A 288,358-nucleotide genomic window follows, 5' to 3' on the forward strand; every position below is an offset into this window, starting at 1 on the left:
GGCTTCCAATAAATTCGATGAAACAGTCATCAAAGATGCCAAACAGCAAGAACTGCATAGTTGGAGTGAATTTGGGGGACACACGAAAGTACCGGATAGGGAATAAAGAGCTCTACCCACAGATGGATTTGCACGGAAAAGGTTCTTCTGGATGGAACTTATAAGGCAAAAGTCAGGCTTGTGGCAAGGGGATTTGAAGAAAACAAAAGATCAGGGTTTAAGGGTAGATTCACCTACGGCAGGAAAGGTTATTTGAAAGATCTTCTTGGCTCTATTAACCACAAAGGCATGGGAATGCAAATCTATAGATATAAAAGCAGGCTTATTGCAGGGGCATCAGCTTCAGAGAGACATTTTTCTCCGTCCTCCTAAAGAGGCAGCTAACATAGAAGGGGTACTCTGGAAGTTGAACAAATGTGTATGGATTAAATGATGCATTGAGAGTCCAGTATTTTTTGGTAAGGTCAGTTTTTTAAAGTTAGGCTGTTGCCAGTTGAAAGCAGATCTAGCAATGTTTTACTGGCACTATAAAGGAAATCTTGTTGGCATCTTTATGATGCGTGTCAATGATTTTTTATGGGGTGGGACTAGTGATTTCGAAGCTGTTGTAATCTGGGTTGAGGAAAGAATTCAGGATTGGAAGTCAGGCTTCCGGTGCATTTAAATATATTGGTTTGGAAATCCGTCAGACTAAGTTAGGGGCAACTTTGCGTCAGCAATCTTATTTGGAGAGCACCAGCCCAGTGACAATTAGTCGTTGTCAGGTTTCACAAAAAGACACAGTGGTTTCAAAGATGGAAAAAGAGTAACTGCGTAGTTTAATTGGGCAACTGAATTGGTTAGGTAGACAGACTAGACCAGATGTTAGTTTTGATGTCTTAGAGTTGAGTACAAAAATGAATGATCCTAAAGTGGAGGACCTAATGAGAGCAAATAAAGCGTTGGTCAAACTAAAAATGCAGGTGTGTGTTTTGAAGTTCCCTGGTGATCTTAGGCACTTGAAACTCATAATTTATAGTGATGTGTCCTATGCAAATTTATGTGATGGGGTTTCAAACGCAGGAGGTTTTATAATTTTCCTTTTGGGGAACAATGGTAAATGTTGCCCTCTTGTGTGGGAAAGAAAGAAAATAAGGAGTGGTCAAAAGCACTTTGGCTGCTGAGGCATTAAGCCGTGTAGAAGCAGTGGATATGGCCTTTTATATATCCCAGATATTGACAGACATTTTGGGATTTGGGGAACATACCCATTGAGTGTCAGATTGACAATAAATCCCGGTGGGAAAATGCGCACTCTACAAAAAGTGTGAATGAGAAAAGGTTAAGGATAGGCGTCGCAAGTTTGAAGCAGATGTTTGACACAGGGGAGATAGCAAAAAATTAAATGGGTCGACAGTAGCTATCAATTGTCCGATTGTTTTATGAAAATAGAGGATAGTTCACAGAAACTTTTGGGTATTATTAATGACGGGCACCTGTCTCTGTGACTTTTTCAACAAATAAAAGGGAGAGAATTGCGAGTATTTTTACGTTTTTTGTAATTCTGTTTTTTCAGGGGAAACCAATATTTACCAAATTGTGTTTCTCCAAGGAAGGGGAGACTATTAAGGAATGTGTTAAGAGACATTTCAATTCGATGTCTCATTGATGTTCAGTATCCAATAAATGACACTGATTATGTAAAGGGGTTGCAGGTGGCTCTTGGGCATGTGCTGTGGTGATAGAGTTTTGTACAGAATGTGTTCAAGGAAAATAAACTTGTGAAAAGGAGCAGAATTCTTGACTCTTTACTCAACAGCAGCCAGAAGCTCACATCTAGGACCAGAGGGCATAATCTCAGGGTAAGAGATCACCCATTTAAGACAGAGATGTGGAGGAATTTCTTCTCTCAGAGGGTAGTGAATATGTAGAATGCTTTGCTGCACAGAGGTGCAGACACTGGGTCATTCAATATGTTCAAGGCTGAGATAGACAGATTTTTTATCAGTAAGAGGATCTCGGGTTATGGGGATAAGGTGGGAAAGTGGAGTTGAGAGTTACATCAGAGCAGCCATGATCTCATTGAATGACAGAACAGATTTAGTGAGTCAAATGATCTACTTCTGCTCCCATATTTTAAGGTCTATGGATCTGTTGTTTGTGGGATCGCTTATCCTTGTCCTTAGCATGCTGCTTCCTGGTAACTAGTATGAATCTGGTCCTGTTTGGTAGCTTTGCCAGGTTGGCACCTCATTTTTAGGTATGGTTAGTGCTGCTCCTCCATGCTCTCCCACAGTCTTCATGTCCTCATTGAACCGTGGCTGATCTCCTGGGGTGATGGTAGACTGAGGAATGTGCTGGGCCATGAAGTTAAGGATTGTGGAGGAATGCGGTCGTGCTGCTGATGATGGCCATAGCACCTCATGAATGATCAGTTTTGAGCTGCTAGATCTGCTTTGAATCTATGCCATTTTGAATGGTGGTAGTGCCACCATGTTCGCAGTGTGAAGTCAGGACTTCGGCTCAAATCATCTGATCAGATTGTAATAGTTTTGTTCGATGCTGTTCAGACAGAAAACTGTCCACTTACCTGTCCACATACCTGGGCACAATGTTTCCAGCCTACATCTGATCCATAATGCAGAAGAATTCCTTCAACGCATGAATCCACGGAGAGATGAACCAAGAGAATCAGTACAAATGCTACCATCCTTTTATGTTGGAAAATGTGAGAAACACCTTAGTCTTACCCAGCGTAACTATATACCAGACCCCCACAAACTGATTCCCCCTGCTCCCCCTTCAGACCCCCCATTACACCCCCTAACCCTCCTGTCTCTACGAGCCCCAATACCCCAACCCAACTACCCACCACCCAACTGGAGTTGCCCCTACTATCAGGCTAACCCCCAACTAGACCTAACTGGCTCCCAGCACTCTCTGACCCCGACCTAACTAGCCTCCACCAGCTGACTACCCCCCAACCCACCCTCTCACCTGCTGTCCAGTCTGAAAGATAGGTCCTTCAGCACTTGGACAGCTAGCTCAGGAATGGGGCTGATGAGCAGGTTTTGGGGATGGACATTGAAGTCCTTCATCCAGAGGACATTCTGTCACATTGCTACCCTCAATATTTCTTTCTGATCCTGTTCCACATGGAGGAATACTGATTCACCAGCTGAGGGAGGACAGTGGATTGTAATCAATTGGAGGTTTCCTTGCCCATGATTAATCTAAGACCATGAGACTTGTCAAAACGACACAGTGCTTAGCACTGCTGCCTCACAGCACCAGGGACTCTGGTTCAATTTCAGCCTTGGGTGAATGTCTGTATGGAGTTTTTACATTCTCCCCGTGTCTGCGTGGGTTTCCCTCCAGGTGCTCCGATTTCCTCCCACAGTCCAAAGATGTTCAGGCTAGGTGGATTGACCATGCTAAATTGCCCCTTAAGTGTCCAAAGATGTGCAGGTTAGGCGGGGCTACCGGTATAGGATGGGAGAATGGGCCTACATAGGTAGGGTGGTCTTTTGAAAGGTTGGTGCAGACCTGAATGGCCTCCTTATGCACTGTAGAGTTCCTATGGAATCTATGGACTTCATTGCATCCTGTGTGTGTGGAGGATCCTCAGGGCCACTCGCTTTGATCGTATACCATTGGGCTGCTGCTTCTAGGAACTGTCCTGTCTTTGGGACAGGACTTATCCAATTGTGGTTATGGTGGAGTCTGGAACATTGTCTGAAAAATATGGGGCAGAATTCTCCGACCCCCCGCAGGGTCGGGGAATCGCCCGGGGCCGGCGTAAATCCCGCCTCTGCTGTGGCCGGAATTCTCCGCCACCCGGTAATCGGCGGGAGCGGGAATCACGCCCTGCCGATCGGCGTGCCCCCCGCGGCGATTCTCCGGCCCACGATGGGCTGAAGTCCCGCCGCTGACAGGCTTCTCCCGCTGGCGTGAATTAGAGCACCTCTGTGCCGGCGGGATTGGCGGCGCGAGCGGGCCCCCTGGGTCCTGGGGGAGTGCGGGGCGATCGGACCCCGGGGGGTGCCCCCACGGTGGCCTGGCCCGCGATCGGTGCCCACTGATCGGCGGGTGGGCCAGTGCCGTGGGGGCACTCTTCTTCTTCCACCGCCGCCACGGCCTCCACCATGGCGGAGACAGAAGAGACCCCCCCCAACGCACATGCGCCGGTGGTGACGTCAGCAGCCACTGACGCACCGACGTATGCGCGGACCGACAAAGGCCTTTCGGCCAGCCCCGATGCCAGGCGGCGGGCACCGGCCGGCGGAGCAGAAACCACTCCGGCGTCGGCCTAGCCCCTAAAGGTGTGGAGAATTTTGCACCTTTGGGGAGGCCCGACGCCGGAGTGGGTGGCGCCACTCTGCTACGCCGGGACCCTCCACCCCGCCGGGTAGGGGGGAATCCAGGCCATGATTCCATGAATATGACTATGTAGCTCAACAGTTCATGGAATAGCTCCCCCAGTGTTACATTTCCTCAGAGGTTTGTGAAGAGGTCTTTGCAGGGTTGACTGGGTTGGGGGTCCCTTTGTCGTGCCTGGAGAATAGATCAATGATCCATCCAGTTTTAACCTTATTTGGGTTTTTAGTAGCAATTCGATACAACTAAATGGCAGACAAGAATCTATCATGATACTGGGGCCCTGGAGTCATATGTAAAGGTAAACGGTAAAGTCGCCATCATCCCAGATGACTGTAGGCTGCTTTCCCCTTCGAGGGGAAGAGCTGACTGTTGACGATTTAACCTGAGGATCACCACACCTCAGATGAGGTTGAGAAGTCGCATATAGGCTTCACTCAGTAAGGATGACTGATTTCCTTTCCTACAGGACATTGGTGAACCAGATGGATTTTTACGACAGTCTGTAGTTTCAAAGTCGCCATTGAGATCACTAGATTTTTATAGTATTCCAGATTTATTTAATTAACTGAATTTAAATTCACCAGCTGTCATGATGGATTTGAATTTGTGACTCTGGATCATTTGTCCAGGTGTCTGGATTATTACTCCAGTAACACCACCACTATACTACTGTACCTCATTCTGACTCTCCTGCCTTGTTTTCCATGGGTCTGCTGAGATCTCTCTCTCTCTCCCCCCCCCCCCCCCATACTCTCCCAATCTCTCCGGCGTCTTCCATGATTTTACCTCTTCCTTCACAATCTCTCTGCTTCTCCAACCACAATTTTTGAAGGTCAACCCTTGATCTTCCCCTACCCACCCCAACCCCATCAATTCCCATCTCTCCAGCATTTCCATCAGTATCCCCCCCTGACACTTGATGGTTTAGTTCCATCAGTTCCTTGCTCATCCCAATATCCATTTACATCTAACATTGACCTCTCCTTGCTCTCTCTTCCCTGCTTGGTGCCACATGCTTGACAGCCGCCAGCCTCTCAATCTGGAGAGTCAGATGGATAGGCTGACAGGGGGATAGGGTGGTGGGTGGATCGGGTGGTAAGTGGATGAGGTGGTAGGGTGGTAAGTGAATAAGGTGGCAGGTGGGTAGGATGGCAGGGTGACAGGTAAGCAGGGTGACAGATGGATAAGGTGGCAGGTGGATGAGGCGGTAGAGTAGGTGAGGTGGTAGGGTGGCAGGTAGGTCAGACGGTAGGATGGTGGGTGAGTAGGGTGGCAGGTGGGTCAGGTGGTAAGGTCGTGGGTGAGTAGGGTGGCAGGTAGATGAGGTGGTGAAGTGGTGGGTCAGTAGGGTGGCAGGTAGATGAGGTGGTGGAATGGTGGGTGAGTGGGGTGGCACGTGGGTGAGATGGTGAAGTGTCAGGTGAGTGGAGTGGCAGGTGGGTCAGGTGGTAGGATGGTGGGTGCGTAGGGTGGCAGGTGGGTCAGGTGGTAGGATGGTGGGTGCGTAGGGTGGCAGGTGGATCAGGTAGTAGGATGGTGGGTGAGTAGGGTGGCAGGTGGCCACTCTGGCTGGTTGTCGCCAGGAAACAGATATAAAACCTGGTAATGCGGTCCTCCCATTACATTGGACAGGACCTGAGAAAAAGCTGTTTTTTTTGTGTTTCCTGATCTCAAAGCTATACCCATAACTGTTTCTTTCCTGTGTCCTATTAATAATGTTCTATGAAATAAAATGCCTTTAATATATACACTGTATATTTGAATATTGTATTTGAATACACTCTGGAGTCCTTTCCCAGTACTTGGGTTAATAGTTTGCAATTACAAGCTTTAACTGGTGAAACTATTTACCTGATATGTGACAGAATTTGAAGAGTCAGTCCTACTTCAGTTTGTGGTCCACCCACTTCTGAATCTGAAGGTTGCAAGTTTAAGTTGCACTCAAGAGACTTGAGCACATAATCTCAGCTGGCACTTCAACACTGTATTGAAGCAGTGTTGCACTGCTGGAGTTGTCATCTTTCAGATGAGAAGTTCAAAAAAGGCTTTGTCTGCCATCTTGGGTGGCCCTAAACATTTCTGTGCCACTGTTCAATGGAAAGTAGTCACGTTCCAGTGGCCTTGCCAATATTTAGTGCTCAACGTCACAAAAACTGATTATTTGGCCAGTATCTTGTTGGTGTTTTTGAAAGTTTTCTGTTTATATATTAGCTGCTGAAAATCCGACATTACAACAGTGACTACATTTCAATAGTACTTCATTGGTTTTAATGTGCTTTGGGATGTCCGGAAGTCAAGAAAGACATGATCATACGCTATATTACGTAGTCCTTTAATACCATGAACAGCATGATTTGAAAAACTATGAAACTGCTTTGAACTTGGCTGCTTCACATCTCTAAGGATTCTACTAAAATGTCTCTGTCATTTTGAATTTCGCTCTGTCTCCTATAGAAGTCGATAAAGCCTCATCTTTCAATGCACTGACAAAAAGAATATTGTTTTCAGAGAACAATGAAAACTCTTTTATCATTGACCTATATTGGTTTCCTTTATCAGAAGTGATAAATAAAATAACAGCAAATAGATGTTGCAGAAAATATTGGGGCTTCAGCCCACGGACTGAATTGCAAGCAGCATGGCTACATGCCCGTCATAACCCGTGCTGCATGTAGTCAGTGCTAATTGTGTTAATCATTGGCTGCACATATCAGCAGGAGCACTGAAGTCAGAACTTGCCAGCACAACTTAATTCTACAACATTTACACTGTTTAAAGCTAATCTGCATTTCTAAAAGGGAAGGAACATTGTGGCTGGAGCAGGTGCTGAGAGGCATTCAGAAAGTGAACCCAACTTTCTGAAACATTGGAAACATTGAAAACTGGCGCAAAATGGGAGAGTGCAGAATTTAAGATGCTGCACTGGAGGTCTTGCAGTAGGTTGAAAAGAGAAGTGATGTCCTGAATCACACCTATGCAGGAGTGCACCCGCATGGTAAAAGGCAATAGGAATAGATAACTATAGAGGACAATATCCAGAGTCAAGCCTCAAAGACATGGTGGATGCAGTGCCACAAGAAGCGCAATGACTTTGCATGAGTGGTCAAGGTCAGTGAATGCATCACTGAGTATGATATTATGCCAAATGCAGAAGTAGTCTCAGCCACTGGTTAAATTGTGATACCTCAATCAATCACCTACCAACAATTTCTATCAGTCAGACTTTACATCCAACATTCAGATGCTTCTCCTTACCCTGATATGCTTAGCATTGCTGAAAACCTCACTTCCACAACTCACTGCTTGCTCACACTGCAAGCTTCAACCATGCTAATCATACCACCCAACAGATAGCATGACACTCACTGATCCACTTTGCTCTCTCTCACAGGTCAATGAGCAGATACAGCAAGCACCGTGACAGGCATGGTTGCATGTACTAAACCCCATGGAGGAGATATTCATTACCATTACTGGAAAGGCCAACACTGAACCCATAGCCAGTAGCAGGGCTGTAACCATCGATGATGACAGCAGAAGTAATCCTCCTACTCACATCCCACTTGCCCATCATCCCATGACCCTTGGGGCTTTCACAGGTGCACTGGCCAGGAACTAGTTGGATGCTATGGGTGGCACTGTGGCACACTGGTTAGCCCACAGTCCAAAGATGTGCAGGTTAGGTAGATTGGCCATGCTAAATTTCCCCTTAGTATCCTAAAAGGATATGCAGGTTACATAGGGTTACGGGGTGTGGTGCTGGGTGGGACACATGCCGTAGCCTGTCCTTCATCCTCTGGCTCCCCCTTGGGATTATCCTCAAGCCCGACTTGGTCCGTCACCTCCTCAAATGAGGTTGCATGTCCCTCTGCCTCTTCCTCTTCTAACATGTCACCCCACTGCTGTGCTGGATTGTGGAGGGCACAGCAGACCACCACAAAGCGGGAGAACCTCTGTGGGGTCCACCAGAGCAGCCCAGGCATCGGAACTGCATTTCCAGCATCGCTCACTGACAGCACAGGTGGCAGCATGGGCCTCATTGTATTCAGTCTTTCCTCAGTCTCAGGCCTCTGCACCAGTGTCATCAGCCATGTCCTCAGTGGGTATCCCTTGTCCCCCATGAGCTAACCCGTCGACCAAGGGTGGTCCTCAAAGACACCAGGGATCTCCGAATGCCCCAGGACGTAGCTGTCATTCTCTCCCAGGATAGCGGACACACATGTACATGATTGAAAGGGGGTGGTCACACACAATCTGAACATTCAAGGAGTAGACCCCCTTCCTGTTAATAGAGGGCACTCCCTGTTACCCTGGTCCTTGTAGGGCAACATGTGTGCCATCAATCATCCCTTGGACCTGGGGCGTTCTGCTATTGGCGGAAAAAAACCCCACAGCCTGGGCATCTTGGTGGGCCTGGTCTAGGTCGGAGATGATATAGTCTGATACCCAGGCATACAGACCGTTCATCACTTTCCAGATGTGCCTGTGGCTGAAGATTGGAAAATGCCACGAATGTCCCCAGTCGCGCCCTGGAATGACCCAGTGACATAGACGTTTAGGGCTGCAGTGACCTTCATGGCCACCAGGAACGGATGTCCTCCTCCGCCGCGGTTTGCCATGTCGATGAAGCCATGGCACAGGTGCCGCACTGTTTCACTGTTGAGACTGAGTCTTCAGTGGCAAATGCTGCCCGTCAGCTCATGGAAGGACCAACACTGCCTGTACTCCTTGGGCTGTCACTGGCCTCCTCTTCTGACCCCCTCCTCACCCTGCACATGTGGTGTTGCCTCCAGCCCGCTTTGGCGATGCTGCTGTCTTTGGCATCTATCAAAAGCACAGCAAGGGCAGCGTCCGAGGGATCCACACCAGCAAAACCTTTTGTTCTTGGAATGAATTGGAGAAGGAGAGTGACACACAATCAGTTAGGGATTCCATTCCGGGACCCTCAAATCCCCAGGTCTCCCCCACCCTTATCTTGACCATCCCATCCTCTTTCAGAGTACCATCCAATGAGCCAGTTATTCTGCCAAACCTTGCCCTACACACTCAGCCCGGTCCAGATCAGGAGCCCCTAGACCCCAGACCTATGCCAGGAACATTAGGGAGCCCATGCCTGGGTGCCATCTCCCCATCCAGAGATTTACTCTTTGGCCTCAAGAGAGTCCTTAGTAGTGAAGCCCTGCTCTTCAGTGTTTGATTTTTGGCAGCTGCCTCTATGGTGCTGACATTCCTAGAATACAGACACACTGTTCAGGCATCAAAGGCTGCAGGACATCCAGTCTATTAATCGTCCTCTGAGACATGCCACCTGTGTCTTGGAGGACGCACTTGAGAGTTGAGGAGTATGAAGTGCTCTCACAACTAACGAGGCTAATTCCTCATTTGAAATAACTTTCAGCTGTGAAGCTCGAGGCTGCTCACAGTCGAAGGGGGTGAAATTGACTTTCAGGAGAGAAGCTGCAGCAGGGCTCTGTCCTGGGGGAGTCTTGTGGGACAGACAAGTGGCAGCTGTGGTTTCCCCTGTTGGGGGGTCTCCACAATATTTAAAGATAGTTTGAAGGCCTCACAAACACAAAGCCCCGCACCTCCCCCCCCCCCCCCCCCAACCCGGCCCAGGGATAACCCCCGACCTAGAACACTTCAACCTCCTGACCAACCCAGCACCCTCAAGGGTCCTCCACCCAGACAAACACTGGGGCAACAGCTCCGTGCCCTTGAGCTGCATGCCAGTAAATGGCCTACACCCTCGTTAGCCATTAGGGCAGCATAACATTTTTGTAAAGGAATACTAAATGACGCCTGCGTGATTTCTCGCTGGGGAGTCAGGTAACTCCCAGGAGACCATTGCATTCGACTTCAATCTCGTTAATGAGATTGAAATAAATGCAAATTAGGCTTAATGATATTCTCGCCATTTGGGATAAGATCTGGAACTCGCCATTGGGAGCGAGTCAAGTGAATCGTAAAATGGTTCACGCCCGATGCAAATCTCAATTTTGTCCTTTCCCGCTATTTTGACCTTTCCTGGATCGGCGTATTATGGTGGCTGAATCGCGTCCACTATCTGTGTGTGCTCATGTCCTCACCAAGCTGACAGCTGGCATGATTCACAGCAGAACGTATATAGTAGAAGCAAATATCGGTGTGTGATTAAATAGTCTTGTTGAATTTGTTCATGTCTGCTGGATGGTTTTGTTGGTGGGATGTGGTTAGCAGAGGCTGTATGTTAACAAACCTGTTTGATCAAATGGGAATATTGGTATTTCAGACATTGGGGTGACAAGGGTGAAGGAGCTTGTCTGCGTTTATTGGTGATTTGATATCAGGTGGACATGTAGAGGTCACATGGGTGTAAGGCCTCGAACCGATTGGTTTTCAGAAGCGCCATGCTTTCTAAAACCTGTTCAGATAAAACCGACGCATGGGCCTCCCTCACACACCTCTCCGTGGCCCCACATCCTGAAATTCCAACAGGTTTACCTTCCTCTTAGATACATCCTCGTCATCATCTTCTTCTAATGAGGAGTGGGGCTCCTCTACGTTGCAGTTGGCAAGTCCTCCCCGCTCTGCTGCAAGAGTTTGTGCAGGGTGCAGCAGACTATGACAGCCCTTAAGATGATTTGAGATGCATATTGAAGAACTTCCCAAAGCCCGAGCAACAGAACTGCATTTTCAACATTCCAATGGTCTATTCTATGATCATCTCATTCCTTTCAGCAAAATCTCCCAGTAATGATGTTCAAAGTGTCTCACCTGTCACTTGGCTCCACCAGTTTTAGCCGTTCATGAAAGTGAAGGCCTGTGTTTCCTGTGTGCCTCAAACTTAATCGTAAAGGTCGTATCTAATTGTAAACTGTGCTTTTTAACGAGTATTTATTGCATACAAATCCATTACAATTAGCTTCCCATTGCGTGCCACCAAAACCACTCTCCTGCTTCCAACCTGCTGCTGCTGGGAGAATTTGGTGCTTCTATCCCGATGTTGGGAACCTGAAACTCCAATTCCCATTCTATTGAACGCCCCACCCAGCTTTCCCTGCTCCCTCGGCCAGCATTGAACTCCAGCAGTAAAATTTCTCAATGCACAAACAAGGATAAACAGGACTCATGAAACCATAGTGATTCATGGTCACCACTTGTGACAGCTAACTGGGGCACACAGTGCTTTTGAGTTATGTGACAATCAATGATTTCCATTCTGGAAACTGTCATGTCTTCAAACACAACCTTTTTATAACATGGAGCTATTCCTGACTAGCAGTCTACTTAACAGGGGATTGCCAAAACAGCTCCGGCAAGAATGGAACGTGTGGGTGGTTAAAACAATGGAAATCCTCTTATTACCCCATTACTGCTGTAGGTTCCCTCATGTGAATTTTTAATGGATCAATTGTCTTCGGTTGGAAATAACAGGAGCCTGACGAACATATACAACTTGGGGATCCATTCTGTCATTGAGATCCCAATAATATTTTCACTTAGCAGGGGAAAAATAACTTCATGGATTGGCTTCAAAAACTGACTGACAAAACTCATAGAATCTTACACAAGGCAGTTATTTAGTCGCTGTGCTGCCTTGCTTGCAGAAAGAGCTATCTAATCAATTCTGCTCCTGCTCTTTACATATAACTATGTAAATATTTTGTGTCCAAACTTATATTCAATTCCCTGTTGGAAGTTACCACTCTCATTGCATTTCAGCCAATCCAGATTGCAACACCTTGCTGTGTAAATTCCTTCTGCCTCAATCCCCCCCCCCCCCCCCCCCCCCCCCGCCACCGCTGGTTCTCCTTCTAATTATCTAAAATCGATATCCTCTGGTCGCTGATTCTCCTGCCACAGGAACAAGTTTCCCCTTAATTACTTTATCAAGATCCTGTCATGTTCCTTCTCAACTTTGTTATAATCCTGGGGCAAAGGCCGAAGTTCTTGGTACGATCCAATTAGGGATCAACAGCTTTTTGTTAAAAGTAGACTGAGCTGGCTCCCCCTATATATAACCCTACTCGGTTGGTCACAGTAAAAGTTTAAGTTTCATTTTTATGAGGATGTGCCTTTTCCAAATCTGAATATATTTAAATATTTAAGCTTTGAGCAATATGGAACCAATCAAACACAATTTTTTAAGTCAAAGAAAGAGTAGATCTCTGAACCATGAAACCCAAGCACCATGCAGTATTCTGTCCTCAGTCATACATACACATGCGCACACATACACACTTAAATACATATATGATTAATTATCCTTTGTTTGTGCTTGAGGCGTAGATTTTATACACTGTGGCTCATGTGGGGGTGCTGGTTTCTTGGACACAGTCAGATGTTCCAGTTATTACAAGATCTCGGTTCACTGGTAGGTTTCTGACAGGTTGGCTCCTGGAACCAGGCATCACTTTTATTCCAAAAGAGAGAGAGGGAGAAAGAACAGCCTTTAGCATGTCTCTTTAGTGGTTGCGCAGCCTTGCCTTGAAATACATCACCCATTGTGTATTTCCAGGAGGATTTGTATGTCTGTTGCAGCCAGTGTTTCAATCTCCGGTATTTTGTATTTAAAATAAATGGCTCTTCCTTAGACAGTACCGACTTTAGGTGGATGTCTGGTTTATAGGAAAAGACGGACTCTTCACACTCCCCTGAGGGTGATTTGTTCGTTTCTCTTCTTCACGTTGGAATGCGGCCTTGCATTTTAAACAGCTTTCTCTGTCTCAGTTCAAACTGCAAAATTTCCACTCAGGAGAAAGTCGAAAAATCATCAGTTGAATTCTCCGTCGACGGGATTCTGTAGTCTGCCGGCAGCGCACCCGTGCCCACAGGTTTCCTGGAGGCATGGGGGGCCAAAATGGGGAATACAATTGGCCGGCTGTGAGAACGGAGGATCCCACAGCCGGCGGGGGTGCGCTGTGCCAGAAAAACGGCTGGCGGACCGGAGAATCCCGCCCCTTATTTTCAAACCATAAAATGGCATAGTTTCATGACACAGACAAAGTTTGAGCTGCAAAAGATTTGCTAATAAAATAAAGCCACGAGATTCTATGGGTTTTGAACATACAAATATAAAACAATTTACATCATCTATCTCATACTGTAACATTCAGGGTTAACGTGAGGTACATGTAAACTAACAGAAAACTGAACTGCGGCCACACTCACCAAACTGCATTATAAATGGAAGATTTGAACAAGACAAATTCCACTGATTTCTCAACAGTCCAGCCAGATGTCAGTAAATGGCCAATCTAATTGAAACTTTGTCTCTCTTACGAGGGATTCCAATCTCATCTTGGAATTCTGTCCAAAAGCAGCTCCAATTCGGACGGTCTCAATGACCTCCCACCTCTCAGATTTTCATTCTCATCACCTGAGACTCCATTCCCCTGGATTCACGAGTCTGCATTCCAGCCTCCTTCGTCCCTCAGGGCTTCTCTGAGTCCCTATTACTCTAAGTCTGCCAACAACAGCCCTTTTTCTGCTTGGAGGGCCTTCCTTTACTCCTCTCTCTCTCCGTGTCCCTGCCTGGAACTCTTCTTCATAAGCAATCATAATATCCCTACAATGCAGAAGAAGGCCATTTGGTCCATCTAGTATACACTGACTCACTGAAAGATCAATCTACCCAGGATCCCACCCTATCCCTGCAACCCCGTAACCCCAGCTAACCTGTATATCCCTGGACACTAAGGGAAAATTTAGAATGGCTAATCCACCTAACTCGCACACCATTGGACCGTGGGAGGCACCCCATGCAGACATGGGGAGAAAGTGCAAACCCCACACAGACAGTCACCCAAGGTCGGAATTGAATCCTGGTTCCTGGCGTTGTGAGGTAGTAGTGCTAACCACTGTGCCACCTATGACACTTTGCTCCCAGGTCACATGAATCTGCTTTTGCACCATTTTCTTTTCTGTAGGTGCACTGGGCCTATCCTCAGCCCGAAGAACTGCAAAATCACCGGATTGTACTTCTGCTGCCCACTCCCGATGTGCACATGAGCAAAGCCTGTCAGCATTTGGAGTTCCCAGCCCCCGCTCTGTGGGAAGACAAGTTGGATCTCACAACCACCTTATCTGCTTTAAGGAGAACATACCAGTTTCTCCAGTCCCTCCACCTAACTAAAATCCTTCTTCCCTGGTATCATGCTGACAAAACCCTTCTGCACCCTCTTCATAGCCATCCTTTCTGATATGTTAGAAAGTTAAGACAATATTCCATCTAAGGTCTAACCAGTAAATTAAAAAGGAGTAATAAAGATCTCCCATGTCTTCCTTTCTTTTGTATTCCATGGGCTGGATTTTACGGTTCCCTGTTGGCCATGTTTTCAGCATGGGGAGCATGTAAAATAGGTCGGTTGGCTAGTCCTGTCCTTGCCCAAGCTCATGCCCACAATACAATAGTGGGTGGTCGCTGAAATTGCTCATTCGCCACATGTAAATAAATAATTAAGAGTCATTTAGGCTTGTTAACAGGTTTACTGTCCTGAATAATATGCTGCCCACAACATAACACAGCTGTCGTGGGCAGTTGGGCAGGAGAGGGGCCGACCATCTTTAAAGGCCAGCATGAACAAATCACAGAATAATACAGTGCCCTTCGGCCTCTCCTGTCTACACCGATACATGAAAAACACCTGTCCTGCCTCCTTAATCCCATTTGCCACCACTTGACCCATAGCCTTGGCCCACAGCCAAAGAGGCAGCACCTCATTCAGGGGGATGCCCAGCATGAAAGATGTCACCCCCCTTCCTTCTGTGCTGCATGTTTGACAGAACATGGCCCTCCGTTCCCTCCCCGGGATTTGGGATCACTCCCTGCCCTAAAGCCCCAGGACTTACTTTTTTGGGGCAGCCTTTTTGGCCTTTTTTATTGCAATCCTGGTAGCTCAAACCCATCAACTTTGGCACTGCCAGCACTGATAGAGCTGTCGGCCAATCGGACTGGCTGGCAACTCCCGAAGATGGGGGCTTCCTCCCAATTTAGCCTGCCTAAAACATGTTATGGCTGGGGGGTGGGCTGGCAGAGAGTGAGTTGCCTTCTGGCTGCCTTTTTTTCTTGGAAGGAATGAGCAGACCACCCTCCTGTAAAATGTAACCTCATGATCCATTCATAAAACCATGTTTCCCGACTGCTTTTTTTAACGGCTTTATCAAATGTACCTTGCTGCCTCCAAATATTTGTGTCGGTAAATCCCCAGATGACTCTGATCCCTGACAGTGTACCGTTTTGTTTGCATTGACTGTACGAACTCAGTGATGTGGCATTCACCTGCAGCTATTTGGATTATTAGGAAGGATCCCACTGCATTTTGCTGATTTTTGGATTCCCAAAACATTGGGCAGGTTTCACCGTCCCGCTGTGCCAGATTTATGGTTGAACACGCTGTCGGGAGTCTCTGTTTCGCCGGCTGGATTCTCCGTTTGAGAGACTATGTTCTGACACCGGCGTGGGAACAGTGACGTTTTACGCCCGAATAAATGGTGCAGAACCTCCACCGATCCTCTGGTGGGGGCTAGCAGGCACGCAGCTCCAGCTGTGGTACAGCCGGAGAATTGCTGGGTCCATGCTGCAAACGCGCATGGCGGCGGACTGCAGTGGCTGGGCCGTGCAACATGGCACCGGCCGCCCGTGGACCAGGCCTGCCAAGTAATGCCGCCGTTTGGCCAGGCTCGCCACCATCGGGCAATCCCCCACCAGTGCCCCAGCCCCCACCAGAATCCCCCCTGCCCGCGGATCGGCTCCCTCCCCCCTGATTGTGACAGCGCTGGACTCAGTCCGCAGCTGCCATGCCGGGTTCCCGAAAACAAATTTGCTTAAGTGGCCCACGCCATCGGGAACCCGGCACATTGGGGGTGGAGCATCGGGGAAGGGCCTCAGGTGACATCCTGAGGCCGTCCTCGATGGCATGTGGCTTACTCCTTGAGTACGCCGTTTTGGACGGGGCGGAGCATCGCAAAAGCGACGCTGCCACCGATTTCAGCGGGATTCTCCAGCCGATCATCAAACGCAATTTCGTCGCCGGAGACCGGAGAATCTCGCCCGGGGGTTCCCATTGTGGGGCAGCCCCATGCCTTCGGGAATCTCCCGGACTGCCGGCAAAATGGAGCACACCACAGCACATTGTCGTTTTTATTTGTTTGCTCTCCCTCCCAAAACATTTTCAGGTTATTATCGGTGCTTTATTCACTTTTTTAAGTTTTAGGTGTGGGAACAATTAGAAGAAAAGCAGCAGCAACATCCTCTGCAATGAGGACCAGGAGCATCCGGACCAGATGGAATACAGCAGGTGCCGGTAGGGGGCTGCTGAAAGTGAGCTGTGCTATAGACCAGGGTACACTTTCTGCAAATCACTGAGTAACAGTGCATTAGGAAGCAATGCTTTCCCATCTGGCTGTTATCACTATGTATCACCAGCTGGACCTAGGGTCCATGCTTTCCCAGCACCACTTTTCATGTCAAAAAGCTCAATCTATTGTGCTGAGCTTTTATACACCTCGACAGAAGGCTTTGTTATTCTACCATGCCAATCAGTGCGCCAACAGGAGTTTCAGCAGAGCTGGTAAAAGACTGCTGTTGCCCAGATGGGGATTTTGGAGATAGCCATTGCTGGTGACCTTTGGGTGTTGAGCCTGATACTAGTCTGTTTACTGGCCAGTCAACCCTGGCTACTGCCTGGGAAGTTTAGCTTAGCTGGTTAATTGGCACCATACTGGGTATTGGTTAAGGGGTGATGAGGGACCAAAGATGCTGAGACCCTGAGAGGGGAATATGTGCCAATCATAGTGATTCACTGCCATTCTGATGAGTTTGGTCCTCATCCATTCCACAGACGATTGGCTCCTTCATAGCCACAATCTATTTTCCCTGCCAGTCAAAGGTGGAGCATGGCTTTGAGAAAACATGGACTCCAGTCAGGGGCTGGCTACAGCTTCTGGGACTCTGAAGGCTGCATCTCTGCCCTTTTCAGCAGAGCTGGAAGATGGAGCTTGTCCTCGGGTGAAGTGTCTGCTGGCTTGTCCTTGCCACTAGTACCTGCTGTGGTTCACACTGATTTATCTCACATTCCAGCCCAGTTGAGGTGCCAGTCACTGTTTTCATGCTTGGGAGTGATGCAACTTCCATAAAACTATTCTTCACCTTGGAACAGTCTTCTTTAGGTTGTTCCAGCTATTGAGGAGGACCTAGAAGAGAAACAAAAGGGACAATAGTTAGGATGAGTGAGAGAAGTTGAATTGCTGCAGAAAGTGTGCGTGATGAGTGTTATCCAATGTTCAATTTAAAAAGACCCCTGTTTACTGAAGGCTTCTCAAAATGCCCAATATGCTAGCCCTGACAGACCATGAGCTTGAGCTTTCCATGGATTGTTTCTGAAGTTCGTTGAGGATTATGAAGTTAGCTCCTCCTCTCTCGTCTTGCTTCTGTCATGATTCATGGAGTTCTGGAGAAAGGGGGAAACATGCAAATCAGTGCTCACTATTCACACTCCATTGTGCTAATTGAGAGCTTCTGTATTGCAACAGATCCTGGGGGTCACACACCGAAAGGTGGTGACCTCTGAAATCCCACTACAGAGTGGACAATCTGACTGCCAACTCTCCCGGTACGACTAAGAAACAAAAGTTTCTTTCTTGCCTCACCACTTTCAGAAGTACCTTCTCGAACTTTGACTGTATATATATATATATTTTTAAAAATTCATTTTTATAGGATATGGGCTTCTCTCGCTAGGCCAACATCTTTTACCCATCCCTAATTGCCCTTGAAATGGTGATGGTGAGCTGCCTTCTTGTGCTGCTGCAGTCCATCAGGTGTAAGTACATGCACTGTGTTATTAAGGAGGTTGTTCCAGGATTTTGACCCAACAACAGTGAAAGAACGGCGGTATTTTTCCAAGTCAGCAATGTGAGTGACTTGGAGGGGAACATCCAGGTGGTGGGGTTCCCAGGTATCTACTGCCCATATCCTTCTAGGTGGTAGTGGTCATGGGTTTGGAAGGTACTACCTCAGAAATCTTGATGAGTTTCTGCAGTGCATGTTGCAGATAGTACTCACGGCTGCTACTGTGTGTCGGTGGTGGAGCGAGTGAATGTTTGTGGATGGGGTGTCAATCAAGCGGACTGTTTTATCCTGGATGGTTATGAGCTTCTTGGGTGCTGTTGGAGCTGCACTCATCCAGGCAAGTGGGGGTATTCCATTACATTCCTGACTTGTGCCTTGTAGATGGTGGACAGGCTTTGGGGAGTCAGGAGGTGAGTTACTCGCTGGTTTCCTAGCCTTTGACCTTCTCTTGTAACCACATTATTTATGTGGCTAGTCCAGTTCAGTTTCTGATCAATGATAACCCCCAGCATGTTGATAGTGGGGGATTTAGGGATGGCAATCCATTGACTGCCAAGGGATGATGGTTTGATTCTCTCTTATTGGAGAGGACCATTGCCTGGCACTTGTGTGGGATGAATGTTAGTAGCCACTTGTCAGCCCAAGCTAGGATATTGTCCAGGTCTTGCTGCATTTGCACGTGGACAGCTTCAGTGTCTAATGAGTCAAGAATGGCGCTGAACATTGTGCAATCATCAGCGAACATCCCCACATCTGGTCTTATGTTGGAAAGAAAGTCATTGATGAAGCAGCCGCAGATGTTTGGGCCTAGGGCACTACCCGGAGGAACTCCATCAGTGATGTTCCAGAACTGTGAAAAAACTAACTTCCACCAATCACAACCATCTTCCTTTGTGCCAATGGAGCGTTTTCCCCGATTCTCACTGATTCCAGTTTTTCTAGGGCTCCTTGATACCGTACTCCTCAAATGATGCCTTGATGTCAAGGCAGTCACTCTCACCTCACCTCTGGAGTTCAGCTCATTTGTCCATGTTTGAACCAAGGCTGTAATGAGGTCAGGAGCTGAGTGACCCTGGCAGAAATCAAGCTGAGCGCCAGTGAGAAGGTTATTGCTAATTCAGTACCTCTTGATCGCACTGTTGAAGACCCCTTCCATCACTTTACTGATGATTGAGAATAGACTGATAGGGTTGGATTTGTCCTTTTTTTGTATACAGGGCATACTAGGGCAATTTTCCATATTGCTGGGTAGATGTTGTAGCTGTACTGTAACAGCTTGGCGAGGGGTGCAGCAAGTTTTGGAGCACAAGTCTTCAGTACTATTGCTGGAATATTGTCAGGGCCCATTGCCTTTGCAGTATCCAGTGCCTCAGCTGTTTCTTGTTATCACGTGGGGTAAATCAAATTGGCTGAAGACTGGCATCTGTGATGCTGGGGACCCCCACAGGAGACCGAGATGGATCATCCATTCGGCACTTCATGCTGAAGATTGGTGCGAATGCCTCAGCCTTGTCTTTTGCACGTATGCACTGGGCTCCTCCATCACTGAGGATTGTGGAATTCATTGCCACAGAGGGCGGTGGAGGCCGGGACGTTGAGTGTCTTTAAGACAGAAATTGATAAATTCTTGATTTCTCGAGGAATTAAGGGCTATGGGGAGAGAGCGGGTAAATGGAGTTGAAATCAACCATGATTGAATGGTGGAGTGGACTTGATGGGCCGAATGGCCTTACTTCCGCTCCTATGTCTTATGGTCTTATGGGGATATTTGTGGAGCCTCCTCCTCCAGTGAGTTGTTTAATTGCCCAACACTATTCATGGTTGGATGAGGCAGGACTGCAGAGCTTAGATCTGGTCTGTTGGTTGTGGGATTGCTTAGCTCTGTTAACCACTTCCTGCTTATGTTGTTTAGCATGCAAGTAGTCCGGTGTTGTAGCTTCACCAGGTTGATACCTCATTTTTCAGTGTGCCTCGTGCTACTCCTGGCATGCTCTCCTGCACTCTTCATATCTACCAGGGTTGATCCCCTGACTTGGTGGTAATTGTAGAATGGGGGATATGCCAGGTCCTGAGGTTACAGATTGTGGTTGAATACAATTCTGCTGCTGTTGATGGCCACAGCACCTCATGGATGCCCAGTCTTGAGTTGCTGCACCTGTTCTAAATCCATCCCATTTAGCATGGCATCCTCAATGTGAAGACAGGACTATGGGACTGTGAAGATGCAGATTGGTAAGGATGAGGTCTATTATGTTTTTTCTTCCTATTGGTCTCACCGCCTGTTGCAGATACAATCGAACAATTATGTACTTTACGACTCAGCCAACTCGGTCATGGTGCTGCCGTGACACACTTGGTGATGGGCACTGAAGTCATCAAGCCAGAGTACTTTCTGTGCCCTTGTCACCTCAGTGCTTGCGCCAAATGGTTTAGCTCAGTGGGCTAGACAGCTGGTTTGTGATGCAGAACAAGGCCAGCAGCACGGGTTCAATTCCTGCACCAGCTAAGAATTGTGAATTCTCCCTCTGTGTACCCGAACAGGCGCCGGAATGTGACGACTAGGGGCTTTTCACAGTAACTTCATTGCAGTGTTAATGTAAGCCCACTTGTGACAATACAGATTATTATTATTAAATGGTGTTCAAAGTGGTAATTAGCAGGACTCCTTGCCCATGTTTGACCCAATGCCATGACATTTCATGGGGTCCAGAGTCGATGTTGAGGATTCCCAGCGCAACCTCCCCCCTACGGTATTCCAATGTGTGACCACCTCTGCTGCTGGTGGGATAGGACAGTTGTGTCTGGGACATTATCTGTGAGGTATGATTCTGTGAGTATGACTATGTCAGGCTGTTGCTTGACCAGTCTGTGAGACTCCCAATTTTGGCACAAGCCCCCAGATATTAGTAAGGAGGAACCTGCAGGGTCGACAGGGCTGGGTTGGCTTTGCCATTGCCATTTCCAGCGGTAGATGCTGGGTGGTCTTTTCCTTTTTGGACTTGTAGAGGTTTTGAGTTCGGCCATTTAAGAGTCAACCATATTGTGTCAGCAGACTGGAAGAGAACTGCAGATTTCCTTCCCGAAAGGGCATTAGTGAACTAGCTGGGTGTTTTACAACAATGGTCATCATTAGACGTTTAATTCCAGATATTTATTGGATCCAATTTCCACCATCTGCCATGGTGGGATTCAAACTCGGGTCCCCAGAGAATTACCCTGAGTCTCTGGATCACCAGTCCTGTGACAATACCACTACGCCACCACCTCCCCTGCATTTTATCTCAGATGATTTTTCTTCTAGAACTTTGCAAATGAAGTGGAGATGCCGGCGTTGGACTGGGGTGAGCACAGTACGAGGTCTTACAACACCAGTTTAAGGCCCAACAGGTTTGTTTCAAATCACTAGCTTTCGGAGCACTGCTCCTTCTTCAGGTGAACGTGACCTACCTCACTTGAGGAAGGAGCAGTGCTCCGAAAGCTAGTGATTTGAAATAAACCTGTTGGACTTTAATCTGGTGTTGTAAGACTTCTTACTTTGCAAATGAAAGCAGACAGAAGGGACTGCAACTTCAATGTAAAAAGTGAACTCCCACTTAAATAGGCCTCTTGTTGATCATATGGAAATTGTGCCCTGGAAGTGAATGTGTTTACAGTCATGTTGACCAATCCAGTGGTAATTATTATGAGGTCTGACAATATATTAGCCTGGAATTAAAATCAGGACTATGTTTGTAAATTTGTGTTTGTGGCATTACCCACATTCTTCTTTAGTAGCAACTACACCAACTCTGCCATCCACACTCCCATCACTATACATTGCCTCAAGGTATCCCCCTCACTGCTCTCACCATGATGCCACCAACTGCTTAGCTTTGTGATTTATAGTTAGTGCCTTGTTCATAAATGCTCCTGATTTCATGGCCCATATGCTGTATGCTTGTTATCAAAACATTCGTCTCTCACATCTTTCATATTGCGCAATTCTCCTTCAACACAGGTTTTTCTGACTCAAAAATGGAGCATCGCCTCCTGTGTGATCCAAGTTATCAGTCATCAGTGTTGCTTCATCGACATTATACATGTCCTTCAGATGTTTCAGGCACAATTAGTGACCTACTTACATACTTGCATCACAACTCATGCTTTAATGTTCTGCTGTCCCAGCAAATTAATTTATTTTCTTGAGCCAAAAGACACCCAACAACTCATGACAACTTTATCTAACATGGCTAATATTTTGGACTGGACTTTCATTCCGGCGTTGGGAACCCGAGGACTGAATAATTTCCATGTCCCGACCCTGCGCCATGTCAGCGCTTTCAAATACAAAAGCCCTAGTTGCATGTTTAGTGTCCAATTAGCAACTCTGGGAGTGACCTGGAGGTGGGACCTTGTTATGGAGGCCAATCATAAAAGGCAAATGGCAGGCATGACTGGGCTCTGAAACAGCAATGTGTTGGCGGGCCAGTACTGGCTGAGCAGGGTTGCCCAGGTGCCCACATGATTGAGGCTTTGATGGACTTTGTTGTGTCTGAAAGGAAAGATGTGCTTTTCCCTCATTTCAGAGGAGGAAATCCTCCGAGCCAGGTCAAGAGGGCATGGATGAAGTTAGCTGTGGAGATTAGCAGCCTGGGAGTAAGGCTGGTTTAGCACACTGGGCTAAATTGCTGGCTTTTAAAGCAGACCAAGGCAGGCCAGCAGCACGGTTTAATTCCCGTACCAGGTGCCGGAATGTGGCGACTAGGGGCTTTTCACAGTAACTTCATTGAAGCCTACTTATGACAATCAGCGATTTTCATTTGGAGGGGGTCCAATGCAGGAAGCAGCTCAATGATTTCAATGATTGGCAAGTAACACTGAGTGACAGGCCTCTGACATTGTGGTCACCAGCATGCATGAAAGCCGGGTAGATTAATTATGAATAGTTCTCCTTAATGCTCTCAGATCAAGTGGCCAGTTGCATCACTGAGATGGCAGCTCCCCTCTTACATAGAATGCAACTGTGCACGGGCATCACTGATGACCGCAACATCACAAGTCCATGTCCTGCTGGAAAGGGTGAAGAAGGACAGACTTCTCATACATCTGTCTCTTTTCATGCTGCAGGAGAATGCACAGTTCCGGAGGGAGATCTCAAATTGGTGGTGTTATGCTGCAGTCCTACCCACTGACTCCTCTGGAGAAGCACTGCTGGAGGTTGCAAGGATTCCACTGGATTGGGCCGTGGACGGTAATGATTTAGGAGGTAATCCAGAGCAGGGTCATTTTACAGCTCAATTGAATTGTGAAGGGCATGAAATTCACTATTGTCCAATGCATGCTGTGACTATAAAACCACTGTCATATATTGTGTCGGTTGTGCTGATGCATCTGCTGGGCAGTTCAAGTTCACACTACCCACATCTTCAGTTTCGTACAAGATCACTTGCAGAATCCGAGCAAGATTTTTCAGCCCAGTCATCGCCAGGGGAAAGAACTCAAGACAGGATTCTCCATCGCCGGCGGCGAAATTGCAAAACACGACTGGACGGAGAATCGGTCGTGACGCCAAAATCGTGGCGGGTGCTGGGTGCACGCCAGAACGGCAACAGCTTCAAGGTGCTCTACTCTGCATGTACAGTAAACACCATTCGCATATCATTAGCGGGCCTGACCCGGTATTCTCCGGGGCTTCCGCGATTTTCCACCTCCACTGGTGGGAGTTCACTTGTGCTTTAAAAATTGGCAAACAGGCACCGTGGCTGATGAGGGAGAGGAGGTAGGTGTTATAACTGCCTGATTACTATTGGCTGGGGACTATTGGGGGTGTATTTTAGTTTAATAACATTATCAAAATACAGAAAGCAGTACAACGAGAAAATCAAACACATGGCACCCCAGAACACACATACCACCTCCCCCCAACCACTCCCCCTGACCTATATCAGCGGAAAGGCACACCAGTCCAAATCACTGGAATAGACACTCCAACACTGGGCACGGAGTTGGAAAGAGAGAGAAAGAATAGTACACCCCTCTCAAGAGGGCCATAATTCAGCCCGGAATGACCTTGGCACATCATAAACCAAACCATACAGAGCATATCAAAAGTCAAGGAATAACGCCACCAGCTGCCGAGGCAGTGCCTCCCTCACCCCCCCCCCCCCCCCCCTCCCCCCTCCCCCAGCCTCAGAGACCCACATCAGTGGAAGGGCACTCCGAACAGCCCAACTCACCGGAAAAGGTCTCGCTGACACGGGGTAATGGAAGGAGAGGGAATATCCCCACCCCCACCAGCATCAGTAGCGTGCACCAAAAGAAAACACAAAGAACGGGCAGAAAGTTAGCGAAGACGCCAGCCCAGACAGTAGACAAAAAAAACAGCACAAATACAATAACAAGCATATGAGCAAACATTAAACAACAATACCCGATTGGCAGAATGGCCTCCTTCTGCACTGTAGAGACTCTTTGACAAACCTCCGGATCTGAGGGAATATCAGCAGGCCACCCAACATTGTCCTCGCGGGCTTTTGATAATCCAGGCCCTTGTTCCCAAGTGATGTGCACCCCCAATCAATAAAGTGACTGATAAGATTATTCAAGCACCTCAGGTATAGATCTTTGTAAATATTTTAACTAGCCTTAATCTGGAGTTGAACACATTTTGTAATGAGGGAATAATGTTTTATTTCCGCCATATGTTTTATTTTGATCAGTGGTGATCAAAAGCAGTTGGTATGTTTGAAAAGGCCCCTGTCTGGTTCACTTTGACATGGATTTGTAACTACTTTTACATTCAACTGAGAAATCTATAACATGAAGATGGACATTACGTTCTGCTCAACTTCCTCCAGGAATCTAAATGAGGAAATTCCAAGGCTTTGACTATAATTGCTGGAGGATAATTAAATAAAGAGATGACCAAGAACTCAGTGTCTAAACTTGGCTGGATGCAGAGAGGCACAGTTACTGCTAAAGTTCGGCACTTCCTACTAATGGGATCACCATTCAGTATGGCATGATGTGGGGGCACGATGTGGTCAGGTGACAATACATTTTTACAGTCGATGGTACATCACTCTGCTCATCACGTTGTTGAGGATGAAATTCTCACTCGGCTTGGAATGAAAATCTCACTCTTGCCCAGAATGACGTCCTCACTCCCACTCGGGATGAAGTCTTGATGCCCGCATGGGTTCAGAATCAAACGCTGACTTACAGTCAGAATCAAGTTCTTCCTTCAATTCGGGATGAAATCCTCACTGGCTTGGAATGAAGGCCTCACACGCGCTGGGACTGAAACTCTCACTCTGGCTGGGGATGAAGTCCACTATTAAGGGCTCAAATTTGTGCTGTTCATTGATGGGAACCTTGAAAAGTAAATCCACCACCATGGGTTGTGATTCCTCCTTGCCAGCTCCAATCTAGTGCTCAAACAGACTGATTAACTCTCATTTGACAAAGCAGTTTGTCTGTATTTCACACTCTGTGTCCGTGGACCACAGTTTTGGAACAAGTTGTGGTTCCTAAGCCCTGGCTCTTGCCAACCTATATTCAAGTTCTTTGGGTCTTGAGAAATTGGCATATATTTCATATTACTGAAACAGAAACTTGTTGATTTCTCAGTTATGTTTGGAGACCATTATGTGTGGTGATGCCCAGCTGACAACATTTTGCATGGAAGTTTTTATGAAGCTTTTAAATGGCTTTCCATGGAGAAACAGCATAATTCTAAAGAAGCAATTTTTAGTCACTGGCCTCTAGAGGCTTTTGATCTTTAGTATCCTTAACAGCTCATTCATCACCCATCTGAGGTATACCTTCACTAATTATGTGATGTTAGTGGATGAGTGCTATTATGTATATTAGCGAGATTGCTTTTCTGATCTCCTGCTTTTAGTTTCAATGTACCATAGTCTTTTAATCTCTTAAAGCAGGCAGAGGTAGATCATTTAGATCCCAAACATGCTCTCCATGTTTATTTCACACAGCTAGCTCCTTTACAATTTGTATTTCCGTGGTCATTTCCTGACAAATGAGGATTTCTTGTCCTTCTGACAGAATTTTTCTCTTCTGTTTCTCTTCACTGCTTTGTATAGATTTTCCTTAGCTGCCATATTTGAGGGTTTAAAATCCTACATCACTTTGATTATAGGAAAAGTATCTTTGGCCATATTTCCTGATTAACTTGGTTGGGCTTCTGACCAGTCAGACCATCTGACAAGAAACTGTCTGTCAAGTGTGCGGCACTTTGCTTCCTTGATTTTAATTGGTCATATTCCTTTATTAAGTTTCAAATATATAGTGGGCCACCTTTTGTTTTGGACTATTTCAACAAAATAACCAAGTTAAATTAGTTTCAACTACTACTATGCACTTGTCGGGATGCTCTGATCTCCCCTCCTCCCACACACACAAAATAAGATGTGATTCTTATCATCTTCAATTTAAAATCTATTTATTCTTCAAAATGTTGTTGGTTCTCTTCTCTGCCAGGTTTATGCTCAGTTGTTTTATTTGTTTTTTTATTTTGCTTGCTTTATGACGCTTTATACACTCTTGATTTGTCTCTTTTTTCTAGACTAATTCGTACATTCTGTTCAACACCTACGAATCCATACTTATGTTCCTCCTTCATGTTACAATTTGGTTACAAGTTTTGTGCAGCACATTATTTTGCGCTTACTTTTAAGAGAGCTTTTGGGTTGTCCTGTTGCAAGGTCTTGTGTTATGAGCATTGACCTAAAAGAATGTCACGTGGTTCATTGTTCTTCTGACTGGTGAGTAAAATATATGATCAGATGCGTTGAAATCTCCGACAAAGTGATATCTACATTGAAAGCTTGTTATATGATGCTGGTTAGACTTTTCCATGAGAGACTGAATAAGAACTGTACTAATTTATTGCAAGGTTACATTTATGTATGTATCTTAAACATTGTTATTTTAACAGTAGCTATTCAATAGGTCACACTATAGTCTGGCAGTAGGTTGACTTATTTGAATTAGCATTGCTACAAAATCATTTTTTTAAAATTTAGAGTACCCAATTATTTTTTCCAATTAAGGGCCAATTTAGCATGACCAGTCCACCTACCGGCACATCTCTGGGTTGTTGGGCGAAACCCACGCAGACACTGGAAGAATATGCAAACTCCACACAGTGATCCCGGGCTGGGATCGAATCGGGATCCTCACCGCTGGAGACAGCAGTGCTAACCACTGCGCCGCTATGCCGCCCTAGCACTGCTACAAAATCATGACCGATTAATTGTTTTGCTTTTCAAAGCTTGGAACAATAATTGTTCAGTTCCATTGATTGGACTTTTATGCTGTTTTGGGACCAGACTGACATTAGCAAATGCAAACTGTTCATCCTCATGTTCTGCAACACAATCAGTTGTATGACTGAGATTACAAAACTCATTTCATCTGAGATGTGGGTTTATTCATCAATTTCGATCATATACAGGACTCCAATGGAACATCTAATTGTCAACAATATACACAATGGGCTCAGGAAGTGTAGAATTTCATATTGTAACAGTCGAGATGTGAAAGAAAAAGTATATTTTTATCATCAGCTGGATTACTTTATAATGTTTTTTTTCAAAATGGACAATGGCTGAGCTGACAAGATGTCTCCAGCTGGTCACATGCCTTCCAGCAGTTTCAAAGTAACAATGGATCCTCGGACGGTGGGTCTGCTCCAATCAACTCCGAACAAAGGCAATTATCCCAATGCAGCAGTTTCGACAAGTGGCTTCATTTATTTAACCCAAAACCAGTGTCTCCAAGAGCAAAAATAATTCTGACTCCAATGAAACAGCTCAAAATTGCAGCCAAAATTTGTCCAATATCGAGGAGGCGTGTCACGTGACCTCCCCAAGCTGTGTTGTAATACTGTCCAGTGGAACTGAACTCAGGCGCCTTCTGTTTCACCTCCAACTGAACAGTATCCAGGCAACAGTCTGTGTCCACAAGAAAACCGGTGGCTCTGGAAAAACGGATCATTCTACAATCAGTCTATCTACCCTTGGGACGAACATTCCCGTTGATTTCTGATTCTGACCTCTGGAAACATGGAAACCCCTACTTATATTTTATATTGGCCAGACTCTGAACCCACTTCCTTTTTCCTTATCCCCTGATAATTGCGAGTGAAAAAGGGGTGGACATTGTGAAATTTCTCTCGCATTTGTGTGCGTTTATGTCTGTAAAATTAAACCAACCCTTTTTGTGTCATCTCACCTGGAGTTTGCGGTGCAAGTTATCATGAGACGATTGGGAAGTTCCAAATCTAAGGGTTGGAGAAATTACGCTATTGTTTATAAAGGGGGAAATCATAATGAAACACCTTTCTGAATACAGATGGGGAGAGAGTGGGAAAATCAGCGCAGTTTAAATTGATCACACCTCCCCCCCCCCACCCCATCCGAGTCATCCGTGCCAGAAAATGGGGGTTCGTCTGAGATTGATCCAATTTGAATTTGACCAGAGTCCAAATTAAGAGACGAGCCAAATTAAAGAGAAGAACCAATTGGAAGCCAGAAGAGCTAAACTTGGTCGTTGGAACTGATTTTAAGAAACGTAACCTACCACAGCAAACTCTTTTAGAGCAACTTGGTAAATTATATTCCAAAGATGAGTTTAGAAGCACTAATCAGTGAAACCCTAGTCTTCCTAAGTTGGAAAGAATCGTCATTTTGGGCACGTTTAGCGGGGTGTTTTTCGAGGGACAGGTTGGTAAGATCTCAGCCCATATTCAACAGCACTAAGTACTGAAAATGAGCGCCTTGAGCTTCTCGCCATTACTGGCGGTCTCGCAGTCTGATTCACCTCACTCACGCCTCAGCAGCTCGCCTCTAACAAGGGAGAGCTGCTTTAAAATGCTCCCTCACCATTTATTCCCAGTCAATACACAAGGGGATGTCGACTTGGCCAGGCTTCTTGATGCTGTGGATGTGAGGCGGAACATCCTGTTCCCCCGAGGGGATCGGAGGACCAGCAGCAGGGTCAGCAATGCCGGTTGGGAGGCAGTGGTAGTGGCTGTCAGTGAGGGCAGTATGACAAGGCTGCCGTACAATGTCAGAAGAACACCAACCACCTCCACTGAGCTGCAAGAGTAAGTTACCACCTCCCTCCTGGCATCAGTTCCGCCTGCCGCCCCTCAAATTCCCAAACTGTGCCCACCCCTCACAGATCACTGGCTGACAACGTTCACCCTCTCCACATCTGATCCTCGTGCTTGTTCCTCAGAACAAACTGGCACCCACCAGCGAAACCTCTCCATGTCCAGGTGTGGTGCCCACATATGCCACCTGCTGTAGACCCTCATGACCCATTGTGTGGCTCACAATGTTCTCTCTTTGTCCCCGCAGGATAAACTAGCCCATGATAAGCGGCAAAGGGCCAACACAGGGGGCAGAGTCGCAGTGATTTCAGTCCTCACTCCCTATGAGGAACAAATCTTGGGGATCACGGGGTTGATCGAGGAGAGAGCAGTAAACAACAGTGCGGTTTGCCTGCACCACAGAGGTGACGGTCCACCATCCCTTGGCTGTGATTGTCCGTGATGGGTCTTTACAATATTTAAAAGATGGCTTGAAGGTCTCACAGTCACAAACGCCTCACACCTCCCTCCACCGGCCCAAGCAGAACTCCTGACCTGGACCACTTTATCCACCCTACCATGCCCCTCCTCCTCGAGCACTGGGACAGTAGCTCCGGTGCCCTTAAGCTGAATGCAGGAAAATGGAATTGGCTACTCACCTCATTTCCCCTCAGAAGTCATCTTGCCATTTTTTAAAAGTACTAAATGACCCCTGTGTAATTTTCGAGCTGGCGAGTTGAATAATTCTAGTGAGGCCATTGCATTTGACTTCAATCTTGATAATGAGATTGAAATAAAAGCAACTGAGGGTGCATGTTATCCTTGCCATCTTTGGGCGAGATCCAGAACCAGAACCAGAGGGACTGGTGAATGGCAAACTAGTTTGCGCCCGGTGCAAATATCGATTTTGGTCTTTCCTGCTATATATCAGTGCTCCCAGATCCACGATGGGCGTGATGCGGTGGTTGAATTGTGTCTTAAGATTTTAGCCAAGAAATTACTCATCAAATTTCTTCCCAAGGCCCCAAAGCCTGAGGTACCCCAAATATTTTTGGAGAAGTTAGACCTCAGTTCCTATCCAGAACAGGGAGAAGAATCCGAACCGAGCATGATTGGGAGACCTGTGATCAAGATAGCAACCATGGCCACATAGATGGGAGAACTGGAAAGGTGGAGGCTCCAGAAAGAGGACCAGGAGAGGGAACAGGATCACCAGCAAAAGATGCTGGAGGTGAGCGTGAAATCTCAAGAAGCAGGGAGGGAATTCCAAAAAAGAGGGAAATAACTAAATTGCTGGAGCAATGCCTTGGTGAGCCCCCAAGCACTGTACCCCGAGAAGTCAGCACAGTTCAGAGAGGCTGGGCAATCTATTCAATTTTAGCAGAATACTGACTTGTGGCAGAGGGCTGGGAAAAGTCCTGAGACGCTGCAGGGAGCGAAAGAACCCAACAGAAATAAGATGGCTTCAGAAAAGCTACCTGAATTTCAAAAGGCTGCAATTCTGCCAGACAAATTGAAAGAAGCCAAGACCAAGCAGTAGAAATCTGCAGAAGGGAAGAATGGTGACAACGATTAAGAAGCCCAAAAGGGTAGAACAGCCCCCACAGACCTCGGGCGAGAGCTGCTCAAAGGTAGCAAGACCAGAAACATTTAATTGGGTCCAGAGAAGGTCCCGAGAGTTCAAAGTAGTTTCTCCAACAATCCCCAATCTGAATATGGATCAGATAAGTCCACAAGCAGGGGAAGAAATAGTGAGGGAGATGCTCCACGTAGCCAAGCACCCAATTTTAGAACAGGGTATTAAGCCCAGAGAGGAAAAGGTCAAAGACTTGCCTGAAGCATAGTTAGTGGAAACTTCTCCGGCTTTAAATAGGGACACAGAAAGTTCCCAGATACAGTCAGCCAATTGAAAAATTCAAAGTCAATTATTTTGTGCTCGTCAAAATGGACAATTGTTGAGAACAGACAAGGGCTGGAATTCTCCATCCGTTCATGCTGGCTGGATTCTCTGGTCGCTGCATTGGGCGGAGTTTTGGCTGAGTGCCAAATTTTCCATTGTCGTGGGCAGTGGTGGTGGGGCGAACACTGATCAGAGAATCCCAGCCAAGATATCTCTGTCTGGCCACATGATGCCTTCCAGCAGTTTCAAATTAACATTGCCCCATGGATGATGGGTCTGCTCCAAGCAAATTTCAATAAAGGCAATCTTTCGCATTTCCTAATCTCCTATAATGGTGTTAATGACCCACGTATTAACTGTTCTATAACGCAATGGTTTTGACAAGAGTATTTCATTTAGTTAACCTGAAACCACTGTCTCCAAGAACAAAAGGAATTCAGACTGTTTGATCTCCAACGTGAGGTAGCGGATTTCTTGACATTTATTCAGGAGAGCTTTTTGTGTCACTATGTAGAAAGGCCAACAAGAGATGGTGAAGTGCGAGATCTAATTCTAGAGAATGAAGGCGGACAGGTGTTCGAGGTGGCAATGGGGGAGCATTTCAGTGACAGTGATCATAATGAAGTACGATTTACGTTTGTCATGGAAAAGGAAAAGGATGGTCTGCAAAAATGGTTTTGGTTTGGGGGAAGGCAGATTTTATTTGAATAAGGCAGAATTTGGCAAAAGTAGACTGGGAACAGCTTCTTGTGGGAAAACTTTAGCAGAGCAGTGGAAGGGGGGTTCAAAATGGAAATAGGGACGTGGTCCGAACATGTTCTCTTCAGGGTGAAATGTAGGAGCAACAAGCCCAGAGATGCTGGATGTCCAGGAATATTCAGAGCTGGATAGGAAAGAAAAAAGAGGCTTTTAGCAGGCATAATGGGAGCAAATCAGCAGAAGCCTTAATGGAGTATAGAAATTGCAGAGAGAATTTAAGAAAACAATTAGGAGAGTAAAGAGGGGGCATGAAAAAGCACTGGCGGGTAAGATTAAGGAGAATCCCAAGCTATTCTATAAGTATATCAAGGGGAAGAGGATAACAAGGGGAAGAGTAGGACCCATTATAGGGGCCAATCTGTGTGTGGAGCCAGAGAACATTGGTAAGGTGTTAAGCGAGTACTTCACATCTATCTTCACTCGGGAGGAGGATGTTGGTACAGAATCCGGTGAGAGGGACTGTGAAGCTCTTGAACAGTTTGACATCGGGAGTGAGGCTTAAAAGTTGACAAATCCCCAGATCTGGATGAATTGTATTCCAGGATGCTGTGGGAGGAATTACAGGGGCCCTGACCCAAATTTGTAAATACTCTCTGGCAGAGGATTGGAGGACAGTTAATCCGGTTCCATCCACACCTGCTGTCAGCCAGCGGGAACTCGGCAAGGAAGGGTCGGGGGGGGTCCAACCCAGAGGGGGGCCTCCGATGTGGCCTGGCCTGCGACCAGGGCTCACCGATCGGCGGGCTGGCCTCCTTTCTTGTGCGCCAGCCTCTATAGTCCTGCGCCATGTTGCGTCGGGGCCGGCGCATTGAAGGAAGCCACTGCCCAGTTCACGCCGGGGTCAGCAACTGGAGTGGCGTGAACCTATAGGGGCCAGAATTGCTGATCCTGAGGCCGTGATCCGCGACGGCGTTTCTAACGGCGTCAACACTTAGCCTCAGGGTCACAGAATCCCACCCCGGATGTATACCTGAGAGTAGTGCAATTGATATAGTTTACATGGATTTCAGCAAAGCCTTTGACTAGGTCCCACATGGGAAACTGATGAAGAAAGTAAAAGCATGGGGCATCCAAGGTAACTTGGCAAGTTGGATCCAAAACTGGCTTTGTGTCAGGATACAGTGGGTGGTGGTAGAAGGCTATTTATGTGATTGGACGTACACAGGGATCAGTGCTAAGCACTTTATTGTTGGTGCTATATATAACCAATGCAGATGTGAATGTGGGGGGGATGATTAATTTGCAGATGACATAAATAGTAAGGAAGTAGGTTTTAGGTTGCAGCAAGATATGGGCAGGTTGGTCAGATAGGTGAGCTGTGGCAGATGGATTTTAACCCTGAAAAGTGTGAGGTGGCGCACTTTGGAAGGAATATCAAGACAAGGAAGCACTTTATGAATGGCAAGACATAGGAAGCTCAGAGGAACCGAGGGATCTTGGGGTACTTACCACAGATTCCTGAAGGCGGCAGACAGGTTAATAGGGTAGTTACGAAGGCATATACTTGCCTTTATCAATCGTGGCACAAAGTACAAGAGTGGGGAGGTTACAGAGGGTGCAGAGGAGATTCACCAGGATATTGCCTGGGATGGAGCATTTGAGCTATGACCCCCACAGGGGGCCAGCACGGCGCTGGAGCGGTTCATGCCGCTCCAGCCTCCCTTCCTGGCGCCAACTGGGTGCCCCACCAACCCGCGCACGCGCAGTGGGGCTGCGCCAACCCGCGAATGCGCGGGGGACTTCCTCAACGTGCTGGCCCCAAGGCAACATGGCATGGGGGTTCAGGGGTCAGCCGCGTAATAAAATAGGGACAGAGCTAGAGAGGCCGGCCGTCGATTGGTGGGCCCCGATCGCTGGCCAGACCCCATCGGAGGCCACCCCGGGTGAAGGAGCGCTTTTCCCTGCCCAACAGCCGCGCCCCTGACCCTACACGCAGAGTTCCTGCTGGCTGCGAGCAGGTGCCAACGACGCCGGCGCGACTCTGCCGTTTCCGCTTGGCCCATCAAGGCCAGAGAATCAGCGGCCTGCGACCGCCGCTGCGCCAAACACGCCGGCGCAAATGGCGCCGAGTCTCCGCTCCTCGGAGAATCGCCTGCCCACGTCGGACCGGCACCGTGGGAAAAAATGTCACGATCAGCGATTTTCCAATACGGCGCGGCATGGGAGAATCCCTAGCCTCCTCAGCCTGACAGCTGAAGAATAGTCCAGGCAGTTCAATGAAGAATCAATGATGGAACACTTTCCATTTGCTAACGTCCGCTCCGTAGCTGTTACAAGTGTCGGAGGCTTTCTTCAAAGTCCACAACCTTGAAAAGGCTCCAATACTTGCACTCGTCTGTGATTGAGTTTAGTGATTCAAACACAGCTGCTTGGGGGATTGTATAATTTTTCTCTTCACGCTTGAATGCATCTTCAGTACCCACTTTGATGTAAACCACAATGTTAATAAATACGCTTGCTATGATTGACTACTCACCACATCAAAGGGGCTGAGTGGTTTCACTTCCTCTTTTTCACAGCAGAAAACACTTAGCTCCTTAGATGTGGTGAGGTGGTGCCTGATTGGGGGCAGGGGATCGGTCACCTTCATGTGAGCATGGTGTGGTGGGGGTGACCCGTTTTTCCCATGGTGGGAGGGGGTAGGATACCCCTCCTTGTCAGCAGGGGGGGCGAATCAGGATTTGTGTTGTAGGGGAGGAGGGTGGCCTGCCGCCAGACTTTGTGATTGGGGCACCTGCTCAAAATGACGATCCGATACCGGAATTCTGATGGAATCTGGCAAGCACATCACCATGCACAAATTTCCATGGTTAAGAAGTGAGACCTGCAACTGGGTGACCCCTCCAAGTGCGAGCGGAGACCAATCCCGTTTCTCCGCTAGTGGGAGCATACACCGGAATGGACAACCCTGGTGTGTGACTCCCTAACTCCAGGAAACAGCCTGTGCTGTCTGCCATCAAGCTGGTGGCAACAGAAAGAACTCTGGCCTTCATCAAACCTGCAATCTGCTGGAACCTTAGAACCAGGTCAACTCACTCTATCTGCCTTCTCCCATCGAGGAAGTCTCGCTCTGGAATGACTGATCACCCTACAATCAGTCAACCTCCCCCTTGAAAGAAACATTCCAGTTGATGTCTGATTCTGGACACATGTAAAACCCCTACATGTATTTCATTCTGGTCGTGCCCTGAACCCTCCTCTTTTTCCCTGATCTCCCATTTATTGTGAGTATAAAAAGCGTGGATGTTGCAAAACCCCACTCATGTGTTGTGAAAATAAAACAACCCTTTCCCTTAGCTTGAGTTTGCTGTGTAAGTTATTACTAGATAATTGGGACATTGCAAATTTAAGGTTTGGGGAAAATACCCACCAATTATAAAGGGGCAAATCAGAATAAGAAAAATACCTTTCTGCTTACAGATGGGTGAAGAGTGGGAAAATCAGGCAGCTTAAATTGACCCCCCCCCTCCCTAACAATATTTTCGAAAAGGTTTTTAAACTGATAGTTGTCATCAGGACAGTGGCACTCTTTTAATATCTAATGATGTGGAGATGCTGGCGTTGGACTGGGGTGGACACAGAAAGAAGTCTTACAACACCAAAAATCCAACAGGTTTGTTTGGAGTCACTGTGACATCAGTTTTCTTCACCCGAGGCACTCTTGCAATAAGGATGTATTTTTGTCCGACCTGCTAAACAGGAATGCAATTTGTTGGCAACCAGATAAATGATTTTGACCGTTACAGTACCTTGCATTACTCATTGGAGCTACACATCAGTAATCACAGGCAGGCGTCCTGTGATACATACAATGCAGAATACCTCTGGGGGTTTAATGAATGCAAAAACATGTATCACTGATGTTAGTAATTGCTTTAATTCTTTGTCCTCATTTTCCAGATAGATCACATTAAAACACAGCCATTTAACAATAGCAGTTGAGTTATTCCATACAACATATGCTGTTCTCACCAGTTGCCCAGTGTAGCTCTGAGCCCTATGGGGTGACAGGGAATGATAAATGCAGAGCATCTACCCAAGGACCAAGGGGGGCTGGGGAAGTCAGGACCTCAATCAGGCTTCATTCAATTACATTTCACGTCAACAAACCTTGATAGCAAAAATCTCTCCTGAATACTGCTCTGATTAATGATGCTTGATGCCAAATAATGTAATTAGGCAATAATGAGTGGGTGTATATTATGTTGGCTATCAAGACTAGCTGTTGACCTTGGTGACTTCTACTCAAATTAGAAAATAAATAGCCTGAAAGTACAGCTTAATAAGTCTGTGCAATTACCTCATTGCTATTCAGCATTACTTTTTTTTATTTTGTTGTTAATTAAAATGTTGAGGTCATGTTTTTATTAAGTTGATAGGGACTTAATGGAAAACATTTCACAGTAAATGGACAGTAACGTGACTAAATAATGAAGAAGCAATGAAGTGACTAAATTATTAAGCCAGGATGTGGTTCTGTTTTAGCTATCAAGTTGAGTTCACCTGACATCAGTTGATTCTACATAAATGCAGCGCACACAAAAAAAACTCAACAATATAGAAACGTTTCAAAATATGGAGACAATTCCAAGATATTACTGACAAATACACATTTCTAATTCAGTCACCATACTTTGAATGGTTGATATACTTGAAGGGTTACTTTGAAGCATACATTACTGGTTTGTTAAACAGAATCTGCTTGTGTACACTGCTTCCCACATTTCAAAGGGGAAAAGGGGAAAATAGTGAAATTAAACTCATAGAGTTCGACAGCTACTAAGGCAACATTTGCCAAATACAATATAAGCCCAAATATTTTGCAACACAACTATATATTAATTTAATAAAATACACAATATAGCTCTTAGTACAATTAACAAGTTTGGCTCATATGCACTGATATTGCAATAAATCAATTAAAAAGCTAGATTCAGTGTAAACACTCCGTGATTCTTACATTTGCACATCAATATGTTTTGCTTTGCTAGTACTTAATCGGTATTCCCCATAACGAGTCATTTTAGTGTCCATCTACAAATATGGAACAGTATTTCTTCATCTGGGACACAATATATTATACCATTGGACAATAATATGGTGACAACATTTTGATGACTAAAATGCAGAGGAGGAATTTAAACAACTGGACACTAAAATGTCACTCTTTGGTAGTACAGCTTAGAGAATAACCAGAATAACCATTTTGTACTTGTTTTGTATTAGGTCTGAGAGCATGGGGCAAATGTTTTTTGTTTAAACAACACATTTTACAGAAATATTTTAAAGTGGGTTTATACAAAATATCTAGATGTGCATCATTGCATAATGATCCAGAATGAAATATCCCATGAGGTGGCAATCAATGATGCAATGTTCACTGCAGATAAGCCTAGTTCATAAGGACACCTACATCAGCTGACAATAACTGTACACTCTGAATTTAAAGATTTACAATGTTTACTGGAAAGCTGATACCTGCTTCTTATCAATTCTGCCTCTCATTGTTTCTGTTAAACAATGTATTTTTGTATGCAGAGCTGTATTCACTGGTCAGCTTGACAGCACCTGCATTTTCCACTTTTTCATTCCAAGGAAGGGCATATATTGAGATTGTCAATTCAATTCAGTGAATGAAACATAGACATTTTTCGTAACTATTCTGGTGGAAACAAGTATTTTCTGTTTTCTTAGACACAACAAAAACCAATGAGAAGTGCGCACAAGGGCACTTTGAATTCTAACTCACAGACATCAACCAATATCATCTTTCCTGGTATTCTGCCATTGGTGCTTTACCACCTGAAAAATAAAATGCTGCCTTGAGGCTTTTGAGTGAGTCATCCTTTAGAAGAAAGGTAGTCAACTGTCACTAATTATACAGTGTTCACTTTCTCACAGTTGAAGGGTCATTTCCTCGACAATCTTGCAATAGCTTGTCGATTTCTCGAACTACCTGCTCAGCGTCCACACCTTCCCGGCCTAGCTCCCGGCTAGAAGGTTCGTAGTGGTCCAGGACGGTGTCCACCTCATTGAACTCCCGGCCAACTCTGGAGTGTACATCTGCAAAGACCGTTGCCACTGCTTCAGGTGTAATAAAGTGGCTGTCACGTTGTTTATCAGGTGATGGGTAGTGGGTATCAGATGTCAAATATTGGGCAGTTGACTCTGTTGATGTGTCAGCCATTTTCTGCTTCACCTCAAATGCAACCAGAGGTCGTTTACTTGAGCTGTTACTGCCTGCAACTGAAGTCTTGTCTGGACTGCTTGCAGCTGATGAAACCTCTTGCAAGAGAGGACTTAGAGCACGCTTAGCTTTTAAATAGGGTTTTACATTTGCAACGAGAATGGTGTGCTCTCGTTTGTCCTTCCCAAAAGTACAGAAAGTTTTTTTCCCAGCAGGAGTCGTGCTTTCTTGAGTCTCAGATTCAACTGTGGCCTCTACTGCTGGTACAAAAAGATTCCGGCGATAATCCGAACATTCAGCTTGGTTCGAGACAGGGAACTGAGGCATCCAACACTTGTCGGAATGACCTAACACACGGCATTCATCTGTACAGTTGACACAGTCCTCCTTCTCTGCAGAAAAAACAAGCAAAACCTATTACGCCTTAGAAAAACAAACGTTTTAGTCAGTGAAATATTCAAACTAAAGCAGTTTAATCAGCTGCCTGGGTAACCAAAATCAGAGGTTTGCAGCATTGGAACAAGTGTCACCTTAAGCAGTCAGATCTCAAATGGCAGCACGGTAGCATTGTGGTTAGCACAATTGCTTCACAGCTCCAGGGTCCCAGGTTCGATTCCCGGCTAGGGTCACTGTCTGTGCGGAGTCTGCACGTTCTTCCCGCGTGTGCGTGGGTTTCCGCCGGGTGCGCCGGTTTCCTCCCACAGTCCAAAGATGTGCGGGTTAGGTGAATAGGCCATGCTAAATTGTACTTAGTGTCCAAAATTGCCCTTAGTGTTGGGTAGGGTTACTGGGTAATGGGGGTAGGGTGGAGGTGTGGGCATGGGTAGAGTGCTCTTGCTCTTTCCAAGAGCCGGTGCAGACTTGATGGGCCAAAGGGCTCCTTCTGCACTGTAAATTTTATGAAAGTCTAAAATAACTCGATTGTAAACAATATTAAATAACAAAGTGACATTTTCTCAATAGTTACATGTCGCATCTACACTCAACAAAAACCTCGTGCTCAATGTGTACCTTGGCTGAATAAAGGTCAATTTAAATGCCATGTTATAAAATACAGTTATTAAAATGCATTAGAAATATCACAAAATGAGTGGATGTTTGAGAGTAATTCCCAGATTTAAATTACTTTACAATAGTCTTTCTGCAATTAAAACGCTGAGATAAACACGTTCTGAAACACATTGGAGACCAGATTTTCATTATTTGTTGATATTAGTGTAACATGCTTCATATAAAAAATACCTTATGGATTTAAAGGCTGGAAACCACGAAGTGAATTTTTAAAAAGACTAAAGTCAAATTTGAATGACCTGAAACCACTGTCAAAGATGGCTGCACATTTAAATCACTTTACCTTCACATTCCAAAATTATTGACATGTGGACATTGTGACATTGAACCAAGAAAGACCACTGAGGCAAGGAATCAACCTTCAAGAGGGTATACCTTAACTTTACCAGACTATGCATTGCTTTATCTGCTCTCCCCCCACACCCACTCTGCAATCTACGTGTGTGTGTATGGACCTTGGGCGGGATTCTCTGACCCTGAGGCTAAATGTTGACGCCTTCGTAAACGCCGTCGCGTTTTACGACGACGTCAACAGGCCCCCAGGAGCAGCGATTTTGAGCCCTACACGAGGCCAGCACGTCACCGAGCGCCACACGCCGCTCCACCTGCCGATGCCAGCGTCAAATGGGCGCTGCGTGTCTGCGCATGCGCACTGCGACCGGCGCGACTGTACGCAGGTTTCCTTCTCCGCGCCGGCCCCGACGCAACATAGCGTAGGGCTACAGGGGCCCGAGCGGAGAAAACAGGCCCACAGCCCGCGAGGCCGGCCCGCCGATCAGTAGGCCCCAATCGCTGGCCAGGCCACAGTGGAGGCCCCCAACCCCCCTCGGGGTCGGACCCCCCCTCCCCTACCACCAGGCTGCCACCGAAAGGATACACGCCGAGGTCCCGCAGGGTAAGACCACACGTGGACGGCACCGGCGGGACACGGATTCTTTTTTTGTGGCGCTCGGCCCATCCCGGATGGTGTATTGCCGGGGGGAGGCCGCCGGCGCTGCGCCAATTCTCTGCTCACTGAAGAACCAGCGGACAGACGTTGGGGCGGCCTCGCGCGATTTGCGCCCGGCCCAGCTATTCTCCGACCCAGCATAGGCTGAGAGAACCCCGCCCCTTGACTTTGTGGGTGTGTGAAAGTTGGAGCATTTTGTTATATTTTTCTTTGACCAGGCATTATGGACGGAGAAAGAGATGGACGGATAACCTCTCCCATTTCTCCTCACCTCTTGGACGTCCGCAATACTATGTGTTTAGAGAGTGTCTTTTACCATTGCTGAGTTAGGACTTTTAGTAATTGACATGAAACAGACTTTTGGATAAGTTTACATAAGAAAATAATGTTTATTCACACAACACCCCAGAATGTAAATACTCATTTCTTTATGCACAGACAAACATACAAGTAAAATTGGATTCTAGAGGAAGAAGCATGTAGCTGGACCAATAACAATGTCAGAAGCAAATTGTAGTTCAGAATGAATCCTTTAAGGTGTACATGGTGCTTTCTGGGTAAGTTCACTCTCGTGGTTCATTAGAGATGAATGGAAGTTGGAAGTTTCTGGATTTCCAAAGTTATGGTAGAATTTCTGTAGAGGTGAATCTTTGCAGGTGAAAACAAATTTATCCTCTTTACATTTTCTGGGTTAACTGGTTTCCTCTGGTTGGAGAAACGCTCGCTCCTGTTCTGGTAGTTTCTGGCCTGATATCCCTCTGGTTCTTAAGGGTAAAAGTTGATGGGCAGCACGGTGGCACAGTGGTTAGCCCTGCTGCCTCACAGCACCGAGGTCCCAAGTTCGATCCCAGCTCTGGGACACTGTCCCTGTGGAGTTTGCACATTCTCCCCGTGTTGCGTGGGTTTCGTCCCCTCACCCCAAAGATGTGCAGGTTAGATGGATTGGCCATGTTAAATTGCCACTTAATTGGAAAAAATAAATTGGGTACTCTAAATTTATTTTTAAAAAGAGTAAAATTTGATCATATGATCAACACTTCTATTGCCTACCCAGAATGATTTGCAAGTCAAGAGCTATTGCTATACAATGAGAAAATAGATGGGTTATTCATACCTACTTAAGATGAACTAATTTTTGTTTAGTCCTTTGCTAAGCTTTGAACTTGGAAGTCTGGACTTGTGTTTTGGGCTAATACCCAATTAACAGTGTGAACTTACAAGTGACTTTGCATTCAAGGGTGGACATTCCATCCATGGGCTTTTACATTTTAAGAACTTTCTGGGAGCATGTTTAGACATGAGTTCATCCTTCATCTGTCCAGAAATCAAAAAAGGTCACCTGGTGCTCAGCAGCATTTTGATTATGTTACAAGTTCCATGTTGACTGAAGTTCATATCCATAAAGTTTGGAATATGATATACTTAATGGGCATGACATACGTTACGTACCTGTAGTTAGGGGGTCCCTGTGGGGAGGGGGGGGTCCTTTAATTAGGGGGTATCTGTTGGAGGTTCCTTTAGTTATAGGGTCCCTAGAGGGAGTCTCCCTATTAAGGGGTCCCTAGGGGGTTTCCCTATTAAAGGGGTAACTTGGATGGGTCTCCGATTTGGGGGCCTCTTGGGCTGATCTCCCATCTTTGGGGGGCTCTGTTAGAGGAAGGATCGGCAGGTTTTGCAATGAGAGGGGGGAGGTTAGCCTTCGGATGGACTTTTGGGGCAAATCCCTAAGCGAGTTAGCCCTTTGGCCCACCACGAAGACAACCACATCAGGCTCACGCTTGGTGAGACATGTTGTGGTTCAAGCCCACGTGATTCCTGGCCCAGGGGAACGGACAATCACGGAGAGCCAGAGAATAGAATGCCTGACCCGCTAAGTGGATGCAAATGGGTCATTAAGACCTGTTTGTATTAATTTACATCCTCCCATTGGCACGCGGGTGTGAACCCCGATCCTGCCGCCAGCGAGGAGGTCGGAGCATTGCGTTTGGTCTGCGCCCGCCAATGCTAGTCACCGATCCCGATTTTTTTGGATTCTCCGCCGCATCGCGACCCCATTACCGGAGGTGGGTGGCGGAGAATCCAGGCCCAGGATTTTCTCATAAGGGTCATTGTAGCAGTACGATTTAAGTCATTAGTAATTTTTCTCTTTTTAACTCGAAGGAGCTTTTCAGAAAAAGCAAACTTGCATTTTTCTCGCCCATCTCCAGATGTTTTACAGCTAATGAAATATGTTTACTATAATGTAGGGAATGCGACAGCCAATTCGCATACAGAAAACCCTAACAAACAGAAATGTGATTTTTGTGAACTGGATTGCGGGGATCAATATTGGCAGGACAACTCCCCTGTTTTTATTAAAAAATTATGTCATGGAATTCTTTACGTCCACCCAAAAAGGCAGGTAGGGCCCTGGTTTCAGAATACCGCCTGCACTGAATCTTGATTTTGTGGTGAAACCCTGGAATGGGACTTGAACCTGGGACCTTACAACTAAGATTGTTACCAATTGAGCCACAGCTGGCAGTCTGAACTACTGGAATTGTTGGGGGCTAATGCAGCATTATACCTTGTTGTTATTATGACCTACCCTTTTAATACAAATTGATTTGCATTTATATTGCACCTTTCATCACATTGCAACATTCCAAAGGGCTTTACAATCAATGCGGTACTTCCAAAGCGTAGTTACTGCTGGAGTGCAGGGAAATGCAGCAATCATTTTGCACACAGCAAGGTTCTAAAAACAGTAATGACGAGATAAACATATATTAAGTAGCCGATGGAGAAGACTTCCGCTATTCAGTAAATGTAGCATTGCCATAAATATCCCAAGATTCCCTATCTTCACTATCTCTGGTAAAGTACTTTCTTTACGTTACTTCATGGAAAGTTTGACACTGCCTGCAGTTTTGTGAAGTGAGCTTGGCTTGGCAGGGCTATTCTTCAGGGCGACTGAGAGCTACTGAGAAGAGCTGGTGGCTCTGCTGGCAGAACAAGCACAGACTCTGCTGCCAAAGGCAGAGACCACCATATTTTCTGGCCCTGAGTGGGTTGAGATATGGCTTGCTGATGGCTGATCTTGCCAAACAGCACCCAATCTGCAGGGAATGGAGCATAATCTGGAACAAAATAAGCAAAGGGTCAATTCCACAGTGGTAAAGCGTTCTCAGATTTGCAGAGCCGTACGTATTAAATAAGGAATGAGACGATTTATGAATTTCACAGTTCGTACAACAACTTGCATTTATATAGTAACACTATATAATGTAGCAACACTTTTCAAGCACTTTTCAAGAAGGTTAGCCGCCAAAACTTAACACTTAGCCAGAGGCGATATCAGGTTCGATGATCAAAAGCTCGGGGTCCGATAGGTAAATCACTAGCAACATCTTCAAAAAACAGAGGACATCAAATTATGAACATATTTGTGGCCCGGTGGTGGCCACCATCAGCCCGATGTTTGTCGGCTATTATTTTGATCCAACTCAAGAGATTTGAGTAAAAAACCCATACTGACATTTAGTGCAGTGCAAAAGGATTGCTCCACTGTCAGAGATGCATTCTTTGGAACAAACTGTTGAAATAAAGTGTAAAAATGCAACTGCACCATTCAAAGAAGACAGACACCTTCCCATTGTCCATACAATATATATAACTCAACCAATGTTATTGTTTGTGGGACTTTGATGTGTGCTAGCATGTTTCTTACATTTGAATAGTAAATTCAAAAGTACTTCATTGGGTGTAAAGTGGATTGGCACCTCCTGAGGTAATGAAAGATGCTGCAACTGCAAACCGCAGGTGCCTGGCCAAAATCGAAGTACCCGCCCGGCGCCGATTTGGGCACCATGTCCCTCGCTGGTGGCGATAATGAGGTTTGCGCTGATAGCGGCATGGAAAACCGGCATTTACATGCATTTAAATGTGATTAGTGGGTTGGACACAGTATGCTCCGTCATTCCACGATGCTCCACTCCTCTCAGGCGGAGGTCTCGTGGGTGTGAATTACCATAAGTATGTACAAACTTGGACTGGGTGACATGGCTGCAGAGGGGGAGCAGGAGGCTAAAAAAGCACTGAAAACTCTTCGAAAATGGGGTTACTGGGGGATTGGTGCCCAGGCTGGGGGCAGTAGCAGGTAGTGACTTGTTGCCAAGTATGTGGACTTGGGGTGTTTCTCTTGGGATTGTTATGGCCTGGCTCAGACCACCATTGCTGCAGTCTGGCTTTTAAATGTACCCCTTTGGTGTTACTTACAGGTTCCTGGTTGCTCACACTGCTGAGTGCTGTCTGAATCCTTTAAATGCTCATAAGGTCTCTGGTCATCTGAAAGAGGGCCGTTCCTCTAGGTGCCCTCCTACCCCAGCTGTATCAGGGCCAAGCTCAATCAGGAACCCACCAGGTTTTGGTATTCTTCAAAAGTGCTGCCCCTTGAGCATGGGCAGCACAGTAGCATTGTGGATAGCACAATCGCTTCACAGCTCCAAGGTCCCAGGTTCGATTCCGGCTTGGGTCACTGTCTGTGTCGAGTCTGCACATCCTCCCCGTGTGTGTGTGGGTTTCCTCCGGGTGCTCCGGTTTCCTCCCACAGTCCAAAGATGTGCAGGTTAGGTGGATTGGCCATGATAAATTGCCCTTCGTGTCCAAAATTGCCCTTAGTGTTGGGTGGGGTTACTGGGTTATGGGGATAGGGTGGAGGTGTTAACCTTGGGGAGGGTGCTCTTTCCAAGAGCCGGTGCAGACTCAATGGGCCGAATGGCCTCCTTCTGCACTGTAAATTCTATGATCTATGATCATTGCAGAAAAACATGGGATCAGCAGAGTTCACCCCAACCAGAGGATACCTGCACCGTGTCCTATTGAACCCTCTCTAGTTCTCTGCCTCTCTCACGGCACAGGACTCATCAGTGACTCCACCCCTCCGGATCACCAGCTGTCTCCTGCTGCTGAGGCTGGAAGTGCTGACTGCCTCTGTCACTACTTCCCAGGTAGTGTTCTGGAGGGCAGGCTTGAGTCTGTGGCCCACGCTAGAGAAGGTGTCCCCTCCACTCCTCACTGGCATGGAACTGTAGGTCCACCTCGGACTCCCGACCTTGTGGGGCTGGTCTTCTCTGAGCCATTTTGGTAGCTGCAGTGTGTGTGTGGTAATTAAAACAGCTCCAGCTGCCAGATTCTTTGGCGCTAACTCCGGCCCCAGTGGTTAGATGTTCGCTGGGCCGGGAATTACTTGGAATTTCCGGCCACAGAGTGCTGGCCCATTAGCAGGTCCTGAATTGCTCCAGAAAGAGCACCCCCAACAGGAATGCAAACTGCACACTATTCAGTCCCGGCGTCTGGCCGCATCCTGCCGGAACAGAGAGCCCTCGCCTGGTATTCCTAATGGCCATTACTCTGCAATGAGCGGGACCCAGACCCAGAGCGGGACCCAGGCATCGACTGGCCTCGTTGAGGAGACCTTAGCTGGGCACCGTTCAGTACTGGTCCTCACTAATGGGGACCAAATGGAGCGGTGCCTGGGAGGTCTCCCAGGCGATTGGAGGCTCCTGGCTGGTCGGCCTCTGGGCAGGGTGGCACCATGGCACTGCTGGTGTCACCTGGGATCCTTGGCACTGCCAGCCAGGTGCCTGTGTCAGCGTACCCAGGTGGCAATGCCAGACACATTTTTTGCCGGCGCCGGGACTGGGGGTGCCCTGTCCATGTGAGGTGGGGTGCGGTGAGGGGGCTCAATGACCCTCTAATAGGTGAGTTGGGGGCTTGAGAGATTGGGACACCATTTAAAAATGGTGTGCTGATCTCTTCCTGCACGGAGGAGTTTTGCTCGCCGGAGCACTAAGAAAAACAAAGTGCTGGAAGATAGCGAGGTCATATTCTTCTTTAGTTAGATCGTGCCTAGTCTCCCAAATGGAGAATTTTGCTCCTCAACATTAATCTGTACTAACTTATCAAAATAACGAAAATATCAGCAGGGTTTTGCTGCAGTGTTGTGGTTGAAAATAGCCTCTCCTGTGCACTTCTGTTCACAATAAATTTGTTTGAAAGTCTTATTTAATTTGCCAAGTGGTGATGCTGAGCAGAGGCCAGATGCTTCGCCACTGGAAGCAAAGTAAAAATCTGGGAGTGATTTATGCCAGGTTCTTTGTGACATGAATTTGGAAATATTTAGTTAGAAAGCGCAGGGGTCTCCTGCTCACTAATCTGCCAGGGAACAGCAGCAGGTGCAGGGTTAGAGGAAGAAAGGGAAGAACGCCACATTTAAAGAACGGACACAATAATGCAATTTGATCGAAATTTGCAGCAGGATGTCTAAAATTTTTCAAACAATTTATACATTGTTCTCTCCTGATAACTAGGTTGTACAAGTGACCTTGCAGGCTCTTTCATTGAAGCAGCTGAGTTCCTTTACTTACAGACCCTTGACATGGTTTCATTTAAGTTCTCCTTTTAACAACGTAAGTATATCTGGTACTTGATGAAAAGCACCTGTTCAAGCACAGATGCCGATTATCCGTGAGTGATAAACGAGCCTCATCGTCTGGGTTGGAGTCACTAGGTTCACAGCCTCCCTCGTTGGTACTCAGAAATCTCCCCTCTTAGTAACTTGTGACTCCACTATTCTCCAAAAAGGAAAGAACTTAAAGTTAGATTTTATGATGTTCTAAAAATGCAAAAAGACTACATTATATATATGGGGCCCAAAATAGTTTTTCTTCATTCATAGGATGTGAACAGAACAGGACAGTGATGCAACTCCAAGTCAATATGCTGTGCGACTTGGAGGGGAACTTGCAGATGGTGATGTTCCCATGTGCCTGTTATGTTTACTCTTTAAGGTTGTAGCGATCGCAGATTTGGAAGCTCCAGCTGAAGGATCCTTGGTGAGTTGCTGCAGTGCAGCTTGTAGATCGTACTGACTGCTGTCAGTGTACATTGATGGTGGAGGGAGTGAATGTTTAAGATGGTGAATGATCCAAGTTACAGAAAAACAACAAATATATACATTATATATGTATGTACACATACATGTATGAATGATGAAAATATTCAATAATAGATGGATATTACTGTACTTGAACTATAACGATGTGTGAACAGCTGATTGAATTGTCTAAAATAACCAAGAGTTTAATATATTTTCAAGTGGTAGCTTTGTAATTGGTGTCTATAGTACAGTAGTATAGCGATAATGGATTGGATTGGACTAGTAATCCAAAAGACTGGGCAAATTATCTAGAAATAAAAGTTCAAATCCCGCCAGGTTTGCTGGAGAATTTCTTTTTTCTGTTTTTCCCATTTTACTTAAGGTTGCCACAATGCTGGTTGATTGCCCTTTTCCATTCCTCCTGTCAGTCAGCCATTCCTCTTCCAAACCTGCGGTGTTGGAAGTCGCTCACAACCACATCTTTCCATCTGGCTTTAGACCTTCCTCTTCTCCTTCTTTCTGGCAGTTCCATCGCCATCATTCACCTCACCACATATCCTGTCTCTCTGTAACAGGTGACTGCACCATTTCAATCTCTTCTCAGCTAATTTCATTGGCGCTCCCACAATCTTTACCTATCCCTGATGTGCTGGTTCCTGATTCTTGTCCTTTCTTGTTACCTCACACATTCATCTCTCCATCGCATCTGGTTGTTGTTCTTCACATCTTGATGTTGCCCAAGTTTCTGCATTCTCTAACAAGACTAGTCTCTCAAAAAGACATACTTACCAGTTACTGGTGCAGGCAAGACAACAATGTATCAGTGCCAGCCTGGGCCTGGAAAAAGGAGGGTTTGAGACAGGAAAGGCACCTGGCTGTAAAACAGTACAGCGCTCCCCATGTATTAGACTGAAGTGTCAGCCTAGATTATGTGCTCACATTATTGAACCGACAACTATTTGACATAAAGGCAAAATGCTACCATGGATATGGCACAGCCGGGTGGATGCCTTGCAGGTTGCATCAATGGTGGTCCATACCCAGCCACTGCGATCCTACGGTCCACCTCCTGGCCACTCCCCGCTACACCGCCCCTCCCCTCGCCCCCGGCAGACTCCCCCAGCCAGCAGCACAACTGTCAGCAAACTATAGCGATGTTGGACACTTTTTGTACCCCCTCTCTCTCCCTCAGCAACCATAGCACACGGTTCCCAATTTTCAATACCACAAGTGAACTTCCCCATTGGTAATTCTGCCTGGCAGAGGCGATGCATCGCAGGAGGCCTAAGATTGCCAGATCAGGCTCATTAATGATATGTTAACGGCCTTTACTATACAATGTGCATGCCCTTGCCTGCCTGGACGCGTTCGCGCCACTGTCGAGGCATTGGAGCATGGCATTCTGTTGTGCACCCGGCACGGCCTCTATTTTCAGCCGACGCGCGATTCACTATCCAATCGAGTTTCGTGAGTCTGGCGTCACTGAATGGAGAATCCTGCCCCTAACCTTTTGTGTTTTAGAGTTAAGACAACTCTTAATGTTACACAACGCATCAACTGATACGTATGGCTGAGTGGTGCAAACAAGTTTTCTATTTACTTTCCATTTTCGTATTATTAATCCATCTAAGTTGTCATGAATGGAACTATGTAAAACAGTTAGATGTACTCATAGGAACCGATGAGACGTTACTATTAATGGCACATGAAAATTCTGCCATGTCAAGGCTCCCTTTCTACATGTACACGGCAGAATAAGAATCCCAAGAAGCCCAGGGCTTTGGGATCATGTAATCAAATCACCTTTTGCTCAGTTTCTTTAACCTCAGAAACTGTGGGTTCATACTGAACATTTTGGCATGAAAAAGAGGGATAAGAGTCAGATTATCTGTGGGGTAGAGAATTTAGTTGGGGGGGTTGCGTGATTTGGATCTGCTGGATTTCAGCCCTTGCTGCTTGTGAACAAAATTTCTGGCTGGGGATTACAGGCAAGTCCTCTTTCTCTATTGTCTCCCAAAAGTGTTGAGGCATTTCTGGGCTTTTCTCGAAATTGCGCCCAACACACCCTTTTGAGGCACAACAGGTGCCATGTTTGCTGGGTGGGTGGCATGTGGTGCAGTGGTTGGCACTCACGGCGCCGAGGACCGGGGTTCGATCTCGGCCCTGAGTCATTGTCCGTGTAGAGTTTGCACATTCTCCCGTGTGTGCATGGGTCTCACCCACATAACACAAAGATGTGCAGGGCAGCTGGATTGGCCACGCTAAATTGCCCCAAATTTGGAAAAACAAATTGGGTACTCTAAATTGATTTTAAAAATTGTTTGCTGGCTTTATCCTTTCTGGGTCTCCCAAAGATCCACACAACAGAGCAAAAGCGTAAATCAACAACAAAAGAGGCTGAACCGCTTCTGTGGTCACAGTTCCCACATTCTTGTGGCCAAACTATTTTGCAAAATATATTTTCCCTTTGAATCTTTAAGAGTCTCTGGCTTTCCATTCTCCACTTTGGGGCTGTAAAGGTAGGCTTCAGTTCCCTGACACTTCTTCATGGCAGGGGCCTTCCACAGGCATAAACTGTCCTTAGTAATTTCAAGGCTCCTAACAGTGCATAAGCTCCCCGATCCCATGATTTAAGATGGGGCTGCACATCCTCCATTGTAGGCAGCCAGGAGTTCCTGTTCTGCCACATTGCCAGTGGGAGAGCTGGACCCCATGATTTCAGGGCGTTTTAGGATTTTTTTGAAAAAATCTGCAATGATTCTGGAAGAGGGAAACCTTCATCATAGTAAGGTATTGAGGACAATGAAGTTATGTCATGGCTGGGGAAACAGTAATTCTTAGTGCAGGAAGCATTAGTCAATTCTCACCTCATGTAAACCCTTGATCCCAGAGGTACCAGTGTTTCATAGATGCATTTATCAAGTGTATTACATGCTGTAAAGAATGAAATGGGATAATAGATGACTAAAAACCTGGTCAAGAATTACAAGGCAGTAATTCAATGAAGCACTTCTGATAATGTCATAAAACTGCAGGAGCAAAGTTTGATGAGAACCCCAAAACTGGATTACTGTTTAACCTTGTTGCCACATATTTGACATTAATTACTTGATATATATTTATAGCCTAGATGTTCTTCTTGTGTGGAACAGTGTTTTGTGATTTTAACTGATACATGCTATCTATGCTAAATGCAGCAGAGGGTATGTTAGGGTGCCAGGATAAAAAGATAGAGACACATTGCTGATGGGATATGAATCTATGTCACTGACAATAGATTCATGTCAAATTTTCCTCTGAAGTATACATACACATCATTGAAATGGAAGGAAACCCCAGGTATTTAAAAGTTTGTTTAAAGTGCTTCGATACTGTGACCTTATTAGTGGTTCTGAGCATATAAAATTCAACATGGTTTTGGCCTTTTTTATAGCAGGTAAAATGTTTGCGCCATAAAATTCAATTAAGGCTAAAAAATAGTGCACGATTCATGATTAACCTCTTCCTGTTTCCTCTGAGGCACACATAGGCACAACGCATGTTGCTGGGTGCTTGCATGCACTCATGAGGGGATAATATGAGTTCAAGCTAACATGCGCTACTTAAAGAAAGCCTGCTCCCCTTAAAGGGGGGGGGGGGGGGGGGTGCATTTTGGCGTGATCAGGTGCTGCAAGTCATTCTAGCAGTCAGTTTCCCTGAGAAATAGGCAACAATGGCACACTATGGTAGAAAGCACAATTAATGGTTCTCTGGTACGGCACTGGAGGACTTAATGTGGGCGGTGGGCAGGTGGAGAGGAGTCCTCAATCCACAGGGGACCAATAGGCCCTCCAGACAGACTTTGCAAATGCAATGGGATCAGATAGATGTCATGACCAATCTAACCTCAATGACTTAGATGCATTGTCTTAAGAAGTTAAAGACCTTACACAAGCGGTCAAATTGAGTGAATGCACTTAAATCCTGTATTCCTACAATTACACCATTGCTCAGTGCACAACCTTATCACAATCCCCATCATTCACTTGACAACAAACTTTATGAACCATACCTCACAGTCATTGCTTTACATCATTCTCACACAGTTGAACTGTTACTAAAATTACATCCAAATCTCGCAACTTGCATAAATTGCCAGGTATTCAATCATAATAGTCACACCACCCAAAGACAATGTACAACACTCACTGACACACCTCCCTCTCTCTTTCAGGATGACATGGTGCATAACAGCGAGCAGCAGCATATAACAGGCAGGAATAGGCATGGCTGTATTTCCTCCCCCTGATGGAGAATATGTTACTCACCATCACTGAAGTGGCCATGATTGAGGCCATGGCCAACAGCAGGGCTACGAGCACAGTAGTTGAGGATGCTCAGAGCTAATTCACCTTCTCACCCCCAACTTCCCCCTCAGCCCACATCCTCTTCTGAAACATAAACTGTAGATGGTGGAAGCTGGTATCTCTTGGTTCCCCCTACCACCACATCTCAATTTCCATATCCTCACTGTAATCCTTATAAATTCCTTCTTTCAGATATCCTGGAGATGCCATCTGGCCAGGTTGTCCTGCAGCAGCAATGTGTAGAAGAGGAAGAAGAGACTGATGATAAAGACACATCATCGCTCACTCTTGTGGCTGACACTTAGAGCTGAATTGTTCTGATTCGGTGGTTTTGGAGGTTGGTAATTATTAAGGTTGCGAACCCTGACACCATTTTCAGGTTGCAAACCCGATCTCTGGAGTAGCAACTATTCCAGTTGCTCTGTGTCAGAGGAGATCATTTAAGAGCCCAGCTCAGGACTTCGCGACCAATTAGGGCACAGCCATGTGTCAGAGGAAGGATTTCAGAGGAACATAGGCAACTGGGTTCTCCGTTCCTGAGACTAAGTGTTGATGGTGGGGCAGGATTCATGGACTTCCACAACAGCAAAACTGGTGCAGCACCTGGATCGATTCAATGACTGTTAAGAGGCTAGCACCAGCACCACGTAGTATGCAGTCGATTCCAATGAGAACCGTGCGCGATTCGTGATTGTTACTCAGGAGGCCGACAAGTTGCAGATGCATATACACTTCACTCCCCATACACACCATCCTAGCCAAGAAGATGGCACTGGTTGCGCTGGAGCGCACCCATACAACTGCTGGGGCCAGAGGGTACCTAGCGGGGGTGGCCTGGGGGGACACCCATTTGACCCGTGGCCCTAAGTTCACAGTGAGCAGTCAGTGGCATGCGCAGCTGCCTGGTTGCATGACTGCCTTGCAGGCTGCGATAATAGTGTTCTGTGCCCGTCCACCCCGACCCCACAGCCCACCTCCCGACAATCCCCCGCTATTCCCGCTGGCAGAAGCCCCTCGGCCAGCGGCACAACTTTCAGAAAACTATGGCGATGGATACTTTCCGTATCCCCTCTCTCCCTCAGCAGCCACGGTGCCTGTTTGCCGATTTCTAAAAGCACAAGTGAACCTCGCCATCGGGAATCTGGCTCATTAGAGATGGAGAATCGTGAAACCCTGGAGAATACCGGGTCAGGCCTGATAATGATCTGCCAACGGCGTTTACTGTACGTGCATTCTGGAACGCATTGATGCCGTGGACAATTGCGATTTCGCGTGAAATCGGCACTCGCCCCGATTTCGGCATCAGAACCGATTCTCCTCCCAATTACGTTTCCTGATTCCAGCGTCGGCCGATGGATAATCCCGTCCAGGACGTCTCAGAGGAGTTCACCAACATTTTTACATCCCGTGGTGGTTGGGGTGGGGCTGGAAAATGTGGCAAGCCGTTCACAAGTCAACTGAATTAGGTAAGACCGGAATGACCTGCTGGCGGGAAGGCTTGTAAAATTCCCCCCTTGAAATTTTAAGGCTGCAACAAACCACAGGAATGGTGAGAAGACCTGGGGTGGTTGACTCCACCACCCCCTGCCCCACCCACCCTCTCCTCTTCAAGGTCTCTTACATGGAGATCCAGCAGAGGGAGCTGAGGCATTGCAGTGAGGTGAGCGCTCCTCAGGGCAAATGGCAAAAATCAGTTTCATAATAATAATCTTTCTTAGTTCCACAAGTAGGCTTACATTAACACTGCAATGAAGTTACTGTGAAAAGCCCCTAGTCGCCACACTCTGGCGCCTGTCCGGGTACACAGAGGGAGAATTCAGAATGTCCAATTCACCTAACAAGCACGTCTTTCGGGATTTGTGAGAGGAAACCGGAGCACCTGGAGGAAATCCACAGACACAGGGAGAACATGCAAACTCCCCACAGACAATGACCTAAGTCGGGAATCGAACCTGGGTCCCTGGCGCTGTGAAGAAACAGTGCTAACCACTGTGATACGTGCATCAGCCAAAGCAGGCAGATTGCACAAGTTGGCAAGAGTCAGGGACCTGGGTTTGTGATTGCAGGGTGGATAGGGCAGGGTGGGCCTACAGTGCTAAGCATCTTGTCAGTCACTGAGAATGTGTTCCTGCACCATGAGAATGGAGCAGTGACCTGCTATGACAAGCTGAGCCTCTGGGGCATTGGTGTTCGCACATGTCGGGATAAATGGTCCTCTGCACGCAGACCTTATGTTGTGGGTCCCACCTCCTTCCACCTGTACCTTGATGGCCATTCTCTGTGCCCTGTGGCTGTAGAGAAAGCAGCTGGTGATGCTGCTGGTGTTGCTGCAGCTAAAACATTTTCCAGTGAAAAGCCCTCTGCCCTGCAGCCTCAACAGAAGGGGATAGCTGAGCTGTAAAAGCTGCTCCCGTGCTGCCTTGAAGGCTGGCAGGGAGGAAGTGAAGCGGAATTTGTGTGATGCATTGGTCAGGTAAAGAGCCTTCCAAACAGTTGGCAAACACCTGCTAAGCAGTGACAGCACTCTGACAAGAGTGCTCTGAAAAGCAGCTTCTCAGCCTATCCATTTCTGTAGCATTTCAGTGTAGTTGATCAAAGCCTTCACAGCTCATCAGTTTCACTGAGGAAATCCCTCCTGCTGTCCTTCTCCAACCTGTCAGGCTGCAGATACTGTGTGTGACTGCTCCGCTGTTGGGAAAGAGGGACTTCACCAGGATAATCCCTCTTAACTGCCTCCTTAATGACTTAAATTGCTTTCCTGACTGAACTGCGGTGATTTCCGGCCTCTCCACCAACACAACTCTGGAAAAATGAGCTGCAAACGGGAACAAACTGACCTAATGCAATTTTTCCTATTTTCCCTGCACATCTAAACCTGCTAGAAAGCAATGCTCACTGTCGAGGAGCATTGAAGAGCCCAGTACCATCCCTGCACATGGACTTTCACAGCGTTTGGAGCCCATTAGGTCCAACACGTAATTAGTGGGCAACTCCCATTACACTACCTGTACTTGTTGACTCAACCATAAGCCACATCTGATGGTTGAAATTTGAACTTCTTATTCAGCACAAGCAGAAACCACCTGAGTGCTGCAGAAGGAGCTCAGCCTGAAGTTCTACAGCTCAGCTTACTGCCACAAATGCTCATTCATCCCATTATTGCAGCAGATACTCAGCATCTCTACAGTTTACCAGAATTTCTGAATGCCATACCAGGCGAGTTACAAACCTGTTGTACTCTCACACAATATTTATCCTCCCACATCGATCCCTACCCCAGAGCCCTTGCTGTTGTCTGTCAGCTAGCCAGTGCAGACTGCCGTTACCCATGTCGAGATGGTGCAGTCTAAACTCAGGCTTTCTCGGGCTGGAACTGCTCAAAGGCCGTCTGCAGTGTTTCCCACAGAATGTTAATAGTCTTCTGCTCAGCATTCTGTGACCATGTGCAGGAACACAAAAACAAGCAAAGGCACATGGATGACATGCACCAAGGGAATGTACAGCAATGATTGGTTGATGTCTGCATGGAATTTTGAATGATTTCATTGGTAAAGTTGGTTTGAAATATTTGCTTTGTGGTAACTTATTTTATTTCAGTATTGCAGCCAAGCGGACTTGGTGAAGGTCGATAACAGAGGAAAGACTAAGGTGTGAGACTTTTGGTGAATGGGGAAATTAGGTTTGAATTCACAGAAACCACGGTTGAATGAGGCAAACGCTGACACTCTGGTCACAAAGGGCGCGATTCTCCGCAAATGCGGCGAGTCGTAAAGGCTGCGTGAAACTGGCCGTGTTTCACAGCAGCCTCCGCGCCCCCTCCCGGGACCCGATTCTCCCTCCCCCCCGGGCGGGGCTAGCAGCGCGACCCCGTGAAGCACGGCATCGCGGCTTAGCGACCGTCGCTAAGCCCGCGCGGCAAGCGTCACGGCGGCTGACGCGCACAATGACGTCAGCCGCGCATGCGCGGGTTGGATGGCTCCAACCCGCGCATGCGCGGATGATGTCATCACGCAGATGCGTCAAACCCGCGCATGCGCGGGCCGTCATGCCCCTCAGCCGCCCCGCGGACTCATCCTGCGGGACAGCGGAGGAACAAATAGTGCGCGAGTATCGGACCCGCTGCCCGCGATCAGTGCCCACCGATCGCAGGCCCATGCCACCCTTGGCACGGCCGTGCCAATCGGTGCCATGGTTGTCCGGGACGGCACTTTGCGGGCATTTACACGAATGGTGAGAGCAGGTGTGATTGCGTTTGTGAAAACGGCCGTAAAGGCCTGGGAACTCGGCCCATCGGTCTGGGGAGAATCGCTGTTCACCGTAAAAAACGGTGAGTAGCGATTCGTGTCGTGGGGCGGCCGTGGGGGGGGGGGGGGGGAGAATAGCGGGAGGGCGGGAAAAATGTCAGGAAGGCCCTCCCGCTATTCTCCGAACCGTCGTGGGCAGCGGAGAATCGCGCCGAAAGTGTTTATAGGGTGTTGGATATGATTTGGTAGGTCTTAAGTAGGTTACTGTATGTATGTATTAACTACAAGAACAGGGTAGGCCATTTAGGACTAAGATGAGGAGAAATTTCTTCATTCAGAGAGTGGTGAACTTGTGGAATTTCCTACCACAGAAAACTGTGGAGGTCAAGTCACTGGATATATTTAAGAAGGAAACGGGCGGAAACGTCCGGGGCCGGCGTCAATCCCGCCCCCGCCGTGTCCCAAATTCTCCGCACCCCCCGAGATTCGGCGGGGGCGGAAATCGAGCCGCGCCGGTCGGCTTGCCCCCTGTGGCGATTCTCCGGCACGCGATGGGCCGAAGTCCCGCCGCTGACAGGCCTTTCCCGCTGGTGGGAATCAAAACACCTCTGGTGCCGGCGGGATTGGCGGCGCGGGCGGGTTCCGGGATCCTGGGGGGGGGGGGGGCACAGGGCGATCTGACCCCGGGTGGTGCCCCCACGGTGGCCTGGCCCGCGATCGGAGCCCACCGATCGGCGGATGGGCCTGTGCCGTGGGGGCACTCATTTTCTTCCACCCCGCCATGGCCTTCACCATGGTGGGGGCGGAAGAGACCCCCTCCTCTGCGCATGCGCCGGTATGATGTCAGCAGCCGCTGACGCACGGCACATGCCTGGACTTCCGCCGGCCGGCGAAGGTCTTTCGGCCCCGGCTGGCGGGGCGCCAAAGGCTGTTCGCGCCGGCCGGCGGAGCGGGAGCCACTCCGGTGCGGGCCGAGCCCCTCAATACCGCACCTTTGGGGAGGCCCGATGCCGGAGTGGTTCACGCCACTCCGTCCCGCCGGGTAGGGGAGAATCCTGGCCCAGTTCCCTGGTCTCTAACAGTATCAAGAGGTATGGGGAGAACATGGGAGTATGGCATTGAGATAGAGGATCAGCAATGATCATATTGCATAATGGAACAGGCTCAAAAGGCCAAATGGCCTCCTCCTGCTCCTACTTTCTAGGTTTCTACGTACATGCATACAGTGAAGGGTTTAAGTTGGGAGCTGTCTCCATGCGTGCTTGTGTTCCCAGCTCTGTCCAATACTAGACTGACCTCTGCTGTGGGCCATGTGTACACTTACACCACTGTGTGGATGTTACTCTATGCGGTCCTTCATTAATCCTACACAGAACTAGGGGGCATAGCCTTAATATAAGGGAAAGTAGATTTAGGACTGAGCTCAGGAGCAAATTCTTCACCCAAAGGTTTAGTGAATCTATGGAATTCCCTGCCCAGTGAAGCAGTTGAGGCTCCTTCATTTAATGTTTTCAAGATAAAGATAGATAATTTTTGAAGAATAAAGGAATAAAGGGTTATGGTGTACGGGTGGGAAAGTGGAGCTGAGTCCACAAAAGATCAGTCATGATCTCATCGAAGGGCCAGATGGCAAACTCCTGCTCCTATTTCTTATGTTATACTTGAGGGTCGCGGGAGCTTCACATCTTGGCCTTTGCTGGACTTTAAAGCTGTTTATTTAGTCACAATTCTTCCAAATTCATTAAGTATTTTTCCTTCTTGGAATGAGTTTGGATGCCATGTATACAGGTGCTGACTGAGAAATCAGTTTTTTCTGCCAGAGCTTTTAAACATTTCTCACGCTTGCTTTATCTTGAAATTTCAAAGTTTCAGCTCACCCGTGCTAGGTCTTCTGACTCTGCACTCTGGGAATTGAATCTGGACTTCCAAGAGATCCCATGGACTGCTGCAGTGACAAATTTAAAATTTCTGCATTCAGCTTCCAAGTGTTTCTTTGGAGCTTTTCCTGCTGATTTTGCTCCGCACGCCTGGAGTTTTTCTTCAGGTCAGAATGTGTCTTCAAATTTTTCTTCAGTCCTGCAGGATTTTGGCAGTTCTCTAAATTTTTTGTACCGTTTTGAGTCTTTTCATTTGCTGCCACCATGTTTTAGGGTGTTGGTACTGTTTAGTAGTTTCTTTAAAATAAATTTACAGTATCCAATTATTTTTTTTCCAATTACGGGTCAATTTAACATGGCTGATCCACCTACCCCGCACATCTTTTGGATGGTGGGGGTGAGACTCACGCAGACACGAGGAGAATGTGCAAACTCCACACTGACAGTGACCCAGGACCGGGCTCGAACCTGGGACCTCAGCGTCATGAGGCATCAATGCTAACCACTGCGCCACCATGCTGCCCTACTGTTCAGTAGATTTTAATGAAGTCTCCATAGTCTTAAGTAGGTTAAATGTATGGATTTATTAACTCCAAGAACTATGTACATATATATTTGGTGTGGCTCATGTATTTGCTTACATTTCTGTGGGGCAATACTGTACTCAGTCCAATGTTAACCTTATATGTGCCAGGTCCTTTTATTGCAGAAAATGGATGTGTTGGTTATCTTCTTCCTTCTCTTTCTTCCTCCTCATCTGTTTGCTAATCAGGTGGCAACTGCTATGCTATCATAACAGCGAGTTTGTGCAGGATGGAATGGGCCATGGCAAATTCGGAGACAAACTCTGAAGTACCGCTGGATTCCCCCAGAGGCCAAGAGGTGGAAGCATGGCTTAAGCATCCCAAAAGTCTGCTCATGACAGTTTTGTGTTGTAACACAGCTTTCATTGTATACATGCTGTCCATGTCTATGTAGATTGTAAGAAGTCTTTCGACACCAGGTTAAAGTCCAACATGTCTGTTTCAAACATTAGCTTTCGGAGCACTGCTCCTTCCTCAGGTGAAGGAGCAGTGCTCCGAAAGCTAGTGTTTGAAACAAACATGTTGGACTTTAACCAGGTGTTGTAAGACGTCTTACTGTGCTCACCCCAGTCCAATGCCGGCATCTCCACATCATGCATAGATTGTGACCAGGTTGTCAGCTGTTGGCTCGTGTCACCCAGTAGTCATCTTCTGGTTTTTTGAGGTGGCTCAAATGCTGATAGCACATCACAATGACACAGAATAAAGGCATTGTGACTTCTGCAAGAATACCGAAAAGACATACTCTGACTATGGTCATGTGAGCTGAACACTGAGGAAGTGAAAAGAACCACTGCAGCTGAGGGACATCTCTGAATTTAGTTGCGATACCTACAAACGACGTGTATGTAGCTAGCGGCATCTTGCATGACCATAAATGCTGCTATTCTTGGGGGAGCCACATAGTCACTCATCTTCTCTCTACAACAAGCACAGAAGGCCATTCTATACATTGTGACTGCGCTGGCTAATTGGTCCCACTCCTCCACTCTTTCCCAATAAACTGTAAAAGTTATTATTTTCGAGTCGATATCCAAATTACTGAATCTACCTTCACAAACCTTCCAGGCAGTACATGACAGATCATGACTTGCTGCATCAAAAAATTCCCATCTTCCCTCTGATTCTTCTGTCAATTATCTTGATTCGGAGTCCTCTGGTTACTTACCCAACTGTCACTTTAAACGATTTCTTCTTGTTTATTCTATCAAAACTCCTCAGAATTCTAAACACCTCTGTTAAACATTCTCTTAATCTTCCCTGCTCCAGGGAGAATAATCCCAGTATTTTTTAGTCTCTCCAAGTAACTGAAATCCCTCATCCCTGGTATCGGGCAGTGCAGTTCTCTTGCAGCTGTGAAATATGTAATTTATCCTCGCAACAAGTGCTATTATGGAAATGAGATCATAATATATTCAAGCTGATCCCGTAGCAACTCTACTGCATCTTGTTCTGACTTGCTAATTTCTTCCCAGTCTGTCTCGGGGGTTGTATCTCACTTACTTGTTCAGTTTTCCAAACCTTCTTGCAAACACCATCTCTGAAATGACAATATCTGTCTCCAGCAATGTGAGCATCTGGCTGCACAAGCACAGACTGCGATCTGGTGTCCCACTGATCTATAACAAATTGCATCTCTGAAACTGCTGGCACAGTAATGGGCCAACTGGTCAAATTTCATGCTCCTTCCTCAATTCACTTAATTTGCTTCTTTTTATATAAATACATGTCCTGAAACTTGTGGTATAAACAAAGACAAGTAACATACTTCAGCCATCCCATCAAGCAGCAGTGAAGTACAACAATTTACCGATTAGGGGCTGGTTTAGCATAGGGCTAAATAGCCGGCTTTTAAAGCAGACCAAGGCAGGCCAGCAGCGCGGGTTCAATTCCCGTACCAGCCTCCTCCTCTTAGGTGCCAGAATGTGGCGACTAAGGGCTTTTTACAGTAACTTCATTTGAAGCCTACTTGTGACAGTAAGCGATTTTCATTTCGATTATCTGAGTCAATGTCCGCCATCTTCAATTCTCACTTGTAGGTGTCACTGTAGCAGAGGCATGGACATCCAGCAGGTCATGACCCTGTGCGTCAGTTTACCATACATAAGTTATTTTGGTATACCGCCATTATCAATTCATTGAACATGGCCGAGCCAGAATAGAGGACGTTAGTTTAGCAATGAGTGTATGCTGATGGAATTAATATGCTCCAGGGCTACTGAGTTGGTGAGCATGTCCTGCCAAGAGATGCCCAAGATCTGTCAGAGGCAGTGACAGATATGAAGATGGTGGATACTGACATTGATAGCTGGGGGACAGTCGCTGAAAGCAGTGACCTCTGTACGGAAATTGAGGGAACATTGGAAAAAATTGGTAGAAATTGAAAGGCTCCGCTGGTAGAGAGGGCCCACGGAAAACAGAAGCTGGTAAATTCTGTACCTTCTCAACCCACACTCTTCATTTACACCAATCGGCAGAGACTCCCATGCCAGAGTGGGCTCCTGCTTCATACCAGGCAACATAGCCCATCGTCTCAGTAAATGAATATTGGTTAACGTATTATAAGTCTTTTAAGTTTTAAACAAACACAAGTAAGGAGGCAGTGGCATCGTGATATTGTCACTGGACTAGTAATCCAGAGACTCACGAGTACTCTTGGGTCCCAAGTTCAAATCCCACCACTACAGATGGTGAAATTTGAATTCAATAAAAGTGATGACCTTGAAACCATTGCCGATTGTCATAAAAACCTATCTGGTTCACTAATGTCCTTTAGGGAAAGAAATCTGCTGTTCTTACGTGGTCTGGCCTATATGTGACTCTAGACCCACAGCAATGTGATTGACTCTTAACTGTCCCTCAAGGGCAATTATGGATGGGCAATAAATGCTGGCACAGCCTGCGATGCACACGTCCCATGAACAAATCAACAAAAAAATCAAAAAAGATGAGTTGAACTTTTATTGCTGATTGTCATTCGTGTGTGCATTGTCACCTGAGGTTACCCCAATAGCCTGACATTTTACAGTCAAATTCCATTGTACATTCCATAAATAATAACAGTTGTTTGTTCTTTCTCTGCATTTTCTACTTTCAGTTCAATGTTTCCCTGAAAATTGAAGGAAGTAGAACTACAAGCCTACCATGTCCTGCATTTGTCGTTCAAACTGGCGGCACACATTCAAAGAAAAGTCCGAACAGCCACTAGAAACTGTCACTTCTGCCAACTATTACAATAATGTTGAAAATGAATGCATTTCTTCATTTTTATCACAAATACTCAAGATACTAGTCACAAAATTTAACCGAAGCATAGGAATGCTTTAGAATTTGGGTTGAAAGCATGGCATTTCTGGGATTTTGTATCTGGTGAGCAACGACTGGATAAACATGGCCACATGTAGCTTGACTGAGCATTATAAATGGAAATCCACACAATCACTAAGAACTGGTACTTATTTCAATTTATGGCGCTGGGCTTGAAGTTCCATTATTTCACATTCTGCTAGATTTCAGAATGATTTGGACAGGTTCAGCTCAGTTCGAACTGATTATGAGTCCCATCCTGCAACTGTTATAACCTGACACCAAATTTGCAATCTCCCACAAACAGATCTCAAGGGCAATTAACAAAGGTGAGTGTTAAGAGGCCTACTCTTGAAGACGAGGAAAGGGAAAGATTGTAACACAGTGCAGAAAACTCCACATCTAATCCGGCCTGCGAGTGCTTAATGCTGACACACATTGGGTGTAATTGAACAGACAGGAATCTTGCCCGCCGGTTAGAAAAGTGGCCGGTGCCCACCTCCTCTCTATTGGGAAGGGTCTGCCAGAATGAAGTGCCCATCAGACACTTAACTGGCCAGCATCCATCCTTCCTCAGGATTTAGAACCCTGGGGCTGGAAATCCCGTCCCCCAAGATATTGTGGTCAATCACAGGCTGGCAGCTCAGCATTGCCTGTCAGCGTCAGTGAGCGGTATGGCTGCAGATGGTAATGCAGATGATAGAGGCATCGACAAGGAACGCAGACCACAGATGAGTTAGGGTGGAATGGGAGTTGTGAGGAAGGGGTGGTTAGTTGGGGAGGGTTGCAAGTGTGTCAGAAGAAAATGCAGGGGAGTGGCTCTCAGTGGGGCCCTATTCCTACTGTTCTTGAACAAGCACTGAGTGTGTCTGGATGAGGGACCATTGCACCTTCACCGCCCCTCAGCAATCCAACTTCAGGCCAGATGCTCGTACATGAGCCTTCCTGTCCTGGACTTAATCCGGCAGAGGCCGGAAGCTGGTAGGTCCCCACCTCATACAGGTGGGCGGCATGGTGGCATAGTGGTTAGCACTGCTGCATCACAGCTCCTGGGATTGAGTTCAATTCCGGCCTTGCGTGCAGTTTGCACTTTCTCCTCATGTCTGTGTGGGTTTCCTCTGGTTTCCTTCCAAAGTCCAAAGAAGTACAGGTCAGGTGGATTAGCCCTGCTAAATTTCCTCTTAGTGTCCAAAAGTTTAGGTGGGGTTGCTGGGTTACGGGGATAGGGTGAAGGCGTGGGTCTAGGTAGGGTGCTCCTTCCAAGGGCCGGTGCAGACGCGATGGGCCGAATGGCCTCCTCGGCACTGTACGGATTCTATAGGAGGCCATTTGGTCCATCGTATTTACACCGGCTCTGCAAATGAGCATTGTAACTTAATGCCATTCTCCTGCCTCTTCCGCGTATCCTTGCACATTGTTTCTATTCAAATGATCATCCAATGCCCTCCTGAAAACCTCGACTGAACTTACTCCATCCTTTCAGGCAATTAGTTCCAGACTCGAACCACTTGCTGTGTGAACAAATATTTTCTCACATCACATCTGCTTCGTTTGCAAATCGTTTAAACCTGTGCTCTCTTGTTCTTGATCTTTTCATAAGCGGGAACAATTTTCCCGATCGACTTCATTCTGCCCCCTCATGATTTTTAATATCTCCATCAAATCTCCTCTTAAGTCTTCTCCTCTCCCAAGGGGAACAGTCCCAACCTCTCCAATCTAGCTTCATAACTGAAGTTTCTCATTCCTGGAACCATTCTTGTAAACTTCTTCAGCACTCTCTCCAAAGCATTCACATTTTTCCTAAAGTGTGGCACCCAGACCATTACACAATCCCAGGACCCTGTACTTCTGCACCCCCTTAATAATTGTACCCCTTATTTTATATTGTCTCTCCATATTTTTGCTACCAAAACGCATTAACTCACGGTTCTCCACACTGAACTTCATCTGCAACCTACCTACCCATTCCACCAATTTGTCTATATCTCTTTGAAATTCTATACCTTCCCCCTCAGAATTTACAGTGCTTCCAAGTTTGGTACAAACTTCTAACTTGGAAGATGCACTAAATCAAAACAAGGGCAGGTTAATAGAGTGATGAAAAAGGCATATGGGACAAATTGGCATCGAGATTACAAAAGCAGGGAGGTCAGGTTATGTTAGAGTTGTACAGAACTTTGGTGAGGTCACAGCTGGAGTACTTTTTATGAGGTCATGGAGTGCCCACACTGAGTTGTATCAAAGAAATGTAGGTTTATTTACAAGGTGATCATACACAGCTCCTGGTAGTCCCCAACCAGTCTTAACAGTCGGTACCGAACTGGCCAACCTTATATACAACATAGATTGATTTTCCCCGCCCACTTAATGAGGAAGTTCGTCCTCCACAAGGGACACAGGGAAGGCAATCATCCCACCCCGTAAGTCCTGATGCGGAAGGTTATGACATTACTCTGTGCAGTTCCGCTCATCAGATTATAGGAAGGATGAGATTGCACTGGATGGGGTGCAGAGGAGATTCACCAGAACGTTGCCACATTTAAATTATGTACTTTCTATCCAACGCCTGTCATAAATATACTTTTTCTTCTTTATATTAATTTCTATCTCCCTTTTCATCAATCGAAGGATTTGTTTGCTTTACCTTTCCCATTTGAGGAAATATACCTTGACTCTGCCCAAACCATTTTGCTGTTGTGCCACGCTAACTCCAGCCACCGCTTAAGCCCTGAAACCTGGAGCTCAAATTTCTGCAGCTGGCAGCACTTCCTACACATGTGGTCGTCTCGGCCACTGGTAGCATCCATGACTTCCTACATATTATATAGGCCACGCATTCCACACAAACGAGCATTCCACACAAACGAGCTGCCCTGCCATGTCTTAACTTTACTTCCCTTACATTAACATTAGTTTACTTTGATTTATTTATATTATTTTATTTTACTGCCCTAACTCAATATTATTTCTTGTGTTTCTCACTTGAATCCAAGTATAGCTACTTTTTAAAAAATATACGCTTTTCTAATTTACACCCTCCTGTCTCCAAATTGCATTAAATTTTGCCCATTTTTGAATGTTGAGTAAAAAATATAAAACATATTAAAAAATAGCATAAAATATACTTTATAGCAGTCATAATAACCTGCCTTCTATCAATGGGACATCAAATTACCCGTACAATCACAACTGAGAATTTCTTTAGAGCTGCTCCTGCTCTGTAATCCGAACTTTGTCAAGAATTTCGAATGCACTCCTGGAAAAGTTATAGCAGTGGAAACAACTCTGAGGAAATTCCCAGCCTCTTGACTTTTTGTTCTCACCATTTTGACAGTTTTGTTTTCCATCTGCTTCTATAATAATCTTTTATAATAATCTTTATTGTCATAAGTAGGCTTACATTAATGCTGCAATGCCACATGCACACTACACATTATCGCTGTGCTAAAGGAAGTGAGCCAGTTACTTTCTTCAAGGTATCTGTCAACATCGTTCAACCCACTGGAACACAAATTCCCACTTCTCTGCGGGAAACTCGTCCTGCAGAGATTGGCAATACTGCATGCTCTGCACCTTCTTGAAGTAAGCCTCAATGAAAGAACCTTGGTGTTCTCAGTGAGGATTTGCTGAAACACTGAGGTGTTCCTTACATGTGCCTAAATGTATCTATATTTTGGCACTTTCAGCTGGATTTTTTTTGCTGCAGAGATTTTTTTCTTTAGCCGTTTCCCAACTATACTCCAGCACCAATCTCGCTGAATAAATCACAGATCAAATGGAAAACCCACCAGGCAGAAGCAACAGTACTTTTCCCTCTAAAACATGCCCCAAGGCTAGTGTGAATTTTATTGTTATGCACGGTATAGGTTATTTGCATTGCTTCAGGCATGGAAACAATAGGAGTTTAAAGCACAACTAGTACTATTCGACTGACAAGCACAATAGTGGCATCTACGATTAAAACAGACAGCGTATGATCCTGTTCCTGCTGCAGGACAAATTCTGTTTTGGTGATGATAACATTTGAATAGTAAATACTTCTGAATTCTAATTTTGAATGGCTGAAGTGTGGTATTGTCAAACCAGGGAACAACAGTTTAACAACTATGGATTTGTCAATTTCACAGAATCATGTCTTGCAAACACAGGAGGCCTTTCAGCCCAGCGTGCCTTTGCTGTCTTTTTGAGTGCCAAAGTAAATGCTGCAACTGAAGGAAGTGACTGAAAATGTCAACATCACAAGCATCATTGCAAAAAATAGATGAAGTACCAGAAAAGGTTCACTGTTTTTACATGAACAGTAAAAGGGAGAACTAGGGGATAGATTCTCTGTTTGGGAGACGTTCTCCTGCAGGAGATGAATTGCAGGAGGTCCACAATCCTCCTTGCATTCCGAGCACTAAGTGCACTCCAAACATTCAAGCTCTCTTTGATGTGGTCAATGTTTACAAACATTGGGGTTTCACCACTTAGGCCACTGAAGGTGAAGGGATATGAATGGATCAAAGTTGCAGATAGTTTGCAGAAGATGTCAATCACAGACTACTGCTGGAAATGCTTGAAAGGCTTGCAGCTAATGGATCTATGGGAACCAGATGCAGACACAGATGCTCTCCTTTCAGGAATGGACATATGGAGCTGCAAGATGAGTATTACAGCTATAATGCATCCCCTGGCCCTCTTTGGACTAATCTCTAGTTCCAGACAGGGGGTCTTTATGTGTGTCTGCGAGGGTGGGAGGATCGATAGAGGGGGTTCCTTTCGGAAGAAGTCCCTGTGGGGGGTCTACTTATTACAGGGATCCCTGTGGCTGATCTCCCTACTAGAGGGGTCCCTTGGGGATTCTCTCTGCTGCAGAGGTACCTGTGGCAGGTTTCCCTATTACAGGACTCCCTGAGGGGAGTGGGGTATCCCCCTATTACAGGAGTCGGAGGGGGGGTTCACTTATTACAGGGGTCCATGTGAGGGGTCTCCGATTACAGGATCCCTGTTGGGGGGTCTCCAAATTTCAAGGGATCCAGGGAGTGTCCCCCTACTACATGGGTCCTCGAGGATACCCCTATTACCGGGGTTCCTGTGGGGAGGTCTCCCTATTACAGAGATCTCTGTGGGGGGGGGGGGGGGGGGGGGGAGTGGCAGAATAGGAGGCATGGGCAGGCAATACATTTTTTTGGGGGGTGGCCCACAGATGGTCTCTGCCAGCGTGGCCCTGGCGTGTGTCAGGTCCACCACTTCAGGACCACGCTGGTAAAAACCACATGATGCACATGGGGCGGGATTCTCTCAGCCCGCGCCGGTTCGGATATCGCCGGGTCGGGCACTATTCACGCGATGCCACCCCGACGATTCTTCGGTCCCTGGGATGAGCAGAGTGGCCGCCAAGAAAGCCCGAGTCCCACCGGCACCATTTACACGTGGTCTTACCCGGCGAGACCTCGGCGTCCATCCTGTCGGGGGCGGCCTGGTTGGGGGGGGGGGGGGGGGGGGAGTCCGGCCCCGGTGGGGGGCCTCCACTGTGGCCTGGCCCGATTGGGGCCTACCAATCGGTGGGCCGGCTTCTCCTGGTGGGCCTCTTTTGCTCCGCGCCGACCCCTGTAGCCCTATGCCATGTTGCGTCGGGGCCAGCGCGGAGAAGGAAGCATGTTCTCAGTGCACCGGCGCGCATGCGCAGACCCGTGGCGCACATTTGACGCCGGTATCGGCAGCTAGAGCGGCGTGAGTCGCTCCAGTGCCGTGCTGGCCTCCTGTAGGGCAGAGAATCGCTACACTTAGCAGTCGAATGACGCCGTCGTTAAACTCTTCGGTTTTTATGATGGCTTCAACACTCTGTCATCAGAAGGGAGAATCCCGCCCTTGATTTCTGTCCGGAGGGACCAGAGAATCGCAGGAGTCTGGAGCATAGATTCAAATGGGTCATTAAGTGACATTTGCATTTTTTCCATGCTCCTGCTGGCTTGTTGCGTGGACCTTGTTCCCGCCGCCAGCTGGGTGGGTCGGAGCATTGTGCGATTCTGCCCTGACACCTGATTCTCCGTCCCATTGGGGAACGTGGTCCGCCATCCCGGGACGGAGAATCCACCCCATGGTCTTGCTATCTAGTTCTCTTCAGACGGAGATCGGTCCACAGGATCATCCCTGCCTTTGACTACCCACCAACTTCCCCAAATTGAAAAACACCCCAATTCCCAGAAATTACCTAACAGTGCCACATTTCCCAACAATCCCTGTGATCGCCAAACAATCCACCTGCTTCCACTAAAAATCCAACTGCTAGCTCTCCCCTACTGGCCAGCTGCCACAATCCTGCAACAATCCATTCAATCTCAACAATTCCTCAGAACACTCAAAATGAAAGCAAACCCCTTTGAGGCGGGGTAGCAGAGAGATGTACCGGGCCTTGAGGCAGGGAGATGGAATGGGCCTCGAGGCAGTGGTCTGCCGCAGGCCTCAAGGTGGGGGCCGGAGCGGGCCCAGGAGCATTAGAGAGGAATGAGTGTGTGTCTATGAGAGAGGAGTGAGTGTGTGTGAGAGGAGGGGGTTTGTGTGTGAGAGATAGGTGAGTGTGTGTGTGTGTGTGTGTGGGAGGGGTATGTGTGTGTGTGTGTGTGCGAGGGAGAGGTGTGTGTGAGAGAGAGGTGTATGTGTGGGTGGGAGACATGGGTGCGTGTATATGGGAGAGGGAGACATGGGAGTGTGTATGTGAGACACGGGGCTGGATTCTCCGCCCCACCACACCACATTTCTATTTCACCCTGTCGGCGGGATGCTCCTTTACACCGGCCGCTCAATGGGGTTTCCCATTGTGGGGCAGCCCAATGCAGTTGGGAAACCCCCCGGCTGCCGGCAAAAACGGAGCATCCTGCCGGCGGAGAATCCAGCCCAGGAAATCGTAAGTGTGTGTGAAGGAGAGGGAGGTGCTTGTGTTCGACATGAGTATCAGCATCACTCCTCCAGTTAAAAATAATAAAAGCTACAACTTAATTTTTTTAAATAAGTAAACTTTTTAGATTACTCCGAAAGCGGGTACTACTTTCAGGCCTTAATGTTAAGGGGCCATGGGAGGGTGGTTTGGCTAGGGGTTAATGTGACGAGGCATTGTCGTTGGCAAATGTATCTGTGGCTGTTTGCCTCTTCCTAATTCTTTATATATGCAGAGTTATAGCTGGAAAAAGCTTGTTTACATTTGATTTGTGTATTCACACCTATTTCGTGGCAATAAAGGGACGTCGATATGAAAATGCTTGGAGTTCCCCGATGCTCTTGGGAGGTCACCCGGGATTCTGAGCCCGAAAAGTTTGGGAAACCCAGCTCTGAATCAAAGATGTGTCGGAATGGGCATCATTGCATTGAAGTATTGGAATTGGCAGCATGGCTGAAAAAGCATTTGTGGAAATGCTGCTGTTTTATTTATCAGGCAACTCCTAATTCACTACCCAATATATAGAGAGAATATGCTAAGGTGCTAACTTTATCCAACACCATTTAGAGGTGATTCATTATAATTGTACCTTAACGAGGTGCAAACTACTCACTGAACACCTGTTTCTACCAAAACAGCTGGCAAGTTTAAATGCTGACTTTGTAATTAACAATAATCATAATGGAAAATGGTTCACACATTTCACTGGATTTAAAATGAATGCCCGATGTAATGGTTGATGGTTTAAGTGGCAGGGACAGTAACAATATTTTATTCCTCCACTAACTATTCTCACCTTTCATATGGGCCACACTTTTATGCTCATTCCCACCTCCAGCTATTTATTCACAGCTTCCTGCTTCTTTCAATGCACTGACTCTATGAAATCGCTTCACAACATCTGTGTATCCCTTTCGAAGAACCACATCCTCAGGCACTAAACCTGACCTGCAAAACAAACTGATAAGGAGCAATTGGATGTGGACCAGACTAGAGAGGGCCAGTCAACATAGAAGCCTTCACTCAGCTGGGTGGAAGAGCCTTGGAGATTACTGGGACAGTCCGTGGTGGAACACTAATGATGGGAAATCTGCTGGCGGAGAAAGTGCAGTAGTGGCTTCTGTCTACATATCTTTTTTCTCTTCACAAACATGCAGCACTGCAACCTGGCAGTCTCCATCACCAGCTAGTGTCTAGGTTTTCCACCATTTGCTGATTCTCATCCCTCTTTTCTGTTTGCAGATCTACCTCATGATTTGCAGCCGTCTGCACAAGAGAAGAAGCGGCCACCCTTGCAAAATTCCCAGGACCCCTCAGGAGGAGATCAGCGCCCTGACCTCTCAACCCCCAACATAACCCCCGGACCAATGCCCCAACTCACCTATAACGGGGTCCTCAGACCCGCCCGCACCCCACTTCACACAGGCAGGGAACCACCGGGCCCGATCCCCGAGCAGGCACAATGCCAGTCTGGCGCCTTGGTACTGCGAGGATGGAGTGAGAACAATTCAGAGAGCCCTTGTGCAGCTTTAAAAGCAATCAAAACCAACCAGTGGCCTTTGCCAAGTGGAAGAGACAGAGATTTCTTGTGTAGCACAGTGGTAGCATTATTGCCACACAGGTGGCTGTGTGTGTGGTGTCTGCACGTTCTCCCCGTGTCTGCGTGGGTTTCCTCCGGGTGCTCCGGATTCCTCCCACGAGTCCTGAAAGATGTGGAGGGCGATTCTCCCAGCCCCGTGCCGTGCCGGAGAATCGGAGCAGCCGCGCCACAATGCCCTGATGCCGGCGCACGATTCTCCGAGGTGCCGAGAATCGGCGCCATTTGCGTTGGCACGACTGGCGCGGCGCTGGCCGCTGGAATCGGCAGGGCCATCATCTCCGGCCCTTATGGGCCGAGCGGCCTCTCCGACACGACACGAGTCCCGCTGGCGCCGTTCACCCCTGGTCGCTGCCGGTGGGAACTCTGCATGAACGGTCGGAAGGGCGGCCTGTGGGGGCTCCCTCACCGGAGGGGGGGGGGGGGGGGGGGGGCTCCGATGGTGTCTGGCCCGCGATCGGGGTCCACTGATCGGAGGGCCAGCCTCTCTGTCGTCGGGCCTCCTATCGTCCGCCGGCAATGTTATATCCCTGTGCCATTTTTGTGCTGGGTGGCCTGGAGGAGGTCGGTGACTGCGCATGCGCTAGTTGCCGCCTGTCCAACTGCGCATGCGCGGGACCCAAGGCGCCGGGTCTTTTACGCGGCACTGGGTCTCCAACGCCGCGTCGATGCCCCGCCCCCGCAAATCGCATCACGCCCCTGCCAGCCCCACGGAGGCCCCAGAACGGGGTCTGGGAACGGGCGCCGATGCCAGAGTAAAACACTCTGGTTTTTACTCCGGCGTCGGCACTTAGACTCCCGTTGGGAGAATCCCGCCCGTGCTGTTAGGTAATTTGGGCATTCTGAATTCTCCCTCTGTGCACCTGGAATGTGGCGACTAGGGGCTTTTCACAGTAACTTCACTGCAGTGTTAATGTAAGCCTAAGTGACAAGAGATTATTATTATGCCACACAGATCTCTGCTCGAGCTCTGGAATGACCCATGATGCCTGTACATCTTGGGCCGTTGCTGGACTCCATTTTTGGTTCCCTCATCAGCCTGATGGGCGGATGGGTCTTCAGGGTTGCAGCGGCCCCCTGCACATGTGGTGCTGCATCTAGCAAGCATTGGCGTTGCTGCTTTGTACAGCGTCTGCCCGCCTTGGCTGCCATAAGCAAAGAGAGGGCAGCCTCCGCGGGTTCCACACCAGCAAACATTCTTTGTACCTGGACGAAATTGGAGGAGAGAGACCGACAATCATTTAGGGCTCCGATCTTGGGAACGCTCAAATACCCAGGCCTCCCCCATCCTTACATGACTGTCCCACCTTCTTTCAGAGTGCCATCCAGAGAGCCAGTTGTGCTGGCAAACCTCACTCTACGCATCACTTCTTGTCAGATCGGGAACCCCAGACCTCTGCTGGCACATTAGATGGCGGTGGGAGGGGGGGGGGGGGGGGGATATGCTCAGCTGCCCTCCATCCACGCACACCCTTTAGCCGTGAGAGGATACTCAGTGCTGAAGCCCTGCTCTTGACTGTCTGATTATTGTGCTGATGCTCCACGCGGACATTAGAGTCAACGCACACTGCTGACGCATCAAAGGTTTCTGGACATGCAGTCCATTAATCATCCACTGAGACATAGCCGTCAAGGAGGCATTTGAGAATTCAGGATCGTGAAGTGCTATCACAACTAACCAAGCTAATTCCACATTTGAAATAACCTTCAGTTGTGAAGCTAGAGGCTGCTCATGGTCGAAGGGGGTGAAATTGACTTCTATGAGAGAAGCCGCAGTTTGGTAGGACCGACAGGTTGCAGCTGTGGTTGCTCCTGTTATGGATCTCCACCATATTTAAAGATGGCTTTAAGGCCTCACAGACGCAAAGCCCCTCAACCCCCGGCCCAGGGATGACTCCCGACCTGACACGCTCCAGTCCACTGAACAACCCCAACCTCCCCAAAGAGTCCACACCCATGCCAATTCTGGCGCATGCATGTCATGCCCATGCCAATATCGTTTCCAGCATGGAAGGGTCTTGCGACCCAAGCTGGAAGTGGTTGGAAGAACGGCACACACCTTTTACTGACCTTGAGGCTTGAGGTAAAATGCAGGGCTCATTTTCGCAGCCTATATATTGCTTTATATGTATGATTGTTTGGGAATTGGATAGAAAATTATGGGTTGATTTTTTCCTACACTTCAGCGGTTTGCCTCTTGCATTGCCAGTTGCCTCTTGAAACTCTCTCCCTGATATGCACTGTGGTGCTCCTGATCTATTTTCTGGAGCTACTCGAACAGTGATCTGATGATGGGTTTTCTTTGAATTTTTCCTGTATCACGACTTTGCTTGTAGAATCATAGAATTTACAGTGCAGAAGGAGGCCATTTGCCCATCGAGCCAGCACCGGCCCTCAGAAAGGGCACCCTACCTAAGCCCACACCTCCACCCTATCCCCGTAACCTAGTAACCCCATATAACCTTTTCTGGCAAGTAAGGGACAATTCAGCATGGCCAATCCACCTAACCTGCACATCTTTGGATATGGGATGAAACCGGATCACCGGAGGAAACCCATGCAGGCACAGGAAGAATGTGCAGACTCCGCACAAACAGTGACCCAACAGGAATCGAACCTGGTATCCTGGCACTGTGAAGCAATTGTGCTAACCACTGTACTACTGTGCCGCCCTTATTTACGCTATTGCTTCCCTTCCTCAGCATCAGCCAAATATTCTTCGCAATTGAAAATGTTTCAGATGTTTTTGTGTCTGTTCTCAGTATGTTGAATCTTGATGTTTGCACACAACAGTCCAATCCTTCTCAACTAAATTCCTCCATCTTTTGATTGTAAATATTGTCTGGCTGCTTGAGTATATTTGAACATTTTTTCCTCAACTTTTCTTTGGGAATTCAAGATATTTTTGTCCTTGCTATGAAGAGTTTTGGATAAGTAGACATTGTTAATGTTCCTGAGAGCTGTAAATGGCTGTTCTCTTGCAAAGAGTTTCTACCGCCACTCATTAATTTCTTGTTGACAGCTGACTCTTTTTGCTTTTGTCCGCTTTTATCTGCTTTCTGGCATGGTTTTGAGGATAATCAGCCCGGCTTCATAATAATCTGTATGCCTCGATGTTGTGCCGAGCAATGATCACCCTACTCAACTCACGTATCCACCCTATACCCGTAACCCAACAACTCCCCCTTAACCTTACTTTTTTGGACACTACGGGCAATTTAGCATGGCCAATCCACCTAACCCGCACATCTTTGGACTGTGGGAGGAAACCGGAGCACCCGGAGGAAACCCACGCACACACGGGGAGGACGTGCAGACTCCGCACAGACAGTGACCCAGCCGGGAACCGAACCTGGGACCCTGGAGCTGTGAAGCATTGATGCTAACCACCATGCTACCATGCTTCCCGATTCCTGAGATTTCTTCTTTGTTTTGCAGAATTATCCTTGTGGGACGGCACGGAGGCTGGAGGGGATCGAGAGGGGTTTGCAAGGTCCGTGGAGTATGTACGGAGGTTACGGTGGGCCGTTTCTAGGGAAGAGGCGAGCGTTACCGTGCCTTGGAGATCCTTTGCCCCGTCTTCTAGGAGCCGCTGCCGGATGTACGAGGACCTGATACCGGACACAAAGGCATCGCGAATATGCAAGTTCATGTGGGCTTCTGCCGTCACTGCTTTATGGTTGCAGTTCCTCGCGAGCGCAGTGAGCCTCTCCACGTACTCGTCCAGAGTTTCACCGGAACGCTGGCTGCAGGTTGAGAGCAAATGTCTGGCGTGTACCTCATTAATCGGCTTCACGAAGCGTTTCGTCAGTATCTTGACCGCAGCTTCGTAATTTACAGCGTTTTCGATCGCGGAGGAGAGTCGGTGGCCCACCCGGGCATGTAGTAAACGCAGCTTGCGAGCACCGTCGACATCAGTCGCTGAGGAGTCAATATAGTCTTCAAAACACCGCAGCCAATATTTAAAAAGTTCCGGGGCTTCCGGCGACCGAGCGTCCAGGTTGCGTTTCTCCGGCTTTAGAGCGCTGTCCATCTTGATGTGTCAGATGATTAAATTGAGATACCCTCAATTACGACACAGGAGAGAAGATAGGTAATTCAAAGGCTTTAATCATCTGAGAACTGAACAGCAGCCGAGAAATGTGCTCATCACATGCTGCTGAGTGAGCCTCATCTTATATACCGTTTCCTGGGGGCGGAGCCAGAGGCGGAGTCTCCCAGGGTTCCAAGCCCGGTCTTAAAGGGCCAATGCATTAAAGGTAAGGTACCGTTACAGCAGCTACTGATAACATTCATCACAGAGGCACAGTGGTTAGTACTGCTGTTCTCACAGCGCCAGGGACCCATGTTCAATTCTGGCTTTGAGTGACTGTCTGTGGAGTTTTCACATTCTCCCTGTGTCTGTGTGGGTTTCCTCCGGGTGCTCCAGTTTCCTTCCACAGTCCAAAAATGTGCAGGTTAGGTAGATTGACCATGCTAAATTATCCCTTAGTGTCCAAAGGTTAGGTAGGTAAATGTATGCGGGGGTGTGGGCCTAGTCAGGGTTCCCTTTCAGAGGGTCGGTGCGGAATTGATGGGCCAAATGGCTTCCTTCTGCACTGCAGGGATTCCGTGATACTGGATTCTGTGGTTCTGGTTCTCCGAGACAAATGCGGGAAACTAGCACGAAACCTTACCATGTAAAGTGGAACTCAGATGACCAGTAAATTCTATGATTTCAATTGTTTACCAGACTTTCCCGCTGCCTCAGCTCATCTCGCTGCTGAAACCTTCCTCCACCTATATTACCTCTAAATTTGGCTATTACAACACACTACTAGCTGACCTCCCACATTCAATCATTTCCTTCGAAATGTCCACTATGGCCCCCATCTGCAGCAATCACAAGATATGGAGGCCATTCACCAGGACCGTTTGGAGCCAACAGCCAATAGAGCAAAGGGGGTGGGGGTCCCACAGAGAGACCACAAGCACCAACGATAGGGGAGAAGGAGGGATGGGGAGGAGAAAATAGGGAGGCACATACGCCAGTCACACACTTTGCAGGGGAGGGCACCACTCGCCACAGACCAAAAGTTTGTAAATACGGGCAGCCAACTAGCATTGATTTATCACTAAGTAATATATGTGTCACTATACAACCTTGCTTTGTATGATAATGAAACTTTTTTTTTAAATGTGTTCCATTGCATGAGTTACAAAAAGTTAGTAGGTGCAGCAGATAATCAATGGTATGCTATCCTTTATTAGGAGAGGAATTGACCAGAAAGGTAAGGATGATGTCCTTTAATTATACAAGGCATTGATGAGGCCACATCTCGAATACAGTGTGCAGTTTTGGTCTCCTCATTTAAGGAAGAATGTAAATGCATTTGAGGTAGATCAGAGGAGGTTTACTCGATTGATATTTGGAATGTGCAAGTTGGCTTATGAGGGTAGGTTTAACAGGATGGGTTTGTTTCCTTCGGAGGTTAAAAGAATAAGGGGTGACTTGATTGAAGTATACAAGATCTTGAATGGTCTTGACAAGCGGACGTAGAAGGAATGTTTTCTCTTGTGGGTACGTCCAGAACGACGGGGTACTGTTGTTAAATTAGGGATTGCACTTAAATGACAAGAGATGATAAGAATTTTTTCTCTCAGAGGAACGTGCGATTTTGGATCTCTCTGCATCAGAATGCAGTGGTAGCAAGGTTACTGAATGTTTTTCAGGCGGTGGTAGTTTGATTCTCTGAGGTTATCGAGGGTAGATGGGAATATGGGGCAGACTTCTCCGACCCCCTGCGGGGTCGGGGAATCGCCCGGGTCCGGCGTAAATCCCGGCCCCGCTGTGGCCGGAACTCTCCGCCACCCGGGAATCGGCAGGAGCGGGAATCACGTCCCGCCGGTCGGCGTGCCCCCCGCGGCGATTCTCCGGCCCACGATGGGCCGAAGTACCGCTGCTGACAGGCCATTCCCGCCGACATGGTTTAAACCATCTCTGTGCCGGCGGGATTGGCGGCGCGAGCGGGCCCACAGGGTCCTGGAGGGGGGGGGCGTGTGGCAGTCGGACCCCAGGGGGTGCCCCCACGGTCGACTGGCTCGCGATCGGGGCCCACCGATCGGCGGGCGGGCACTCCTTTTCTTCCGCCGCCACCACGGCCTCCACCATGGCGGAGGCGGAAGAGACCCCCCTACCGCGCATGCGTCGATGGTGACGTCAGTGGCCGCTGACGCTCCGGCGCATGCGCGGACTCACGCCGGCCGGCGAAGGCCTTTCGGCCAGCTCCCGACACCAGCCGGCATAGCGCCAAAGGCCGTTGGCGCCAGTCGGCGGAGCGGGAGCCACTCCGGCGCGGGCCTAGCCCCTAAAGGTGCGGAATTTTCCGCACCTTTTGGGGAGGCCCGATGGCGGAGTGGTTGGTGCCACTCCGCTACGCCGGGACCCCCCTGCCCCGCCCCGCCCATGGAACTGGTAGCACGGTAGCATTGTGGATAGCAGAATTGCTTCACAGCTCCAAGGTCCCAGGTTCGATTCTGGCTTGGGTCACTGTGCGGAGTTTGCACATCCTCCCCGTGTGTGCGTGGGTTTCCTCCGGGTGCTGCGGTTTCCTCCCACAGTCCAAAAATGCGCAGGTTAGGTGGATTGGCCATAATAAATTTCCCTTAGTGTCCAAAATTGCCCTTAGTGTTGGGTGGGGTTACTGGGTTATGGGAATAGGGTGGAGGTGTTGACCTCGGGTAGGGTGCTCTTTCCAAGAGCCGGTGCAGACTCGATGGGCCAGGTGGCCTCCTTCTGCACTGTAAATTCTATGATCTTATTGAATGACAAGAGCACGCTCGAGGAGTCAAATGGATTACTTCTGCTCATAATTCATTGACGGGAATCTCCGATCCCGCGCCGGGTCGGTAAATCGCCGGGGGGCGTGCAAATCCCACCACGCAACACCAACGCCGGGCTGCCGATTCTCCGGCTTCCAGAGAAGCAGCACCATTCGCGCCAACGTGGTTGTCGGTAGGGGGCCGTTGAAAGCGGCTGCCCCAGCGATTCTCTGCGCTCTATGGGCTGAGTGCCCGCCGAGTTCCACTGGCATAGTTTGCATGTGGTCCGACCCAGCGAGACCTCGGCTTTCAGGCTGCGGGGGCCGTCCTGAAGGGGGGGGCAGGGGGAAGCTGACTCCAGGGGGTTCCTCCACGGTAGCCAGGCCCACGATTGGGGGCAACCGATCAGTGGGTGGGCTCATTCCGGGGGGGTGGGGGCTTTGTTCCTCCGTGCCAGGCCCCTATAGGGCTCCGCCATATTGCCTGGCGGGCGATGCGGATACGGCAACCCACAAGCATGTGTGGACCCGCACTGGTTGTAGCGCAGACCCAAACTGGCCTTCGGCGCCGGAGCAGCGCACAGCATTCCGCCACCATTCTAAGCCCCGGTGAAGGGGTGAATGTCTGGGCCTGGAGGCCCATTGACGCAGGCATTGCTCGCGCCAGTTTTGACGCGGCCGGGATTTCGGAGAATCTCAGCAAGCATCATGCAGTTTGCAGTAGTGCATAACCAAAGGGTCTGATGACTGGTTCAACTATAAGCACTGGACGATGATTTTTTTCCCCATTCCCAATATGATGCTTGACACGCTCCTGGCCGTACATTTATGGCTTCTGAGGGCCGTGTGCTTTCTGATGGCCCAAAACCCTGTGGTGCTCAGGTGAATTTATAGATTATTGCATATTACAAAATATAGTGCACCTGTCATGACAAAACAAGATACCTCGCATCTTAGTGTAAGTCTCATTCATCCTTGGGTCACATTTATGAAGCTACTTGGAACTCTTTGATCTAACGATCAAATCTTGTTGCCCAATTTTCAAGGGCCAGATTTTTGGGAAATCGGGCCTACTCTGGAGGCATTTAAAATGGTGGATGAAACCTGAATTTAGAAGTCCCGGCCCCATTTCCAGCAGATTCCAATTTGTTGCCTGGGGAAGAGAAAGGCGGGAAACCTGAATTCAGCAAGGCCATTTTAAATTAGTGCTGAGTTCAAACAGACTGCATTTTTGTTATTACAGGGTCTTTGGTTGAAATGGGAGTCAGGAATTCATGGAGATGTGAATACTCTTGAAGAGGGGATAAAGTCTGTTCAAGTGTCATAGCCTGAAATTATTGAAATCGTCAGCTCTTTAAATATGAACAAATAACTCTCAGCAACTGTCAGTTAGTGTAGAAAAACTAACACCTGCTGCAGGAGTGTATTGATAGGTAGGCTTAGAAAACAAATTAGCACCTAATCCTGCAGTTTTAAAAGACTTTATTGTTGACATTTCCAAGGTGTTGATATTATAGCTGGGCACATTATGAATGCTTCACTAGGTTTAAAACAAAACTAAACTACTTCTCGGTGGTGGTGGTGTGGGAGGGTTGAATCCACATATAGACTGATAGGTTTAAAGGGACATTAAAGGTTTAGCTATCTTTAATGTGGTTAATGAATAAAAGTTCATTTGGTTTGAAAACAGATTGACCTAACGGATTAAAAATTTTTTGAATAGGTTTCATGAATTAGATTTTTTTTAGTATGAGGTGTGTATGAGTGAGAGCTTTCTTTGAAGTTTATTTTTTTAAATCTTCGCATGGCTCCTGAGATCTGCCCATAGTGGATATTGGGTGAGTGGCTATGGAGGAAGTCTGGGGGATATAAGGTGGCATAGAGATATGAACGACCATGAAATTGGCATGATTGCATGTGGATATTTGACAGCATGGGGCTGAGTGGGAAGGGAAAGGCCTAACAGCCTATTATAAAACTGTTGCTGGGTCAAAATCCTGGAACTCCCTCCCCAACAGCACTGTGCGTGTACCCACACCTCAGGGACTGCAGTGGTTCAAGAAGACAACTCACCATCGCCTTCTGAAGAACAATTAGGGATGTCCAAAAATGCTGGCCTCGCCAGCAGAGGCCATATCCCGTCAAGTTTCTTTTTAAATTCCAGCCCCACTTGACCTGGAGTTGCAACACAGATCACATTAGATTTTATTTAAATTACCCAAGGTCCTTGGTTGAGTCCAATAAATTACTCACCAGGTTTGTGACTTTAAAACTGAAGTAACCTTTTATTATATACAGTATTATAATTAAATGGGTAGAAAATGTAACTGACTATATACTGCCCCTTTCCCAACACCTTCCTAACTTGCCCCACTCTTTATTCTTACTGACAAACAACATAGAGGAGAAAGGGTGGTGGAAAGAGAAAGAAAATATTAATAAAAAGGGTAAGGATGATGTATTGGGATGACTTCCATTCAATGTCTTTCTGAAGTTCAGGCTTTCATTTTTCTACATCTTCCTCTAGACTTGAGATGGTTTTCTCTGGCAAGGGTCTCTACTTTCTCTGCAGACTCAGTATCGTTTCAGGTTTCCAGCAAAGGAACTGCCAGACATTCACTGCTTTCAAAACAACAGAGCAGTTCTTTCACTTCAGCAAACAGGAGAGAGGAAAAATGAGTTCCTTATATTTCCAAGGTCCATACACTTCTGCTAAATTCTCTCAGAAAGCAACATGCAGGAACCAATCACTTACCTTTGTCAAGCAGAGCACTGTCCCTGGCCAACCCACTGGTTGCCAGTTAACTAATCAAACCAACTCCCTCCAAAGCTGGTTTCCAAGATGCATTCAGTAGAGAAGAGTCTGGCTACTCTTTTCTAAAATACAAAACCTGGGAATACAGTGTTCTGGCAAGCAGGCTTTTCAACTTTGAATCTTCTGCTTAAAGGTACATCCCGATTAACAAAACCAAAATAAAATAAATGGGAACAAAGGAAATAAACAGGAAGGACTCTTACACCAGGCTACCTCAGAAATCATCTGCCTCTGTGACTGACTCCAAACTGTATCTGGCGGCAGCAGGCCTGACTTGAGCTAACCACCGCCTCCATGGCAAAAATCTAGCCCCAAATAATTTCATTGTGATGGTAATGTTTTGAATTTTACTCTAGAAGCTAATTTGGCTCCATTTAAAACTCAGTGCCTTCTTTTCATACATTAGTACCATGCCTAATCAGGAGGTATCTACTTAAAACTGCACTCAAATACCCAAACCAATTATTTGGACAGGCCATCTAATAAAATCTGAAGTGCGATATATTCACCCAAAAGCACATTTGTCAGAATCAACTGGCGGTTAAGTCAAGTAGAAACAATCCCTCTGAGGGAAAAAAAGCCTATACATGCTGCACATATTTAAACATGAGTTTTAGCATAGTAATGCGATAAAAGCAGGATTAGTTCAACATGGATTAGCAGATTATGTGTATTTTGAACATCTTGGTAAAGTGATATTTTGGCACGCTCAGTATCTCACTGTTCTATAGTTGATGCGGTATGTCTGCCAAGTCTGCATTTCATATGTGGGTATTATTGTGTTTTAACTCCTATTATTATTGCTTCTTTAGATTTCTTATCAGGCAGTGTTCATAACACTTCCTCTGGGAAGATTTTGCTGCTGAAAACTGATGAATGCTAAAATACAAATGTGTGCCCTGCTGTATTTTTGAAGATGTCATGGAAGTTCTGGAACATTCCACAGGTTTAAGTCAGTTTAATGAGTGATAGTTTACTAGTTACCTCATCAACAGAATATCACATTTAGGAAAAATAGGGAAAAAGATTGTCTCCCAGGTTTTATGAACTATACAATAAAACTAATCTACTTCTATACTATGATCTCTGCACCAAGCTACCTTCCCCGTAGGTATGAAATGTGTGGCTTTTCCTGCCAATTCAATATGTATTAATCAGAGACATTATGGTAAAGAATAAAATATAATTTCCACCTCCTCTTACTAAAGGATTTACTTTTTGTCTATAAGAATTACAGTTTGCTGGTGAAATATTAGCTTGAGAATGCTTAAAATAAACTGCTTAATATCTCCATTAACATGTTAAACAAAGTCATATCATGGGCACGATTTAACTGTAAAAATCAGAGTGCGCTCTGGGTAGGATTAGCCGGGCCATTCAGGCGCCACTGTCCAACGGTACTCTGTTGCTCCCCAGAGGCCGCACTGAGCATCATTTCCTGCACTGAGGAGCTCCGCTTTAAAAATGGTGCCCCAATCTCTCAACATCACGATGCGGCACCCTGACCTCCCCCCAATGCCCCGACTCACCTACAGGGGGTCCTTGTGCCCAGCGTACCCCACCTTACATGGGCAGAACAGCCCCTGCCTTGTCCCAGCGCAGGCAAAATGTTAGCTTGGCACTGCCAGCCTGGCACCCAGGTGGCACCAGCAGTGCCAAGATGCTAGCCTGACCAGCGGACGACCACCCGGGAGCCTCCAATTGTCTGGGAGACCCCCCCCCCCCAAAGTGCTGGGGTCTCCTCGGCGATCCGGCGTAATGTAGTTCACTGGGTTTTTTAAGCTCACTGAACTATGTGAGTCTAGATCCCGCCCATTGTCGGCGGGATCCAGGTTGTGACGTCTCATGAGATCTCGCGAGGCGTAACGATCGTCTGGAATTCTGAGAGAGGCCTCTGCCGGGATCTACCTGCCACGTCACACCCCGATTACGACAGGATGTGGCCTGTAAATCGCGCCCCTTATGAATGCATCAAACATTTGTATTTTAAGAGAATAATTTATTATTTTTTATTTTAAAGGGAACTAGCCAATTTGTGGAATTTAAACAGAAGATGAAAACATTCAACCAATCAGGCAACATCTGTGGACAAATTGGACAAGTTAATGTGTCGAGTGTGGTTATAACCTGTCTATTCTCTCCACTGCTGCTGCTCAATCTGATGATTGTTTCCATCATTTTCTTATGCTTGTTTAAGATTTCTAGCAGTTTCCATTTTTTATTGTTAAGTCAATTTGTCAACTCAATTGGATATTCCACTCTAAAATGTATCAATAGGTCACGCAAAAGTAGAATTAAAAGCTTTCTAACTATAGAGGCATAGATGTCTCACAAAATCTTCAGTCTCCAAAGATAACTGCATGAAGAGAATCAACTTGCCTTTGCGGAGAGAAAAAGTGCCTACAGTTAAACTCGGGCCTTATATGATCTAAAGCAAAACATAATCTCTCCTTCCTCTTTAACAATAAAGCAATTTTTCAAAATAGGTCTCGTCAGTAAAACACTTGTGGCCATACACAGGACAGGTACATACTCTCAACCAGGTTATGGTGAAAAATAATTCCCATTGAAGAATCCAGATTAAGCGCAATCAACTTGACACAATTCAACAAACTCATTCTCAATTGCTGCTAGAAGCAATATTTTTTTAAAAATTCTCTTTTGTCCCGACACCATAGTATTTTTGTGAATGCTACAACCTGTTAAAATGTTTAAAGTAACTAACAATAGGACCCTAAGATTAACACATTAGCAGCTCTCTGAAAGAGCTAAAAATTCTCTCAACTCCCTTTCAAATATGCAATTTCATTTTGAATATTGAATCTACTTTCACCTTTTCAGGCAGCAGATTCCAGAAAATAACAACTCACTTCATAAAACACATTTTCCTCATCTTCCCTCAGTTCTTTTGGCAATTACTTTAAATCTGTGTCCTTTGTATAACCCAACTGCCAGAGCAAAAAAGTTTCTCCTTATTTACTTCTATTAAAATTCCTCTTAATTTTCAGCAGCTCTATTAAATCTTCCAATTATCTTCTGTTTTAAGGAGAAAAATCCCAGCCTCTCTCAAAATACCTTGCAACCAACAAAGTACTTTTCAAATGCCACAGTCATGACTAGGTAATCTGTTCTTGTGATCTTGACTCAGGGATAATTACCCTGGCTCTTCTTCATCGTGATACCACGGAATATTTTATCTCCACCCGGGAGGGCCTCAGTTTTACCATCTCATCTAAAAAAACAGCACCTCTGACAGTTTAGCAATCCCTCAGCACTGCACTGGAGTCTCAGTCTTGAGACGCCCAAGTCTTCAGTGGGTGTCAAACCCTGAACCTTGTGACTCAGAGGAGGGAGTGCTACAAACTGTACCACAACTGACCCATGAAGAGATACAATAACAAACAATTCAAACTAAAGTTCTCGATAGTTTCATAATTTTACCAATCCAGCAAGGTTATTTTGATTATTGAGAAGTGATACAATTGCTAATATTTCTTATTCTTTAAAGATATATGTGCCCGATTTCAATAACACAGTTTACAAAATACAGCAGAACCTAATTATCATTGAGTCGTTCCTATTGTAATCTGATCATTTCTTATTTCTAATCCCTACTCTATTTTAGGTCCCAATTACAAGGTCCCTTTCTAAGGTGTATAACATGAATTTGTCACACTTCATATGCATGCACACCTAAATCTATTCACACATAGCCCTGGCATAAGTTAGCCTGGGGGCTAATTTTACTTTAAATAAAAAATGGAAGAATGCCAGTTTTTAAAAAAAGTAATTAATGACTTTCCCACAAAACCTCATTCTTCAGAAATCACACATTCCTGGGCAACTACCTTTCTGTAACTTAGTCGGATAATTAATTACAGGGACTCACATCTTCATACAGAAAGATGGATATTACCGTGACCTATTATTAATAAATGATACATTTACCACTGTTATGTCTGTGTGGCAAACCTGCAATCGTGCCTCAACTCTCCTCAATTATGATGTTTACCTTCTTACCTAATAGAACCTAATTTATAGATGTAAAGAAAGACTTCCAGTTATGCAGCATCCTTCACAGCCTTAGGGCCTCCTGACATGCATCAAAGCCAATTACATAATTTGAAGTGCAGTCACTGTTGTAATGCAGGACAACTCGTTAGCCATTTTGCATACAGAAAAACCTTAAAATACAGCAATGAAATCACCACCTGATTATTTTGTGATGTTGGTTAAGGGATAGGACTCTGGGGAGAACCCCAGGCTCTTCTTCAAAGTAGTGCCAGGGATCTTTTATGGCCACCTAAGTGGGCAGACATGGCATGGTAGTTGTGTGGGGGGTGGGGGGCATTTTGTGCTCAATTCTCTTCAAAAGGACATGAATCCCAAATGCTTGAGATTTGTGCAATCCTGCTTCACATTAAAGACCGATGACTATCAAATTAACTTAAAAATTGAGATTGCGAATCAGATTACTTAAATTTCACTTGTGAAACATCATCAGGTACAAAACAGAGATTATTCATTTGAATTTTTACCAATAGTATATTAATTTTTCTCATCTTTTTTATTGCTTTCTTCTCCTCCATACAAACTTACTTTTTAAATTCCATCTCCTGTTTTCTGAATGTGTTGAAGATACAGTTTACAAAACGTTACCAGCATCTTGATACATTGATCATTTGTTGGCTGTTGTTCATTTCTGCTTTGAGATAGTGAGTGCTGGCACAGCTAAGTCTAATCCTGCCGTTACTCAAGGTACACCCATAGGCAATTAAGAAAATCATCCTTGGGAAAATTAGGACATTGGAAAGTAAACCTCTTAAATATGAATTAGAACTGCCTTTTTGTCATTGTACTAAATTGGCAGTAGTTAGGCAGTTGGAGTTAGTTAATAATCCCTTAAAGCCTACTTACCCAAATCCTGAAACAAGGATCAATACGATCTCTAAGCTTACATGCTTCAAATACATGAGGCAAATCCATTGCTGGGGGATGTGGGCAACATGATCTCTCAGTCAAAATAAGTAAAAATTGACCATTTCACTTTGTTTCCAATCACACAGATCCATCAGGGTCTGCCACAAGCTGTGCAAGTTATTTCTCCTCAAAACGTATTGATTTGTCGAACTGCACAGACTAACCATATACACAGAGAACACTGGTGAGAAGTGCATGCTTTCTGTATCTGACATGTTTACAGTTGTTTCCTGCTAACAATTCCTGTTGGGACTCTTTATACAGTTGAGAGAAAAAGTCTTGCATCATTGCAAATAACAGATTTAAAGAAAGGATTAGTCTCTGGTCACTGGAACTATTCCACTTGCTAGATATTACACAAGCACACATGACCATAGTCCTGGTGAGGCTGTTGGGATTATGACGTGTCTACACCAAGTGCTTTTATTTCCTTTGCACAAACGTGTCTACACCAAGTGCTTTTATTTCCTTTGTACAAACATCAGAACCTGGGCATATTGCAGTGAGACTGTTCCATTCCTCACAGCCTCTCCAGTACTTTAAAGCAGAAGTCAAGAGTGCGATGGAATACTTATCACTCTTTGGATAAGTGCAGCTGCAAAACCAATTAAGAGGCTTGACAAGGCAGTCTACTTGATCTGAAGTCTATGCACCCCTTCCTCCACTAGTGATGGACCGTGGATGCAATGCATACTATCTAGAGGATATACTGCATCAACTCACCAAGGTTTCCTCACAGCACCTTTCGAACTTATGATCTCTACTATCTACATGGATAAGGACAGCAGGAACATGGGAACACCACCTCCTGCAGGTTCCCCTCCAAGTCGCAAACCATCCTGATTTGGAACTACAAGGTTGTTTTGTCATCATTGCTGTGTCGAAATCCTGGAATGTCTTATGTAACAGTATCGTGGTAGTACTTTCACCATATGGACTGCAAGGGTTCGAGAAGGCAGCTCACCATCATTATCTCAAGGGCAACTAGGGATCGATAATAAATACTGGCTTTGCTAGCAAAACCAATATCACAAAAATGAATCAAAAAAATCTTCCTGCTCATCAATATAATTGAATATTATTTATCATTACACCTTTTTAACTACTAACATAAATCATGAGATATTGTTTCTGGTGTGCTGCTACAAGTTGTGAGGAGGTGGGAGAGGTTAAGCTGGAGGGAGATAATGATACAAACTTATCCTGAGCAAAATGAGGAAAGGATTATCTAAGAAGTTTGTCCAGAAACAGTAAGTGGTTGCTTTTAGCAGTTTCTGGAAAATAACAATTACTTCCATTTATTTAGTGGTGTGAAACATCCTCAGGCACGTCATGGGAGAGTAATGGAGGCAATGGGCTGGATCTTACATTCTGCTGTCAGTGGATTTGAAGGTGTAGTGGCACTTAACATCCAGTGGGTGACCTGCCCACCCCCTTAACTGCCTCCACCGCAAATTGACCAGTGGTGTCAGGCTGTCAGCCAGTGAACCAACTGAGGCCCTTAGGCAGGCAATCAATACCCACATAAGGGCTTCATCCCACCACCACCAGGATTTAATTAGTGGTGTGAGAAGCCCATACCAGCACCCAGCCCAACAGATTTCCCTGCGGAGGCTGTGGTGGGTGGTGATAGTCACTCCTTAAACAGCCTCTAGGTCCATTCAGGCCCTCTGGGTATTACCCCCCAACCATATGTTGCCCTTCCCCAATAGCCTCTCGAAATGCAGCCTCCCATCCCCTGCCAGCCCCAGCAAGACGTACAAACCCGTCTCAAGTTTCAATCAACATTGTATACCGCCTCAAGCCTAGTGTAGTATCCACAGAGGCCTTTCTTCCTGGTCGTGCTGTTAGGACTGGATAGCTGACAGTCTCTGATTGGCCAGAAACTCTCTGAGGCAGGACTTGTCACTGGGAGGTGGAATCCAGCCTCCAGTTTATTAAGCCCAATTATTTGCTTCCCCCCGAACCTTTGGGTATGGGGACCATGGTGTCCCATAAAATCTAGTTCCTGACTATTCCCAAGAGTGGGGAATATGTGGATGGATGTTCTCACCCTGCAGCTTAAGAGTAAATAAGAGAGAGAGAGAACTAGGAGGATAGTGCGGATGAATGTGTGATTAGAGAGGTGGCGCAGGAAGGTCATTAACATAATTTCTGGGAGAAATGGGACCTGCACAGACTGGATGGGTTTCATTAAAACAGAGCTTGAACCAATTTTCTTGCTAGTGTTCTGGGCCAGGGTTTAGAGAACCCCAAAGTGTATCATGGAGTTCACCTGATCCACAACTTTTAATAAGATTGTGGTACGGGGAGCACACGGCCCATTCTACAGGTGTGGTACAGCAGAAATGGAAAAGTATTTTTTAAAGCAAAACAATGTTTATTCTATGAACTCAAGTTAACCTTTTTAAAACATACAGTGAACATTTTAGCAACCATTAATTCAAATACAACCCCCAAAGAATACAACACTAAGTAATTCTTTAAGCTTTCCTTTTAACATCCATAAGACTTAAAACACCTTTTACCAGAAGCACATCAGCTTAAAGTCACTCCTGTTATTAGTTTCAAATCACCAGTATCGATTTACAGTCTATAGATTACAGAGAGTGACTCTAATAGACCTTCTGGCTGTGACTACAGCTATCCAGCTCTGAAAACGAAACTAAAACACACCCTGCAGCAAACAGCCTAAAACAAAAGTAAAAAGCTGACAGACAGCCCAGCTCCACCCACTCTCTGACATCACTGCAGTAATAAACACCTATTTCTTAAAGGTACTCTCACTACAGATACTTATATACACACCCATTTATAAACACCCATTTCTTCAAGGTACTCTCACATGGCACTAGTGCTACTGGGAAGTGTAAAACAATTGGGCAGAGGTGTGGGAACCAAGTGCTAACGCTAGAGAGGAATACCATGGTGCAAAAAATATTAGTAAAGACAGATAGTACTGGAGTAGGAAATAAAGTATTTTGTTGATTCAGCTGAAGAGGGAAAGTAATAAATTCTAAATGAGGATTACAGTGGACGTATGTGAATGCGCAGTGTGTGGTAAATAAGATTGGTGAGTTGTAGAAGCAGATAGCCACATGGACGTTATGATGAAAAGAGAGACCTGGTTCAAAAAAGGGTAGGATTGCACATTATGTATTCTAGGTTACAAGCTGCTCAGGAAAGGTAGGAAATGAGGAGGCATGATTAAAGCTTCACACTGCTGGAGAGAGTGGATGTGCCAGAGAGGTCAAGTGCAGAATCTATTTGGCTAGAGATACAGAACAAAAAAAGTGCAATTACATTGCTCAGTGTAGTCTATAGGGCATCAGCGAGTGGGAAAGACAATCGCAGAAAAGTGCAAAAACTATACTAATTATCTGAATAAAGACTGCGACAGCAATAGTGTTGTCGAATCCAACAAAGTGACCACACGGGAACTCGTGGTTGGATGCAAAACTAACACAGGTTTATTTTTCATACAGTAATTCCTCCACCCCCCGAAGGGAACCTGCACCCAGGTCGGCATTTATATACTGAGAGGCTCCCCTTGTTAAGGGGCAAGCCCTGTCCTTTCATTGGGGAAGGTCGTATTCCGATGGCGCAGGAAGGAGGGCGTTAGACATAACATAATTTCTGGGCGAAATGGGACCTGCACAGACTGGATGGGGAAACAGACGGTGCCCACTTTGTGACCTCCGAGGAGGTTAGAACAAGTGTAAAGGGCAGAGAGGGGCGAACCTTCATTTAATGTGTTCAGGATAATATTCTATAGCAGAGGCACTGCTGGACTTGCTTCTTGGGTATGAGGTAAATCAAGTGTATCAAGCATCAGTAGAGGAACATTTAGGGGATGGTGATCATTGCATCTCATAAGGTTGGCTCTGGAAAATCCAAAGGAAGAATAATTAACTAGGAGGAAGACAACTTCAAAGTGTTAAGAATGGATCTAGCCCAGATAAATTGGGATCAAAAATTAGCAGGCAAAACTGCAACTGAATTATGGTCTGCCTTTAAAGAAGAGATAATTTAGGTACACTCAAAGGCCAGAATTTCCCGGCGGTTCCCGCCGACGGCATCTTCTGGTCCCGTTGACGGTGAATCCCTGCCGCAGGTTTCCGGGTCGTGGGGGGTTCATTTAATGGGAAGCCTCGTTGACAATGGCATGATGAGAAGATCCTGCGGCTGGCCAATGGTGTGCTGCCTCCGCCACCGTAAAATATGCGGCGGGGGCAGAAAATCCTGCCCTAGGTGTATTTCCACAAAAGGACAAGGTAAGGGATACAAATCTAGAGCTCCTTGGGTGATGAAAGAAATAAAGGTTAAAATAAACAAGAAAATGTGTGCTCGTGACATGTCTAATGGGCAATACAATTGAAAACTAATAGAAGATTCAGGGGGGAAATAAAAAAGCAGATAAGAGAAACAGAAAATACGAGTGCATATGAGAAAAGACTGGCAGCTGACATAAAAGGGAATCGTAGACTTTTATCGACATATGAATAGTAAAAATTTGGTTGGAGGACTGGGGCCAATTGGGGACCAAGAAGATGATTTACAGATGGGGGCATGGGGAATGGCTGAGGTTAAATGAATACTTCACGTCTTTTTTTACCAAGGAAAAAGATTATGCCCAGGCCATGATGAAAGAGAAGGGGTGGGATACTCCGTTAGCCGTCGCTGAAATCGGGGCGTGCGATCGGGCGGAGATTAGCTCTCGATGCCGAAATCATGGCAGGCGCTGGTTTGAAGCCGTATTGCGATGCTCTGCCTCCTCGAAAACGGATTCAATGTGATGCACGGCGCGTGTAGTTGAAACACCATTTGCATCTCATCAGTGGGCCCACCCGCGATGCCCCGCCTCCGATGGGCTGAGTGCCCAATGGTGCAGTCCACGTGTGCTCTCACAAATCGTGAACTTGGCGTGGAGGCTGTTGAGAGGAAGAAAGGGCGCACAGACATTGTCCAGTACCGCCATACTTCACCGACAGTCCTGCCGCTGGCCGGGGGGGCTTCAGCCAGGGCTGGGAGGAGTAATGGGGGTAGCCAGGAGGTAGGCTGTGGGGTCGGGGTGGACAGGTACGCAGCACCATTACAGCATCCGGCAGGTCAGCCATGTGCTGCGCATTTCGCTGACAGCCACCTATAAACCTGGTGCCCTGGGTCGTATAGGTGACCCCTCGGGGCAACCTTCTGGCTCCAGGCGACCCATCAGCTGTATGGGCGCTCCAGCACAACCTGTCCCATCGTTTCGGCCGCGATCAGTGAGTACGTGTGCGGGTTGCATAGTTTAAGCGCGGCTGCAGTTTGTCAGCCCTGTGAGTGTCCATCACGGGCTCGGAATTCCGGCACTGTTTTTTGTGGGTTTTGCTGGTGTTCAATGCGGCGCTGGTGCTAGCCCCTCACCAGTAGTGGAATTGGTGCAGCTGTGCACCAATTTGTCTGACATGGAACTCCACGGATTCTCCTTTGGTGTCAGCACTTAGACTCAGAAACGGAGCATCTAGCCCAAGGTACTTACGCATGAAAACTTTAACATTGATAAGGAGGAGGTATTGAATAGGAGGTCTGTACCAAGGAAACGGAAGGAAATGAGTGAAAATTGCAGAGGTCACAATTTTCCGACTTCCTTAGACTCAGGGGCGGTGCTAGAGCACTGGAGAATAGCAAATGTTACACCTTCATTCAACAAATGGTGTAAAGATAAGCCAAACAACTAGATGCTGGTCAGTTTAACCTTCATGGTAGGGAAGCTTTTGTTTTTTAATGTTAAACATGTATAAAGCACTGGCCCAACCTCATTATCTGGAAAGGAAAAAACTGCAGGGCTATAGAAAAAGCAGAGGGTTGGTATTTTGTGAATTGGTGCTTCAGAGGACCAGCACAGATATGATAGGCTGAATGGCCACCTTCTTTGCTGCAACCACTCTATACATTTAGGTTATGGGGCTGGGGGAGGCATTGAAAGGAGTGAATCTTTGGAATAATGACTAAATAAGATGTTTCTAAGTATAGTATTTTTCTAAGCATTATTTGCATTGACATCTTCAAAACTTCATATGCATACTTTTGTGCACCTGAAGTACATTTTGGGAATTTGGTACATTCTCCCATATTTCTCTAACAATTGAAATGAATGGATAGAAAACCATATCGGTGGTATTTCTGAACTTCTTCTGTGCCTTCCGGCCAATACAAAGCTTATCACAAGCATTGAACAGTCATTTACCCTGCTGTCACCAATAGCTTTCAAAAATGGTCCATTTCGTTTCTATCTTTAATACAAGGAAGATCCTTTAAAATCACAATTAATGGCTTTCCGTCTTTGTGCTGCCAGTACGTTTCCACAAGTAATAATTTTTGAAAGCACTATTGACTCAAACCTTCAAGGGCAGCACGGTGGCACAGTGGTTAGCATTGCTGCCTACGGCACTGAGGACCTGGGTTCGAATCCCGGCCCTGGGTCACTGTCTGTGAGGAGTTTGCACATTCTCCCCGTGTCTGCGTGGGTTTTGCCCCCACAACTCAAAGATGTGCAGGGTAGGTGGATTGGCCACGTTAAATTGCCCTTTAATTGGAAAAAATTATTGGGTACTCTAAATTTATTTAAAAAAACAAGAAAAAAAAACTCAAGCCTTCGAATTTTTTGAACAGCATCGACTTCCCATGGGAAGTCTTTTTGCAGATGCTTTCACTTGTACTGCGGCCTCACGCGAGTCCCGCTAATTCGACACAGACTAGGGATTAAAACTCATGTCCCAGTAATCCATAGTTCAGTAGCACACAAAATGAAATTAAAGTTGTGGCAATCCCAGTGTAAACTGTAGTCTGTTAATCATTGCACTTTGTAACAACTGATTTGGTTTTAAAGATTGGAATGTGCACACATTCGTAACAATATGTTCATATCAAACAGATAAAATAAGTATAGTAAGAGGTCTTACAACATCAGGTGATGAAGGAGCTGCATTCCGAAAGCTTGTGATTCGAAACAAACCTATTGGATTTTAACTTGGTATTGTAAGACTTCTTACTGTGCCCACCCCAGTCCAACGGCGGCATCTCCACATCAGAAAACAAGTACATTAATGGTTCTAGCAATGTAAATAATGAATAGGATTATTGGCAGGAGAAATTACGTTTAATTTATAGCTTTCATCATGGAATAGCACAGTTAATTTTGTTTTCCTTCTGCTGAACTATCAACTCAGGAAACGCACACTCTTGAAACAAAAGGCGCTTGAATTTATGTGGTACTGTTCACTCCTTTAACTATACAAAGCACTTCACAGCCAATTAAATATTGAATACTGACATAGTTCGACAAATGCTCCAACGAAGCAACAATTTGTATTTCTGTAGCGCCTTTTACATACTGAAACATTCCAAGGTGGTTTGCAGGGGCACAGTTGTTGATGAATGAGCAATTAATATGCTTTAATGAGGAATAACTGTTGGCCAAGAGAATTCCCCAACTCTTGTTTGAATAGCTGAAGTGATGTTAATGGTTAAATTATAACCTTTAACCGTGCCCTAGTATTACAGAACTTGGTTTAGCATTGTCAATACTGACTGCGTGTCTGCACAACACATACTGTCTATCACCCTATGTGCTGTGATCTTCACTTGTTCTACGATCTGCAGCGACTTCCATGATTTTCACAGCTTTTTCCCTAACGCTTCCTGCTAAATTCTCACTTTCTGACTGTTCTTGCTGGGTTGTCTCATCTCACCTGCACTAGAAAGCCTTTAGGCGATGCAATTCTCTGTATTATCACCTTTAAAAACACCGACAAAATTATTTGTAGTTAGCATAAAACTAGAATTTCAATGAGATGCCTAATTTCATCCTCATTCACGTAGTTCCTAAAATTGCACCTCCACCTTCACATCTGCTAAACTGTTCCTGTTCTGGCAATCTGAAAGAACACACAGCACTTCTTCCTCATTAGTCACACACTAAAAATGAAAATTGATACGCCGGATTCTCCGTTTTAGAGACGAAGGGCGCGATTCTCCGCCCCCCACGCCGGTTGGGAGAATAGTGGGAGGGCCTCCCGACATTTTTTGCGCCCTCCCACTATTCCCCCCCCCCCCCCCCCCCCTCGCCCGACCCACGTCACGAATCGGAGCTCGCCATTTTTTACGCCGAGCGGCGAATCTCCGCGGCCGATGGGCCGGGCCTTTACGCCTGTTTTTTCACGGCAGCAAACACACCTGCTTGCTGCCGTCGTAAAAACAGGAGCTGGATGCCCGTTTGGGGCGGGAGCACCACCGTTGTGCTCGGGAGGGGACAGGCCCGCGATCGGTGCCCACCGATCGTCGGGCCTGCGTCCAAAAGGGACGCACTCTTTCCCCTCCGCCGGCCGACAAGATCAAGCCGCCACATCTTGTCGGGCGGCGGTGCAGAAATGCGGAACCGCGCATCAATGGCTTGATGACGTCACCCGCGCATGCGCGGGTTGGAGCCGGCTCCAACCTGCGCATGCGCGGCTGACGTCATACAGACGCCAGCTGCGCGTCATCTTGGCGCGCGGCCTTCATGACGGTCGTTAAGGCCGCGATTCCGTGATTCCCGGGGTCCCGCTCCCAGCCCCGATGGGGGGGGGGGGGGGGGGGGGGGGGGGGAGAGAGAGATTTGGGTCCCGGGAACGGGCGTGAAGACTGCCATGAAACATGGCCAGTTTCACAGCAGCCTTTACGACTCTGCATTTGCGGAGAATCTCGGCCTAAGTGCTGACGCTGGGACTGAATTGCGTGAGTTCTATCGCCCCGAAAGCGGCGCTGGGCCCAGTGCGATTCAGGACATCACCATGGGCTGGCACAGGCGCCACGTGGAACTAGTGCAATTCCAACGAACGCTGGCCTGTGATTTACTGGGGTCGGGATTGGCACACGAGAGCCTGCCAAGGTGCAGCCGCATATAAGCACTCCACTCACAACACACTCGCGTTCCAGCCAAAAAGATGCCACCCCGAATACCGACACCAAAGTTTGCTGATGCTGAGCTGGAGATGCTAAGGATGCTGTGGAGGAGAAGGGGGGACACCCTGTCCCCCGGGGTGGTAAGGAGGCTACCACCCGCAGATGTCAACCGGGCCAGGGCATAGGTTTGGGGCCTCACGGTAGCATGGTGGTTAGCATCAATGCTTCACAGCTCCAGGGTCCCAGGTTCGATTCCCGGCTGGGTCACTGTCTGTGTGGAGTCTGCACGTCCTCCCCGTGTGTGCGTGGGTTTCCTCCGGGTGCTCCGGTTTCCTCCCACAGTCCAAAGATGTGCGGGTTAGGTGGATTGGCCATGCTAAATTGCCCGTAGTGTAAGGTTAATGGGGGGATTGTTGGGTTACGGGTATACGGGTTACGTGGGTTTAAGTAGGGTGATCATTGTTTGGCACAACATCGAGGGCCGAAGGGCCTGTTCTGTGCTGTACTGTTCTATGTTCATAGGTGGCAGAGGCCATGAGTGCCGTGGGTTCCACCATCAGGACAGACCAGCAGTGCACAAAGGAGCCGCATGACCTCCTCAGGGCAGCGAGGGTGAGTCACTACCATCGTGCCACGGGCACCAATGCCCCCCCCCCCCCCCCCCCTCTTTCAGCCCCCGCCAGGCAGACCGGTAGCCAGCGCTGGGCAAGAGTGAGCAACCCCCAAGGCCAGCCAGGGTGTGCCACCTCCACTATCGTATCCTGACACCAACTCCATCCCACACACCCGTAGCGCCCCCCTACTCCCTATAGGCGACTGAACCCCACCCGCTGGCAGTCCACGCTCACCCCACCCTGCACCACATGCCAACATCAGTGCTGCCTGCCATGGCCGGGATCCTTGCACACACAAGCCATTAGCTGTGGACTCACTGTGCTTTCCACATCCAAGTGTTCACACTGTGCATTTTTGTCCCCCTAGAAGGCAGCCGACAATCGCTGAGAGAGAAAAAAGACCGGAGGAGGAGGCCCACCAAACCTGCGGCACCTCACGTCACAGCGCAGAGGACGTTGAACATGGTTGATGGGGTCAGAGAGTCACCAAGTGGAGGTTGGCATCAGAGAACCAAGTGAACCAGAGTGAATAGCAATGATCCTCTTGCACAGGTGGTTGGGGGAAAGATGTTCGAGCAGCCGCCAGGTAGGCCCTCCAGTTGGAGAACCTGAAGGCGATTGCATTGTCCCATGCACACTTCCCTGGCTCACATGTGCATGAGGTGCATCTTGTGCATCATCTGCATGTTCATGGAGTGATACCCCTTGCAGTTTGTGAACTGCACCCCCTCATGTGGCGGTGTCCATAGGGGAAAATTCATCCCGATTATCCCCTGGACCTGGGGCATCCCGGCAATGGCAGCAAACCTTGACGCTCGAGCAATCTGGTGGGCTCGGCCCATATTCAGGTTGATGTACTGCGTCACCTGGGCATACAGGGCCTCACTGATGGCGCGGATGCACCTGTGCACTGACAGGTACCCACGTGGCGCCTTGAAGGACCTGAATGCAAACAGGGTCAGGGCGGCCGTCACTTTGATGGCCCGGGTGTCCTCCTCTATATCCTCGCGGTTCAAGATACGCCATGATGTGGCCTACTGTCTCCCTAGTCACGCAGAGTCTTTGATGACGTGCAGGTCCTTGAATGTCGGGCGTTGCCGGTACACACGGGACCTGATACTGTGCCACTTTCCCACCTTCTCCTCGACCTGTTGGGAAGCCGGCTCTCCATCCTCACCGACTGGTTCCGGTTTCTCTAGGGCAGACTCTGCTGCTGCAGGGCTCTCATTCAGCAGCTCCTGCTCGTACAGCTGCAGTGCGTCCGCCACGACTGTGATGGCTAGACAGATGCCAACCACTCCTGGGTGGATACCAAAATCCATGCAGTGGGTAAAGGGCAGAAATGTTATCATGGCAGTTACCCGCATTCCCAATCAGGTCCGGCAGGCTACATGGTGGCCCCAGCCTGCATTGCAGCCCCCGCACGTCCCTACCCTCCCATTCATACCTCGACCCCCGGCAGTTCTCCGACGCTTTGCCCTACGCAAAGCACCCTTGGCCTCATCGGTGTCTGGCGCCGCGGGGCCCTCTGATTCCGAAACCTGTCCCTACTGGTAGCTGTACCGGTGACTGACACATCCCACGCCAGCACCAGGCTCTGCAGCCCCTGTCCTGTGCCTTCCTCTGAAGTCTACACTGGGTGTCCTCCTTGGGTGGTGATTACCGGCAGGGTGGTGCGTAATTGTAGGGGGGGGGGGGGGGGGGGGGGTTTGGTGGCTGACACTCCATGCAACCACAGCCCTCGGTGGGCGGCCAGTGGAGTGTGCAGCCTTGCAGGCTGCCTTGTAGGCTGCGGCAATTGCGGTTCATGCCTGAACACCACGGGGGAGGCACCCCGACCCCACGGCCCATCACCCACCACTACACTCCCCGTCTCTGGCATATGCACCCCCCAGTCAGCAGCAGGACCATCAGCCCATGCCTCTCTCACCCTCATCAACCACTGCTCCAGTTTCCCGATTTTAACCATGCCACCGGTTCTTCCTCAAGGCTGAGTTTGCGGGAGGGCCGGAGAATACCGGGGTGGGCCCGTTAATGATATGCCAATGGTCATCACTGTACAATTTGCATACCCACGCCGATATGCGGCGTAGAATGCATTCACACCGCTATTGAGGCACTGGAACATGGCATTCTGTGGGCGCCCAGCTCCGGCCTCGATTTTCAGCTCATGCATAATTCTTCGCCCAATTGCGCTTCCGCGTCGCTGGACGAAGTATCCCACCGTGCATATATTATACGAACATTCAAGAAAGGTCAAGAAAAGACCAATGGGCTATCCAGTTTCTCTTACCATGACATGGCACAGACTATACACGCCATCAACCCACCATCCTATCATGCAGTTAATTATTTGACTGGCACCAAAGTATGTCAAATCACTGAGGCATGTAAATTATATGGTGTGTCATATTTTCTAAGGATTAGAAAATCTGTAAAAATAGGCATGTTTTAACACATTTATATGCTGCCTGCCTTAAAGGTAGCACACTGCAAAAATGCAAATACAACAGCAGCAATAACAATTAATATTTATATTGCACATTTAACATCGTAAAATGTCCCAAGTTGCTTCACAGGAATATGATCAAACACACAGAGCAACAAAATAAGAGATTTAGGTGAGATGAGCAAAAGCTTGGCCTTAGGAATAGGCTTTAAGGAGGATTTATCTTAAAGCTGGAAAGTCAAGTAGAGAGACAGAAAGGCACAGGGAGGCTGTTGAGGTCTAAGCAACTGAAGGCACAATCAGCAGTGGGGGAGCAATTATAATTTTGATCGCTCAAGAGACCAGAATTAGAGGAGCACAGATATCTTGATGGATAAAACCACAAGACATAGGAGCAGAGTTAGGCCACTCAGCCCATTGAGTCTGCTCCATCATTCAATCATGGCTGATATTTTTCTCAACCCCATTCTCCTGCCTTCTCCCCATAACCCCTGATCCCCTTATTGATCAAAAACCTATCTATTTCTATTTAAAGACACTCAGTGACTTGGCCTCCACAGCCTAGTGCGGCATAGAGTTCCACAGATTCACCACCCTCTGGCTGAAGAAATTCCTCCTCATCTCTGTTTTAAAGGATCGGCCCTTTAGTCTGAGATTGTGCCCTCTGCTTCTAGTTTTCCTACAAGTGGAAACATCCTCTCCACGTCAACTCTATCCAGGCCACACGGTATCCTGTAAGTTTCAATACGATCTCCCCTCACTCACCTAAACTTCAACGAGTACAGACCCAGAGTCCTCAACCGTTCCTCATACGACAAGCTCTTTATTCCAGGGATCATTCTTGTGAACCTCCTCTGGACCCTTTACACGGCCAGCATATCCTTTCTCAGATACGGGTCCCAAAACTGCTCACAATACTCTAAATGAGGTCTGACCAGAGCCTTATACAGCCTCATAAGTACATTCTGGTCTTGTATTCTTGCCCTCTCGACATGAATGCTAACATTGCATTTGCCTTCCTAACTGCCAACTGAACCTGCACGTTAACTTAAAGAGAATCGTGAACACGGGCGGCACGCGGCACAGTAGATAGTATTGCTGCTTACGCCGCTGAGGACCTGGGTTCGAATCCCGGCCCTGGGTCACTGTCCGTGTGGAGTCTGCACATTCTCTCTGTGTCTGCGTGGGTTTCACCTCCACAACCCAATGATGTGCAAGGTAGGTGGATTGGCCATGCTAAATTGCCCCTTAATTGGAAAAAAAAAATTGGGTACTCTAAATTTATTTTTAAAAAGAGAATCATGAATAAAGACTCCCAAATCACTTTGTGCTTCTGATTTCCTAAGCATCTTCCCATTTAGAAAATAGTCTATGCCTCAATTTCTCCTTCCAAAGTGCATAACCTCACAATTTTCCACATTGTATTCACTGGGGCTGGAGATTGGAGAGATAAGGAGGGGCGAGACCATGGAGGGATTTGAAAATAAGGACAAGAATATGAAAATCATGACATTGCTTGGCCGAAGTCAATGTAAGTCAGTAAGCAAAGGGGTGTTAGAGAAATGGGACTGTGTGAGTTGAGGCACATGCAGCAGAGTTTTAGATCAGTTTCAGGCCTATTCAAAGTATTTTGGGAGTGTGGTCACTGTTTTAATGTAAGGAACAACGGAGCAGGCAATTGTGTAGACCAAGGTTCCACATGCAGCAGAGCAATAATGTAGCCCAGCCAGAAGTCATTACCCTCAGGAGAAGAGAGAATTAACGTTAGAGAGTAAAAAATCAACAATGCCACTCCTTTAAGCTCCTACACTGCCTTCACAAGAATATCTGAATCTATAAAAACAGCTGTATCCCAGCTGACACGCATCTCCATGCAATGCAATGGGGCATTGAGATACTGCAGATGTCAGAGGAACTGGTTGCTGTATTTGTTCTCGATTCACACATGAATCTACTTCACGCTGAATTAAGTCTGAATCAGATGGCAATTCAATAAATTTGGGGCTAAACAGGTGTGAACCACCTGGCAGTCTGAACAGCTTGCAGACAAAGTCGATGTCAATTAACATCAGGTGGAATCGATTTCAACTGTTTGATTCTCTTAATCATTTACTAATGATATTGAGAAGCGGCTGGAAAAGCAAAGAGCTGTGCACACATATGCCATATCTGAATTTCTTCTCTTTTCTGCCCCTGTATATTCCTGTCTCGAGTGTCAGCTTTGCAAGAGTATTTGCTGATGCAGGCTGAGAAGGACTATGTGCAACACTAAGACACAAGGGCCAGTTTCATGGACATGCTTTGTCAGCACATAGATGCACTCTCCAGGTTTTCCTGATTTTTCTTCTTGTTAATTGAAGGAAAATTGATTGCGCACATAATTTCTAGGAAAGCTCATTCGGATCAGACATTAAACTGAAGCCCACGTCTATTCCTCAGACGGACAGAATGGACATTATTTGAAAAAACTGCAAGGGTGTTAGTCAGTGCCCTAGCCAATACTTATCCCTCAATCAACATCACCAAAAGATTATCGTTTCATTATAATATTGTCGTTTGTGGGACCTTGTGTGCAATTTGGCTGCTATTTCAAAAGTACTTAATTGCTTTTAAATTATTTTTGTGATGTCCTGGAATTCACATAAATCTTTATTTGCTTCACTCAAAAAGACCCACATTTTATGTGGCTTTCTATTTCACAACAGCAGCACTGCATGTCTATAAAGCACCACGGGGGTTTTACTACTTTAAAGATGGTGTACAAATGCAGCCTGTTGCAGTTGTGATGTTGCCAAAATAATTTATTCATTGTTTTTGCATTCAGACAATGCAGCAGCTTTCTACTGCAAATGTGCTGCCTTACAGCAAAGATGACAGCTTTCGTTCATATAGCTCAAAAATAGAACCCTCTTCCCTCTGAGTTCAATGGTTGGTGGGTTTAACCCTGCTTCATAAAACCTACTATAAACTAGAATGTCACTTCAGTGCTGTGCTAAGAGATTATCTGGCTATTTCACTCAACACTGCCTGTGGATCCTTGCTGTGTGCAAACTGCCATCCATGTTTTCCTATGTCACAACAGTGATTACACTTACTTTAAAAAACAGTACTTCAGCAGCGAAGCACTTTGGGACATCCTCAGAGTTGTAAAAGACGCAACATCATTTTGTTTTTTTTAATTAATAGAAAGTTGTTTATGGTTTTGCCAAACAAGGAACTTCCTCCATCCAGTGGATAGCTCTGAACCAGTGTGGACACTCTCTTGAGCTCTGTCATCTCTCGGCACTGGAACATGCAATATAATAGTTATTTCTAGTTGTACTCTTGCTGAAATGCGAGCAACCATGTACTGAGAGATAAAATAGACATCAAGGGCTTTCGTAACAAGGTTGCTGTATTTTCAGCACTGGTGCATCCACATTATAATGATTGGCCACTCTTTTATGTCTCAGGTATTATATCTGGTTCACACACTTAGAGTTAGGGATTTTAACATTATTTTGAAGTTCAGAAGTGCTTTTCAGAAATAGCAACTTAACTCAACAACCCATCCAATTATGCAAACAAAAATTAACACTTGTGCATTCGCTTAAGTCTTGCGAGTGCCGTTGTCTGCTGGGGGGGGGGGGGGGGGGGGGGGGGGTGGATCATGGAAAAGTTCACAATGTGCCACATTGATGCAGGTCTCCTCCAATTTAGAATCATAGAACACCTACAACGCAGAAGAAGGCCATTTGCCCATTGAATCTGCCCCGACCCTCGGAAAGAGCACTCTACCTATTCCCCCGCCCCATCCCCGTAACCCTACCTAACCTTTGGACACCAAGGGGCAATTTAACATAGCCAATCAACCTATCAAGCCACATCTTTGGACTTTGGAAGGAAACTGAAGCACCCAGAGAAAAACTCACGCAGACACGGGTAATCATAAAGAGACTTTCCGCCGACATAAAATGTGCAATTTGTGCCCCTCGCGAGATTTTCTGCTGTTGTCACCAAACCCGCCCAAGAAGAATGGGAGTGGAAATTCCCGGCTCAGTTTTAGTTGCCTGTCCCAATATCTCTTTCTTTGGCTTGGTGTAATTTTTAAAACATCAAACTTTGCTCTAGTGCAGCACCTTGGGTCATTTTTTAATGTTGTAGGTCCTATATAAGTACAATTAGTTCTTGTTGTTGGGGTTTCCATTCAATAGAATGTGAAATGTGACAAACTGTTGAGTTGGGTACCCGCGCTGAAATTGCGTTTGACATGGGGGAGGAGAATCAACGTTCCTGACGAAATCGGGCCTGGCGCCACTCCGGCGATTCTCCAGGTCCCGGATATCCGCGAATTACGTCGTGCGGCTGGGGGAGCCATTGCTAAAGGCCCGCCCAGCGAACCTCCACTTCCGACTGACCAAGTTCCCGACGGCGTGGAACTAACATGGTCTGGCCGGTTGGGACTCTCGCGCAGCGCTGCGGACTGGCCCTGGTGGGGGGCGGGGGGATCGGGTACCGGTCTCATGGGCATCCGGGGGAGAGATTGGGCCGGTCTGATGCAGGGGCATGCAGCAGATCTGGGGGACTTTGTTTCTTCGTGTGGGTCCGAGTCCACCATGGAGCTCAGCGCGGCCACTGGAGGCCGCCGCCGTGCACATGTGCGGCCCAGAACCGGAAGTGCGGGGGCCCGTATCCGCAGCCAAAGCTGCGTGAATTACAGCGGGCCCCTGCTAGCCCCCTGTAGGTAAGTGAATCAAATTGTATTTGTTGCAGAAAACTGGGGAGCGCAACGGCAGCATTTTTACACCAGCATGGGGACATAGCCCCATTTTGAGAGAATCCAGCCCTAGGTCTTGATGCTTAATTCTGCAGTTCCTGCCTCCACTGAACAAGATTCCCCAGTATAAGAATAGCCTTGCTGCATTTACTCTATAGAGCTGTTAATATTTAGAATATCCTCCCACGCAAAGTCATGGGAGTAAAAACACTTAGTCAATCCAAAATACAATTAAATTCCATACTGTGGGATCAAATTTACTTCAAGACTTTAGTGGGTCTAATGGTCTTTTTCATCCTTGAGTTTTTATCATGTATCAATGCTTTGACCATTTTATTTCACCTTAAGTTTTGGCAAAATAAATACTTTTGTTGAATTTATTTTTAACGCTGAATTTTTATAAATAATTCTCACACTTGAAACAAAAGGGCACCCTTACAAGGGTGGTAATATGCTACACAGAACGTGCTCCCCCCAGCGATTAAGAACATGTTATTCATTAGCTTGTCTGGGTATTTCATAACACCTCTTTCACTTACTATGTTGATGAAATTTCTGATGCCTGTCTGTCAAATTGGGATTGAAAAGAAACACGGGTATCAAAAGTCCATCTACAACAGAAGCTGCAGCTGAGACAGAAAGGCAAGAGAAAAATAGACTGTAGAGGAGTTATTCTGTTTTAAGCCAAACAGGACGACCTACCGAAGTGGATCAGCATAACACGCACATTATTTTCATGTTCTTACATGGAGGTAAGACATACCAAAATGAGCTAAAAGAACCTAATCTTGACTATTACACTGTATGTTTACCGAGCTGTAGAATAAAGTAGTTAAACAATCTGAACAAGGTATGGCCCCATCTAGTGTCAACTCGCTCCTCCTTCAGAAAGATTGAACACATAGATATAGAACAGTATGAATCAACTTCCATAAAATAAATACAATTATAGAAACGGGAGTAGGCAATTCAGTCCCTTGAACCTGTTTCAATATTTAATAGTCTATCACTGTACCTTGACTTGTTTTACTCATCTTTTCTCCTATCCCTTGACATCATTACGTAAAAAAATCTATCAGTCTGAAGCTTGAAAATTTCAATTGACCCAGCATCACTGGCTACTCAGGGCAGAGTTTCAGATTCCCATTGCTCTCTGTTTGAGAAAGTGCTTCCTGGTTTCACTTCTGAATGTCCTGTTTCTAATTCTCAGACTGCTCAGCCCACATAAGGGAGCAACATGAGGAAATACCCACAGCAAACCAGAACTCTTTCTTTTTAAGCAGTGCTCATCCTCATTTGAAAATGAAAAATTCGATCAACTTCATGAAGTATACTTCATGCATACGTTCGAATCAGGTGCATTCAGCCCATTGAGCCTCTTCTGTCATTTGATGACCTGATTATGGCCTCAACTCTACTTTCCTCTCTCCCTCCTATACCTTTTGACTTCCTTGTTAATCAAGAATCCACCTAACTCAGCCTTAAAAAAACTCCATGATTCTACCTCCATTGCTTTCTGGGGAAGCTAATTCCACAAACACTCTGAGAGAAAACATTTCTCCTCATTTCTGTTTTAAAAAGGAGACCCCCCTCATTTGTAAACTGTGTCCCCTGATCGATAGTAATTGCTTCATTTAATGTCTACTTCAAAACTGGGAAGCCGATAGTGAGTATTGGTCATTACTACTGGCGTGAAACAGGTTTGCTAATATGATTGTTTACTTTTCAGATCACGAAAGTGCATAATGTATATCATCCTGTCATTTGCTGTCAGAGTAATGTAGAACAGGAGGAAAAGGAATTGAGATCAAATATACTAAAACTAGCGGAAGACATGGTTAATGATCTGAAACAGAAGACGGGTCCATGAGAAAACCAGAAACATCAGGAGAAAACTGCTAGACCTTAACATGAGAAAAAGTAGAGGCCGTAAAGTGACTTGGGAGCCCAGGTATAGTGATCAGTAAAATGTCATGAATAGGTGCAGAAAATAATTTGAAAGGCTGGCCTTCACGTTGAGAGGAATAGAAATGTTACGTTTCAGCTATACAGAGCCCTGGTTACATCTGGAATACTGTAAATAATTCTGGGTACCAGACCTTCGTAGGGATACACTGGACCTCGATGGGAGTGCAGTGTAGATTTACCAGAATAATACTTGGATTCCAATCGTTAATTTATGAGGTAAGATTACACAAACTAGGGCTGTACTTGCTGGAATTTAGAAGATTATGGGGTAATTTAATCAAAGTTTTCAAGATAACTGAGAAAAACTATTTCCATAATTTGGGGAATTGTGGATTGGGGGCACAGACAAAAAATTGGAACCAAAAAGGTGAAATAGAATAGAGGAAAGAGGACACTGCTAGCCAGGGGGATTTAAGTGTGCATGAGAAAAGGCTTATCCTGGAAGGGGGAACTGTTGCATTTAGTTTGGGTGCAACTCAGATAGCAAACAGCGAAAACTTGTTCTAGGTAATGGGTATGGTCAATATCAACATGAATCAGAGTTGACAAGAAGGGAAGCTAAGAACCAATTAAAGCCGTTATTATCCATAGAATCCCTATAGTCCAGAAGAAGGCGATTCGATCCAGCGAGTCTGCACCGACCCTCTGAAGAGCACTCTACCGTGGCCCATTCACATCCTCTTCCTGTAATTCTGTGCATTGATCATGGCCAATCCACCTAACCTGCACATCTTTGGACACTATGGGGAAATTTAGCATGGCCGAAATCCACTTAACGTATTTTCTGAATACTTCCATTGACTGGGTAGAATGGAAGTCACATCCAGGAGTGAAAAATCCATGAACTAGGGTAGTGGCCAAATGTTTTTGAGCCACTGTGTGTATTAGTGTATGAGGATGGATGCCACATTATATATTGAGCATTTAGTAGCAAATCAAAAAATACTAGCATTCTATATCAAGACACATTAGGTACAGCAAATATTATTATTAATATAATAACACAGGTTAATATTCTAAATGAAAACGGCTGACCTCAGAGCAGCAACTTACAGACCTGCTGAAATTAGAAAACAAATAATGAACTGTAATGGAAATCAGTAAGATAAAAAATACCTGACAGAGTGTGTGCAGTTCAGAAAGGCTCATAAAAGACACAATACATGATCAAATATACAGAAGACTGACATAAGAAAGACTGCATTCATATAACCTTTCATGACCTCCATCTCAATGTGTTGTAAACCACAAGCCAGTTGGCAAAGGATAGAGTGGAGCCAATCTTTATGCACTTTTATAAACTTTTGTTTTGCAGATGTCACATTACAAGAATGCAGCTCCAAACCCCAACTACCCCAATCTCAGTCTGTTCCTATATTTTGCAGTATAATGTTCATAATGCTGAATTAATACCCACCATCTGTATACTATTAAAAACAGAGCATGTCACAATCCCAGAAGTATACAAAAGTGTTGTTGTTTTTGCAACATAGCAAATAGCCAATTTGTGCGCAGCAATTTCCCTCAAACAGCAATCAGACTATCTGTTTCTGGTGGTGTTGGTTGGGAGGATAATTGTTGGTCAGGGCACAGGGATGCTCCTTGTTCTTTTCAAAATAGACCATGGAACCTTTCACATCCACCAGAGAGGGCAGGTGGGATCTTGGTTTAACATCTCATCTGAAAGGTGGCACTTCTTAGAGAGTGGAGCGCTCTTTCAGTTTTGAATTAAAGTGTTGTTATTCAATACTTTGCTGAAGTCTCTAGTGGGGTTTGAACCCATGACCTTGAGACTTAGGCATGAGGGCGACCACAGAGTCAGGGGCACTAAAAACATAAGGCGACTACTTTGCACACACTTCTTGCGAACGTTGATCATAACCTGTCAACTTTGCACACCGGGAAATTAATGGTGCAAAAAAATGAGAAATGCACCTCAGACGTCTTTTTTGTTGCTGAGGTTTCACCACTGGTAATTTGTGAAATCAGCCATAAAAAAACAGCTGTGGATTATTGAAAATAGAATAAGAAAAGCAAAGTTGAAATGCAGATGGCACGGACATTACTAGGATCAGCCTCCTTTACCTTCGGGAACTGAGATAAAAACAAATCCACTCTGATGGAAACAGAGCCTGCATTCGCTGGTGACTGTGAATGTCAACTACACTGCTAATGGGTGTGAGTCAACATCCCTAAAGTTTCCTAATTTGGCACTAATTATTTATATTGGCACCAAATTTACTATTTCAATTCGTGGTCTGATGAAGCAACTGGAGATTTGATATTGGCAAAGTGGGTCGATGCACTCTTGACTTTGGGATTACGGCAGATTGTTAGAACAGAGAATAATGGTTACCTAGCAAAGGAGACAGCCTTTCACAAGGCTGAATAATTTTTCGCTGAATTTGCCAATCTAGAATGTAAATCATTATTTTGAATTCAAAGAGTTAAAGTGCTGGAATGATAATGAACACTTAACCACCAAATGACGATAACGAATAAAATAAATAACTCATATTTATATAGCCTCAAGTGCATCCCAAAGGACTTTCCAGCCAATTTGCACACATCAAGATCCCACAAGCAGCAACAAGATGATGACCAGATCATCTTATTTGGGTGTTAGTTGAGAGGCAACTACCACCAGGACACTAAATCTCTCATGTTCCTAACTTGGGAACATATTGTCCTTCCTTCACTGTCGCTGGGTCAAAATCATGGAATTCCTTCCCTAACAGCACTGTGGGTGTACTGACACAGCAGGGACGACAGCGGTTCAAGAAGGCAGCTGAGCAACATTTTCCCAAGGGCAATGAGGGATGGGAAATAAATCCCAGCGGCGCCCACATCCCCCGAATGAATTTTAAATACACCCACGCCACGTGCAACCCCCCCCCCCTACAAGCAATCTGCTGCAGTTTTTCAAATATGGACACGGGATCTTTTACATTCTTCTTTTACATCCAGATGAATGTAATATATGAATATATAATACATAAGAATGCAAGCTGTTGTTGTTGGAACCAAGTCACTGGACCTGCAATCATGTTGGCTAATGTTTCATTTGAAAAACAGCGCCCGCAAAATTATTGGCCTAGATTCCATGGTCAAGTCTCTGCAGTGAAGCTTCAGTCCATCAAATATTTGATTCAGAAGCAAGGCTGCTACCACTTAGCCACACATGACACGTGAAGGTTCGGATGTATAATAATACATTCAAATGTACTCCATTAGCTGTAAAGCACTTTGGGACATAATGAGGTCTGAAATATGCCATAAAAATATTTTTCTTTCTTTCAAAATTAACTAAGAGGCTGGTATCAGATTTGTCCAATTTACATTCAAGTGGTTAAGTATAATTATAAACACCAACCAAAGAAAACTTTCTGGATATTGAGATAACTGTATTGAGATAACGTTCTGGCTGTATCAACATTCTATTTTACCAAATATTCTTAGTGTAAAATGCCAAAGATTGTCTCAGACAGTGCTTCCAAAATTAGTTTCCAATGCTACCCCATTTCAACACTTGAAAATGAACGTGACCCAAGATGCCAATGAAACAAAAACACAGTTAAGTAGCATAGTAATGTTCAGTATATAATTATTAAAAATCATATGTTATAGATTAACATGTACATCAGACAAATATGAAAATCTGTGGTTTAAAGTACTTTGTAAAAATTTTATTATGTTATGTACTCACCTGTCCATTACTTCATCTGAGTTGTTCCAGCTCATGGATTTTGGCCAGGAAGCAGTGGATACCATTGGCATTCTCACACTCATTGTAATCAGCCCCTCTCCCCACTACTCTGATTCCCACTCCTCAGCAACACACACAGGTGAGTCAGCCATTGCCGACTATCGAGAAGACGCAGAAGCACTGACAACTCGACAGCCAGCTCAAACCTGAGCCTCTGTGCAGCTGTGGCCCTGCAGGCAACATTTTAAATAATCCCGAAAGACAAAAATCCTGAGGATGGATTCCCAGTGCCGACATCAGATCGGGTAGAAAGATTCAATGGAGAAGGGTGAAGTGGGGAACAGAAAATCAATGACTCATGCGTTGAACTTGTTCATAGTGTTGGCAACAGGTAAGATGTTCCTCAGTGACATGGAGAGAGCCCAAGAGACAATCAGGGCCAGGGCTAGGGCATGGCCAGATGCTGCCTGGGCCTTAGTGTGGGATGCAGTCTGTGGATGGGGCTCATAACCCCATTTGCTGGTTCTGCAAGCCTACTTGGGGGTCGTGACCCAGTTTGGAAACCACTGGTCTAAGAGTTAAAGAAACAATGCTATCCATGTTTTAAATATACTGGCAGGAATATTCTGGCCATTCTCACCGGTGTAATCCTCCGGACCCGCCGGTGGTAAATGCTGCCATGGCATTCCTGGCGATAGAACGGGAGACTCCATTGATAGCAGCTCATGGCAGGGCTGCCTCGATCGCCTCGAAACACGCTATGGCGATAAACAAATTTCCGCCTACTGTTTTTTTGTATCACTAGTTTGAGATGCAACCATTCCAAATGCAAGAAATTATGGTTGATACTATTACTAGACACAAATTTAAAATGCTAATATGACATTCTTCTGGCAGATACTTTAGGAGAAGTTTTAACCATCTGTAGTATATTAATCTCAATGCACATAGAAAGTATCTACATCAGGCTTTCTCAATGGGCAAATTCATTACTAAATGTGTCAAGAGCTAATGTTTCACTGCTGTATGTCACTGGAAACCTCACTTACGCATATCGCTGCCAATTCTGCTGCACTTTTAGTGACGTTACAGTGGTGGAACAAAGCAGCTCTAAAGAGCTCCCTGTTCCTTGCCTGTGACAAAATATTAACTGCTGAGTTCCCACCGTTACTGTAATTTGGTACTGCAACTTGGCATTCGGCTCCAATAGAATCCAAATAATTTTATGAACATATGACCGTACCTAAAGAAGCAGGGATAGGCCACTCAGCCCCTCAAGCCTTCTCCGCCATTTATTAAGATCATGGATGATCTGATAGTTACCTAAAAGCTGCAACCCTCCCACCCCCGATAACCCATTATCCCCTTGCTTACCAAGAATCTGTCCATGTCAGTCTTAAAAATATTCTGGGGGAGATTTTCTGCCTCCCTGTGGCATGCTCAGCGATGGGAGACGATCTGCGTTGGCCCCCTACAAGGAGCAGAAATTCAGGAGCTGCGAGTATAGCGATCTTGCTCCGTGACGACCACCTCCTAAATACTTGGGAAAAACGTGTTCAGAGACTGAAGTGAACTCCCTCCAAGTCCATCCCAACGGACAAGCTAAAAGTTGGTGTATGACAAATTTACCAATAACACAAACCCAAAACCTAGGACTTGGCTCTCCACTCTGCAACTGGATCCTTGACTTTCTGACCAACAGACCACAGTCAGTAAGAATGAACACCAACACCTCCTCCACAATAGTCCTCAATACCGGTGCCCCGCAAGGCTGCGTACTTAGCCCCCTACTCTACTCCCTGTATACACACGACTGCGTGGCAAAACTTGGTTCCAACTCCATCTACAAGTTTGCTGACGATACGACCATAGTGGGCCGGATCTCGAATAACGACGAGTCCGAATACAGGAGGGAGATAGAGAACCTAGTGGAGTGGTGTAACGACAACAATCTCTCCCTCAATGCCAGCAAAACTAAAGAGCTGGTCATCGACTTCAGGAAGCAAAGTACTCTACACACCCCTGTCAGCATCAACGGAGCCGAGGTGGAGATGGTTAGCAGTTTCAAGTTCCTAGGGGTGCACATCACATAAAATCTATCCTGGTCCACTCACGTCGACGCTATCACCAAGAAAGCACAACAGCGCCTATACTTCCTCAGGAAACTAAGGAAATTCGGCATGTCCACATTAACCCTTACCAACTTTTACAGATGCGCTATAGAAAGCATCCTATCGGGCTGCATCACAGTCTGGTATGGCAACTGCTCGGCCCAGGACCGCAAGGAACTTCAGAGAGTCGTGAATACCGCCCAGTCCATCACACAAACCTGCCTCCCATCCATTGATTCCATCTACAACTCCCGCTACCGGGGGAAAGCGGGCAGCATAATCAAGGATCCCTCCCACCCGGCTTACTCACTTTTCCAACTTCTTCCATCGAGCAGGAGATTCAGAAGTCTGAGAACACGCACGAACAGACTCAAAAAGAGCTTCTTCCCCACTGTCACCAGACTCCTAAATGACCCTCTTATTGACTGACCTCATTAACACTACACCCTGTATGCTTCAACCGATCCCAATGCTTATGTAGTTACATTGTATATCTTGTGTTGCACTATTGTGTATTTTCATGTATTTTCTTGAATTTTGTTTAATTCACTTTTCTAATGATCTGTTGAGCTGCTTGCAGAAAAATACTTTTCACTGTACCTCGGTACACGTGACAATAAACAAATCCAATCCAATCCAAAACCCTCCCGATTGAGATCTGGCTTTTCCATCTGATTGTCCCATTCCCCCCCCTCTGTAACTTTATCTCCTCTTATGCTGTTCTGTGATCATCCTCACTTCCAATCTGTCTTCCCACTCTCCGCGTCTGCATTACCACATCCTCCTCCACTCATTCCTTTTATTCCCTCCTTTCACCATCCCCACTTTAATCAATTCGCCCCTCTGCTCTCATACTGCATGGTCAAGTGTTATGAAATGTAATTTGCAAGCTTAAATCTTTTTATTAAATTTAAAGCATCAGACACAGGTTTTAGTGGAAGATGTTTTAAACAGGAATTAATTTATTCTCAAGTATGGCGATGTTGGGCTGAATTCTCAGTTTTTGGCACTATGTCCCCACGCCGGTGGGGGACAAAATGGTGGAGTTATACTCCTGAAATTCCTGCAAAAACATTAAATGAATTCCATGCCCTGCAGGGGGGTTAGCAGGGACCAGGAGTGAATCTTGCACCTTTGCTGCAGTTACGGGCCCCCACACCTCCGGGTCAGAGGCCGCGCATGCGCAATGCTCCATGGCGGGCTTGGACCGCAGAGCTAGACCACAGAAAGAGACCCCCGATCGGCCGTGCGCCCGAGCCTCAACACCTGCACATTAAATTCCCGGCCGCCTATAAGGCCCCCACTGGTTTCTGATCCGCCCACCCCTGACCAGGGTGGCAGCGACTGAGTCTGCAGCCGCCACGTGAGCATCCCGACCGGCAATAGGTGGTTAGTTCCACGCCGTCGGGAACTTGGCCGGTCAGGAGCGGAGGATTGGCACTCCCCCCGCACGGCGGGGTGTACTCCGCAGAGACGGCACCGGGCCCGATTACGACATCAAACTGTATTCTCCACCCTGGCTCCGGCCGCGATTTCGGCGTTGGGCTACGGAGAATCCAGCCCGTTGTGTGAGTAAGCCAGGAGCAAATGCAGGTTTGAAATACATTTAGAAATCGTATTGCTAAGTTTCTGTCCATCTCCAGCCAGCTGAAAGCATCTGACACTGCCACTTGTCTTCCCAAAATATGGGAAGTGTTTCATTCCACCACATCAGCTTTAAGGAACTCAAACGAGGGAAAAAGAACAGGATGAGTTTTTTCAGCGATACCCATAATGGGCAGAAACAAATTGGGCCACAGAAAAAACAAGATCGGCAGGTTAGTTACAGAAGATATGAGGAAGGGTGAATTTTTAAACAGGTTTATCTATTTTTGAAAGATCTGAACAGGCTATCAGAAGACTGTGTCATGAAGACAGGCATGGGCAAGACAGAAAAATTGAAAGAACTGGAGACACTGAGAGTTGATACGACACCAAAACCTGATGACAACAGCTCAGAATTCCTTTGAAAATAAATAAACACAAAAGCACTAGGGGAGATCCTGGCAGACATGTTCACTCAATAATTAGCATGGATATGGCTAATGAGGTATAATTTTTCACTGAGGTTTAATTTGAGGGAGGGTGGCTCATTCAAGTCAAGGGGAGAAATATACCGCTGAGAATTACAGGCCAGTGAACCTCAGAACAGCAAAGTGTAGGCACTCAAGATCATGACAGGAACACAATTAAGCATGTTCTGTCAAAGAAAAATGATTAGGAAGAGTCAAGACTTACTGCACCTGCCCAGTATTGGAGCAAAGTTAACAAAGAATGAACTACATGTTTTAATGGAATATATGACAACAAGAAAAGGAGCAAGACATGTGTGTCAGGGGCTGGTTTAGCACAGGGCTAAATCGCTCGGTTTGAAAACAGACCAAGGCAGGCCAGCAGCACGGTTCAATTCCTGTACCAGCCTCCCCAAACAGGCGCCGGAATGTGGCGACGAGGGGCTTTTTGCAGTAACTTCATTTGAAGCCTACTTGTGACAATAAGTGATTTTCATTTCATTTTATTGCTGAAGGTTAGCCATTGATGGAATGCATCCTGGCCAGGGAAAGGATACACAGAAGAAGCTATGATGTTGTATGGAAAGAAATGGTCCGGTTATAAGAATTGTCAATAGTTTCAGATTGAAAGAATCAAGGTTCATTTAACCAAAGTGACAGATTAAATAATACAGAGGAAATCTGTGCAAACGATCAACTCATGGTCAAAGGAGAAACAGCAAATGTAGGAATTAATTATAATCTAACTCACGCAATGGGGAACTAATGGGATAAGATCAGCAATCCATTTTACATCCTACCCAATTTTACACTCAAGCAAAATCACTGGGAAGTAAAATTCGATTGGGTGCAGAGCAGTGTGGGTGGTGGTAGTGGGAGGCAGTGGGTGATGAGAGATAATCCAATCCTGTCAATTTCTCACCAGCAAAATTGGGTTAGAATCACTCCCTTCCTCAAAAATTGGTTAACTAGGATAAAACATAATGTGATTAAAAATGAATAATTGGGGAGAAATGAGTCATAAGATTCTCTTGGTTTAATCTTTGGACTGCCTCAGCGTTGCTTTTGTTAGAATCCAGCATTTTCAACTGGGTTCAGCAATTTGAATCGATACAAGTTGGTCTGTTCCATTGTAACGTATGGGGCTCCACTTAAACTTGATTACTTTTCAAACATGGAGCTTCTTGTCATGCAGGATGCATAAATCTCCTCCACTGGATATTCTCCTAATCCCTAAAGAGGCAGGTAACTTAAAAAAAGATGATTTTCCCAGCAATCAACAGAATGAATTGGAAGACAAGGTTTTACTTTTAAGTCTCTTATTGTGACAAACAAATGAAAATATATATCAAACAGGTAACTAATACATCAATTTAAAGAAATGGGGCGGGATTCTCCATCCCACCACGCCAGTTTTCTGGTGCGACGCACCCTCGACGGCAGCGGGATTCTCCGTCCCGCCAGCCAGCAATGAGGTCTTCCATTGTGGGCAGTCCCACGCCGTTGGGAAATCCCTGGGCGTGGGTGCACTGCGGGCACAATGGAGAATCCCCCCAGTGGAGAATCCAGCCCATGGTACTTTTGTATTATTAACTCAATTGAAATCTGCTATTTGACGAAATTTTACCTTACACCACGCTTCTGACAGATGGATAGCAATACAGGATTAAGTCACAAGATACTCTTAGTTTTCAACAGGCTCCTTCTACCTGCCATGCTAGTTTGAAACTTCCAATGCCCTTCGAAAATCATTTCACTCAATTGGATTGTCTGAGCACCTACTTTCACCAGCAAAGCCCACCTACGTGGCTCCTACACATGAATGCACAAACATATAAATTAGGAGCAGGAGTAGGCCATTCGGCCCTCAAGCTTGATCCGGCATTCAATAAGATCATGGCCACTCTGATTGTGGCCACAACTCCACTTTCATGCCTACCCCTAATAGTTTTGTTCATTAGTCAAGACTCTATCTACCTCTGCCTTAAACATATTCAGCGAACCTGCGTCCACCACTCTCTGGGAAATAGAATTCCACACATGACCCACTGAGAAAAAATTCTGCTCAACTCTGTCTTAAGTGAGAGAAGTAAGAGACCCTCTGTAGGACTCTCCGTCGGCGGGATCCTCCACTTTGCCGGCAGCGCACCCATGACCACGGGTTTCCTGACTGCGTGGCGTCCCATTCCTTTCGATCAGAAAACCAACTTCCCCACGCTTCCTCTTAGATGTTAACACATAAACATTTTGCCTTGTGGGTCACAGCAGTAACTGTTCCTGTCTCTTTCTCTCCATGTGTGTGTGTCCCTGTGTTTCACAAAGCAGCTGTTCCAGGTGTGAAGCCTGTCGCTTGATTTTCAATAGGTTTTGCTGACAAATCACATGGGCCTCTCTCTGGCAGAGTTAGGATGATCGACATCCCACTTCTCTAGGACATTTTATTTACATTAGATTAAAGGGGTCAATTTAAAACATACATAGAATCAAATAATTTAGTGTAGAAGGAGACCATTTGGCCCATCAAGCCTGCACGAGCCCTTGGAAAGAGCACTAAACCAACATCTCCACCCTATCCAGTAACCCCACCTAACCTTTTTTTTGAACACTAAGAATAAAACACTAAGAATATGAATAAAACACAGTTCATTCATATTCCTTCATGGTTCAGTAACTCTTGCGTGCTGTATCCACAATGACGGCAAATATCAACTTCAAAGAGAGTTAAGTGCTGTCAATTTCCAGTTCAGCACTTCATAATCACTCAAGCTTGAAGGGGAGGGGTGAATGGAATGCATATAACTCTCTTTGATGTGGTTGATGTTTGTAAACATTGTGGATACTGCATTTAGATTACTAAACCATGAAGGAAGATAAATGAAGCAAGACTGATACCTGTGTTTGTGGAAACTGTCAGTCACAGCCCACAAAGAGAAATGAAGGAAAGACTAGTAGCTAAATGATGAGGCGTTTAAACACAGGTCAATGCTTTTCTTGTTCCAGGAATGGACATGTGGTGCCTCCCATGTCTGAACCAGCACGTGTTTGCCCAGGTCAATGTCACAGCTGTAGTTTTCTCACTGCCCCTGTCTGGACTGCTCACTAACTTCCAGGCAAGGGTCTTTTTTTCTGGGGAGAGGGAGGGAGGGGGGATCTGTGGGGGGTTCCATTGGATAGGGGGTCACTGGGCGGTCTTTTTATTTAGGGGGTCTCTGTGGGGTTCCATTATTTTGGGCATCTCTCAGGTGGTCCCTTTAGTTCGGGTATCTCTGGGAGGGGTCCCTGTCATTCGGGGTTCCTATAGTTAGGGGGTCTCTGCAGGTGGGGGCCTTTAGTAAGAGGGCCTCTGGAGGGGGGTCCCCTTTAGTTATGGGGTCTCCTGGAAGGGGGGGGGGCTTTAGTTAGGGGGTCGCTTTGGAAAAGTTCTGTTATTTAGGAATCTCCATAGGGAATCACTTTTGTTCGGAGGTCGCTGGGGGTTGTGCTTTTAGTTAGGCGGTCTGTGGGGTGTCTTCCTATCTATGGGGGCGTGTCCCTATCTAGGAGATCTTTGAGGGGGTGTCCTTATCAAGGGAGCTTCTGGGGGAGGTCTCCCGATCTAGGTAATCTCTGGGGTGGGGGGGCTGTCTATTTATGTGGTCGCTGGAGGCTTTTCCCGTTTTGGGTGGGAGGAGAGGGTCTGGTAGAGGAAGAGTGGTTAGGTTGTGTATTGTGGGGGTGGTCCTCGGGTGAACATTGGGGCCATCTCCCTTAAGGGATTACACCCTTGGCTCATGGTGAGGTCAACCACATCAGGGCCACACTGGTAAATATCAGTTGTGATCCGTGCCCACGTGATCCGTGGCACGGAGGACCGGAGAATCACGTGGGCCTGGAGACTCTGGTGCCGAGCCTGCAAAGTGGATGAAAGTAGTCATTAGGACCCATTTGCATCCAGTGGCATCCTCCCACTGGTGCGCAAGCACGAACCCTGATCCCACCGTTGGCGGGGAGCCGGAGCAGAGCAGTCAGTTCGGCACCCGGAGGGAACCTTAATTGTGGCCGGAATCCAAATTCTCTGCCCGATTGCAATCGTCATTGCTAGCGTCACTGGCGGAGAACGTAGCCCATTGTGTGCACATTTTTTGTAGTTCAATACAAGTGGTTGTTCATCAATTGGTATGGGGTTCAGGAAGTGACATAGGATAGGCCAGCACGAGAGAAGACAATAAACAGGAAGAGAAGAAAGACTATGTTGGCTACTCTGAAAAGTTTTGGGCCACAAATTTATCCCAGCACACACATGCATTCAAATATGTATTATCCTGGGAAACAGGGGCGGCATTCTCTGATCCTGAGGCTAAGTGTTGACGCCTTTATAAACGCCGTCGCGTTTTACGACGGCATCAACAGGCCCTGAGGAGCAGCGATCCTGCGCTGCACAGCGGGCCAACACGGCACTGGAGAACCTCACGCTGCTCCAGCTGCCGATACTGGCGTCAGAATGGGCGCCGGGGATCCGTGCATGCGTGCTACAGCCGGCTCGAGTTCGCGCATGCGCGCTAGTTTCCTTCTCTGCGCCGGGCCCGACGCAACATGGTGGAGAGGTACAGGGGCCCGCGCGGAGGAACATAGACCCCCACTAGGATAAGCCCGCCCGCCAATCGGTAGGCCCTGACCGCTGGCCGCACCTTTGTGGAGACCCCCCGGGGTCAGATCTACCCTCCTCACCACCAGGCCGCCCCCCACAACATGAATGTCGAGGTCCCACCGGGTAGGACCACAATGAACGCCGCCTAACTCGGTGAGCATTTGGCCCATGGCGCGCGGTGTATTGCAGGGGGGGTGGCGCGTTGTGTGGCCCCCGACCGGCGCCATCGTGGCGCCAATTCTCCGACAGAGAGAATCAGCGGACCGGCGTCGGGGGGTAATTTAACATGGTCAATCCACCTAACCTGCACATATTTGGATCTTTGGTTTTCAAGGTTTGCACACATCCATCTTCATTCTTCCACTATCAAAAAGCCTATCACAATTTAATAATGGGTTAATAAATAGAATTTCTCAATTATCCAAAGATGCAAAATTTGTACAGATTTGGTAAATGTACTGGAGAAGTAGACATTGTTCAAACAATAAGAGCTTTAGCCGCTGGACTAAAAGCTGGTCAATGGTATTTCAAACAGACCAATGCAAAGCGATGCAGGAAAATTCAAACATTAAATTGCGAAACACAGGGCAGCACGGTGGCGCAGTGGGTTAGCCCTGATGCCTCATGACGTCGAGGTCCCAGGTTTGATCCCGACTCTGGGTCACTGTCCGTGTGGAGTTTGCACTTTCTCCCCGTGTTTGCGTGGGTTTCGCCCCCACAACCCAAAGATGTGCAAGGTAGGTGGAATGGCCACCCTGAATGGTTCCTTAATTGGAAAAATAAATTGGGTGCTAATTTAGAAAAAAAAATTAGGAAACACGATGAACTGTTTTTAAAGCGAGCACAGGAAAAGAAAAGGTCCAGAAGTAGGATAGGAATGTAGGAACATGGGAACTAGGAACAGAAGTAGGCCATTTGGTCCCTTGAGACAACTACATAATTCAACTACATCATGTCTGATCTTCTACCTCAATGCCATTTTTTAATATCCATTTATATATATATTTCCAAATATGGGGCAGATTAGCGTGGCCAATCCACCTACCCTGCACATCTTTGGACTGTGGGGGTGAGAACCAAACAGACATGGGAAGAATGTGCATACTCCACACGGACAGTGACCCGGGGCCGGGATCAAACCGAGGTCCTCGGTACCATGAGGCAGCAGTGCTAACCATTGCACCACCGTGCCATCCATCCCTTAATATTTTTAATATTTAGAAATCCCATCAATTTCTATCTTGAACATACTCAGTGACTGAGCCGCCACAGATCTCTGGGGGAGAGGATTCCAAGGATTCAGCACTGAGTTGAGAAATTCCTCCTCCAGTGATATCAGCGAGGTCACTTCTAGAATGCTGTATTCCATAGGAATGGTGATCCATTGCAAAAGATGTACTGAAGAGTAAAATAAGTTTCTCATACCTGGAGCACTGGTTCCTGGTAACAGGTTAATAACAATCCTTTGTATCCAAACAAGATGCAAAGGAACAAAAATAGAAAATACTGGACAATCTCAGCAGGTCTGACAGCAACTGTGGAGAGAAAAGGGAGCTAATGTTTCGAGTCTGGATGACTCTTTGCCAAAGAAAATGGTTAACCACTTTTCAGTCAAGTGGGTACAGCAACCAAAATTATTTTAATTGAATCCGGAGTTATAGGGCAAACAATCACAGTTTCAAAGCCAGTAGCTGACTGAGGATTCAAAACAAATTTCTCACAAACCAATGCAAGGGTTTGTTAGTCATTACTTTCTTGTGTCAAAGCCTCCACTTAGTTTAATGAATGCAAAAGTACAGGACAGATGCACATATAAATGATAGGAAAAGGTCGATGGAAAGGATTGTGGTTGAAGTACCAATTTAGTACATGAAATGTGCCAAGTGGGCCATTCTCATTTGTGAAGTTATTATGTTTTAAACATGATGTTCCTGCCTCTGCTGCAGTGCAAGAGGGAAGATAAGAAAATTCAGCAATAAGAAAAAATGTGAAGAAAATTGTTTAAAGTTGTTCACAATAAGTGGATTCAGTAGATTCTTGTTACTGTCACTCTCAATTACCACCTAAAAAATGATAATGAGCATAAATTGACAATGATACTATTTCTTTCCAGTATGTTGTGTTTTTCCTCAGACAACATGTAAGGGGATCCACAGAACAACAAAAACCCAGTAAAATAGCCGATTCCCTTTTAGTTATAAATTTTGTGCAAATTTTTGATCACGGTTTCCATTCAGAAGGAGTTTTAAACACTTGCAACCAACTAGGTTGACAATAAAATTATTTGTGTCTGCAGGGTTAGTTTCAGCTAAAAGCCAGTAGATAAGAACTGAAAAAGCTTAACAATAAAATGTGACACTCTATATAAAATGTTGGGCGCAATTCAACTGGAACAAGTTTATGTCTGGTTTTGGGTGCATTTATGTTTCTCAGTGGCTGAAGTGCCAAAAAAATCCCGCTATTCAATGGCACTTTGCCATTTTTATGGCCTTGGGGAGTTCCTCTCCGCAGAGGTCGCACTTGAGTCATTCCCTGCTGGGCTCAAGGCTCTGCAAAGACCGGGTGCCATTTTGTCTGGCTGCCCCAATCTCCACCATTTTTGACCCTCCTCAACCTCCGGGAGGCCCATGGGAACACCCCCTCACCCACCTCCACCTGATAAGGCCCACCCCTCTCCTGGGCACTGCAAGCCTGCCGTGTCAAGGTGTCTGGGTGCCAGAGCGAGTACTAGGGTGCTACCCTGCCCTGTCCCCGACCACCCGGAGGTGTCTAATGGCCTCGGAGACATCCCCAGGTGCCAGTAAAACTGGTCACGTTTGTGGAAACCAGTACTAAAAAGGCACCTTGGTGAGGTCTCCCAGGTGCAGCCGTTAGGCCTCAGGCATCAGAGAAATCCCGCAAACGCATATTTAACTGAGCCATTAAATATACAGATCTATATCACGCCCAGTGAGGGTGAGATGCAGATTACAATGTCTCCTGAACGTTTCGAGAATTGTAAATCTTGCAAGAGGCCTCTCGCGAGATTCATCAGCCTCATCCCGACATCAAGTCGGGCCGACGAGACCACTGAATAGCGCCCGTTATGTGAGCCAACTTTGAAAGTTATTTGGATCTCAGAAAAAAAGAGTAATGAGGACAATATGTGAATCTAGTATAGTCCTAAACTGGCCAATAATGATGGAGTTCAACACAAAATATACAGCTCTCTTTTGTGTTAGGCCTAGTCCAATTAAAATACCTCCCTCCATTGCTCACATGATGGTAGACTCTTTTACCTTATGTTATTGGAGCGGTATTTTCAGAACCCCAAAATGTATCATGGAGTTCAACCAACCTGTCCCTTTAATGTATTGTTGCTTTCGAAGCACATGGCTTGTTCTCCAGGTGTGGTATTACAATTATGGACACGTGGGCTTTTAAACACAAAACAATGTTTATTCCATGAATTCAACTTAACCTTTTAAATAAACATTGGATCGCTTAACACCCCTTACTTCAAAGATAACCCCGAAAATAATACAACACTAAATAATCCCTCAAAATGTTCCTTCAAACCTCCAAAGGACTTCACCTTTAACAACAGACATGAGGTTACATTCAATATACTTATACTCTTTGGATTTTCAGACATCAACAGACCAGTTCTGTGTTTTCTTCTTGCAGCTTTTTGAAAAATACACAAACAAAACCCAGCTTTCTCCTCAAACCGGCTTTCTCCTTTCAAACAGCTCACAGCAAACCAGCCAGGCACTTTTCAGCTGCTCTCTCTAAAACTGAAAACAAAAGCAGAAGTGAGCTCAGCTCAGCTCCCCCACCCTGACATCACTTCAGTAATATGAGCTGCTCCATTTCTTAAAGGTACATTGCTTAAACATCCATTTCTTAAAGGTACTCTCACATGACACTTACTTCACCCTGAGCAGTAGCAGGGTCACTGTAATTGGCCTCAGCACCCTGGATTCTGACCTATCAATTCCTACCAGCGGCAGGCTAGCACAGTGGTTAGTATCATAATATGCACCCATGCACATCATGAGGTAAAAGAAGGCAGTGACAGACACCCAGGTGAGCCAATCAACATACAGAACACCTGAGGGGGCTTCTAACTATAAAACACACGAGGCATCAGCACTCTGCCTCTGCCTCTCTACTGGTGACAACTGTAGTGACAGGTCATGGTGTACAAATCATTCAACACCTTCTACACATGGATCAGAGATAGCCTGGTCTAGATAGTTAGAGTTAGTTTACTTAGAGTAGTAGAGAGTCAACCCACAGGCTTTGTGCTTCGTTACTGAAGTTCAATAAATCTTATTGAACCAACGCCTACGTTTGCTGTATGCTTTATCGTTTATCTGCATCATGTTGCAGTCCGTGTTACCCCATGGTGAATAACACGACAGTTAGCACTGTTGCCTCACAGCGCCAGGGACCACATTAAATTCCGGCCTTGGGTCACTGTTTGTGTGGAATTTGTACATTCTCCCCGTGTCTGCTGGATTTTCGCCGGGTGCTCCGGTTTCCTCCCATAGTCCAAAGTTGTGCGGGTTAGATGGATTGGGCATGCTAAATTGCCTCTCAGTGTCCAGGGATGTGTAGGTTAGGTGGGGCTACAGAGATAAGGTGAGGTGGACGGGGCAGTGGAGATGGATAGAGAGCTCTTTTGAATGCTCGGTGCAGGCTCGATGGGCCAAATGTATGGATTCTACTGAAAGTAGATAGGCTTGCAATTTCTTTCTATGGTTGAAGAACTATACCTCATGAAGTATGACACATATGTGAGTTTACTGTGCCAGTGGAACCATTCCTCGGCAAGGAGGCAATTTTGGAGAGATAGAGAAGGAGAAGTGTCATAACCCGCACGGGGCTCCCGGAATAGGGACGATTAAGTGACCTGTGGATCTTGCAGAATATAAGCTCCCCCAATAAGGGGGTGGGGGACCATTAATATGTATAGAGTCTGCCAGTGAGGTACCGACTAGAGAAGACCCAGAAGGGAACTATTGGAGCTGTATATAATAGCAGGAGTAAAATAAAGTAAGTTTTTATTTCAACAAACTCGGTAAGATTCTTTATGGCCTTTACAAAAAGACTGGTTGGAAAAATGCTCCAAGTTATTTTGTACATCAATCGTGCAGGACAGGTGGCCACAGTGGAATAGGCACTGCCATTTCACCTCAGGCACCTGGGTTCCAATACAGCTCAATTTTTCTTGTATCAGCTGCAAGCATCCGATGCTAAATAAATAATCTTAAACCTAGTCCACAGTTGATCAAGATTCACATAACAAATGAGAATACCGAAACTGTTCATTCAGCAGTAATATTACGGAATAAAAGCATGCCAAATAAAAACTGGAGCTGGAAAAATTATCTTGCCGCATGTTCATTGGGATCACAACCCAATGTTGTGATTCCATTTATAAATATATATTCACATATATACATGTCTATAAGGTCTTACACTGAGAATGTGTTTACCATCATCCGGCAAAATAATTACTACAGGTAGATAATAATTATCATCAATACCCCCACTACCTCAGAAATACCTAAATACATTACAGCTCACACTCCAAAAACTAACTTCAGAGCTGCGAACAGCACCTCTTTATTTCCTCATGTTGGGAATTGTAGTTATCAAAATGTAATTTTGTTAGTAGATACCAGGAATGCAATCAGCTATCAGCAATTCAATCATTAGTGTAAACATGACAGAGAGCACACTGCAGACAGAAATCTGCGAGGATAGCTTCTTTGATTTTTAGTACTTAAAAGCCTGTTCTGGTTTTGTGATAGCTGATGATATATTGATTTTTCAAAAATGTATTTTCAGAAATACTGTACAAGCTTCTTGACTGGAGAGGGCTTTAAACTAAATAATTGAGGGTGGAAGGGGGGGGGGGGGGGGGGGGGTAAAGTGTAGGCAGATTTGGTAAGTTAAAGGAAAGAGCAAGACAATAGTATAACATTGCTACATAGGTAATGGTAGCCAGAGTATGGCAGGAAGGGACTAATTTAAAGAGCACACCAGCAAATAAGGCCAGAATTTGCAAACGTGATAAAGAAAAAGGGAGAGTTAAAGGCACTGGGCTGGATTCTCCTTTTGCTCATGCCAAAATCGTGAAACGCGATTGGGCGGAGAATACCTTCCGACACCGAAATCGAGGTAGGCCCCGATTTGATGCCAAATCGTGATGCTCCCCCCCCCCCCCCCGCAAAATGGCGTATATGTGGCGCTCACCGTGCAGGCTGAAAGTACAGTGGCCATATGATTAGCAGGCCTGACGCCCAATGCTCTGGGACCTCCGTGATTCACCGCCTCCGATGGGCCGATTTCCCGACGGGGTCATTCACTTGTGGTATAAAGATCGTGAATCGAGCATCCTGGCTGCTGAGCAAGAGAGAGAGGAGGCAGGAAATGGTGTGGAGTGACTGTGGGCTGCTGGCCTGGACACCGGCTGCGCTGGTAGCAGCAGGGGAGGCCCCTGCCAGGGCTGGGGGGAGGGAAGGGAACAGGCCGAGCACGGGAACAGCCGAGCAGCCGGGGTCCCCCCCCCCCCCCCCCCCCCCCCCCCCCTCCTCCTCAGGACTGGGGCGGTGCCCAGGCAGCCAGTTTGCTGACCACGCAGGTTCTATATCAGCCCCTGGTTCTATACAGTAACACCGGCCATATGGGTGCCACAGCGCACCCACCCCCTCCGAACACCGTATCCAACCGGCAGCCACCCACCAGGTCACCACCCAGGACCGCACCCACAGCAGCCTCCAGTGATGGCAAAGCTAGCCGGATGCCAATAGGACAGGAGTGGGGGTGGGAGGGATGAGACGTGCGTAGGTACGGCCCGCAGTGCCAACCGAGAACGCCATGTAGCCCATGTAACCTGGTTGGGCACGGGAGTATGCACCATTCCAACAGGTTGGCCTTTCACCCCCTGCAGAGAATGGCTTTCGGACAACCTGTGATGCTGGCCGCCATGGCGATGGCTGCAGCTCTGCAGCAACGTGAGCGGAAGTCGCTCAGAGAGGAGACGGAGGCTGCAGCAGAGCAGCGGGCTGCAGAGGGGCAGGGAGCAGCCGTACAAGCTGTAGAACCGGCCGACCAACAGGCCGAGGAGGAGGAGGAGGTGCCAAGGGGGCACCGCATGAGGCTCCGGCTATGTACTGCAACCGCATGTTGTTTGAGGTTTCCGGACTGGACATGCAGACGGAAACTGCGGATGAGTAGAGGGGCAATGCGACACATATGCCAGATGATGGCACACCTCAACGTCTATGTCACAGGTTCGTTCCAATCGCCAAGTGGGGATCTTTCCGGGATTTCATAGATATCGGCACACAGGTGCATCCGTGCCGTCACGGACACCCTATACGCCCAGGCAGACCAGTACATCCAGTACCATGTGGTATGCGCTCACCATGATGTCCAAGCAGCAGGGTTCACTGCCGTGGCCGGGATGCCCAAGGTCCAGGGGGTGATCGAAGGGATGCATGACGCCCTAGGGCCATCTGCAGGTAACATGTCGCCATACACAAACAGGAAGGGCTACCACTCCATGAACATACAGCTGCGACCAACAGATACACATCATGCACGTCTGCGCCAAATACCCGGGCATCGTGCACGACTCCTTCATACTGGCACACTCGGTGATCCCCACATGTTTGAGGGGCACGCCGCCCCTGGCAGCGGGGTTGGCTGCTGGGCGACAGAGGTCACCTGTTACGGTCGTGGCTGATAACGCCTATCCGGAGGCCATTGACCGACACAGAGACCCGCTACAACAATGCCCAAAAAGCGACCAAGGGTGTGGTCGAGTGGTGCTTCGGAGTCCTGAAGATGCGTTTCAGCTGCCTGTACCGTTATGGAGGGGCCCTCCAGTACGAGGCTAGGAGGGTCGCCTGCATCATGCTGGCATGTTGCGTCCTCCACAATATAGTCAAGCAGAGTGGTGATGTGCTGGAGGAAGATAATAAGAACATAAGAACTAGGAGCAGGAGTAGGCCATCTGGCCCCTCGAGCCTGCTCCGCCATTCAATTAGATCATGGCTGATCTTTAGTGGACTCAGCTCCACTTTCCGGCCCGAACACCATAACCCTTAATCCCTTTATTCTTCGGGGGAGGGGACAATGAGCGGGACATGGAGCCCGGAGCAGGCACGGGAAGCCGCACAATGCCATCGCGCACGGGATGCCCTCGTCGCCTCAGGTTACACCAACTGGGAGGCGGGGGTGTTTGCTGGACAGGGGCACGGACACCACCATCCCAGAGCCACACCCCCTGACCTCCCACACCACCAAATCACCCGCATGCTCACCTCACCCCCTCCACGACACATACCTGCGGTGCGACAAGTTGGGGGCACTGAGTTGGCAGTGACAGCAGGTCTGGTCTATGGGATGGAGGATGATGACAACCCGCTCTGCGATCAGCTCATGCTCCTCATCGTATGGCAATGTCTGACTCATGCCCATAGTAGTGCCTTCCACCCAGGTGATCCCTGCGTGCGAGCTGGCCAGTCCATCACACGGTCCCGTCGAATCCCTGGGGTGAGGGTTGTGGTGAATTTAATTTAGATGTATATATGTTAATTCACACTGTCTTTGTAAGCGCAGTAGCGCTATCCTACCACTAAGGGGGAGTAGCGCTGGGAGCACTCAGGAACTTGTACTGGGCTCCACCCTTGGCTCCGCCCACAACCCCTCCCCCTAGTGCAGCTGTATAAATACCCGTGTCCAGAGTCAGCCTGAGTTCACTACGAGTTCATCGACAGGTAACAGGCTGGCTCTGAAGTAAGTTGATTATAGCCTAGATTCACATCGGAAACGCGTGTCTGGTGAATTGATGGTTCCATCAGGGGTGCAGGAGATGGTCGGGACAGAGTTGTGGGGGGGAGCACCGGTCGCCTACCCCCCACTCCTCCTGGCCAGCACGGACCACCCCATCCCCACACCCATCAAAGCACCGAGGCAAGTTTCAATGGTGTTAACAGGTGTTTATTGTGAACAAATATATACAGTATGTGTCCCAGCCCCTATAACTAAACTGTGCCCTGCACCCGTGCCAACTTAATTGGTGTCTAACTTTCTGGCCTTACGGGCCCTAACACTACACCTAGGTAGTACCCCACACGGTACAGCAGGAGTCGAGGTGGCCTGCTGTAACTCCTACCCTGTGACAAGGGTTTTCGTTGGCACACGTATCCTGGGGCGACAGGCCTGGATGAGCCCGGGCGCCCCGGCTATCGTGGTGCCGCTGTCCTGCCCGCTGCCCACCAGATGCACCAGGGACAGGAGGGGGCAGTCCGAGGTTTCCAGCACCTCCCCTGTGGGGGCCACCGGCACGGGCCCCATTACGTCCTCCTCCCTCGGCGGTGCTCATTGGCCTCCGGGCTACTCCATGGGACAGGGGTTTGGGCAGAGCCACCCCCTGATCCCCCCCCCCCCCCCCCCCCGCCACCTGGCGCTGCCAGTCCTGGAGGCCCTCTCTGGTCTCGACCAGGGTCTGCACATTGAAACCATGGAGCTCCATCTGGTACTGTGCCATCTCGCTGAGGGTCTGTGCCACATCAGCCAGTGACTGGGCAACGTCCCTTTGGGTCTGGGACTCCTCCCTCTGGGACTGGGTCACGTCCCTCTGCGTTGTCGGGGATGAGGGTTGTGGGATGGGGGGGGGGAATTCGGGGACGGTGTCCACACATGCGTCATGGGGAGCCGCAACTAAGCGAGCTCTCACTTACGCCCACGGTCGACCTCCACGGCGGGGAGGTCGTAGAACACCACTGTTTCCACGCCGGAATCAGCACTTAGTCTCGAAATGGGAGAATCCAGCCACTGTACCTCAATGGTGTAGCATTTGTCCGAAAATGGATGAATTGTTTGCACAAATAGAAATAAACAGGAATGAACGGATTGCCTTTATATATACATGTTGCAAAGTGACCATAGCTGGTACCTCAGGAACACCGCGACCGATGGCCTCGTGACCCTTCTGATACCCGCCTGTGACCCACCCATCGATCGCAATCCTGAGTTTGAAAATGACTGTCATCTGTAGTTAAACCAAACGTTGAAATGGAACTGGAAAATTGATCAAAGATCATGATCAAAATGATTGAAAGTGTGACGACAAGCGATTGGGTAACCCCAATTGTTCCAGTTATCACGCCAGATGGCTCAGTAAGAATCTGTGGTGACTTTAAAATGAAGATGAAACCAGTGTCATGTGCTGACCAGTATTCTTTACCATTAAAAAAGGACCTATTTTCTGGATTTTCAAGTGGACAAAAGTTCAGTAAGATAGATTTGTCAGAAGTGTACCTCCAGGTGAAGGTAGCAGCTGATTTGCAGCTTTAACAGTGCAAACTGATGACGAGAGAGTTTGGAGGAGACACACGGATCAAATCCTCGCTTCAAAAAAGAGAATTTGCAGAGTCAGTATCTGAAAGGCCAACATCTGACACTCAAAGTTTGGAAATCCCTGGACCTATGGTCACGACTGAGTCAAATTCAGATTCTACATCACTGGAACCTACAGCATCTGTAGAAACTGAAGAAAAAACAACTTTATTAGATCAGATGCCTGAGCCAAGTGTGGAACAGACTACCGAGGGTGTGAAAACAAAGACTCCTGAATGACGGAGAACCGACGTTCACCTAAAAGATACTCAAACTCTTAAAAGTTTAAAAATAAAATTAAAAAAGATTCTCAAACTCATATGTAGGTATTTCTAATATATTTAATTGTCCAATAATAATACTTAGTTAAATAATCACTGTTCACCATGAATAAAAGGTAAGTCATATTAGTTGTCGCACCAGAGGAATAAGGGAGAGCGATGGATTATATCCATGCCCTCTTTATAGTGTGCCACATAATTGATTACGTGGTGACATCATCAAGGGCACCTAGGAAATTTGCCCTCTCTTACATCATAGACTGTAAGCCAGCAACACCTTTGTCAATAAACTCTGACAACTAGTTAACTAACTTACAGTGCATCAACCCTCGATATCCTTTGGCTCTGCTTGAAGTCAAAACAAAACCCCTTAAAACATAACACAGGTATTACACAGAGAGTACAGAACTGATGGGTGCAAGTACATCATTGTGCAATACTGAATAAATAATGGTCTGGGCAATTATAGAATCAGGTTTCAATGGGGATATTAGATGGCTGGTTGGGTTTGAAACTGGACTGACATGGCACTGAAATTAATGCAGATGTACCTAATTGTTTTGTGCTGTTTAATCAGCAAAAGCTATGTGCAGTTGTGCACATGATGATCATCAGGTGCCAATGGTATTAGAATTTCAAAAGCTAATTAACACTAACCTGGTTCAAACCTAATTTTGAATATATTTGTAATAAAAAAGATTAAAATGCTTAGGTGCACTGCATTCATAGCATTCACAGATATAGCATTCATAATTTAAACTTCAACCACATTAGCCCCACGCTTTATGCTGCAGACATAATAAATGTACAGCTCAGCAGAGAAATGCTCCCATCCCAAGACTGGTATTTTTCTCAGCTTTCAATTGCACGATTCCTTGCACTGATTGGATAGCACTTAAGATCCCGATCCAAAACAGAAAAGGTTATTAGTTTGGTTTCTAGCATCTAAAATAAGAAAAATCCAAAAAAAAACCTTGGTTCAAATGCTCTGTAAGGTACTTTTCAGTTCACTCTCCAACTTTAATTAGCTCTGTTATAAATAATGAACTAGCTGATTAATACAACCACCAGTTCCAGAGAGGTGACAACTCTATCATAAAACTGAATCTGCCTCTCACAAGTATACATTTGAGACCAGAGGAAAATTACAAAGCAGTTTCAATTGAAATAAGAAAAGCTAGTATTTCCTCCCATGACTGTACTTTGATTCAGCTATATTTCATAAGCAAGATTAACAAGGAATCTTCAGCCCCACATGAACATTCACCTGAAAACCTATAGGCGACAAAATACTAACCTGACAGATATAGTTAGAAGTTACTTCTAATTATTATAATTGCAGTGATGTTCTATCAATCTGAATATGTTTCACTGCTGATGTTCCCCATGTATTGGGATGATTCTGTATTCACACACAGGATGGAGTAACGCATCTCTCTTTAACCAAATCATACAGGCAAACCACAAGGAATGTTCTAACATTAAGACACTCATATTCACAGGATTGTCATGGTGCAGAAGGGGACCATTTGGCCTATCGTGTCTCCACCGACTCTCTAAAGGAGAATCATGGCTCAATGTCATTCCACTGCCTTTTCCCCGTACCCGCACACGTTGTTTCTAATGAAGTCATTGTTATGACACCCCCTGGGAAGTAGGGGAGTGTGCACCATCCGATTCATAACGAATGTGAAATCCCCCGGTAATTGAGGTTTCCCCCTTAACAGGGAAGGCTCCACAATATAAAAATGCTGGTGTAGGTTGGGGAAGGTGACCCTTCGGGGCATGGGAGTTTAGTTGTGTATCTTAATAAATCTCTCTTTCTTTGTATCCTACTGTGTGTCCTATGTGTGTTTCTTGCCTGTCGGATTCTACTGTAATCATCTTATTGAATCTGCCTCCACCACACTTACAGGCAGTGCATTACGGAGCCGAACCACTTGCTGTGTGAACAAGTTTTGTGACATCACATTTGCTTCTTTTGCAAATCACTTTAAATCTGTGCTCTCTCATTATTGATTGTTTTACAGGGGAAACAGTTTCCCCATATCTACTCTGTCCAGCCTGTCATGATCTGTACATTGACTGGGATGTAAAGGGTTAACAAGTTAATGGTAATGATTCATACCACTAGAGGGAACCACAGAACAGTCTTGGAAATATCATGTGACTTGGGGATTCTGGGATTAGAAGATTAGATAGTAAAAGGATTAAATAGTGAGATGTGAGAGAGAGCAGTTGTATACTTGAGAGTTGTATAAATTAGAGATAGCATAGTTTAATACAATAACCTTCTACTTTAGTATTGTGAACGAATCTTAGTAGTGTAATAAATTTATAGCTTTGTTTGTTAACAAAGCTTTGTGTTCTTTATTCAACACTACGCATCCGAGCCATCCAGGTAAAGCAGAATAGAGAACACGACACAGTCCACTCATAATTTTGAACACTTCAATCAGATCTTCTCTTAGCCTTCTTCTCTCTAAGAACAACAATTCCAATCTATCCTCATAACTAAAGTTATTCATTCCTGGAACCATTCTCACAAACATCCTCTGCTCTCTCTCCAATCTGTTCACATCTTTCCTATAGTGTGGCGCCCAGAATTACACACAATATAATAATAATCTTTGGGCGCGATTCTCCGCCCCCCACGACGGGTCGGAGAATAGCGGGAGGGCCTTCCCGACATTTTTCCCGACCACCCGCTATTCTACCCCCCCCCCCCCCCACGAATCGCTGCTCGCCGTTTTTTTTACGGCGAGCAGCGATTCTCCCCTATCCGATGGGCCGATTTCCCAGGCCTTTACGGCCATTTTCACAAACTCCAACACACCTGCTCTCACCGTTCGTGAAAACGGCCGCAAAGTGCCGTTCTGGAAAACCATGGTATCGATTGGCACGGCCGCACCACGGCCGTGCCAAGGGTGGCATGGGCCCGCGATCGGTGGGCACCGATCGCGGGCAGCGGGTCCGGACCCCGCGCACTCTTTGTTCCTCCGCTGCCCCGCTGGATCAGTCCGCGGGGCGGCTGAGGGGCATGACGGCCCGCGCATGCGCGGGTTTCACACGTATGCGTGATGACGTCATCCGCGCATGCGCGGGTTGGAGCCGTCCAATCCGCGCATGCGCGGCTGACGTCATCATGCGCGTCAGCCGCCGTTACCCTTGGCGTGCGGGCTTAGCGAAGTTCGCTAAGCCTGCGATGCCGAGGTTCACGGGGCCGCGCTGCTAGCCCCGACTGGGGGGGAGATTCGGGTCCCGGGAGGGGGCACGGAGGCTGCCGTGAAACACGGCCAGTTTCACGGCAGCCTTCACGACTCTCCGCATTTGCGGAGAATCGCGCCCTTTATTCGAGTCACATTTACACTGCAAAGAAGTTACTGTGAAAATCCCTTAATCGCCAAACTCCGCCGCCTGCTCAGGTACACAGGGAGAATTCAGAATGTCCAAAGCATCTAACAGCACGTCTTTCAGGAGTTGTGGGAGGAAACCGGAGTACCCGGAGGAAACCCACGCAGACACAGGGATAATGTGCAGATTCTGCACAGACAGTGACTCAAGCCAGGACTCGAACCCGGGTCCCTGGTATTCCAGATAAGGTCTAACTAACATCTTGTATAAATTCAGTATAACCTACTTGCTCTTGTATTCTATGCCCTTATTAATAAAGCCCTGAATACTATATGCTCTCACCACCTGTCCTGCCAGCTTCAATTATATGTGCACATACACACCCAAGTCCTGCTCCTGCACCCAAGAATTTTATCCTTCATTTTATATTGGCCGAAATTCTCCACTTTACGCGCAGGCAGCGAGAATTGCGATGGGACAGAGAATAGCGCACAATGGAAAAATCGCGACTTGTGCCCGGCACCAAATTCAATGCATACTCTGGTCCCTCGCTGGTGGCATTATCAATGTTTGTGCCCCACGCTGGCGGATCCATGCAAAACGGTCATTTGCATGAATTTAAATCTCATTTGGACACTTCATGCGCCACCCCTTCATGTTGCTCCACCCCTCTTAGGCAGAAGTCACACAGAGGTCAATTGATGCAAGTATTTAGAAACAGAGCCTGGGCGGGCTGCTGATGGGGAGCGAGAAGGTAAGAAAACTCTTTAAATGTTAATGCTTGGGAGGTTGCTGCCTGGGCAGGGGGAGTAGAAGAGAACGGCTTGGTGACAAGTTCCTGCACTTGGGGTGTCCCCCTCGGGATTGGGTGGCCTGGCCCAGACCGTCTTTGCTCCAGTATGTGCCCCTTTGGTGCTACTCACGGGCCACTGGCTGTTCACACTGCTGACTGCTCCCTGTGTCCTGTAAATGTTCAGAGCTGCTGGTCATCTGGGAACCCACCCAATCCACCACTCAGGAAACCTCAGACCACAGCAGTATCATCAAAGGAATGGGTATGGCTAAGCTCAATCAACAGTCCTCCAGCTACTGGGACTCCTCCGTGCAATCCTCAGAAGCAGGGGAATAACTGAGTTCCCCCCAAACAAAAGAAACATGCACCATGGTCTTTGCCACCCTCCTTAGCACACTGCCCCTCTCTGGGCAGAGGGCTCACCAGTGACACCATCAGCTAGCCCACATCATAGGACCACGAGCTGTCTCAAAACACTGCCTGTGCACTGTGCCCCTGCAACCAGGAAACCTGGCCAGCTCTCTGTCACAACTAGTGTGTTACACCCAGGACCTATCTCACACTGCCGCTAAGTTCCCAGCCGATGCAAACCTCCCTCGCTCTCTCCCATTTGTAGGACCTGTGCACGCAAAAGCCTCTAAGCACGGAGGCAATCGGTGGCATACTGTGACCCTCTCCACTGCACAACCAGTTGCCACCCTGGGGTGGTGAATCTATGAAACTCTTTGCTCCAGAAGGCTGTTGGAGGTCAAATCACTGAGTGTCTTTAAGACAGAGATAGATTCTTGATTAATAAGGGGATCAAGGGTTATCGGGAGAAGACAGGAGAATGGGGATGAGAAAATATCTGCCTGATTGAATGGCGGAGCAGACTCGATGGGCCGAGTGGCCTAATTCTGCTCCTATGTCGTATGATCTTATGGGAGGGATAATACATGGTTTGCCCAGTGAAGAGACCCAGAATACCTCATGCTGTGGGAAACTGGACATGGGCCACAGAGCTTATCATTGTCACAGGTTGCAGCAGCCATCGGTACCACTGTTGACAGCGACAGTTGGCGAGGACAGAGGATCCCTATTGCACAGGCCAGGTGCCACTCACTGAAGGGGACATGGGTAAAGTGCAGACGACAACCTGACAAGGGGGCCGGATGAGGGGTGGGGGTGGACATGTTGAGGGTGGCACTGCAATACAACTTTGGGTAATCATATAACCTGCTGCTTTTGGATTGTCAATTAAATACTCATCTTGCTAACATTTCTGGCTCTTTCTCATCCCCCATGCAAAGAATAAATTTTGGAGGGTAGCCAGCTATGCTTGCTAACAACCTGGCCTCTGCAGCCTTGTGGACACAGGGAGGCTGGAAGAACCGGGCCAGCTCTGGGACGATCACTCGGCCATGAATGATCCTTTGTGAATGGGCCAAGCTCTGGAGCGGTGGAACAATGTCCATGTGGGCCTGGGACATGCCTGCCTCTGACTGGACTCTCCTGTCCTGCGCCTCAGCCATCGACCATGCAGTGTGCCCCAAACCTTGGACATCTTGACTCATAGCTCTGGCTTATTGTCCCAGGCTTCCACTACAGACGCCACCAGCTCAGTGTTGGCCCGGGTGCCACACATTGTCAGCAACATCGTTTGCATCTGAAGGCGGTATGAATTCCTCCTGTGATGTTTCTCCTTGACATTCTATCTGGAGCACAGTTAAAACTGCCATTTATTGTATTTTATTTAAATATTGAATAATCATTAAAAGACATGCACTTTTACCTTCTATCTTAATCCTCTAATTGCCATTTCATTTTTCTGAAGATTTTTTGTCACAACAGATAAAAAATTGTTGAATGAATTTACAGGGATTTAGTTCTCAGCCAGAGTCCATTATTGTCTTGAAGCAGTCTTTGCATTTCTACAGTCATAAATATTACAGGCAGCACAGAACAGACCTGTTTTTATATTTGCTTTGTTTAGCTCAGAAGAGGAAAAACATTTGTGTTCGTTGTTAAGCTATTACAGAAGTGTCGACATGTAAAAAGACAATACCAAAGAGGGTACATTTTGTAACTGCTGCCGTATATCAGCACTCAAGTATGCATGGAAATTGTCAACCTGGTTCTAATGCAGTCACAAGTTGCAATACAGCTGCTAAATTTAACTGTGTGTAAAGAAAAGGAAATCTAATAGTGTCCTCACTACAACTATATCATCAAACCTTTTCATACAGAACTGATGCAGCTGTCATATATATTAAGCCCAAGGAAGCAATGGCTATCATAGGACAGTTGGCATTACTTTACTTGATTAAACAGAAAAGGAACGTCAAATGTCTGATAATAAACAAAATCTTATTTAATTAATCAATTTTAAAATTCGAAAAGCCCACATTTACTGAATTACACATATGGGTGAACAATGCAGCTATCTGACAGCATCTCTAAATCCTTTCGTTATTCCAGGCAAGAGAAATTCTAAGCAACAATGAAATTATGGGTGGAATTTTCTGGGCGTTCACTCTGGCGGGATCTTACCGTCCCACAGGCACCCCGCCGCAGGTTTCGCGGCGACGAGGGTTGTGCTAATCGGGAAACTCCGTTGACAATGGTGGAACCAAAAGATCCCACCGCCGGCCACTGGCAAGCCGCCATGGAGAGGGAGGAAAATCCCACCCAATGTCCCTCAATCAAGCACAGCGCTCACTCCAGCAACACACATCACTGCTGCTGTCAATAACTGTTCTGCGGATAATGATATTGAAAGCATTTAACAATAGAAAACCAGCATCTCAATATAACTAGGCGGCAAATCATTTAAAAGCTGCCACAGAATATTTTAATGAGAAATCCCGTACTCAATACCCTAAATTATCGAACATAACATAATCGAACATAGAGACTTATAACATGAAAGTGAAACAGAAGCCTGTGTGCATACATATTTGAATAGATTCTTCTGACAACGCTGCTTTTGAATACTTAAGACACCTCATTCCTGACCATTGACAAAATATATAAAATAGTAAACGTAATGTAACACTTCGCACATCCTCTTCCTGCCCTTCATGTTCTTGTTACACTACATTTTAGAACATGCTATTTTCGTCATGCTCCCTTCTGTCACGATCATCACCACTCTCCATTTCATGTTCACTTTCAGTGGCCTTGAGTCCCTTTTTACCTTAGTAACCTGATATGATGAGATGAAGTAGAGTGGGATGGGACTCGTAAGGGACATAAACAGCATTAAACAGCAGTTGGGCTGAATGGCCTGTTTCTCAGCTATAAATTCTGCATAATTCTGTTCCCCTCCAACCTGACAAGTCTCTGAAAATTCTGAATTCATCTTACTCTGACCTTTGTGCATCCCTCACTTCTTTTATTCTACAATTGGTGGCGGTGCTTTCAGGCAGCTTGGTCTTAAACTCTGGAATTCCCGCCCTAAGTCTCTTTGCCTCTTCATCTCTCTGCTTTAAGGCATTCATAAAATAGTGCAGAAACAATTGGTCTGAGTAGTCTAGGTTGTGCACACTGCACACAAGCCATCTCCCACCCTACTTAATCTAACACTTCCTGGAAATCCTTCCTTCTTTTGTGTTCATGTACTTATCAACTTAAATTTGGAGGTATGTGTGCTATTTGACTTAACTGCTCCACATGATTGCAAGCTCCACATTCCAACTTCTCAAGGTGAAGAGGTTTCTCTTGAATTCTGAAGTGGATTTATTGGCATCTATCTTATATCGAGGGCCCATCAGTTTGATCGCCCATGAAACATTAGAAGGTTATTCAAGTAGAAACGTCAATCTTCAGTCATCTCTCCTCCAGAACAGGGGGCGCAATTCTCCCATCGGGAGACTAAGTCCCGATGTCGGAGTGAAAACCGGAGTGTTTCACTCCGGCGTCGGAGGCCGCTCCCAGCCCCCTATTCTCCCACCCCCGGTGGGCTAGGAGCGGCACAGCGTCATTTACGCGCGCCGGGACTTGGCGCCGCATACAGGTGGCGCCGCATAAATTACGCGAGACGTCACCCGCGCATGCGCAGGTTTGCCGGTGCCAACCCGCGCATGCGCGGTTGCCGTCCTCCCCATGGAAGCCCCGCAAGATGTCGGATGGATCGTGCGGAGCCGCGGAGGAAAGGAGGTCCTCCTTCATAGATGCCAGACCGCAGATCGGTGGGCACGATCGCGGGCCAGACCCCTTTTAAGGCCCCCCCGGTGCAAGAATCCCCCTCCCCCAGGATCCCCCCCCCCCAAAGCGTTCCTGCGCTGTTCCCGCCGGCAGCGACCAGGTGTGGACGGCGGCGGCAGGAACCTGTCGTGTTGGGCAGGCTGCTCGGCCCATCCGGGCCGGAGAATCGCCTCTCGCCCGTTACAAACGGCGAGCAGCGATTCTCCCAGCAGCCAGCCGTGAATCTTGCTGCGCCGGTTTGGAGGGGGGGGGGGGAATCGCGGGCGGGTGACATGGCGGGACTCGCTCGGCGCCCCAGCGATTCTCCCACCCGCCGTGGGGGGGGGAAGAGAATTCCGCCCAGGGTCTTTCAAACTGCAGGTCGTAACCTGTGGGTGGGTCGGGGGTGGGTATCAGCAGGGTCGCAGAGTGGTTGGCTGCAGTGTACCCAATCGGGGAAGAAGCGTCCAACGGCCCTAACCAGCTTTTAAATTGAGAATGTCGACCGCAACCAGCTTTTAAATACAACAATATAGTCTTCCAGTCAGAAGCGGCAGGGAGCAAGTCATGTGCCTGACATGTGCACTGATGTCACGTGCCCTGTACGTCCATGCTTTTGGTGTGAAATTACGGCGGAGAGATTCTTTCATTTTCTAGCTGTGAGCAAGGAAGGCAACTGGACTCGGAAGAACTGAAGATGGATCGTTTTGAACAAAGAAAAAACTGAAATCGGGAATAAAACATGATAAAGATGATTGCTTGAGGTGTAATTTTGTTAATTGTGCCAATGCCAATCAGGATGCAAAGCTCATGTGTGTTATGTGCAGGGAAGTACTAGTAAATGAAAATTTGAAATCCTCAAAACTTCAAAGGCATTTGAAGACTAACCATGTCGAGTTCAAGGACAAACCTCTTAATTTTCTTCAAAGGATGCAGCAAGAACTTAAACAATCAGCTGGGGTCCTTAGCAGAAATGTAACATTAGGGTGGCATGTGGTGCAGTGGTTAGCACTGGGGCTGCGGAGCTGAGGACCCAGGTTCGAATCCCGGCCCTGGGTCACTGTCCGTGTGGAGTTTGCACATTCTCCCCATGTCTGCGTGGAGTTTAACCCGACAACCCAAAGACGTGCAAGTTAGGCGGATAGACCATGCTAAATTGACCCTTAATTGGAACAAAAAATAATTGGATACTAGCAATGTAACACTGAATAACAAAGTAAGAGAGATCGTGAGCATGGTGATATGCCTGTGTACAGTTCTGCGTATACTTAGTAATGCGACCTCCAGCCAGCTGGTGGTGATAGAGATCCATCGCGTGACTCAACACATCTGACAGTCGGTAGTAAGACGTACAAGAAGATAGTCACACTTAGAGTAGCTCCATGAGAATTCACTGAATTCCTTTCGTAGCCATCATCTGTATTGTAGTCCTTAATTATCTTTCCCACGTGTTTATTAATAAATCATCTTTATAGTTAAACAACTATATGTTCTGTGTACATCATTACAATGGTTACAACAGAGAACACAACATGGTATCGGGCGTGCAGAACACTTAAAGATAACAACGGAGAAGAAAAGAGAACAAAAAGAGAAGATTCTTCCGCCAACCTGGTGAACTACGGCCATCTGCAACTCAACGCAATATACGACTGTGAAGTTATGGATGGAAGGTTTGGAGGCACCCCACCAGCTTCAAGTCTTGGTAACATAGATGTAAATTGTGTTCTAGCAGCAATGTAAAGCAGCCTGACGAGAGGCGAATTGTTTAGTGCTCACGGTGTCCTCAAGCAATAGAAATATACAATACCTTTGCCTTCAACAGTGAAGAGGAAAGCAAGATCTACGATGAGGTGATAAAGTACTTCAATCGGCATTGTTCTCTGAAGAAAAACAAAACATCTGAACGTTTCATGTTTCATACGCTTACCCAAAAAGCAGGTGAATCTTTTGAGAGCTCTGTAACTGACTTGGGGATGAAGGTGCAGTCGTGCAATTTTATTACTCTGAAGTCTTCGATAATCCGTGACCAGATAATGTTTGGGATATCGAATGATAAAGTACATGAGAGAGTATTACGGGAAGAAGACCTGAGATTAGAAAATGCTATCAAGCTCTGCCATTCAAGCGAGCTGGCTGCACAGCAAATCAGTACGCTCAAACTAAAAGCTTTTGGCGCCAGTCTAGATGACAGCGCCATCAGCAATGTGATGAAGTTCAATAAAAAACATGGTCTCAGTGCGGGCGGCCATTTTACGCGGCCGACTGGGTCCACCATTTGGTAAAGTATGTTCCACGTGTGGCTGTACAAATCATTTTGCGAAGCAATGTTTTTCGCGTCCTACAGTGGACCAAACAGGTTCTGTTTACACAGTTGATGAGATGTCTCTTGAAGAACAGTTTTTCATTGATCTGATTTCAACCCAGGACACGATGAGTCCGACTATGAAAAGTGAAGAAGTCTTACTGACCAGTTGTGACAACAGTGATGATGAAGCTGATATCATCGAAGGCAGATGGACAATTCCAGTGTTGCTGAACGACACATTGATAAAATGCAAGCTTGACACAGGAGCGAGGGCCAACCTTCACAGTCTGTCCGATTTGCATGGGGTGCGGGTTCAACCCGCATTGCTGAAAGACTACAGTGCAAATGAGATTGAGATTCTGGGTAGTATATGAATTTGAAGCATGGGTGCCCAACAGAAGTCACATAATCCCATTTTTCATTGTGGACACGAAACGCGAGTCCATCATAGGAGGGAATTCGTGTGAGGCCCTGAACCTAGTTGAGTGGCTGTACATTCAAGGCAGCGCTGCGATGGAGGGAAATGTGACTGGCAACAAGATATAATGTTGTTGTTATCCGATGACATACAAGTGAAACTTAAAGTGGAGGACGACAAACCAGATGAAGAGGTGGAAGAGCCAAAGGGAATTCCAGACTTCTGATTAACAGTCTTCAAGAATGTGAATTTTCTCAGTGGCATGATACAGGAGCATGATGAGCCTATATTAAAGCATCTATAAAATGTGAACGTTAAATGTTCAGAGCTTGAACAGTCTTGAGCTTCACTTTGGAGTTTCAGTTTGAGCCAAATGAGCATTTCGCAAATGAGGTAGTCATGAAAGTATACCAGAGTCGCGGCCTGACGGGTTCAACTTTTTATTCTTTGACAAACCAGAAAGCACGGGATGCACAGAATGCCAGATTGACTAGAAGGATAAAATGTCACACTGAAAACCATTAAAACGAAGCAGAATCATAAGGGTCAGGGTACTCGCAAAATAGACATGAAATCTGCAGCAATACTCACTGCTAGCTTTGAAATTAGTCGCCTCCTGCGTGAACACATAATTCCATGTTCAATATCATACTTTACAGGAGAAGCCTTTGCAGATGATAGTGACTCAGATAATGATTACTACGATGATAATTATGAAGACCATGAGTACGATGAGGAAAGTAGACTCAGATGGTGAACTAGATGAGGATGACTATGAAACGCTATTCTGGTGGTTTGCGGGAGTGACGTGGTGATCACAAGAGACGCCTAGTCCGCGCAGCACAACGATAAATGTGAAAGCTCTAAGTTGACATATGCAGAGACTGAAAGTGAAGTTGCAGTAACAGACACATCAGATGACAGCAACTCAACTGCGAGCAGACTGATAACTGAAAACATAATCCCCATTCTGGAGAAACTGGCTCCAGAGGCAGATGGTGCATCATCGCATACACACTAAACGGTTCCTGTAGCGAACTCCACAATACTAGAGGCCACTCCACCGACAGACGTGCTAGAAGAGCCGATGGATACATCTGCGTGCTGTTCCACAACAACAGGCAAAACATATATCATCCTCTCAGATAAGGATGAGCCACGAATCGGCTCTTCAGCAAAAGATGACCCATACATCATCATATCAAGTGGGGATGAACCAGCAATTGGGGCTCAAACACAAAATTAAGGTGCAGCACCCAACATTGGGGATGTTGATCCAAGACTACTCCTGAAGTTGCAGACTTGACTGCAACCGCACAGTCATCTAAAAGTTTGCCGATACTGGACATTTCATCAGGTGATGTGCATGCAACTCAGCGTGTGGACTCAATCATGGATTAACCAAAACTCATTGGTCCTGCTAAGGTTCCAAAAGCAGCTATGGTGGAGTAAAAGCCACGGTTAGCCTGCTCAGCAGACCATCCAGAAGCAAATAATCCCATGGCAGTCCAGCGGCATGACGGGTGCCACCAAAGCAGAAAAGAAAAAGAAGCGCGGTCAAAAGATCACTCCCATGAAAAGAAAGACGAGAATGAAAGTGGAGGATACCATGGGTCACATCCGCAGCACTGAATAGGAAGACATCGGCAACGTGGCCTACAGGCCAGAAAGCATACGACGACACAGCAAGAAGCACCACGGTAAAATAGACCAGCAAGAAAACCGGGCTTCCGGATGCATTGCATCAATAGGCCAAACAAGCTAATATTATACAAAAGACCTGCCAGAAAACTGGTCTTACGGAAGTTAAAATGACATCAAACAACTGGTAAAAGTTCAGAAGACCAACGGGGTGATGTCGTGGTGAATGTTCAATAAGCTGTGCACCAGGAACACGTTCATCAGACATATCATGCTGTGTGAAGCACAGGTGTATCTGTATGTAAGACATGTGTAAAATGACAATGCAGATCATGTTTTGTAAAACAGTTATATTTGAATACAAATGTTAATAAAGTTCCACAGGGGGCGGCATGGTGGTGCAGTGGTTAGCAGTGCTGCCACACGACACTGAGGCCTCGGATTCGATCACGGTCCCGGGTCACTGTCCGCGTGGAGTTTGTACATTCTCCCCCATGTCTGCGTCGGTCTCACCCCCACACCCAAAGGTACGCAGGGTAGGTGAATTGGCCACACTAAATTGCCCCTTAATTGGAATAAAAAAGAATCGGGTACTCTAAATTTATATTTAAAATAATTTCCAGAGGACGAGGGATGTGGTGATATGCCTGTGCACAGTTCTGCATATAGTTAATAATGTAACCTCAAACCACCTGGTGGCGATAGAGATCCATCACGTGACTCAACACACTCAGCAGTTGGTAGTGAGACGTACAAGAAGATGCTCGCACTTAGAGTAGCTCCACGAGAATTCACTGAATTCATTTAGTAGCCATCGTCTGTACTGTGGTTCCTTAGTTATCTTTCCCACGTGTTTATTAATAATCATCTTTATTGTTAAACAAGCGAATGTTCTGTGTACATCATTATAACGGTTATAACACAGAACACAATAGTGAGGACCAAGCAGGCTCACCTGTCGCATTAAAGGCAAGCAAAAGAAGTGTGTTGCAAAGGTCGGCCGGCGTTGGTTGCGAAGATCGGTCGTTGTGGGTCATGAAGTCCGGCCAGTGTGGGTCCCGAAGGATGGCTGGCTGATAAAAGTTTGTCCCAGGAAAAAAAGTTTGAAAAATACTGCACTCGGGAAAAGAAGTGCCTTGAGGATATTTTAATACATTAACGGCACTATATAAATGCAAGTTGTTGGTTTTCTAAAGCAGTGATACTTTGATATAATATGTGACACCAGAACATTGAGATCCTTGTTTTGTAAACTTTACCATGCAGATTCATGGTATTTAATAGTTAGAGGCTATGCTTTGCATCAGCTAATTTATTTATTATTGATTCTAAAATTATATTGCTATATCGTAAACAATTTAAAAATTGAATTGAATGGATGAACTGGATCAATATTACATTTTCCTGGCAATTTGTACCCATTCTCAAGTATCAGTTTTAGAAAAATAAATCTCACACACTTACATCCCTAACAATGCACTGCCATTGAATGTAATTTTTGTAGAATAGCTTGAATGACAAAAGTTTCAGGTGTTTTTTTTTTGTAATTTATAATGGAGTTCATCTGGAAGTGATTCTATTGATGTCAGATTTTCACTAAATTGTCCCTTGGAGCACACAGTGACCTCAAGAAATTAACAATTAGTTAATGTTTATATCACCTTTGATGCAGAAAAAAAGTCCCAAGGCACTTCACTGGAGTGTATTCAAAGAAATCATCATCGAGCAAAAGGACATATTAGGAATGGTGACTAAAATTTTTGCTGAAGTCGCAGGTTTCAGAGATGGTCTTAAGCAGGAGTGGGAAGAATTTTTGGCCCGCTAGCCACTCCATCATAAAGAATGCATCCTTCGAGAACCATAACATCATCTGTTGCCATGTCTGCCCCAGTTCACCTACTGTTCAGACGTTTATGTCAGGAATTCCAGAGCTTATGGATGGGATAGCTAAAGGCATGATGGTTAATGGTGACTCAAGAGTAGAGGGCATGGCCAGAGCTAGAACAACAAAGAGTCCTGGGCAATTATGGGGAGGGAAAAAGATCGCAAGGGGCCAGGCCATGAAGGAAATTTGAAGACCAGAATGAGAATTTCAAAACTCAGAGATTAGAGGAATAGGAACCAATGTATGTCAGCAATCATATGAAGTGTTCGATGAGCAGGAACTTGGTACAGGTAGGGTGCAGGTAAAAGATGTCTCATTTATGGAGGTGGATATGGGAGGTAATCAGCTGAGCATAAGAATGGTCAAGTCTGGTCATGACAAAGACATGAAATGTGGATTTCAACAGTAGGTGAACTGGGGCAGACAAGGCAACAGATGATGTTATGGTTCTCGAAGGATGTAATTCTTTATGATGGAGTGGCTAGCGGGCCAGAAATTCTTCCTGACGTGAAGGCTATGGAGGGGGAGGAAACTGATGGCTAGGATGCAGTGGGGTGGGAATACCTTTAGTCTACCAAATTGTTGATTGGAGGATAATGCAATTCATCCAGTACTAGATATCAGACAGTAGTAAGTCAATACTTGGAAGCGTGCGAACCTCGGCCAATGGCAAGAAAGCCCCCAGAGCTGGGGGGCAAGCAGGCCATCAGTGTGAGCAGGAGTCAAGGAATAAAAATCGGTATTATAGGCACTGTGCATGTGTACAGTTTTACGTCATTGTTGTTTGAATAAATCACTTTGTGATTTAATCAGGCTCCTCATCGCTACCTCACGCTATTACATTGGCAATGAGAGTAAATTAGACTAAGTCCTAAGCTTCAGAATTAAGAAGGGGATAGGGGTGGCACAGAGATATCCAGAGAAGGAAAGAGAAGTTTTCTTGCAGAAACATTGAGTGATAAATAATGGCACTAATAGGACAGCACAATTCTTTTGACTGGGGCCAATACATTGAGAGCCTTCAGTATTTTTTTGCTGCTAATGATATTACTGGGGAAGACAAACAAAAAGTAATTTTGCTTACAGTCTGCAGACCCCAGACTTAAAACCTCATGAGAGGTTTAAAGTCTCCAGAGGCTCCAGATACCAAGTTGTTTGATCAATTAGTAGCGTTATTGAAAGAGCATTAAAATCCCAGACCTTCTAACATATTGCAACAGTATAAATTCAATTCAGCCATCAGGAGCCCAGGAGTGGCAATTACTGCATTTGTAGCACGATTTTGTCAAATGGCTGAGCACTGTGAATTCAGCTCTTCATCAAGTCACATATTACACGATCATTTGGTTTGTGACTTTAACAATCTGAATATTCAAAGGAAACTATCAGCAGAAACAAAAATATATCTGGATAAAGCAACAGCTCAAGCCACCTAACATGCTGAAAAGGGCACAGCTACAGTTCGTGCAGGGAGGTGAGGTGAATCAACTCTGGAGGGGGACGGCTGCTAGATGGGGACCTCGAGTGGCAGGCACAGAGGAGGCTGAACAGAGATCCCAGGAACAGAACAGTTGACAGAAACAAAAGAAAAATGGGCCACTCAGTAATATTGATGAGTGTTACAGATGTGGGGGAGATCACCCTCTGGATAAATGTAATGAAAACGATTTTGTTTGCTTCAATTGTAACAGGAAGGGCCACATTCAAGTACAGTGCTGAGCCAGACAGGTTGCACCCAGTTTTTTAAAAAGTACAACCTGACTCCAGTGCATAATGTAGAGGGAGATTCTGAGGAAGTATCCGAGAATAATAAGTTAAACATGGTTGTGTTAAACATGACGGCTCCCACTGAGATGGTCCTCATGGTGAACAGGCGACCGTTGAGTATGTAGGTTGACACAGATCCTTCTGCCATGGTGGTGGGAGAACAGGCCTACGAGAAGGAGTCCAACCCCTGAGATTAAGCAGTACTGCTGCTAAGTTAGCAACTTATATGGGTGAAACCCTAAAGATATTAGGTACCACAACTGCACCGGTGTTGTATCAACAACAATCTGTTCAATTACCAATGATTGTTGTGGAAGGTCAGAGGCCAAGCCTCATGGGGCAGGACTGACTATGACAGATAAAACTAAATAGGCTGATTTAAAAAAAAATAACGGGTGGTGCTTTTCAAGAGAATCTGTAAGTACAAAGACATTTTTCAAAGTGAGCTGGGGTCAAGGCCAAAACCATGAGAACCCCCAGGGGTTTCATGTTAAAATTCTTTAGAGCTTGGCCCGTTCCATACTCTTGGCTGAATTCTCCGATTCTGAGGCTACGTCCCACGACTGGTCTTTCTTGGCCAGTTAAAGTTACATATTTGGGGTTTAAAGTTGATTGCCAAAGCCTGCACCCTGAGAAAATAAGGTGAAAGCAATCAGAGAGTGTTCCTGCACGAGAAACGTTACAGAATTAAAATCATTTCTGAGTTATGGTTAATTTATGGACCGATTTATACCAAACTTAGCAAACAAAAATTAGTGCCCTATCACCATCTCTTAAAGTATCAGCGCTGGCACTGGAACGACCCCACTAAAAGCAGACCTCTTCGAACAGGTTAAGCTGGCTTTACAATCATCCAATTACTGGTTCACTTTGACCCGACAAATGGATAATCTTAACATCTGGTTCCACCCTATGGGATAGGAGTCATCCTATCACACAAAATGGAAGAGGGCACCTCCGATCTACGCTTTCCACTTCCGGACATTACCGTTGCAGAAAATCGCCATATCGAAAAAAGAGAGCTTGGCCAGTAGTCTACTGGTGCAGAGGTTGTGATGACCAATATGTTTATGGCTGCCAATTCACACTCATTGGTAATCACAAAGTTACTAGGATAGTCCGGAGGACAAGCCAAATCCACCATTTGCTTTGGCTAGGTACGGAGGTGGGCTCTGCTTTGGCTGCCGATAGTTATGCTTTTCAACACTGACCGGGGACTCAGATTTCCAATGCTGTTGTTTTGAATCGACTCTCGAAGGCACTCAAAGCGTGGTTGCGCCCCTGGGGCCACAGCAAATTTCCCTAGTTTTAATTTCTTAGGATACCTTGAGCTTATCATATGAAGAATTGGTCTCAGGAGGGACACGGTCCTGTCTAAAGTTAAGCAGATTGTGGCTGGCATGATGATAAATCAGAACCAGCTTAGATCCGACCAACTGAGGAAAGATGACCACAATTGCAAAGATGGGCTATTACTCTGGGGGTCCTGGGTGGTGATACTACCCCCAGCAAAAGAGCCACTATTACAAGACAATATAGTGAGCATCCTGGATAAACTGACCAAGAGCTACATTTGGTGGCCCGGCATTGACAAAGACATCAAATGTCCGCGATTATGGCCTTTGCCAGTCACAATTACATCCCTGAGAATGGCCAGGCCACCCTTGGACAAGACTGCATCGAGAATTTGCCAGTCCCTTCCTAGGGGAATTATTCTTAGTACTGGTGGACATCCACTGTAAGTGGTTAGATGCTCAAGAAATGCGTACAACACTTTAGCAACCACCATTAGAAGATTAAGACAGATTTTTGTGATACATGGCCTCCCAGAGTTATAGTTTTGGATGATGGCACCACCTTTACAGGGAAGAATTCCAGCGTTTTGTACAGATCAAAGGTATCTGGCACATCCGCACACCCCCTTTCATTCGGTCTTGAATGGTCTGGCGGAAAGAGCAGTGTAAACCTCCAAATCCACAATGAAGAAGCAGCCAGATAGACCATTAAAACTCAAGCTAGCCAATTTCTTCCTTTCTTACCCCACACACCCCCCCCATCCCCTCACATTACGGCCAGGGCAACACCAGCGGAAGTGTTAATAGGGTGACGTCTTAAAACTCGGCTATGCCAAGTGTTCCCCAATTTAGCAGGGAGGGTGGCGGTGAGGAAAGCTTTGCGAAAGAGATACCATAGATCGACCAAAGATAATAGATCTTTCAACGCAGATCGAGATTTTTTTCAGAACTTTGGGGTTAGACCAAATGCTTGCCTGGGAGAATTGTCTAGGCCTGTATCTTATTTGGTAGATCTACAAGGGAGAAAGGTGCAAAAGCACATGGAGCACATAAGGAGAGAGGCTGCAACCCCGATAGCATGATAAGTGGATCCAGTGATTAATACAGTACCAATGTTTCCTCACCAGAGCCAAAAATGAGGGAACCGATTGTTTCAGGACAGGCGTCTCTTGCGACTTCAGAAGGAACTGGAAAGGATGTCTGCACCAATGCAACTTCTGAGACCTTTGAACAATCACCTGCTGCTAACGACATCACTACCTCAATGGTGGGAGAATCTGTCAGGGAACTGAGATGTTCCACCAGACCTCGGAAGTCACCTGATGGACTGACCTTATGAAGGACTGTACCCGATCACCCCCTTTTTGAGGTTCTGCGTTGTTTTAAATGGTTACCTGTTATTATCCTGTTATATGTGTGGTATTAAGGGACTTGAGAGGGGTGGGCTGCAGTAGAGTGGCCCCTTTAAGGGGTTCCCCGGTCCCCTCATTCTTGGCTCATTCCGCCCGGAGCCTATTGCTTGGAAGCATGCGAACCTCGGCCAATGACAAGAATATGTGTGGGTCTGGGGCCATGTGGATCCTCAGTGTGAGCCTGGGAATCAAGGAATAAAGACCTGTTTTGTCGTTGCTGTACCTGTATATAGGTTTACCACATTATTGTTGGAATAAATCACTTTGTGATTTAAGCAGTGTCCTCATCGACACCTTGCGTATTACATGTAGTGTACCTAGATTTCCAAAAGGCATTCAATAAAGTGCCACTCAAGAGATTAATAGGCACGATAAGGGCTCATGAAGTTATGGGTAATACATTTTTTTTTTAAATAATTTTTATTGAAAATTTTTTAATTTATACAACAACATCAAACCATACTAAAATACCAACAATAACAGTAATGACAACAATCATGAACCTTCGCCCCTCTTCAATGAACAACCCAACATATTAACAACTTAAATTAACACAAAGTTAAGTTACATAACCGTAGCGAAAAAAATAGAAACTATAATAAGGAACACCCCCCCTCAGGTTGCTGCTGCTATTGACCAAGATACCTATCTTTGAGCCAGGAAGTCCAGAAAAGGCTGCCACCGTTTATAGAACCCTTGTATTGATCCTCTCAGGGCAAATTTGACCCTCTCCAATTTTATAAATCCTGCCATGTCACTGATCAAGGTCTCCACACTTGGGGGCCTCGCATCGTTCCACTGCAGCAAGATCCTCTGCCGGGCTACTAGGGACGCAAAGGCCAGGACCTCTTTCACCTCCTGCACTCCCGGCTCCACCGCAACTCCAAAAATCGCGAGTCCCCACCCTGGTTTGACCCTGGATCCAACCACCCGCGACACCGTCCCCGCCACCCCCTTCCAGAATTCTTCCAGTGCCGGGCATGCCCAGAACATATGGGCATGATTCGCTGGACTCCCCGAACACCTGGTGCACCTGTCCTCACCCCCAGAGAACCTACTCATCCTAGTCCCGGACATGTGGGCCCGGTGCAGCACCTTAAATTGGATGAGACTAAGCCTCGCACATGAAGAGGAAGAGTTGACACTCTCCAAGGCATCCGCCCAAGTCCCGTCCTCTATCTGCTCCCCAAGTTCCCCCTCCCATTTAGCCTTCAGCTCCTCCACTGACGACTCCTCCACCTCCTGCATTACCTTATAAATGTCAGACACCTTCCCCTCTCCGACCCACACCCCCGAAAGCACTCTGTCCATCGTCCCCCACGAGGGCAGCAAAGGGAATCCCTCTACCTGTCGCCTAGCAAACGCCTTTACCTGCAAGTATCTGAACATGTTCCCTTGGGGAAGCCCAAATTTATCTTCCAGTTCCCCCAGGCCCGCAAACCTCCCGCCAATAAACAGGTCCCTCAATTTACTGATGCCCACCCTTTGCCACCCCCTAAATCCCCCATCCTTGTTCCCCGGGATGAACCGATGATTGCCACCCAATGGAGCCTCCATCGAGCCCCCTGTTTCCCCCCTATGCCGTCTCCACTGTCCCCAGATTCTTAGGGTCGCCGCCACCACCGGGTTCGTGGTAAACCTCTTAGGGGAGAGCGGCAACGACGCCGTTACCCAGGCTCGTACCTCTACATGACGCCATCTCCATTCTTTTCCACGCCGCCCCTCCCCCCTCCATCACCTATTTACGCACCATTGACACATTGGCCGCCCAATAGTATCCCAGAAGGTTGGGCAGCGCCAGCCCGCCTCTATCCCTCCCTCGCTCCAGGAAAACCTTCTTCACTCACGGAGTCCCATGTGCCCACACAAAGCTCAAGATACTGCTCGTCACTCTCCTAAAGAAGGCCCTGGGGATGAAGATGGGCAGGCACTGAAAGAGGAACAAGAACCTCGGAAACACCGTCATTTTGACGGACTGCACCCTCCCCGCCAACGACAATGGCAGCACATCCCACCTCTTGAACTCCTCTTCCATCTGATCTACAAGTCTGGTGAAATTATGTTTGTGAAGAGTCCCCCAGCCCATGGCCGCCTGCACCCCCAGGTACCTAAAACTCTCCCCTGCCCGCCTAAGCGGGAGCCTACCAATTCCTTCCGCCTGGTCTCCAGGGTGCACCACAATCACCTCACTCTTGCCTAAATTTAGTTTATAACCTGAAAAGGTCCCAAACTCAGCTAGCAGCTCCATCACCCCCGGCATCCCTCCCACCGGGTCCGCCACATACAGTAACAGGTCATCGGCATACAACGACACCCTATGTTCCTCCCCACCTCGCACCAAACCTCTCCACCTCTCTGAATCCCTCAACACCATCGCCAGCGGCTCGATTGCCAATGCAAACAACAAGGGGGACAGGGGGCAACCCTGCCTGGTCCCTCGGTAAAGCCGGAAGTACTCCGACCTCCTCCCATTCGTGGGCACGCACGTCATCGGGGCCTCATATAGCAGCCTCACCATCTAATAAACCCTTCACCAAACCCAAACATCCCCAACACCTCCCATAAGTACCCCCACTCCACTCTATCGAAGGCCTTCTCTGCATCCAGTGCCACCACTATCTCTGCCTCCCCCTCAATCGCCGGCATCATGATGACATTCAACAATCTCCGCACATTCGTGTTGAGCTGCCTTCCCTTCACAAACCTGTCTGGTCCTCGTGTACAACCCCTGGCACACAGTCCTCTATCCTGGTGGGCAAGATTTTAGCCAGCACCTTGGCATCTACGTTGAGGAGAGATATGGGCCTGTATGAACCACACTGCTGGGGGTCCTTGTCCCTCTTTAAGATTAACTAGATCAGCGCCCGCGACATCGTCGGGGGCAAAGTCCCCCTTTCCCACGCTTCATTAAGTGTCCGCACCAGCAAGGGGCCCACTAGGTCCACAAACTTTTTATAAAATTCCACCGGGAACCCATCCGGCCCCCGTGCCTTGCCTGACTGCATCTGCCCGATCCCCTTAACTAGCTCCTCCAGCTCAATCGGCGCACCCAACCCCTCCACCTGCTCCTCCTGCACCTTCGGGAAAGAAAGCCCGTCGAGGAACCTCTCCATTCCTCTCCTCTCCCCGTTGGCTCCGACCGGTACAGTTCCCCGTAAAAGTCCTTGAAGACCTTATTCACCTCTACCCCCTTCCGCACCACATTGCCACTCTTGTCTCTCACTCCAGCAATCTCCTTAGCCGCATCCCGCTTACGCAGCTGATGAGCCAGCATCCTACTCGCCTTTTCACCATGTTCGTACACTGCCCCTTGTGCCTTCCTCCACTGTGCCTCCACCTTTCTAGTGGTCAGCAAATCAAATTTAGCCTGCAGGCTGCGCCTCTCCCCCAACAGTCCCTCCTCTGGTGCCTCTGCATACCTCCTGTCTACCTCCAGCATCCTTCCCACCAGTCTATCCCTCTCACTCCTCTCGCTCCTCTCCCTGTGTGCCCGGATGGAAATTAGCTCCCCACGAATCACTGCCTTCAGGGCTTCCCAGACCACCCCCACCTGTACCTCCCCCGTATCATTCACCTCGAGGTACCCCTCAATACTTGCCCGGACCCTCCTACACACCTCCTCCTCCGCCAACAACCCCACATCCAAATGCCACAACGGGCACTGGTCCCGCACCTCCCCCATCTCCAACTCTATCCAATGCGGAGCGTGGTCGGAGATTGCAATGGCCGAATACTCAGCCTCCTCCACTCTCGGATTCAGTCCCCTACTCACCACGAAGAAGTCTATCCGAGAGTAGACCCTATGTACGTGGGAGAAGAAAGAGTACTCCCGTGCCCTCGGCCTCACAAACCTTCATGGATCCACCCCACCCATCTGGTCCATAAACCCTCTCAGTACCTTGGCTGCCGCCGGCCTCCTACCCGTCCTAGAGCTGGACCGATTCAGTGAAGGATCCAACACCGTATTGAAGTCCCCCCCCCATGATCAGACCTACCGCCTCTAGATCCGGGACCGTCCCAACATACGCCTCATAAAGCCCACATCGTCCCAATTTGGGGCATACACACTAGCCAGTACCACCGTCTCTCCTTGTAGCCTGCCCCTAACCATAACATACCTACCCCCCTTATCCGCCACCACCTCCGACGCCTCAAACGACACATTTTTCCCCACCAGAATCGCCACTCCCCGGTTCTTCACATCCAACCCAGAGTGGAAAACCTGTCCCACCCACCCCTTCCTCAGACGGACCTGGTCCGCCACCTTCAGGTGGGTCTCCTGAAGCATTGCCACATCTGCCTTTAGCCCCCTCAGATGAGCAAGTACCCTCGACCGCTTCACCGGCCCATTCAATCCTCTTGCATTCCAGGTGACCAACCGGGTCAGAGGGCGTCCCGCCCCCTCCCCCGTCGACTAGCCATAGCCCGTCGACTGCCCGCCCAGGCCAGCACCCCCCCCCGACCCAGTCCCCACAGCAACAACACCTCACCTCTGTCCCCCCGGCCCCCACCAGCTCCTTCCTGACCCTGCCAGCAGCAACCCGGTATTCCCCTTTCCCCCCTCCCTCCCCCCCCAGGCTAGGAACCCTCCTAGCCGCGAACCGACCTCCATTGTACTTCCGTGGGTCAGCTAACTTCTGCTGACCCCAGAAACTCCCGCCAATAACCCGACCCCTCCCAAAGTGGGATCATCCCCCAATCTATCCCTCCTCCAGGCACCGCTCCAGCGCGGGGAAGAATCAGTTAAGGCCCCGCCTCCCCCGTCACCGTCTCCACCCCCCAGCCCCGCAGCGCGGGAAACCAGAGGAAAGCCCGCGCTTTCGCACTGCCCCACCACACCCTTCTGACGCAGCTCCCAAATACCAGCCCCACTCCATACTCCCAACCCGACATAGAATACAACAAACCCCTCCAACCCTCCCACAAGATACAAAACTCAAACAATGCCCCAAAGCAAAAAAGGGCAGAACACCCCCATAAATAACCCTATCAAAATTGCAAAAGTACAGAAAAAGAGAACACAGCAACAGTAGAAACCAGCAATAAAGTATTACAACCGACCCCGCAACCCCCAACCCCTAGTTCAAGTCCAGTTTCTCCGTCCGCATGAAGGCCCACGCCTCCTCCGGGGAATCGAAATAATAATGCCGGTCCGAATAAGTTACCCACAGGTGCGCAGGCTGCAACATTCCGAACGTTATCTTCTTCTTGTAAAGCACCTCTTTCATCCGATTAAACCCGGACCGCCGCTTAGCCACCTCCGCACTCCAATCCTGGTAGATCCGTACTACCCCATTCTCCCAGTTGCTGCTCTTCACCTTCTTTACCCAGCGCAGCACACACTCCCGATCACGGAACCGGTGGAACCTCACCAGCACCGCACGCGGGGGTTCATTTTCCTTAGGCCTCCTGGCCAGTACTCTGTGTGCTCCCTCCAGCTCCAAGGGCAGATGGAAAGACCCGGCCCCCACTAGCGAGTTCAGCATCGTAGCCACGTAGGTTGTCAGGTCCGACCCCTCCAGCCCCTCTGCAAGGCCCAAGATCCGCAGATTTTTCCGCCTCATGCGGTGATTAAGCTCCTCGAAGCGGTCCTGCCACTTCTTGTGGAGTGCCTCGTGCCCCTCCACCTTACTCACGAGGACCACGGCCTCCTCCTCTCGTTCAGTGGCCTGCGTCTGCAACGCCTTGATGGCAGCACCCTGGGTCGTCTGAATCTCCGAGAGCATTTTGTTTGTTTCCTGCAGAGAGCTCAGTACCTCAGCCTTGAAATCTGCAAAACAGCGCAGGAGAGCAGCTTGTTGCTCCTGGACCCACTGCTTCCACTCCTCTGGAGCTCCGCCGGCCGCCATCTTGGATTCCTTCCCCCGTTTTTTCTGGGGAGCTGCTGCCGTTTTTTCCCCCTTTCCACTCTGAGTTCGAGTCATGAACTGCGGAGAAAGTCGATCAGCACACCTTGACATCGAGAAATTTCCGTTTTGGGCTCTAAAAAGAGCTGAAGTCCGTTTGAAATGGGAGCTCCCAAATGTGCGGCTTTCTACGTCATCGCCGCCACCGGAAGTCCTCAGTTATGGGTAATACATTAGCATGAAAAGAGAATTGTTTAACGGATTGAAAGCAGAGTGTGGGCATAAACAGAGCTTTTTCAAGTTGGCAAGCAGTGAAAAGTGGAGTGCCACAAGGATCAGTGCTCAGGGGCGAAATTCTGCGAAGAGCTGTGCGACGCCCATTTCCGGCGGGCAAAAGCGGTGCGGATGACTCCGGCGTCGGGGCCTTCTTTTAAGCCGTTAATCTCCGTTCCCGAAAGGGCCAGCAGCGGACTGACGCGACACGCGTCATTTTAACGCGCTGCGGAAGTGTCGCGTCGGGCGACATCATCAACGTCGCCCGGCGTTTGGGGGGGGAGTACCGGCGTTTGTGTGGGGGGGGGGGGGGGGGGGGGAAGGGGGGGAGGGGGAGGGAGGGGGGGGAGGAGGAGGGGGAGGGGGGGGGGGGAGGAGAGTACCGGCGTTTGTGGGGGGGGAGAGAGTACCGGCGTTTGTGGGGTGGTGGTGGGGGGACAGTACCGGCGTTTGTGGGGTGGTGGTGGGGGGGGGGGGGGTGGGGGGGGGGGGGGGGGGGGGGGGGGGGGGGGGGGGGTGGGGGGGGTAGGGTGGGGGGGTAGGGGTGGGGGTGGGGTTAGGGTGGAGGGTGGGGGGGGAGGGGGTCGGGGTAGGGGCAGCGGCATGCAGAGGGGGGGGGGGCGACGGTGCGTTGGCCCGGGCATCCATTGGATGGGGGCATCAGCAGATCTTCCTCAAGGCTCCCTTCCTCCCAGCTGCCTTGTCTTTGTTTGAGAAGAGAGAGAGAGAGGGAGATTGTGGGGCCAGACAGAGAGAGAGACAGAGAGAGAGGGAGTCCCGTCGTTCCTCTGGCTGAGAGCAGGGCTTTGGTGAGTATATTGCAATCTGCCTAGACCCAGGAATATTGCCTGGTTATGAATGCAGAGGGAAATGCTGGGATCCCGGGGTGGGAGATGTGTCTGGATTTGTCTATTTCAGCTTCAGCCTCTGCGATTCAGGTCAGTTCACAACAACAGGAAAAACGCGCGGAGAGAGAGGGAAAAACTTTTGGCAAAGTTTCTGGGTTCTGCCTTTATAATTCACAGCGCAGAAAGGATTCTGTGCTGTGAATTATCAAGGCACCTTTTCTAATCCTGGGGAGAAACAACCTTTTGAAGAGTCTGAGGAAATAAGCAGGAATTTTGGATTAATTCTGCCTCCCAACCCCCTGGGCCTCTTTCTCTCCTTTCTCCTCCCTCCCCCTTTCTCCTCTCTCTCTCTCTCGCATTCTCTTCATCCTGCCCTTTGTTCCGAGCTATTTGATCCCCCTGTGCACTGGCACAGATTTTACAGTGCACTTTAGGTTCTGTGTTTACCCCAGGTGTGGGGGAGGGGGACAAAGCGGGATGGATGAGGTCGATGGAGGATGATTGGGAGGGGGGTGGGGGTGGTTCAATGCAGTTGCCCCTGAGGAATGCCGAACCCTCCCTCTTTTCTCCACCACCCCACAAAAGGCGGGTACTCTCTCCTCCCCCCCCCACAAACGCCGGTACTCTCTCCCCCCCCCCCCAAACGCCGGTACTCTCTCCTCCCCACTTTAAAGCTACGTTTTTCGCCGACATGACCCGTGGCCACGTCGGCGGGACTTCGGCCCATCCGGCACGGAGTTATTTCTGACTGTGAAAAATCAATGACTTCCCGCCGGCGCCAGCTGTTCCCAGAGGCTGCCGGCGGGGATTTGCACAACGCCAGTTTTTGGCCCGCTCGGAAATTCAAAACCCGGCGGGAGCGGGAATAATACCGCCGCCGGCCGATTCTCCGACCCTGCGTGGGGTCGGAGAATTTCGCCCCTGGTCTCAGCTATTTATAATCTATACAAATAACTTAGATGAATAGATGAAGAGAATAATGTATCTATGTTCACTGATGATACAAAATAGGTAGAATCTTTGGGGGAGGACAAAGAGCACCTGTAAAGAGATATAGGATGTGATTCACCGCGTTGCACCCAGGTGAATCCCCGCGAAAGCCCCAAATCGGGCTCCCCACCGGGCGCTGGACAAATCGCGAGTCACCTGACTTGTTACACCTGGTGCAATAATGATATTTAAATGAGCCATAGGATCATTTAAATAACCGGGCGCCTCATGCTCCAGTCGCTCGGGAGTAAGCGGTCTTACTGCAGGATCTCAACTGGGCACCATTTAGCACTGGTTTCCACACAAAGGCGTGATGGCATTTTGAGGGGGGGGTCTCGCAGGCGAATAGAGACCCCCAGGTGGCAGGGACAAGGCACTGCCTGGGAGGCCTTGCTCATGAAAAGGGGTGTGAGGGGAGGTTAGAGGCGGACAAGAAAAGTTTGAGGGGTGAAGCGGTGTGCTGAAGAGGGGGATGTGGTTTGTAGTGATCGAAGCAGCCGTTTCAAATGCGCGCCAGTGCAGGAAATCTCTATGAGTGTGGCCTCAATGGGGAGAAAAACTCCCCAAGGCCCCCAAAAAAGGCAAAGTGCCGTTAACTAGTGGGGCCAATTTAGGCGCTGCAGCTTTTCCGCTGAACGCACCTAGCATTCATCCTTCCTCGCTCGGGTAGATAAATTCATTCTTCCTCACTCTGGAAGACAGCATTCATTCTGCCTCCACTGCCTTTACTTCAGTGGCACTGGCAGTCTGTCAATCAGACCGAACTGCTATCAACAAGGCCAAGATGGTTCAAGTTGGAGAGGAACTTGTAAGGAGCAGAGTTGCTTTAGTCATTATCTGAAAATCATCAGCCTTTCACCATTCATCCTGCAGCCCCTGGGAGAGTTCCATAAGTATTTAGTACAGAGAAGACACATAGAAGGCAGACATATTAGGGAATAAGAAAGGTTTACATTTGCATACAATATGGCACGGTTTGGTTTCAAAATTTGGTTTGGAATAATTATTTTTGTTGTCTATTATTTTTGCAATTTGTCCAAGATTGTTCTGCGATGGTCAGAGACAGAAGGAATATAAGGTGTAACTCTTGTACAATGGAGCATTGGCGTTGCATTTATAAGTATAGCAGGTTGTTCACAGACTGCCCAGCCAGAATGGGACCATACTTTTTTTTTCATGGAATGTGAGCATTGCCAGCAAGGTAATAATTTATTTATTATCCCTAATTGTCGTCGGGACGATGGTGATAAGCCACCTTCTTCAGCAATCTGGAGTGCTGCTGGAAAGAGTTCCAGGAATTTGATCCAGCAATAATGAAGATGATATCGTCTGGTTGGATTGTGACTTGGAGGGGAATTTTCAGTTGGTGGTGTTCCCATGCTTTGCTGTCTATCTTCCCCTAAGTGATGGAGGACACAGGTTTGGAAGGAGGCCTGACGAGTTGCTGCAACGCATCTTATAAATACTACACACTGCTGCCACTGTGACTTTGGTGACGTGATGAGTGGAGGATTTTAGGAATATTGGATCATGAACCTTTGGTAATTAAGAGTTAAAAAACCTTGGGTTAGAGTGTATTTGACTGCAGTTGGCATGTTTTTAAAAATAACCCTGTTTTGCAGGGCCTAAGAGCTGTTAGGAGCCAGAAGGTTAAACTGACCAGAGGAATGTGTTATCAGTCTGGAATAATGCACTGTGGTTTGACTGAGGAAAGTCGCTGTGGAGTTAATGTGCTTTCGGCATGGAGAGTTCATTTGTTTTTCAGCTTGCGGAGATGATGCTAATACTGGGGGGAGCTAAGGGATAGTGAGACTTACACATGTAATAAATGTATTTTATTACATGTGTAAAAACAGTAACATGTACACCAACACACTCTACAATCTCACAATCTAGTTTGTACAATTTCACTTTTTACCCTCTACCCTCTCCCCCTTCTCATCCCCCGCGACAAAATGTTCCTCAAACATTGTCATGAACAAACCCCGTGTCTCGAAGAACTCCTCCGACCCCTTCAACTAAATTTGACCTTTTCTAACTGGAGAAACATCATACAGATCCCCCAGCCAGGCAGTCACGCCTGGCAGCGTATCCGACCTCCAATTCAGTAAGATCCTTAGCTGGGCAATTAGAGAAACAAAGACCACAACATCGAACCCCTTCCTCTCCATCAGCTCTGATATTTTCAATATCCCAAAGATTGCCACCATTGGGTCCAGCCTGACCTCCACTCCCGCAATTTTAGACAACATCCCAAACACTGCTTCCCAGTACCTCTCCAGCTTCTCGCAACCCCAGAACATGTGCGCATGATTCGTCGACCCACATCCGCACTCATCGGCCACGCTTTGAAAGAACCCACTCATCCTTGCCCCAGTCATAATCTAAAGACGTGCAGGTTAGGTGGTTTGGCCATGATAAATTGCCCTTAGTGAGCAAAAAGGTTAGGAGTTATTGGGTTACGGTGATAGGGTGGAAGTGGGGGCTTTAGTGGGTCGGTGCAGTCTCGATGGACCGAATGACCTCCTTCTCCACTGTATGTTCTATGGTCCATATGCACCCTATACACTACCTTGAACTGAATTAAGCTCATCCTCGCACAAGATAGAGGTAGAATTTGCCCAAGCATCGCTCACACCACAGACCCCAGTCTATTTCCCCACCCACCTGCTCCTCCCACTTGCTCTTAATCCTCACCACTTGCGTCCCATCCATCGCCGCTCTCACAATCACCCATATATGTCTCTAATCCCTACTCTCTTCGACTCATCCGGGGAGCAGCAATTGCACAGTCTAACATACTAAACAATATTATTGGGGTTTTGTCCTGTATCTTCGCCACTGTTGGGGTCTGGTCTGGGATCTCAATAGTGGAGCTAGTGAATATTTAAGGTGTCGATGGGCTGCTGAAAAAGCGAGCTGCTTTGCCCTGGATGACGTTGAACTTTCTGAGCATTGTGGAGCTGCATTCATCCAGGCCAGGAGAGAGTAGTGTACCATCGCACTTACGTATTGTGCCTTGCAAATGGTGAACAGGCTTTGGAGAATCAAAAGATGAGTAACTTACCACAGAATTATAGGCCTCTGACTTGCTCTTGCAGGCAGAGTATTTATATGGCTGGTCCAGATCAGTTTCTGGTCCATGGTAACCCCAGGACATTGATGGCGTGGGTTTCATCGATGGCAATTTTTAAAAAAAATGTTTTTATTCGAGCTTTTCATTTTATAAAATACAAAATAAGCACATTTAAACGAACCAAATACAATTACAAAAACCAAATCTTAAAATAGTCCCACCTACCACCCCAACAACTGACGGTAATCAGTTCCTTAAAATAAACTATCAAAGGTCGCCATCCCTGGGAGAATCCCTCGATCGAATGCCTCACAGTGGGCGGGATTCTCTGATCCTGAGGCTAAGTGTTGACGCCGTCGTAAACACCGTCGCGTTTATCGACTCTCCAGCTGCCGATCCCAGAGTCAGATGGGCGGCGCGGGTCTGCGCATGTGGAGTGAAGCTGCCGCGATTGCCGCACATGCGCGGTGGCTCCTCCTCGCGCTGGCCACGATGAAAATGGCATTAGGGCTACAGGGGCCAGCGCCAGAACAAAAGAGGTCCCCAACCCGAGAGGCCGGCCCGCCAATCGGTAGGCCCCCAATCGCAGGCCAGGCCACAGAGGAGCCACCCCAGGGGTTGGAAACCACTCCCCCCCCCCCCCCCAACCAGGCCGTCCCTGGATCACTAACATCACGGTCTCGCCGGGTAAGACAAGGTGTGAACGGTGACGGCGGGACCCAGGTTTTTTTGTACAGCCCGCTCGGCCCATCCAGGGCCGAGAATCGCGGGGGCCCCCGGGTTTGGGGGGGGGGGGGTTGTTGGGTTGCGGGTGTAGGGTGGATGCGTGGGTGTGAGTGGGTGATCGTTGCTCGGCACGGCATCGAGGGTCCGAGGGGCCTGTTCTGTGCTGTACTGTTCTATGTAGAGTGCCGGCCCGACCGACGCCGAGCCGGCGCCAATTCTCCGCTCTACGGAGAATCGTCGGACTGGCATCGGGACGGCATCGCGCGTTTCGCGCCTGCCCCGGTGATTCTCTGGCCCGGCCTGGGCTGAGAGAATTCCGCCCAGGGTACTTGACCTTCCATAGGTATAAAAACTCCATCAAATCTCCCAACTATATTGAGGTGCTGGGCGGAACCCCAACAGAACCCGCCTCGGGCAATCAACAAGGTGAAGGCAAGGACATCCACCTCCTTATCTGTCTGCAGCTCCAACGAGTCTGACACCCCGAACATGGCAACTAATGGACAGGGCTCTAGTTCAATATTCAAAATTGCTGACATGGTGCTAAAAAAAAGACCCAAAAACTCACCAGCTTGAGACATGACCAGAACATGTGCATGTAGTTGGCTGGACCCCTAGAAGAACGCTCACGCCTCTCATCCACCTTTTAGAAGCGACTCATTCGGGACTTGGTCAGGTGTGCCCTGAACACCACTTTAAACTGGATTAAACCCAGCCTGGTGCCTGAGGGTGTGGAGTTCACACTGTGAAGGGCCTCACTCCACACCTCATCATCTATTAGGTGCCCCAGCTCTTCCTCTCCCCTAACCTTGATCCCTTCCATTGAAACCAAATCTTCTGCTGGAATTGCCTGTAAATTCCGGATGTGCTACTCTCTTCCGACCCCACGAGCAAAAGGATCTTCTACATCAGTGATGTTGGCGGTGCTACGGGGAATGTCGGGAAGGTCTGTCGTATAAAATTCATAACCTGGAGACACCTGAACGAGTCTGAGGCCAAGAGCCCAAACTTTGTCGCCAATTCCTATAGACTGGTAAAACCGCCCTTCCATCAACAGATCTCCCACTATCTCCAGCCCCCTCTCTCCCCACACCCCAAATTACGTCTAATTTCCTCGACTCAAATAGATGGTTAGCACGAGTGGAGGCCACCTTCAACATTGATCCAAGTTTAAAATGTTGTCTGAATTGGCTCCATATCTTTAGAGTGGAAACAACCACTGGGTTTGAATAGTATTTTGTTGTTGAGAGCGGGAGCGAAACTGTCACCAGTGCCTCAAATCAGATCCTCTGCATGACCTCGCCTCTATCTGCACCCCAAATCGACCCATGATTGGAACCCCAACCCAACACCTTCTCTACATTAGCTGCCTAAAAGCAAAACAGCAAATCAGGCAACGTCAGCCGTCTCTTTGAAAGTTTACCCTATGAATCCTCAGAGTCTTGTCCACCCATATGAAGGATGATATCATCTTATCGATCTTCCCAAAGACCTTTCAGAAAAGAAAATCGGCAGACATTGGAAAAGGAACAAAAATCGCAGGAGAATGTTCATCTTAATCGACTGGACCCTGCCCGCTAAGGACAGGGGAAGCTTATCCCACCTTTACAAGTTGGTCCTCAGTCCTGAGCTTACTCACAAGGCTAGCATTGTTCAATTTATGAAGTATGGGCGGCAAGGTAGCACAGTGGTTAGTACCCTTGCTTCACAGCAGCAGGGTCCCAGGTGGCTCATTCGCCTGTGGCTTCTGCCAGAATGTTGGGTGAGCCCTATCGAACTCTGATGTAGACATTTTCCCATCCCTCCCAGCAGTTTAGCGAACATCTGAGAGAATTACTCAGTCGTCCTTGGGCTGTCCATCCCTTCAGCAGCCTCACAATTCTGAGGTTCTGTCTCATTGGCCTGTTCTCCAAGTCATCCACCTTTGCCCTCAGGTTCTTGTTCCTCTCGTCTACGAGCAGTATCTCAACTTCCAACGAGGCGATTTGATCGTTATGCCATGACATCGCCACCTCCACACCCTTCAGCATCTCTTCATGTTTCTTAACAGCCTCTGAGGTTTTTTCCAGCTTCTCCCGAATAGGACCAAGTGTCTTCACGGTCGACTGCTGAAGGGTTTCCATCATCACCTTTCCTTGCTTATCAAAATGCTTCTCAAATTGTTTTTCGAACTCCTGCGCTGTCACCCATAGAACATAGAACAGTACAGCACAGAACAGGCCCTTCGGCCCTCAATGTTGTGCCGAGCCATGATCACCCTACTCAAACCCACATATCTACCCTATACCCGTAACCCAACAACCCCCCCCTTAACCTTACTTTTATTAGGACACTACGGGCAATTTAGCATGGCCAATCCACCTAACCCGCACATCTTTGGACTGTGGGAGGAAACCGGAGCACCCGGAGGAAACCCACGCACACAGGGGGAGGACGTGCAGACTCCACACAGACAGTGACCCAGCCGGGAATCGAACCTGGGACCCTGGAGCTGTGAAGCATTTATGCTAACCACCATGCTACCCTGCTGCCCCCAGTCAGCTTTTTCACCATAACAGTCCCACCCGAGGCCGTATCCGCCATCTTCTCTTCCAATGAGCCTCATGGACTTGCTAACTCCATTGAAGGATTGACAATTGCAAACTACTTGCCACCAACATTTTTGCAGTCTTCAGCATATTTTCGTCGACAAATTCCTTAAAGTATTAGATGGGTCAGTTTGATAACCCAAATCCCTGGGGGCCAGGCTAAAGGACCAAAAAACAAAGACCTTCTCCGACATGTCACCACCGGAAGTCTGACCCCATCGGGAATATAATTTAATGTCAAAGCAAGATAGTTAGGTTCTTTCTTTCCCTCTTATTGGGACTGGTCATTGCCTGGCACTTATGTGGCATGATTGTTACCTGTCATTTATTAGCTCCATGTCTGAATCATGTCCAGGTATTGCTGCTTACGTATATATTAGTATGTATGCATTAGTACCTGAGGAGTCACGAATGGTACTGAACATTGTACAATTATCAATGAGCATCCCCATTTCTGACCTCACAACGGAGTGAAGGTCATTGATGAAGCAGCTGAAGGTGATTGGACCGAGGACAGTACCCTGAGGAACTCCTGCAGTGAGGTTCTGGGGCTGAGAAGATAGGACATAAACAACCACAACCACTTTGTACTAGGTATCATTCTAACCGGCGGAGGGCTTTTCCCTGGATTCCCATTTACTTCAGTTTTACTAGAGTTCCATGATACCACACAATCGCTGCCTTGGCATCAAGGGCAGTCACTGCTCAAGTTCAGTTCTTTTGTCCATGTTGAGCAAGTCTATAATGAGTTTAGGACCCAAGTGGGTCATAAGCAGATGAAGTTGGTTGGATCCAGGACAAGTGCCCTGAGGAACTCCAAACTAAGCATTAGTGAGCAGGTTATTGTTGTGTATGTGTTGTTTGAATGCAATGTCAATGACATCTTCTTGTCACTTTGTTGTTGATTGAGAGTAAACTGGTCAGGCAGTATTTGGCCGGAATGGATTTGTCCTGCTTTTGTGGCTAGGCCATATCTGGGTAATTTTCCACGTTAGGTAAATCCAATATTGTAGCTATACCAGAGAAGTTTGGCTAAGAACACAGCTAACTCTGGAGCACAAGTCCTCACCATCACAGGCAAGATGTTGGCTCCTCTCTTCTCGTCCTCCATCACCTCCTCCGCTTCTTGATCTTCAGCTATTCTTCAGCCTCTTTATAGGAAGGATGTGGATGTTTTGGAGAGGGTGCAGAGGAGATTTACCAGGATGCTGCCTGGACTGGAGGGCATGTCTTATGAAGAAAGGTTGAGGGAGCTAGGGCTTTTCTCACTGGAGCGAAGAAGGAAGAGAGGTGACTTGATAGGGGTAACAAGATGATGCGAGGCATGGAGTGAGTGGATAGCCACGAGGGGACATAATTTTAAGGTGATTGGAGGAAGGTATGGGGGGGGGGGGGGGGGGGGGGGGGAAATGCCAGAGACAGGTTCTTTACGCAGAGAGTGGTGGATGTGTGGAATGCACTGCCAGCGGAGGTGGTGGATTCAGAGTCATTAGGGACAGTTAAGCAACTCATGGACAGGCACATGAACAGTCATAAATTGAAGGGGTGTAGGTTAGGTTGATCTTAGATTAGGATAAATGGTTGGCACAACATCGTGGGCCGAAGGGCCTGTACTGTCCTGTACCGATCTCTGTTCTATTCGCCGTATAGCTGATGATAAGGGCTGTTCCCTCTGTGCAACATGCAGTAGCAGACCGCCATCAATCTGACACTTACTCTGTTGAAAATTGCCGGGCTTTCTATGGCAGTCCAGACAGCGGGTGAGCTGTTTCACTAAAACAGGGTGCCAATGAACTGCTGTGTAACATTTTGTGTGGCAGCACGGCTTTCATGGTTTGCATGCCCCCCCAATGTGTGCAGGGTTGTGCTTTGGAATCATAAGTCATGTCAGGATGCCACTACCATGTCAGCAGAGGAAGACTGCAATCCTCACCAAGCTGCATGTTCACTCCACTTGCTGCTCTCAGGAAAGACTGAATGAAATGTGATTTGTTCTTTTTGAACAATGAACCTCAATGACATCTCTTACACAACTGTAAACAGCAAACTCCAAGATGCTGCAAATGCCTTCAGCTCCAGCCTGGTAGGTCAGTGCTCCGAGGTTGCGGTTGTACCAGGTGTCAGATATCAGTGAGATTGCCCTCAACCAAAATGATCCCATTGTTATGATCCCAGCTCATGTTACTACCGGACAAGTTAGATCCAAGAGGTAAACCTGGTTTGAAAAATCCTAACTTTTTTTGTTAGAAACCATGGAGGAAAGTTACTGAACATATTCACAGACATTTGCTGCTGACCTTTTAACACAAAGAATAAATATTTATTAAGCAAGAAGAAACAAACTATATTACACTAGACACAAAGGTTCGAAAGATCTCAATACAAATACAAAAATAAAATTCAAATATTCATGATCCTTCACCCCAGCAATATCTTTAGAGACAAACAAATTTGGAAAGATAAAACCAATTTTCAATATCCAACTTATACTATAATATTCAGGGTAAATATGCAGTACACGTGAACTAACAGGTGAACTGTGGTCAGACACACCATGCTCCAAATGAAATGACAAATGCAACCAAAGCAGGTTCAATAGATTCCTCCACAATCCACCCAGACACTTTGCATACCGTGAGTCAACCGGTCTCAGTGCAACTCTGGGCGCAATTCAGCAAAACACTTTAGAAGTGGGCGAGTTTGGCGGGATGTTACCCGTCGGCTGCATTAGCAAGATCGCGGCCTGTAATCAACTACACTTAGTCCTAAAAATGAGCCCCCACGTGAATCGCGACATGCCTGGCTCCCTCGCCGTCTGATTCATCCGACTTGCGCCTCAACTGCTCATTGCTAACAAGAGGGAGCTGCTATTAAACGGTACCCCACCACTCACTCCCAGTCAACACACAAACATGGGAGTGCACAGACTTGCTCCTCGCTTTGGTGATGCCGACCTGACTACGTTTCTCTCTCTCTCTCTCTCCCTCCCGAGCGCTGCAGGCCGCCGCCGTGCACATGCACGGCCTCTGAACCGTAAGTGCTGGGGGGACATATCGGCAGCAAGAGCTGCGGGCTCTACGCTGGCTACCTCCTGGCCCCCAGCAAAACGAGGAATTGGTGGCCTTTCAACAGCAGTTTTCCTGGCATAAAAGACCACAATTTTCACAACGGCGTCAGCACTTAATCTCAGAATCGGAGAATCCAGCCCCAGAGTCCTCGCCACCAATGAGGAACGAGCCCTGGAGATTGCAGGGTTTCCTAAGGAGAGAACACCAAGACTGGCCTGCATCAAAGAGGGGAGGATCTACTGTCCCATCACTCAGATGACCAATAGCAATGAGTTGTTGACATCTCACAAAATTATCGTTTCTTCTCACTGACATGTCCATTGTCGTGCAGAACCGTCCTGCAGAATCACCATCTGATGCGGCCGAGCCATCCGGAGTCGTCTCAGAGAACGCCTCGGAGGAGAGCTTCGAGGAGAACACTGGAAATGCACCACAGCTATCACCCGCATCTTCCACTTGTGCAGAAGCACACATCCCAGGAGGAGACATTCGTGAACAGGCTTTGAAGGCACACATCTTTGAGCACCACACAGATGCTAATGCACGTCAAGTGGAGGCAGGAACATCCAAGGAGGTCTGCTGGATCCTAGGACATAGCTGGATCCCAGTCGGATGTTGAGCCTCTAGACAAGGTTCTCCCAGAGTTGATGCAGATGGTAGGCCAGAGCCATGAGATTGAGGACGGGGTTCCAGTAGCATTCCAGTGATTGTGATGCCGATTGCATGAGTCCCAAAGGCTGCAGGTGCAGGAGATGGTAACAACAACAATCCTAGGATGGCGAACGCAGTGGAAAACCTGGAGCATGACATCTGCACATTAAGTGGTGGTGTCCAAGAAATGGCTCAGACTGTGACGACCATGACTGAGGGCCTTGACATCATGGCCCAGTCGAGGAGAGCCATGTCCCAGACACAGGTGGACATTGTCGAGGCACTCCAGAACGTTGCCAAATCATAGAATTTACAGAGCTGAAGGGGACCATTCAGCCCACTGAGTCTGCACCGGCTCTTGGAAAGAGCATCCTACTCAAGTCCACGCCTCCATCCTATCCCCGTAACCCCATCCAACCTTTTTGGACACCAAGTACAATTTAGCATGGCCAATCCACCTAACCTGCACATCTTTGAACCGTGTGAGGAAACCGGAGCACCCGGAGGAAACCCACGCAGACACGGGTAGAACGTTCAGACTCTGCACAGACAGTGACCCAAGCCGGGAATCGAACCGAGGACCCTGGAGCTGTGAAGCAACTGTGCTAACTACTGTGCTACCGTGCATAAGAACTTAAAATCATAGAATTTCATTGAGGACCATCGCTGAGGGCCCGACACTATGGTACAGACAATGGAGAGCCTCCAGGACTAGCAGAGCCAGATGACTCAAGAGGATTCTGGAGCTCACTCCAGCTGCCCCTCTGTTTCATGGAGGTGCCGAGGGACCTACGGGCACCCTCAGGGAGGAGGAAGCGCTGGAGCCCAACCCGGGGCCTACCAGCAAGGAGATACGACAGCCTCTAGTTCTTCTGAACACCCCCTCTTGATGCCGGCACATCTCAAGGGCAGCAGGCAGAACAGGGTGGCCTGGCGAAACTTGTAACACCAGTAGTCGGCCCTTTGGCTCCACACCCTCCAGAATACAACTGCCAAGGGTATCAAAGGTCATAGAGCACGGAAAGCAGCAGGCTACCTCTATCTCTGATGTGCATATTGGGGACACACCTCGACAGAGCACTGGACCACCGAAGATCAAGAAGAAAGAGGATCACTCAGTGGGCACTGGTGAGGTCACTATCTGTAGCTCGGGGGAATGGAAATCTATTGTATTAAAATGCTCACCATTAAAACATTTCCCACCCAGTACATGTGAACCCTCTGTCAAGTTAATCTTCACAGCGGGCCTGCCCACACCCCCACCCCCTGTAGCCCCAGCCCCTCCCACCGTCACAGTGGTCCAAGATCAAAAGCCCCTGATGCAGACTTCGTCATCAGGATTGGTTTGAGTGCGCTGTCAGCAAAAATACGAGTCAGACTTTGTAAGATCCTGGGAAGCACCAGCATTTTCCTCACAGCGAGTGATCATCACTCTCCTGCCTTGTTTAGTGAACCACTGACAGTGTCAACACAGGTGCATTATCCTCCAGTGACGTTACACAAACCCTTGGAGGAGGGAACAGAGTAGTCAGGGACAGGGCTCCCTCACGAGCCAACCCGTCATCCTGGGGTGGTCCTCGAAGATACTGGGGATCTCAGAGTGCCGCAGGATGCAGTTGTCATGCACACTCCCAGGGATGATTCTGAGGTGATGGTGCAAACTTGATCTGAACATTCAGGGAGTGGAACCCCTTCTTTTTAATTTAGGCACTCCCTGATACCCCGGTGTTACCAGAGTAACATGCGTGCCACCAATCGACCTCTGGACCTAGGGAATCCTGTAAATGGCAGCAAATCCTACAGCACAGGCATCTTGATGGGCCTGGCCCAGGTCGAAGGTGATATAGTCAGGTGCCCAGGCATACAGAGCACCTGTTAAATTCACTCACTTTCTGTCCCCCTCTTCTCTGTCTATAACTCTGATACACTTTGTCTCATCATTGTGCCTATGTCTATGCACAACTCAATTGCTGCTCATGCATTAGCGCATTGTTGCCCCCAGTTCCTTCAGGTTGGGGTCAGGATTTCCGAGCCTGGTCCAAGTGTCTTGCATCCCAGGTTGCTAAAGGTGAGTGTGCAAAAGCGGAAGGCTAATTAGGAGCCATCTATGACAAAATTACAATTTGTCATTACAATGTCAAAATTACAATGCAAGCATGTAAAAGTGTGGTGATTAAGATTGGTAAACCACAAGTACAAACAGCCATTATGATGCAGTAGCATTAACAGAAATGTGGCTTAAAAATGGTGAGAACTGGGTCCTTTGCCCTCAAGGGTATAAAACGTTCGGAAATGTCTGGGAAGGAAATTGGGCAGAGGGGTGTGGTAACAGGATGGTATTACTGATTAAGGAAGACAAAGTTGAGTTGGAAAGAAAGGTTGTCCTTGAGAGGACATTGGCCAGAATCCATTTGGTAGAGCTGAGAAGCAAAAGGAGTATGATCATGCAACTGGGATATCCCAGTTGTAGGTCTCCATAAAGAAAGAAATAGAGGAACAAATCATCAGGGAAATCACAGAGATATGTAAGAACTATAGAATTCTAATATTGTAGGGTTTAATTACACAAACATTGGGCTTGATTTTACAGGCCAATGGGAAAGCAGATGGGTGGACCTTTAAAATAGGGTGCCAAGTTATTGGTGGTGTCCCCATTGCAGGCCCACCTCTGCAGCGATTTTACAAGTCTCAGGGGAGGTGTCAGGTTGGCTTCCTGCCAGTGGCCCAACTAAGACCCTTAATTTGGGCATGAGGGGCCTGCGCGCAAAGTACAGCCTGGCAGGTTTAATCCTATGGCTGCTGTTCAGTGAAAGGGGTGCTTCTTTCGGGGCTCCCGCTGCCAATCGGAGCCCTCAACCCATTGTTTTGCCTCCCCACCTCCATCCTCCCTCTACCCTGTCCAAAGGGACAAAGGGTGAAATACGCTTAGAGATTTAATGAATAGTTTATAATCGGTGTTCACTAAGAAAAAGGAGACCAACGAAATATTATAAATGGAAATGCTGCAGGTCATGGATGGGCTGAAAATGAGAGGCAGGAGGGACTGGAAAGGTCGACTATCCTTTGATGCAAGTGTCTTGCATCCCAGGTTGCTAAAGGTAAGTGTGCAAAAGCGGAAGGCCAATTAGGAGGCCATCTATAACAAAATTACCAAGCAGATCTCACTACTGAGGTCACCTTTTGCCTCGATATGGGGGTCCTTACTTCCTTTGTAAAATTCAACCCTGGACTCTAGTTCATAGAATAATAGAATCGTGCAGCATAAAAGAGAGCCAGTCAGCCCATTGTCTTTGTACTGACTTTTTAAAAGAGCCATCAAATAGTTCCACTACCCACTCTTGCCCCAATACCTTGTTTCCTTTTCAAGTATTTATCCAATTCCCTTTTAAAACACCTTAGCCAGTGCTTTGTGAACCCTCACCTGCACTGCCTCCAATTGCATCTGCAACACCTACCTCTGCCCCGATCTTGCCACTTTATACCTACTCCAGGTCCTCTACCAAGTCATGTGCCAGGATCCAGCCCTCCTTGAATTGGATGACCCAATGTACCAATGCCTCATAAGATCATAAGAACACAAAAGATAGAAGTAGACCATATAGCTCGGAGAATAATATAAATAAAAATGAAAGTATTCCTGGACTCCTTTCACACTTCTTCAGAAGAGTATATGGTCCAGACATTCTGGATCTGATGAAAGTTTATTGACATAAAATCTTGATTCTGACACTAACATGGAAGCAGGGATGGAGCAGCAATGCACATTTGTCGTCAAGAATTCAGGAAGAAATAGTTTCACAGACATGATTATCATTTTTGGACACTATTGCACAGCCACAATTAACTGGATTGAGAAGTGGCTGGCATTTGGGTGGGTAGATTCTCAGAACCAGGTCACAGATGGAACTGAAGAGGAGAGACGGGGATTAGGAGGTCTCAGAGATCGGAAGAAGCCATTGATAAGGGTACCGGGGTTTGGAGATCACTCTACTGGAACATTAGAACTGAGGCACAACCGATATTGGACCTTGAGATTCATCCACAACAGATCGGCAAGCTGCAGATGTGTGCTGAGCAGTGTCCTGCAGTTCAAAGACAAAAAAGAATGGAATTTGGGTCACTGCATTTTCTGACATTGGCCTACAGGAAGGTCTTCCAAGAAACAACGGCTACCATGAGAGGGGTTGACCAGAATATGAAAGGACAAAAAGTGATGGGGGGGTGCAGTATGGGGCAACTGTGGAGAAGGGAGAAGAGATTGTGAGAAGGAGGGAGAAGGGTGGTCAAGGTAACAATCTGGAAGGATGCGTTCAAGTGCTGTGAAAACCGAGTTTTTAATGTGGATTTGTGGATGAGCACTCCTGCACCTTCCTACTCCGCAATGAGGGATGTCTTTTTAAAGATTTTATAACTTTGGTGTCAGTCTGTATTGATTCTTTTCAGGTTTAGGCCACATGTTGTCCAGGCAAATGTGAAGAAATTTGTATCTATTTTGGGCAGGTCCCCGGGCACCTCTTTTGATGCCTGCATCGGTATTGAGGGCTTAAATTGTTTGCAAATGCAGTTGGCCTGCTCAGTACTGTCTTTAACATTGTAAAACGGCACAGAACCAAGGTATTTCTAGGCCGAAATGTCTTGCCAACGAACTATACAAAGAAAAATGGGTTTACCGGTGTCCAGTTCAGAATCAGAGCGGTCCCTGCATTTTCTCCACACTGGCTCCATTCTCATTTGACATCTCTTTCCTGCTTTTCCTCTGCCATTGTAAAGCCAGCATGCTGAAAGCATTTGTAAGGGATTTCCTTTCTCTCATATAGATTGGCAATGACATCAGGTGAGAACCATGGGGTGCTTCAGCTGAGGTTACAATGTGCCAAATCTGTGCAGCCCAATGTTATTTATATTTATGCTTTTCCCAGCAGGTTGCTGAATTTCTGATTTAAATTATTTTTGAAGAGCTCCCTCCTGTAGTCCTTTATTGATTTTTTTTACTTTTCATGTTTAAATGCTTCATAAAAAGAGTGCTGTTGAAAAGACTGTTGTGCCTCCTTTTGTGTGTGTCTGATTTTAAGTAACATTTTGAAAGACCATACTCAGCAAATTTTCTACTGATGCCACAGGGTAGATTTCAAATTGATGAATAGAAAGAAAAATTGGGCAGTTTGTGCAACAGTTGCCTATCTTGCAATGCCAAATTTATTCTTCAGCAGTTAAGCTGAAAATTATCCTCTCAACTACTTATTAAATACTCCTCCCTCCCACCCCACAAAACAAGCAATGATTGCTCATTTGCCACCGCTGGCTCATAAAATTGTTCATCACCAGCTGGATCATTTGGTTCTTTTTGTTTCAAATATTTGAAGCAATTTTATAAAGTGTAGTATCCCTTACGAGACGCATAGGGTGAACTCAATTGCTCTCCCCATGGTACTTGTGGAATACGAGTTCTCTCACTAGTGGGTGGAGGCCCGCCCAGCTGAGGCTCATAAATCCGCCCAATAAAAGCCAACCCGGACTGCGACCAGCGTGATCGGTAGTCCCGATAGGGACCGTTGAACTGTAAGCCGTGTTGTGCCCTTTATTTTGTGTTGGTTTATTAAATACTGGTTAACTTCACCTAAATATTGGTTATTATTATCTATAGATGTATCAATCAGATCACAGAGAAATAGTGATGGGGTGGATAAGAATAGGTGGATGTAACGACTAGCATGGTATAGCAAAGAGCTCAGCAACAAAATCCTTCTCGTGTACATGTTAAACAACATGTGCCTTTAGAAGGACTCCGATAGAAAGTAAGTGCAATCATTCATTCAGGTCTTATCTCTCACAGAGATGAGTAATGCTCTTCAGCTGCGAAAAGTGGCTCTGCAATGCTGTTGTTGACAAGGAATGTGGTGGAGACCTGTGCTGTATATAATTCTACTTCACCTTGTTATGTGTTAACAGTCCTGCAATGCCTTTGTTACTTAAGAATTTTTTTTATCAGGTCCACTGATTGCCCAAACTATTAACTTGATAACAATCCACAACTGGGTCAAAATTCTGGAAGTCACAACCTAATAGCGCCGTGGAAATACCTTCATTGTGTACACCACAGTGAATCAAGAAAGCACACTTCCATTTTCTCAAAGACAACTAGGAATAGGCAACAAATGCTAGGTGCATTCATATCCTAAGAATGAATTTAGAAAATACTGGGCTAAGATAGTAGACAAGCATGTCCTCCCTGATGTTTTGGGTTCTTTGGAGTTGCATGTTGATGCTAATACTGATAAATCAAAGCTCAGAGATACAGGATATACCTGTGATTGTGATGTGGGATGAAATAGAGCTACATTTCACCATTATTCGCACTGTCCAGTACAACATTTACTTGATTATTCCATGAATTCAATTAATCAGTGATGCCTGGAGTATATGTTAATGCTGTTGTTCTGCAGATACAAGGTGATAATGGAGGTCACATCCTGGACAATCACAATTATGATCTGACAGCAATGATAATTGATTGATAAGAAATAAACAGGTGTAAAATCCTACTCAGTGTTGCTTGACTCAAAATTGTGAAATGCGATTTGGTTTCAATTCTTCATTCATTGCCAACAATTAACAATCATGTTTAGATTTTAAATACATTTGTGATTCGAGTGAATTCAAACTTGAATCGGGATAAGCAAGTCCAATTCAAAGTCACATCAAGTCATTCATAGCTCTATCAATGAAGTAAAGTCACTGTGTGTCTTTCTGATTCTGATGTTCAAACATTATGGGCTGAATTATACAGGCAGGAAAACAGATAGGTGGACATGTAAAGTAGGGCACCATGCCATTGGCAGTACACCCAATTAAAAGCCCCATCGCACTGCTGCGCCTATTGGAGGCCCCTCCAGTTTTGCCACCCTGCATCTATCCTCCGCATGCCCCTAACTAGCATACCCTCCAGTCCCCCACACCAGAGACTGCCAATTCAGCCCCAACCCAGTGAGATCTCAGGTGTACCTGGGTTTGGGAGTATCCATGGTTCCGTTTCCTCCCTGGCCTCGCACAATACTGGCAGTGGTCACCAATCCTGGGGTGGCACAGCGCTTTTGGTCTCTGTTTGGCTGGGAGCTCTTTGGAGAAGGACAGAAGTCCTGCCTCTTACTAATTAAAGAGCCGTCACCCAAACATTTAAAGCAGGTCAATCCTGCCAAACAGAAGCAGGCTCGTACTGAAATTTACAATGAGTGCGAGAAGTTATACACTATTCTCAGTGTATAATCTTCAATGAGACAGGAATGAGATCTTATACTGAATAGAGTTTGCAACACAGTTACTGAAACCCCATTGAAAGTAGAGATAGCAAAATGATTTCAAAAACTTCTTCATTGAAATCCTTCAATGAAATCATATTAAGGGTCTTGGGTTTCTGTATGGCAAGCAGCAAAATGTCCACCATGTCTGATACGCTGTACAAAATTACAAATCGGCTGAAGAGCTCGGATAAGATTTAAGACTATATATATATCAAAAGGGAATTCAAAGTACCATATTTTCATTTTTATTTGTCTGAGAGAAAGGAAAAATGTATTTTTCAATTTTCATTATTGTGGAATGATGATTCCTTTTGGAATGCATTGCCACAGATTTAAACTATGCTTTCTTGTTAAGTAAACATTCATACGGTCACTTAAGACCATAAGACATAGGAGCGGAAGTAAGGCCATTCGGCCCATCGAGTCCACTCCACCATTCAATCATGGTTGATTTCAACTCCATTTACCCGCTCTCTCCCCATAGCCCTTAATTCCTCGAGAAATCAAGAATTTATCAATTTCTGTCTTAAAGACACTCAATGTCCCGGCCTCCACCGCCCTCTGTGGCAATGAATTCCACAGACCTACCACTCTCTGGCTGAAGAAATTTCTCCTCATCTCTGTTCTAAAGTGACTCCCTTTTATTCTAAGGCTGTGCCCCCGCGTCCTAGTCTCCCCTGCTAATGGAAACAACTTCCCTACGTCCATCCTATCCAAGCCATTCATTATCTTGTAAGTTTCTATTAGATCTCCCCTCAACCTCCTAAACTCCAATGATTATAATCCCACGATCCTCAGACGTTCATCGTATGTTAGGCCTACCATTCCTGGGATCATCCGTGTGAATCTCCGCTGGACCCGCTCCAGTGCCAATATGTCCTTCCTGAGGTGTGGGGCCCAAAATTGCTCACAGTATTCTAAATGGGGCCTAACTAGTGCTTTATAAAGCCTCAGAAGTACATCCCTGCTTTTATATTCCAAGCCTCTTGAGATAAATGACAACATTACATTTGCTTTCTTAATTACGGACTCAACCTGCAAGTTTACCTTTAGAGAATCCTGGACTAGGACTCCCAAGTCCCTTTGCACTTTAGCATTATGAATTTTGTCACCGTTTAGAAAATAGTCCATGCCTCTATTCTTTTTTCCAAAGTGCAAGACCTCGCACTTGCCCACGTTGAATTTCATCAGCCACTTCTTGGACCATTCTCCTAAACTGTCTAAATCTTTCTGCAGCCTCCCCACCTCCTCAATACTACCTGCCCCTCCACCTATCTTTGTATCATCGGCAAACTTGGCCAGAATGCCCCCAGTCCCGTCATCTAGATCGTTAATATATAAAGAGAACAGCTGTGGCCCCAACACTGAACCCTGCGGGACACCACTTGTCACCGGTTGCCATTCCGAAAAAGAACCTTTTATCCCAACTCTCTGCCTTCTGTCTGACAGCCAATCGTCAATCCATGTTAGTACCTTGCCTTGAATACCATGGGCCCTTATTTTACTCAGCAGTCTCCCGTGAGGCACCTTGTCAAAGGCCTTTTGGAAGTCAAGATAGATAACATCCATTGGCTCTCCTTGGTCTAACCTATTTGTTATCTCTTCAAAGAACTCTAACAGGTTTGTCAGGCACGACCTCCCCTTACTAAATCCATGCTGACTTGTCCTAATCCGACCCTGCACTTCCAAGAATTTAGAAATCTCATCCTTAACGATGGATTCTAGAATTTTGCCAACAACCGAGGTTAGGCTAATTGGCCTATAATTTTCCATCTTTTTTCTTGTTCCCTTCTTGAACAGGGGGGTTACAACAGCGATTTTCCAATCCTCTGGGACTTTCCCTGATTCCAGTGACTTTTGAAAGATCATAACTAACGCCTCCACTATTTCTTCAGCTATCTCCTTTAGAACTCTAGGATGTAGCCCATCTGGGCCCGGAGATTTATCAATTTTCAGACCTTTTAGTTTCTCTAGCACCTTCTCCTTTGTGATGGCAACCATATTCAACTCTGCCCCCTGACTTTCCTGAATTGTTGGGATATTACTCATGTCTTCTACTGTGAAGACTGACGCAAAGTACTTATTAAGTTCCTCAGCTATTTCCTTGTCTCCCATCACTAGATTACCAGCGTCATTTTGGAGCGGCCCAATATCTACTTTTGCCTCCCGTTTGTTTTTAATGTATTTAAAGAAACTTTTACTATCATTCCTAATGTTACTGGCTAGCCTACCTTCATATTTGATCCTCTCCTTCCTTATTTCTCTCTTTGTTATCCTCTGTTTGTTTTTGTAGCCTTCCCAATCTTCTGACTTCCCACTACTCTTTGCCACATTATAGGCTCTCTCTTTTGCCTTGATGCATTCCCTGACTTCCTTTGTCAGCCATGGCTGCCTAATCCTCCCTCTGATAACCTTTCTTTTCTTTGGGATGAACCTCTGCACTGTGTCCTCAATTACTCCCAGAAACTCCTGCCATTGCTGTTCTACTGTCTTTCCCACTAGGCTCTGCTTCCAGTCGATTTTCGTCAGTTCCTCCCTCATGCGCCTGTAATTACCTTTATTTAACTGTAAAACCTTTACATCTGATTCTACCTTCCTTCTTTCAAATTGCAGACTGAATTCTACCATATTATGATCACTGCTTCCTAAGTGTTCCCTTACTTTAAGATCTTTTATCAATTCTGGCTCATTACATAACACTAAGTCCAGAATAGCCTGTTCCCTCGTGGGCTCCATCACAAGCTGTTCCAAAAAGCCATCCTGTAAACATTCAATGAATTCCCTTTCTTTGGGTCCACTGGCAACATTATTTACCCAGTCCACCTGCATATTGAAGTCCCCCATGATCACTGTGACCTTGCCTTTCTGACATGCCCTTTCTATTTCGTGGTGCATTTTGTGCCCCTGGTCCTGACCACTGTCAGGAGGCCTGTACATAACTCCCATTATGGTTTTTTTGCCTTTGTGGTTCCTCAACTCTACCCACACAGACTCCACATCGTCTGACCCTATGTCGTTTAGTGCTATTGATTTAATTTCATTTCTAATTAACAAGGCAACCCCGCCCCCTCTACCCACCTCTCTGTCTTTTCGATAGGTTGAAATACGAAACATTTCTTTGAAATATCGTTTGTTTGGAAAATTCCTCACCTGTACAACCAAATTACATTAGGCATCCATCTCATTCCCTCATTCTTTTAACTATGTTTACCTTGGGATTTTGTCTACTTCTTAAGTATTTAGGGAACCTTTTTGAGCACCTTTGTTGGCTGGCTGGAGAGGAATGAGGGGCGCGATTCTCCGCAAATGCGGCGAGTCGTAAAGGCTGCCGTGAAACTGGCCGTGTTTCACGGCAGCCTCCGCGCCCCCTCTCAGGACCCGATTCTCCCCCCCGGGCGGGGCTAGCAGTGGGGCCCCGTGAAGCACGACATCGCGGGCTTAGCGACCGTCGCTAAGTCCGCGCGCCAAGCGTCACGCCGGCTGACGCGCACGATGACGTCAGCCGCGCATGCGCGGGTTGGACGGCTCCAACCCGTGCATGCGCGGATGACGTCATCCCGCAGACGCGTCAAACCCGCGCATGCGCGGGCCGTCATGCCCCTCAGCCGCCCCGCGGAATGATCCTGCGGGGCGGCGGAAGACCAAATAGTGCAGGGTATCGGACCCGCTGCCCGCGATCGGTACCCACCGATCGCAGGCCCATGCCACCCTTGGCACGGCCGTGGTGCGGCTGTGCCAATCGGTGCCATGGTTGTCCGGGACGGCACTTTGCGGCCGTTTTCACGAACGGTGAGAGCAGGTGTGATCGCGTTCGTGAAAACGGCCGTAAAGGCCTGGGAACTCGGCCCATCGGCCTGGGGAGAATCGCTGTTCGCCGTAAAAACGGCGAGTAGCGATTCGTGCTGTGGGGCGGCCGTGGGGGGGGAATAGCGGGAGGGCGTGAAAAATGTCGGGAAGGCCCTCCCGCTATTCTCCGACCCGTCGTGGGCAGCGGAGAATCTTTTTTTTTAAAGACTCAAAATTCTGGAGTGAGGAGAACATGACATTTTGTAGTAAAGAGCTCAATAACCTCAAACTTGGGTTGCAGCAACATCATAAACAACAATAAATTTGCTTCTGACAGAATATTGAATGGTATATCAAATCTTTAAAGATGGTAAACCAGAATACAAAGCACATGTACTGGGTTGTGCAGGTATCAAGTATCAAAATATATGGGGCAGCACGATGGCCTAGTGGTTAGCACAACCGCCTCACGGCGCTGAGGTCCCAGGTTCGATCCAGGCTCTGGGTCACTGTCCGTGTGGAGTTTGCACATTCTCCCCGTGTCTGCGTGGGTTTCGCCCCCACAACCCAAAAATGTGCAGAGTAGGTGGATTGGGCACGCTAAATTGCCCCTTAATTAGAAAAAATAATTGGCTAATCTAAATTTTTTTTTAAAAAGTATCAAAATATATTATATCAACCTTTATCCTGCACATCCATGCACGGTAGCATGGTGGTTAGCATAAATGCTTCACAGCTCCAGGGTCCCAGGTTCAATTCCCAGCTGGGTCACTGTCTGTGCGGAGTCTGCACGTCCTCCCCGTGTGTGCGTGGGTTTCCTCCGGGTGCTCCGGTTTCCTCCCGCAGTCCAAAGATGTGCGGGTTAGGTGGATTGGCCATGCTAAATTGCCCTTAGTGTCCTAAAAAATAAGGTTAATGGGGGGAGGGGGTTACTGGTATAGGGTGGATACGTTGGCTTGAGTAGGGTGATCATTGCTTGGCACAACATCGAGGGCCGAAGGGCCTGTTCTGTACTGTTCTATGTTCTATTCCGATCTCAATATATGTAACTGGAAAAATATATTTTAGTTTGTGAAGATCTCACAATTCCTTCACTATTGTAATGTCTTTGATAAAAAAACTTAACTGAGTTACACAGCCCAAGGGTTTTCAGAGAAGTCAGAGCTAACTGTCTTCTTCAGGTATTCTGTTTCGAATACCTGCCATACATTTATGAAAGCTGCTTATTATTAGAAATTCTGTTCAATTTCCCCTTGAGGATACCACCTACTTTCTCCCTTGGAACCTCAGCCTACTTTAAAATATTGGTGGGTGGGGGGGGGGATTCCTCACAGTGACACATTAAATATCAAAAGGTCACTGCTCTCTTTTAGTCTTGACGGGCGACACAATTTCTCTTTGTAAATGTTACATTTTCATGTTGTTTTTTTCAACAGTTCTACTGCCATAGGTATATTTTTTAAACAATGTTCAATTATAGTTGCATAAAAGAACTTGTGTTTGAAAAAGCAAAAATGCCAAGTCAATTCCCAGGCAAAGTTCAGAAGAAGAAAAGTAAAATTACATTTTTGTTTCATCCAAGCAATTTAATACCAGCAATATTACTCTCTGCTCAATGTAACCAGGCTAGAAACTGATTTATATTGGTTTTCAGGCCTGAACGAGGTGATTCAAACAGCAGAGGCTGGAGACCCACGGCTCGCCCCAAATGTGATCTCAGGCTTCACCTGAATAATTCTGGTGAGCCACAGATGCCGATTGAGCAATCCGAGTCAGCTTGCCAGCCTGCTGAATGCCAATCTCGCCTGGCTGAAACACAAGCAGCAGCCCTCGGGTACGTCCTGTTGGACGCTGCAACGGCGGTGGAGAAATGACAAAAGGGAGCTGACTGAGCTTGGGTGGGTAGTAGCCTACATTATTACAATAGAGCACCAAGTTACAAAAGAGAACTTCCTTTTGTTGGCAGCCTTTTATGGACCAGTAGTTTGCCTGCACATTAAAAAAATGCAGGAACTTGAGAGAAATCCTGAAACAAGCATCCAGCCCCTCATTAGCATTTGTAAGGAGTCTGTCACCTGTTCCAGGAGGCCTCCAGGGGTATCTGAATATTGCCAATGCTAAAATGGTACTGGATGAAGTTCAGAACTATCTTTTATACAGGACATAGCCTTGCAAAGTTGGATATTTTTGTCCCTACTGTGACCAAACATTGAGTGCAACATTACCTAATTTCTACTTTACCTTTTGGTTACATGCCATATACGGGGGAACAGTTATTTTCATTCAAAAATTCATGCATCAATGCAACATCCAAGGATCTATTTTACAAAATTACACTTCACAGCTTTGGAGAATGTTGTACATCAGATACCGAGCCACAGAGGTCAGCACATCTGGCAGGATTTCTTAAGCAATACCCATGGGAAATCCTGCTTTCCTCAATAACTTGTGTGACCAAATTCCAGATTGTGCTCTGAGCCGACAAAGCTCCAGAATCGAAGTGTGAATTTGCAAAATCTACCCGCCAGCTCTTTTAATTGCAAACTTAAAATAGGTTCCAGTGGAACAAAGCAAGCGATTTTTGAAGTAGGAATAATAATAAAAAATCATCTACTCAGCATTACTATTTTCAATGGATCCTTTCTCCATTGCCCACAATAAAGGTAATCTGTCTCTGCCACGTTTTTAATAAGGAATGAAACATCAAAAATCCTCTTCAAAAATGTTCAGTGCAGCTTTGAGTTTTTTGCTCAAGTCATTACAGCTTTAACTAACCTTGTTCAGGGACTGGGGGTTTGGCTGTTGTAGATTTTATCTTGAGTGCGTCCTTGGCAGACATGTCACAACAGGAGCCTTTATTAGTGTCTTGATCGCTGTCGGCTTGGTCACTGTCTCCGTGTCCGCTGTCCCTCAAACTAACTCTCTCTGGATCTTTGAATGTGGAATTACTGAAACAAAAGACACCACTGTTCATCACCACATCAATTTTGAGTAATTTGGTCTGACTGAGCAATGCAGGCAGGAATGCAAATGCAATGGCTGAGCAAGACATTTAACAGGACTTACCTTTGAACAAACTGCTGCCTGCTGCCCATGTAATTGGGCTCTGTGGGAAAATTTTCTGTCTGTGAAGAATAGATGAAAAAATTTAAGTATATTGGTACATATTAAAATCTCCCAGAGTGAAACAAAATTTCCTAGAGGAAGATGATTAATAATTTAAAATATCCTTTTTATCTTTAGTTTGTCCACTATAATTTCTTTCAAAAAGAAACCCTACCTCTACAATTGCTTATCCAAAACAAACAGATTACTCGAGGGCAAGAATTTTGCTGGTTTAAACAGTGTGTATATCACAACTAAAATATCTCTTTAAACTGTTGAATCAGAATGCGTGCACAGGCGAAACTCAGGGAGAACCTTAATTCACCCTCAGCATCAAGCAATTCTGGGTGCAATTTACAATGAATCATTTTGATCACTTTACTTTGCTGCATTAGATTAGTTTCAGAAGCAATTATATAATTCATAGAATTGTAACAGTTTTCCCTTCTAAACAGAGAGGAGTTAATTTAAGGAGCTTGTGTCCTGTCTGTGAATTATTTCAGGGTATTTTAAATAATTAGATGAATAGCAAGGTGTAGAATAACACACAAATAATGTACAAATATTTTAGACAGTGCTGAGAGGACGTTAAGCTCACCACGTGACTGTTAAACTTTCAAAGTCATCATGTTTTTCATTTATCAAGTGTAAAATCCCCCACTTGCAATTTTTAAAGTAAAAACTGTTCAAATAACAGCAAAATCCTTGCCTCCAATGTAGTGTTAGAAAACATTAAGAAGTTGCACCTCTTTTAGTGTAAAATACTAATGCCAAAGGTAAAAATGAAGTGACATTTTATTTGTTTTCAACATTAATAGATGTTTGCATCTTTACTCTTTTGCAGAATATTCTACGGAACATTTTTCACCAAGTTTAAGGATACAACTTTTGTACATACACTGGAATTAAACATCTCAAATAGTTTCTTTATTTATGGTATTAAGAAATTATTCATACAATATTCTGACATCTGGATACATGTTTTTGGTGTAAACCTATGTTCACTGTGTAATAAACAGGCATCTGCACGTGCATACAAGTAAACTAGCTATTAACACTACTTGGATTTACAGGTCAATAACAACTACAGGAGCTGGATCCTGAATTACATGCTGAATTTAACCATGAGACATTTAAGTTTCTGCACAAATTAATATTTTAGTCCCTGTCACTAAGTCTTAGTTATACTGACTGTTGTACATAAATCTTGGCCGGAATTCTCCAGACATTGGGATTTTCTTTTCCACTGGCACCCATCGGTGGGTTTCCCGGTACCCGTGGGGTGGTTTCAATGGGAAATCCCATCCCACCCCCAGTGAATGATGAACTGCTGAGAAGCGCACGGCTGGGGGACCGGAGAATCCCACCCCTTATTTCTACAGAAACAGTGGCCACAATTCTCGCAAAAAATGACTAAAAAGTGCCTTTTCGGGCAGAAGTACCGGTGCAAATCCCATCACAATGCTTCCATACTTGGTCTTCTTTCTAGAACCCGCTGATAAAGTGATGAGTAGGATCCGAAGATGCCAGCATGCCCAGCCTCACAGAGATCAGAGCGCCCCAATCTGAAAGTGAGAGTGCAGGCTGGATCTCTGGCACTGGAGCCCTCCAAAAGGATCTCCCTTCAGGCGTCCCATCCCCTTCCAGCTGGATTCATTGCTCCCACCGCCCCGCCAAATCTTCGGCACCACCCTTCCTCAGTTGAGCGACACTCTGCTACAGGGTCACCAAATGTCCCCCATTGTGGCCACATCCTCTCCATACCCCCCTGGGAAGTGACCTGTGGCACTCTGGCAGTGCCTGGGCATTGCCTTGCCATCTTCCCAACCACCCGGGGACTTCAGTGACCTCTAAGCACACACCCCCCACCCCTTGGGCATCATGTCTGGCTCCAATCCAGCAGTGATTCCCGCTGGCCTCAGCTGCGTCGTTAGAGGTGAATCCCGGGAGCCCGGCTTGAAACATTGTGAGCATATTTAAATGCTGATTTAGGCGTGAACCAGATTGCGGCATCTGCCGTGGGCCAGAAGCATTGTGATCTGTTCACCGTCCGGCGCAAACCTCGTTTCGGGCTCTTCTACTATTCCCCCAGAATAGCGGGCGGAATATCGCCCCAGTATTAATCATGGTTATGTATTCAACACATGGGGCGCGATTCTCCGCATATGCGGAGAGTCGTAAGGCTGCCGTGAAACTGGCCGTGTTTCACGGCAGCCTCCGCGCCCCCTCCCGGGACCCGATTCTCCCCCCTGGTCGGGGCTAGCAGCGCGGCCCCGTGAAGAACGGCATCGCAGGCTTAGCGACCGCCGCTAAGCCCGCGCGCCAAGCGTCACGGCGGCTGACGCGCACAATGACGTCAGCCGTGCATGTGGATGATGTCATCACGCATATGCGTCAAACCCGCGCATGCGCGGGCCGTCATGCCCCTCAGCCGCCCCGCGGACTGATCCTGCGGGGCGGCGGAGGAACAAAGAGTGCGCGGGTATCGGACCCGCTGCCCGCGATCGGTGCCCACCGATCGCGGGCCCATGCCACCCTTGGCACAGCCGTGCCAATCGGTGCCATGGTTGTCCGGGACGGCACTTTGCGGCCGTTTTCACGAACGGTGAGAGCAGGTGTGTTTGCGTTCGTGAAAACGGCCGTAAAGGCCTGGGATCTCAGCCCATCGGCCAGGGGAGAATCGCTGTTCGCCGTAAAAAACGGCGAGCAGCGATTCGTGTCGTGGGGTGGCAGTTGCGGGGGGGGGGGGGGGGGGGGGGGGGGGAGATAGCGGGAGGTCGGGAAAAATGTCGGGAAGGCCCTCCCGCTATTCTCCGACCCGTCGTGGGCAGCGGAGAATCGCGCCCATGGTTTTTTCTTTCCACTTGTGAATATTGTTCTCTCGGCTAACTTTCCAGGAAGGAAGGCACATAAAGACTAACCATTGGGTGCAGGGTTAGTCAGTTTATAGTGCACAAATTGCCTAGTTAGCTTTCAGTGCATCTGAAGATCAAGAATGTCACAAATCATGTGCTACCCATACATATGTAGGTCACACTACTATTAGCTAACCTTTGCTTCATGGTCATCACAGATGATGGGAATCTCCTGATACTAGGCACTAGTTAGCCATCAATGTCATATTGTGTTCTCAGGTATTAGATCCCCATGCTATTAGATCCTTGTGACAACAAGAAATCAAATAGGAGATTTAGTAAATAGTAGTCTTTCTAATCGTCCCAGAATTTATTTATCACAAAACAGGGATCTCTTCTTCCCAGAATGAAGAATTACTGATGAGCCAAGAAATTGCAGGCAATCTGTGATTCCATGTCTAAAAATTGTAGCTCCAATCAAACTTAATGCCTAGTGGTACCTCTGCTCTTGCTGGGCTGGTGAAATGTATTTGTTTGATTGTAAAAAAAATGGAGCTGTGTCATACCTTTATCTTGCCATTATTATAAGCTGTCTATGCCTGACCTCACATTCACCCATCAGGCAAATACTGTGGATGCTGGAACTATTGGAACTTTCAACACCGAAATACGCATTTTGTTTCGAAAAGATATCATGGGATATGGAACAGATGCAGTTCCTGTGTCGATCAGCCCTGATCTAACTCAATCGTAGAGCAGTTGAGGAGTTAAATGGCTTCCTCCTATTACTGCTGTTCTTATGTTTCACGACATGACAGAAAAAAGTCGAGTGATACCATAAAAGCACCATTTCCAAATTTCAACGTTGATTCCAACACTGTTCCGCTGATTGTTTATATACCAGTTTTTCAGGTTTCTTATTTGCATATGCGGTCCTGTTCTAAACTAGCTCGAATGAGCCAGGTCATGATCTTGTTCACCATTCAAAATACCCCACTTAAAGATAGCTACAGAACAAAGAAACAGATACTCAGAGGTAAAGCTCCTCACTTCAATGATTCATCTTTCCTTTTATAAGCTTTACAACAAAGCTTCACCAGTGCACACGAACCACCCCGTTTGAAACACGCATTATTTGTTCATCATTTCTCCTGCTCATTAATTTCCCCTTTCCAGTAAAACCATAGATATTTTGTCAAACTGCTTTCCGCCTAGCAATCAAGAAATAAGAATTATTTGTAAGTTCACCCACACCTTTAGACAACCTACTGAAAGGCATGGAATAATGAAGATCAGTGCCGCACAATAAATATATCCAGTATATCAGGTACTGAAATCTGCACCATCTAGTTCATTTCATAGTTTGAAAATCCAGCTAAATGTGAGCTCACATTTGAGGAAAGAAGCGGAATTACTGAAACTTTTTTTGAACCACTATTGTCCAGTGAGAACTGCTTGGTGTGTAATAGTGTTAAGTTAATCAAAGACTAGCCGGGTTAAATGAATTTCACACAATATGATCTAAAGCATTTGCAAATCTACAGGGTAGAAAACAGTTGTCAAGAAATACCTTCGGTGTTGAAAAATTACTTTGTTTTCGCTTCATCCATTTTAAAAAACACAGAATATGTCACATTCTATTAGGATAACTGCAGTGGTTGTTGCCAATTTTATTAATGTTTATTTTTTCTGGGTATATTACGTGATGTGATTTTGAATCATGCGCATCAGTTCATTCTTCTATTACGCAATCCAACAATACTGGTAACAACGTCATGGATGTACTATGGCATTCAGCATATTTACATCATCAGCAAAGATATGTACTTAGCGGTAGGTATATCGTCAATAAAAAGCGCATTAAGACCCTATTGAAAGGGTTTCCCTGTCAATTACAGTGTAGAAAGGATTCTATTGCCAGATTTATCCTGTCAATTTAATACAGTAGGTCATATTAACAACACTGCCTTGTCAATAAAACAGTTCTGAATCCTATTAATGGTGCTAACCTGTCAATATCATCTGATTCCTTATTTCTCAGCCTCTCCAGTATCTACAGAATGGGATTATAGGGTTACTCTGTGACTATCTGATGCACTGCATATATAGATTTTAACAGAAATATGATACTTTATCTGAGATCTGACTGTTAAATTGTGTGGGTCTCTTGATGTATGTGTATATGAGTATGCTTGTAATAAGTGTTAAATAACATGCATATCAAATAAAAACCCATCTTGGAATCAGCCTGAAGGGAGGTAATGAATAGGGTAACTCTGGCATACACTGATTATCTAAAAAAGTACTGTAACAAAGTGTTTAATTTTTATGGAGGAATGGAGACTAGCAATTGTGTTTTTTTAACAACATCACAATGGTGGCAAACATCATCCATCCAGTATCTGGATCTGATAGAAAACAAATTGGTGTTGGTACGTACGGGCCAAGAGAAAGGGATGTAATTCAAGATTACACACTGGAAGACTAGAATACAAGATGGAAAGAGATGGTAAAAATTGCATCAATGTAATATATTCACAACCTCAGAACGTCCCTAAGCACTTTACAGCCAATTAAATACTTTTCAAGTATTTTGATGCAAGAAACTTGGCAATTTGCACACAGCAAGATTCCAGCAATGAGATAATGAAATGATCAGATAATCTGTTTTAGTGATGTAGGTTGACAGATAAATATTGACCAAGATACTATAGAGAAGTACCTTATTTTTCAGCAAATAGCATCATGAGATCTTTTTGATCCACTTGAGACACCTTAGTTTAAAATCAAATCAGCATCTGAGTATTTGGCAATCCTTCAGTATGGTGTTAGATTATGTGTCCAAGTTTCATGGATTGGGACCAGAGAGCCACATCTTCTAGCACAGAGGCTAGAGCGCTGCCCACTTAGCTGAGACTGAGATTGCAGTACATTTAGAGCCAGGCATCACTACACTACACTGTACTAGGCTGCCAAACCAGTTTGCCTATTACGCAAATACAAGAAAACATTAAATCATAACATTGCCAAAACAAGACTGAATCATATTCAATAAGAACAGATTTTCTGCTTCATCAGTTCTTTATGGTTTTGAGAAAGGTATGCTTTATACAGCACAATAATTGTAAATGCTACATTTCTGAATGAGCCAAATGACTAACTCTTAAACATTAAATACATTTACATGAGAGCAAAAGAAGAAAAAAGTAATCGGTTTCAAATAACTTGCTCAAATGTACAGTTGCTTGCATGTTACAAGAACTGCATTTGCATATATTTCAGTATGCATTTTCATCAGTCTAAAAATGTACACCTCTGATACTAAATTATGTTTAGACACAATGGCCTTGTCAATACTGAAATATATTCACAAGCTCACTGAAATATCAAAATCCCAATCACATTTGCTGTTGGAAAATTATTTCACTAAGATGGCTGCTGTCTGGCACTTTTCATAACCGGGGCAAACTAATTTGCTGGTGTGTGGCGAAATTCATACAGTAATCCTTCCCTATCTGATAATACTCTACTAAAAATTAGAAAGGTGAGCCACATTCAAAAAATAAACCTCCATCTGAAATGAATGACGGAGATGCTTTTGCAGATTCTTCAGTGAGTAAATCAAAATGTGTGGAAGAAAGCAGACAGAGGCATGTAAATGTGGTTTGGAACTGAAGTGGTGCTAGGAAGGATGTGTTGGCTTAAATAATCTTTTCGCTGTTTACACAAGAGGTTCCGTACAAGTATTGAGCAGTCAATTTTACTGCACAAAATAAAAACTAATCAGAAAATGTATTTCTGAGCTGATTTGAATTAATGTTCCGAAATATTCCTCCCCTAAAAAGCACAGAATGACAAGAGATAACTGTGCTGTTCCTTGCAGCTCTCTCTCTGTTTGTGTTTCTCTTTTCCTCTTTGGACCGATATTCTAAGTCTTGGAAAGTGTGACAAACCTATTCTGATGCCTGAAGCTTATTATCTCTGCTTTGATGTAGAAGTTGTATAAATATTTGTTTTATTGGATATTAACCACATTTAGCCAGGTAAAATAAAAACTTCTCTCAAATGCCAGCATTCAAATCTTTCCCCCGGCACTAAACTGCAATGTTGAATCTGATGGAAAACCCAATTTCCTTTCTTATAAGCATTTGAAAGCTCAAACCATGCAGAACAGACATGCCAACTGGCATTAGCTAGGATGCCATAATAAACATTCTGAAATTCACTTGTGGGAGGTTTAAATAAAATTAGCACATATTAACAAAAGGGTCAGAATATTTTAAAACTGTCATAGAGAGGCTGCCTGGTGCAGTGAATTACCACAGTGTATGATCACTACTGTGATCTGGATCTGAATCAATCTAGGGCGATCAAATCAAAGCTATCCCTATCTCAGTTGATTTTAATAGACCAATGCGAAACCAATTTGAGCAGTCAGAATTCACCTCAGGGTGGGAACGGTTAAAAGCTCAAAATTGTCAATGGATATGCATTAAATTGGTAGTCTGACTCGGGAGAAATTAGACAAGTTACATTGCTGCAGTGGGACCAAATCTTCTAAGGTTGAGGTTAAAGTGCATTAGTGAAGCATTATAGGGGCCCTTGTTCTGTATCAAGCTGGGATATGCATGCTCTAGAAGTAATGGTCGAAAAGCAGTTTAATTCCTGAAATAATATCCCTCACCCCGAGAAGCACAAGATTTTCTACTGTTCCCCAAAATGTACAATTTAAACAAAGACACAGTTTTGAAGCCAGAGGTAATGGGAATTCTGTCAGGTGAATACAAAAGTAGTGCAGAGGCAGGAGCAGTGTGAGTTGGGGGTCTCCGTTGGGTATAAAAACAAGGCCGTTAGGATGGCCCTTTTCTGAGCAACAAAGTCGATGGTTTAGTCTATGTTCAATGGAGGAGACATCACTGACCACTCAGATGACTGTAAACTCTCTAAATGTTGTTCAACTGATTGCTGACCCTGGAACAGATGGCCCATCATGAGCATTCCCTGGGGAAAAATTCTCATTGCTGCTGCCTACTCACATCATATTAAAGCAGTGCACTGAACCACTGAAAACATTTGAGTGGCTTCACAAAACACAGCCATGGAGATGGCAGCATCTTGGCACCACTACCTGCTAAATATATTCTGTAGTTAAATATTATGCCTCAGTAAATACATGGTGAATAGTGCCAAGGTCCTTTTAGCCTATTCACCTGCCTTTTTGCCACCCATCTATCAGAAAACACCGATATTGTTAACCCTTCACCAGATCCCTCACAGCTGCACACTGGCATGGCACAAGAGTGTGACTAAAAGAGAGCAAAACAGTAGGGCAGTTAGTGATCAGGAGCACAATATGCGATCTGGGAGTTACAGCTGCAACATGCAGAGCATTTTGCATTTGTGCAGATTTGCTCCCTGACCCTCTACAGTACTCATTGATAATATGGAGAAAATAGCATGGAGAAAATAGTATGCAAGCATACAAATGTGATTGAAAGCATTGTCAGATGCATGGCTCCCAACCCCTCTCCTTTTACAGCTTTATTGCCAGAATGTCATTCAGAATCACTGGTGATGGAGTTGGTCCGATAGCACCAAGGTTCAGTGACCAGGATGTGAGAACGTTGGTAGAAGAGGTAAAGAAGAGAAGGTAAATTATTTTCCCTGCTGGCCAGCACAGCAATCACCAAAAAGGTGATAAGCGCATAGGGTGAATATATAAGATCCTTGGTTCAGTGCCGGAATGGTTTCATGGCTGTTGCATTCTAGCAGATGGGTTTTCTGACACATAGTCACAAAGGTCCAACTAAAGGGTTGCATCTGTATGCTGCAGCTGAGGTGCGAGACCTGTCACATGCCTCAACTGTATCCCTAAGGTTTGTATGTCCAAACTGTTCATGTAGACACACACAGTCAGATGTGAAAAGCACTGTCATATACAGACATATTCAATAGAATTCCCCCTGAGGCATTATATATCGGGCCAACATAAATTCACATTGTCTTTAAGGTCTATGGAGGGCACATAACAACAGAGAGGCAGCCTGGATGGGAGTGGTTCAGCAAAGTTGCAGACAATTTGTTCAATTGGGGAGACAGCCAGCTTGCTGTCCAGATGACTTTCAGTGAATCATCCACAATAGGTGATAAAAGTGGTGTTAAGTGCATTTCGCAACATGGTGGTAATGGTGGAGGTAATGCTGTCAGTTCAGTCAGCATAAGGTGATGTTGGCATGAGAGAGTGTAAGGATGGAGTTGCATCATGAAGGGAGTGTGTGTATGGTTAAAGGCAATGGAGTGCATCAGAGCATGTTTTCACAATGAGAAGGTCCAAACTTAAATCACTCCTTTTGTATGTCTCACACAAGTCTGAACTCTGTTCCCTCACACTCCTCCTGCCTCTCCAATCCTTGGGCCGTCATCAGAAGGAGAAAGCGATGTCTGAGAAGGAAGTAGCACACCATACTAGCTCACACTCCACCAACTCAGATACCAGCACACCGGACAGATGTCACGCACGTATAGAGTCGATGCCACAGGAGAAACAGCACCGCACCAGAGTGCAGGAGGGGGTGTCACAAGTCAGAAACATATGTGTACACTCAGCCATGGAGGAGGGAGGAAAACCACAATGATGCTCCAGTGGATAGGAACATGGAGCCTCAGGTGTCACCATTTGAGGCGCAATATTTGGACAACCAGATGCAGATACGTGGAATTCTTGTGGAATTCCCTGAGGCAATGCGAGCTCACGCGCAGCGAGTGGTGATGCTCATGGCGATAATGAGCTTCACATTGTCCCAGAGGCTCAACTGCATGAGCTCCAACCATGAGAGATTGACTAATCTCATGGAAAAACACATTTAGCAGCACCTGGACTGGATGCAAGAGCAGTGTTTCAGCCAGGAAAGGATGCAGGCCTCGCTCAGCAGCCTGGATCAGTTCTAACATAGTATGAGCACTGACATTGATGAAATATATGGCGAGACAGCGGCAAACCCTGAACAGAACAGTCACACTGTTGGCACAGAAGTTGCTGGGATGGATGACTGCTGTACACCTGCAGCCAGCCTCATCAACCCCAACAGAGGCCAACCTAGGGCAGAGGATGTAACTGAAGAGCCTGACGGTAAGATGAGCTTCTCAGCGCCCTCATCTCCCTCCACCTCTTCAGCCCTCATCTGCTCCACAAGTACCAGTGACCACGGCTGCCTATGCAGAGACATTTAGGCCATGGAGAACTTCAATGGATGCCTGCATGAGGCAGGTCACCAATGCTTCTCAATTCCATAATAAACAAGGGGCAGGATTTTCCATGCCTCCCACCATGTTTCACTGCGGCAGAGGCGGCCCGCCATTGACTGGCGGGGCGGATCTTCTGGTCCCACTGCTGTTAACGGGATTTCTGTTTTACTCAGCCCCAGCCACCAGGAAACCCATGGCAGTTACCAGAGACACTGAAGGTAGCAGTGTGAGATCCATCTCACATTGACGTAATCAGGAACATGGGTATGGCCATACTTTGGTTTCTTCTTTCTCCGGTCTTTCACTTAAGGTAGCAGCAAACAAAAGGTCAAAGACTGAGATGCTCCTTGCATCATTAATTTTCCACTTAGGCTTCCCTTAAAGGGAATGTCAATGGTCAGACTCAATGATCGGATGGAGCTCATCAGGTGCATCTCACACGAGTGAGACATCCGCACATTAGTGTTTCACCAAGTCGATGACTTTCCAGCGGCAGTTGATGTTTGTTTCGCCCGTAACTTGCTGATCTTCCAGTGCAAAGAATTGTCCTCGACCAAGTGTTGCAGACTGACACATTTCAAGGTTCAGGACTCCGTGCTGAGGGACGCACTCAAGCTTGGGGCAGCTGCCGCCAAGGCGCAATGGGGAAAGGCCACTGTGTAAGGTCTTCCAAAAAATGTACACCAAGGGGTGGGTAACAGTGTAAAACCCCTCGGTATGGGTCATTAACACTCCAATGTATAAAAGAAACATGACAATGTAAATATTTAAGAAAGAATTGTAACGTAAAGAGGGATATGTGTGTAATGTCATCCCAATCGAATGGAAGAATGTCAAGGGAATGTGTAACTTTGATGGAAATGTAGTCAAGACAATTCGAAGTGTTCTGTAATGTTTATTATAGATTTTATGAATTAAGTATATTTTTTTGGGAAAAAAAATCCGCACACTAGTGTTACACAGTGATCCGAGTGCATATAACTCAAATCGGGATGCCATGTAAGTTGAAGGGAAGATAGCTTGTCCGCTATCCCCAATACTTTGGGTGCTTTTACATTCCATGTGACATAGGCAGAGCCAGGATTTATGGGATGATTGCATATGTTGTCCACGACTGAGACTGGACCATGCGGGTAAATGAATGATGACAAGGCAATTCAAAGAGCTGGTTTAGCATAGTTGTAGCTGCAGCCTTCACAATTGGCATTATCCACATATAGATTGGCAAATACAAACAAATCAACTGGTATTAGGTGTGAAGTCATAATTCCTACTGGCAATCTCCACATTGTGGACTTGGTTTGAGTAAGCACAAGGTGGCAGCTCTGGCACCTCATTGACAGCCATTGGCGATAAGGTGAAGGGTCCAGGTTGTGAAGGATGTCTCACGATGTTTGTTTACAATGTATTGAAGTCAATGACTATGAAGGTGATGGTTTCTTCCTTACTTATGTAATTGAGTCAAACTCATTGATGTTGCTTTTCTCTCGTATCGGCTATGTCCCTGAGTAACTGTGGATTCACTGTAAAAGATTCATTATGAAGAAGTTACTCACCAGGTAAGTGGTAGATGTAAGGAACCTGTGTGAATCTGTTGGAGACTGGGATACATTTGCCAATGAGTGCTGCCCACACAGAATCAGTCCTGACTACGTGGTCTTGCCTCTCAGCTGCACTTCCACTGCCGATCCCCTCATCCTCCTATGTATCATATTCCTGAGAATGGGCAAGGTCTTCCTCCTCTTCATCAGCATCCTTTTTCTCAGATGTTGGAGCTCTGGCCGTGGCATTTTTCTCTTCAAGTTGCAGGTTCTCCGCTTTGCAACATTGTGCATCACACTACTACAATTCTGGATACCCTTTGGGGGGAGATACTGCAGAGCTCCACCTGCGTGGTCAAGGCACTGGAAGTACAATTTGTGAATGTCAATAGCCTTCTCTATTCTACTCCATGTGACCACATAGCTGCTGTTGTATTTACCTTTGGATGCAGTTTGGGCCACCGAAAGAGTCATTCGCTACCCCCTTAACTCTTGCCCCCCCAGAATCCAACCACAGATCTGTCTATGTGGATGAAAAAGATGATGGAATTTGAAATTTCTCTGCATGATGGAGTCATGTCAGCTACCTGGAAACCCTGCACATACTTGAAGCAAAACCTCACTGTGGTCACAAACTGTCTGAACATTGAATGAGTGGAAGGGTGAGTGGAAGGGTTGACAATGGTGTCTAATTACTATATTGGAGCCGTTGATCACCCCCTGCACCTGAGCGAAGCCTGCTAATTATGCAAATGTAATGGGAGGGTTTCGCCATCAGCTGACTCCGGAATTGAGAAGCGCAATTGGGCGGCAAATCGGTTGTGACACCGAAATCGTGGCAGGCACGGGTTTCACGACAAATCGCAATTCTCTGGTGCCTCGACAGCGGCATCAGTGTGTTCTCTGCCTCCACTAGGACGAATTCCCGACTGCGTGGTTCACTAGTGCTTTTAAAAATTGTAAAATAGGCAGTGTGGCTGCTGAGGGGGAGAGAGGGGTACGGAAAGTGTCCAACATCGTCATAGTTTGCTGACAGTTGTGCTGCTGGCCGGGGAGCTTCTTCCAGGGCCAGAGGAAGTAGCGGGGGATGACCAGGAGGTGGGCTGTGGGATCTGATTCGATGGGCATGAGTATCATTGCCGCAACCTGCAAGGCAGCCATGCAACTGTGCATGCCGCTGACTGCCCACTGTGAACGTAAGGCAAAGGTCTTATGGGTTCCCCCCCCACCCCCAGAGTACCCCAAAGGTACCCTCTGACCCCAGCCGACCCATCAGCGGGGTGGACACGCTCCAACGCAACGGGTTGGCTAGGATACGTGTGTGTGGAAATAAAGTGCTAATATGTGGCTGCAGCTTGTCAGCCTCCCGCGTGTCAATGATGGACCCGTGGCGCTAGTATTGCTGTCGTCAAAGTCCATGGGCTGGATTCTCCCCTACCCGGCGTGACGGAGGGTCCCGGCAAAGGGGAGTGGCGCCAACCACTCAGGGGTCGGGCCTCCCCAAAGGTGGGGAATTCTCCCCACCTTTGGGGGCCAGCCCCGCGCCGGAGCGGTTGGCACCAGAAGACTGGCGCAAAAAACCGGAGCCCCTGGCAGCGGGGCTGGCCGAAAGGCTTCACCAGTCGGCGCATGCGTGATGTGGGTTTCTCTTCTGCTTCTGCCATGGCGGAGGCCGTGGCGGCCGCGGAAGAGAAACAGTGCACCCAGGGCACTGGGCCGGAGTCTGAGTGGGGGGCCCCGATCGCGGGCCTGGCCACCGTGGGGGCACCCCCGGGGTTCGATCCCCCCCCCCCCCCCGCCCCCCCCGCCACTGATCCCGCCGTTACAGAGGTGGTTCAAACCTTGGCGGCGGGAGAGGCCTCCCAGCGGCGGGACTTCGGCCAATGCGGGCCGGAGAATCACCGCAGGGGCCTCGCTGATCGGGGTGGCGAGATTCCCGCCACCGCCACTTCCCGGGTGGCGGAGAATCTCTGCCACGGCGGGATTTTAGGCGGCCCCAGGCGATTCTCCGACCCTGCTGGGGGTCGGAGAATTTCGCCCCATGAATCCTGCCTCGGCATCAACACTTAGCATCAGGAACGGAGAATCCCACCCAATGACTCTGTTTCTGAGGCACCAAATCAATGGATAAATTTTTTTTTTTTTTCTTTTTTTTTATAAATTTAGATTACCCAATTATTTTTTCCAATTAAGGGGCAATTTAGCGTGGCCAATCCACCTACTCTGCACATTTTTGGGTTGTGGGGGCGAAACCCACGCAGACACGGGGAGAATGTGCAAACTCCACACGGACAGTGACCCAGAGCCGGGATCGAACCTGGGACCTCAGCGCCGTGAGGCGGTTGTGCTAACCACTAGGCCACCGTGCTGCCCTATCAATGGATAAATTAATACGAAAGCAAACTACTGCGGATGCTGGAATTTGAAACAAAAGCAGAAAATACTGGACAATCTCAACAGGTCTCACAGCATCTGTGGAGAGAGAAGGGATCTAACATTTTGAGTCCGGATGATTCTTGTCAAAGCTTTGCTTTGTCAAAGCAACAAAATTAAAATACTTGTGTACATGGGCAAACAGCGCATCCATTCAGGCTTTGATGCAGCTGTATGTGGCAGACTGAGAGAATCCAGATACGTTTCCTGCTGAGCACTGGAAAGAGTCTGGTGCATAAAAATTGAGAGTCACAGTGATATTTACAGTCACTGTCAGGGCACGTGGATCAACAGACTGGTTGAAGATTTTGCTGTACCATGTTACACATGTCAGTGACAAGTTCCCGGCTTAACGTCACCTTCAACATTTTTTTCTGAGGTATGAGGTCGAAAGTCAGTACACCCTTCTCACAGGATAAAACCTGGTCGTCGTTCCTCTCCTCCTCCAAGATGCACACAGTGCTGCATCTACATTGTGCCCTGGTGTTCTCCCTCTGGTCCTATTCACTTTCCTCTACGGCACCATTGTGTAAAGGCACTATAACCCTGTTGTTTCTTCGGGAGCGCTCTCTCCTTCCTGCAACCTGGATGTACGAGTCAGTAGAAGGAAAAGATTTTGCCCTGCCAAGTGCAGGTTACACTCCCCGATTTCCATGGGTTAAAGCAAGACAGTTGCAAATTACTGTTTTGCTACTTCTGTGCCTTTTGCAGCAACTTTTCTACATTTACCAGAGGTAAATCTCCCTCTCTGAAAGCATCTCTCCAAAGTTCAGACCTGCACCTAACTGGTCTGCATTGGATGTGTCATATTTCCCACTCCCAGCTGACAAAAAGCAGACCTGAATGAAGGCAGCAGTAGTTTTATATTGATAGATGTCTTCTTGAAACATGCATGTCCAAATCTTGATCAGCCCCTCCCCCCCGGCATGAAAATGCTGGGGGCTTGGTTTGGGGATGGGATTACATGTTTAAGGTAGTGGATGGGGTGCCAATTCAGTGGACTGCTTTATCCTGGGGGATTGTCGAGCTTCTTGAATGTGTTGGAACTGCACTCATCCAGGCAAGAGTAGAATGGATGGTAGACAGGTTTGGGAAGTCAGGAGTTGAGTTACTCACTGCAGAATTCCCAATCTCTGACCTACACTTGTAGCCACAGTATTGATATGGCTAGTATAGTTAAGATCCTGGCCAATGTTAACCTCCAGAATTTTGATGTTGGGGGATTCAGTGCTGTTGAATGTCATGGGGAGATGGTTAGATTCTCTCTTGTTGAAGTTGGTCAATCTCTAACATTTGTCTGGTGCAAATTTCACTTGACATTTACCATCCCAAGTCTGAATGTTGTCCAGGTCTTGCAGCATATGGACACAGACTGCTTCAGCATCTAAGGTGCAAATCATTGTGCAATCATCAGCGATCATCCCTACTTCTGAACTTATGGTAAAGAGACAATCATTGATAAAGCAGCTGAAGATGTTTGAGCCGAGGACACTACCCTGAGGAATTCCTGCAGCGATATCCTGGAGCTGAAATATTGGTTTCCAGAAAGAACAACCATATTCCTTTGCACTAGCTCGGGCTCCAACCAGTGGAAGGTTTTCCCCTGATTCCCACTGACTTCATTTTCGAGAGAACTCTTTGATGCCACACTCAGGCAAAAGAGGGCAGTCACCCTCACAGTTTTACTCCTTTGTTCATATTTGTGCCAAGGCTAACGAGATCTGCTGCTGAGTGACCCTGGTTGAATCAAACTAAACAACAATTAGCAGTCTGTTGCTGTATAAGTGCTGTTCGATAGCATTGTTGAAAACAGTGACAAGTTGATTGAACTTCGTAGATATTTTGTGTTATCCTACCAAACTAGTCCACATACTAAGACCATGAACGTTTGCTCCTGAAACAAGAAAAATTTAAATTCCAACTGAAATCAAGGAACTGTCAGGTTAGTGTGTCAAGCATGTGTATGTAACTTCACTTCTCAGTACACCTATTTGTGAAAGGACACCATGGTTTTCAATGAGATGAAGTCAGTCAGTAAGTTGAAATGCAACAACTAGTATTTACTTAGCACCATTAATGCAGTTAAAAAAAGTTCCAAGACACTTCACAAAAACGTAATTGGACAAAAATTGGCACCAAATCAAAGAAGCCGACATTCAGACAGCAGAGAGAGGTTTTAAGAAATTCCTCAAAGGAGGTGAGAGGAGCAGAGAGATAGGGAGGGAATTCCACGCCTCCTGACTTAGACCATTGGAGGCAAGCCCAGCAACAGTGGGCGTACAAAGTCAAAAATGCACAAGACAACATCCAGGGCTAGAAAATATTACATGTGGGGTCTAACTTCATTATATGTGGCATGTGAATTTTAGCTGGCAAATTCTAGTTATATGTAGACCATACCTGGCTGCAAACTGCACTATGCCTGTTAGAACAGAGCTCTGAACATGAACAGGCATTTCAGCTTCTTTTTTTTTTAAATTTAGAGTACCCAATTCATTTTTTACAATTATGGGGCAATTTAGCGTGGCCAATCCGCCTAGCTTGCACATTTTTGGGTTGTGGGGGCGAAACCCACGCAAATACGGACAGCGACCCAGAGCCGGGATCGAACCTGGGACCTCTGTGCCGTGAGGCTGCAGTGCTAACCCACTACGCCACCGTGCTGCCTTTTCAGCTTCTCAAACCTCCTCCGCAGTTCAGTTGATCATGGCTGATCCGAACCTAACTCCATTTACCTGTTTTTGTTCCAAATCCCTTGATACCCTTATCTAATAGAAATCAATCACCCTCAGCCTTGAAAGCTCCAACTGATCCAGTATCCACAGCCTTTTTGGGGTGAGAGTTTCTGATTTTTCCCACTCTGCATGTAAATATTCTTCCTGATTCACACTACAGGAAATAGATTCGCTGTTGTTACCAGATCAAATTCTCATTGTGTTAATACTAGACAGTAATAGATGTGCAGCTGAGGGGAGAATCAGATGGGGGTCATGGCCATTGAGAATCTTGGCGGAGATGGGGATTGGAAGATGGGGGGCACGGTATTGGAATGTCTCCCTGAGGCTCATGACATTGTGGGGGGGAGAATCTCACATGCCCTTGTGAGATGTCTCAACCTCACTTGGGAGAGGGGCGCACACTCTTGAGGGGGTCCGTGGGCGGCTCATCATACTGCCACTGGCTGAAAGATCACACCACGGCTGGGGAGAGGGCTGGCACTGTCCAGGGTGGGTTCTAACTTCTTGGTGTGGGAGAAAGGTGAGGTGCGGGGGGGTTTCTCACTGACTGCAGAGGAGGTCGTATGCTATTTTGGAATGAGGGTGATATCACAATCTTGGAGGGATTTCATCTCAAGGGGGACATTTCACATTTCCTGGGGCCATGGAGGTCTCCTGCTGAGTGAGGACTGGAACACATCACGCTGACTGGGGGATAGGGTTCCTCACTGACAGGGATCTTTCACTAATGGACGTCTCATACTGATGTGGGGATTCCATCTTGATTGGGAAATCTCTCATTTGGGGGAGTCTCACACTTACAGGGGGAGGGAGAGGGGTTCTCACATTTAACAGGGAGTTGCTCACTTATAGGGATCTGACACTGACTCGATAGTATATTTCATACTCACTGGGGATGTCACTCTGACTGGCAGGTTTGTCATTGATTAGAGGGCTGTACACTAAATGTGAGGGCGGAGTTCTCCATTTGAGAGACTAAGTGCTAACGCCGGGACTGAATCGCAAGTGTTCTACGGCCCCGAAAGTGACGCCAGCCCCGGAGCAATTCAGGACATGTTACTGGGCTAGCACCGGCGCCACATGGAACCAGTGCAATTCCAATGCATTGCAGCGAGTGTTACGATGGGGTCAGGATCGGCACTGGAGAGCCTGACAAGCAGGAGCTGCATATAAGCACTCCACTCCCTACACACACTCATCCAGCCAAGAAGATCGCATTGGTTGAACTGGTGCACGCCTATGCCATCAATGTGTTGACTAGGGCAAGAGGGTATCTAGGGGGGTTGGCCTGGGGAGGCACCCATATAACCTGTGGCATTAAGTTCACGATGGGCCGTCAATGGCGTGAGCCTTGCAATAGTGGTGCATGCCCGCCCACTCCGAACCCACAGGCCACCTCCGGGCGCACCCTGTTACTCCCCCCAGCCCTGGCAGAAGACCCCCGACCAGAGGCACAACTGTCAGCGTACTATAGCAATGTTGAACACTGTTCGTACCCCGTCTCTCTCCCTCAGCAACCACAGCACCCAGTTCCTGATTTTCAATGCCACAAGTGAACCTCTCCATCAGTAATTCCACCTGGCGGAGGCAGCGCATTGCGGGCTGCCTGGAGAATGCTGGGCTCCGGCCTGTTACTTATATGCCAACGGCTTTATACTGTACAATTTGCATACAGCATGGAATGCATTCACACCACTGTCGAGGCACTGGAGCATGGCATTCCGTTGAGAGCCAGTCGCTGACATCAATTTTCAGCCGACGCGTGATTCTCCACCCAATCGCGTTTCATGATTCTGCCGTCAATGAACAGTGAATCCTGACCGAGATCTCACTCTGATTGGGGACTCACAATGACTGGGATATTTCCTACTAACTGGGGGTCTCACATGGACAACATGATCTCATACTCGTGAGGGGGGGGAGGTTCTCATAGTGACTCTAAGATCACTGATTGATGGGAGGTTTCAAGTTGAGTAAACGTGTCTCACTGACTGGGGTGGGTCTCCCATTGTGAGGTCTCAAACTGACTTTGAGTCAGTGTCTCAACCTGACTTGAGGAGGCCTTATTCTGAATTGATAGTGCCTTATACTGACTTGGGAGTAGATCACTGAGAGGAGGTCTCATACTGACTGTGGCAGTTCGCAGTGACTTGAGTGAAAGCAATTGACAGTGAGGACAGGGTTTCACACTGCTTCACTCTACTGCACTGGGATTAGATTTCTGAATTAACATGACCACATTTGATTTTTGCACAAAGAAAATGCTATGTGTCAATGCCTACATGGCAATATAACTGCACTCTTCAGCTAATTATGGAATCCTATGTAAAGATTAGTTGAAAGCAATTGAATCCTTTTGATTAATTATTATTTTAATATTGATGTTTATGGGGCGTCAAAAATCATCATGGCACAGATGTTACATGGCAATGTTACATTATACATAATTGTACGGTGAGAGGATTTGCAGTCTATATTCAAATCACATGATTTTAATATCTGCAAATTGAATAATGTAAAAAGGCACAAATTCTTCCCGGCTGGGTCACTGTCTGTGTGGAGTCTGCACGTCCTCCCCGTGTGTGCGTGGGTTTCCTCCGGGTGCTCCGGTTTCCTCCCACAGTCCAAAGATGTGCAGGTTAGGTGGATTGGCCATGCTAAATTGCCCGTAGTGTAAGGTTAATGGGGGGATTGTTGGGTTACGGGTATACGGGTTATGTGGGTTTAAGTGGGGTGATCATTGCTCGGCACAACATCGAGGGCCGAAGGGCCTGTTCTGTGCTGTACTGTTCTATGTTCTATTGCAATTTGCTATCAAAAATAGTAAATGCACCACAAATAAATGCTACTTTGCTCACAACAGTATTTAACAGTTTTCAAGTACTGAAGTTTTATTTGAAACTTAAATATAACTTTCTGTACCTCACCTATAATATTTTACACTGTAATATGAAAGGCTTGGCAAACAACTGCTGTACTTGATTTATCTGATTTTCTCGGCATCCATTTTTGATACGCATGACTTTTATTGTATTAATGGTGTTCTCCTGCCCATGTGTGCAGTTTTGTCAATTACACACCTTCCACAAGAGGAAAGTAACAGTTTTACCCTCAGCTTGTTTTTTGACGAAGGAGATCATGTGCCCATGCTTTCCTTATCTGGTGCTACGTTGAACTGAATTTGTCTATAACAGAAGATCTGTGTGTATGCTCATTAAATCTTGTAGAAGTTACAAAAATATATCATTAGGTCATTCTGCTGCCTCCATAACCAAACCAATATTGAAAATAGTCCAATGAATCCTGACAAGAGTCCCATGGCAGTTACCCGTGGGTATATTGAATATACTGCAGAAACATGATGTTGATTTGGCAGAATTGTACTTTGTACAACCATGGGCTTATGGGGAAGCAATGAAAAGAAATAAGAATTTTATAAATGTGGATGGAAGTCACTTTTCATCATTTTAAATTGCAACAACCAGCTACTGACAATGCAACAGTCCCACGAGCTGCCATATTTACTAACTGTCTGTAACCTCAGTCATTAATTGTAAACTCAAATGCTTGTGGCAATATTCACCATCTATTTGAATGAATATGTGGTTTTTAAGTAATGATTATTTGTAAAACAGTCACTGTATTTATTAACTTCTTTAATTAGCTGATTCTTCTGCATATCTCGTCATTTTCTCATTGCTACTTGTGGGACTCTGGTTCTGTGGAAATTGGCTGCTGCTTCCCCTCCATTCCAAATGGGACTACTTTTCAAAAAGACTTTACTGGCTCTAAAGTGCTTTGATACATCCTGAGGGGAGTGCACACTATATAAATGCAAGATATGCCTATATATAATGCCACTTTCATTCCTCATCTTATTATTGAAAAGGTTTTATGCATCAAGCCAGAAATAACAAATTAATTTTAATCGGGAGACATAGGCAGGATTCTCCCAGCCCTGGGTGGGCCAGAGAATCCCCGTGACTGGGCCACGCCGCCCTGACGCCGGCACGCGATTTTCCGCAGAGCGGAGAATCGGCACCATTGGCGCTGCGGCGGTCGCTCTACGCTGCCGGCCCGCCGATTCTCCGGCCGGATGGCCGTGGAAAAAAAACGAGTCCCGCCGGCGCCGTCTACACCTGCCCGCAGCCGGCGGGACCTCTGGTACAATGGTCGGGTGGCGGCCTGTGGGAGGGAGGTACCCTCCGATGCGGCCTGGCCCGCAATCGGGGCCCACCGATCGGCAGGCCGGCCTCTCTGTCCCCCGGGCTCTTTTCCTACGCGCCGGCCCCTGTACTCCTGCGCCATGTTGCATCGGGGCTGGCGCGATGAAGGAGGCCACCGCACATGCGCGCGTTGGCACCACTGTGTGAACCACTCCAGCGCCGTACTGGCCCCCTGTAGGGGCCAGAATTACTCCTGGCAGCAGCCCGTTCACCCCGTCGTAAAATGAGAGAACCCTGCCCATAAACTTTTTAAAACATTCCAATTCAATTACAACGGTAGGTGAAAGTATAAGTTCAATGTATCATCAAGGTCCCACAAGTGAATCCAAAAGCTATTAACTTAAATGTGAATTTATTCATGCAATAATGATTTGTGCTACTAGCAACTCTTATCTTTTAAATATTGCAGAGTGGCTGGAATAACTTGTTGGCATGTGGTAGTAATAGGGTATTTCATGACTATTTTCTCCGTGCACCTGGAGAAAAATATCAGAGACTTACTGTGCAACAATAAACAAGACATTTTGAGATTACATTGGAAACTTGATCCATTAACTATTAACATCAATGGCTTATTCTTACTTCCAATAATTCATATTGCATCAAATAGAAATATTTCAACAGATTAAAGTAGCATCAGATTTAATCAGTTTGTATTTCCAAAAAGACATTTGCCCTCAAGAACCACATTTCCATGCCTGTATCTTTCATCTTTAATAAAAAAAAATCTATTTGTAGCCATATTTCTATTGTCAGTTGACAAATGCAACCTCTTTGAAATTAATTTAACCAAGCTATCAGTAAATAGGGACAACAAAGCCACTGGATTGTTGCAAAACCCCAACTATTTAAGGAAGGAAAGCAGTTGCGCCTATCCGACCTGGCATGAATGTGACTCCAGTTCTAAACCAATAAGACTGACTCTTAACTGTCTTTTAAAATGGCATAATGTATTAGTACCACCACCCTACCAGGGCAAATTACACGGGCAACACCCCCTTGTTAGTAATATCCTGTCCCAAGGAGTAACAATAAAAAAGTGCTTTTAAATGTTACGTCCTACAGGTAGCTATTGAAATTTCTCTCCCCACATGAACTAGATACATTAATAAATCACTAACAAAAATATTTAATATATATGCATGTGCTTATTGTCACAAAAATATGCCATGATAAATATCGGAACACGGATTATTAAGGTTGCTCTCATTTATTTGTCGTACTTTCAGTTAACAATGCCGTAAACATTTCCTTCAACCAGTTAGATACATCTTGAATCAATGTTTTTTTCTATAAATATTTATAAATGAATAAAATAAAATTAATCAAAATGCAATAAAACATCAAAAATGTCACATCATTTATATAAATATTTTCCCCATATTTAAAATTGTCTTTTTTCTTCCCTTGCCAATTGTGAATATTATTTTGTGATAATTGAAAATATTTCCTCACCAGTGACAATGGTTTAATTGTTTTAAAGGCAAATTTGTGTGTTGCAAATAAAACCTCTTCCTGTAGTAGAAGCAAATATCACCTCTTTAAATGTGAATAAAGTTAACTCCATTAAGAATGGACAAAATTTTAGTAAGTACTTTTACAATATGTACATCTATCATTATGTATTGTTACCTTGCACTCTATCAATGAAACCATGACGTCTTCTGTCGATCTATAAACTGTTACATCTACAGATACATTTCCTCTGAAAATCAATGTGATTCAAAGCCAGACAATAAATCCAAAGTCTGTTCAATTTCAAACTGGCTTGTGGAAATGTGTTTTTTTTTAAGCATCAATAAAACAGACATAACTGGTTGTATTCAGAAAACACGGAAACAATATAAAATGGTTTTACAGGGTAAAATGCCATATTTTGGCGAAGATTTTCTGGGGATCTTCTGATCCCTAGCCCAATACTCAAGGATCCCAATTTATGCTCTGTACAATACGACTTTAGTCATAAATCTCTATGCAGATCAATAACGTAGTCAATACACTTCACGCGAGGGAACAAGTTATATTATAGAAATATTGACTTATCATAGATATTAAGTGCCCAACTCTTAAAGACGCATGGCACAATTTGTCAATAACTTTCTGAAAGCAACAGGTCCCACCCAATGAAATCATTAATGACACGATGGTGTATGTATGTGTGTGTGTATTTTACCTGAATCAGTGACATTCTTGTTGACGTTACGTCGGTCGGATTTGAACCCTGTCCGGAGAAAGTGTGACAGACCACATGGCCCTGGGGGACGGTCAGGTTGTTGGAGGTGGGCTTCAGGTACATGACTTCTGACCTGGGGGAGCTCAGCGGCAGGCGCGTCTGGTAATCGAAATAAACGGGAGAAGAGGCCAGGGAGGGACTGCTCACCACGTTCATGACATCTCTCTCCTCCACTTCACTCTGGACCAACATGATGTCGTTCTTGTTGATCTTCTTCTTCTTGCTGCTCTTGCCCAGGTGGGGGTGCGAGTACTCGGCGATCCTGCAGTTGTAGGTCCTGATCTCCTTATTTTCCCTCCTGCATTTGACGGCGATGGTGACCATGGAGGTCAGCAGGATGACCGAGATGGAGCTGAGGGTGACGATGAGGGGCAGCGACATGTCCCAGTGCCGCTGCTCCTGGTTGACCCGGTGCTCGTCCTTGGGGGCTACCCCCAGGTAGGCCACGATGACCAGGCGGGCCACGGCCGACAGGGACGGCTTGCCGTGGTCGGACACCCTGACCACCAGCTCGGCGCTGGGGGACACATCCTCCCAGAAAGGCTGGGCCGTGCGGATCTCGCCGCTGCTCGGGTCCATGTCGAAGAGGTGCTGCTCATTGCCCTCGGCGATCTCGTAGGAGAGGCGGCCGCTGTCGCCGTAGTCGCTGTCCACGGCCCGCACGGTGGCCACGATGTAGCCCAGGCCGGCGTTCCGGGGCACGTGGATCTCGGCCGTGTCGTTCTGCAGCACCGGCAGCACTATGACGGGCGCGTTGTCGTTCACGTCCAGCACGGTGACCCTGACCGTGGAGTTACTCTCCAGGTGGGGGGTGCCCGAGTCCTTGGCCAACACTTTGAACTCGAAGGACTTAGTCTGCTCGTAGTTGAAGGAGCGCAGCGCGTAGATGGCGCCGTTGGACGGGTTGACCGACACGTAGGTGTAAATGGAGACGTCGCCCACCCGGGACGGCAGGATGGAGTAGGACACGGTGCCGTTCTGGCCCAGGTCGGGGTCGTGGGCCAGCACCGAGCCCAGGTACTCGCCCGGGATGTTGTTCTCGGGCACCTGTAGCACGTACACCGGCTTGGTGAAGCGCGGCGGGTTGTCGTTCTCGTCCGCCACCTTCACCGTGAACGAGCGGGTGGCGTTGAGGGGCGGTGAGCCGTTGTCGCGGGCCACGATGGTCAGGTTGTACTCGTCGCTCAGCTCGCGGTCCAGGGGCCGCTCGGTCAGCACCGTGTAGTAGTTGTCGTAGTTTTCCTCCAGTTTGAAGGGCACGTTGCCCAGGACCCGGCACTGCAGCTGGCCGTTGCGGCCGAAATCGCGGTCGGTGACTTTGACCAGGGCGATGACGGTGCCGGGCGGCGCGGCCTCGCTGATGGAGCCTTGGTGAACCGACACGAAGGTGACGGCGGGAGCGTTGTCGTTCACGTCGATGACTCGCACCGAGACTTTGCAGTGAGCGGGAATGGAGTTGGGCCCCAAGTCCTTCGCCTGGACGTCGATGTCGTAAATGCTGCTCTCCTCGTAGTCGATTTTGGCGCGCAGTCTGATGGCTCCCGAGTGCGGCTCGATGGCGAAGAGCTGGCGGATCCTCTCCGTCACGTAGGGGCTGAAGGAGTAAACCACCTCGCCGTTGGTGCCCTCGTCCGGGTCCGTGGCGTTCACGTCGATCAGGAAGGTGCCGGGCGCCGTGCTCTCGCTGATCTCCACCGTCAGGCTGGCCTCCTCGAAGGACGGGCTGTTGTCGTTGGTGTCCACCACCTCCAGCTTCACCTGCACCGAGCTCGACTTGGGCGGCTCGCCGCCGTCCAGCGCCGTCACCAGCAGCACGTGGCGGGCCTGCTCCTCGCGGTCCAGCGGCCTCTGAATGATCAGCTCCGGGAACTTGGTGCCGTCGCCCCGGGACCTCACCTCCAGGCCGAAGAGCCGGTTCGGGCTGCTCAGCTCGTAGGTCTGCAGGCCGAACTGGCCGGTGTCGGGGTCGTGCGCGCTCGTCAGGGGGATGCGCGTCCCCGGCGCCGCGTTCTCTGGGATCTCGACCTCGATCTGCTCGGTGGAGAAACTTGGCGCATTGTCGTTAATGTCAAGGATCTCCACTTTGATCATGCACAGCTCCTTGTCGTTGGCGAACACCTCCAGCGAGACGACACACTTGGCAGCCCTTTTGCACACCGTCTCCCGGTCGATGCGCTGCTTGGTGTACAGTAAGCCGCTCTCCCGGTCCACGTCCAACAAATGTGGAGCGGAATTTTCCAAAACCCGAAAGTTAGCCTTCCTCTGCTCGGGACTGGTGGCCAAGCGAGCATCTTTCGCAATGTTCCCGATCACGGTCCCGGGTCCCTGCTCCTCCAGGATGGTGTATTTCAAATTCTTCAAGGTCAGAGCTCCAGTCCAGAGTAAGAGAAAAATCACAATGTGCAGGTACATTCCCAAAAACTTGCTCTTTTCTTTCCTCTTCCTTGTTATTTTTTTGGCATGCGTCTGGGTTGTTAAACCTGTTGATTTACAGCTCGGAAAACAGACGAGCCTGCAGCAGTGTGTGAGCATCGATGCACCTTACAGTCATCATTTCAAATCGTGATTGAGTTTGACGACAGGAGTCTCTCTCGTCACCATCTTGCATTATAAATCCTTAATATGGGGGGGGGGGGGGGGGGGGGTTGGAATTAGCAATCGTGCCGAAAGCCTGTTCTCCCCCTTTCCCTTTAACCACCCCCAAAAGATCTGGTTGCACGGGTCGCTGCACTACATGCGATATCTGTCTTTTCCACCACCCCAAATGAAATCCAAGCTTTGCAAAATGCGGCGCAAGCGATGTTCCAGTTTCAAGGCTTGCGATGTGTTCCTTCCAATTTCACGAGATGCAGCTGCCGAGAATTTTGCATGCTGCACACACACACACACACTCACATCGACTGGATGAATATCTATGTGTGTGTGCGCGCCTATCTTCACTCAAAATAAGCGGCGGCAGCTGCTTTCTGTGACTCGGACCGCAAGAGAGAGAGAAAAGGGGGGAAATAAACGACTCTTATTTTTTTCTTTTCTTCCCCGCAGTCGAAAAGCCTTCGCCTGGCACCCCGAGGAAAGTCTCCCCTCCAACGATCCGAGAGGCAGCACGCCAAACCTTCAGTGACACTCAGTGAAGGCAAACAGGATCAAATCTCTGCCCTCTCTCTCTCTCTCTCTTTCCCTCTCGCGATCTGCGGCAGCCCCCAAAGCTCTCGGTGACACACACACGTTACTTCTTTTCCCTGTTGATCCTCTCCACTTCTGATGAGCAACAGTCTTGGGTCCAGCCTGTGCGGCAGGAGCGCAGGACGTGGTTAACATTCAGAGATGTTGCACTCTGCTTTTGGTGTGTGTGTCTCTCTCTCTCTCTCTGCTCGTTCTGTGTGGCTCGCACTCCCCCTCGGTTCGGTGTCCTTTTTGGACATGAACCTCTCACCGACACGCTCCAGGTCTCTCTCTGCCTTCCCCTCCTGCAAGCTTCGTTAAAACATATAGGGGCTGCACAGAAACCCAAGCCTCTCCGGCCAATGGAGTGCCCGCGTCCTCTGGCACCGCCCAATCCAAGCAACCGTCCTCGGCCAATGGAGCGGCCAACTCTGGCGTCGGAGGCGAGGGGTTGGCGGTGGGGAGTCGGAACCGATAAAGGTGGGGGTGTGGGGAAGGGGGCTGGTGGGGGGGAGGTCTCCGACTGGGAGCGAGCATTGCAAAGCGCGACCCCGAGTGCTCGCTCTCGGCCCGCGGGCACGTGCTTTTTCAATTTACACCCTGCAAATCTTTTATGAATGAATCCGGCTCCAGTTGCGCGAAATGGGCTCCAAAAAGAGAAGTGCCTTTCAGAAGCTTTATTTGATCTCTTTTTTTAAATGAAAGCAGAACATCGATGACCAAAAAAAAGTACTTTGGAGGATGACAACGCAGCGGTTGAGGAACGACACCAGAATTGGCTGAAGAAATGAATCTGAACTCACAACAGCGTTTAGTGTACGTCAGTGCTGACGACTGGGGGGGGGGGGGGGGACTAGATACAGGTTAGGATGAAAAATTGTGATCCCCGCCTTTCCCCCCCCCCCCCCCCCCCCACAAAATGATCGGCATTGGGAAGAAAATTGCCACAATGTATTCACTTTACAATATCCTGATGGGAGGGGATGATGCAAACAGGTAGAAGAGGATGTGATGGTACTGGCGAAAGTAAATGTCTCATCTGTTAGCGGTCCGTGCTGTTGGCGCTCAACACAGTTTCAGAGGGGCTGTGAGTTATGCAGCACAGATTTCTTCATTGTGATCAAAGACAGAAGTTTGCATTCCCTGTCGTTGTGCGGGGGGGGGGGGGGGGGGGGCGGTGAAATTGCAGCTTAGCTGGTGGGAGTGTCAATATCGGGGAGCCGAGTGTCAACAACAGGAAATGCTCGCAATTCCACCCAAGCACACCAGGCTAAATTGCTGAAAGGTTTTGACAGCATGCATGTGAGAAGCTGGGCAGTGAGCGCTGGACCTTCACAGCAGCATTTTCACATTGAATTCGCGATCACGAGTTTCACCGGAACAGACGGTTAACACATATCATACATTTCCCTCCAGACAAAATTGTAGAATATATAGCGCATCAAAAAGAAACCAAAATAGCGTGCTTCCAGTTCATATTCTGCAATTCCGATGTTAAAACTCAGCCAAAAGTTGCGAGTTTTGTCAGCCCGTTCAGGTGTTGCCTGAAATACGGCTGGTGATCATCGAACAGCGCAAGGATGGGGGTTTGCTTTGTATATGATGGCTTTTTTTTTTACAGACGATTGCACAGCCCTGTGTAGCACGAATTAACTTGGAAAGATCCGTAGCGTCTTTTTTAAACAAGGCATTGCCACGAAGCATTTGGAAGATTTGAACTTGGGGATAGGCTGGATTCGAAATTGTTCACCGACAAACCTACAAGGCAGCCGCGAGTGGAGCGGTCCCTATGACAGGCTCACTTCGAGACAGCGATTTGATTCCACTTGTGGTAACAGCTTATCCCTTCGTCACTGACAGATACAATGAAGAGCGGCGTATCTCCTATGATTAAATCGCACAGTATTCTGAGCAGAAGGACTATAGTACCATGTAATTTGAACTGCTGAGATATTGCTTTTTATTTCACTGCATATAATAGCTTGCGAGTATTACGTCGAAATAACCGATGGCTGTGAGAGATTGATGAAATGTTGAGGTAACGTTTCTGATACATCTTGATAGGCTATGAGTGTAGCAAAAAACAGAAAATGCTGGAACATCTCAGCAGGTCTGACAGCATCTGTAAGGGAGAGAACAGAGTTAACGTTTGGAGTCTGGAGGACTCTTCGTCACAGATATTTATCCGATTGCGACTTTATTATTTACAAACGAACTGAACCGTGTTATGCCAAGAGTTCGTGTTCCCCAGTTTAATTCATAGAACTCGACACATCATTGTCGGAATTCTGAAACCAGCGTTTATTTGGAAAACATGGATAACACAATAATAACAACAACAGATTAAATATGAGCGAAAATCCTCAGCAGAAATTCTGTTTTTGTTAGGCCTTCCAGGAGACCAAGATATTTAACTTATTTGCTTTACTTTAGAAAATTAAAAAAAAACATTCAATGCAATCATCTTGTAATGAATTTTTTTTCATTCATATACTTTAACAATCCCATAATATTGAAGCACATAATTAGTCAAGTAATTTTAGATTTGTGACATTAATACTAGGTTTTCAAAGGACGATTCCAGAACTGAGAGGGTGAGAGTTCTTCGATGTTGAAAAAGGGCAGAGAGGTGACCTGGTAAGGGTCTTGAAAATGTTGGGTGCTTTTAACAGGATAGTAAGAAGTCTTGCAACACCAGGTTAAAATACATGTTTAACAGGATAGATAAAGAGGGAATGTTTCCACGTGTCGGGTAGACCATACGTAGGGCCCATAAATACAAGACAGTCACCAGTAAATCCAACAGGAGAGCCAGAAAACATGTTTAATCAGAACAGAGTGAAAATGTGCAACTTGCTATCACACAGAGTGGTTGAAGTGAATTGAAGTCTTCTAGGAAAGCCAGATAAGTCAATAAATGAGTGAAATAGGAGGGTTATGCTCAGAGGTGAAATATAGTATGGTGGAGGGAGATTCAAGTGGAGCATAATCACAAACTTGCTCGGCTACTGCACTTGTCCCTGCGCTCTCAAGTTCTTTGCAGTCAATCTTTAGCTTTAAGAATTAGTAACTTCTGGTGAGCACTTACTCCACTCTCTCCCAGCAAAGGAGCTGCGCTTGGAGGGTGCTTGGCTTACATTTAGTCATGGATGGAAAGTCATGTACTGCAGACTTGGAACCTCAATGGTCAATTTCAGCTCCATTCTTTACAATAAAAACAAATTACATTTACACAGTGATTTTAGTGTAATAGACTGCCAAGATGCTTCACAAGAACCTTGCAAAGCCAACTTTGGCACTGAGCCAGAAGTAGGTGATCAAAAACTCGGTCAAAACGGCAGGCTTAAAGTAGCAACTTGAAGAAGAAGAAAAAGAGGTAGAGAGACAAAAGGAATTAGAGGGAAAATTCTAGAGCTTGAGGTTGAGGCAAGTGGAGGCATAGCCATTAATGGCCCAGCAATCAAAATTGGGGATACTGAAGAAGGCAGATTTAAATAAACACAGAGAGCAGAGTTTTGGATGATCTTACGTTCATATAGGGTAGCAGGAATGGCATGGTAACACAGTGGTTAGCACTGTTGCTTCACAGTGCCAGGGAACCGGGTTAAATTCCCGGCTTGGGTCGCTGTGCGGAATCTGTATGTTCTCCCTGTGTCTGCGTGGGTTTCCTCCGGGTGCTCCGGTTTCCTCCCACAGTCCAAAGATGTGGCAGTTAGGTGGATTGGCCATGCTAAATTGCCTGTAGTGTCCAAAGGTTAGGTGGGGTTACTGGGTTACAGGTGGAGGTGTGGGCTGAAGTAGGGTGCTCTTTGAAGGGCCGGTGTAGACTTGATGGGTCAAATAGCCTCCTTCTGCGCTGTAAGTTCTATGATAATGTGAGAGACCACATTGGAATAACCAGCTACAGTAACAAAAACATGGATTTCAGCAGCTGATAAACTGAAGCAAAGATGGATTCGAACAATGGAAGTTACAGAGGTAGAAATAGGCAGTTTTAGTGATGCCATGGGTATGTTGTCAGAAGCTCATCTTGAGGTCAAATATAAAACTGAAGTTGCGGACAGTCTCCAGGGAACACCAGGTCTTGGAATGAGCCCTTGGCGACGTTTACAGTGTCAGCTGTCATTCTGTTTCATAAAAGCGTGGATTTAAGCCCCACTCCAGAGACATAAGCACAAAATCTCGGCTGACACTTGAATGCTGCACTTCCAGGGCTGCTATCTGTGAATGGTTAAACTGACACCCCATTTCAAGTATATATAAGACACCCATAACTATTCAAAGAAGAACAAGGGTGTCTTCCATGGTTTTGCGGCCAATATTTATTATTTAAGTTGCATTACTAAAACAGATGTTTTGGTGAGTATCTCTTGTATTTTGTGCGACCTTGTGCCCATTTTGGTCACTGTGTTTCCTACATTATTTTTACTACAGCTATAATATGCACTGATGTACAGCTAGATGTCAAATTTAAAATTCTTCAGCCAGTTGACAGCCTCCTCATCAGCCTGGCAAAGGACAATGAAACCATCACTACTGAAGCACAAGTCGATTAGAGTCATAGAGAGTCATGGGATTTTCAGCACTGAAAGAGGCCCTTTGGCCCATCATGTCCGCACTGTCCATCAAGCACCTATTCAATCCCACTTTCCAAGCACTTGGCACATACTCTTGTATGCAATGGTATTTCAAGTGCTCATCAAAATATTTCTTAAACATTGTGAGGGTTCCCGCCTCGACCAATCTTTCAGATTCCAACCACCCTCTGGGTCCAAAAGACTTCCTCAAATTCGCTCTAAACCTCCTGCCCCTTATCTTAAATCTGTGCCCGCTGGTTATTGACCCCTCCGCTAAGGGGAAAAGTTGCTTCCTATTCACCCTTTCTATGTGCTGTCCCCACCTCAGCATTTTCTGTTTCATGGAAAACAACTCCAGCTTATCTCTCTTGATAACTGAAATGCTTCAGCCCAGGCAACATCTTGGTGAACCTCCACTGCACCCTCTCTAGTGCAATCACGTGCTTCCAAAAAGTATGACCACCAGAACGGCACACAGTACTCCAGCTGTGGCCTAAGGAGAATTTTATACAGTTGCATCATTACCTTCCTGCTCTTATAGTCTATGCCTCGGCTAATAAAGGCAAGTCTCGACTTCCGGTGGCGGCGATGCCTGAGTGAGCCGCACATTCGGTGGGCTCTCACTCCGGCGGGGCTTAGCAGCTGATTCCCCGCGATAGCGGGACCACGGGAGCTGCAAAAAGGCTGCCGTGAAAGAAGAGGAGAGCGGGCTGCAGCTGATGGAATCGTGGGAGGCCAGCAGGTAGAGGAAGAAAGAGAGAGAGAGAGAGACGGAGGCAAGGAGGAAACTGACCTGAAGGGTAAGATGGCGGACCCACGGACCTTCCTTCCTCCAGGACAAGAAAAAAAAGTTTGGAGTCGCTGAAGAGGGACAGCTTGGACCCACTTCAGATGCCCAGAAGGTAAAATTTAAGGAGTTGGGCGAAGGAAGGCGGCAGCGTAGGTGCTGAGGAGCGGGCTGCGGCACATGGAACAACAGGAGTCCAGAAGGCAGAAGAAGAAGGAGAAAAAGGGACAGAGACAAGGACCTGAAGAAAATTACCTGGGACCTAAGATGGCAGACACACGGACCCCGGACTCAGCAATCCAGCAGGCGCTGGATAACATGCTCCAGGTAATGAAGTCCAGTTTTGAAGCGGGACAGCTTGGACCCAATCCAGAAAGCGGTGGATCAGCTGAACCAGAGGCTGGATGCCCAGGATGTTAAAGTTAAGGAGCTGGGAGAGGCGGTGGAGGAGCAGGCGGATGCGCAAATGGTTGCAGCGCTAGAAGTTGATAGCCTGAAAGAGCGGCAGAGAAGACTGCTGGACAGAGTGGAGGAGCTGGAGAATAGAGTCCGCAGGAACAATCTGAGGATGGTCGGCCTCCCGGAGGGGGCTGAGGGAGCTGATGCTGCAGCATTTGTAGCAGACCTGCTGAAGCAGCTGATGGGGGCCGAAGCCTTTCCGCGACCGCCGGAGCTGGAGGGGGCACACAGAGTGCAGGCAAGGCAGGGGCGGCCGGGCGGACCCCCCCCTGCCCGATGGTGATTAGGTTCCACAGGTTCGTGGACAAGGAGCGGGTGCTGCAGTGGGCAAAGAGCGCCAGGAGCAGCACGTGGAACAACAGTGTTCTCCGCATTTATCAGGACCTAAGCCAGGAGGTGGCTCAGCGGCGAGCAGCCTTTAAGAACGTCAAGGAGGTGCTGTTCAAGAAGCACGTGAAGTTTGGTCTGCTGTTCCCAGCTCAGCTATGGGTCACGCACCAGGATCAACACCACTACTTCTCCGAGCCCGAAGAAGCGATGGATTTTGTGAGGGACCTGGGGCTGGTCCCGAAAGGAGGCCCCAAGGACGCGAATTAGGGCCCGAGAATTTCTGTGGGAAGGAACGCCGAATGTGCCTGGACTGCTGCTTAACGGTTTGCTGGGCCAAAGGGGCCAAGCGGAACATTTGGGACTCTTTCCTTTGTTCATGGACATTGGTTTGGGGGGTTAACCCCCCCCCCCCCCTTTCCCCTCCCCTTTTTTTTGTTTTTTTCGTGGTCTCTCTTGTTTCTTATGGGGGGGGGGGGGTTTGGGTATATATTTTTGTGCTTTTTCTCTTTTTTCTGTGTTTTTTTTCCTGTTTGGGCTGGTTTGTGCTTTTTGTGCAGCTCGCGGAAGACACTGGAGCCGGCTTGCCCCAGTGGGTGGGAGAGGGGGATGGGGCGCCGGGGAGTGGGGAGGAGGACGGGGAAACAATGGGAATGAGACAGGAAGGCGCCGGAGTGTTGAGTCATCGGGCTAGCAGATTGGCTAGTCAAGGGAGTCAGATGGGGGGGAAGTTACAGCCAGTAGATGGCGGGGGTGGGGGTATCGGGGGATGGGGTTAGGGAGGGGGAGGGTTGTTCTGCTGACGGGAGAGGGACTTGAAATAGGCACTGGAAAGGAGGTTGAGGGTGGAGGCAGCTAAAGGGCGGGCCAGGAATGGCGCGACGCATGGGCCAGGGGCCGGCCCGAGAGAGGCTATGGCTGACCAGCGGGGTGGGGGGGGGGGTGCGATGTGCCCCCCGACCAGGCTGATCACCTGGAACATCAAGGGACTGAATGGGCCGGTTAAGAGGGCGCGGGTGTTCGCGCACGTGCGGGCCCTGAGGGCGGACGTAATTATGTTGCAGGAGACACATCTGAAAGTGTCGGACCAGACCAGGCTAAGGAAGGGCTGGATTAGCCAGGTCTTCCACTCGGACTTGGACTCGAAGTCCAGAGGGATGGCAATCATGATCAACAAGCGCGTGCAATTTGAGGCAGAGGGTATATCCGCAGACAGGGGGGGCAGATACCTGATGGTACGGGGCAGACTGGAGGGGAGAAGAGTGGTGCTGGTGAATATATATGCCTCGAACTGGGATGACGTGGACTTCATTAAAAGAGTGCTGGGGAAGATCCCGGACCTGGATTCTCGCAGGCTAATAATGGGAGGGGACTTTAACATGGTCCTTGACCCAACTTTGGATCGGTTGTGTCCCAGAACGGGTAGACTCTCAGCAATGGCAAGGGAGCTGAAAGGGTTTATGGAGCAAATGGGGGCAGTGGACCCCTGGAGAGATAGACAGCCAACAGGATGGGGCTACTCGTTTTACTCGCACATCCATAAAGCATATTCCAGGATAGATTTCTTTGTACTAAGCAGGGACTGTATGGGGGAGGTAAAGAACACGGAATACTCAGCAATTACCATTTCAGACCATGCCCCGCATTGGGTGGACCTGCAGTTCGGGGGAGCGAGCTATCAACGCCCGCAATGGAGGCTAGATGTGGGACTGCTGTCGGAGGAGGGGATCTGCGAGAGGCTTCGGAAATGTATAAGAAATTACCTGCAGGTGAATGACACGGGTGAGGTCTCAGCGGCGACCCTGTGGGAGGCGCTAAAGGCAGTAGTGCGGGGGGAGCTGATTTCAATTGGGGCCCACAGAGCCAAGGCAGACCGGGCAGAGATGGATAGATTGGTCAGGGAAATGGGTCGGATAGATGAAGAGCACGCGGAGTCCCCGGGGGAGGTTTTACTCAGGGAGAGGCAGAGACTACAGGCGAAACTGGGGGCACTATCCACGAGCAGGGCCGTGGAACAGCTTAGGAAGGCGAGGGGAGTGGTGTATGAGCATGGGGAAAAGGCTAGCAGACTGTTAGCGCAGCTACTCAGGAGGAGGGAGGCGGCCAGGGAAATAGGTAGAGTGAGGGACGAGGGGGGGGGGGGGGGCGCAAAGTGGAGGACCCGGCAGAATTGAATAGGGTATTCCGGGACTTCTATCGTAAGCTGTATACTTCGGAGCTGCCGGAAGAACCGGAGGGGATGAAAAGGTTTCTGGACGGGTTAACATTCCCAACAGTTGGTGGGTGGCAAGTGGAAGAGCTGGGGGCCCCGATTAGAGTAGAGGAGGTATTGGGGGGCCTTAAGGCTATGCAGTCGGGGAAGTCCCCGGGGCCGGATGGATACCCAGTAGAGTTTTATAGGAAGTTCTCTGAGCTGGTGGGCCCGGTCTTGGCGAGGGTTTTCAATGAGGCAAGGGACAGAGGGACCCTGCCGCCGACAATGTCACAAGCCACCATATCTCTGATATTGAAGCGGGGTAAAGACCCAGAGGTGTGCGGGTCCTACAGGCCAATCTCCCTGATTAATGTAGACGCCAATCTCCTGGCAAAGGTACTGGCGGGTAGAATGGAGGACTGTGTACCGGAGGTGATTGGGGAGGATCAAACGGGGTTCGTGAAAGGTAGGCAGCTGGCGGCCAATCTGAGGAGATTACTCAATGTGATAATGATGCCCCCGGCGGGTAGGGAGGTGGAGGTAGTGGTGGCAATGGACGCCGAGAAGGCCTTTGACCGGGTGGAGTGGGACTATCTATGGGAGGTGCTCGGACGGTTTGGTTTCGGGGAGGGATTGGTGGATTGGATCAAATTATTATATCAGGCCCCGAGGGACAGCGTCAGGACCAACAGAGAAGTGTCGGAGTACTTTAGGTTGTACCGAGGGATCAGACAGGGCTGACCGCTCTCCCCGCTGCTGTTTGCGCTGGCCATAGAGCAACTGGCGATTGCGCTGAGAGCCGCAGAGGGTTGGAAGGGGATGGTGAGGGGCGGGGTTGAACACAGGGTTTCTCTTTATGCAGACGACCTGCTCCTGTACGTGTCGGACCCAGTGGCCGGGATGGGAACTATACTGGGAATGCTGAGGAAGTTCGGCCAGTTCTCAGGATACAAATTAAATACGGTCAAGAGTGAAATGTTTGTGGTCCAGGCAAGGGGCCAGGAGAACAGATTGAGAGGGCTACCGTTTCGGCTGGTTGAGGAAAATTTCCGGTATTTGGGAATCCAGGTGGCACGAGACTGGGGCAGGCTGCATAAGTTAAATTTGGCCAGGGTGGTGGAGCAAATGAAGGGAGAGTTTCGGAGATGGGATGCACTCCCGCTGTCGCTGGCAGGGAGGGTGCAGATTGTAAAGATGACAATCCTCCCTCGATTTTTGTTTATTTTTCAGTGCCTCCTGATCTTTATCCCACAGTCCTTCTTCAAAAGAGTTAACGGGTTGATCATGAGCTTTGTCTGGGCGGGAAAATCCCCGCGGGTGAAGAAGGCGATGTTGGAGAGGAACCGCAGTGAGGGAGGGCTGGCTTTGCCGAGTCTGATCAATTATTACTGGGCGGCCAACATCTCTATGATAAGGAAGTGAATGGTGGGTACGGGGTCTATTTGGGAGCGGGTGGAGGCGGCTTCGTTCAGGGGTTCCAGCTTGGACGCCCTGGTCACGGTTCCTCTACCGCTGCCGCCGGCCAAGTACACCACCAGCCCGGTAGTGGTGGCGACCCTGCGGATATGGGGCCAGTGGAGGAGGCATGTGGGGGAGTCTGTCTGGGCGCCAGTCTGCGACAACCATCGGTTTGCCCCCGGCAGTATGGATGGGGGGTTCCGAGTATGGCGGCGAGCGGGGGCGGGAAGGGTGGGTGATATGTTCCTGGAAGGGAGCTTCGCGAGTTTGAGGAGCTTGGAGGAGAAATTTGGGTTGGTAAGGGAAATTATTTTAGATACCTACAGTTGCGGGACTTTGTTCGTAGACAGGTCCCATCTTTCCCACGCCTCCCGCCAATGGGGATCCTCAACAGAATAGTCTCTAGGAGGGAAGAAGGGAAGGGCAGAGTCTCGGGTATATATAAGGTGCTCATGAGGGAGGAAGGGTCCCAGACAGAGGAACTGAAACTTAAATGGGTGGAGGAGCTAGGTGGGGAAATGGAGGATGGGCTGTGGGCAGAGGCCCTGAGTAGGGTAAATTCGACCGCGACATGTGCTAGGCTCGGGCTGATCCAATTTAAGGTCGTTCACCGGGCCCATATGACGGTGGCTCGGATGAGCAAATTTTTCGGGATAGAGGACAAATGCGCTAGGTGCGCGGGAGGACCAGCGAACCATGTTCACATGTTTTGGGCATGCCCTAAGCTGAGGGGGTACTGGGAGGGATTTGCAGGGGTCATGTCCCAGGTGCTAAAAACAAGGGTGGTGATGAGTCCAGGGGTTGCAATTTTTGGGGTTTCGGAAGACCCGGGCGTCCAGGGGGAGAAAGAGGCCGATGTTTTGGCCTTTGCTTCCCTGATAGCCCTGCGACGAATATTATTGGCGTGGAGGGACTCAAAGGCCCCGAAGACTGAGTGGTGGCTTGCGGACATGTCGAGTTTCCTGGGGATGGGAAAAATTAAGTTCGCCTTGAGGGGATCTGTGCAGGGGTTCACCCGGAGGTGGCAACTATTTGTTGACTTCTTTGCGGGAGAGTGAGCGTCAGCAGGGGGGTGGGGGGAGGGGGGGTAGAGTAGAGTAGGAGGGAAAATATGGCGGGTAGTACCGGTGGGAGGGGAGCGGGCTTGTGCAATATGTTACGATGGAAGTATTGAAAGTACGTGGATGTTTGCACATTTTTGCCTTTTTTGCTTTCTTTCTGATGATGTCTGTAACTGTTTATAAAGCCAAAAACTACCTCAATAAAATTGTTTATTAAAAAAAAAATAAAGGCAAGTCTCCTTCTTCGCCACCTTATCTACCTGTCCTGCTGCCTTCAGGGATCTTAATTAATAATAATCTTTATGCCACAAGTAAGCTTACATTCACACTGCAATGAAGTTACTGTGAAAAGCCCCTAATCACCACATTCTGGTGCCTGTTCGGGTACAATGAAATGAAAATGAAAATCGCTTATTGTCACGAGTAGGCTTCAATGAAGTTACTGTGAAAAGCCCCTAGTCGCCACATTCCGGCGCTTGTCCGGGGAGACTGGTACGGGAATTGAACCGTGCTGCTGGCCTGCTTGGCCTGCTTTAAAAGCCAGCGATTTAGCCCAGTGCGCTAAACCAGTGGGAGAATTCAGAACGTCCAAATTATCGAACAGCACGTCTTCAGGGACTTTTGGGAGGAAACCGGAGCACCTGGAGGGAACCCGCTCCCACACAGACAGTGACCCATGTCGGGATCTATGGACTTCCACACCAAGGTCTCTCTGATCCTCTGTACTTCCAAGGGTCCTACCATTCATTGTATATTCCCTTGCCTTGTTAGTCTTCGCAAAATGCACTGGGGCACACTTTTCAGAGTTAAATTCCATTTGCCACAGTTCTACCCATCTAACCAGCCTATCGATATTATCCTGTAATCTAAGGCTTTCCTCTTCACTATTAACTGCACCTTTCGCTTTTGTGTCATGTGGATGATCAACAGGATTTACTCACATTTGGAAACAAATGGACTTATTCGCAATCAGCAGAAAGGTTTTGTGAAGGGGGTTCATCTCTCACTAACTTGATCAAATGTTTTGTGAATGTGATTAAGATGATTTATGAAGGAAGGGCAGTGAATGTTGTCTATATGGACTTCAGTAACGCCTGGTCCCTCATTCAGACTGGTACAAAAGGTGACGTCATATGGGATCAGAGGTGAGCTAGCAAGACGGATATAGAACTGGCTCAGTCATAGAAGACAGAGGGTAGTGGTGGAAGGGTGCTTTTCTGAACAGAAGGCTGTTACTTGTGGTGTTCCACAGAGATCAATGCTGGGACCATTGTTGTTGATAGTATATATAAATGATTTGGAGGAGAATGTAGCTGGTCTGATAAATAAGTTTGTAACGATTGGTGGAGTTGCGGATAATGAAGAGGATTATCAGAGGATACAGCAGAATATAGATCGTTTGGAGACCTGGGTGGAGAAATGGCAGGTGGAGTTTAATCCGGACAAATGTGAGATAATGCATTTTGGAAGGTGTAATACGGTGTGAATTATACAGTAAATGGCAGAACCCTTAGGAGTATTGACTGGAAGAGGGATCTGGGTGTCCAGGTCCACAGATCACTGAAAGTGGCAACACAGTTGGATAAAGTAGTCAAGAAGGCATACGGCATGCTTGCCTTCATTGGTTGGGGAATTGAGTATCAAAATTGACAAGTTATGCTGCAGTTGTACAGAACCTTAGTTAAGCCATATTTGGAATATTGCATACAATTCTAGTCCCAACATTACCAGAAGGATGTGGAGGCTTTGGAGAGGGTACAGAAGAGGTTTACCAGGATGTTGCCTGGTCTGGAAGGTATTAGCTATGAGGAGGTTGAGGGGCGATCTGATAGAGATTTGCAAAATTATGAGTGGCATGGATAGAGTGGATAGTCAGACGCTTTTTAACGGGGTGGAAAAATCAATTACTTGGGGACATTGATTTAAGGTGCGAGGAAAGTTTAGAGGAAATGCGCAAGGCAAGTTTTCAATAGATATCATCGTTAGGTTTTTGATTTTTTTTACAGCATATGCGCAAGTACACTTTAACATTTGTATGTGCTTGTTGCTAAATTGGAAAGATGAAAAGTAAGATACTTAAGTATTTTCTGATTTCTAAGTGCGTTACTTTCTTGGTTACAGAATGATGGTAAATGTTAACTGAACATGTCCATTGTATTTTCGGTATTTTCTACTACACTTAATATACTGTTGCTTTAAGAATACCTGTGGCCACTCAGCAGTTTCTAATGGACAACATCACAACACAGTAAATACCTAGTACTAAGAAGTCAACATTCCCATCATTTCATAATATCAGTGAGTGCATGAACAGCAAAACTTATAAGGAAATCTGTATCTGTAGGGATTGTGAGGGCTACCATGTTTCCTATTGCTTCCTGCACTGCTGTTCAAAATGCTTGAATGTCAAAGAATGACGAGAACATGCACAACAGTGTATCACATCCATCAGAACCAATAGTTTCTCCAATAGGAATGGAATTCAGTAGATGAAAGATGTTTTCTGTGTTATCTTGAACTGGCACTCATTCCTGACTGTGGGAATTGTAAATATCTACTTCCATGTTCCTCTTCATTTCCTCTTATGTTATCTGGCAGCTTCATCCTTTTCCAGACTTTTGGATTTTTTTTTGTTTCTCTGTTGTTCAGTTGACAAACATAATACAAAGTATAAAGTTACAAAGGAAGTAGACGTACAATTCCAGGGACTCATTGCAGGACAAGAAGGTTTGACAAATGAGTAAGTCCTAGAGATAGCAATATCTGCTGTCCAAGTCTGGTAAAGCTTGATTAAAAACTGATGGAGGGATAATCTAATCCCTGTGTATCAATTGTGCTAACCTAATGTAATCTTTCCCAAGAAATGATGTTGTGGTGTTGGTTTGACTCACCTGATGAAGGAGCTGTGCTCTGAAAGCCAGTGATTCGAAACAAACCTGTTGGACTTTAACCTGGTGTTGTAAGACTTCTTACTGTTTCCCAAAAAAAACATAGAATTCAAAATACGTAGTATATCTGGGAGAGTCCTATTGTGTCAGATTGGGGGCTGATTTATTTTCTGTGGTATGCAGGCTGATACTGGTGTGATTAGTAGAGAGACACCCAACAGGAATATGATTATACTCCCTAAGCAATCCTAATGTAAAGACGTCAGTTACATGCCTTGTAAAAATATAAAATTAATTCAAACCTGTTTAATTTATTTTTTATTTTTTTATTTTGTGGGCATTGCTGGCAAGGCCAGCATTGATTATGCTCCCTCAAATGCCCCCAAGGAGGGGTGGTGAGCTGCATTCTTGAACTGCTTGCAATCATTGTGATGAGTGTTCTACCACAATGCTGCTAAATAGGGAGTTCCGGGATATTGATTTAGCAACAATGAAGGCACAGCAAAATATGTCTAAGTCAGGGTGGTGTGTTATTTGGATGGAAAGTTGAAGTGGGTGATGTACCCTCGCACCTCCTGTGCTGATCCTTCTGAATGGTGGTGATTGCAGGTTTGGAAGGTGTTGCTGAGCAGACGTTGGAGAGTTGTTGCAGTGCATATTATAGATGGTAAACACTTGCCATGTTCTGCCATCAGTGGAAGGTGTGAATGTATCAGGTGGTGGAGAGGGTACCAATATGGTGTTGAGGTTCTCGAGTGTTGTCGGTACTTCACTCATCTGGGAAAGTGGAGAGCAGTCTATCACATACCTAACTTCTTCTGGATGGTAAAAGGGGGTGAGTCACTTATCGCAGAATATCCAGCCTTGGACCTGCATTTGTAGCATTTATGTGGCTGGTTCAGTTAAGTTTCTCAGCTGTGGTGACCCAAGGCTGTTGATGGTGGGGAATTCAATGATTGTAATGTCTTGAATGTCAAGGGGAGGTGGTTAGGTTCTCTCTTGTTGGGGATGGGCTTTGTTGGGCACTTGTTTGATGTGAGTGTTATTTGTTACTTCCCAATCCAAGGGTGGATATTGTCCAGGTGTTGCTGCCACGGACTGTAAATGGAAATGAACACCCTGCAATCACTTCTGACCTTATGATGGAAGGAATGTTATTGATGAAACAACTGAAGATGGTTGAGTCAAGGATTTTATCCTGAGGAACTCCTGCAGTGATGTACTGGGGCTGAAATGATTGACCTCCAGCAACCACAACCGTCTTGCTTCTTTCCTGATATGACTCCAATCAACGGACAGTGTTTTTCTCCTGTTTTTTATCCCTGTTCTACAGCACAACATATTGTAGGCTTCGTATGCTGCAAAATATTAACCCAGCAAAAGGTACAGGCAAGCCAGTGGCGCCAGTCCCTAGTCGGGATAAATAGGGTATGATTTGTGGCAGGAAGGACATCCAGCTGAAAAACCACCCACCAAATCCAAACAAAATGATGGTTCATATGAATGCTATAGACCAGTATTGTGACAACCTTTTGTAACGTGGGAAAAGCTGAAAAACTGTTTCATCCACGCGTCTCCGTAGAGGGGCTCTGTGGTGTACAGACCTCAGTAGACCGTCTCAAATGCTCGATTGACCTCTTTTTGTCCCGTGACCCAGTCTGCGTCTGCCATCCTTTACCTGTGCTACTTCCGTTGTGGCTCCCTGCTTTCTTAGCTGGTGAGCCAGGAGCCAGCCAGCCTTTTCCCCATGTTCATAGAAGGTTCCGCGTGTCTGGCCGAGTTGGTGCACAGGTTTCCGAGTGGATAGCATGTTAAAGTCCATTTGTAGCTTTTTCCTCTCCGCCAGCAGCTCTATGGTCGGGGCCTTGGAGTACTTTCTGTCGACCTCCAAGATGGAATCGACCAGCTGTTGCCTGGCCACCCTCTCCTCCCTATCTCTACGTGCCTTGTAGGCGCTAACTCCCCCTCTGATCACAGCCTTCAGTGACTCCCAGAATGTGTAGGATGAGACCTCCCTGTTCCGGAAAACAGTTCCTCGACAACTGGAAATGCCAGTTGTGGAGGAGGACAGGTGGGGGGAGCTGGAAGCACCAATACATCTGGGAGAAATCATGGAGAGCATCAACTCCATGCAGGCGGGGAAGGCGCCGGGACCCAACAGGTTCCCAGCGGACTTCTATAAAAGTTTGTGCCGGCTCTAGCCCCACCTAAGGACATGTTTGCAGACTCACTACCAAGGGGCACCTTGCCTCCTACACTAGAGCAGGCCACAATCTCATTGATACCCAAAAAATACAAAGACCGATGAAATATACACCTATTTCGCGACTAAATGTGGATGCGAAAATACTCGCGAAGGTCTTGGCCAATAGGCTGGAGAGCTGTGTACTAGAGGTGGTTGCAGAGGACCAGACTGGCTTTGTCAAGGGTAGACAGCTCACTGCGAACATCAGGCGGTTCTTGAATATAATAATAAACACCCCCTGGGGAGAGAACACTGGGGGTGATTGTCTCACTGGATGCAGAAAAGGCCTTCGACAGAGTTGAATGGAAGTACCTCCTAGAACAGTTTGGACTAGCAGCAGGATTCGCCGCCTGAGTGAGTCTCCTGTGCAATGCTCCCAAGGCGAGTGTTCGAACCAATAGCACCAGCTCTGAATACCTCCAGCTACAAAGTACAGAAGGTAGGGATGCCCTCTGTCCTGTGTTTGCACTAGCAATCAAACCCCTGACAATAGCTCTGCGGGATGCAAAAAGCTGGAAATGGCATTCAAAGAGGAGACAGAGAGCACATAGTTTCACTCTATGCGGATGACCTGCTCCTATACGTCTCAAAGCCACAGGAAGGATTGAAAGCAAAGATGCCGATCCCTGAAAGAATTCGGAACCTTCTAAGGTTGAGAATGCAACCTGGTCAAGAGTGAGGCATTTCCAGTGAACCCAAATGGGAGAGGGACAGAGCTGGAGGGGCTCCCTTTTGATACCTGGGGATCCAAATAGTCAGAGACTGGTTGCCGATCCACAAGTGGAACCTGACCAGCCTGGTAGAGGAAGTAAAAAAGGAAATGCAAAGGTGGGGCGCGCTTCCACTCTCCCTGGCAGGGAATGTGCAGTCGATCACAATGAACCTACCACTGAGATTCCTCTTCCTGTTTAAATCCATACCAGTCCTCATCCCCAAGGCCTTCTTCCAAAACGTAGACAGCTTAACTCTGGTGTTTGTGTGGGGGGTAAGCATCCGAGAGTCCCCAAACCAACACTGCAAAGGAGGAAAATTTAAGGGAGGCCTGACACTACCAAATCTGCAATATTACCGCTGGGCAGCAAGAGCAGAAAGAGTGAAGGGATGGGTAGACAAACCCAACTTGGAGTGGGTGCGAACGGAGGAGGCCTCTTGCCAGGGGATGACCCTGCGGGCCCTAGTCACAACAGCATTACCATCCCGATCGGCAAAATACACATCCAGCCTAATAGTAGCGGCCACACTGAAAATGTGGTACCAATTAAGACAACACTTTGGGCTGACCAAGATGTCCTCCATGACCCCCATCTGCGGAAATCACAGGTTCTCACCAGCCATGCTAGACAGAACCTTTAAAAAATGGAGACAGGACAGGGGAACGCTGACAATTAGGGACTCTAGATAGGAAACAGACGAGTGATGCTGAATGAACTGACGGAGGAATGGGAACTACCAACAAGACAGGAAATGCGACACCTACAAATAATAAACTTCCTCCGCAGAGAGACATTTGGATACCCCAGGGCCCCAGAGACTACACTACCACACTATTAGACGACCTGAGGAACATGGACAGTAAGGAAGGGGGATTCTGCGGAAAAATATATGGACAGCTACTGGACAGAGCCCGAACACCACTAGACGAGACCAGATGGAAATCGAGGAACGAACTGTGGACAGAAGTGGGTTGGGGACTCTGGAGCGAAGCACTGAGCAGGACCAACTCCACCCCCTCCTGCGCAAAGCTCAGCCTCATGCAGTTCAAAGTGGTGCACAGAGCACACCTAATCAGAACGTGAATGAGCATGTTCTTCCCGGAGGTAGAGGACAAATGTGAATGGTGGCAGAGAGGCCTGACCAACCACACTCCCATGTTTTGGGCTTGCCCCAAGCTTGCTGGGTCCTGGACAGCCTCCTCTGAGGCAATGTCCAATGTTGTGGGGGTGACTTTGAAGCCTTGCTCAAATGTGACAATCTTCGGGGTTTCAGAGCAGCCAGAGCTACATATGGGGAAGAGGACCAACGCCCTAGCTTTCGCTTCCCTAATCGCACGCAGAAGAATCCTGCTCGGATTTTTTTTTTTAATTAAGAGTGCCCAATTCATTTTTTCCAATTAAGGGGCAATTTAGCGTGGCCAATCCACCTACCTTGCACATCTTTGGGTTGTGGGGGCGAAACCCATGCAAATACGGGGAGAATGTGCAAACGCCACATGGACAGTGACCCAGAGCCGGGATCGAACCTGGGACCTCGGTGCCGTGAGGCAACAGGGCTAACCCACTGCGCCACTGTGCTGCCCTGAATCCTGCTCAGATGGCGATTGCCAGCACCACCAGACTGGCTGGCAGACCGATCGGAATTTCTCCACCTGGAGCAGATCAAATATGCCGTACGAGGGTTGGAGGATGGCTTCCTTACTGCATTGGGGCAATTTGTCAGCTTGTTCCAGAACCTGTTTGAGGCCAGCAACAGCCAGTAGAGAGGGAACTGGGAAAGTAAAAAAAAAGACAGTGGAACCTCCAGGGCGCACAACCCAGAGGGAGGGGGGGGGGGGGGGTGAGAAAGAGAAGCGAGAGCCTGAGACAAAAGAAACAACACGGAGGGAGGGGACAGGGAGCAATCCCTCCCACACCCACAAGATGGACATGGCCAAAATTGACAGAGGAAGAAAAGAAAGGGGGGAGTAAAGGGGGGAAATGAGGAGGAGGGGGAACACCCACCAGAACAAGCAGGGAAGGCATCAGGGGAGGGGTGGGGGGGGGGGGGGAGGAGGGTAAGGAGGACTGTACGCTGAGTCAGACGGCAAAAAACTGTAAATGGAGAAGCTTAAGAAAAAACGTTTTGTACTGTACAATAAACGGAAACAAATGACAATGTATATAATGTTGAAAGTACCAATAAAAAGATTTCTTAAAAATGGAAAAGCTGAAAAAGAATGGAAAGAAGGTATTTTATATAGCTTTATTATGTTACGGTCCAGTTAGGGACCAGTAGCCTTATGCTTAAAGCAGACAAAGTGTGAAGTTTAAGTTACTCACTAGGCGAATAAAGGTGCAAACAGCTTTAAACAAACAAAATAAACTTTAATTTGCAAAGTCAGAAAAGTAAATCAATTTACAAATCTATCTTATAGTCTAACACTCAGAATTAACATGAGGTAAATCTGAATTAACAGGCAAACTATGGCCAAACACATCACACTGCACATCAAATGGCAGATGTAACCAAGATAGAGTCCATGGTTTTCTCAGAAGGTCACCTAGATAATCACACTGAGCATTGTGAATTAAAACATTTTGTTCAAATTCTGACTCTATCAGGAGGGACTTCAATTCTTCACTTTTGAAGATCTAGTTCAATCTCTTCTGAAATTGAGTTCCACGGGATTCACAAAGCTGCACTCTAATTCCCAACAAAATTCCAAATATTTTGCAGATCCCTAGCTTCACTAAACTGGGTTTCTTAAAACTCCTTCTCCCAGCTGCACTAAGCTATAAAACTAGGGGCTTTTCATAGTACCTTCAATGCAGTGCTAATGTAAGCCTACTTGTGACACTAATAAAGATTCTTAAATGGCTCTGAGGGCTTTTCTGACCTTTAACTGTCTCCAATATGGAACTGGCGATGTACGACCATCTTTACAGCTCCTCAGCCCTCCCCCTGAACCCTAATTGCGCCAAACAGTTCTCTGGACTGCTCTGCGAGCGGCAAAACGCACAAGATCCAACATACAACAAACCCTTTCTCCCAGTAAACATACAAATTTTGAGCCCATAGTAGCCATAAGCATAAACGGCGATGTGGGCCCAAAATTCCGTTAGTGTTGGGAAACAAGATTCTTGCCAGCGAAATCTCGTTTCCTGACATTCCCCACCCCTCGTTGGTGATGTAAAGAGGTTCATGACCTAACTTAAATACATTTTAATAAATTTCTATATCATTAAAGGGTTACCCAGCCACATGACCCGCCCCTCACCGAATATTCACAGACGTCAACAAGGTTCACAACAGCGACATAAAAATAGAAATCAGTCAAGGGGCAGCCACTGGGGATGCCAAGGTAAGTCTAGCCCTGAGTGGATGGCACAATGATGCAGTGGGTAGTATTACTGCCTCATGCCGCCGAGGACCCAGGTTCGATCCCGACTCCGGGTCACTGTCCGTGTGGAGTTTGCATGTTCTCCCCGTGTCTGCATGGGTCTCACCCCCACAACCCAAAGATGTGCAGGGTAGGTGGATTGGCCACGTAAAATTTCCCCTTAATTGGAAACAAATTTTAAAAACTAAATTTACAAAAAGTGGGGGAGTGCTGATCCCTGCGAGGGCATAGAGTGCCCCAATACCTGTGTGGCGGTTGTGAGGGGAGCGGGGAGTGGGCCCTGATACAACCATGGGAGTGGGGTGCCACCCCAATGTTTGTGTGGGGATCCCCCATGTCCGTGCCGGTTTGAGGAGAGTTTATTTACAGCGCTGATCAGGGCGCCCGTTAACTATGGCATCGCAATCTCTGTGGAGCTGACCTTGCCAGCGCTAGCAGGCCCCGCACTCCAAGAGCGCTGGCTTAAACCATGCCACAGATTTCCTGCGCACTGAGTGCCAGAAAATCTGATCTGAAAACTCAGCTTTGCATCTGGAGAGATACACGTTGGTTTTCAGTCTGAATCTGACACTCTGACAAATTTTAGTAAAATTCCACCCATTAATTGAAACCAGAGAACCGTCTTAAGCTCCAACCACCTCCATGACAACTAGCCTTTAGAATGTTTGTCAATTAATTTAACTCTAACTCTCAAAGGAAAACATCACTCTGGACTACATTATTTTGCAAACAGTGTGGACGCCATGGGGGAGAGTCTTCCAGACCTGCCAGCAGCGGATGTCGTGAGCAGGCAGGAGAATTCAGACAGAGGACAAAAATCGGATTTCTGCCGGCAGGAATTTTCCTCTCACCACATTCACTGTGGGCTGATGGCGGGTCGGGTTTCATGTAGGGAACCCGATTTGCATGCATTACCGTGTCGTAAATGTTCAGTAAAAAGGTTCCTCACTGGAATCACGTTCCCTTGCCCCATTTCATGCCACGCCAGTGGGAAATTAGATTGGTCTCAATCACAGGGATGTAAGTGGCATGCAACTGTCCACCCTCTCTTTGCTTGTGACTTCGAGGTGCATTCAAAGCCTCGCTGCAACAGCGCCGTTCTAGTTTCTCAGCTATGGTAGTACAACGCCACACTGGTGAGCACCTCCATACTCCGGAAGGACAGCATTTAGTGTGTGCTGTGGATCTCAGGCAGGACTGCACTCAAAAACAGACTAGTGTCCACGTTATTGGGGGGGATGGGGGGGGGGGGGGCACACACAGAGACATGAGGGGTCAAATAGGTTATGGTGAGATTGGAGCAGGGGACGTATGGCAGAGACATGGGGTCAGTGTTGGGGTTGAGGGGTGGGAACAATGCCAGGCAGAGTCGGGACCAAGGAATGGATGCTGGAGCCCGACATGAAAGATTAAAGCACAGACACAGAATGGGGTAGATGGGATTGAACTGTCTGACTGGGAGGGGCTGGATTCAGACTCTGGAATATTCAAGTGGGGGTGTTTCTGTTCATGGCACAAAGGGATAGGTTGCACAGTGACTCGTGTGTGTATGTGTGTGTTGGGGGGGGGGGGGGGGGGGGAACTATGTTGTGATCAGTCATGAAGGAAGAGGAGTGCCATTGTAAGACAATCATAGTTCCTGGTCTGGATCTAAGAGATGAGAGATTAAAGGTAGTACTGAGACTCTGCAGACCTCAAAGTCAGGGTGAGATATTAAAAACAGCCCCACGGATTTGTGCACCTCACAGTCTGGCAACGACTGCATTTGTTTTGGTGCTTCCCTGACATCCATAACAGTTGGAGGAAGCCTACTGATAGCGATGCCCTGTTGCCTTTGATGACTTTGGCAGGGCTCTGCATGGCATGCATGCCATAGTCCCGCTCCAGGAAGGGGAATGACCTATAGTCAATTTAGGTAAGGTACAGCTTCGTGTACAGGACGTGTCATTGTCTTTCAATCAGTGGCGATGAGGCTGTCTGGCTCAATTTTAGGTAGCAGATGAGATGGTCATGATTGGGGGAGGACACTTGCTGCCTGTATATAGGGAAAATGCAATAATGGGGGAGGAGGCTACTCGAAGCTTGGGGGTGCTTTCCTCAGTATGTGACATCAAGGACAAGTTGAGCATTCAGACTTGTACCTCCAACCCTCTTGGTTCACCAGGCCCTAATCTTTACAAAGCTCACCGGGAAACATTATATCCATACACTCTGTGAAGTGAAGGTTGGCACCACAAGGCAAATGCGGCATCAATGGACTTGATGCAGTCGTCGCCACCTTAATAAGAAACGTTTAGTGGACACTGAGATGGATGTCTAGCTGGAGCGACCATCATGGCTGCAGGTCTTGTACTTTGAAGACAACCATCTCATTTTGTGAAACAATTATAGCTATCTCCCAAGGCTATTGAGCCACCTAACTCCATGTTGACTTGTAACGAGTAGAGGATACTAATGCATTTTGCAAACACCTCCAGTAAAGAGTTAGACACATCTCTCTGTCGAGGATCCAGCAGCTATCACGACTCCAGCTACACATCACATGAATGTGAGGTTCACAAAGGGAGGTTGTCACTTAATGGGTGCATTGTTCATCCTCACAATCAGAGGGCACATGGATGCACATTCACAATGCTTTCAATGGCGAGATCATTCTCATAAACAGCACATGTATTTACAATGATGCAGAATATATCCAGTGAATGAACACCCATGACCCAGAAGTGATGTCAAAGTTTCTTAATTTTTCTAACCCGACCACTTTGTTTTGGTGCTTCCCTGACATCCATAACAGAGGTGGAGGAAGCCTACTGACAGAGATGCCCTGTTGCGTTTGATGACTTTGGCAGGAATTCTCTGAGTAGTGATACCTGGAGGGCCCTGGCCTGCTTTGAGTGTCTTGTTGTGGGGTAGGAGCCCCTTTTTTGGCCTGTAGAGCTGGAGACGATGGAGGTCACTGACAGAAGGGTTTTGAATCGGCTGGGCACTCTGGGAATTGGCTGGGTGTAAGGCCCCATGATCTCTAATTGCTGATTTGTCTCCAATGAGAGACCCTGCCTGATTCCTTGAGGACAAAGGGCTCCCGGACGGAAGTCACGTTGCTCTGCCACAACCTCATCTACCCATTGATGGATCCCACCAACACCTATGGCAATGGAGTGTAAATCTGGGCACAAACCCTGCAAGATCCACCTGATTAAGGTCTCCAAGGCTGCTGCCACCCTTTGCAAAGCAACCTCGATATGCTCCCATGTCAAAGCCATGACATCAGACAGAACACGGACGGGTTCCCTCATCCTTCACTCTAGTCTGTTTACTCCCTCTCATAATTCTCCCTGATATTCTGCTGCCTGTTATTGCATCTCCAGCATGTTAGAGATGGCCACTTGCAGAGGCTCATCACCTGACTGAGTCTCAGTGGGTACCTGACCTTCAGCAGTCCTCCAAGTGCCAGAGACTTGTGCTGTCACTGCTTCCGACTACTTTGGAGATGTGTCTGTGAGGTATTCCCCAGAATGTGACCCCAAGCCTACTCAAGGTCTGTGATCCACTGGAGTATGTATCTTCCACGCTGGTGGAATGTGCAGGTGATTACAGTGATGGTTCTTCATCTGATACGCCTTCAACATCCTCCGCAGAGGCGGACTGGGGCTGGGGCTTATGGTTGTTCTGGAGATCTGTCTGGGCCTGCTGGTGCCTGAGAAAATAGATTTAATTCATGAACAGGCAGAATACAACAGTGAATACAACTCACTGTGATTACCAGGATGTGACCAACTCATAGAGGACTTATCTATTATTATACTGGCTTGCTGGGAGAGGCTGATCTTACCGTCCCCAGAGGAGCCTTAGCATCCTCCTCAAATTGGGACTGTTCTTAGACGTCTGCCGTCCCCTCCCCCATCTGGGATATCACCCTGTGGGCGAGCTTGGCTTGCATGAAGATAAATGGAATGAAATGTGATGAGACGAGATGGAGAAAAGGTTTGGATGCATGCAAACCAGCTGTGTGTGCTGAGCTCTCCCTAGTATGAGGATGGAGTTGATGCAAAATTAGAGATTGGCGATGTTAAAATGTCGTGAAACAATCAGTGCTGATGTTTCTCCCGCTAATATTGTGTGAGATCCTTGAGTAGTGTAACTTTTGAGTTCATGATGCCATTGTGAGATTGGAGTGAACTGAAGGTTAACTTACCCTAACGGAGCGGATGAGATCATTCATCCTCTTCCTGCACTGGATAGCTTTTCTCAGGTAGTTGCCCAATGAGCTGACCTCCCTTATAATTGCCTCCCAGCACAGCAAGTTGAGGCTCGTGGCCCCCTGAAGCTATCCCATGAGTAAAGGATATCCCAGTGGTGGTGCTGGTGGAGTTAACTGATAAGGGCTTGAAGGGAGCCATTGCTGAAACTGGGAGGAACTTATTTCTTCGGTGGAGCCAAAGCAAAAAGTTTCCTGCACACTACTGGCTTGTTGAAAGTAATGTGTATGTTCTGGTGGCATTTAAATATGGCATTCGGACCTTTGACCACCGCCGGGTAGGAGAATCGGCGGGGGGGGTGGGGGGGGGGGGGGGGGGCGCGTGAATCCCGCCCCTGCCGTCTGCCGAAGTCTCCGGCACCAGAGATTCGGCGGCCCCCCACCCCACCCCCGGCGATTCTCCAACCCACGATGGGCCAAAGTCCCGCTGGTGTCATGCCGGTCCCGCCGGTGGGAATCAAACCACCTTACCGGCGGGACCAGGCGGCGCCAGCAGGCTCCAGGGTCCTGGGGGGGGACGGGGACGCGGGGTGATCCGGCCTTGGGGGGTGCCCCCACAGTGGCCTGGCCCGCGATTGGGGCCCACCGATCGGCGGGCGGGCCATTGCCGTGGGGGCACTCTTTTCCTTCCGCGTTGGCCATAGTCTTCACGATGGCAGACGCGGAAGTGACCCCCTGCGCACGCGCGTGGATGACGTCAGCAGCCGCTGACGCTCCGGCGCATGCGCGGACTTCCACCAGCCGGCGAAGTCCCTTCGGCCCCGGCTGGCGTGGCGGCAAATGCCTTTCCCACCGGCTGGCGGGGCGCCAACCTCTCCAGCGCGAGCCTAGCCCCTCAAGATTAGGGCTTGGCCCCGAAAGGTGCGGAGAAATCCGCACCTTTGGGGCGACCCGACGCCAAAATGGTTCACGCCACTCCATCCCGCTGGGAACCCCGCCCCGCCGGGTAGGGGAGAATTCCGGCCCGGGCGCGGGTTCCCAACCCACCGCCCAGCGGGAAATGCGGCGTGAAACCCGCCCGCCACCACGCTTAGTCTCCAAAATGGAAAGCCCCGTCCCATGTCTCCACCTAGGTAAGTCCACCTGCTGTTTTCGGATCTTGCCTTTTCAGCTGTTACCCCTTAAGACAACATAGCCCTATCCTTCTCAGTGTATAGACTTCAAACCTCTTTAGTTCTATTTATCCTATTTTCACCAGTTAAAGCCTATCTGACCTACACTATTCCATATGGATGAAAATGGAATAGTGTAGGTCAGATAGGCTTCAGATGGTTTCACAGGTCGGCGCAACATCGAGGGCCGAAGGGCCCGTACTGCGCTATAATGTTCTATTCTATTCTAAACTTTAATCTTCCCAGAACTAAACATTACCCTCATAAAATATTAACAATTGCCACAAACTGGATATTTGTCACAATTAGAAAGAAAGAGACAAAAAGCAACAGATAATCCACTATGGAGTTGTGAATGAACAGTAACATATTTATATCGTATCAGTTTATAGAGGTAACAATTAGTCATAGAGGGAGGCAGTGCCAATGAACAGGATTTGGTATGGTGTAGATTGCGTGTCACAACTGAGATGGAACGTATGTGGAATGGAGGTTCTGAGGGATGATGAGGAAGGTAAAAAAGCCATGGATGAGGGTCACAGCTGGAATGTGTAAGGAATGAAAATAGGCAAAACTTCAGGTTTAAAAGTCGGCAGAAAAAAAGTAAAAGACTGCGTGTGCTGGAAATCAGAAATGAAAAACAGAAAATGCTGGTAAAACTTAGCAGGTCTGGAAGCATCTGTGGAGAGAAACAGAGTTAATATTTCAAGTCCGTGTGACTTTTCTTCAGAGCTTTTTAGCTCATCTAACTCAGACTGAGTGCCTGGTCTCCAGCAGCCCTCCAAGTGCCAGAGACCTGAGCTGTGCCTGTCTCAGACTGCTGCGGGGACCTGTCAGCAAGGTGTTGTCCAGAAAGTGAGCCCGACTTTACTCGAGAGCTGTGCCCCACCAAGGTGTGTGTCTCTACACTGGTGGAGGGTGTAGGTGAGCACTATGACAGTTCTTCCTGAGCCTCTTCCTCGAACGTGGTCTGGGGGCTCGGCCTGCTGTTGCCCTTGAAATGCTGGTGTCTAGAAAATAGAGAACAGAGTTTCAGTTGATGAATGTGAGGAATACAAGACTGCATGTGACTCACTGTCAGGAATTGCTGAAATGAAAGGGTTGTGGCCCATGCTGGATTGCTGGGTGAGGCCAATCTCTCCTTGCCCACAGGAGTAATCCCTATCCTCAAGTACCATGTCAGCTGCCCCCTCAAATTCTGAGGGCAATGATGCCAGCTGTCCTTTACCAATTCTGCAACTTTTGGTGCCTGTTATGTGGCAGCTTGGCCTGTATGAAAATGAAAGAAAGGTATGTGATTAGAAAGGCCAGAGAATGGAGTATGAGGAACATGATAGATGTGCTGGTGGTGATGTGAATGTGTCCGTGTGAGAATGAGTGTTGAAATATATCCCCTGCAGTGGTTAGCATTGTTGCTTCATGGTGCCAGAGTCCCGGGTTCGATTCTCACTTGGGTCACTGTCTGTGCGAAGTCGGCATGTTCTCCCCGTGTCTTTGTGGGTTTCCTCCGGGTGCTCCAGTTTCCTCAACAAGTTCTGAAAGACCTGCGTGTTAGGTGAATTGGACATTCTGAATTCTCCCTCTGTGTACCAGAACAGGCGCCGGAATGTGGCGACCAGGGGATTTTCACAGTAACTTCATTGCAGTGTTAATGTAAGCCTACGTCTGACAATAATAAAGATTATTATTATTAATTGATGTGTGAGATCCGTGAAGAGAGTAACCATTTGAGAACATAATGCCATGATCAGAGTTTGATACTGGAGGGAGCTGGAGGCTGACTTATCCTAGCGGAACGGATGAAATCATTCATCCTCCTCCTGCTCTGGATGACGCTTCGGGCACAGTTGCCGGCCACGCTGACCTCCTGTGCGATGACCTTCCAGGCAGAAGACATGAGGTTCATAACCTTCCTCTAGCCATCCCTGGGGTACAGACTATCCCTTTGCATCCTCTGATCAAGGCCTCGAGGGCCTGCTGGGTGCTGCCTTTTCCTTGAAGCTTTCAGCTTTCTTGTCGTAGCTTGAAGATATCTCTGCAGGTATCCTGAAGACAGGTTGGCTGGAGTGAGTAAGGTGTGCATGTTGAATTGGCATTTAAATATGGCGGCTGGACCTTCGAACCTTCCAACGGACAAATCAGCTCCCGACCCGCCAGCTGATTCTGCCCGATTCTAGTCTGTGAATAATTATTGTGCTTCCAAGCATGGAATCGGGCGCGGGTTGCTGCCATTCTGACCAGCAGGAAGGGGGGGCTACCAGAACTTCCCGCCTCGGCACTTTGCCTCATAAATAGAAAATTCTGCCAAGTGAGTCAGCTGCAAATATTGCAGGGAATGGGTCACAATTTCCCTTCCCCTGCTTATCAAATAATCTGTTGATTGTTAACATGAGATGTAGCAACTGATGAAGTCAATTATGGAAAGTTACTGAGACATTTCAGAGGTTTTGCCAGACAGGAGAGCATATTATGCATGAGAATTATGTTTTCAGCTGAAGAAATGAACAGAGTGGGGGAACTGATTGATCACTATATCACTGTTGAAGAACTTTGCATACACTTGTAAGGTTATTGAACTGAAGTATACTACACAGTTTTAGATGAAGCAGCTTTGCAATGAATAAACTGTCCATACAATTAAGCAAAAATGGATTGTCAAGGATGAACCAGCTGAGATGAAATTCAGTGAAAAGAAGTCCAAGTTGAGTGGAAGTGAATTGAATAGCAATCTTGTGAGAAGCAATATCCTATTTTTTTCTATAATTCAAACTCAGGATGTGAGTGTGACTGGCCAGGCATTAATTTTTTCCCATCCCTAGTTTGCCTGCGTTTTAGACAACTGAGTGGCTTACTGTTTCATTTCAGGGCAGTTATTAACCTCATTGGTGTGGGCCATGAATTAGGTATAACCCAGTTTGAATAGGGATGGCATGTTTTCTTCCCCAAAGCACGTTAATTAACCAATTGAGTTTATGAATGTTCAGCCTTCAGACAGGGCTAAAAGAAGGTGGCTTAGAAACTAATTTTACTTTAATTGTAAAAGAAAGGGACATGAAAAGAACTGTACTTTGTAGAGGACAGGAACAAGATTATGGAAATGTATTGTGATGAGTGTAGGAATTTCAGATAAATTATATTATATGTATTTGGTGCAGTATGGGTTAAAATCCTGGGTTAGTATGTGTATGACTGCTGCGGTGGTGTTTTTGTTTGATTCCTGGTTTGCAAGCAGCTAAGCCTTTTGGGAGCCAGAGGTGCAAGTAAAGCATCGTAAAAGCTGGGCAAATGGGTTTTTGTTTGGATTAAGAGAGTTCTCTGGGGAGTAGATAATTAGATACATTGGGCAGGATTCTCCCAACGGGAGACTAAGTGCCGACGCCAGAGTGAAAACCGGAGTGCTTCACTCCGGTGTCGGAGGCCGCTCCTCGCCCCCTATTGTCCCATCCCTGGGGGGCTAGGGCCAGGCCTTGGTGCCGCGTAAAAGCGGCGCCACGTAAATTACGCACGTCACCCGCACATGCGCGGTTGCCGTCCTCCCTGCGGGCGCCCTGCAAGAAATGTCGGAGTGACCTTGCGGGGCGGCGGAGGAAAGTAGTGCGTCCTTCAGAGAGGCCGGCCTGCCGATCGGTGGGCACCGATTGCGCGCCAGGCCCTTTTGAGCCCCCCCCCCAGTGCTCGATCCCCCCCCACAGGCCACCCCCGAAGTGTTCCCGCGCTGTTAACGCCAGCAGCGACCAGGTGTGGTCGGCGCCGGTGGGAACACGCCGAATAGGGCAGGCCACTCGGCCCATTCGGGCCGGAGAATCGGCGCTCGCCCGTTACAACCGGCAAGTGGCCATTCGTAAATCTCGGCGCGCCGGTTTGGGGGGGTTGGGGGACTTGTGTGCGAGTGCCGAGGCAGCGTGGCGGGACTTGCCCGGCGCCCCCGCGATTCTCCCACCCGGCGGGGGGAGGAGAAATGCGCCCATTATGTTCAGTTGGTAAGATAATGTAGCTAATGGGAGGAGTTAGAGTACCAGGCACTTTAGCAGAGAAGCAGAGATTGTTCAGTTGGTTCCTGGTAGCTAAACAATGAAGACAGTTTCTGAAGACTTCAGCTAGATATCCTGCATTGTTCTGACAGGATACAGGTCTATCTCTTAAAACAGTCTCAAAGAACAGCTCTTAAGCTTCTTCCTCAGGAAACTAAGGAAATTCAGCATGCCCACATTGATCTTACTAATTTTACAGATGCACCATAGAAAGCATCCAATCTGCTGCATCACAGCCTGGTATGGCAACTGCTCGGCCCAAGACCGTAAGAAACTGCAGAGAGTCGTAATCACAGCCCAGTCCATCACACAAACCGGCCTCCCATCCATTCACTCTGTCTTTTCCTCCCTTTGCCTTGGGAAAGCGGGCAGCATAATCAAAGACCCCCCCCCCCCCCCCCCCCCCCCGCCATCCAGGTTATTCTCTGTCCCAACCTCTTCCATCGGGCAGAAGATACAAAAGTCTGAGAAACGCACTAACAGATTCAAAAGCAACTTCTTCCCGTCTGTTACCAGACTCCTGAATTACATTATGGACTGAACTGATCTCTCTACGCATCTTCTCTACTTTTGTAGCACTTTACTCCGTATACTTCATCCAATGTCTATGTATTTACATTGTATATTTATCGTATGTCCTATGTTTTTCATGTATGGAACGATCTGCCTGATAGTACGCAGAACAATACTTTTCACTGTACCTCAGTACATGTGACAGTAAATCAAAATCTAAGTATGTATGCCTAGGTCTGCTAACTGTGTTTGAGGTGGATATTGACGTGAGATGAGTTTGTCTGAGTTGAAGTAAAGATATCAGTGTAGTGCTGTTTTGCAACTATATTGACTAACATTAATTGTAAGTTATTTTCTTATGTGATGTTAAAGATATTTAATACTGTGTTAGTAATAAAGTTTGTTTCAATATACCATTTCCCTATTATTAGTGAAATCACTCCTGGAGCAAGGTATCCTTTCCTCATAGTCTTACAAAATTAAAATAAAATACTGGGGTTTCTTTCCAGTATCCGAACCACTGTTGGGGTCTGGTCTGGGATTGGACTGGTATACAAAGTTAAAGATAAGAAAGTAGGACAAAACAGTTTACAATTTCTTTGTGACAATGAGCTTCAACAATATGTAGATGTCAAGTTTCAAAAAATATTGCAGCTCTGTGTTGTTTACCCCCACTTCAATAGTATGCAAATATGAAAGGAAATCCAGTTGAACTCTAACTCCAGAAACATGAAGCTAAGTTACAATTGTATCATGGTCCTTAGAATTATAGGCTTGAATTTTCAGGATGGCGGGGTCACAAACCCAGCAGTAGCTTCAACTCCAGCAGCTCCGATGCCATATCAGGCTCTAATGCGCATTGATTGACATAAGGCCTAAGTAGGAAAAGGCCCTTAAGTAGCCATTAAGTGGTCATTTAAGGGCCATAATTGGAGCAAGGGTGGCCTTCCCGTCCGAGGCCCTGCCCAACTCACTGTAAAATTGTAACCAAGCCGAGGAGGGCAAGACTCAGACGGAATCCAGTCCATGCAATTTCACGCTCCCCACCACCACCACACGCACACCCTGCCACAAAAGCTGCGTGGGGTCGGGGTGGGTGGGGTTACTGTGGGAGGTGGCAAAGCATAAAATTCTAACCGTAGAATTATGTAGAACAGAGGAAGGCCTTTCAGTTCATTGTGCCAACGCCATGTCTTTGAAATAGCTAGCCAATTAATCCCACTTCCTGGCTGTTTCAATTATAGATAGTCGGAGTAGGGGTGGACTAGTGTACAGTTTATTGTTTAAGTTGTAGGGAAGGATCCCTCTGTCTGAAACCAAAATTGCCGAAGGTTGTGATAACTGGAAAACAATTCCATCACATAAAAATTTTTAAAAACGAGACATCTGATGCATCATTAACTGATGGAAATAGTGAAATAGCAGAAAATGATGTAAACATTCAACAGATCAGGAGGCATTCATGGAGAGAGACACAGTTGACATTTCAGGTACATTTCAAGTCGATGACCTTTCATCAGAACTGGAAGATGTTAGATGTTTCATTCGAACACCCAAAAGAACATAGAACATAGAACAGTACAGCACAGAACAGGCCCTTCGGCCCTCAATGTTGTGCCGAGCCATGATCACCCTACTCAAACCCACGTATCCACCCTATACCCGTAACCCAACAACCCCCCCCTTAACCTTACTTTTATTAGGACACTACGGTCAATTTAGCATGGCCAATCCACCTAACAATAACCTAAAGAGAAATTCTCCCTCTGCACTGTATTGGGGTGTCAGCTTTGATTTTGTGCTCAAGTCTTTGGAGTGGGGCTTGAACCCATGACTTTCTGACTCGGAGGCGAGCATGCTACCAACTACTTATATGTACAGAAGATAGAATTGTTCAATGATACTGGTTAGAAAACCAGGACCAAGGTATGACTGAACTCAAAAGCCTAAGCACAGAACATCCAGTCCTACGTACTGAGATATGGACCGTGTATAACCGTGTGATGCAAGAGAATCCCCAACACTGCATTGCAACAGAAATTCACACATTGAGAAAGAAATGCTTTCTGCTGCATTTGAGCAGTTGAATAATATCTGTGTGATAGGGGTGGTTCATAAGCTCTTGGAGAGAGTTATTAAGTGCAAGAGCTCTACTCGAACAATTACACAATCATGGCCAATAAAAGATGAGAGATAGTATAAAAATAAATGCAAATAATAGAGGAAGTCCCATGTACAAGTAAGTAATAAGAAATTCAGAAAGGGAATATGAAATTAAAGCTTGTGAAGGATAGCGACAACAACACTGAACGTTTGAAAGATGGTGGCTAAGGACATTTTAGGTCCTTGAAGACAGATGCAGGTGACATTGTGATTGAAAATATGGAAATGGCAGACTTGCTAAATAATTGCTTTGCAGTACTGGAAGAGGATAAAGAAGCAGAAAAGAAAGAACTTGCATTTATATAACGTTTTTTATTACCTCAGGACATCCTAAAAATTAGATTGATAGATTTTTGTTAGGCAAGGGTTTCAATGAATGTGGAATCAAGGCAGGTTAATGGGCTTGAAATACAGATCAGCATTGATCTAACTGAATGGTGGAATGGATTTGAGAGGCTGAAATGGCCTGCTGCTTCCTATGTGTAACCAATTAACTACAAAGAATGTTGTTATATTTGCAATCCACTCTTAAAATGGAAGCAAAGGATATGTATATTACTGAAATGTTGAGTAGGATTTACTCGCTCAGATGTTTAAAGCTAATGGCAGTGATTATAAATACTCTTGAGCTGTAGCTGAATTCATTGAAGAAATTGAAAACATCAACTGACAGCAGTCTCTTTCTCACTCAGAACAACGTCTCACTGAAATCTAGTGAAAAAAGTCAGAAAAAGCAAGCCCTTCAAAAGTTGAAAGATACGGTTTGAATGGCAATTATGCAAAAATGCATTGGGAGATTGAAGTGGTGTCAACCATGGCTCAGTAGGTATCAGTCTTGCCTCTGCGTCAGAAAGCTGTGACTCCAGGTCTTGAACACATAATGGAGGCTGGCACATCAATGCTTTACTGAGCATGTCAGAGCCTCTTAAAGCACTGTATGTTCTCTTAGATGATACAGATCCTATTGCAGTATTTGAATTAGAAGAAGGCTTTTTCCACTTTGCAGATGTTCAGGCCCATCAGGTTGCTGTCTGTGACAACATGGCAGCGGAGTTTTCTTCATTGTACCAGTGACTACACTTGGCCGGATGTGCTTTGAGACAACCCTAAGTTGTGAAAGGCACCATACAAATGCAAGATTTTTCTTTTCTATGATTAACATTCCTGAAATTAAATTTTCGCTTAAGTTGAGACCTTCTTCATCGTCCCACAAAACATTAGGAGAAAGATGTTGAAGGAAATATGCTTAGATTGAAGGTTGCTTGATAAACTGGACTGGCGTGACTTTTGAAACCAAAGCCTAGACTCTGATGAAATTTGTAAATCCTATCCCAAATAGGGTTGACAACTTTCATTGATTGTTCTGTAGTCACCAGTAAGTAAAGATTATTCTCCTGGACAATGCTGCAAGCAACTCTGGAGAAAACCTACTGGAACATAACAAAATATTTGTTCATTCTAGTTTTCTTTGAACAGATGGGCCAAAGGGCCTCTTATGTACTGTCTAACTCCTGTTTATTAGTTATAAAAATATTAGAGATTGTTAATAATCTAATTGTTAACCAAGAATTATCCAATCATGTGATTAAAAATCTGCTTGCTTTTCAGTTGGCAGGGGAAAGCGGAGCACATGAGGCAGGACATGCCACGTGACCAAAGGTGGGCATGTGAGAGTGGGATGATTGGAAGCAAGAAGACATGCAATGAAAACAAAAGTCTGAAAGCCAGGTGCTGAAGTTAAGAAAACTCAGGCAAGAACCAACGTATCACTGAAGGAAGGTCATCAAAAGGGACAAATAGAGGAAGACAGATTAAACCTCCACTGAAGCTGAAGGACTGTACTTTATAAATGAATAATTACCAAAGGACTCTAAAAGAGCTATTTAAAGGAAGCCAACTGAATACTTTAATGCTTTGCTTTTTTTTTGAAAAGAATGGAGATATAATGATATTGATACGATTTGCAGACAGACAGGCACCTGAAACTATTATGCTCTCAAGTCATTGAATCTAACTAGGTCATCCAAGTTCTTCATTAAATTCTCTGATTAACTTGGACACTTTCTGCAAGCAAAATATGCTGCTTTAAGGTTAATTGATAAATGGACCAACAATAAATAACTTAATGAGTGAGATGTGAATTAGAGGTTTGAAGCATTACATTTATGCAGGTGTCAGGTCAGCCACAATCTTATTAAATGGCAGAGCAGACTCAAGGCGCTGAATGGCTTACCTGTTCTTTGTTCATATGTATCTGGACCATCATTGGCATTCCCTGGGGGCCTATGAGGGTAAACTACATTGGAAGGAAGGTTGGTTTTGTGAGGGCAATGAAAAGTCCATGTCGAGAAGATCGAAACAAAAACTTACTTTATTTGACAATTACTATTATATCTAGCTCCAGTAGTTCCCTGCTGGGTCTTTCCCAGGCGGTGCCTTATTGGCCCAACTCTGTTTATACAAAACCAGGAATTGTTAAGAGTCCCCCTTATCTTGTATTCTGCAAGATCCATGGGGTAATTAATCATCCCTACCCCACAAGACCTGTGTGGAATGTAACAGTTGGTTGGAATGTTCCGGGCCACATGCCACAGATTGTGTGGGAAAGCCAAATTTGGAGCATAATTCCAGGGAGTTGAATTCCAGTAGTAGCACTTAAGAGAGTATTTATACTGCAATTGTAGAGCAACGCAAACCGCTTTTGCTTTGCATCAGTAGTGTAGGTATGACTTGAGTCTGACTTCAGGGACCTACATGAGATTGCAATCAATTGGATTGAAGTTCTCTTCAATCTTACTCTTACATGCTTCACTTTGGAGTCAGTTAATGGCTTCATATCCAAATTGCACCCCCGAGCTCTATATTGGGACAAAACAATGTTTTGACTTATACTAGCCCCTACACTTGTGGAGTACAATGTGGTTGAAAAGGCTGAGCTCCTGCACCAAATTTTGACTTTAAACAGAAAACAAACTCAGAAAAGAAATGGAAATTTAGTACGGCTGAAAAAACTATGTAAAAGTATTAATAAACACCCTTCCTCTGAGATAAAGTAGCAGAAATTGGAAAGCCAAGTTATATCCTTGAAAACCCGGCAGTATTTGGTCTATTATATAGCACCATTTACTCATGGGTATTCTTTCCTCTCATGTGTTTGTCTTTGTTACACTGAAACCAGTTTTTTCTTTATCAATGTCATTAAGACTGCATTATTTTGCCATGTGACTTGATATCAAAAGACGGGAAGAAATAGCTTTACATGATTAGAATGCCAGATTATGGGTGTAATTTTATTAACTGACTGGAAGTAAGTGCTATACTGAGACACTCATCATTGTTCAAATGGTTTTAAATAGTTGTCTGTATTTGCATTTTACACCAATTATTTCTGTTATATTTATCCTAAATTAAAGGGATTGCTTTATACTTGTTGTAGAACTGATAGAGGCAACTATGTTATGAACCTAATCTGGTAAGGATAAAACACAATTATTCAGTTACCCAACTGTTTTTGCAATTGATTCCATATATTTGGCCAGTTTGCTTTTTTTACCTCAGAGCAAAACAGCACTGAACTAAGGAATTGTTCAATTTATTTGTCTTCAGCCAAGTCCACGATTAATGTGCCAGGTGGCAGTTTATTCCACAAATATGTCCGGGATGTTCCAGCTCCCACCGCTGGGGAACCCGAGACTAGGGGTCACCTTCGGTGGGACCGAAAGATCCCGCTGGTGGGAAGGGCCAGAAAATCCCCACCCTGTGAGTGAGGTATTTATTCTTCAAAAGCTGAAGGCTATCTCTTTTCCTGATTTAGAATTTGATTCTTTCTTATTCCCCGTTCCAGTCTGAAATTCAACGATTTAAACAGTTTACCCATTCCTTTCTTGCTTTCAAAACTTTGGAATATATTCACCAAAGCCCTTTTCTCCCAATAAGATTAGATTTGGATTGAACAACCTCTTTTATTACTGTTTAATTTTTAAAAGTATTATTCTTTGCTGCACATTTGAGTCCTTTCCAAAAATGGTGTTTCTTTGCATGTATCAGGTCTTGTAGACAAATATTTCAAATGCAACCTGATCAGTTTTGTATACAGAATGTTGGTGTATCCTCAGACGTGCTTCACAGAGCAGAAGAAGGTTAGATCTTCTTAACCTTTAAGTCATCATTTTGCAAGCCTCGGCTACTGATGGAAAGTCAATTCTAGTTATGCTCCCCACAATTTCCTGATGATTAAAATTGCTTTGAAACTTCTGCTTCTGTGATTGATGATGAGGGAATATTAGTTATGAAGATGTTCAGCTAACTTTCCATGATTAACATAGAAAACACTGCAGTTCAAGCTATCAACCCTACTCTTTGTGTCCAATTGATCTTGGACCCGGCAGTAACTTTCTGATTACATTTGTGCAATAAAGGTTTTTTTTTTGCATTTGTTCATGGGGTGCAGCTTTGGCTGGGTCAAAATTTATTGCCCATCTCTGAGGGCATTGAAGAGTCAACCACATTGCTGTGTATCTGGAATCATTTACAGGCCAGACCATGTAAACACAACAGATTTCCTTCCTTAAAGGATATTAGTGAACGAGATGGGTTTTTATGGCAATGGTTTCATGGTCATCATTAGACTTTTAATTCCAGATTTTTATTCATTTCAAATTCCACAATCTGCCATGGTGGGATTGGACCCCGGGTCCCAACAGTATCACCCTGGGTCTCTGGGTTACTGGTCCAGTATAAGATTTAAAAAAAGGTTTTGCATCCGTTGAAAGGATACATAAAAGAGAAACCAGAATGATTGAGTAGAATGAGAAATTGGATTAAGGGAAGAGATGATGCAAGAGACATGGGCGGCATGGCAGCACAGTGGTTAGCACTGTTGCTTCACAGTGCCAGCGTCCCAGGTTCGATTCCCACTTCAGTCAATGTCTGTGCAGAATCTACACGCTCTCCTCGTGTCTGCGTGGGTTTTCTCCGGGTGCTCTGGTTTCCTCCAACAAGTCCAGAACGAAATGCTGTTAGGTGAATTAGATATTCTGAATTCTCCCTCTGTACCTGAACAGGCGCTGGAATGTGGTGATTAGGGGCTTTTCACAGTAACTTCATTGCAGCGTTAGTGTAAGCCTACTTGTGACAATAATAAAGATTATTGTTAATTGGGCAAAGGAAGGTTGAGAGATAATTATATTTCTGCTTTTAGGATTTCACAGAGATTGGATATTGCATACCATAATAAGGTCGTTCAGCCTCCCGAGTACAACAGAACTAGAGGACACAAATTGCAGAAACAACGGGATAATGTTAATCTCGCTGCCTGGGTAGGAACTTTACAAGATTGGGTTGAACACCAGCTTTACACCCATTTTAATATTAATCCCTATTGACTTCAATGGAGAATAAAATGGGGCAGGGTGCAAAACCACAGATAAACTTGATTCTGCCAGTTTCCTGACAGGTGCTCGGGGTTAAAGTTGCCCACATTAATTTTTCAATAAGTGAGGGGTATTTCAATGGGATTGAATCATTCAAATGTAAATCAGATTTATTTCACCAAATAATACTTTGGAAGACAAATTATGACTAATTTGAGTCACGCTGTGGTAAATGCAACTTGCTTCAGAGCAACAGGTGACTTATTGCTTCCAAAGTTCTCTCCCACTGGGGGTTTCCTCCCCTCCTGCGTGGTTCTCTTGTAGATTAATTGACCGTGATTGAAAGTTCTGATTAGTCAACAGCTCAGTTATCATTGTATCATATGAACACCAGAATTATGGAGACAAACTAGAAGCATCTTGGTCTCTTTTCATCTGTTTATATGTACAGCAGCTGGCTAAAATGTATATTTGATATTCCAAAGCATTGACAAAGTTCCCAATATTGTGAGCCTCCAGACATATCTCAAGGCTGAGTCCGTGTGTCATTCTTGGAGCTCAACTGAGCATATATAATGAGGCCATCTGGCAACTGCATCAAAGAAACAGGATGAGCAGCTATCCAGATATCTGGTTTGCACAAGTGGCCTCATTTTGAATGCTTGGCTGAGCTCCAAGAATGATTATTAGAGCCCTTCTGTTAGGAGTTGCTTACACAGTTACAAAGTATACTGCTAGCTTTAATGCATCTCAAGTAGCTTGCTTTGAACCTAACCACAATGTTTAGAAACATCTAGGAGTTAAGTGCTTTTATTTCCTCTTTTTCTCAGTAGAAAGGATTTAATTATTTTCAACCTAATCAGGAGTTATCAGTCAAAGCTGGATGTTTATAAATATTGCAGTGAGGTTCAAAGCAGGCTACTTGAGATGCCTTCAAGCATGAAGGAAAATTAAAATAAACAACCCAGACATCTGGCTGACTGGAAGCTGTCAATTACAGCCTACTCGAAAACAATTTCTCTTTTAATAGATCAAAGGACATGAGGAGGTTTGGGCTTTCTATGAAGTAACACTGCTGTGACATCTGTCTGAAGCAGCTGATGAAAGGGACAGGTTAATTAAAAAGCAGTGATTCTTTCACTGTTTTTCGGGACTTCCCCTTAGCTTCCAGGCAGTGGTGGCTGATGCATAGAATTACTACAGTGCAGAAGGAGACCATTCAGCCCATCAGGTCTGCACTTAACTTCCAAAAGAGCACCCCACCCAGGCCCACTCCCCAGCCCTATCCCTGCAAACACACCTAACCTTTGGACACTAAGGAGAAATTTAGCATGGTCAATCCACCTCACCTGCAAATCTTTGGACTATGCAGGGGAAGCCAGAGCACAGAAAGAAAACCAATACAGGCATGGGGTGAATGTGCAAAGTCCACACAGACAGTCACCCATGGTTGGAATCGAACCCTGGTCCCTGGTGCTGTGAGGCAGTAGTGCTAATCACTGGGTCACCATGCCACCCCATTGGGGGGTTCTCTGTTATGGGGGATTTTCTGTGATGGAGGGTTTCTCTGAAATGGGTCGCTGGATCGGTTCAGGGGAATGTAGGGTTGGGTCAAGTCGGGAGAAGTGGGAAGTACAGGTTGGGAACTCAGGTCCTGAGAGTCGGGGGGGGGGGGGGCGTTGGGTTCGGATCGGGCAAGGTCAGGTCCATTCAGTGTGGGGGCATCAGGTTGGATTGGGGGAGGTTAAGAGTTCAGGATGGGAGTGGTGGAGGGGGTTCATGTCAGGAGGCTTGGGAGTTCATATTAGGGCTTGGGAGGGTGGTGGGAAAGGTTAGGCTTTGGAGGGGGCATGCCAGGTAAGGTCAGGATGGGCCTTGGTGGGGGTGGCCTGGGTAGGACCAATAGGGGGGGTGGTGATTGGGTCTGGTCTGGCCTGGGACTTGGAGGGCATGGAAAGTTGGGAGCTGGGCTCTGGAAATAGTACCAATTGGGATGAGGGGAAGAGTATCACATTTTCGGATGGTTCTCAGTGTGGGGAAATTGCCCAGAGAAGTTTGCACAGGCAGTTGTCATGCAAATCTTATCTGGGAACATCTGGAGGTGGCTAGTTCCCCAGCACATCTAGATGCACTGTCCTGGAGCTCAGAAGGTATGGCCGCATGTGCCACATCCTGCCAATTCGAGCCTATTTTTCCTGCTGTCTGTTTGATGCCACCCAACTAATATCTTGACCAAGTCAATAAATTCCTGTCAAATGGCTGGGTTTCAGCTGTAGCTACCAGTCTCTGATGAGGAACTATTTAAAATGCTTTCTGCAAGCCCATATATATACATAGGCATTCGCCAGTCCACTTCTTTAGTCACTTCTAAAACTTCAATCAGGTTCGGAAGGCATAGGCTACCCTTCACAAATCTATACTGACTCTCTGATCGCCAGAAAAAATTAAGTTGTTTAGTCACGCCTTAATTATAGGGCAGGATTCTCCTCTACCCGGCGGGGCAGGCCATACTGGCTCCGAGGAATGGCGTCAACCACTCCAGCGTAGGGCCGCCCAGAAGGTGAGGAACACTCCACACCTTCAGGGGCTAGGCTGGCGCCGGTGGGGTTGGCGCCTCGCCAGCCGGCGCGGAAGGCCTTGGCGCCATGCCAACCGGCGCCGAAGGGCCTCCGTGGCTGGCGCAAGTTGACGCATGTGCGGGAGCGGCAGCATGTGCTGGTGTCATCCCAGTGCATGCGCAGGGGGGTTCTTCTCTGCGCCGGCCATGGCAGAGGTTGACAGCAGCTGGCGCGGAGGGAAAGAGTGCCCCCACGGCACAGGACCGCCCGCGGATCGGTGGGCCCTGATCGGTGGCACCGGCCAAAAACGGGCGGCCGCTTGGCCCATCGGGGGGCGGAGAATCGCCGGGGGGGGTGGCTGCCAACGACTCCCGACCGGCGCATCGCGATTCCCGCCCCCGCCGAAAAACCAGCATCGGAGAATTCGGCAGCCGGTGTCGGAGCGGCGGGGCGGGATATGCGCCAACCCCCAGCAATTCTCCAACTCGCCGGGTGGTCGGAGAATCCCGCCCATAGACTTTAGTAACTCCCTGACAGCAGATCTTAGCTAATGAGTATATAATCTCTTAATTTCTCTCCCTCATCTTTCAAAAAAAGCAGAATGGCGTGCAATTTTCCAATCTAAATGGTTTCTGAAATGAGGGATGTTTATAGCCAAGGCATCTGAATGATTCCCATCTACGTCCCTTAAATCTGCTGCTATGGGGATTTGTCACTCATTAGTGGCATTATTGCTTTCATTACTTTTACTTTATTTATTTTAACATTGATAAAATTGTGCGCTATTGTAAAATGATAGCAAGTTGGGAGACCTGCATCTCTCCCTGTTTTTGTTTCCATTGAATTCAATTCGATGTAAAACAGGTGACTGATTTACTCTGTTGTGCAAATTCAAGACCTACCCTAGTTAGTTCCAGGTCTGTTACATTCTACCTTGGGAAAAATATTAAGCAAAGCAATAGTGAGTAGTCGATGTATATTATATTTATCTACATGGAAGACTGGCAATTATGTTTTTGATAATTTCAATATTTTTGCTGTAGAGTTTCTTGGGAATAAGTTTCGCTCGCTCCTATTCACCTTTGGTTCAGTAGTAGTGCTCCCATGCTAAGTGTCAGATGATTGTAGGTCCAAGCTCCATTTTCGAGATGGGAGCACAATTTCTAGGCACTGGTACTAAACTGCCATCTTGTCTGCCATCACAGATAGGTATAGAAGATTTCATACCAGTATTTTATGAAGAGCTGGGGAGTTTTCCATGGTCTGGCCAACATTTGCTTCTCAACCAACACCTCAACAGAAAATCTGGTTATCTATTTCAATGCTGTTTGTGGGGAACTGTGTAATCTGAATCTAACTCCTGCATTTTCCTACATTGCAGCAGTAGCTATACGTCAAATGTAACCAATTTAGGACATACTGAGGCACATTATAAATGCAAGTCTTTCTTTCCTTCTTTCATGCTTTCTTTCTTTCTGTGCCCACTTCTTCCAGTGAATTTCTTGTTTTCCCTTTATTTTTACAAGCCCTTCCTCTGTTCTTCAAAATGATTTCTAGATTTTTCTCTGCAATATCTCTTCTGCTCAGTTTTACAGGAGTCTGATCAGCATCTCAATGTTTTCTTGTTTAGCTTAGCCAGAAAATCATGTCAGCGGTTGGTTCACTGAAAATTATGCAGACAGAAAGGAGAAACTGGTTGCTATGTCTTGTAAGCCTTGCACAGCAACCAAACAGACAGAAAAGACCTGGCAGAATACAGGCTTTCTGCTTGGCCTTAAATCTTGCACCTTCAAATTCAGTGGGTCTTGGAAACGTGGTATGTTTTGGCTATGTGGCAGCCATTTTGATTGGAGTCATTTTTGGAAAGAGTTTCCAAATAGCGATTGACGTTTCTGAAAAGCGACACAACTGAGCAGAGGCAAAAAAATTAAGGAGGGAAGGTAAATGTAAAATTCTATTTAGGGGGCAGCACGGTGGCGCAGTGGTTAGAACTGCTGTCTCACAGCGCCAAGGACCCAAATTCAGTCCCGACCCGGTCACTGTGTGTGGAGTTTGCACATTCTCCCCGTGACTGCGTGGGTCTCATCCCCACAACCCAAAAAGATGTGCAGGGTAGGTGGATTGGCTACGTTAAATTGCCACTTAATTGGAAAAAATAATTGGGTACTCTAAATTTCTAACAAAAAGAATACAGGAATATTTAGATTATGTTCTTTATGAATCGACTTGTCATTTGAGTGGCAGTATCATAAATGTGGCTGTAAACCAGATTATCATTGTAAAATCAATACAGGATTGCTCCTGATATTTAAAGGGCAGGATTTTCCAGCCCTTCCCACACTGCCAGAATCTTCCGGTCCTGCCTGGTGGGGCTGGAAAATCCCAAACAAAGTCATTTGTTGAACTGAAAAATTTACATTATCCAATAACTCAATTGAGGCAATGTAAATGACACAGAAAATTGTAAATTAGTCATGAAAATGCTACTATTAGATTATTCGAAGTGAAAGACTTTAAATTTAGAAAAAATTTGTGAAGTATTACATTATGGACGTTTATTTTTCAGCGAAATATTACGTTTACACTTCAAGAAGATTAGGAAAGTGGGGTCCCAGCTTTTATTGAATCAATTTTTTTTTTCTCTCTGATGATACCAGTTTCTCAACCAGAAAATCATCTCGTACCAACAATTTCAGAGTTCCAGCAGGATTTCCTTGAAGCTATTTGTCAATTATCCAGCAGGGTGCACCATTTAGACAAAAGCAAAATACTGTGGATGCTAGAAATCTGAAATAAAACTAAAACAGTGAAAACACCCGACATGCACATGGAGCATCTTTGGTGAGAGAAACAGAGTTAAGGTTTTAGGTCAATGACCTTCCATTGGAACCGGAAGATTTAGTGACAAACACCTTTCAAGTAAGTGGAGAGCCAGGAGGAGGGAGACAGGAGAAGAACAAATCTGTGACAGGCGGGAGGGCAGAAATAATTCAATGTTAAAAGGAACGATGGTGCACAGAAAAAGCGGATGATAGTCAAACAAATATAGAAACAATAATATGTACAGATAGGGATTTAACAGGTTGCTTCAGAATAGCTGCAGAATAGCAGAGGGAGCGAGAAGCATGACATTTCTGCCAAGGTGGAGGGGGTGGTCTGTTGTCCGGGAAGGATTGGTAAGCCTGCATTGGAGACATTAAGTGAGTGAGTGCATTTTGCCTGATACATATAAGTGTCCAGAAAGCCTGTGGTTTTAGCTCTGCAACTTGAGTATTTGACCACTTTTGTTACTAAGATTCTTCACGTTTCATAGTATTTCTAACTCCACATCAAAACATCTCTGCTGTTGCAATGTTTAATGTAATCATAGTTAAATCCACTCATGAACTAATCCCTCATGTTTGGTCCAGCCTGTGTATTCTTGTTTGTGTCAGGCTTCATGCAAGTGACATGGATCTTGCTGTCACGTCCTTTGTCAGCCCAGAAGGGACTTTACTTCTTAACTCCTCAACTGAAACAAATGTGTGCCAATGATAGACAGCTATGGGACTAATACACACCAGTTTCATCACTTAGCCAAATAAACTACTGAACCAAGATGCTTTGATGCATTTAATTTGTACATTTTAAATGAATTAAGACCAGTGAGATTGCACAGATTTGTTAAATAAATATATGTAGCTGAATATTAATTATTTTGGAAAGTTATGTACTTGACAATATTATGATTATTATAGTTTATTGCGTCTAACCTGTATGGAAATATATATACCTCTGCTGAATATGCATAGAGAAGTTTAACACATTTGTAGCTCTGTGAAGTCTAAATGTACAAATCTGGATTTTCTACCCTGGCATCTGACACCTTGATAGTTGGAGATACTTACAGCACACAACAGATGTCTACAATCCTAACAGGCAGAGTTGCAAAATTAAATTGCTCTTAATGTGGAATAGATGTAGATTTCACAATGTGACTGTTGTCCTTGTAATTATTAGCTCAGAGTTTTGTGTTCTTTGCACATGTGCCTCTTAATGGATAAAGTCTGCCTTCCTTACAAAATTAGTCACTAAAACCCCTTGTGGCAATATCTTATTAAGAATATCACTGTAACTGTTTACTGACAAACAATTTGGTAAATTGGCTGCAAAAGACATCTTGCCAAAATATTGCATTGGAGGCAGCCAATTGTTATCAAGTGCAAGTCATTTACAAACATTTAGGTCCTGAAGTATTAAGGTGAAAGATAATGTGGATGTAATTTCAAGTAATCACTTGCAAGAAATCAGGAGGAAGGACAAGCCCATTTTAAAATAATTTAGCCATTTCCATTATAATTTGCATTTCTGTGATTAATAAGACTAAACTGTCGCTATTCATTTCCACTTCAAACATAAAAAAAACCTATAAATTTTGTTGCCTTATCTATCACTATCGGTTGTGCCTCAGCTGGTAGCTCTCTTGCTTCTGTGTCACAAGGTTCAAGCTCAACTCTCACTTCAGGACTTAAGCACTAGAACTGTGCTGACACTCCAGTACGATACATAATCAGCGAGTGCTGCGCTTTTGGAGGTGCCAAGTTTTGGGCAGGATATTATATTTAATCCATATCTGCCTACATGGGTGGGTGCAAAAGATCCCTTGGCACAATTCGAAGTAGAACTGGTGTCCTGGCCAATATTTATCCCTCAAACAATATCAGAAATATTTGATCATCTGGCCCTTCTCAAATTGTTGGTTGTATAAATCTGCTGTGTGCAAATTGGCTGCTGGGTTTCTCACTGTAGAACAGTGACCACGCTTCAAAAATAGTTCATTGTCTGTGCAGTGCTTTGAGATTTCTGACGTTCGTGGAGAGCACTGTGTAAACCTGAGTGTTTTTAATAGACCTAGCCATCAGTCAAAAATATTTCATATTTCTTCTTTCATGATTTTTTTTTAAGTGCGCTTACCTTTTCGTCCAGTTGATACCAGTTTCTTCCATGTGTCAGTTACCTTCTGTAGGAGATTTCTGATCAAGCATTTGATAACTTGCATTCTCCAAATCCTTAGGCTAGCTAAGCTGCAGAGTCCTCCGGCAACTAAAATCGTGTACAGGAGGTGGAAAGCTGTAATTTAATAAAGGATTTAGGACTGGTTTGTAAATGTCTTTTGAACTCAAGGTACATTTTAAACCTCCCTATATGACAAAGAATAGTTGGTGGCATAGTTGAAAAAGAGAAGAAAAAAACAGTGTTCTGGTGAAAGAGCAGGGGAATGAGACTAATTGGACAACTCTTTAAAGAGCTGACATAGGCACGGTGGTCTGAATTATCTCCTTTTGTGCTGTGTGATTGTATGATTCCAGGTACATAAGAGGATACAAGCTTGAAAAGACTATTACAGTTCCTCTGACCAGTCCCATTGTATTTCTTGGTAGCTTATACCTGTGGTGCCTCTCACTATCCATTTGTTCATTTGTACAGTACTTGACAATTCCTAACAGACAAATAATAATCACATTTTTTCATGACAATACCAGATGACAAGTAAATGATTGATCAAGTGCAATTGACAAGCAGAACCCAATTCAGATCAATACTAACATTATGTAACAGACATGCTTTTGTTTGTGAAGCTATGTTCCATTTTTAGGTGGTTTATGCTGAGTGGACCGTGTCCTTCATGTGTAATGACAGAAGGATTTTAATGTTCTGTGACAGCAACATCAGGTATCATTTCACTGTTCTTTGCCAGGGTTCAATAGACTTGCGATGCATTTGAAGTACATTCCGACTTCTGTAAATATATTCCTTTTGGACTGAATTTTATACTTATCAAAGTGATGGTTGTACAAGCTGGGACGTGGATATTTTGGAGCCCTGTATTTGTAGCAAACACTCTCAAGTCAGGTATAGCTATCATTCAATGGTATATAAAGCTTCCATTATTTTGAATTAACAACGTGGCCTAACATATTACACCAATACCATGTGCCAGGATGGCACTGCACTGTCAGAGATGCCATTGTTTGGATCATACATTAAATCTGCTGGTCTTCTGAAGGAGAGGGTCCCCTGCCACCAGTTCAAAGAAGAGCTGGAAGATCTCCATGTGTCCTTGTCGGTATTTATCTTTCCACAAACATCGCTAAAACAAATTGTCTGGCACTGAGTATGTCCAGCACATTCTGGGTGGGATTCTCCACTCAACTGCTGTGATGATCCAGGGCTGGATTCTCCGATTTTGAGGCTATGTCCCCATGCCGATGTGGAAACGCTGATGTTTTACGACAGAAAAAATAGCGTAAAAGGGCCACCGATCCCCCATTTGGCTGGGGCGAGCTTCAAGGCAGCACAGAGCACCCAGCTCTAGTTGCCAATACGGCCCAGAGATTTGTCGAACTGTGGCCGCACCTGCAGTGGCGACGCCGTGCTTCATGGCGCCAGCCGCATGCGGACCCAGCTCCTGATAATGTCCCCCTCTGCCCGTGGATTTGGCCTTCCCTGACTGTGGCGGCGCTGGACTGACTGCAGCTGCCACGGCGAGTTCCCAATGGATGAGACAATGAGAGATCCACGCCGTCAGGAACTCTGCCAGTCGGGGGCGGAGCATCGGGGGGGGCGGGCTCAGGCAATGTCCTGAGGCTGTTGATATGGCTTGCGATGTACTCAAAGAGTATGCTGCTTTGGAGGAGGCGCACATTGCAAAAGCGGCACCGCCACCCCCGATTTGGTCGTAAATGGGGATTCTCCGGCGATCGCCAAGCACAATTTCGCCGTCGGCGACCGGAGAATCCCACTCCAGGAATCCCAATTGGGCGGATGTCGAGCCAAAAACAGGAATTCTTTGTTTCTGAGACTGAAGAATCCGTTTTTACGACCAAACCGGGGGCGCCACTATTTTTCGGATACACAGCTCCCTCAAAAATGGCATACTCGTGGAGTATGCCATTAGGACAGCCGTCCCCTGATGCTCCTCCGCCCATGGCATTCCGACGGCATCAGCCGTGTGTCCTTTCAATTTTCAGGGGTCCTCGCATGGCGGCTGCGGACTGTGTCCAGTGGCGCCACAGTCAGGATGGGAGCCATTCCGCTGTCAGGGAGGGCTTCGGCGGGGACTGGGGGGGCTGGTGGTCGGTGGTCCAGGGATGATGAGGGGGATTACAGGGGGGCACTATCAGGCGGGCCAGGTCCGTGCGTCGCCGGCGGCATGTTGTACTGCGCGACCGCCGCAGGCTGCCACCGTGCCCATGCGCAGCCACGCATCCGGTCATTCTGTGTCCGTATCTGAAGGTAACACCGGGGGCTCTATGTGGCGTGGCTGCTAGCCCCCCACTGGGCGGAGCATCGGTGGGGGGGCAACGCTGACTTTTTGGTCGTAAGACCAGGAGCTTCCTCTGGACATAGCCGGAGAATGGTGCAGGATTGGTTACACTTGTCAAAGCCAAAAAGATGGCACTGATTGTGCTGGAGCATGCCCGTACAGCTGATCGGTCGGCTGGGGTCAGAGGGCACCCAGGGGCATGCCCCAGGGTGACACCTATACAACCTCTGACATTAGGTTTAAAATGGGCCGTTAGCAGCGTGCGCAGCTGCATGGCTGCCTTGCCAGCTGCGGGAATGGTGTTCTGTGCCCGTCCACCCCGACTCCACAGTCCACCACCTGGCCACCACCCACTACTCCCCCCGGCCCCAGCAGAAGCCCCCCCGGCCAGCGGCACGACTATAGGCAAACTATGGCGACGTTTGACGCTGTTCGTACTCCTCTCTCCCTCAGCAGCCACCACGATTTCTGAAAGCACAAGGGAACTCGGCCCATCAGAGGTGGAGAATCGTGGGTGGATCCATGCAAATGGTGTTTAAAGTACGCGTGCAGTGAAATTCAATGACGCCATTTTCGAGGTGACGGAGAATCGCGATTTGGCATCAAACTGGCGCCTGTCGTGATTTTGGCATCAGAAGCTATTCTCTGCCCGATCGCACTCCCCGATTTTGCCGCTGGCTAACGGAGAACCCACCCAGGATCAGAGCCAGAAAGCAAACCCGTCCCCGGTCCCATCCCACCAGCCAAATGGCGTTCCTGCGTCGCGCTGGCGGGATCATGTAAACAGTTCATATGCATTAATTCAAATGCAATTACCGGGCTGGAAACTCAAATGCCCAGCCACCCCCCCCCCACTTCTGCTCCAGCCCGCCCAGTCAGGAGTCACGCAGGCGTGACTTGGTGCAAGTATTTCCAAACAGCATCCTGGCGCCCTGGTCTTTGGGGGGGAGCAAGGTGGTATGTACCTTACTTATTGTCTTCAGGCTAGCTGAGGGGTGTATACTTGGAGCTCTAGGACGAGTGGGGATTGGCTTGGTGGCAAGGATATGGACTCAAGGTGTTCCCCTCGGGATTGGCCCACTATGGCTGATGGAAAAGGCAAGCAACTCACTCCTTAGGTCTTACGTACAGGGTCCAGACTGTTTTAACTGTTGACTGCTGCCAGTATTCTTGTCATGATATCATGCAGATATCCATTTACCCTGCCCAGTTGGAAACCCCCATGTATCGGCAGTACAATAAAGGTGATGGCTGTGGCCATGCTCAATCACTGGATCACCAGGTGTTGGGCCTCCTCCTTGAACTCCTTAGATGCACAGCTCCACAGCAGAGGAAGCAGGGGATTAACAGAGCCAACTCCACACAAAGGACTCACGTACCGTTGGCAGCAGGAACCCTCCATGGTACACAGCCCCTCTCAGGGTAACAGTCTCACTAGCGAGCATTATCAGCCAACCCACTCTTAAGGATCAGGCAATTTCCCAGGCCTTGCAGATCAACTATACCCCATTGGTATCACATGGTATGATTGTATGGATTTCACACCCGCCCCTGAAACCTGAATAGCTCCCTGTTAGAATCTCTGTGTTAAACCCAGGCTACGCATCACACTGCAGTAAAGCTCCCAACAAAGGCACACATTCCTCAGCAACCCCAATCAGTAGGACATGGCTGCACACCAGTCTATTAGCATGGAACCGATTGCCTGCACAGTATGAACATCTCCATCTCAACCAACTACAACCGTTCTTTTTTAAAAATAAATTTAGAGCACCCAATTCATTTTTTTCTCCAGTTAAGGGGCAATTTAACGTGTTCAATCCACCTACCTTGCACATCTTTGGGTTGTGGGGGCGAAACCCACGCAAACACGGGGAGAAAGTGCAAACTCCACACCGTAAGTAACCCAGAGCCGGGATCGAACCTGGGACCTCGGTGCCGTGAGACTACAGCTCTACCACTGCGCTACCGTGCTGCCCTGACTACAACTGTTTTGATGGCAAGGCACAAGGCTGTCTCAATGAGGACACCCACTGGGAGAAAAAGGACAAGGGCCACAGAGCCCATCGCCAACACCTGTTGTGGCAGCTGCCGATACCCCATTTGGCTGGGATTGATAGTGAGGATAGGGGCTTTGCACATCAAGGGCCAGGTGCAAGCCATTGATGGGGACAGGACTGCAATGTCAAGTACACGTGGCAGGATTCTCCATTTCTGTGCAGATTCATCGTTCCCCGAGGCTGATGACGTAATCGGCGATGGGGCGGAGAATAACTCTTGACACCGGAATTGGGGGCAGCGCCTGTTTGACGCAGGTTTTGTATGCTCTGCCCCCTCTTTAAATGGTGTAATTGCATCGCACACGTGTGTCACTTGAAGGTCGTCCCCCGATGTTTCTCCTCCGATGGGCCCCGAGTTCCCAATCATGCACTTAACGCGTGGTCTCCACGGTCGGGAACCCGGACTGTGTCTAGAGGCGACACAGTCGAGCGGGAGCTGTGCTGCTGGCCGGGGGCTGGAGGGACTGGTGGGGGGTGGCCATGGGGTGGCCAGGGGAGCACTAACTGGCAGGCCAGGTCCGTGCATGGCCGGCATCATGTTTTCGGCTCGACCACTACACGTCATCGCTGTGCGCATGCGCGACCACGGACCCGGCTGTGTGCTGCCAGTCGCCTCCATGCTTAGAGGCTTGTGTGTGGGCAGGTCCTCCTAATTGGGCTACATTTCATGATCTTGAGCGGTGGGCTAGCTGACAGCATCACTGGTGAGGGGGCCGTGTGCCAGCGAGGTTTTCAACGGGCATGGTGCATGTGTGCTTTGTTTGGGATGAGCTCTGCTATTCCCCCTGCGCTTCCTGGAGCAGTGCTTCTGAGGAGTGCAATGATGACTGCCAGCACCAGGTGGGCTAGCGTTTGGGCATGGCAGTGCCTATTCCGTTGATGATACTGCTGGGGTCTGAGCGTTTCCAGCGGGATGGGCTGGGTACGTTCACACATGACCAGATACTCCCTCAGCAGTTACAGGATCCAGTGAGCAGGTGTTATAACCTGCCTGCTTACCATTGGCTGGGGACTAATGGCAATCCCACAATCCTATGGGACTATGAGCTTCCCCTGTGAGGGGGGGGGGCGGAGAAATCATTAGCAGATCCCCTGCATAAATAGAGCTGGCCAGTTTGGAACCAGCAGAGAGAGAGGAGTGAGCAGCAAGGGACGCTGCTGCTGCTGCTGCTGCTGCTGCTGCTGCTGCAGCATATGTTATTGCAAATAAATATTATTTCATTGTATCCTGAAAACTTATGCTGGATTCTTTGTGGCCCTCACAAAAGCAGGGTGAACAGCCAGGAGCCTGTACGTTGCTGCAAAGGGGTGGGTTTAATTTACATACTGCAGCAATGGGAGTCTGAGCCAGGCCACCCCGATCCCGAGGGGGCCATCCGAGTGCATGAACCGGGCACCAAGTCATTCCCTGCTGCTCCCTTGCGGTCCAGGTAAATACCCCCTCAGCAAGGCCAAAAGGTTTTAAGGGACTTTTTTTTAACCTTGCTTCCCCTCAACAGCCATGGGGCCTGGCTTCCGCCTGTAAATACTTGCACAAATTCACACCTGTGCCTGACAGGGGTGGAGCATCGTGGAGGGGTGGAGCATCCGGTGAACCACCCATTAATCGCAGTACAATCCATGCTAATTACAGATTTGCATGTCGCTGCCAATGCAGAGCATGAATCTCACTGCCACCACCAACAGGGCACGGAAGCATCGCATCTGATTTGGAGGAGGGCATAAAATCAGCTGTCGAGTGCCCCAGCAGCCATAACTCACCCATTCCCACCATCACAGCTTCCAAAGTCAGATCGGCCTTCCCTCGGAAGACGACGGGCCCGGACGGGATCCCTGGTCATGCACTCAGAGCCTGCGCGGACCAGCTGGCAGAGGTGTTCGTGGTAATCTTTAACCTGTCCCAACTTCACTCCGAGGACCTCACCTGCTTCAAGAAGACCACCATCATACCGGTAAAGAACCAGGCAATGTGCCTCAATGACTACCGTCCGGTGGCCCTGACTTCAGTCGTAATGAAGTGCTTCGAGAGGTTGGTCATGAAGCGCATCACCTCCATACTCCCAGAACGCCTTGATCCACTGCAATTCGCATACCGCCACAACCGGTCCACAGCAGATGCCATTTCCCTGGCCCTACACTATCCCTAGAGCATCTCGACAACAAGGACTCCTACATCAGACTCCTATTTATTGATTACAGCTCCGCCTTCAACACCATCATCCCAGCCAAGCTCATATCAAAGCTCGGAAACCTAGGATTTGGCTCCCCACTCTGCAACTGGATCTTTAACTTTCTGACCCACAGACCACAATCAGTAAGAATGAACAACAACACCTCCTCCACAATAGTCCTCAATACCGGGGCCCCGCAAGGCTGCATACTTAGCCCCCTAATCTATTCCCTGTACACACACGACTGCGTGGCAAAATTTGGTTCCAACTCCATCTACAAGTTTGCTGATGATACGACCATAGTGGGCCGGATCTCGAACAACGACGAGTCAGAGTACAGGAGGGAGATAGAGAAACTAGTGGAGTGGTGCAGTGACAACAATCTCTCCCTCAATGCCAGCAACACTAAAGAGCTGGTCATTGACTTCAGGAAGCAAAGTACTGCACACACCCCTGTCAGCATCAACGGGGCCGAGGTGGAGATGGTTATCAGTTTCAAATACCTCGGTGTGCACATCTGCAAAAATCTGTTCTGGTCCACCCACGTCGACGCTACCACCAAGAAAGCACAACAGCGCCTATACTTCCTCAAGAAACTAAAGAAATTCGGCATGTCCACATTAACTCTTACCAAATTTTACAGATGCACCAGAGAAATCATCCTCTCTGGCAACATCACAGCCTGGTATGGCAAATGCTCGGCCCAGGACCGCAAGAAACTTCAGAGAGCCCTGAACACAGCCCAGTCCATTACACAAACCTGCCTCCCATCCATTGACTCTATCTACACCTCTTGCTGCCTGGGGAAAGCGGGCAGCATAATCAAAGACCCCTCCCACCCGGCTTACTCACTCTTCCAACTTCTTCCATCGGGCAGGAGATACAGAAATCTGAGAACACACACAAACAGACTCAAAAACAGCTTCTTCCCCACTGTTACCATACTCTTAAATGACCCTCTTATGGACTGACCTCATTAACACTACACCCCTGTACGCTTCATCCGATGCTGGTGCTCATGTAGTTCATTGGATACCTTGTGTTGCCCTATTATGTATTTTCTTTTCTTCCCTTTTCTTCCCATGTACTTAATGATCTGTTGATCTGCTCGAAGAAAAATACTTTTTATTGTACCTCAGTACACGTGACAATAATCAAATCCAATCCAATCCAATCCAAATCCCAATTTTTGCTCCACGCAAAATTCTCCGCCCGATCACAATTCTCACTGCTGGTGTTGTGCAGCAGGGAACCAGCCTGTATATCATATTCAGCCCGATACCTGATCTTTGTTGAGTTGCTGCATTTATGTATTGCTTTCTAAAGTACCATCATCAAATGTACATTGTATTTATAACAAAGGCAACCACAAATGGAGACAGAAAGGCACCACATCAAGTTAGAGCTCTTCAGAAAACTATTGAATATTTGAATTCAAGGTAACAACAGCAACCTGTACACTACCTTTAACCGAATAAAACACCTCAAGGTGCTTCCCAGGAGTATTGTTTGACAAAGATCAACATAGAATCTTGTACGGAAATCTTGTGACAAGTGACCAAAAACTTGGTCAAAAAGATAGGCCTTAAGGATTGCTTTAAATGAGACATTGAGAGATAAATGAGTTTAGGGAGGGAGTCATAGAATTTACAGTGTAGAAGGAGGCCATTCGGCCCATCGAGTCTGCACCGGCTCTTGGAAAGGGCACCCTACCCAAGCCCACACCCCCACCCTATCCCCATAACCCAGTAACCCCACCCAACATTAAAGGCAATTTTGGACTAAGGCCAATTTATCATAGCCAATTCACCTAGCCTGCACATCTTTGGACTGTGGGAGGAAACCGGAACACCCGGAGGAAACCCACTCACACACGGGGAGAATGTGCAGACTCCGCACAGACAGTGACCAAGCCGGGATCGAACCTGGGACCCTGGAGCTGTGAAGCAATTGTGCTAACCAATATGCTACCGTGCTGCCTGAGTCTTGGAGCTTCGGCCGAGATCACTGAAGATAAGGCTATCAATGGTGGAGCAATTAAAATTGGACATGTGGAAGAGGCCAGAATTAGAGGAGCACAAATGTCAGAGTTCCACGGGGCTGGAGGAGTCTACTGAGAGAGGGAGGGGCAAGGTCATGGAGAGACTTGAAAACAAGGATGAGAATTTTAAAATTGATACATTTCCTGGATCGGGCACAAATGTATGCCAGTAAGCACAGATGTGCAGAGTTAATGGAACTTGATAAAGTTAGGGTGCCGACAACAGAGGTTTGGACATGCTTAGATTTGTGAAGAGTGCAGCCAGGAAAATATTTGAAAAGTTACATCGGCAGGTAAAAAAAATGGCTTGGATGAGAATCTCAGTAGCAGGTGAGTTGTGACAGGGCAGAGGCTGATGATGGAAAGATTATGATGCCAGAACCTCAGCTTTGGGACAAAAACGTTTGCCAAGTGTGGTAAACCACTGTTGTGCCTATATTAGGCGATGTATGGTAGGACCTGAACTACAGGTACATCGGTAGTCCCTGCCTGCTGGCTCCGCCCAGTAGGCGGAGTATAAATGTGTGTGTCCTCCATCCGGCATCCATTTTGCCAGCTGCCGTGGGAGGCCACACATCTTAGAGCAATAAAGCCTCAGTTGTATCTAACTCTCGTCTTTGTGCAATTGATTGTGCATCACCAAGGTTGTGAATCGTCTCGGAAAGTGAACACAGAAACGGAATGGGTTTCGTGTGAGGATTAAAAGATTCTCCGACCACCCCCGCTGGGTCGGAGAATCGCCGGGGGGGGCGGCATGAATCCCGCCTCCGTCGGCCACTGAATTCTCCGGCACCGGAGATTCGGCGGGGATAGGAATTGTGCCGTTCCGGTCGGCGGCCGCTTCTCTGGCCCGCGATGGGCTGAAATCCTGCTGATGTTTTGCCAGTCCCACCGACGTAACTTAGACTAGGTCCCTTAACGACGGGACCTGGCGGCGCGGGCGGGCTACGGGATCCTGGGGGGGGGGGGCGCGGCACGATCTGGCCCCGGGGGGTGACCCCACGGTGCCCTGGCCTGCGATCGGGGCCAACCGATCCGTGGCCGGGTCTGTGCCGTGGGGGCACTCTTTTCCTATGCGTTGGCCGTGTCAGCCTCCGCAATGGCCAACGCTTAGATGAACCCCCCCCTGCGCATGTGCGGGGATGACGCCAGCAGCCGCTGAAGTTTCCGCGCATTCGCCGACTCGCTCCGGCCGGCGGAGTCCCTTCGGTCCCGGCACGTCAGCCGGTGGGGCGCAAACCACTCGAGCGCCTGCCTAGCCCCTGAAGGTGCGGTGCATTCCGCATATTTGGGGTGGGCCGACGCCGGAGTGGTTCACGCCACTCCGTCCCGCCAGGACCCCCCACTCCGCCAGATATGGGAGGATGCCGCCCCATGGGTGAGGGGGCGGTGAATTTTGCACCCGCATTCGTCATGAATGCAAATGGCGACGTGGGTGAAAAATCCTCCAACAGCTGGAAAATGAGAATTTTTCTGGCAAGGTCGTATTTTCTGATTTTCCCCACCCACTGCCCATGACATCACTAGATTCCCACCCAGGAAGGTTGGGAATCTCATTACAGCACGTTTAATTATAATTAGCTGGTTTCCCCACAATATCGTCCTCCCACATTGGGAATTCCCCATCACCAACGCGATGTCACATCGTCAAGGTTTACAACTGTTTTTTAAAAAATGTGAACCAGGTGAAAAGAGCCTTCCAGGGCACACAGGTAGGTTTAATTCCAAGGAGGGAAAGGGACATGCTCGGGTGGTACCCTGGCACTCCCAGTGCCAGAGTGCCAGTGGGCAATGCCGGGGCAAGTGCAAGGGTGCCAAGGACTATGGCTAGGGGCCTCTCTGGGAAACTTCACGAGGGGGGGGTTCCCATGTTCATGGTGGGGGGGGGGAACGGGTTTCCCTTGCCATTGGATGGGGGGTGTGGCCCTTGTGCATCTAGAAAGGGGGTCTCCATGTATGGGAGAGGAGGGGTTGATAGTTCTTTTTCACCGGAGATCAGGGCACCATTTAAAAACAGTACCTCTGAAATCAGAGAAAGCATTGCTGGCTTCTTCAAGTTCTCCCTTGCCTGGGGCAAGGCTGCAGAATATTTCTTTAAAAAAAAATAATTTTTATTAAGATTTTCACAAAATATAAACAACAAAACAATATTAACCAAACAACCATAGTAAAAACCAAAGAACAAAAACCAACCCCCCCCCCCTCCAGCAACTACAAAAACAAACAAAAAGAAAACAAAAAGGAAAGAGATAACACCCGCCACATCCAACAAACCCATGTACACAATTCTCCCTCCCAACGAAACCAAACCCTCCCCCCCCCGCCCCCCCCCCCCCCCCCAACCCCCCCCCCCCCCTCCCCATCCCCTCCCCCTGGGTTGCTGCTGCTGCCGGCTTATTTCCCTACCGTTCCGCCAGGAAGTCCAGGAAAGGCTGCCACCGCCTAAAGAACCCTTGCACTGACTCTCTCAGGGCGAATTTCACCCTCTCCAACTTTATGAACCCCACCATGTCATTGATCCAGGCCTCCACGCTTGGGGGCCTCGCATCCTTCCACTGAAGCAAAATCCTACGCCGGGCTACTAGGGACGCAAAGGCCAGAACACCGGCCTCTTTCGCCTCCTGCACTCCCGGCTCCGCTGCTACCCCAAATATCGCGAGTCCCCAGCCTGGCTCAACCCTGGATCCCACCACCCTCGACACCATGCTTGCTACCCCCTTCCAAAAGTCCCCCAACGCTGGGCATGCCCAGAACATATGGGCATGGTTCGCTGGGTTCCCCGAGCACCTAGCACACCTATCCTCGCCCCCAAAGAACCTGCTCATCCTCGTCCCGGTCATATGAGCCCTATGCAGCACTTTGAACTGTATGAGGCTAAGCCTCCCACAAGAAGAGCAGGAGTTCACCCTTTCCAGGGCATCCCCCCACGTCCCCTCCTCAATCTCCTCACCCAGCTCCTCTTCCCATTTACCCTTCAGCTCCTCCACCGAGGCCTCATCCACCTCCTGCATGACATGGTACACGTCCGAAATCCTCCCTCCTCCAACCCACACCCCGAGAGCACCCTGTCCCGAACCCCCCCGCGGGGGCAACATAGGGAACCCCGCCACTTGCCGCCTGGCAAACGCCCTAACCTGTATGTACCTGAACATGTTCCCCCGGGGGGGAGCCCAAACTTCCCCTCCAACTCACCCAGGCTCGCAAACCTCCCATCTACAAACAGGTCCCTCAACCTCCTAATACCTGCCCTGTGCCAGCTGAGAAACCTCCCATCGACGCTCCCCGGGACAAACCGGTGGTTCCCCCGTATCGGGGACTCCATCGGGCCCCCCCCTCCCCCCTATGCCGTCTCCATTGCCCCCAAATTTTCAGGGTAGCCACCACCACCGGGCTCGTAGTATACCTCATTGGAGGGAGCGGCAACGGCGCCGTTATCAGCGCCTCCAGGCTCGTATTCACACAGGACGCCATCTCCATCCTCTTCCATGCTGCCCCCTCCCCGTCCATTACCCACTTACGCACCATTGCTGCATTGGCAGCCCAGAAATACCCACACAGATTGGGCAGCGCCAGCCCCCCCTTATCCCTGCCCCGCTCCAAAAACACCCTTCTCACCCTCGGGGTCCCGTGTGCCCATACAAACCCCGTGATGCTCCTATTGACCCTCCTAAATAAGGCCTTCGGGATAAGGATGGGGAGGCACTGGAACAGGAACAAAAACCCCGGGAGCACCGTCATCTTGACGGACTGCACCCTACCCGCCAGCGACAGCGGTAACATATCCCACCTTTTAAACTCCTCCTCCATTTGCTCCACCAGCCTTGTGAGGTTAAGCTTGTGCAGGGCCCCCCAGCTCCTAGCCACCTGGACTCCCAGGTACCTAAAGCTCCTCCCTGCCTGCTTCAGTGGGATCCTACCAATCCCCTCCTCCTGATCCCCCGGGTGCACAACGAACTGCTCGCTCTTACCCAGGTTGAGCTTATACCCAGAAAAGCCCCCAAATTCGCCGAGAATCCTCATCACCTCCGGCATTCCCCCCACCGGGTCCGCCACATATAGCACCAGGTCGTCCGCACCAGGCCCCTCCAGTTCCCCGACTCCCTCAGCGCCACGGCCAGGGGCTCAATTGCCAACGCAAAGAGCAAAGGGGACAGGGGACCCCCCTGTCTCGTCCCCCGGTGCAGCCGAAAGTACTCCGACCTCCTCCTATTCGTGGCTACACTCGTCATCGGGGCCTTATATAACAGCCTCACCCAACGGACAAACCCCTCCCCAAACCCAAACCTTTCCAACACCTCCCACAGACACCCCCACTCAACCCTATCAAAGGCCTTCTCCGCGCCTAATGCCACCACTATCTCCGCCTCCCCTTCCACAGCCGGCATCATAATGACATTCAGTAGCCTTCGTATGTTGCTATTCAACTGCCTTCCCTTTACAAACCCCGTCTGGTCCTCGTGAATGGCCTCCGGCACACAATCCTCTATCCTTGTACCTAAGATCTTCGCCAACAGCTTGGCATCTACATTTAGCAGCGAGATCGGCCTATATGACGTACACTGCAGGGGGTCCTTGTCCCGCTTAAGGATCAAGGAAATCAGCGCCCGTGACATAGTTGGGGCCAAAGCCCCCCACTCCCTTGCTTCGTTAAAGGTCCGGACCAACAGGGGGCCCGTCATGCCAAACTTCATACTCTGTCTGTGGATCACCGCCTTCGTCCGGTTGCACCCGGCCCTCCGCTTAGCCACCTCCGCACTCCAGTCCTGGTAGATCCGCACCACCGTGTTCTCCCACTTGCTGCTCCGCTCCCTCTTGGCCCACCGAAGCACGCACTCCCGGTCAACGATCCGGTGGAACCGCACCAGCACCGCCCGTGGCGGCTCATTCGGCTTGGGCCTCCTGGCCAGTATTCTGTGGGCCCCCTCCAGTTCCAGGGGCCCCTGGAAGGACCCAGGTCCCGTCAGGGAGTTCAACAAAACCACCACATAGGCCGCCAGGTCCGACCCCTCCAGCCCCTCCGTGAGGCTCAGGATCCGTAAATTTTTCCGCCTCGGCCGGATCTCCATCTCCTCGAACCGCTCCTGCCACTTTTTATGGAGCGCCTCGTGCATCTCCACCTTCCCCGCGAGGGCCAAGACCTCATCCTCTCTTTCGGAGGCTTGCTGCTGCAGCTCCCGGATTGCGGCCTCCTGGGCAGTCTGAGTCTCCAGCAGCTTACCGGTGATAGCCTTCAGCGACTCCAGCAGCTCCACCTTAAGCTCCCGAAAGCAGCGCTGAAGAGTCTCCTGCTGCTCCTGCGCCCACTGCCTCCACTCCTCGAGGGCTCCGCCGGCTGCCATTTTGTTTTCCTTCCCCCGCTTTTCCAGAGGCGCTGCCACCGCTTTTCTGCTCGCCCCATTCCTGGTCTGGACCATAGAACCCTGGGGATCTACTGCAGACCCCTTCCCACGTCGGGAATCGTCGATCAAGCACCGCTGGGGGCCCTAAAAAGAGCCCAAAAGTCCGTTTCTAGCGGGAGCTGCCGAATGTGCGGCTTAGCTCCGCATAGCCGCAACCGGAAGTGGCTGCAGAATATTTCAACACAGAGTGCTGGATTATCTGGCCAGAAAAGTCGGCTGTGCAGCCGGTGAGGTGCACACCAGTTTTAACATCTCAGCCAGCACTCTGCGCAACAATGAGAAAATTCCATTCAATTAGTGGAATTCTCCAAAACCAAGCAGGTTTGATGGCAGGAATGGTGAGAAAATATGGAAGGAGGGTCAGAAATTGGTTACACGATGATGTGAATTTACAGCGGGATTTTCCACTGGTGTCCGCCATTGCAGGTCGCAAACCCTGCCAAAGTATGGTCTGAAGTTCATTTGCATCCCATTAATGGCCTGACCACTCAAGCCAGGTTCTCTGCAATGCTGACGAGAAAACCGCACGTGTGAAAGTTGTTCGTACAACATGACATGCAGATAGTGGGACTCACCTGAACAATGCCTGGGGCTGTCTCTGTAGTTCAGGATGGAAGCCGCCTGCAACCCTGGACCCTGGAACAACACAGCAATGGGTTGGGGGGGGGGGGGGGGGGGGGAGCATCTGCATATCAATCTTCCAGATTCTGTACCCTGGAGGGGGTCAATCTTCCAGCCTCAGGATGTTCCTGGAGATCCATCTTCATTCTCAGGAGGTCTATCATCTGATCTCAGAGAACTCCCAGAGTTCTATCTTCATTTTCAGGAGGTCCACCTTCTTTCATCAATAGTGGGTCCCTGATGTTGGACTTCTTTTCAATATAGCACCCGGACATGACTGCGGGCTACATAACATCCAGGTCTGCCCTGCACTGAACATGGTGTGTAATACCCAGGTGTATAATTAATGAGGCGTGACCTGTAAGTTTTGGTATGGCTCCCTGCTGGCCGCCACAGTGGGAAACACTCCACGTTCCTGCGCCCGCCACGGTACTTAGTCTCAAATTGTCTCATTTGCATGGATGGAATCGCGCCTCCTTCAAAATATTTAAGTCTGTCGTGTATAATCACTCCATTATCTGAAATGTTTTTTTAAACACAATTTTCAAATTCCCTTCTTCAGCCTAGCAGCATCACCTTCTCTAAACATCTCTTGTGAGGGTTTCATCAAATGTATTCAGAGAATTCAGATATGTCTTGTCAATTGTACCTCCATGTCTGCTGTGGTCGTGACATCTGTGAAAAACAACATAATGAGTTTATAAGGCGTGAGTCATATTGCATGACCTCCCCTTTCTAAATCCAGGCAGCCTGTCATTGATCATGTTCCATTTAGATAAATGGCCCTTGAATTGTTTCCCCTGTAATATTTTGCATAGGATCGAAGTCAAGCTAACTGACCTGCAGTTCATAAAACACATGCTTCTGGCCTTTTTTGAATAATGTTATTACATTAACTATCTTGTAGTTTGTTGGAATTGCCCTTACTTTTAATGAACTACGGAAGATCTGTTCCAAAGTTTCTCACTGCATCTTCCTTTAATATTTTCAGATTCATGCTTCCCTGACAATATTAGCATAAATACTTTTAGCCTTTCCTAATTACATTTCCTTGTACATTTGAACTGCAAACTCTACCGGGCTTCGAGTAATGTGGCTTGGATTTCTGAATATTTTTACAATTACCTGCTCATAAATAATCATGGAAAATGTTGGAGGATTCTCGGCTACACGCTTGCCATTTAACTCTGGGCTTCCTTATGCTATATTCTTTTGGTAATTGTTTGTTAAAACCATAACTGAGGAAGGATATGATGTCTTCTTGGCATCTCTACTTCAAAACATATTTTTGATTCTCAGTTTCATTTTGGTTTCCCAAATATATTTTCAAGGATCTGCAAGATTTGAATATTTAATTGTTGCCTATACTGACAAAGATGAGGCATGATTTTTTTGTTTTTATTGGGGCCGTGTTGATAGGCGTACCATTGGATAATCTGCCATGTTGCTATTGCTATGAAATCTGTATCCCTCCAATAAGGACTAATAAGACTAGGTAGGCATGAGAAAACAGCATACTTATTAAAGATAATTTGAATCAGTAAGACATAATATGCGCAGAGTTCTCAAGCTGAGAGGTCAAGTGAATATAGTACCAGTTCTGACTCAGTGGTAGCACTCTTCCCTCAGCAGGGTCCTGGGTTCAAGCTCCTCTCTGGAGTCTGAATAAGATCTGACAGATTCTTCAATGCAGTACTCAGGGAGTGTTGCACTGTTGGAACTGCTGCCTTTTGGCTGGGTTGTTCAGCCAAGAACCCAACTGCGATCGAAGGCGGATGTAAAAGATCCCACACCACTATTTTGGTGAGAGGTAGTGGTGCTGGTGGGGGGGAATGCAGGCGTCGGTAGGGGAAGTGGGGGGGCGGGAGTTGGTGCGGGCGGATCTTGTTCTCCTTGGTGTGCTAGCCAAAAAACAAAACTCTGCTAATTTCTTTCACACTTTTCTGTGTGAAAATTGACTGATGCATTTGCAATAATAGAACAGTGACTATACTTCTGAAGTACCTCATTGGCTGCAAAGTGGTTTGGAACATCCTGCGGCTGTGTAAGGTGCTCTAAAAGTGTAGCTTCCTTTTGTTCTTATTTTGCTCCAGATGAATCTTTGAGTTCATGAACTCAGTGAAGGAAAGATTTCAAAATATCACTGGAAAAACAATGGAATTGAGGAGTTTGCTAGCTAAGACAATGGGCGAAGATTACAGCGGTCGATATATTGGAATGGCGGAAGAAAGAGTAATCAGAAAGTGCAAACACCAGTAGACACCAGGCTTGTATCAGGTATCATAAAATCCCTACAGAGCAGAAGGAGGCTATTCAACCTGTCGAGTCTGCACTGACCCTCTGAAAGAGCAACTTATTTAGGGTCAGCCCCCACCACCCTATCCCCATAACCCAGTAACCCCACCCACCCTTTTGGATATTAAGGGGCAATTTGGCATGGCCAATCCACCTATCCTGCACATCTTTGGACTATGGCAGGAAACCGGAGCACCCGGAGAAAACCCACACTGAGAAGAGGAGAAAGTGCAAACTCCACAAAGACAGTCACCTGAGGTCAGAATTGATCCGGGGCCCCTGAAGCTGTGAGGCAGAGTGCTAACCACTGTGGTACTGTGCCACCCCAAATTACTGGTTATATTTCTAGGTAACAAAACAACGTTAATTATCTATTCATGATAAAAAAGACTGAGGCTCACTCAGGAGACTTTGATGGAATAGTGCTATTTGGTTTGCCAAGCTCTGTAGGGGTGGTCAGGCATCTGGGGATGTACTTTTGTTTCTTGAATGTCACCACTGCCCTCAACTTCAATGACCTTCCAGACACCCACAGAGAACAGACAAGGAATCCGCCACTTCTGCCTGTTTGCTTTGTAAACAATTGACATTTCATTTTCTGTAGAATGATAGACTGGAAGATATATTAAAAGTGAATTCATTTTCAGTGCTAGCAAAGCACATGTTTGATGTGCTTTGCTGCTATTTCTGCCCTAAGTGTGTCACAAAATTCTCCCTGGACGTGTCTTACTGAAACAGTTCTTCTTAAAGGGGCAGCACCAATGGATGACTACAAATATGTATCTGTGGCAACGTGACCTTTTTAAAGAAAAAAACTATTGCAGAGGGTTTCGCTGCTGCAGTCTTTGAGGATTCAATGTTTTCAGAGGTGATATTTCTTGCCACTTACTCAGGACCAGTGTTTGTTTCAGAATTACCACTGATGTAACTGTTGGCCAACTGCCCATGTGCAATTCTCTGTGCCACAGGTGGAGTTCATCATTTCAGAATGGCTCCTAATCTCTGTGGGATAGAACAATTATTATTTATGAGGTTTCAGAGTTTCTCTCATAGCTGACTATTCCTCAAGTGAGTTGAACTCAGTCATGATTTCATCTTAGACTTGAAGAGTAAAGGAAGGTTTAAAATTAATTGCTGCCTTTCACAGTTTCAGGACCACAGCCAGAGTGAAGCACATCCAGAGTGGGAATTTGGAACTTGGTAATTTGGTGCAGTGAGGTAATCAGGAAAGGTAAGTGGTAAGTCTAATTCTGCTGTTTTTCAGTTGAAAGTGCAGTATGCAGATTAGTGTCTGATTGGCTGAAGCTGCCCCCACCCTAATTGCTGAGAGGCAGTTATCTGTCAGTCACCTGAGGCCTGTTTAGTGGCACAAAGGTGCACATTCTATTCTTCTCTTTGAAGCTTAAGTATCCTGAGTCACCCTGGTTAGCTGAGGTCTGTATAAAAGACAGGCAGAAAGCGCACTCAGTAAGCTTTGCGCAAGGGAAGGAGACACAGCCGGAGTGGGAATTTGGAACTTGGTGCAGTGAGGTAATTCAGTGCAGAGTGGGAGAATGTGCTTTTCCCCTGCTGTTTTGTTCTCTTTCTTTCTTCGGGCCTGCAATTTTTAATCTGCAGGGAGAGAACCAGAGAACATCTGAGAATCTGTAAATGTAAGTGAGTTTATTTATTTTTATTACCTTTTCAAATTGGGGAGGGGGAACTGAAGTGACATCACAGTAAAGCTGTGACCTTTTTGGCTGGTTGGAAAGCTATACTGAATTTAAAAAATTAAGCATTGTTAAACTAATTAAACATAATTACTTAATTATAATTTAGAGGGGTATCTAACCCAGAGATCAGAGAGTACTGTATTTAGCTTTCACATTATAGTAGAAACCTAGTGCTAGGAAACATATAGTTAACAGTAACTTAAAAAAATTGTTTAAAATTTAATTTACTAATTAATTGGTGAAATGTCAATTAGAGGGGTGCAGTGCTCTGACTGTGAGATGTGGCAGGTCCGGGAGGCTTCCAGCATCCCGGATGGCTTCATCTGCAGAAAGTGCACCCAACTGGGGCTCCTCACAGACTGCATGGTTCAGTTGGAGCAGCAGTTGGATGCACTTCGGAGCATGCAGGTGGCAGAAAGCGTCATAGATAGCAGTTATATAAATGTGGTCACACCCAAGGTGCAGGCAGAGAAATGGGTGCCCACCAGAAAGGGCAGGCAGTCAGTGCAGGAATTCCCTGTGGTTGTCCCCCTCTCGAACAGGTATACCCCTTTAGATACTGTCGGGGGCGTGGGGGGGGGATAGCCTATCAGGGGAAAACAGCAGGGCAGCAGAGCAGTGGCACCACGGCTGGCTCTGATGTTCAGAAGGGAGGGTCAAAGCGCAGAAGAGCAATAGTCATAAGGAACTCTATAGTCAGGGGCACATATAGGTGCTTCTGTGGACGTGAAAGAGACTCCAGGATGGTATGTTGCCTCCCTGGTGCCAGGGTACAGGATGTCTCTGAATGAGTAGTGGACATCCTGAAGGAGGAGGGCCAACAGGCAGAGGTTATTGTACATATTGGTACTAACAAAATAGGCAGGAAGGGGCATGAGGTCCTGCAGCAGGAGTTCAGGGAGCTAGGCAGAAAGTTAAAAGACAGGACCTCTACGGTTGTAATCTCGGGATTACTCCCTGTGCCACGTGCCAGTGAGGCTAGAAATAGGAAGATAGAGCAACTAAACACGTGGTGAAACAGCTGGTGTAGGAGGGAGGGTTTCCGTTATCTGGACCACTGGGAGCTCTTCCAGGGCAGGTGTGACCTATATAAGAAGGACGGGTTGCATCTAAATTGGAGAGGCATAAATATCCTGGCCGTGAGGTTTGCTAGTGTCACACGGGAGGGTTTAAACTAGTATGGCAGGGGGTGGGCACCAGAGCAATAGGTCAGAAGGTGAAAGCATTGAGAGAGAACTAGGGAACAGGGCCAGTATGGCTCTGAGGCAGAGCAGACAGAGAGGTGTTGCTGAACACAGCAGGTCTGGTGGCCTGAAGTGCATATGTTTTAATGCAAGAAGCATTAAGGGTAAGGCAGATGAACCTAGAGCTTGGATTAGTACATGGAACTATGATGTTGTTGCCATTACAGAGACCAGGTTGAGGGAAGGACAGGATTGGCAGCTAAACTTTCCAGGATTTAGATGTTTCAGGCGGGATAGAGGGGGATGTAAAAGCGGTGGCGGATTTGCGCTACTGGCTAGGGAGAATATCACAGCTGTACTACGGGAGGACACCTCACAGGGCAGTGAGGCTATATGGGTAAAGATCAGGAATAAGAAGGGTACAGTCACAATGTTGGGGGTTTACTACAGGCCTTTCAACAGCCAATGGGAGATAGAGGAGCAGATAGGTAGACAGATTTTGGAAAAGAGTAAAAACAACAGGGTTGTTGTGATGGGAGACTTCAACTTACCCAATATTGACTGGGACTCACTTAGTGCTAGGGGCTTAGACAGGACAGAGTTTGTAAGGAGCATCCAGGAGGGCTTCTTAAAACAATATGTAGACAGTCCAACTAGGGAAGGGAAGGGGCTGTACTGGACCTGGTATTGGGGAATGCGCCCGGCCAGGTGGTGGAAGTTTCAGTCGGGGGGCATTTCGGGAACAGTGACCACAATTCAGTAAGTTTTAAAGTGCTGGTGGGCAAGGATAAGAGTGGTCCTAGGGTGAATGTGCTAAATTGGGGGAAGGCTAATTATAACAATATTAGATGGGAACTGAAGAACCTAGATTGGGGCGGGAGGGTTTGAGTGTAAATCAACATCTGACATGTGGGAGGCTTTCAAGTATCAGTTGAAAGGAATTCAGGACTGACATGTTCCTATGAGGAAGAAGGATAAACACGGCAAATTTTGGGAACCTTGGATAACGAGAGATATTGTGGGCCTCGTCAAAAAGAAAAAGGAGGCATTTGTCAGGGCTAGAAGGCTGGGAACAAATGAAGCCTGTGTGGAATATAAGGAAAGTAGGAAGGAACTTAAGCAAGGAGTCAGAAGGGCTAGAAGGGGTCACGAAAAGTCATTGGCAAATAGGGTTAAAGAAAATCCCAAGGCTTTTTACACGTACATAAAAAGCAAGAGGGTAGCCAGGGAAAGGGTTGGCCCACTGAAGGATAGGTAAGGGAATCTATGTGTGGAGCCAGAGGAAATGGGCGAAGTACTAAATGAATACTTTGCATCAGTATTCACCAAAGAGAAGGAATTGGTGGATGTTGAGTCTGGAGAAGGGTGTGTAGATAGCCTGGGTCACATTGAGATCCAAACAGACGAGGTGTTGGGCTACCGTGCTACCTGTGATCTTCTGACTAAGAAACCAAAGCGCTACCATTGAGCCACAAAAAAAAATGTTGGACAGTTTGACCTTTCTTGTAGCAGATGTATTCATAGGGAATGTTCTGACTGTTAATTAGTAGCACCCAAAATGATTAATCTGGTATGCACTATTGATTTTTTTCTCTTCTGTAATCTCCATAGTGCAACATTTTCTGAACATTCTTTGCAAGGCAAATCAGCCATACCTACTGAAGTAAATTCCCTAATACATGGCCCTCTGCCAACAGTTGTCTACTCAACCCTCCTTTTATGTGTTAGTTTTGAACACATGGGGACTGAGACTAGGAGCTGAGAAATTTCCTTGGAGATTCTCCTGAAGGGCCAGCGTAACTTCAACAAGTATGCCTGTGGGGGATTTTCATTGTATATCTGGTGATGTTTTAGAGGCTGAGAAGGAACAGCTCCAAGAAGATTTAATGTGGCCAAGATGTTTAGCCTATTGCAATTTCTCCCTGTCTCAATTTTTTGTTCTTATTATGGCAGACACAATGTGATTTGCATAAATATGCAGTCTTCACATTTTAATATATTCCTTGGCATGAACTAGCGAACATTTCATCAAAAATGTCCTTGCTTCATACTGATGCTGCATTTGCACAACTTTATTGTTCTTTGAATCAAAGAATCATAGAATCCCAACAGTGCAGAAGGAGGCCATTTGGCCCATCGAATCTGCACCGACCATTCAAAAGACCATCCCATCCCGGCCCAATACCCTGCCCTATTCCTGAAACTCCACCGAAAGGAGTGATTTTGCATGGCCAATCCACATAACCTGCAGATCTTTGGGCTGTGGGAGGAAACCGGAGGAAACCCACACAGACACAGGGAGAATATGTAAACTCTACACATTCACCCAAGGTCGGAATCGAACCCGAGTCCCTGGTGCTGTGAGGCAGCAGTGCTAACCACTATGCCACCGTGCTGCTTAAATTCTTTTTTTTTCGTAGTTGCTGTCCAGTTTCACCAAAACTGATAAAGAAAGGGAGAACAGAATATGAATACAATCCAGCAAAAACATAAAGATGAACATGAAAAGCTTCCATCGGGATATGAAAAGAAACTGTTTGGCTCAGGCAAAACTGTGTCCATTACAGGCACAGTCAGGAGAAGTCACAATGGGGAATAGAGAAATGGCAGAGAAGCTAAATGATTACTTTTTGTCAGTTTTCATGAAGGAAGATACAAAAGAATCTTCCAGATGTAGAGATCGATGGGGTTATGGAGAATGGTGGGTTGAAGGAAATTATTAGATGTAAGAAGGTTGTATTGGAGAAATTAATGGGATTGAAAGTTGGTAAGTCCCCAGGACCTGATATGCTCGGGGGAGTGTTTGCTAGAGTTGCTGGGGAGGGTTTGAACTAAAATGGCAGGGGGACGAGAACCTACATAAGGAATCAAAGGATGGGGAATTAAGGACATAATCAAAAGACTTAAAAGGGAATAAGAAAAATGATTGGCAGAGAAACCAAGGGGCAGATTCAAACAGGGCCACAATGAAAAATAGTGGGAATGGGACAAGTAATGTTAAGCCTTTAGGCTTTGTGCCTTATCCTGCAGAGCATTCACAGTAAAGTGGGTGAATTAATTGTTCAAATAAATATAAACATGAATGATATTGTTGGGATTACAGAGACATGGCTATAGGGTGACCAGGGATGGGAACTGAACATCAAGGGGTTTTCTGTACTTAGGAAGGGCAGATAAAAAGGAAAGACAAATGCAGCAGACCTGGACAATATACTAGCTTGGGCTGACCAATGACAAGTTATATTTGTACCATAAAAGTGACAGGCAATGACCATCTCCTACAAGAAAGGATCTAACCATTGCCCCTTGACATTCAATGGCAGTACCATTGCTGAATCCCCACTATCAACATCCTAGGGGTTGCCATTGATCAGAAACTGAACTGGATGAGCCATATTAATACTGGGGCTACCAGAGCAGGTCAAATGCTAGGAATCCTATGGCAAGTAACTCACCTCCTGACCCCCAAAGCCTGTCCACAATCTACAAGGTACAAGTCAGGAGTGTAATGGAATACCCTCCACTTGCCTGGGTGAGTGCAGCTCCAACAACACTGAAGAATCTTGACACCATCCAGGCCAAACCAGCCTGCTTGATTGTTATTCCTTCCACAAACATTCAATCCCTCCACCACCGACAGCACTGTGGGTGTGCCTACTACACCTCGGGGACTGCAGCAGTTCACCACTACTTCTGAAGTGTAACTTTGGCTGGCCGAACCAGTGACGCCCACATCCCATAATTGAATTTATAAAAAGTTTCTGGTTAAAGAGGAAATTAACATAATAGTGAGGAAGGATGGTATCTCTGACATTGGAGAATTTGTAAGGGGTAAAAAGCGATCGTAGGCTTTGTATGTAGACCCCCAAACTGTAGTGGTATGTTGGGAATGGCATTAAACAGGAAATTAGAGATGCATACAATAAAGGAACATCTGTAATTATGGGTTATTTTAATCTGCAAATAGATTGGGCAAATCAAATTAGTCACAATACCGTACAATTGTGTTTTACAAACGTCTTTGCTTGTGACCCATATTTACCAACCGGCCATCCCTCGGGACCACGCAGCCGACCTTCATGACCCACCATTTTCATTTACCTTTAATGTGGCAGGTGAGCCTGCTTGGTCCTCACGATCTTATTTGCTTTGTTATTCAATGTTACATTTCTGACAATGTCTTCAGATGATGATTTGAGACCTCATTGCATCCGTTGAAAAAAATCAAGAGTTTTGTCATGCTTAGACTTCAAATGTCTTTGAAGTATTGAGAGTTTTCAACTTTGATTTACCAGTGCTTCCCTGCACAAAACTCACATGAACATTAAATCCTGATTTGCAGTGGCACAATTAATAAACCCATACCTCAAGTAATCATCTTTATTCTGCTTTGTTCCTGTTTTCAGCTTCTTCATCGTGGATTATTCACCAGAAAACCCCGGAGTTCACATCAGCACTGCTGGCAGCTGCAAAATGGAGGAATCTCTCTTGCGTCGAGAACACATGATGTCAGTGTACGGGGCAGGTGCCAACGCTCCAGGCAGAAAAACTCCAGCAATTAAAAAAAATAAAAATCTGCTCCTGGGTCAGCGCCCTGACGTCAGAAGGAGACGTTCTGCCCTGCTAGGCTTTGGGCCTGCACACTGCTGAGGGGGCACACAGGCGCGGAATGGCCGAAATTCTGAAGGTCGGTCACGGCCGGCATTTTTAAAAGCCGGCTGTGCCGTTTAGCACTGCTTCCCGCAAGCAGTATCACCATGACACATGGCCCCGTGATCAGGAATGCCGCGAGACATGGCCTCAACACCTGCCCACGACCATCCACGGGTCACGACAATGGGTTTGAAAATGACCACCATAATTGAGGAATTCCTGGAATGTATACAGGATTGTTTTCTGGACCAATACGCTGTGGAATCAACTAGAGAACAGGCCATCCTACACTGAGTATTGGGAATGTGAAAGGCCGCTCGGCTCTGGGCCTGCGCACTGCTGAGGGGGCACACATATATGGAACGGCCGGCATTCTGAAACCTAGTCGCTGCCGCCATTTTTAAAAGCTGGTTGTGCCACACAATGCCCTGCAACTGGGAACGCCATGACACATGGCCCAGCAATAGGGAATGCCACGACGCATGGTCCAGTGACCCTCCCGACACCCGCTCGCGACCTGTTGCTCATTCTCGGTGAGTGTGCTTAACACTCAATTTAGGACTTCCGGTTGCGGCTATGACTAGCTAAGCCGCACATTTGGAAGCTCCTGCAACAAAGGTGTTTTTGGGCCAATTGGAGGGCCCCAACGGCGCTGAAAAAACGAATCCCGGTGGGGGAAGGTCCCCTGAGGAGAACTAGACCGATTTTATGGTCGGTACCCGGAGTGGAGCGGCAAGAAAAACGGCAGCAGCTCCCCAAAAAAAGCGGGGGAAGAAAATCAAAATGGCGGCCGGCGGTGTATCGGAGGAGTGGAAGAAATGGGCGGAGGAGCAGCAGGCCGCTCTCCTCCGTTTTTTCACGGAGATGAAAGTGGAACTCTTAGAGTCCATGAACGCGACGGCCACCAGGTTGGTGGGAGCCCAGGCGATCCAAGAGGCGTCGATTAAAGATCTGCAGCAGGAGATGACCGCGAGGGAGGAGGAGGCCACAGTCATCGGGGCAAAGGTGGAGGTGCACGAGGCACTCCACATGAAGTGGCAGAGCCGCTTCGAGGAGCTGGACACTCGGATGAGGAGGAAAAATTTGAGGATCCTGGGCCTGGAAGAAGGCCTGGAGGTGTCGGATCTCCCGGGATATGTGGCGGAGATGTTGAGCTCCCTGATGGGGGAAGGGGCCGGTCCGGCGCCCCTGGAATTGGAAGAGGCATACCGGGTCATGGCCAGGAGGCCTAGGGCAAACGAGCCCCCGAGGGCGGTGCTGGTGCGGTTCCAGCGGCTAAGTGATCGAGAGAAAGTCCTGAGGTGGGCTAAAAGGGAGAAAAGCAGCAAGTGGCAGAACTCGACGGTAAGGGTGTACCAGGACTGGAGTGCGGAGGTGGCAAAGCGGCGGGCCCGGTACAACCGGACAAAGGCGGTGCTACACGCGAAAAAGATCAAATTTGGAATGCTGCAACCGGCGCGCTTGTGGGTCACCTACAAGGACCAACATCATTATTTCGAGTCCCCAGAGGAGGCCTGGACCTTTGTACAAGAGGAAAAGTTGGACACGAACTAAAACCTGGGAGCACCGGCGGTCGTAGCCGCCGGGGGACTCTTGATTGAGTAAGTGGCCCTTTTCTTTTTCAGGCCAGGTCGGAACTGGGTAACAGTTTCGTGGATTGTTTGGGGTGTTTTTTCTCGAACGGTTGACTTTTCTGAATATTTTGAAGGTTTCGAGTTGTTGGGTGTTTCTGTATATTTGTACTGTTGAAATCTCTATTGTGGGTCGTTGGCTTCTTATGGGGGGTTTTTTCCCGTTTCCAATTTCCCTTAGTTATTTACCCCTCTTACCCTTTTTCTTTGGGTGCTTGGGGGGGGTTTTTTGTTCTTTTTTTCTTTTCGGGTTATGGTTATCTGTGGTTATTTATACTGTTTGATGGAGGGTGATGGTTGGGCACACTGTTAGTTGATAGTTAGTTAATTATTTTGTTATTTAAGTATGTAGTTAAGTATTTATGTATTTAGTTGCCATTGGGTATTTGTATTTATATCGTTAAGTTGGGGAGACGGGACGGGGGGGAGCGGGTTGATTATGCGGGTCTTTCTCGGGGGTTTTAAGGGGATCTTTCACGGGCGCAGATGGGGTGAACCGGGAGGAGTCGGAATGTGGCAGGAGCAGCCGGGTCAGCGGAGACCAGCTGACTCTCGGGAGTACGATGTGGGGTACATCGCGGCTAGGAGGGGTCCTAGCCAGGGGGGGGGGGGGGGGGGAAAGGGGGGGGGGGGGCTGGGGGGGGACACCGGGTTGCTGCTGGAAAGACCAGGGACGAGAAGGGGAGAGCCGGGGGGGTGGGGGGGGGGGGGGGGGCATCGCTATGGGAAGCGGGTCAGAAAAGAAGGGATGACCCGGGGCGAGCAAGGGACAAGACATGGCTAATCGACAGGGAGTAGGGACGGGTCGCTCTGCGACCCGATTGATCACGTGGAACGTAAGGGGGCTGAATGGGCCGGTCAAAAGATCAAGGGTCTTCTCACACCTGAAGGGACTGAAGGCTGATGTAGCAATGCTGCAGGAGACTCATTTGAGGGTAGCAGATCAGGTCCGCCTGAGAAGGGGGTGGGTGGGACAGGTGTTCCACTCAGGCTTGGATATCAAGAACCGGGGGGTGGCGATTTTGGTGGGAAAGAGGGTGTCGTTTGTGGCGGCAGAGGTGGTGGCAGACAAGGAGGGCAGGTTCGTGATGGTGAGGGGTAGGCTGCAGGGAGAGAATGTGGTACTGGTAAATGTGTATGCCCCGAACTGGGACGACGCGGGTTTTATGAGGCGCCTGCTGGGCCTCATCCCGGGACTGGAGGCAGGGGGCCTGATCATGGGAGGGGACTTTAATACGGTGTTAGACCCTGAGCTGGATAGATCGAGTTCCAGGACGAATAGGAGGCCGGCAGCGGCAGAGGTGTTGAGGGGGTTCATGGAGCAGATGGGAGGGGTAGACCCATGGAGATTTGGTAGGCCTAGGGCGAGGGAGTATTCTTTTTTCTCCCACGTCCACAGAGTGTACTCTAGGATCGATTTTTTCGTATTGAACAGGGGGCTGATACCGAGAGTGCAGGACACGGAGTACTCGGCCATTGCGATATCGGACCATGCACCACATTGGGTGGACGTGGACATGGGGGAGGCGCGGGACCAACGCCCGTTGTGGCGCCTGGATGTAGGGCTGTTGGCGGACGAAGAGGTGTGCAGAAGGGTGAGAACGGGCATTGAGAACTATCTGGGTACGAATGACACAGGTGAGGTGCAGGTGGGGACGGTCTGGGAGGCCTTGAAAGCAGTGATTAGAGGAGAGCTGATCTCCATAAGGGCACACAGAGAGAGGAAGGAGAGGCAGGAAAGGGAGAGGCTGGTGGGGGAGCTCCTAGAAGTAGATAGGAAATATGCGGCGGCGCCAGAGGAGGGGCTATGAAGGGAGCGGCGGAGCTTGCAGGCCAGGTTCGACCTACTGACCACTAGGAAGGCGGAAATGCAGTGGAGAAGGGCGCAGGGTGCGGCGTATGAGTACGGGGAAAAGGCGAGCAGGATGCTGGCACACCAGCTTTGTAAGCGAGATGCAGCCAGAGAGATTGGGGGAGTGAGAGAGAGGGGTGGGGACGTAGTGCAGAAGGGGCAAGAGGTGAATAGGGTCTTTAGGGACTTCTATAGGGAATTGTATAGGTCTGAACCGCCGAAGAGGAGAGGGGGAATGAAGAACTTTCTCGACAAATTGGGGTTCCCAAAGGTACAGGAGGAGCTGGTGGAAGGGTTGGGGGCGCCGATAGAGCTGCAGGAGCTAATTAAAGGGATAGGCCAGATGCAGGCGGGGAAGGCGCCGGGGCCGGATCGGTTCCCGGTGGAGTTTTACAGGAAATTTGTGGACTTGGTGGGTCCAGTGCTGGTGCGAGCCTTCAATGAGGCGCGCGAGGGGGGGGTACTGCCCCCAACAATGTCGCAGGCCCTGATCTCCTTGATTTTGAAGCGGGACAAGGACCCGGTCCAGTGCGGGTCCTACAGGCCCATCTCCCTCCTGAATGTTGACGCCAAGCTGTTAGCAAAGGTCCTGGCAACCAGGATAGAGGACTGTGTGCCAGGGGTAGTCCATGAAGACCAGACGGGGTTCGTGAAGGGACGCCAACTTAACACAAATGTCCGGAGATTGTTAAATGTGATTATGATGCCAGCAGTGGAAGGGGAGGCGGAGATAGTGGTAGCGCTGGACGCGGAGAAGGCATTTGACAGGGTGGAGTGGGAATACTTGTGGGAGACGTTGGAAAGGTTTGGGTTTGGGGAGGGATTTATCAAGTGGGTAAAACTGCTCTATTCAGCTCCGATGGCAAGTGTGGTAACAAACGGGAGGAGGTCAGAATATTTTGGGCTCCATCGAGGTACTAGGCAGGGATGTCCCCTATCTCCCTTACTCTTTGCATTAGCGATTGAGCCGTTGGCGATGGCACTGAGGGGTTCAGGGGGGTGGAGAGGACTGACAAGGGGAGGGGAGGAACATCGGGTCTCGCTCTATGCGGATGATTTGTTGTTGTATGTGGCAGACCCGGAGGGGGGAATGCCGGAGGTAATGGGGATACTAGCGGAGTTCGGGGACTTTTCGGGATATAAGTTAAATCTGGGGAAAAGTGAGGTCTTTGTAATACACCCGGGAGACCAAGGGGAGGGAATTGGGAGGCTCCCCTTCAAAAGAGCAGTTAAAAGTTTTAGGTATTTGGGGGTGCAGGTGGCAAAGAACTGGGGGACCCTCCACAAGTTGAACTTTTCCAGATTGGTGGAACAGATGGAGGAGGAGTTTAAGAGGTGGGACATGGTGCCGCTGTCGCTGGCAGGGAGGGTGCAGTCAGTTAAAATGACGGTCCTCCCGAGGTTCTTGTTTTTGTTCCAGTGTCTGCCCATCTTCCTCCCCAGGGCCTTTTTCAAGAAGGTAACGAGTAGTATCATGGGGTATGTGTGGGCACATGGCACCCCGAGAGTTAGAAGGGTCTTTTTGGAGCGGAGTAGGGATAGTGGAGGGCTGGCGTTACCCAACCTTTCAGGATATTACTGGGCGGCAAATACATCGATGGTACGAAAGTGGATGATGGAAGGGGAGGGGGCAGCCTGGAAGCGCATGGAGAGGGCGTCCTGCGGCAACATAAGCTTAGGGGCACTGGTAACGGCACCATGGCCGCTCCCTCCCACGAGGTATACCACGAGCCCGGTGGTGGCGGCCACCCTCAAGATCTGGGGGCAGTGGAGGCGACACAGGGGGGAAGTGGGAGGTCTGATAGGGGCACCACTAAGAGGGAACCACAGATTTGCGCCGGGAAATACAGGAGGGGGATTCCAGAGCTGGCAGAGGGCGGGTATTAGACAACTGAGGGACTTGTTTATAGAGGGGAGGTTTGCGAGCTTGGGAGAGCTGGAGGAGAAATTTGGGCTCCCCCCGGGGAACACGTTCAGGTACCTCCAAGTGAAGGCATTTGCCAGACGACAGGTAGAGGGGTTCCCCGCGCTCCCCGACAGGGGGGTGAGTGATAGGGTGCTATCAGGGGTCTGGGTCGGGGAGGGGAAGATCTCGGACATCTATAAGATTATGCAGGAGGTGGAGGAGGTACCAGTAGTGGAGCTGAAAGATAAGTGGGAGTTAGAGCTGGGGGAACAGATAGAGGACGGGACATGGGCAGACGCCCTGGAGAGGGTCAACTCGTCGTCGTCATGTGCGAGACTAAGTCTCATTCAATTTAAGGTACTGCATAGAGCCCACATGACGGGGACAAGGATGAGTCGGTTTTTCGGGGGTGAAGACAGGTGTATTAGATGTTCGGGAAGCCCTGCGAATCATGCGCATATGTTTTGGGCATGTCCGGCACTGGAGGAGTTCTGGAAGGGGGTGGCAGGGACGGTGTCGAGAGTGGTGGGGTCCAGGGTCAAGCCAGGATGGGGACTTGCGATCTTCGGGGTTGGGGTGGAACCGGGGGTACAGGAGGCGAGGGAGGCTGGAATATTAGCCTTCGCGTCCTTGGTGGCTCGGAGGAGGATCTTGATTCAGTGGAGGGACGAAAGGCCTCCGAGTGTTAACACCTGGTTAAACGACATGGCAAACTTCATCCAATTGGAAAGGATCAAATTCGCCCTGAGAGGGTCGGTGCAGGGGTTTTCCAGGCGATGGCAACCCTTCCTAGACCTCTTGGATCAGAGATAGAAACTGAGGCCGTGACAGCAGCAACCCGGGAGGGGAGGGGAGGGCGGGAGGGAGGGGGGAGGAGGGGGTGGGGGGGGGGGGGGGGGGGACAAAGACGAAGGAAGTACGGTAGCGGTGGTGGCACGGGCAAGGCCTGCCCGAGGACGCTACTAGAAATGATATGTTGGTCTGACTGTCGGTTCGCCGGCGGGGTGGGGGGGGGGGACGCGCGGGTCGGGGGGGGGGGGGGGGCTTTTTTTTTTTTTCTTTTTCTTGTTAAGTAGGGGGGTTTGACTTTGTTTTGTTATAATTTAAATGTGAATGTAGGGGGGGTTAAAATGTTTGTATTTTGAAAAATTCAATAAAAATTATTTTAAAAAAAAACACTCAATTTAGCTCTGTTTCGTTACTTAGCTTTGGAGTCGTCAGGTATCGTTAAGATACCTGGCATTAAGATACCAAGTTTCAAGGTCAAGTTCAAAGCAATAAAACCATACACCAATTAGTAAGTTCAAACAAGACACGTTTATTATATTACAGTAATCTACTAATCATGCATATAAAACTATAAGACTAGGCTAATTCTACCACTACTAGGCCAAATACTTATCTGGATAAGGGGACTGCCGGATAAGGGAACAACGGCTTCGAGCTTTGTCCTGGGTCCGCAGGCTTCCAGTAGTTATGGTCTAAAGGGGTCAGGAGTGTCTATTCCCGTAGCGTGCATTGTGACTTACTTGCTGGCGGCTTCTGTCCAGACCTCTCCTGAACAAGGTTCTTCTGCTGCAACGGTGTTCTGCTGGGAGGGCTGGCTGGTCAAGGAGAGGTTGGCAGAGAGAGCGAGCTGGGGTCGGGGTCTCTGTCTTATACTCCTCTCAGGGTCTTGCGCCCACCTGGGCGGACCCTCTATACTCTCACAATCGATTGGGTCTCTTCCCAATCGATTGATTTGAATTCCCCAATAACGGGGCAGTATCTCGATCACTGGGGCGGTTCTTGGGACTTATTGTTTTGGGCTTCTTTGGCGCCGAAAATTCAGGCTTTCCATTTAATGTATCGATCTGTGTTTAACTTGTTTCCATTGTATCTGGGGATTGCCTGGTATCGCCTCATTAGTATGCTAACTGTTTCTTTTCATAGTGCTGTCTGGTTTCTGCAGCAGTCAAAACTGGTTTCTGCAGTAGTCTGAATATACAAGCACTTTGCAAGCTGCTTGCTTTTACAACATGTCCAATTTCCCTGCATTCCTTGCAATCTTCCATTTTGTGTTGGGCAGTGGCCACCCCAGGTGGCTACACTCCCTCCTTGTGATCCTCATGAGAATTCATGAAGGATCACCCAAGTTCGGTGTCTTTGTGTTCCCTGATCTCAGCGAGTCCCATGGCCTCTACACTTTCCTCAATTATGGCACAAAATTTTTTTATCTAACAGTCTCTGGTTGGCGCTATGTCAAAGGGGACATGCATTACTAGGGACCTCTAACTATCCTTTGTAAACTACACTCCCTTACACATTTAAACATTCTATCTTCCTATCCTTAAAACATTATCATTACACTCCATTTCTGGCTCGGCAGTCGAACTCAGAACATTACAAAACATCAGAAAAGGTCTTTATTTACAACAGCGACTTGAAAATTAAATCATTCATTACACATCAAGGGGTTAGGGGGATTGGTGGAAGCCGAAAATAGGGGATTATACTCTGTAAATGGTCGAGGTGCAAGAGCGGGAGGCTCTCCTTCTCCATTTTCTTAACCAAAGTGTCTGCACTACGATGCAGAGAACTGCTATCGCCAAAAGTGCTTCTACAACATATGATAGGGAGTACCAGTTCATAAATTTTGTGCACCAGATCTGGTCATCGCTGTTCAGTACTGGGCTTTGAGAAGTCGGTGTCTGGGAAACATTAACGGCGGGGGTCATAGGGGAAAAAGGGTTTGCGTCCGCGCGCAAAAATACAAAAACAATAACAAAAACATGTAGTTCGTCATCACGGTCTTCTTTCTTCTCTTCCTTCAGTCCTGTTGTATTGCTGATCTTGCTCTGATCCCTCCTTCGAACGGTCGAAAGCTATGGGATCAAGCATCGTATCTGTCAATAATTCGTTTAATACCTTTAATGTTAGTGTATCTGTCCTCTCATTACAATTGCCCCCTAAATGAATGGCCAAGTCACTCCCTGTGACTCCCCTCATTTTTTTTTCAAAAGTGAATTTAGGACCAGACATACACCGAACAACTTTGCCACTGCGAGCCGTCTCGCAGGTTTTGTGATTTACCATCCCAATGTTCCTGGATGTAAATAGCATAAGGAATGGCAGCCGAAGGGCTACCTCAAACAAAATGAAACCAAACTTTAGAAATGGGATATCCGAATGAGTTGCGTATGGGCCGCGACGGGTAAGATTTGAATGGAATCCCCGGGTAGGGCGTGCTGTGCTGTACCCGAGCTTAGCTGACCAGAGGGGGGTCCTCAGACAGGGCGGGTCCTCAATGCCATTTCTCCACTGCCTGAGCGACCTGGAACGAACGGGCATGAATGTGTTCATTGTGAATTTGCAGCCTCTATTCCCAGAATAGAGGGACACCTAAAAAAAAGGAGAGCCAAGATGCTCCTAGTGGGGTGAAGGGTGAAGCCTTAAGTTGGGCTCCAGACATTGCAGCTGAGTCAAGTTCTCAGAGTTATCTGCGGAGAAACGTAACGTGCATGTGAGGTGGTCACAAGCTTTTCAGCTGAAAACCGAGTGGCCAATCTCCAAATCAAACACTTAACATACAAACAAACATCATAACCAACATGCGTGCAGGTTCCATCAGTGGTGGTGTGGGGCTGTGAAAAGCTGTTTAAATTTAAACACTGAACATTTAACAAACACATACAAACAAACATGCAACGAATATCGTACAGGTTCCATCAGAACTAATGATACCGTAAATCACATTTGGCTGGGGGTGTAACTAGCATATGGAGTCAGTGCAGTGTGACCGAAGAAGAGAGGAAGGAGAGAAACAAAAATGAATTGGCATTGCTGAGGTATCCCTGTCATGAGAAGTGGTGGGTAAGCGCTCATAGTTTGCATGGGGCAGCTGGGACCTTGTAGCTGCTGTGGGTGGTGTTCTCTTTCATATCTGGGGGCGGGTCTAGCTGGTGGTGAGGGTCTCTTGCAATCTCGGGCGAAGTGTCCTGGCTGCCTACAGTTGTAACATGACCCCTGAGGCACATAAGGCGGAGCAGGCACTCTGGTGCATTGTTCCCTTGGGTATTGTTCCCTGAGTGGGGGGTCGGGGCTGTTGGTTTCGTTGCTGCTTCGGGGGCATTGGTGGGCTGATTCTGTTGCTATTTCAGGGGGGCTTGACATTCTCGAGCATAATGTCCTAACTGTCCGCAGTTAAAACATTCCTGTGACTTGGTCTGCTGTGGGCTGTTCCTTCCCTCATTTACACATGCGGGGTTTTGATGTATTTTAACTGGATGCATGTCTGCATCTGCCTGTCCTTCCTCGGGTTTTCTAAATTCGGTTTTGCCTTGTACTGATTGGTCCCAAGCGCAGGACAATCTTTTCAAAACCCATTTCTCATTATGGGCCTCTTCTGAGGGGTCGTAATTGGAGCAGACATTCTGTCCTGCATCTGTGGCACGGGAAATGATAGTGCGGGTCCATTTAACCATGTTATCTCGGGTCAAATGTGTGCGGTCTAAATCACCAAAAATGGCAGTGAAATGAATCCACAGCCTTCCTACGAAGGCTGTGGGGTGCTCGGTCCTTTTCTGCCTACACTTATTTAGGCCTTCGACTGGGTCTCCTCTGTTGTACCCTATCGCGTCTAAAATAGCTGTATGCATCTCTTCGTGGGTGCCTCCTCCAATGTTCTATGGGTCGGGGAGGGCTGCTACTACCGATGAGTCTAAACTCAAAACCGTGAACTTAACCTGCTCTCGCTCATCCAGGCCGTACATGGTCGCCTGCTGTTTCACTCGTGCGAAAAATTGGTAGGGGGTCTGCAGTGGGGAGGAACGGGGTGATCTTCTCACACGCGTCCCTTAGTTGTGTTACGGTTAAGGGGATGGTGTAGGTGACCTCGGGTGCGCCTTCTGCGGTTGCTTTTCTTTGGGTGGTGACTGGGTTCATAGGTGCGGGTGCTATCTGATCTGTGGGGGGTTGGGGTACTTTCCTTTTCTGCTGCTCTGCTAGCCCACATGTTCCCTGAACATAGCGCTGCGCTGTTTCACTTAATTTCTGCCAATCTGGGGCATTTTCTTCTTCTAACTGCGTTCCAAATGTCTCTTGGAAGCCATTCTGCACAGAAAGCAGAGATTGCAGCTGCGCAATCTGCTTCCTACATTTTGCGTGGTCCACTGAGCTTTGCCTTTGCTCAGTGGTGGCAGCATGGAGTGCCCTTAAAGCTGCCTTTAGGTCGCCACACTGCTTTTTCAGTGTCTCTACCAGCTTTTCTGATTCTTCTCTTATCAGGGCTGCACGCTGCACATCTTGATAGGCTTTTTCATACTGAACTTGAGAGCTGCTCCGATGGGCTAGACAAGACTGATGTGCCCTCTTGGCATCATCCACCTCTCTATCCTTATTTGCCAGTCGTTGTCTCAATCCTATATTTTCCTTTTCGATGTCCCTGACATCCACTTTGCTCATTCTGTTCTTCTCCTCTAACTCTGCTCGGAGCGTCCTGACGCCCTCCTCTGTGCCTCGCAATTGTGCCAAGCAGGACACAATTGCCATCGGTTTACATGCTTTACCTAAACTTTTCTTGTGAATGTCAGATAGGTTCTCCCACCAAGTATGCCCTATACTCCCGGGACCTGTCTCCTCATTCACACCAAACTCACTCCAAAGGGGCCATCCTTTCCCTTTGAGGTACTTCCTGAGTTCCAGCTCCCAAACGGGACACTGACCTACTCTGCTGCTGTTGGTCGCTGCGACCACGAACTGCTCTGGGTTCATGAGGCGTTCCGTTGCCTGCATGGCCATTTCTTTTTCTCCTATGCTCTCTTAAATTTGCAACGAGGGATAATAAGGCAATGCTTATAAAATACGGGTACGGCTTTCGCTTTGCTCCGAATTATAAAACCCCCAATAGTTTGTCACAACAAAAATCTCTTGGTTTTACCTTACAACCCTGTTAGTTACGCATGCAAAAACACACTTCCGAATTATGAGTATTGATTTGAACTACTTGAACACTTGTAGTTTTTCGTTTTCCCAATTGGATTTCAGATTCAAATTTCTGGGTTCTCTCGGAGTGGGGGAGCTACTTCCAGTTGAGTCCCGTCGGATGTCGCCACTAAATGTTGCTCATTCTGGGTGAGTGTGCTTAACACTCAATTTGGCTCTGTTTCGTTACTTAGCTTTGGAGTCGCCAGGTATCGTTAAGATACCGCCACAAGTTTCAAGGTCAAGTTCAAAGCAATAAAACCATACACCAATTAGTAAGTTCAAACAAGACACGTTTATTATATTACAGTAATCTACTAATCATGCATATAAAAATATAAGACTAGGCTAATCCTACCACTACTAGGCCAAATACTTATCTGGATAAGGGGACTGCCGGATCAGGGAACAACGGCTTCTAGCTTTGCCCTGGGTCCGCAGGCTTCCAGTGGTTATGGTCTAAAGGGGTCAGGAGTGTCTATTCCCGTAGAGTGCGTTGTGACACTTACTTGCTGGCGGCTGCTTTTCCAGACCTCTCCTCCTCAAGGTTCTTCTGCTGCAACGGTGTTCTGCTGGGAGGGCTGGCTGGTCAAGGAGAGGCTGACAGAGAGAGAGAGCTGGGATCGCGGTCTCTGTCTTATACTCCTCTCAGAGTCTTGCGCCCACCTGGGCGGACCCTCTATACTCTCGCAATCGATTGGGTCTCTTCCCAATCGATTGATTTGAATTCCCCAATAACGTGGCAGTATCTCGATCACTGGGGCGGTTCTTGGGACTTATTGTTTTGGGCTTCCTTGGCGCCGAAAAGTCAGGCTTTCCATTTAATGTATCGATCTGTGTTTAACTTGTTTCCATTGTTTCTGGGGATTGCCCGGTATCACCTCATTAGTATGCTAACTGTTTCTTTTCATAGTGCTGTCTGGTTTCTGCAGCAGTCAAAATTGGTTTCCGCAGTATTCTGAATATACAAGCGCTTTGCAAGCTGCTTGCTTTTACAACATGTCCAATTTCTCTGCATTCCTTGCAATCTTCCATTTTGTGTTGGGCAGTGGTCACCCCAGGTGGCTACAGACCCATCGCAGGTCGTGACCCTGGATTTGAAAATGACTGCCGTAGAGGAGGAATTCCTGGAGTGTGGATCTCCAGGTGGGATGATCTCCCTCTGTCACTGGCGGGTCGGGTACAGGCGGTTAAAACGAACATGTTTTCTGGGCCAATATGGTGAGAAACCAATTCGTGAACAGGCCATCCTACACTTGAGTATTGTGTAATGAGAAAGCAATCATTGGCAGTTGTGCGAGACCCCTTGGGGAAAAGCGACCATAACACAATAGAATTTTTCATCAAGACGGAGAGTGATGTAGTTGATTCTGAGACTAGGGTCCTGAATCTAAATTAAGGAAACCCAATGATATGAGGCACGAGTTGGTTATGATAGATTGGGGAACATTACTGAAAGGGATAATGGTAGAGTGGCAATGGCAAACATTTTGAGAAGCACATGGGTGAACTGCAACAATTGTTTATTCTTGTCCGGCGCAATAGTAAAACGGGGAAGGTGGCCAAACCATTGTTTATAAGGGAAATATAAGGCCATATTCGGGATGTCGGACCAGCCGGGGTTGGAAACGGGTGTGGAGGCAGATGTTGTAGCCTTTGCCTCGTTGATTGCCCAAAGGTGAATCCTGTTGGGATGGTGAGTAACCTCCACCCTGTGCCCTGGCGTGGCGGGGGGACCTGCTGGAATTCTTGACTCTTGAGAATGTTAAGTTTGAACTGAGTGGAAGGATGGAAGTGTTCAACAATTCATGGGCGTCATTCATTATGCACTTTCAAGAATTGGATAATATTGAACATTAGATGGGGGGTTGGGAGGGTTGGGGGGGAGGTGGAATGTATGCGTTAATGGTGACTATGGGTGATTCGTGATTCCTTTTTGTTATTTGTTTATGTTAACATGTGGGCTAATGTTTGGGGGTTGGTGGGAGGATGGGATTGTTGTTGCTGCTATGGGAATTGACTTTATATTCGTTCCTGCTTATTGTTTATTGTTGGTGGGTGTAAATTTGGGAGAAAATGTGAAAAAGGAGGAGAATAAAAATATTTTAAAAAAACCTTTATATGTCTCTGTGGTGAATGTATTCGCCATAATGCATGCATGGTACCGTAACCTGTGAACTATGACCTGGAAGTGGTGAAATCAACTGCTTCCAGGTACTGTACTGTAACCCCGTATGGCTCTGCCTCTGGCTCCGCCCACACTGGGGCCATATATAGGCCGACCTCCTGTGGGCGGCATTCATCTGTACTACTGACTCTGGCTAGGCAAGTTCATGACGATTAAAGCCTATTGTTCACTCGTTCTCTCTGCCTCACTGTGAATTGAAGGTATATCAGTCTCTATCTACATATTACTACGGCAATCTGGATCTCGTCATCTCTGGGCAGGATCCAGATTTGTATACTTAACTGAGCAGCTAACTTACGTAACTAAGTCTGCGCCGCATGGCCCGAGATCAAACGCCTATGCCTGGAAGACAGCGCCGTTTGGCACTGGTTTCCACAAACATGGACCAAGCATACTGGCGCTTGAGGGGGGTGGGGGTGTCTCCAGACAATTGGAGGACCCTTGGTGGTCGGGCTTTGGGCAGGATTTTACCGTGACACTCCCACTACCACCTGGCACCTTGGCACTGCCATCCGACCACCCTGGAACTGCCAGGGTGCCTTGATGCCAGGGATCGGGGCTGGGGGTGTCCTGCTCTTATGATGTGGGGTGAGGGGGGGTTTGAGATCCCCCTAATAGGTAAGTTAGGTCATTGGGGAGGTGTTCTAGAGGCCATGGCAGGAGATCGAGAGAGCGGGGCGGCATTTAAAACTTGTCAGTGCAAGAAATGAATGTAAGTGCGTCCTCGGCAGGCACCGAGAAACACCCTGCTAAACTCAACCAAAACGGGACTTTTCTTCCTGTTAAATCACGCCCACTATTATTGTAGCATCATGATTGGGTTTTACTGTTTCATTGCGATTCATTAAATTGCATCATGGGAATCACCTCAGAGCTATGTGGCAGGATTCTCCGGTCCACCAGCCACATTTTCCTGCACGCCATGACTTCAGGTAGCCCATAGGCGTGGGCCCACTGCTGGCGGAGTGGAGGACCCCGACAACAGAGAATATCGCTGATGATGTTCTGCAGTTTTGATCATGGTTTCTTAAAAAAGGAATTTAAACTGAAGGCAATGAAAGCATTGCTCCTTTTTCATGCTTTGAGAACAAAATCATGTTGGACTCTGAAGTTTCCGGTATTCTACA

At 47.2% G+C, this 288,358-nt stretch overlaps 1 protein-coding gene across 4 annotated transcripts; it reads right to left on the reverse strand.

The window, feature by feature from the left end:
* Positions 1–16,587: 16,587 nt before the first annotated feature.
* pcdh17 (protocadherin 17) lies at positions 16,588–204,626 on the reverse strand. Of its 4 annotated transcripts, none has more exons than XM_038817903.1 (4): positions 200,931–204,626; positions 177,681–177,739; positions 177,390–177,562; positions 16,588–17,532 (listed from the first exon to the last, which is right to left on the reverse strand). In XM_038817903.1, the coding sequence occupies exons 1-4, from the start codon at positions 203,520–203,522 to the stop codon at positions 17,519–17,521; spliced, it is 2,838 nt and encodes a 945-aa protein (XP_038673831.1). In that variant the 5' UTR covers positions 203,523–204,626; the 3' UTR covers positions 16,588–17,518. The 4 variants fall into 4 exon arrangements, with proteins under 4 accessions (XP_038673831.1, XP_038673829.1, XP_038673828.1 ...); XM_038817901.1 differs by lacking the exon at positions 16,588–17,532 and adding an exon at positions 35,803–38,523 and having other exon boundaries at positions 201,138–204,622; XM_038817900.1 differs by lacking the exon at positions 16,588–17,532 and adding an exon at positions 35,803–38,523 and having other exon boundaries at positions 200,931–204,620.
* Between the last annotated feature and the right edge of the window lie 83,732 nt (positions 204,627–288,358).

This window comes from Scyliorhinus canicula, chromosome 14, assembly GCF_902713615.1.
Source record: "Scyliorhinus canicula chromosome 14, sScyCan1.1, whole genome shotgun sequence".
NCBI classification, from domain to species: Eukaryota; Metazoa; Chordata; class Chondrichthyes; order Carcharhiniformes; family Scyliorhinidae; genus Scyliorhinus; species Scyliorhinus canicula.

Excerpts from the sequence above, each read along its gene's own strand:
- pcdh17 (XM_038817900.1), bottom strand. The coding sequence starts at position 203,522 with ATGCTCACACACTGCTGCAGGCTCGTCTGTTTTCCGAGCTGTAAATCA. Across the intron at positions 177,740-200,930 it reads CAAGAATGTCACTGATTCAG|ACAGAAAATTTTCCCACAGA; the intron begins GTAAAATACACA and ends TATTCTTCACAG. Across the intron at positions 177,563-177,680 it reads AGGCAGCAGTTTGTTCAAAG|TAATTCCACATTCAAAGATC; the intron begins GTAAGTCCTGTT and ends CTTTTGTTTCAG.